The sequence below is a fragment of the Pagrus pagrus genome (genome assembly GCF_965226575.1).
Source record: "Pagrus pagrus genome assembly, chromosome: 15".
Classification (NCBI taxonomy): domain Eukaryota; kingdom Metazoa; phylum Chordata; class Actinopteri; order Spariformes; family Sparidae; genus Pagrus; species Pagrus pagrus.
Window position 1 is genome coordinate 8,716,640 of NC_140199.1, and position 230,533 is coordinate 8,947,172.

The following is a 230,533-nucleotide window of genomic DNA, read 5'->3' on the forward strand; positions in this document are numbered from 1 at the left end:
TAAGTGAGCTGTTACATGACCGCGAAGTCATGTAAATCAACAGTGTTCGCCTGAAGTGAACCTGACTTTCATAACAGGAGCTTCAGTAGATTTTCTTTACAGCAACCGTTGGCTGCTCATCAATCATAACAGAGCAGTGCAGACTGATCGCAAATGCACTTGCTTCTTGTCAAAGCCCTCCAGCTGTATATAACATTTCAGTGATCTGTGGCTGTTCTGAGGTAATCCTGACCCTGAGTGCAAGTTTCGTCAGGTTTCATCGTCTGAAGCTGAAATAAAAGGAATTTTGTTCACGTCAAAGCCAAAAATAAGAAAGTTTCTTTACACTGATTCTGGCAGATTCTTCATGACTTTTATTCAGACACCTGTGATCACATTGCAAAGTCAAAACAGCACTCTCTCCATTTTAATTTAAAGGCACTAAACCTCACCTGCTTACACTTTCTGTTTAATATGGGTTTCTTTGTTGTGTGTCATCATCCCCGTACTGTTATTACCTTGCTTTGGGAGCTGTAACTTTATAATGAAAGTAGTTATTTCATGAAATAAGAGTAATTAGACAGGATCGTTTCTGGTGCACCTTCATCACTGAGGAAGTGTGCTGTTTGCCTGTTCTTGTACCTTAAGTAACTCCCTTCCTCTGCTTCCCCGCTGGCAGCTCCAGCACAGCGAGACTGGATTGACTGGAGAGATCAGGCAGCCTCTGGACATTGCAGTGTCAGCAACAGCAAGGCAAGTGCAAGACTCTTCAGCACATCTGCCATTTACGCTGTGCTCACTAGATGCAGGCCAATAGTGAGACGAATCACACACATCGCCCTCTCAAAGCGCCTCTTCAACCAACACACACACAGATGAATACTGATACTTGCAGGTGAATATACTGTACATGTATGCAGAGACATGTGAAAGCGCCTGATCATAAAACTGCAAGACGCCTGAAGAGGAAAATCAGAATGCAAAAATCAATAGTCGGCTCTTTGTCATGTTTGCATTGCATGCTGCATTAATTTTCACAATATGCAGCCACTTTTGATGGGAGTGCATGGCACCAGGAGCAATACAATGAATAATACAATGCAAAAGTATTGATCTTCAAGAACACGGCACGCTGAATGTGCTTCTCGCAATTAAAGTATGTCGTGTTTATTTGGTCTAAGAAGATGTTTGTAGAGGCTTTACAATGTTTGCAGAGTGGATTAAGTGTCTGTGAGGAAGTGAGTCAGTGTGATACAGTTCCACAGATGGGGAATCTAGCAAAGAGGAATTTGCGAAGGGAAAAACATTTTTAGACTGAAGAGGTGGATATGAGAAACAGAGATGTGTTTTCCTGCATTTCGTCGTGCGTCTGCACATTTGATTTTGTGACTCCGCCGAAGAAGAAGAGTGAAATCCTCACCAAACAACACTTTGTTGCAACAGCCATAGCAATTATGATTCTCTTGTTTTCTTTTTATTATATTATATGTCACTTTTTTAAAATCAAAACACACACACGGACAAAGAGAGACAAACAGTAAAGCACTCAAAAAAAATAACCGCCACTCAACAACCATAAATTAAAAAATAGGCAAAGTAGGAGACTGAGAAATTGTGATAACTGTTGGAGGACATTGGATGACGTTGTTAGAGAGGTCTGAAGGATGAAATCAACAAAATGTGCTACTTTTACACCAATGCTTGTTTCCTTTTCTCAACCGACAGTCAAAGTCGACCTCAAGGCAAGTCATTTGTAGTTATATAGCCCAAAATCACATCGCCTGAGTGGGCTTTACAGTCTGTACAGTGAACGACATCCTCTGTCCTCCTGCTTTGAGTAAGGAAAACCTCCCCAGGAAAAAAGAAAATACCTTGGAAGAAACCTCAGGGAGAGCCTCAGAGGAGGGATCAGCAAAAAGCAGACAACAAAGACTACAGTGACAAAATATCTGATACAATTAGATTATATAAAATATTTGTCAAGAATGTGGATCCAGGAGGACGACTGAGCTGAGTGTCCCCAGGTTGTATCCGAGCCACTCGACCTCCTCTTCACCTTCACCTCATGATGATTGTCGTACCAGTGTCCTCTAACCTTTATTGGTTTTTGTGCCTAAACCTCCCCAAAACCTGACCATAATTTTGTCTGAACGTAAAAAAAGGATTCATTTTAACAGGGATTTTTCACATTTTTTTGGAAGGTGATGTCGTCCTGTTTGTGGTGGCTTCGGATCAGAAAACGCTGACGTGTGTCTTTCTGAAGGGCGTGAACAAAGGATGGGTTTAGTTTGGAGTTTTTTCAGCGCGTGGATTCAAACGGGAATATTTCAACAGATTATGTAAGATTACTGTACGGCATCAATAATGTTATAATTCCTAATATTTGTACAAGCTTTGCCAATATAAACTGGACTGTAAGCTTTTGCTTTCTGGTCTGCTTGATTATATAATGTCCTTGAAAAGAAAAACAATAAGAAGGACAATAAGGAATCAACTCTCCTCTCCTCTCCTCTCCTCTCCTCTCCTCTCCCAAATCTGAATAAATCCTAATAGATCAAAGCTTAATAACAGAGTTAACGTTTCCCCGCTGAAGGGATTCAGGTTGCTTGCTCTGCTCATTTGTTTGCTAATGCTGGTTCGTAATACAAACGACTCCCCGAACGTCAGAATAAAATTGTCAGTAAAAAAGCGGCCCTCCATCCTCACAGCTCTTTATCAGTCAGGGAGCACCTGTCCGGACTTGACCTGATTACCCAGAAAAGTAGGTCTGAATTCAGCCCTCATTGTTGTCACACTACCTGAAAGCACACGGCTGAAAACGAGCCCGTCACTCTTCTCTGTACAGGCTGAGTACAGTCTAAAAGGGATTGTGGGCATGTGTTTATGTGCGGTCCTGTATTTCGGCGTGTGGACAGTTTTACGAATTCAAGAGGCCATTTTGATCATTCTCTTCTTTTCAAGGCCATTTATTTAAGCTTAGGACTTGGCTGGCTTTAGGGTAGGGCCCTTTTAAGGATAGACGTACAAGATGTGCATGCATGTGGATGTTTGTCTGTCTAAGCCTTTCCTGAGCTCTCTAGTCGATCTTTGTCGAATCATCTATCCATCCGTGCTTCATTATGTGTCAGCTGAGTTTTCATGTTTTGCCGTGACGCACCGTCCTAAATCTTAATGTCTTAAATCTTAACGAGTTTACTGCTGCCAATACCAGAATTAGTTCACGTAATCACATAACAACGGCGTAGATTCAGTGAAATTGTGTGTGCAATTTAATGCAGCAATTATTTTTCCTTTCCAATTTTTTAAGATTGGTCTGTATTACGTTTTTGGGGTGGTGCTCCATTTTTACCTTTCATCCATCCTGGCCTAGAGGCTTAGTTCTTACCAAACATATTCGTTTTTAATGGAAAATGTTTAAAAAATTTGCTTGGTAAAACATTTTCATGGTGTGCTGTTTGACTTCACTGCAGTAAAAACAAGAGCTGCTGCCATGGGCAACCTGATTGGGGTAATAACATTTATTGACGACAGATAAACACACCAGTCGATTTTAAAATGTGAGTCGACACGAGATAGAAGTCGCATCCGCTGTTATTTCGTGCACTAAGGCTGTCATTGAATTGACGCCTAGCTTGCTATGACTCATTGGTGGGTTGTTTTCATGGAGGGAGCGGCATTCATTTTAAGGGATGATTGATTTTTAGTGAAGGGGGCGCTTGATTTGTATGGCGCCCCTCCCATCGTGAGCCAGGGATGGGAACCCCCTGTAGAGCTGTCTGTCAGGCCCTATCTGCCCTCTGCATACAGCACATTGATCAGAGACTTTCGATCGCAAGCATGATGGATGTGAGAAGACACTTCACTGCGGAGGCTTATCGGGTGGCTTTAGTGGCAGCCTGGGTAGTTGACATGTCTGCCTTACAGTTGTGGCAGAGATTTCCTCCCAGATTTACATGTACATTAGCAAAGCCAAAGCCATTTCAGAGGAGGCTTTCTGTTGCTGTTGCTTTTTTGGATTAATGTAGACGAGTTCAATCGGTACTGAATTTCTGAAAGGACACATGTAATCTGCACAATCAATGTACCTTTCAGTATTTTTAGCCAAGCTCTTTGCATGCTAATGTCAGTCAGTCCAGCTACTTGATCCAGATTTAAGTACATAACTATTGATTGATTGTTTAGACATTCATGGCACCCAGAAGATGGGATGTATCTTACTGTAGGCCCCTTTTACACAGTCTGTTTCAGGTGGGAATATTGCACCTCACCCTTCTGTATAACAGATATGAAGACAGAATTGGCGGGTCAACAATCCTCTCTCATTTCTTATGTGTGCAACCCTCAACCGGGGGATTTAAAAAGCCGCTAGCAGAAGTTAGCGGCTAATGCAAAAAAGAAAAGCAGGAAATGTCTGAAAATTGGGGAAACAATGAGGTCCAGGAGCTCCTTTCCCTCTGAGCAAAGGGCGAAATCAACCGTCATATGACAGGGACAGTAAATGATTGTTGCCATGTTTGCCATAAGCATTGCCGGCCTCAGCTGCAGTTTATGTTTAGCATCGAGATTAAGATGGTGAACATAGTAAACATATCTGCATCAGCAAGTCAGCATTGACATTGTGAGTACGTTAGCTTACATTTAGCACCGCTGTGCCTACAGACTGTCACAGAGCTGCTACATGTAGCTTGGCTAAAGACTCTTCATCTTGTTTTATTTTGCTTCATTCACTATTTTTCTTCAACAACATATTTTCATAGAGGTCATAAAAGGAAGCCACATTTATGCTTAGGTCCGAATGAAAAGTCCCAAAGATCAGATTAAGACATTAACCTCTGTACGGCCACAGGGTTTTATTTTTTCCTCTCATCTCTTTTCATTGCCTTAAAACAGTGAATAATCTCAACTCTGTGCCGACTACTTCCAGCTCTGCTTTTGGAGGTCTGAGAGCAATGTGAGCAAAATTAGATTTCTGTGCATCCCTTCATGTGTCTGACCGTGCTCGGACGATCAAAGTCATACTAATGACAAATGTAACTGCAGCCAAAAGATCACAGTCTGATCCCATGACATTGTCTGGTCCTTTCCACAAGGACAAGACTCATTAAGATAAATCTGGAGACTGCATGGTTACTTCATGTCTGCCTCTGCCAGTTCATCAGCAAATATTGTTCCAACCGTAGTCATTAAATCCCCACACATATGAACATCTTACAATTTATGAACAAACATCCTACCCAGGAAAATTATTGCCCTATTATCATTCTTTTTACATTCAAATCGATATTATCCTTTGCATTCTGTATATTCCTCACTATCCTAAACAATACCTGTATAATCAGTTCTATCTGTACTTTTATCACAATATTCATGCGAGTGTAATAACAAGCAGTTCATTAGAGCTTTGCCACGTAATTAAAAATGACAGGGTAACTGTAAACCATTTAATATGGATTGGTAATCATGGATCACCACGGTGACTGATGGCCTTACAGATAACCTACTGTACAAGAGTGTCTCCTTACAGTGATAATCTACCCCCACCGCCCCGTCACACACACCCCAGACAGCAGTTAAAAGTACACACAGTACACATCGAGCCGCTGAGTGTCTGAATGTGATGTGCAAATGCAACATCAGTGTGGGCTGAATATGGAAAAATGGTTCAGATGAGTGTTCAGTGATTACCTAAACAAGAGTAGAAGGGAAAAGATGGCACCACGTTTGACTGTATCTTCGTCTTACCTCTCCTCCCTCGCCCTAAATTATTGGGGACATAACGGCTGGCTTGGAGACGCTACGCCTGCCTCTTCAGCGGATTACTGCGAGGAGAGAAATACCCCTTTTGATATGGAAATCCAACATCCCCACCAAATATAACTCCCCCTCTAAACAGTACAGCAGGAATAGTGTGTGCACATGTTTATAAGTTAGGTCAGCAGCTAGAGCCACCAAATAAGCCAAACCAAGTGCGTCTAAAGATAAATACAGCTGAAAGTACAGTAGCAGCACTATTTAATGGGAAATGCGGCATGCAAACTCTTAGGAATGGACAACACAGTTATGTAATGATGGAAATTTGGAAATTTGCAAAAAATAGAGCAGTGGGTTGAATAAGCAAGAAAAGTTTTATTGGGGCGCCTGGGTAGCTCAGTTGGCGAAGTGTGCGTCCCACGTACAGAGGCCTCGTCCTCGCTGCAGTTCGAGTCTGACCTGTGGCCCTTTGCTGCATGTCCCCCCCCCCCCCCATCCTGTTTCCTGTCATCTCTCTAAGCTGTCCTATCAAATAAACCATGAAAAAGCCGACGTTTTTCATTATAGTACGATCAGTCAGTGCGTTGTAATAACGATTCATCTTAACATTATCGTAATTATCTTGAAAGTAAATCTTATCAAGAGAAACTGAGCACATTTCTGTCATGGTGGCAGTGATATGTTGACACAAAAAGAGATAAACGGATGTGATTTAAATTCTGCATGACTTTGTAGCGTTTCCAAGTGTGAGGTGTGAGGTTTATAAAGCCTAATCAGCGGCTCGCTGATGGAGCTTCCTCCTGGCACAATCAATAATAACTGCTGCTGGCACTGAGTCAGAGGAACCACACCCTGAAACGCACACATACACATACACACATACACACACACACACACACACACACACACACACAGTGCACATCAACTGTAAGCACCCACAAAATCAAACACGTGCACACATCCCCATCAGCTCTACTGTACAAACACACTTACTGTCACAAAACGTGAGTGACGAGAACATTTCCAGCTGCAGATTAACGTGTGAAGCCGTGTTGTAATCCTTCTCTCCTCGCACTCTGAGGACTTGGTGGTGAAGATGGGGGGAAGGAAGGTGGAAGTGAGGAGAAGATGACAGAGAGGAGGATGATGGTCCTGACTGGAGGACGGCATATGTCACCACCAGTGCTTAAGCTAGTAATCTGTCCTGAGCTTTCACTTGGGTAGAGCACATGATTAGGGTTAGGAAACCTTTACTGAAGGTAAATCAAGTAGATTGATAGCTTTGACAACTTTGGCACAGTATTATGATTTCACTTGTGCACATGTAGAACTTGAAGTAATTTGTGAATCACCCTAAACTTGATCCTTTGGTATGGTGACTTTTAATTAAGTGCAATTACATGCGCTCTAATAATTTCGATCATAAACAAACTTAGGCATCACCTCTGTGTGGTAAGTGCCATGTAAAATCTGTTTGTCCTAACCACATTCACTTGTTATGATCACAAACAAAACCCCATATAAAGCTAGTTTGATTTATTTATTATGTAATCGTTCTGTCTGGTTTCATTCAGTGGTTTGAAATGGAGCATGTGCCAGAAAGACTGCCGAGTAACGGAAGCAGAGCAGTGTCTCTGTACACAAACAGCAGCAAAGCCAGTGGTGATGGGGAAAGTAAACTAAACTGAGGCACATTCATCAGACTCCCTCCATTGGCCTTCTCTAACGAGATGTTTCCTGTTTGCTACCAGGCAAAATTTCAAACATTTACCCAGTTATCACGTGGAAATCAGTTGGCCAGCGTTTCCTCGAAAAAGAAATGAATATCTCAGTCGTCTTGCCTATTTAAGCGGAAGACAGAGTCATGAATATTTCAGCATGTAAATCGTCCTTCAGTGGCATTACAAAGGGGGTGTGGTGACATACTGTACTCTTTATTTGAGCTCGTCTCTTCCAGGAAAACTAGACTCACTCGGATTGATATGACTAAGATTTCTGGTTGATTTCCTTTTGAAAACACTTTAATTATGAAACATATCTGCTCAATTTGCACTTCAAAGCACCTGAGATCAGCTGTTTTTAGCTTTTATAGCGCGACTGATAAACAAATCTATAGGCCATCATATATAGGCCTTTATTTTGGTAAGAATCCATTAGATTTTATTATAAAAGGGACATTTTACACTTGAAAAATGTGTCACAATGTCAGTTTTTCCAATATCGTGCTAATCTCCCTAATCTCAAAATGTCCCTGGCATTCTGTGTTGATATATTTCCTGCTATTTATCAGATGATGTATATGCTGATAATGACATCTGCAACAAGATAATATTGGCCGATATACTGTATCAGCAAAAGCAAATATGAATCCAGGAGGATGTTGTGCAGCTTCGGGTGACATCAGGTAGTACTGGCCATAACTGATCGGGTCAAAAAAAGCCATGGTTTGGTCTCAGGAGGCCACAAGCCACAGTCTGGAAATCACTTTCTCAGGAATTTGACTGCTAGTCTTGAAAATGGAGCAAATTGTTGTCAAGTTTTATTTGTCCTAGCCTGCGGATGAACGTGATGCGGAGGCTTGCTCTAGCTAGCAAAGGGTGGGTGTAGGGTGTGTGATTTTTCTAGAAATGTCTGGAGATGCTGGTCTTAATCTCTCTGTTGGGAAGCCAGGGCCTTATTGACATCACACAGCATGGTGGTGATGGAGGGAGGGAGAAATGGTTAACAGCAATATACCCCCCAGAATAAAGAACCTGTTGTTTGGAGGGCGATCGCAACAAACCCTTCCTCTCTGTGCCTCTGCCTGCTCCTCATTTGTTTTTTCATTTGTTCTTTCATCCTCTCCATGCCTCCTCGGTTTGTCTGTTCCACTGATATCACATTGTTTTTCCACCCTCCCCATCTCCCACTGTCATTTTCTCTCTCCTGTCTGTCTCTCACCCCACCCCTCCTTCTGATCTCTCCCTCTGTGTCACCCAGGGCTTTTTGTTCCCATTTTTCTCCCCCCACCGTCTCTCCCCGATTCACTTGCTCCCCTCCTGCCCCATTAGCTAGATGTTTCATTGGTGGAGAGCTGTGGCTTGTTGGAGCTGTGAAGGCGTGGCTCTTCAAAGTCTCTGTCACACAGGCATTGTAATGATTATTGGTTGGATATTACCAAACCTTCCTCCTCTTCCTACACCTGTCTGTCTCTATTTCACACACACACCTCAACGAATGAACCCTGTCAGTCAGTCAGTCAGTCAGTCGGTGGCGGGTGCAGTTCAGTTCTGTTCCAGTTTCCAGTAAGCTGATCCTGCTGGCAGAGGCTAGTGGGGAGACTTCCTTTTCTGGAAGGACCTGATGCATCGTGTTAATGATCCTCCCTCTCTCTCTCTGTGTCTCTCTACTGGCCTGTCAGAGGAGTGAAGAGTCTCATTTCATATCACAACGTCTGTGCAGGGAGCAACAGCAGAAAGCACCCAGCCGGCAGAGTGAAGACACCGTGTGGATCACGCCCCCTTCTCCTGCTTCAGCCTTTGCGCTCTTTCTCTCTTCTACCAGTAACACCATTTCACACTCTTTTCTCTCATCCTCTCTCTGTCTCACCAACCAGCCTTTTCTCACTCTCTTTCTGCTTCTCTTGCTCTTCCTCTCTTCCATTTTTTTTGGTGTTCGTCTTTGCCTCTTTCTCTCTGAGAGTCTCCAGCCTCAGGTAGGCAGCACCACATCCAGCCAGGAATACACTTCTTTTTTTTTTTTCTTCCTTCCCTTCATCTTCCACATCCTCCTCCTCTTCATCTTCCTCCTCCTCTATCTCCCTACTCTCCTCCTGCCTCCACGCCCTGCCTCTGAGTGCGCCGGAGAGAGTCGCCAATTGCGCACGGCAAAGGCAGCAAGTGGGAGTGGACCTTCGGCGAGCGTGTGTGTGTGTGTTTGTGCGAGTGTGTGTTTGTGAACGTGGAGAGGAAGAGGAGTGGAAGAGGAGGTGGAGGAGGAGGAGGAGGGAGAGAGAGCATCAGCACAGTCCTCCCAGTCTCTCCTCTCTTCACGCGCACTCCCACTCTGCATGGAACAATCCTTCCTTCACTGCTTCCAAATGGACATTTCTGTGGCAACGTTTCGCCAGTGAAGACAGCAGCTGCTGCCGCTCCACTCCACAAGCTCCTACATGCTGGATTAAAACAAAAAAAAAGTGAGGAGAGGAGTGGAACAGGGGGAGATCTCTGAACATGAGTGAGGAGGCTAAGGAGAAAGCTGGCGGCGGGAAAGCAGCCCATCGCAAGAAGAAAGGCAAAAAGGTATGTGAGAGGAAGAGCTTTCTTTGTCTTGGATTGTCTCCCTGTGCTCAGTTGTTGCTTGAGGTGTGCGTACGGGGAAGTGAGAGGTTCTCGGATGAGCTGTGATTAATGGGTGAGGTTGATGAACCCGTTGGAAAGTGACTGAAGGTGTGTTTGATCATGTTTTAATTGCTTTCTAATGAATCTCTTTTGGTCGATCATTTGTTCTGATCAAATTCCGGATCCACGAGCACATTTCAGAGAGTGGGTTTGCATTATATAAGAGCGAGTTCATCGAAAGTGCAGGCTGTTCACCTGGTTTGTTTTTCTGTCAAGTGTTTTCACATTTTTTCCGTCTTCCACGAGCTCGCATGTGGCTCTGACGAGAGGGAGAAATATTTGTACAGCCTCACCTGAAATGCTGCCGAAGCCCATTGAAATGCCGCCTGTCACTCACCAGTTGTTATAATCCCCACGCAGCGACTGGTCGGTCTGGTTGTTTTGCTCTGGGTGATTGGTTGGGCGAGCGGTGGTATGTAAAGTGGAGAGAGAGAGAGAGAGAGAGAGAGAGAGAGAGAGAGAGAGAGAGAGACAGTGTGTATAATGGGAGGCATGGGGATGTCCTCAGGGGTTGGGGTGGGTGGGGGCAGCAGAAAGCACGCACCGCACAGGCATCTGTTGTACTGTCAAACTCCTCCACAGCTGTGTGTGTGTGTGTGTGTGTGTGTGTGTGTGTGTGTGTGTGTGTGTGTGTGAGACACATGCACCCTATGTAACGTATAGTTGTCCTGTTGTTTTCCCCATAATGGCGTTTAATTAAAGGTGTTTCTGTGGAGCCACAGGAACATGTTTTGACTTATGAAGAGGAATGTAGGTTTTGCGTGTGTGTGTGATTTTAAGGTTGTGGTCCACAGTTAAACACCTCCAGCATTTTCTGTTTGTGGCACAGGCACTATTAAAGCGCCTCTCCTGTGCCTCCCATGCTGTTGTGTCAGCCTATGATAAATGTGTTTTGGTGCTCAAAGCCACTGATCGTGCACAAACAGTGTCACAAAATACACACGGTCACACACATGCACACAAAGAGTATTTTCCAGATCATTCGGGGCTCGCATGGGGCTGAATCTACATCAGAGGTGTCCCTGGAGATCAGGGAGCTGTAGGACAGGGGGAAGACCAAAACAAAGCAAAACCACACAGTTACAGCAGCCACTATAAATTTTACAAGGCTGAGTGGATCTGTTATTGAGGAAAGGAAATTTATTCTTTAAATTATTTATAGCTATGTTGACGCGCCACCCTCAGTGGTAAAGCTGTCAGTCTGGAGACAAGATGTTCAAACTACCGACTACAGTAATGAAATGTTGACGCAAAGAGAAGTCGTTTAGTGGTGTGGGGGCCGTTGAAAACTAATAAATGTGAGCAAACCTTGTTTACCTCAAGAACAAACTGGATATATTTCGTAATGGCGACGTCTTTGAACTGACAGAACCAAATAGTTATTCAGGTTTGAATACTGTTGGAAACATTTGGGAGAATGTCAGTACACAACTCAACAAAATATCTAACAAAGGTCTTACTTATTACATCTTTAATGATGTGCACGCAACACGAACAGCTGATTTATTAGATCTCTAATGTTGCTAAGAATTTTTATTTCTGCGGCTCACGCACAATAAGAGTCAACATAGAAATATGTTAAATCCACTACAGGAGAGACTTGATGTTCTCAGAAATCAGGTGGACAGAATCTGAGCGTGCATTAGTATCTGCAGTGGCAATCGGCCAAAATGAGTTGGAAAATATCAGCATAGCGGATATTGGCAAAATCCAATATCTTACCACCATGACAAATTTGCAAGGCCGACATTATCAGCAATTTTAACACATCTTACGAGTTTTAATATATATAATATTGGCTAACATAACGTCATCAGATTGTAAACACTTACTGCAAGTATTGAGATCAGTATCAGCCTCAGGAACCCTGCATTTGTCAGACTCTTCTTCGTTACACCGAGACAATGAAGTTTAAATAATGTATTGAAGCAGAACGTTTAATATCAGAGGAGTCGGTTCTTCTTCTCCACATCGACTCCATTTCCCCACGGATTAAGATTGAGGAGGGTTGGGCAAAATTCACCAATAGGATTATCACTGAGGCCCAAAGTTCTCCGACGATGCGTTTCCCCTCGACAAGCCTCGGCCTGTTATCTCTCCCGCACCAGCTCCAGACCGCAGCCGTGAAACTGGAACCAGGGCGGCAAAATGATGCATATTAATGCTTTTTACATATGTATGTTGTTTGTTTGTTTGTTTGTCGTGTGTGTGCACGCGCAAATGTGTGTGTCCGTGTGTGCTTTACCCCGTGCGCATGTGCGCGCCAGATGACTATGCCAGATGTGTTAATGATTGTAGCCATGGCAACCGGTTTCTGTTCTGAGCGAAAGATGTCGAGGGGTGAGAGCAGGCAGGGGCGAGAGAGAGAGAGAGAGAGAGAGAGAGTGAAGAGGGGGTGGACTGGTGAACTTGGTGGCCAGAACAGAAATATATTTTTCATGAGGCAGCTGGTATGACAGTGTGTGTGTGTGTGTGTGTGTGTGTGTGTGTGTAGGTGGGGGGGGCTCAAGGATACAATCAAACATCTTTTGACTCAAGGTCCCAGACTTCTCCCGATTAAGACGAGGGTCGTAAATCAACACCAAACACAATATTGTGTTTCCCTTTTTGTGTACGTCGCTTATCAGTGTGTGACTGTGTGTGTGTGTGTGTGTGTGTGTGCAGTCGTGAGTGTTCGAGTTTGTGTAGCACTTTGATGTTTTGCCAAATGCTCTATGATCCCGCAGCGGCTTAATGATAAGAATTTGATGTAGTGATAGAGATAATGAGGTTTACATAACACGCAGACACACAAACACACGCGCTCGCTGTTTTTACAGGAATTCAGCTGCATTCGGTGCGAGCGCACAGAAGCTACGGTTGGGTCAAGCGTGCGTGTCCGTGTGTGCGTGCGAGTACATCCTCGTCACTGGACGTCTGGTTTCACTGTGCTCTTGACGCCGACGGGTGTTGGTGTGGTTAGTTTAGCTGCTTAAAAAGGACATAGAACAGTCTTCTTGCACAAAAGGAGACAGCAATAAGGGAGAAAATGTGCCTGCAAGATAAAAAGACCACAGGGGACTTGCATGGACGTATCGCACTTCCAGACTCCTAATAACTAAAACTAAGCTCAACAAAATTCAGCTGTGTGACTAACGGAAGAAAGGAAGTGTTTATATTATCAGGACAGCGAAGATACATTTTATTTACCCAGATCTAGAGACTTACGTAACTGTCATGTACAGTTATGTAAACTGTATCATATGTTTATATACAATAGCCTATACCCAACGAGGAGTAGAGGATTAATAGGGGATCTGTGCGCTTCTGATTTCAATTAATGGCAACGCTGACTTGGATGGCGGTCAAAAAGTTTTGTTTTTTTTCCCCAAATAAATATCCTCAGCAAACCAAACATATTGTTATATAAGAGGTGCTTACATAGCTTGAGAAACACCATCGTTTTAGCAGGTTTATATCCTCCCAAAATAAACCTACCCTTAACTTCAAGACGTGCTGTATGTTTACACTTCCAAAGGTTGTGTAAGGATTGTGTGAGGGACGGTGGTGTTTTCTGTCAGAAAAAACCTAAGCAGAGCTGTTATTGTCACACACGCTGATGGATGGGGACAGTTGAGAATAGTGGATTCACTGAAACACCTAAATTCTGCCACAAACAAGATCATATTTCTCCAGAGTGGGTGTATCCCGCTGCCACTCGTCGCAGTATATCTCACGGTCATAAAACCACTAAAGCAGCACAAGATTTCATTTACTTGTTGCTGTAGTTTTGCTTTCAGAGATAGAAAATGAACAAATAAAAAAATAAAAGGGATGGATGACTTTGGATCATTTTCCCCATGCTTCCACTTTTCACTGGACTGTGTACATCTCTCTTTTGTGTTGCCTCTGTTGTCTTGTTCCTAATGAGACAGCCAGGCAGCGAGGCTCCGGCAGCTCTGTTCTTTGTCTTGCTTGGAAAAACCCTGCCAGAGACAGAGAGCCCCGCGTCTGGAGGACTGGCGAAATAAGCCGTTCTGTGACAGTGCTTTCAAAGAGAAATGGCACATTACATCCCCAAGATAACAGCAGGGCACTGGTGAATGTGCTGATGGAAGATGTGAAGTGTGTGTGCGCATGGTTGTGTGAGGAGAGACTGCGAGAGAGAGAGAGAGAGAGAGAGAGAGAGAGAGAGAGAGAGAGAGCAAACGAAGTGCTGCTTTTGTTTTTCAGATTAGGCTAATGGACCTGGCACGGATCAAGTCCTCAAGAGGGGTAGGTTATGCTTTAAGGGCTGTTTGGGGAGACAGTATGTGGAGAAATGTGTGTGCTAATACAGGAAATACAGCATACTGCTGCAATTAATTGATTAGCTGAACCACAAAAAGTAATCACCAGCTTTTTGATAGTTGATTTATCATGTAAGTCAACATCAACGCCGAAGATTCCCTCGTTCCAGCATCATCAATGCCATTTTGTCCTGTTATGCCTCATTGTAAACCGAATATCAAAACCAGACCCTAGACCCCAGAGCTTGCGTTATTTCATAAATGATAAGTTGATGAATCAAGAATGTATTCTGCAGATTGATCAATAATTAAAATGCTCATTAGTTGTAGCACTACTGCTACATGAAGAACTAAATGTGTGCCACTATTCTTTTCAAACGTGTGTTGTGATTTTGCTTAAATGAAACATGATTAAACGTCAAAATGACACATTAAAAAAAAACTTTTCAAATGCCAAACCTGGTTAGTATTGAATGCAGAATTATATTTAACTCTACAGAACTTGTTCTCGGTGGATGCCAAGTTTTGTCTGCAAACTTTTGCAGCAGCACACACACATAAAACGGCAGAAAAATCCACCGAACCTCAGTATTGATATTGGTATCAGGCCAGAAAATCCTCTAACCTGTGATTCCCCGACACCTGACATTCCTTGTTTCTGCCGCACATCCTGGGTGCAGCACAGAAATGTGATGACTTATATAAAGCCGTACACGCACACATGCACATGTGCTGTATCAGAGTGTGGAGGTGTAAGTAAGTGCACATGTGTGCTCCCTCGGTAGCTCTATAAATGTATGCATGCATGTGTGTAGGTGGGTGCATTCCTGCCAGTTTCTGTGTGGATGTGTGTTTGGGGAGGTAGGCGTCGCAGAGCCAGGGCACAGCTGCACGCCCTGGGGAGAGGGCAGAGGGGTCAGCCTGTCAGAGCTCCATCACTCCCAGATTAACTATCCATGTTCTTCTCTCTCCACTGAGGGATGGAGGGAGAGAGGGACGAGGTGAAGAAGGAGACAGAGAGCCAGGGGAGAGAGGGATGCGGACGGGAGGAGAAGGAGGTGAAATAGAGAGGGGTGAAGAAGTAGTGAGGTGTGATTTGGGGAGTGACAGAGGAGTACATGGAAGGGAAGGGAAGGAGAAGGTGTGAAGGAGGAGTGTTTCTTTCTCTGTCACTCAGTAGCTCTGCCTTGATCTCTGAATTGCTGCAGGGGAGATTTAAGGGGCCAGGAGCTTCAGAAACCCCCTCCTAGCACACATTTCTGGTGTCGCAATTTCTTTAATCTTCGATCTGAAGTTCACGCCCACCACCAGGTGTGTGGATGTGAGAAAGTAAGCAGGGCCTGAACTTCTCCCTCTCACTTTCCTTTTCATTGTTTACACAATAATTGCGATCCCTTCAGGCATTTACGAACAAAGCACAGAAACAACAATTACAGTTTTTACATCCAAATTAGCATGCATATACAGGTTTTTTAAATACAGGTATATCTGCTAAAATAGATAATCCCCTTGTCTTCCAGTGTTTTTTCATCATCACAAATCAGTACCAGTATCACAAAACAGTAAACAGTATAAAGCAGCCGATCGTAAACTTCATCAGTCTACATCTAGAAGGCATTAAAGCTTCCTTTATAAAAGTCTTAATTAATAAAAGTCTGAATTAGACACACCATTTTTTCAAAAGCTGATGATGGAAGTAGCGAAGGGACTTCTCACTTCTTTCTCATCTCCGTTGTGAGTTGCACATGGGCAGTACCAAACAGGCGTTTGTGTACTGACATGGAAGCTACGGACAAGCGCTGCTTGAACAGAGGCAGATGTAAAAGTATTTCCACACCAGCATCACACCTTTTAAAGGGGTGAAAATTAACATGTCCATTTCTGGGTGTTGTGTTTCCGTCACAGCCGATCAGCGCTAGAGCCGATAAACAGCTGATTGTATCCATTAGCGTAAAACACAAAACCCAGATGTTAGTGGGTGTTTTCAGGCTTTTTGTCCATTGTGAAAGGGGTATATGAATTTATCGTTGTGCTGCCCCGCTCTCTGACAGTCAGCTTTGCACGACACCCTCTAGTGTGGCCTTTTGTAACAGCTATAATTATTTTTATACAAACTTTTCAAGCCCTTATGAGCCTTGCAGGACTGTTAGCTCACTGCCTGACTGGTTCCCTTGCTGACTGACCAGTTATTTGACTGATTTGCTGATGGCTCGCTGGTTTAATCACAAGCCAGCTTTCTGGATGCAAACCTGAGGCAGCTGTTACTGTCAGACTACGATGTGAATTTATACGCTCGAGGAGGCTTTAGTATGAATACACATACAGTACTCTCAAACAGAAGCACGCAATCACACAGAGACCAGAGATTGAAATAGAGCGGCCTCGGCTAACTAACAAGGCTGTTGAACCAGACCTAATCAACAAAGAAGGCCTAACAAGTGCTTGTCGCTCTTCACTCTATCCGTCCATGCCTCCTCCTTCATCAACAAAAGCAAGCAATTTGAAGAAATGCCTCGGTGAGTTTTTTTATGTTCTGTCGGCGAGAATGAATCGATAGCGGTGAGAGCTCAGCGCAATTTAAAATGAGTTTCTCTCCCTGTAAGAAACAGCTAGAGCCGGTGTTGGACTCTTATCAGGAGGCGGGTGTCTAATAAACACATGTGAAACCCCGTATGTAATTAAAAAAGAGGCCAGTCTGAAAATTAAACTTCAGGAGTGCAGAATAATATTCCGTGCATGGGCTTTTTTAATCAATATACAGCGGGTTCATGTGAATGAAATTGCTGAATCACGACCAAATTTGAATGCGAAAAAGGCCAAACATTTTCAACCTGTGCTGCTTGGTGGCCCAGACTGTTGCTTTGAGACGTCTACAATGTAATAATGCGTGCCTTCATATCCACTCGACTGGTATTTTCTCTGCTGGCAGTCGCTGCTGCCTGATTCCCGCAGCCTCTTCCGTTTCCCACAGCTCCGTCCGGAAGGCTCTTTACATCTCGCTCCGTTGTGCTCTTTCCATTCCCCTTCTCCTCTTTTCCTCTTGTCTTCAAAAGGACTCCACAGTGCGAGTCAGTAATGGAAGAAAAGGGAGGGAGTCAAATAGAGAGTTCCACTGTCAGATTTAGAAACCCCGTTTTTTTTTCTTTATCGAGTTCGGGATCCTCCTTAAGCCTCTCCTGGTTCGGCGTCGCCATGGCAACTGTTAAATGCAACAGAGCTCGGGATGACAAAAGCTTTTGTTCTGTACAGAAAGCAATAACAGTGGTTTATGCTCACTGTGTTGTCTGCCGACCTTGTTGTGACCGCAGCGTTGTCTCACCTTGTTTCTCGATTGTTTAACATCAGTGCTTTTACTACGGCTCGTGCGCATGTATGAAAGCGGCCAAAATCAACACAAAGCAGAAGGCTTAAAAATCGCCGGTTTATTTATAGCGCTTACTTTAATGAACTGAGTCACAGATGCTCCGGCTGTTAATTGTTCTTCACGAAAAATTAGCACCACAGATGCAGGGAACATAACATCCACGTGTAAGAGCTGACAAAAGATCACACTATTCCCACACTTAGTCCCACGTGAAAGACGTCTCCTCACGTGATGCAAATTCCTCTTCATCATGTTTGATGTGCAGGCTGATTGTATTTATTCACAATAAAATGCACACAGCAAATGGTGGTGGGTGGAAACAGTCTAGATGTCAGTCTCAGATTTCAGAGCAGTGGCCCCACGAGGACCTGAATGGTCCAATGTTTGAAGAAAACCCAATGTTTTCCTTGAATTAAAAGAACTTAATACAACAAAATGAAATAAGGAAAATGGTTCTTCTTCCCTCATTGTCCCCTTTGGTTCACAGGTGTTGTTTATTTGAGTCGGATGATGTATTGTGAGATCAGGAATTCATCCACAGTGGAGCCAAGCCAGATGGCTCACCCCTGCTTCCTCCACGGGATAAAGAGTTGAAGCTTGTTAGTGAAGAAAAAAAGGTAAATGAAATGAAAGATGAACTGTGTAATCCCCGGCAGAGGAGATAGGTGCAGTCTCTCTTAAAAAAAGGTCACATGTTAAGACCCCTCTGCTGGCTCCCAGCTTGAAGACGCACTTAACAGCAGGATCTGGCTTCCTCTGAAACCCAGATTGTCTGGAGATTGCTGCCGACTGAGGCAATGTTTTGAAATGTAGAGTAAGTTGCCAGTTAAGCACTATTCATGCCAAACTGTTACCGGAAAACCAGGTGAGGGGGACATCCTGGAGACATGCTCTGCCAAGCAGTATTTTTTTGAGTGCAATTCCTTAATGCTTTTCATGACCATAGTTAGTTTTCAGACCAATGCAGGCTCCTAGAAATTACCTTTACTTTGTACAAATGCTTGCTTATTGATGGACATGTATTTGCTGCCTAGATTATGTTCGTTGGGAACATTTTACCATGGAGTAAAGTGCTTTGTCTTTGTGCTGCATGGGCAGCTCTCTAGATGCAAGATCCGACATGCAGGGTTTGGTTAGGTTTCGGCAACAAATGCATTTGGATTAATACTAAGAAAACATCAGTCACTTGTCACCCTTACTTTCACCAAGAGCTGCAAGTTGAACTAGACCATCTTGTGAAGGAATCGCACCAGCTGTATGTTGACGTTCCAACCCATGAGTATTCATTACTACTTGAAACATGATATCAACTACAAGCCGGTAAAGTTTCATGACTGCATCAAAATAAATGAGGTGTACAGTGGGGCACCAGTGGCCCCTCTCATACTTCCTACCCCCTATTTCCAACAGTGTTGTTTGGACCCTATACCCATCTTTAAATTCACCCTGTGGCTCTTTCACCTCGACAAGATTGGTCTAACCCTACTCACCTTGACATAATGCATTCCCGAGCCCCTTACCCTAACTTCAACCATCACAACTAAATGCCTAACCTGATTTCTTACCCTAAGTCTAACCTAAACCTAATTCTAACCATCACTGTCTTAACCCTAAGACGGCCCTTTATACAAGTGAGGACCAGGTGTTGTACTGAAAGAGCGTAAATTTTAGGAAATCTTGTTGATCATCTGACTGATCCAGTCAGTATCAAAATTCCCGCGCTGTTCGCCTCACTTGCAATCAGGGATATATTTTTTAAAAAGACCTTACAAAGATGAAGGTACAAAGACCCTCGTCGGGTTATTTCATTGTGTTGTTTAAAAAACATAAAACTTTCCATGAATAGTGGGCTGTCCATCAGCCCTCAGCTTCAGGTGTTCCACAATGTTACACTTCCCTTATTCATGGGTTTATGGCTTTTCCCAGACTCTCTGGTGGCTTTCCACAGGGGCAACCCTGCCAGTGGGGCTCTTGAAACAGCACCACGAAGAAGTGCGGGGGTGGAGGGAAGTAGGCCACCTGGGAGGACCAAGTTAAATGCTCCCCTTTTTAGATTTCAGTTCAGGGATGACGGCGCTGTAATGTGAGCCCTAAGGCAACATCACCTGGGCCAGATGGTTGAGTAGCATCGGAGAAGACGAGGATTGGAAGTATTGAGTAGGTAAGTAGGAGGCAAGGCAGAGGATGATGATGATGGATGAGAGACAGGGGAAGACTGGGAGAATCATGTCTTTAAAAGAGAGCGAAGCGTAGAGGCTCACGACAGGTGAAACCACAGGGGATTGCGAGATGTTAAGCACAGAAAGAGAGTGGGAGGAGAGCAGTTGTAGGAGAAGTGGATGAGTATAAGAATGTATGCAGGTGAATGCTCACATGTACACCCTTAGATAAACCCCCGCAGGCATGCAGGAGATCCACATTTCCAGGAGCTTCAGTGAGAGCGATGGGACCAGTACAGCGTTCTCTCAGTGCAACGCAACTCTGGAAATCATCTCAGTGCCGCTGTAGTCAAACTGTGACATTTGTCAGGTTTCGGTGGAAGAACAAAAATGTTCACCTCGTCGCTTCCTCTCGCCTTTACTCTCGCAGCCACAGAGTGGCGGAGCCAGACGGATGGGATTAGCTTGATATTGATATCGATAACTCAATTTCTGTTTCAGACAGACCGATGTGGGTTTTTATACGATGATATTCCTTTCTCCTTGGGGATGGAGCAAAAGTTGCCTGTCTGCTTGCTGTTTCTCTTGTCCTCCATTTGCCCTGCGACATTTTGAACTCGTTCTAAGACGGTTTCTTTGTCTAATGCTGCTATAAGCAAACTTGAATTATTCATGATCGGACAATCTAAGTCTTTATTACCATGTTGAAAAAACCTCACCGCACCTCTCACCACATCCTCTCGTCTCTCTACCATCCGTTCCCCACATCATTGACTTTAATGAGTAGCCGGCAGTGGCTGTATGCGTCATCTTCCAAAACACCTGCTTCACTCAACAACACACATCCCGATATGTTGCTTCTCCATTTATGATCTCCGCCGTACAAACAGCAGTGATGTAATGGCCCATTAAATGAAAAAGCTCTTGGAACAGCTTTCACCGTCCTGTTTCAGATTCCTGATGATATGCAACTATCTCTTCCCCAAGCCATCGGCATTATTTTGTGTCTCCATTAGGCTGAACACAGAAAAAAAAAGTGTTGTCGCTGGCATGTTTTTGTTGTGTTTGTCAGACAACAGCATGAGCGTCAGATAGTGATTTGATTGAAGGCGATAAAAGCTTCCTGCTAACCGGCAAACAGTAATTCCCGAGCAGCTGCGATGAAAACCTTGACAGAAAGTTGGCTTCAAATCGCGGCTACTGCTACGTGGGAGTGCTCAACAATGTCTGCGAAGGTTGACAATCATATCAAGATTTTTGAAAAGCTCTGTTTTCTCTGTCGACACTGCGTGACACGGGCATTTTCTTTTGTTACGCTGAAGAATGATTTGTATAAGCTCCATTTTCTGACTTTGAAAAGCTCAAGGTTGGACGCTTGATGAAAAAAGGAGTGGAAATTGTAAAGGTGATCATTGATCACGGTCCCAGTGTCGAGTGCCTTCTAGCCAGATTTACCTTCACTGTTCTTGAACTGTGTTTACTGCGCTTGCAATAAGCTGAAGCGTGAAAGTAGCATTGCCTGAGGCTTGTATGAGGCATGTGGGAGTTGTTCAGGGATTTTTTTTTTTTTTACAATATTTATGTTATTTGTTTCCATTTGGTTTTGCCTGTATGTTGTGTGTGCATGTGTGTGTATAGTGTGGAATGCCCCAGTGATTTTGCAGAAGGCTGGTGTGTGTGTGTGTGTGTGTGTGTGTTTGTGGGTTGGTCACAGGGTTTTTCCTGCCCTGTGGTCAGTGACAGTACACACATAATGTGACAACCTCCAGCTGTGAGGGTGTGAGTCCGCTAATGAGATACCCTCTGGACCTTTGTGTGTGTGTGTGTGTGTGTGTGTGTGTGTGTTTGTTAATGGAACAACCTGGACAACTTTCAAGAGGTGATACAGAGATCTGTCATCAGCTGCAGATACATACTGAGCGACTAGTTTCATTAAAATGGGCTTTGCTTGTTTTTTCAATGGAGTAACATTAAGCAAAGTGGTGATTAAAGCTAAAGGGCAAACTCAGTGTTTATTGCATGTTGCACTTAGGGCTCAACTTTGATACTTTTATGGCACTGACTGTAGTATCAAAATTCAGTGAAATTGAGTTTATCTCATCAGTGTCAGAGAGCCAATAAGCATGCAGCATGCTTGTTGTGCCAAGATCTAATAGTGCTGGTGATTGGCTGTCTCGAGGCATGCAAGAAAGACACTAGGTTGGGCCCAGGTAAGCAAACATATCCAGTATGATAACCAGCAATAGTCATAGGATGATATACTGTACCGCTGCAACGCTAAATGCACGTAAGGTGAGGAAATAGTTTTAACACATCAGAAAGTATGCTCATTTATTTTCTTGCCAAGAATTAAATGACAAGATTGATTCCACTCTCATGTCTGTCTGTCTAAATATGAAGCTAACGCCAGCTGCTAGTTAGCTTAGGTTAGCACAAAGATTGGAGACGGGGGAAACAGCCGGCCTGGCTCTGTCCAAAGGCAAGAAAATATGCCTTTCAGCGGCAGAGAATCCAGGAAGTTATTGGTCCCAGTCAAGAAATCTTTCACTACATAATCTGTCCACTGAATATTTTTATTTTTCCTGTTTCTATGCAGCTTTCTATCGCTGTTTGGTTAGGTTTAGGAAAACATGGTTTGGCTTCAAATAGACCATTTCACAACGTTAAACAGGTGATTGAAAGGATAACTTCTCCCACGACCGGTCTTCTTCCCTGAGTCTATGAGTTTATAAGCTATGACATTACAAAGTTGTGATTGGCCAGTTTCAATGAGGGTCCTGGGGCAACATTCATTATGATGTTCCAGATATGATGTTTCCCACTGTTTCCATGCTTTATGATAAGCTAAGTTAGCCATCTGCTGGTGGTAGCTTCATTACCTGTTTTTTCTTTTTTAAATCCAACACTCTTATGTTATCACGCAGTTAAAATAATCTCTACACATCCAGTCTATGCAGGGGGAGTGAGAATGAATTGCTCCTGGCTCTGGGTGATTTGATGTGATTAATATGAGTAGGTAGAAAATGAAGGGAGGGAGGGGGCATGTGGGCAGTGTGGTGGTAGGATACAGCGGAGAGGATGTGAGGATGATGTGATGTTGTCTAGGAGGCAGCTGGGGAAAGAGGGCGCAGAGGGAGGAGAGAGGAAGCATGAGTCTTCACCCACTTGTGTCATGAATAAATCACCGATGAGAATTCCTTGCTGTCTAGCCCAGCACGGACCAGTATTGCTTTCATAGTTATAGCTCATCCCAGATGGCCTAGTTTACCCACAGAGAATAAGCCAAGCCATAATTTACCAGCTGGGAACTCTTTATGATTGCTTCATCCATCATCAATTACCCGGCACAAGTGAAGGCAAACATTTAAGGTGTACAGGGGAGACTCAACAATGTGGACGTCCCCGGTATTAAATAGTCCGTGCTGTAACAAAAGGAAAACAATGTCAGAAGTACGATAGATGAATCTGAACAATATAGAGGGACGAATTACGGTACGTGTACCTGAATCCTCCAACACTGAACTAAAATCCTGTCTAAAAATCACTGCCCTCTTAAATACAGTCGCAGAGGAGAGTGTTACATAAAAGCGAGTGGGAAGACAAGATCAGCGCCAAAAAAATAAATAAAAAAATGGAGTCAAAAATTACTAAATGATGTGGTCTTGTCAGCTCTGTACGGTACCGCACACCCATGTAGACAGTAATGGAGTTGTAGGGGAACAAAGAGAAACCCATTTCCTCCCTCAGTGTGCCATTAAACAATGGAGACATCCTCTTCGCTGGCCAGGACAGAGAGGGATTGAGGGGTTCTGGAAAGACCTATGTTTCACTATGGCTGTGATTGATAATGTTATTCGTCATGGCCGCTTGTGTGTGTCTGTGTGTGTGTGCGCTTGTGTGTTTCCTTATTACAGAGGCATGTAATTGACACAGAAACAAAGACAGAGACAGGACAGACAATAGCACAATTGAGAGCTAAAGATAAAATATCGTTTTATTGGGTTTTTTTTGCAGAACAAAACATCCGTCACTAGTAATTATCACCATACAGGACTTTAGCCTCAAACCCCTCGAGTCCTCTGGAACATATGATTGTGTATTGATCAGTGACCACAGTTCAACAAGCACCAGGAGATTTATTCGTCTTTCTGCTGTAAAGGTAACATGAGTAGAGTTTTATTTCTTCTGTTGTAGTGGACAAAAACCATCTTTTTTTCAAACATGCTTCTTAAAGAGATTCTGATTTGCACATAATTTGCTAAAATATTTACAGTCAGTGACATTAAGCAAGACTTCTGTTACCTTCAAAGATATTATAGAAATAAACATTTTATTCCATATCCATGAAAATAAATGCAATTTCATTGTAATTCAGTGTTGCAACACTTTACTCAGAAGGAGGACGTGGACGAAGTGTTTTGTGATTTTTGTTTGTAATTGCAAATTGTTGTTTGCAGACAGTGTTGAATGTCCTAATTCTTCAGTATAAATTACCGAATGTGTTATTTAGGCTGATAAATACCGGCCTAATTTGGTGGGATTTCCTGTTGTGTTGTCAGCCAGATAGCAGGCTTGTGCGTGGGCTCTTGGATTTGGAGGAAGATCACCTTTTGTCTGCAAGTAAAGCAACATTAGCGCTGACTCTGAAATAAAAAGAAGATTTAGAGATTTTGAGCTATCACAGACAAAAGTTGAGTATTGCAGAGGAACACAATCTTTAGCCATCAGTAGAGGTGTACAGTGTTAAGCAGCATCTTAAATGATGGTCAGCTTAACGATGAATATTGATTAAATATTTGTAATATGTGAGATATGTTTTAGAAAAGTGTTTGAACCACTGACTTGATCTATGTTCGATGCAGAATCAGAGTAGGCCACATTAGGAGTTCTTTCTCGGATGGATTTATGTTTCACTTTACATTGTAGTCCAAACGTCTACAAGCCGTCAATCGTACCATTTGACCTTCCTCAAAGTTGATATCGTACAGCGTGACACTGATTGCAACCGACCCATCTCACTGAGTGTGGCACGCAATGATCTTATAACACCTATTGTCCGTCGGTGCCTTTACTCGTCAGCGCTCCGTCACCAACTTGACATGAAGTTTAAGGCAACCTCCTGAGCGTCTGACTACTGAGGCGTCTCCAGGGTTTCCCTTATGCCCTACTTCAGTCGTCCAGATGGCAAAAAATGTTTAAAAATGTATTACTTACCCAAAGAAGCATGTCCAGAAAGACATTTCAAGCTGCATATTTTAATTATCCACATATCATCTATCCTGTGATCGCAGAGAAGTGCCGCCCTCCACATTACTATCTGCCACAGGGCTGCTCTGCTGGAATTTTAACTTAATCAGGTATTTCGTTCTCAATCTGGTTTTAAATTCAATCACATCAACACAGAGGTAGTTTTCTGATTATCATCATTGTAATGACGGCCCTGCACCCAGGCCTCTGTGTGCCCTAAATATTCCAATATGTTTCCGAGAAAATTATTTCCGAGCTGAAACTGGCAGCTAATGTCTGCGCTGCCAGCATAGTCACAGTTTGAATCGGATAAAGACAGCATTAGTATTGACCCTACATGGGCCCGTGACTGGGTAATGTGCTGAGAGCTGAAGAGATGTGGCTGACAGTGTGGTAGAAGGAGGCAAATTAAGTTAACGTGACTCCTGCCCTGCTTTTGAAATCAGCGCCTGACTTGGTTTATAATGTTTAACTGTTTGGGTCTGATAAATCACGGCAAAAAAACAAGAAAAAGTGCCAGAGGCCTCCGAGGCCAGGACCAAGAGTTACCCTTTTTGGTGGCTCGTCTCCGAACTTTGTAGTTAGATTAGCCTACCGCGGAGTGTTTCATATGAAAATCTGAGGGGATTTTCTCCAGTGTCACCGGGGATGAGATTGGAAAGGAGGACTGATCTACGCTCTACAGCGAGGCTTTACCTTATTATTCCATCTATAATACCAGCTAATTGGAGCTGTCAGGCTGCTGATAATCTGTGTTAGAGTGCGCCATTCAAAAAGGCACCGCACAACCTCAACATTTCTAAGAGAAGATGATTAGAGAGCGAGTGTGTGCGAGTGCCAGAGGCAGAAAGAATAAAAATGCAGCTAGTGAGCGAGAAAAGGCCAAACCCAACAGCGGTTTGTCTGACAGAAAATGTAATGAAATAGATTGGTAATTCGAGAAGTCTTTGAACACTTCTGAAGGCTTCGATTTTTCTGCAGGAAGGAAAAAAAACAAGCGTTGTGATGACAGCACGAGGCTCCGAGGCCCAGACAGTAGCGTATTCTTGTGATGTTGTTGATGTCTTCGAGTAGAAAACATTGTTTGAACAACAAAAGTCCCACGTGATGAGTAACTTTGTGACACCGTACCAACTTCCTGCTGTCAATTTACCCGTCCGTCCATCTTCATCTGCCCCTCAAACAAAACCTTCCACCTCCAGGCGTTCACACTCTCCAGCTCAGTGCAATAAAACCTTATCCACTATGTGACCTCCTTTTCTCCTCACACTCGCCGCCTCCCACCGCACCGCTCTCTTTCTCTCTCACTGTCTTCGTCTTTCTTTTTTCCTCCTTCCTCGGCTTCCTCCCTCACTGTCAGCCTGCTCGTTTTTCTCGCAGCTGCCTCAGAGTGACGGCGAGGAACTGTGAAAACCTGAAGGAGGGTAGAATCTTTGACTAAGAAGCCCAGTAACACGCACGCACTCGCTCGCACAGACACACACTGTCTCGACATCAAAGCTCCCGTCATTCTCTGCCTACTGACAAGCCAGATCACTGGGCAGCTATGATGGAGAGAGGGTGGTAGAAGACGAGGTGAGGGAGAAAGAGGTCGGAGACTGAATGTAAAACAGACAAATCGCTGTTGTTGTCGAAATGCTCTTATCTTTGTGCGTCTGGGCACCGCTACGTGTGTATGTGCCTGCCTCTGCTTCACAAAGCTGTACTGGAAATTCGTGTTATACGGAGTTCGATGTCTATTTCCTGTCTTGGCACAGCCAGCAGCCACTCAGACCAGCATGTGGCATCTGGAACCTGCCTGCAAGCACTCTCTAACAAGGCCCCCAGGGTGTGTGTGATTGAGTTCGTACGTGTGCGTTACTGTAGGTATATGACGGAGAAAATGTCCGTCTATTGTGCATTTTGACTCTTTGGTTCTGAAGTCACAGCGTTGGATACAGGTCAGATGAAGAGGATGGTGTTTCCTGCAGTTGGCGAGGAAAGACCTCTCTCCTTTATCCCTCTCTCTTGCTCGCTCTCTCTCTCTCCGTCTGTGCCCCTGTCTCAGTGGCTCACCTCGTCTGTCTGGGTCAGCCAGTGATACTTTATCATCTCTTGCCAAAATGTCTGTCAGGGTCTGCAACAGCAACAGCGTGAAACAAAGATTAAAGACGAACAAATCAACTGTACGTAGGCCAATAATCTTTTTAAGACAATTTTATATCATTTATATAATGATGATATACTGTAATAGCTTAATAATACAATAATAATACTTCCCCGTCGCTCTCGGTTGCCTTTAAGCTTGCGGACTGTTTGTTTAAGTCGTTTAATGCTGCTGGACTGTGGATTTCTTTGCGAAGGTCTCGGGTCAGATTCTCTGCTACCGTCCAAAGGATGTGACTTTATAAACGTTCTCAAGTGCCTCGTCTCAGTGCCTCTCTCCGCTCCGCTGACGGAGAGCAGCAGTAGCTAACGTTAGTTTAGAAATGGAGTCCGCTAACATAAACCAACAACCGGCGTCCGGCACAACACAGAAGCTCAGACACTGGATTTGGAATGTTAAAAAATGTTAAAATAATTAATGTAAATCAAATAAAACCACACAACCAAAACAATAAATAATATGTGAGCAAACGCTAAGGTGCTACACCCTTTAATAGCTAATTATTCTGGCATCATGTAAGCTAAAATGTTGTCGTCATCCTTATGTAAACAAACATGCATGTTAACACAAAAGGTCAGAAAAAATGATAAAGGTCATATACTGTACACACATTGCTCAAATAAATTAAGTGCGACTGTCCCAGCTGTCTGCTTTACGTCAAGATTTAATATAGACACATCCGATCAGTATGGCCAGCTGTTTGCTAAAAATAGATTTAAACCTGCACATTTTTAATCTAATGCGTTGTCATTTCAGCCAGGGTCAGTGTCGGTTGTTGCAGAGCAGCCACTGTTTGCATGTGCTTGACAGCGAAAGCCATTTCCCACTTTTGTGACTGCAAAGTTTAACAAACACTGTCTTAGTGTGTTTATAACAGTTTACAGATGCTCTTCGTGGAAGCATAACAGTTTCTTTATGGGAACTACAACAGTTATAATAAGCACACAGTCATCACCAGACTGTGTCTGCATCCTTGTTTTGGAACTGAAGGAAAATTAAAAATGAAAAAAATCACATTTATTTTCTCAGCCGAGGCCAAAATGTGCTTAAACAGACAATAATATGAACCATCCTTTTAAGGGGAATCTGTGTAGGCTTAAAATGGATTAAAAATGACTGGCAGCACAGCCCTAAAGTAGTTAAATATGCCAGACGCAGTTGTGTCTGACATATTTTTTATCCGGCTGTAGGCTTGTTGGAAAGACAGCAGGCATCAGGTGTGCACTGAGAACGGCGTATCCTGAATTTGTGGCATCCAAACAACACTCTGATTCCAGGGGGTTTGAAAACATCTGGACTGGAGTCTGTGATATGCCAGTAGCAGGACGCATGTTTTTCTCTCCTCCTCTTGTAATGGTCTATTCGCGGCTCTTGTGAGCCTGAACGTTCCTGTCCTTGTTTCCATGGAGACCAAAAGAGGTGTGGAGAATCGTGAAGCCCTTCTGTGGTCACCGGCTTTGTCATGCGTGCTGCCAGCCAGCCGCCACTTACCTTGAATAGCCCTTCACAGCCGGACGCTTTGCAAAGGCGCAATTTCTTGACATTGCTAATTAGAAAGAACAGGTGATTGTACTAATTCTCAACCACATCCAGTGCTTATGCTTTAACTCATGCAAATGAACGCTGTCACAATTTGTCACTTTTGAAACAACTTCAGATGTGTCGCTTTGAGACGTGAAGTCAGCTCAATAATTAGTGCAATACAAACGATTCCAGTAGAAATTCCCACCAGCAGGCGCAGCTTAACGCTCCTGCTGTACACTCAACCCTCATTTTGATCTGAAATATGACAGTAATTCTCCCTTTCCATCCCTCCTGTTGTTCTCTTACACAATGGCACTGACCCAGTCTATTGTCTGTGGGGTTGTGTCCTCCTTTTCAGCACTGAGAGGCTCATTTGTTGATCTCCTAACTAGATTATGGCTTGTCTGATTAACTGCCTGTAACCCCTGCTGCCACTTGTAGCTGACCTGGGTGGGGCAGAGCTTAATGCACGCTCTCACTGTCCCGTCTGCAGTCGGTTCATGGCCTGCGATTCACTTTCCCTTTTTCGCACCTGGCGCACTTGTGGACAATGCCAGAGACGGTCAGGATTAACTGAAGATGCGAAGAGTTAAAGGGGTGAGTTTTAAAGCGCAGTCACGTGAATGTTATATTACATGGCAGTGATTTTCTACATGAAGACCTGTTCACGGTACAACTTCCCACAGAGCTGCTAACACCAGGCTAACAGGGCAGAGGCTGTGCTAATTAAAACACACTGGCAACCTATTTATCTGGTGGTTGGATAAGTCAGCGTGGGAAGTAGAGGTGAGGTCAAGTTAGGCAGGAGACGAGATCTGGGTCGTCACCTTGATAATTAGTGAGGTGGAACACTATTGCAATGCCTGATCTAGTGTATTTTTGAAAGATAGCTTATAATTAATAAAAGTGCATCATCGAAGTCAGTATTGGAATTTACTCAAGTACTGTACAGTATTTCCATGTTTTGCTACCGTATACTTCCAATCTACTACATTTATTTCATACATTTAGTTACTAGTTATAATCGGAAAAATGATTAATATCGGCCCGATAATCGTCCAGGGCCGATAATCAGTTTACCCCTAATCTTAATCAAGGGTGTAGATTTTGTTTTTGTGAGGCACATATACAAAAGGGGTCCTTCCAGAGTGAAAGACACTTAATTTCCTGCAATTTTCCAGTTAATTTTTTTATATCTTATCTTTTATCCATCTTTATTTATGCAAATGAAAACCAAAAAATTCGGGCATCAGGCTGGAATTCAAAATAAAAGTCTACATTCATGTTTTTAATTGGGGAGACAAATGCGCATGTTGTAAGTATTTAGGGAGACCAGTCCCCTCCACCCCCCAAAATCTACACCTGTCATCCAAACAACCTGGCTTTACAGAAAGCAGTGTCCGTCTGTTGGTTTATCAGTCTGTCCACTACTTTGGTTCAGACTGAACTATCTGATGCATTATTATTAGGAAAATATCAATATTCATTATCATTTTTGATACCAGACTAAAAATTGACAACATTGAGGACGTAAAATTTCAGATTTTGTATTTAAAGATAAGTAACAAGCCTTGTGCACTGTGTGTTAAGCACAATGGCATCTAAGTCAATCTACTGACTATATTCAAAGTCTTTTCCTCTCAACTGAAACTCTTCAGGCCTGGTAGCTCTGAGGGGGATTAGCTTAGCTTTGAGAATTACACATGTTTGTTGGGCCAACAACAGGACAACACACTTATCAACAACAGTTCACTGAGCCATCTTAATTAATACTTCAGTGATGATGAAATGGGAGCTGTTACCGACCTCTCAGAATTCCTCACAGAGGTTGGTGTGGCTTTCCCCCAGGTGCTTTGCTAAATGTGTTGTCTTAGCATGGGTCTTTAGCATCGCTTGCACATGGGAAGGCTTGTATCCTCCTGCTGTTTGCATTGTCAACGAAAAACCGGTCATTGAGGCTCTGCACTTACCATCTTTTAGCACCATCAGCTTGTGCTAATCGTCAAATATTAGCATTATAACATGCTGAAGTTTAACAGTGAACATGGCAAACATTCAAAGCACACAGAGCTACTAGCTTGAGGACTCACCATTCTTCCTAGTGAGCATTTATAAGCGGTTAGTCTGATTGAATTCCAATTTTTGAAGCCAATTTCCCAATATTACATTACCTTAACCTTTAAGCTGTAGACTTATAGAGGATCATGGCCCGAGGGACTTCCTGTGTCCCCTCTGACCCATCACCTTTTCATTCTGGCCCCTGGCTAAGTCGCCATGACAGGCTGAACTCTAAGTACGAGAAGGTGAGGACATTTTATGAAGGGGTTGAGGGAGTCGAGCCACAGTGGGCTTTTTGAGACAGAAAGATACACGCATGGCCAGACAAATTTTGCCTCCATGTGCCGGAGTTGGGGTGACAGCCATCGTGTGGGGACTACGAACAATGGGCTGAGGGAGAATTGTGTGTATGTCTGTGTATGTCGGCCTTTGCAGCGACATTCCCCACGCCATCCAATCACTCAGGCCGTCTACTGGAGTGACATTTCAGGAAATTTCCACTGATGTGGGACTGGGGCCCCAGCTGTCAAGCCAGAGCAGCAGGGAGGGGTTGGGTGGGGTGAAATGAGTAGCAGAGAGAGAAAGAGAGAGGAGCGTTGGATGTTGCTTATCACACTTGGCAAGATCTCGCAGCTTTATGGCTTATGGGGGAGAACATTGATAAGTTCTCTCTCGTCCTTTCTTTCTCCGTCTCTGGGCCTTATTGCTTTCAGTGATAGAGTGAATGATAGCCTCTCTGTGATGTTGGCAGCGTGAGACTTATCTCGCAGAATGACATTGGTTTTGTTTTCTGAGCTACCTAAGACGAGATAAATGGCGTTTTCAGCTCCACATTCATGAAACCACATCAGTGCATTGAATATAGATGGGTTTCTGGTCGGGAGAGTGTGTTTGTGTTCGAGCGGTTGGACCAGCATTTCAATATATTTTGTTCACGGTTAACTAATGCTTTTATAAGTGTGTCACTGATGAAAAGGTTTTCATCAAATGCATGATACACTTTAAGTATAAACACTAGGGCTGTGAGTAACGATTATTTTCATCATCGATTAATCTGCAGGTTATTTGCACGATTCGGCTTTATGTCTATAAGAAAATGTCAAAAAATGGTGAAAAACGCTCACTGCAATTTCCGTGAGCGCATAGTGACGTCTTCACATCGCTTCTTTTGTCGAACCAACAGTACAAAACCCAAAGACTCTTCATTTACTGTTATAAATGACAAAGAAAAACAGCAAATCCATATATTTAGGAAGCTCTCACCAGCAAATGTTCAACATTTCTGCTTGTGAATCTTTAAGAATTGAGTAAAGACTAAAGAGTGACCGCTAACTGCTGCCAACTGTAGCTCTCATTAGGTAGTTGGCTCAGTTAGCCAGGCAGCTAGCAGGCTGGACTTGGGGCTCGGAGCAGCAGGGGAGTGTTGGTAGGAGCTTTGGGCTATGATGGGCTGGGGCTAGCTGGTAAGCATGCTAACTTCAGTAGATATCTCTGCAACAATGCATAGACGGCATAACACGAAACAGTTATTTCTTCACATTCTGTTGATAATTTTTGTATTGTTTTTATTGTTGACAGCTAAAATTCTACATATTGCACCTTTAATCATCAAAAATCTCTCTTTTTTACGTGAGTGGTAGAAGGCATGGCATGGAAATGTTGGGGAACAGTCTTCAATCTTGAAGTGTGGTTTGTGAGAAGACTTGACATTTACATCACCTCTATCTTGCCCCCCACTGCGCCCAGTATCCAAACGATCCAGTGAGCGTTTGTGTGTGTGCGTGTGTGTGTGTGTGTGTGTGTGTTTACAGGGCGATCATTGCTAAGATGTGAGAAAGATGAGGTTATTGGCAGCGTGTGACCCAGACTGTACAGTATGTATGCTTGCATGTGTAATTTGCCAGAGTTTGCTGCTCAGCACTCGCTGTGCAAACACGATTAGCTGATTTACATCCAATTAAAACTTCAATAAAGTCTATCTGTAACCTTTCCATGCTCTCTCATATCCAGATACCATATCAGACAGCATTTTGACCTTTTGGCAACACTAATATGAGAAATGGAATGAGCTAAGCGTAGTAGTGCTACATTTCCATTACCAGGAGTCGGTCACACACACCGGCTGTCTGGATGGCTAGCACCTCTGGCCAACACTCGGCCCTTTCTTTCCAGTGATTGAAAAATGAAGCCTGCATGTGATCAAACGTCCGAGCTGTTACTGTTACTAGGCCAGGGGTGACGACTGGAAAATTCAGGCTCGGTTCCAGTTTGTTCTCCTCCACTCTGTACCCTTCATGTGTATATTTTGATAGGAAACGAGTCGGTCGATGGTCACAAAGAGCAGAGTGAATGGAAATGTTTGGAAATTACAATTACAATGAATTACTACATTCAACTTGGAGGCAGACTTGTTGAGAAACCTTTTCACTTAATTATTCTGTCTGTTGGACAACCCCCAAGGTGTAAATTCCACCTGTTTGGCATGATTAACAGAGCGATGTAATTGATAGCATTGAGAAACTGATAGGAGTGTGTATTTATATGTCACCTTGCTTTGAGGATACTGCTAAAAATAGATTGGAAAAAAGTTGCATTGATCCAACAGTTGGTTATTTGGCTTTATTTTATTGAATATTGCTTTAACTTGCATGTATGTCATGAGGAAACTCGAAATTCAATGCGACTTAAAGGTGACCTATTAGGATGACCTATTTCATAGATGTTCTTGAGCTTGTAAAAGATCTTGAAAGTTTAAAAGGTCAACAGAAGCTCCTCTCTCCCACAGAAAACACCGTCCCTGCATAATTTATGAAGAATTAATTTAGCACAGTCGCTTTGTTTTTGTTAGCCGTGCTGGTTCAGGCGTGTGTGGGCTGATCAATCAGAGCAGGCTGAGTATTCGGACGGGGGGCCTTAAAGCGACAGGAGCTAAAACAGAGCATTTCACACAGACAGTATGAGAAAACAGATTTTTTTGAACACTTAAGCAACCGATTCTAGCAGTAGCCCGAAATAAAATTATGAACCTGAACATGAGCGTAATATGTCTCCTTTAATGATGGACTTGTATCTTAGGCGGTCAGGTGTATTGGCACAACATTTAGGGGCATCGATACACCTGCATCTATTCTCAAATACTTTTGAGTGATAGTGGTGTATAAAATTATTATACTCACTGTGATAGAGTAAGGTTAATATGTAAATACAGACTGAAAAAGCTCAGGTGGTAGTTGACCTTTCATCTGTAAAGAAACAGACAGTGTGTAAGTGTGCGTAAATGTATTTGTCTCTTTGTGCCTCAAAGACTTTAGGGTTCTCTGTGTCCAGCTGTACTTTTCAGGTAGTTGCTTTGTGTGTTTGTGCGTGTGTGTGTGTGTGTGTGTGTGATGATACTTTGATATGGGGCTGGCGTACTGTGTGAGAGTGAGTGAGGCTCCCTAGGCGGAGTGCTTCTTGGCACAGCTCTATGATCCCATCATGACGGGGAAACTCGACACTGGGGAGGATATTCCACTGCCCAGCAGCTAAGGGAGAGTAACAAGGCTGCACAAACACACCGCTCCTGCAGTTTCCAGTAACGGGGTCTGCTGAGGTTATGTGTGAACAAACACACAGGGCTTCACGCGCTTCTGCACTTTGTCTCAAACTCATGCACAGTCCAGATTCCTTTACTCTCATGCACCTAAACACACTCCTAATAGATATATATATAACATACCCCCACCTCAGGACTGCACTAATGAACACTCGATTGCTGAGCGGACAGTGAGATGATTGGCACGGAGAAAGCATTACACCAGCACATTCAGGCATATGGCATGTGGACCCACTGATGGGCACACACATATGGTGCTGGTGGCTTCTGCTGCTTCGCATGGGAGGAAGGCACTGTGCTCGCCTTTGATCAGACTCCAAATCACAGAGCACAGCACACAGAGTACAGCCTAAAAATCTCTAACTGTTTGGGTTGCATCATTTTGTCTCATTATTTCAAAAAAAAAAAATTCAAATGCAGCACCTCTTGCATGAAGCTCCCTTCAGATGTTGTCCACCTGCAATCACAGGATTTATTTAAAAAAACATGAACAAAACACAGCAAATTAAATAGACAGTTAAACAGTGGAAATAAATGTACAACAACACACCAGCGATTTGTCTTAAAATCTGAAATCTAAAATCTGATTTAATTGTCAGGAGAAAAGGTTATTTTAGGGACCCTAATTACACGTGTTCATCAGTTTTTTAACATTATTTCTTCATTTAAAGAATGAATAAAAGTAACATCAAATAAAAAGAGAAAGTCTTATATGCTGTATTCCACTATTAATAATATCATCTGAAATCCATAGTCGCAGTTAGAGCCCAATCAATATAATGTTCAGCCGATATTGGCCTATAACATAGATCAGTATCAGCGTATATAATGTCTGACATGTGCTGTAATGAAAATTGTTTTTTTAAAGAACGCAATGCAGAAAACGATTACTGACATAATTTATTTTTAGGTTCTCAGTCTCCTTGTGCGAAATTGTAAAATAGCATCTAATAACCACATTTGAGGGATCGTTGTAAATAATGTGTGTTTACGAGTATAGTCTGTGTATATAAGAATAACAGCCAATATATCAATATCAGAATTTTGTTTTACTTCCTCAGTCGGGCTCTACCTACTGCGAGACTCAACAATATTAACAACAAACACTGAGACGAAATGACCTATCTAGTACAAATCATAGCTCACCTTGCCAATTATTAAACATATTTTAATGAATCGTCTCCAACGTGAAGTGTTGCTACATTCATAGAGAAAGCTGTTGCAGTTCTCAGTCTTTTGACAACCTCCTAATTCCCACGTTGGCAAATTCAGCCTCCAGTAACCATGGCAACTTTTGTTTTCCTGTCTGTCAAGTTCCCGGAATATCCCACCAACTCGCCTCCGAGACATCCAGAGGACTTTTTCTATAACCGTTAGGGGACTGTAATGTATAAAGGGGGGAGGTTTATATGCAGGATCTGGTGTCCGGTGAGGCTTCATTCATACAAGTCCACATTCAGCCATCAACAGGTTGCTAAACCACCGTTCTCTCTTCCTCGTCATTGTTTCTCACCATCAGTTGACGGCAATTAAGTCAATGAACCACACCTCTGTATTTCTTGTTTTGATTCATTTCCCTCACTCCTCCATTGCCTCCCATTAGATTCAGGGTATCACAGTAAACGCGCAGATTTTTCCGAATGTTTTCAATTAAAAACCACTCAGGCCGACTCGTAATGGTTCCCATCAGGAAATTGTGTTTTATTAATGCCCAAATTGAAGATTCTCCGCTGCCACAAATATAATCGTACTTTCCATTTCCTGGACAACTTAATGTAATCGTACCCACTGTATCAACAACACTGTGCTTTGAATTAAGACACACAGTTAATAGAGAGGTGCACCCCAGCTGAACCACAGAACATTTTCTGTAAGCAATATAATGGAAACTTTGCATTACTTTTAAATTATTGCCCTGCAGAGTTTAGATGACCAATTCTGCCTCTCGCTCTTTTATACAGCACATCGGCTCCTCTTTAAATCTGCATGACTGTATTGTGCCTCGGTGAAATGACTTATTGCCGGATGCTATGCTGATATAAAGCAGCCTGTGAATGGGAAGAAACTGTGTGTGATTGTGCGCGGTCGTGTATTACTGTTCCCAACAGACCGTGAAATTGTTTATTCTTCTGCTGCCATTTTTGTGTAAAACAGAAAAGGGATCACTTCCCCCCACTGCACAGTCAGAGCGCCACTTGTTTCAGCCAAGAAATTAACCCCCCATTGATTACCGGAAATTCTTAATCAACAGGCAACTGTGTTTGTTCGTGTCGTTATTTGGATATCCCACTCAAGCCGCTGCAATAGCCTGGAGATATTGTCGGGGAAAAAGGCTTCCACCTATTGAAATCATTGATTTTGTATTTTCTCGCTTCTTCTCATGGACTCACAGACTTTTCCACAACACGGTGAAATGGCAGCACCCTTTTGTGGGTAGTTCAAAAGGAAATGTGTCGCAGTTTTTGCTTTCTGGCTTTTGAATACGACCTGAAATGCTTGAAAATGTGGCTAATGCGTGACCGTTGTGGCTCTGCAGTGTCATATTAAACCTGCAGACCTCGCTCATGGGCTTCGACTGCACACCACTTGTATCCATGAATTAATTCACTTTTTGTTTCATGTGTTAATCCCACTTTCCCCCAGTGGTCTATCCCGGGCTAACCTGTATGGTATAACAGTGGACTTCCTGCTCCGCTGTTAACACTGCATGAATCATAATTTTTTAAAAGCTTGCTTTGATGTTTGGTTGATAGTAATTCTAGCTGGTTTGAACTATAAAGGCTTGTTTTTAATCTTACTGACGATCTTAAGCTCTGTGATCTTCCCCCTTTGCATTGTAACCACAGTTTCAGCGACAGAGCGTCTTTTTATGTTTAATTAATTTAGCGGCTTCGATATGACCCACATAATCCATATTTGTGAGTGTAAAGAGTGTGCCACTGGCTGCTATCTTTCTGTCTCTGTGCCTGTCACGACACATGAAAAAAACAGAAGAAGAAGATACCTCCCTCTACAGTCAATCAACCGTTTAAGACCCCACCTCAAAGTCTGTGCCTCTCCCCTCCACTGTGAATGTCTGTCTGCCCCTCAGTGGGGAAACCGTGGAAGGACATTTTGGTCTGGTTTGAAGGGGACCGCTTGGTCGTGACACACATTTAGGTAGGTTATGGGTGGCTAAGTGGGTTAAAGCGCACGTCTCATGGTAGGTTTTGCATACCCGGAGGGGAGGCATTAGAGTCATTTAGATGTTGGGGAAGCAGAACGAGGGGGGGAGAGAAAAACAGAAGGTGTGGGATCGTGAAGATTGTGTAAGTGTGTGTGTGAGTGGGACCCAGTTTGTGTGGACATTTAAATGATGGAGAGAGCAAAAACAAAGAGCTGCCTTCAGCTGTTGGCCGTAATGTCCAGGCTGCAAGCATCCTTCACACACTGTCTGATTCTGCGAGGCGGGCAGAGCTACAGTGGAGCTGAATATAAATTGGTGCTTGATGATTCATTTGTTTTGATCCGTGTCTGATTTTTAATTGTTCTTCACATTCAACTCTCATATTTTCGCCTCTCCTTTCCTGTAGGCAATCACTCCATCCACATTTCTCTCCTCTATTTGTATACTGTGGTTTTATGTGAGATCAAACTCGATTCCTCATGTCCGACCTCCACCTCCTCCTCCTCTCACCACATCCCCTCATGCTGCTGCATTAGCCCTGAGGGCCAAGCAAAGGTGGCGCAGAGGGTTTCTCTGTGTGGGTGGATTTCCTGCCAATCAAAACCATTTGCCATTTGACCTTGCACCTTTCATAGTCTTCGTCTTCCTCTGCTGTCTTTTTCTTCTTCCCGGAGGCGTTTCCAGTCCAGTCGGAGCAGACAAAGATTTCTCCACACTTGGGGATCAGCAGAGAGAGAGACAGGAGGAGATTTAGACACAGAGATCACAGACAGGTCTCCCCTGGTGGAGCTCATTGTACTTTCATTCAGCAGCTGCATGAGCAGCACTTTGTTTTTCTGTTAAATGGAGGTGACTCTCTGTAGAGATCCAGAATTAAATCCTTGAGTAGAGAGGAACAATACAAAATATTCACTCTTGCAAATACGGATCCTTTTATTTTACATACTTAAAATCTTTGGTTATGTTGCCGTCAGTTCAGTTTACATTGACGAATAGGTGATGCTTAAATTATTTTTCTAACCAGGGCTTCAAATAACAATTATTTTCAGGATAAATCAATTACTCGTTTAATCTATTAAGTGTTTAAATTGTGAAAAAAGCTCATTTTCCCAGAGCCCAAAGGGAAGTCTTCAAATTGCATCTTCCATCCAGCCAACAGTCCATATCCCCAAGACTTTTCACTTAATATTATAAATGACAAAGACGAGCAGCAGATCCTTACATTTAAGAAGCTGGACCCTGCAAGTGTTTGTGTTTTGGTTGAAAAATGACTGAAACAATTAATTGACTATCAAAAAAGTGGACAATTAATATATAACTGACTAATCGATTAATTGACTAATTGTCGCAGCTTTGTTTCCAACATGACCAACACAGCTTTCTGTTTTTAGATGCAATAAATAAGGACAACTGTGCACATTTTTGGACTGTTGATGCTGTTGAGCACTAGAGGGCAGCAGAGTACAGAGAATGAATGCAGTCCAGCTGGACGACAGAGGACACACTGCTTATTATTTTACCTTATTTAAAACCTCAAAACAGATATTATACATGTCATTACAGGCATAGGTTTTAACTCGATCCATTCACAAACTGTTAACTCTGCAGCATGATGACTGTGTTCATGCGTGTTAATGAATAATGTATGTGGCAGTGAAATGACCACAGGAAGAGTTAAGAGTTAAGACTTTAGCACAGTTTTATTTAAATAGCCTCCACTTATTTCCGAAGTTATCTCAGGGCGCTTTTAATATAGAGAAGGTCTAAAATGTACCCAACAATTCCAACCACTGTGGCACCGAAATACTCCATTTAGTCGAAGGTATCAATTTAATTACGTAAGTGTTGATTATTCTGTAACCTCACAGTGACCTGTCCAGCTCCAGCCCTCCAGATGCCGTCTTCGCTTTGCCTGTTTTTGTGAGTGTATGGGGACACACCGTTGTGGCTGCAGAGGTCAAAAGGGCCAATGAGATTGAAACTGTGATTGGTCATGTTGCACCCGTGGGAGTTGCAGCCAGTGAATATCCACGGACGCACAAGATAAGGCGAGTCACTACAGATAAAGGACTGACCATAACAAAATGGTCTCAGGGGCATCTGAAGACATAACTGATAATAATTGTCAGATTTATCATCTAACAATTGTTTTGTCATTAATTAATCGGCGGATAATATTCTCTATTAATTGTTTGGTCGATAAAATGTCAGAAAATAGTGAAAAATCTCACAGTTTCCAAATTTACCAAGTTGACCTAGTTTTTGAATGTCTCGTTTTCTCTTACCAGCAGTCCAATACCCCAGTTTATTCAGTTTATTATCATAGTCAACCAAACAATCTAGCAAGTATTCACATATTTTGATTGTAAAACAGTGTTTTTACATTTAAAATGATTATATTTGATTTATTAATCGTATGAGCGTTACAGCTCTACCACCCTAATCATGCACTGATTTAACATGAGTATATCTGTGACGCACACAGAACTATTTCAAGCGACATATTCTTCATTTTGCGTGTGATTTATCTTTGTAGTAGCGGTTGTATTATTCCTGCTGTGTGTGTATGGCATTGTGCCTGGAAAACGGTGGAAATCTTCCAATAATCAGCCACTTCTAGAGTTCACCGGCCACTAGCCAACTCTGCTCTATTGTAGTAGTCGCGATTTTTCTTTGCCTGCAAATTGCTGGTGTTTGAAATATAGGACACCTTGGCAGTGGCTTTTACTACGAGTGTGGTTACGGGGCTCTTCTTTTTGGCAATCAGACTGTGAATGGAGTTTTTATCAATGGATGAATTTTTGAAAAGGTAGAGTAAGAGGCAGCTGCGAAATGCTTGTTTTTGCACAACGATGCAGGGTTTTGTACGGCTTCTTCACAAGATTTCTGTCTCTCTATTCATGGATTGTAATTTCCTGTTCATTCATCATCATTCTTTTTATCGACTCCGACAAAGGTTTTTTTCTCTCTCTCTCCAGAATAGCTGTTTGTTTATCATGTGCACACATGTCCTGTCTGCCCCGTGCATCTACATACATGCCGCACATGTACCCACCCCCTGCTCCCTGCCTCCCCAATCCCTCTTCTTACCTCTCCACGCTCCTTATCCATCCATCCTGTTCTCCCTGAAGCCGCCCCATTGGCCCTCGCCTAGCAACCGCATGATAATTTGGCATAATGTGACACCCCCTGATGCATGATGGGGGCTGTAAGTCAGCTTCATCCCCCCGCGTGCCGGTGGCTGGTGTTTGGGGTTGAAGAGAAAGAAAAACGGAGAGGGGAGGATGAATATATTTGAGGAGGAGAAAAGGGAATTTCACGCTCGTATCGTTACATGACTGGTGTCCACCAGCTAAACCTGTCATCTGTCCCTCGAGGGTTGTTCCCCTTTTCTCTGAAGCAGCAGTGACCGATCATCTCCTCTCATTCGCAGCTTTTCCCCATATGGTTCCCCCTGAAGTCCATATGCGCAGTTAGAGCCATGAACAGATACAGTAGATTTTGTGGGAAGCAGACAGGCATGTGATGAGGCAGCCTCTCGGTATCAACAGGACCCCGACAGGCTCATAGGTGCCTCTGACACAGATGCAGGGAAAGAAACAAAAAGATGGCCGCTGCGTGCTCCGTCTGTCTCCACGCTGCCATGTCTGACGTGAACACGGCTGATGGGAAGGACATCCTGAATGAGACGTGTTTTTTTTTCTTGGCTCCCCTCCTCAGTCAGAGAAAATCAAACAGGAGCTTGTGTTGTCTCTGCCTCTCTCTGTGTGGATCTTCTCTCCTCTTGTCTCGCCCTCCTCCCCCTCGTTCTCCTCCTCCTCCTCCTCTGTCCCTCTGTTTTCAACAAAGACCCGAGTGATTTGGTGAAACAAAAGCTCCCCTGGTCCTGTTTGACCTCTCCATCACGATGTCAATGAACCCAGATGGTGGGATGACCACACTGAGGTTAGAGAAGCACAGGACTGAGAACGCTGAAATCAGGGGAAGAGGCATCGATGTCTTCGATTTTTGTTCGTTCATTTGTCACCTGATGGGCACATTCACCTGATAGGTTTTCAGTTTGTCTTTCCATTTTATTGAGTTATTGATTCATTCCTTCTCAGGTATAAAGATAGGAATACATCAAGCGCAATGTCAGTTCAGGGGAGGGTTAGGCTGGGACGGGAGAGAGAGGGTGAGAGGGAGGATAGGCATCAGTCGGCACCCCAGTCACGCTACAGCCGGGGTGCTGGGAGCCAAACCCGACTATCGCCGTCTGAGGTACGAAGTGAAATTACGCGACAGGACATGCAAGTGCTAGCTGGTTAGCGTGCTAACTTCAGTAGGTATCCCTGCAACACAATCAATAACGTTTTTAACATAAAAAACGGAGATAACTGGTGCACAGCACTGAAACTACGTGTTTCGCATGTAGCTTCATCAGATTCTGATCTTCTGTCTTTGACATAATGTCAGAACCGTTTTTTCTTCACAGTATATTGATAATTTTAGGTTTGAGGTCTCTGTGGAACGTCTGGGAGCCGGTCATTAGTTTCTGTTCACTGACTCCATTTTGGAAACTAACGTTAGCTACTCACATCCTTTGGACTGCCGTGGACGATCGGAGAAATCCACAGTCCAGCAGCATTGAACAACCTAAATAAGTCGTCCACAGGCTGGTATAGACAACCGAGAGAGACGGGGAGGGTCTCATTTTCAACATCAGGCTACAATCCACTAACATATGGCAAATTCAAAAAAATGATTAACGTATTTAAATTGTTTCAAATTGTTACATGGAGGCTCCTCATTTTTGAATGTTTTAAACTAAAATTCTTACATGTTGCTCCTTTAAGGTTAGGCTTCGGTTAAAGGCAAGTGGGTGTGTGTGTGTGTTTGTGTGAGTGTGTGTGTGTGTGATATTTGTGCACCGCTACCATCAGGATCACCCAGTCTCTCCTCCCCCCTCTTTGCCTTCACCCTTGTCCTTTACATGTTCTCCCCATCCCCAGCCCCGTTAGTCCAGCTGGTTATGTGTGTCCATGTGTGTATGCATGTGTGTGTTATCAGATAGGTGGGGGGGGTATACAAACACACACACGCACACACACACACACACACTCACTGCCACCATTTCCTTTCCTTTCCTAGCCGGTTCTTCATTCATGCACTCACACAACGTGGTTGGAGCACCGGGCAAGGTACGGCAGCAGGGACCAGAGCAGAGAGAGAGAGAGAGAAACATTTAAGAGGACGGACTGAAACAGAGCGTGGTTGCCGTAGTAACCATTACCCTCACACCCTCCCTCCCTCGCTCACTTACTCCACCTCCATTCTCTCTCTCTCTCTCTCTCTCTCTCCTCCCTCCACCTCTGTGCTGGTGATGCTCGTGTCTTCTTTTCTTTCCATCCGGTTTGTCCTCACCTCTCCTGGACGCGCTCCTCTCACACTGCCAGCGGATGACACACGAGGAGGAGGAGGAGGAAGAGGAGACGAGGAGAAGCTGCTGTCTCTTCTCTCCCGTCTTTCCATCACTTTAAAAAAAAAAAAAAAAAGACAGAGAGAGAGAGAGAGAGCAGACCAGAGCAACAACCAAAAGAAAGGACACACAGGATATACATATATCACATTCATAAAAGATACCCTACTCTTCTCCATTCTCCTTTTCAAGGAGGGCATTTTTCTTCCCTTTCCCCCCCTTTCCTTTTCTACCCCGATTTTTTCCTCTGAGATCCCGGTTTTGTCACTATACAGCCCTTGAACTTCTCTGGGATTTCAGGTGAGGCACGCGTGTGTAGTGTGTGGTGCTTCAGCCTTTTTTCTATTACCTATCATGGCTCACGCGGCCTCCCAATTGAAGAAGAATCGGGGGGAAGTGGATGTGAATGCATTAGAGGACGAGAAGGAGAAGCGGAGGAAGAGCAGGAGAGCAGCGTCCCGGGAACAAAAGAGAAAGGTAACAGACGAGAGGCTGGCTGGCTGGCTGGCTGGTGGCTTCATCTGCCCCGCTCCGCTAGCATCATTGGAGCGTGACTCTGTGTGTGTGTGTGTGTGTGTGTGTGTATCTCTACATCTCCCTCAGCTTGACTACCTTGATCAACTCAGCTTGGAGGTTGCCTCATCACACGTGCACAGATTAATGTTGGTGTTTATGTCCGTGCGTAAATCAAGACACATGTGGAGTCTGAAGAGCATCTTTGACCTTGTGAGCAGAACGTGCGTGCTTCTCTTTCTTCACGAGGGCGTCTCTATGTGTATCGTCGGCATGCATGCAAAGTGTTTGTTTGTGCGCGTGTGTTTTTTGTGCACGTGATAGCTCAAAGTCGAGAAATAATTTCACCTGTTTCTGCGTGACGATCTCAGCTGTCCGTCTCCAGATGAGCCGTACGGACACATGGAGCGTTTTGACTCTTATATTGTGCGTCTTTCACTAAAAATACGTCACGAGGGGCTCCCTGACATGTTTGGTCATCCTTTCTTGTCCCAATGGGGAAATGAGGTGGTCAGTTGTTGTCTTCATCCTGTGAAGAATGTGATTTGCGGGCGTAATTCAACCTCATTGTGTTCTTCATACCAAATTAAAAAATGGAGGGAGCTGCAGAGAGTGTGAGGTCATGTTAACACATGATAGAGCACATGTTAGGAAACGGGGACAAACAGGCCAAAAGGCAAGAAACTCCTCTTACACTCCCTTCACAGTTTTGGAAATATGTGAGTGCTTCAGTGGGTTGTTTTTGTGTGTTCCTGGCTCGTGTATGTGTGTGTCCGTGTGTCTGCGCGTGTGCTTGGATGCACAGACAGCCATGTATAATGCATATACGACTGATTTATTGATGACAAAGCTTTTCATATGATGGAGGGGGAACTGAAATGCACGTGGGTCGCCCTCCTCTTCCTCCTCCTCTGGCATGTCAGCTCTTTAGTTTGGACAGAACTCCTGCAACATAAGGAGGCATTTAATAAAAGTAAACACAAAACAAAAGTTCACTTTCGAATCCACAGTTAGGTTTTCATAATAAAGTCCTCTCTGCCTGCACTAGTTCTAGTGTTGCACTCTGTGTATTGAATGTGGGGAGATTTGACCGTGAAAGATCTGTTCAATAACGGTGACATTTAGTGCACTTTGCGCCCATGGGTGCCTGGTTTTGAATTATGCTGCCCGCACCGTTATTTGACCTCAGCATAGACGAGAGGCGAGCTATCACGGGCCTAATCTTTTCTCAACCAAAACAGAGAAACCAAAATAGATTCATAAGGTCAAGCCAATTCATGTATCAACTTCTCCGTACAGCTAAGTATGTTTTTGGATCCGTACGCGAGCCCAGAAGTGCGCCTCACTTTGTCATCTCCTCTGTAGTTTGTGTGCATGCGTGTGTGGGAATTATGTGTCTGAGATGCTGATCTGTATGGGAGGGTTTATAGTCCTTATGAAGGGTCATGTTTCATAGAAGAGAACAGGAGACAGAGATGATGAGGAGAGGAGAGAGGAGAGGGTTGTATTGATTGGATTGTGCACAGCACCATCCATGAGGATAATAAACTTTCTCCTCTCACCTCGGCCTGCCCCGCGTCCTTCCCTCTGTCCTCACACTCTCTGTCTTTCTGTCTCTTTTTTGTCCCTTTTGTTTGTCTGTGTCTCTTTTGTCTCCTCACTTTTTGGCTTCGGTTCTCTCCGTTCGCTCACGTATCTCCCTCTTTGACTTTTTTGTATTATTTATTAGCGCCGTTGTTTGGCTCGCGCTGCTCCCGCTGAATAATACACCGCACCAAAACAAAAGTCAAACACTGAAGTTAATTTGTTCGTCATTGTTTACTTGAGAGATGTGAACTTTAGGTCATGGCTGTCGGTCACTCTCTGCCCTCCCCCTCACACGCACACACACATACTGATACACAGCAGTTGTATTGCTCGCACACCTCCTTTGCTGTGGTTTTATTCATTGGCTGCCCTTGCTCGTGCATTGTTTACCCCCGTTGGTTGCCTTCCAGCTCGCACAATACATGGTGTCAGTGTCATAGAGACACATGATATAAGAGTGGCACATGAAAGACCGTTAAGAGATGAGAGGACATTAAAGTCACAGGCAACAACAAATTAATGACCGAAAAGGCTTCATCGCGCGGCTTCAAACCCTTTATTTCTGTCTCGCCGCTAAACTCCTATGGTTTCCTTGGTGCGAATTGTGCAACAAACCGCTTTGACTCACAGCTTTCACGGCTCTACAAAGGCTATATTTAGATGGTAGAGCAGGTAAGGACTGTTTATAGAGAGCACTTGTAAATGCAGAGTGGTACGTCTTCCCATTTGCATTAGTCACCCAGCAGCTGCGTAACTGTATGTGTCAGGAACTGCTGCAAAATATTCTGATATAATACAAGCCTGATTCCCCACTGTTGTCAAACAATATTTCATCAGAAAACAGTAATAATTAACCTAATTACTTTGGAGTGTTGCGTAGCGTCAGTTCATTTATTAAATGATCTGCCAGTCAGTCAGCTTGGCAGTGATAGCAGATCCCAGTCCTGCGTTTTGAGCACGAGTGGAGCGGAGACTTTGTTTCCATTTGCGTAACAGATTGTAGCTATAAGGTTACCGGAAAATATTGTTTATATTGCAGTTTAGCACCTTGTTTACATTAAAATCAGAATATAACATAACATGCAGTGTATTGATACGTTGGCTGTTTCACTCCCTTGTTCATTCATTCACTTCTCTCTCTGAGCAGTGAATTGAGATTTTGCACTCTTATTGATCAGGGATAGACTCATAATTTGAAAGGCTGTTTATAAAATCCCATATTCAGGTGTTTTTTCTATTGGAATCAGTGTTTTTCCTTTTCTTTCATGGCTTTATTTGACAGGTCGGCTTTAAGAGAGAGGGAGGAGGACATGCAGCTACCAGGGCACCCCAGGAATGAGTGTTTTTCTTGTCAGATTGCCAATAATTTAAATTAATTTAAACATGTGCTACTTTGGCACTGATGCCAAATAGTAATTAAGCATTAATCATCTGAATATACAAAGTAACGAGTGGCTGAAGTATTCATTATGAATGTAGTGGAGTAAAAAGTACTTTGTGTACCCAAAAAATGTAGTGGACTGGAAGCACAAAGTAGCGGAAAATGGATCCACTGAAGTACAAATACCTCAAAATTGTACTTAAGTATACAGTTGTACATCTGTAGTTATTCTGCAGTTTGACATTAAGATTTTCCTTTATAATGTGACACATTGCACTGTGGGATTGTAAACCGAAAGTAAAGTACAAGCTGCTGACGTCACTTTTGTTTGTTCCATCTTGAAAATCTTTGAAGCCACTATGAGTAAATATGTGACACTCAGAGGGTTGTATAGTAAATAGGGAGTGATTTTTGGGTGCAGATGTCATAACTGAGTATCAAAAAGACATCGACAACGTACATGTGACGGAGATGAGGAGTAGTTCATCGTGAGGCCTTTTATCTGACAGTCACGGGGGTGTCTGGGGAGGGAACCCTGCCACAGACGCCTAACAACTTTGTGTGGTGTGTGTGTGCATGTTTTCTGATGTGTATCGTCAGGAAAGCAGCACAGAGGGAGATACGGGCTCTTACCATCAGCAGCATGGGAATAGTGGGATGTTAACTGGAGAGAGACAAGGGAAAAGAGAAGAGAGCACACCTGAGAGAAAGTCAGCGAAAACTCAGTCGCCGCAGTGGTCAGACGAGCGGGAAACCCCCGTTACACTGTTACATAAATTCTCCAAGCTGCTTTACTTCTAATGACATTATCTAGAGCCAGGAGCCCCCAATGGATTCCCTGAGAGAGAGAGCGAGCTAAGCAAAGCACAGGTTTCCTGCTGCCGAGTCCCAGTTTTACACATCGTCCTGTGCGTTGCTACAGTACCTATTGTTTCTCTCAGAGATTATATGGGCCATGTGCTAGCTTTCTTTTTTTTTCTCAGTCTAATGTGATGGTGTTTTAAATCTTCCAAGGAAATTCTGCACCCGTTTCCCAGCTCTGTGCACCTGCGTCTTGACTGTGTTGAAGGCCCGAAAGCAAAACTTACAACGGGGGAAAGCGAAATTTGAGCCACTTCATTAAAAATTCCAAAGATCACTGGCACGTCCTGCTCGTCTGTGGCGAATGTCATCATCATTTATCTCCATCATCGCCGTTCATTAGAGGTTAGAATCCGGATCGCAGTAGTGAATCTAAAGCAAGACTTTGAAATGACTGCTGGAAGGCGAATGGCAGTGTTGAAATTGGATTTCAGCCCTGCGCTGCCTTCAGAACAAGCCCATGGCAACAGAGTCTGCCCGGCCCTAAGAGGGAAAGCAAACCGTCGGGAGAAGAGTCATCAGGCTGCAGGCAGGCAGGGAGGGAGAAGCCATAATATCAGTGCATATTTTAATAGATTTCTCTCCTGTTTTTCTGTCTCTCTTCTCCCTCCATTTTCATTTCTCTCCATTCACTTTCTGGTTTGGCTGAAACAAAGCCGGCACGCGTGTTGCTTCCCTCCTCCTTCCACCCACCTACTCCTTCACCGCCTCCCCCTCCCCGCCAGCCCATAAAAGATGGAGGTTAATGAATTCGGCGCTCATGCATGCCTCAGCTAATTGCATTGGCATTGGGAACTCCTCCCAGTGTTACAAAATGTTTTCACCATCAAGATGGCCACCGGCTGGACGGCCGGTAAGCGTGACTTTGAGGAGGCTGCCAAGCTTCTGTGAGACGAAATAATGACAATTGATGTAGCGTTTATCGCAGTTTTATTTACTCAGTGTGAATGGGATGTACGTGATTTAGTCAAATAAGGTTAATCAACCAAGAAGCTGTTGACCAGTTTGTAGTAACACTTGTGTGTGCATGAATCTGAGAGGGGGAGTAGTCGTCAGTCAGAAAAGCTTCAGTGGTTAACATCCACTCATCACAGTGGAGTGAACGTCAGACTGTGAACAGTTTGAACTCAACTCAACTCAACACGCACTCATTCACTAAAGGGACATCGGAAGAGAGATTTGTACCACGATCCTGTCCTTTGAGACTTTCACTGAAGGCCTTGTTAGTGAATAATGTATTTTATATTCCTCCACAGTAGAGAATGACCGTACTCTAATATCTCTACTGTCTGGAATTTAAAAAGAATTAAGGCTTGAATACAAGCCAAGCTCAGACTGCAAGGAGACTGATTTATCCCTGATTCAATCGAAGGAGAAATCTGGTGTGGGACCTTGGTCGGTGCTGACGTTCAGCCAACAATATTTGGTAATGTGACAGGTTTACAGATCCAGTGTTACACATCCTGAACTGCTTGCAGAGTCAGCCAACACCCGATAATTTCAAACACGTTTGATATTCAGAGGCTAAAGGCTGGATGATTATGTGAGTACTTTTTCATGCGGGACCACAACAGCCATTAGCCATTAGGAGAGACAGCTGACAGTGGTGCCAAGCAATGGTAAACCCTCTAGCCCTTGAGGCTAACGATAGCTAGCATGCTATCGTTGACAGAGCTTTCGAGGGGAACAGCCTGTGTTGACTGCGTCTCCCCAATCATCCAGACTTATTTAACCTTCTGCTTTTGTTTATCCTCACTGCAAAGCTTTACTACAGCAAGTTGCTGCACCGCACCAGTCTCTGTTTTGTTTACATCTGCTTCCCCATGAGATCTCGTAAGATGGTGCATCGCTCCCTTTGGCACGATAAATAATAATATCCTGAAGCGTGTGACGCGCCATTATTTTCCACTCCTCTTGTGTGTGCACGTTTGAGAGTAGAGAGAAGAACAAGTTTATCTAGAGCGACAATAAAATGATAATTCAGCAGTCCGACTTTATCCAATCAAGTTTAAATTTCGAAGATATCCACTTGATTTGACTAACTCAGACTCAAATCAGCTTCAGACAAGCTTGCAAATACATTTTCGCATAAAACCTGTATGAAGAGGAGGAATGGCTGCAGTGAGCGAAGCCTGGTTCAATGTTCATATGGTCACCTGACAAAATCACAACTTTTTTGGACTAACAAGGCCTCCAGTTAAGTCTGAGTAGCGAGGATTGATGCATTTAAATGTCTCATTGTCTCAAAGTGAATGAGGATTATAACTTTAAGGCTACAAACAACCCATAATGCAACACTATGTTGTTCTCAACCCCCTCTTTCTCAAATGTAATCCTTAGAAAAAAAACAATCTTGTGATTTATACTCAAGCCCAAAATGTCAGCAGCACCACTTTGGTCCACTGAACTAACTCGTGATCCTTTCTGACACACTGATCAAACCTACAGACCTTCAGACCCAGAAATAACACCTCATAAATCCTGACAGTGTTATGTTGTATCTTATGATCCAATCGCAAACACATTACGACAGAGGTAAATCAGTCTATTTCCCTGCTCACTCTCGTATTAAACCTGAAGCCCTGAAACATGCCGGATCCTCCAATGGGCGACGCAGCGTCCTCACTCTACTGTATGCCGCTGCTGCTATTGTTCTACATTAGCTCCAGTCTCTAAGGGGAAATGAGAGCGTGTAATAAGGATTGTTCTAATTATTGATCCACCACTTCAAGGGTCCTCACTGAGCGCTACAGCTGGGGGATGGTGTGTGTGTGTGTAGTGAGTGTGGTGATGGGATTTCTTTAGGGAGCTTTCGTAACTGGAAACCTGTGTATGTGGGGATTTGTTTGTCCTACTGGGAAAAAAAAAAATCCATGTTGTCTAGTTGCGGTTGGTGGTCTGGTACATCTTTTTTCCTTTTTTTGCGCATCAGGTGATTTAAATTGCATCCCACGCTACAGTTTAACATCCTTTTTACAGTCACATGGTCGCTGGCTAATGCGTGTGAGTGTGCACTGAAGAGTCAGATGGAGAAAAGCGTTGGGATGGAGAGATTGAGGTAGAATGAGAAAGGGAGAGATAAGGGCTAATAGATGGAGAGGGAGTGTGAAGGGAAGGAGAGAGTGAGCGATAAGAGGAAATGTAGAGAATTAGAGAGGCAGGAAGAGAGAGAGAGGAGAGAGAGCATGATCGTAAGCCTAAAGGTCATTTGAAGGTGAGTGGCGTCTTTCTTGCCGCTCTTCAAATCCACGTGCGCCCTCCCTCCTCTTCATCCATCTCGCTCCCTCTGATCTGGTGGCACTACTGGATTGGATTTCCTGTAATAACATGTACAAATTCACATTTCATGTATTTCCAGTGCTAATCCTGGCATTTAAACAAGAGAACGCCATACATGGAAGGATTTCACTGCCTTACGTCTACAAGAACGAAAGAGAGGAGAGGAGAGTTTAATCCTTTCTCTTATCTAAAGATGTCAAAATTAGGGGATGCGTGATTTACACTGGACAGGAACGACTATGAAACTAATTTTATATGATATTTCACATCTTTTTATATGTGATGTCTGTCATTTTGCATGAGGAATTATCTGGAAAATAGATGTCCGTACAATGGCATTTCGCACATGAAATGGCGTGTTCTACATGTGATAAGTTCTCGTGTGTTATTTATGTGTAATTGGCATGTGCTATACATAATAATTTGTGGATTAGTGGATCATCAGAAAAGCTGCAACTAATTTGAGAATCAATTAATATATAAATACATTTTCTTATAAAAATATAAAACTTATAAAACTCTCAGTTGTGAGGATTTGCATCTTTTCTTTGTCTCATGTGATACTTAACTGAAGATGTTTTAGGTTTTTGAAAAACAAGCAATATGGTGGCATCAGTCATCAGCAACCATTAATTGAGGAAATAATCGGCAGATTAGAGCTACATGATGTTGGGAAAAAATGGCATTGAGATATTTTGGTTTGCACATGAAAAAAATACAGGAATTCTCCCTGAATTTTGGAAATAATTAATAATTCTTGGTGATTTTGTAGAGAGTGCATTTTATCAGAAAACCCAAGTAGGCCCTGCTTTGTTTGATAAAATACCAAAAATAATTGTGGGTCGCTGTGCATGGAGAGCCTGAATCCCACTCACAATCAACAACTCCTTGAACCCTTAAATCAGACTTAAAAAATGTAATATTAGACAGACATGTCTTGTAGACTGGTCAGGGAACCCTGCAAATTTTGCTTTAATATCAAGCAGCAAAAAAGCTGTGGTGAGACGTGTTGCCTCACTTAACATCACACACATGTGATGCTGAAAAAATATATTGTTCAGCCCCATGGCAGATTAATCCATAATAAAAATAATTGTTAGAGTAAAGCAGAAACAATATGCTGTAGCTTGCGGCTATAAGAACAGAGAACATAACATGCATGTAAATACATAAACCAGTGCTTGTTGTGTAATTGTGCTGCTATACAAATTAGCTGTGTGTTCATGCAACACAATTCATTAATTTTGTTTGCATCAGGGACACGATTGTTGAATCCTGCGTAGTAACAGAGGCTGAAAAGTCCTCTCAGCAGCATATGGGAGTGCATTCTTGTAGATTTCCTCACTGGAAATGCAAACTGTACGATCAGATGTCCTCGGAGGCTGCAGGATTATAGTTCAGGTTTCTAGCAGCCAAATGAGAGCAGATGTTGGAGAGAAGCATCTCCGACGCTGCTGCATCGCAAACTGTCAGACGTGGGACTCACCTCCATCACCCATCTCATTTAAACAGGACCGACTCACCTCTCAAGGGTGAGACGGAGAGGAGTTAGTGCAGTTCACCGTGAGATTATTCACACATAGTTACAGATACAGTAATGCTGCTTAATGATGTGATTATAGAGCTGAATGGTATGTAAGGGGGGGAGGAGGGGGAGACTAAAGACAGAGGAGAAAGAAAGAGGAGGAGATAAGCGAGCGGAGACCTGATGAGGCGAGGACTGAGGGAGAGAAAAGAGAGGCCATGGGGGAGGAGCAGGTGTGGAGGAGATGCAGAAAGGAAGAGAGGGGAAAAGGTGACATTCTGAAAAACAAGGAATAAAAGAGAAAAGAGACGAGAATAGAAAACTGGACCACAGCTGATGCTGGTGGTTGGTGTTTGAGAGGCAGCAGAGGAAGACGTCCGAGGAGCAGCTCTCCCTCTCTTTCACCTACTTTTACAATAATGCTTCTTTTCTTTCTTCTGCACAAGTCACAACTCACTGTTCACTGAAGCAGCAGAGTGTGTGTGTGTGTGTGTGTGTGATTGTGAGAGAGAGAGAGTGAGACAACGCCTACACTCGTGCTACATCACACTCATTAATCCCCTACTGTGCATCCACGCCAGACCTCTTCCATCAGGCTCTTAAACGCGCCAAATGGTGTGTCACGGACATGTGTGCATGTGTGCGTGTGTGTGTGTACATTTATGCATATATGGCAGGTGCTCCTCATACACTCACAGATAAAGCTTATCCAATTGCAATGGTGCTGTCTTGCTCTCTCACGCACACACACACACACACACAAACCACTCCGCTGACCCTTGGGACTCACGCCTGTACGGCTTGATAATTACTTTCTTTCGCTCGCCCCCACCTCCACGTCCACCACCACAATGCCGTTTCCCTGTCCTCCACTTAACCACCTGCCACTCCACCAATGCATGCAGCGATAACTGGAATCACGCAGTCATCAGTTTTGGTGTCTGGCTGGTTTGACAACGATAAAAAGCACCCAGATTTGTTTAATTAAGAAGATATTTGTGTAGAAAAATCTCTGATTTTCTACCACCTCCGTCAGCAGCTCTGGATCACGTTTTCTCCCCCAGAAAAAGGCCTCTGTCCCCGGGCAAGGGCAGTGAGCGTGTGGTCCTGGCCTTGTGGAGCTCAGAGGCTCTGGAGCTGAGGAAATGGGCTGTGTTAGGACAGATCGATGGTAATCACACCTCCCCACAGTTGGCTCTCTCTCTCGCTCGCTCTCTCTCGCATGGGGGGAGGGAGAGGGAAGGACGGAGAGAGGGAGGTTGCAGCAGGGGGTTTGGGGGGGTTGCATACAGGGCTCCCTGGGGAACAGAAAAACGCCCAGATTCATGATTAGAGAAGATATATTCACCCCACCCCCGCCCACATCTACCAACTCCCAAACATGGATGCACCCCTCTGTCTGAACATGGTCCAATCTGATTGTGCAGACTTTATACCTCCATCCCTTCTGCTCTTGTTTCTCTGTTATGTTTATGGTCAGTACATTTCTTCTTCTCTGAAAAATGTATTATTACCCTCTGAAGCACAATAAACCTCCCGCGATGTCCAGCTAATAGACTCAGCTACAATACCAGCTCTTAATGCCACTTTGTCACAACATATAGACTCTTTCTTTTGCTTTTGGCCCCCGAGGGAAAGACTCCATTGCACCTTAAAGGAGGTAATTTAGTGTGAAAAGGTTGCGGTCTTTATTGCGGTGTAATCTTTGCATGGAAATCCTGTGCGCGGTGAGTGTGTGTGGCCCTGGGTGTGCTGTGCAGTATAGTAGGAGGTAAAACAAGCGGTGAAATGATCGCTTTTGTCATCTGCTGGCTAGCAGTGTGCGTCTTTAAAGCGAGCCTTTGCAGAACGCAGTAATCCAGTAAAATGCCGGCTGGTGGGGAAAGGTTGGTTGTAGCTCCGAGGTTGCATTGGTATTCTTTTACTCAGCCTGTTATGTGTCAGATCACTGGAAAAATAGACCTTTAGACGGTAGAACATGATACACAGACACACACACACACACACACCAGAGAAGTACAGTATTTGGCTGCATTTCTAGTGTTTTTATTAACAGTTGTGTGCACGGCCAGAATAGAAGCGAAGCATTCTGTCTGCTTCACGTTTGATACTGAATTATTCACTGGCAGCTTTGCCAAACATGTTTGGACTGTGTTATATCAGTGAACACTCACAGCATATTGAGGGAGGGAAGTGTATTTTATCATCCCCACGAAGAACTGTCCTTACTGAAAGATGGCTGAAGCAGAATGACACAACCTGGTTCACTGTGGACTTACTGTACGGTGGATTGAGAGAGGTCAGAGAGGATTCCTGCTCTGGTTTGACAGAATCACAGTGTCAAATTGTACTATTCAAGGATGAGGCTGCTGGGGAAAGAGCAAAGTGGTGATTTATATCATGCCTATATATTTTAAAACCTACAGTCTCCCCAAGAGTTTCTTTTTTTTTTTTTTCAGATTTCTTTTTTACTGTTTTTCGTTTTTTGTTATATTTTCCCATCCTTGCCCTCTTCCTGGTTCATCCTCAGGGATGCACAAAGTGGATTTTTTTCAGCCGATACCAATAACCTATAACCTATAAGGACCTGCCTCTCAAGGCCGCTACTAGTAAAATAGTCAATCATTTCACATTTTTCACAGCTTAGCTGCATAGCAGCTCATAGCTGTAAATATGAGATATGCCACATTAAGAAAAAATGTCAACCTTGGACGCATCTGTGGATTACAAGAAGCGCTAACATTATATTCTGGGGCCTGGGCTGACTTGCAGGTGCAGCCATTTGATGTCGTAAGCGAGACAACAGCGTGCAGCACTTCTTCTTCTTCTTCTTCTTCTTCTGTGTTTATTAACAAAATACAAACCAACTTACGAGGAGCATGCTGCCACCCACTGTGTCTAAGTGTGTAAATGCTGCTTGTTAATCAATGAAAGATATTTGGCTTCAGATTATCAGCTATAATTTCACTGATACCAGTATATAACCAATAATATACATATCCTCAGCATTGGGCTGATATATGTCATACATCCCTATTTGTCCCAACAGTAACCAGAAGGGAAAAATCAATGACTGCCCTCTGATCCAAACCATAATATTATTAGTGTATTATTGGTATTAAAGTACAGTGAAACGTGGTTTTCTTTTTTTAATTTCTTATTAAAGGTGTTTTTTTGTTCTTTTTCAGTCAAACACAGGACTTATGTTTGATCCCAGTCGGTTGACGTATACTATAATTAGTGAAGCCTGCGGCTTTAATAATCCCTACGTTGTGATAAAGTACAACAGATGTTGGTGTTAAGGGCACTAATCAGTGTGGGTTAACATCAGAATTATTACAGACTATTACTGGCTTATTTTCATCTGTGGGGGGTAATTTTCTTTTTCAAAGGCCCTTTGATACTTTTTTATGTATGCAGTCCTAAAAAACATTATTTTACAGTAAAGGATTGGTGCCAAGAGGGGTATTGTCTGTACATGTTGTGATATGAGGTTACCCTCAGGGTAGAACAGGTATTCAGGATTGATGCTGTGCTCTGGCTCTATGTGCCCTCCGAGCCCACTGCTCCTGCCAGAAATCCATCACTAATACAGTAAAGCAAGGGCAAAAACACAGGAGTCAAAAACACAGGAGGAGAGGAGAGGAGAGGAGAGGAGAGGAGAGGAGAGGAGAGGAGAGGAGAGGCAACAAACCAGTCAAAGTAAAAGTTGAAAAGCTCCATTCAAGATGTGGCAGGAAAAAGAAAGCTACACTATAATAAGGGAAATAGAGCTGAAACAATTAGTTGATGAACAAATTTGTTGATCGGCAGAACAAATTTGCAGCAACTATTTTAGTTATTGATGAGTTTAAGTAATTATTTCAGTCAAAAATGCCAACAATATCCCAGTTTCAGCTCCTCAACCGCGAGGATTTGCGGCCTAATATCATTTTAAACTGAACATCTTTGGATTTTGGACAGAACAAAAAACATTTGAAGATGTCACATTTGGCTTTATAGGTGATTGTGGCTGACTGGGATGTGGTTTTAGCTAGTAAAAATTCCTAAAGATTCACTGCTTCTAGCCTCAAAAGTATTTGCTAAATAACTGATTCCTACATGATAGTCAATTGAAATGGTCGCTTTGGACTACGGTTCAGACAAAACAATCCATCTAAATGAGTCATCTTGGGCTTTGGGAAATTGTGACGGACAATCTTCAATATTTTCTGACATTTAATACACCAAACAAGGGATATATCGGCTGATTAATCAAGAAAATAATCCGTAAACTCATCAGCAATGAAAATAATTTTGCAGAAACAAGTCTTGCATTTCATGTTCCTGGAATAAAGAGGGATGTGTCACCACTGAAGCGCTGCTAATGTTAAACGTAAAGCAGCGATGATGACTGTTATCGCACTGATGATGGAGGTGAAACTTAATCTTTGCTCTCTCAGCTTTCACCTCACACACTCATTTCATTACCAGCACACACTCAGACATAACTGAGTCACGGCAATTTCTCTCATTTCCCATGTGGTTATTAATTTTTCTACATCACCACTGGATGGATAGCCGGCGTATTATATTCAGTATCGTTTCCTTCTTCTTCTGGTGGTTCTTCTGTTTGCTTCATGCACCCATCTCGTTGAAAATAGAAAAGCCCTACAGCAGCTTCTAGTGCGCTCCCTTGATGATGTGTATCGCCATGTTTACAATCTCAAACTGGATATTTTGGGTTTTTCTCTCTGGTCTGTCTCATCTTTGTTTCACCATAAATCTATAGTAGTAGAGTAATCCCACGCTTCCTACCTGAGGGGAAGTGAGTAATCACACAGAGAGCTGCAACGCTGCTGATAGTGTCTTTGTTGTCACGTTGTCACTGTTTTAGATTTAAGATCCATGCTTTTGAATCCTTGTAGGTTTGAGGTTAAACCCAACTTTATTGGCATATGTTGTATAGTCAATGAGTTCAATAAGATCAATTTTATCTTATAAAGGGAAAAATTCAAACATTGGACGTTTCCAGCTTCTCAAATGTGACGATTTGCTGCTTTTCTTTAGGTTTTTTGCGCTTAGTTGTAGCTATGCACCCCAATACTGATCCTCTAGGCAGAGATCAAGTATTGGCCAGATATAGGGCTGCAACTAACGATTTCTTCCCAAAGTGATGTCTTCAAATGGCTCCTTTTGTCAAACCAACAGTCCAGAACTCAAAGACTCTTCATTCACTGTCATAAAAGACAAAGTAAAGCAGCTAATCCACACTTTTAATAAGTTGAAACCAGCAAATATTTGACAGTTTTGCTTGGAAATTGACTGAATCATTTCAGATCGATTATCAAAATAGTTCACAATTAATTTTCTTTGCTATACTGAATAATATTGTGTATCTAAATAAGTTCAGCAGAGTGAGATAGCTGTTTCACAAACAAATAAAAATGAAGAAAAGAGTACGTGCAGGTTCCCTGACTTCAGGTATCAGATTCGGAGGGAAGAAGTCTTAGCGCTGCATCCTGTCTTGGTTTGACAAAGCAAGGAGTCTGACGACGTCTCCTTGTGTTCTGGGGAAAAGTGACGAGCATTTCACTTTCTTTTCACAGATTAATCAATAATGAAAGTCATCGCTCGTTTCAGTGTTGTACTGTAGGATTTAATCCCACAGGTTACTGTGAGAAATGATGTCCCGCAGTGTTAAAAGTAGACACTTCATTGTCCTCTCTGTCCATATGAAGTTCTGTCTAATCGCACACTTTGCTATCTGTCAGCATCAAGGCTTGATCTGATGCGCCGAGACGCAGCAATATGAGTCAGGTTGTTGTTAGTGTTGCTGCTGACTAGGTTGCTGTCACCCTGTGTGTGTGTGTGTGTGTGTGTGTGTGTGTGTGTGTGTGTGTGTGTGTGTGTGTGTGTGTGTGTGTGCTGACTGGTATGTTGTCAGCTGTGTGTCAGCCATCTTGACACCCACAGCGTACTTTTAACTTTTCTGGGACCATCCCTTCTGACAGCCAAATGGCCACTCCAGCCGTAGGAGAAAACATGGACACACACACACACACACACACACACACACGAAGTTGCTGAAGTGACCAATTAGAAGAAGTGTTGGAACTAAGCAGAAATGACACAGAGTCGACAACAACAGAAAAAGTTGTGCTTGTTCTTCCTCCCACGGGGTCATCATGACTTTTGCACCATTTAAGTCTTAACCTTTATAAATCATTAATATTTATGATTAACTATTGGTTTAGATTGGGCTTAAAGGTCTTGAATAGTCGCTCATGTCACATTCTGATGCGTTGGCACAATTGAGATCCGGCTGTTTTAATTCAATGTCACCATGATGCCGATAATGTCATGAGTCGTGCACCAGCTATTCTACATCATGTGTAGTGAGGCACTGTGGTGCAAATGGCTGATTGAATGGGCGGCGTGTAGAGATGTGTGTATATCCTTTGTCTAAATGTGTGTTTTCCGCATGTTGTGTCTTTGTGCTACAGCTGCACCTTTCTGGTTACGTGTGTGTGTGTGTGTGTGTGCAGATTACATACATGTTAATGTTACACGCAGGAGACACTTCAAGGTGAGCTGAGTGCGGGGGCGGAGACTATACGGACGTGACTTGATCATTTGAGTTGTTGTTGACGCATCACGGCTTCAAAGCTTCCTTATAGGACACATAGCGGCCTTTATGTTGTGATGCTGACCTCAGTTTATCTGCATGTCTCTCCTTCCTGTACTGAGGGAACGTACATGCAAATTCACCACAAATTAACCAGCAATGTAAGAAATGTGTCATAAACATGTCAACTGCTGAAATCATTTCAATAACTTAGATAAACAGAAAATCGTTTGCTGAAAATCTCTGCTGGCAAGAGTTGAGAGCAAAAACACAGAACAGAAAAACAGGAACACTCAGTACGAAAAGAGAGATAAGATAAGACTGCTGAAAAAAAGGAGGTAAAATTAAGAAAAGCAGAGTCCACCTCAGTAAAGAGAGCAGATACAGAACAATGATGCTGAGCTGCAAAGAGCACTGTACTCTGTGTGTGTCTGTTTATGTGTGTGTGTGGGAGAGAGTGAGAGACTGTGTGTGTGTGCTGCTCTTTTGGCTGCTATAGCCAAGCTAACTGACTGTACCCATCAGTCAAGGTTGTGTCTTATTATAGGTCATTAGTCTCTCTGCTCAGCTGCGACCTTGACGCTACCTGCCGGAGCATATATGTACCACAGTAGGCAAAACGAGTGTGTGTGTATTGCACCGCACAAAATATGTGTTCAGGACTGCTTACTGTGTGTATACGTGTTGTTTTTAAGTGTGTGTGCGTGTGAGCACACGTGGCTGCAGCCTTGATGAGCAGTCAGCTCCGGCTGTGTGTGATGGATGGACGGACACGGGGGGTCAGAGAGGGTCAGCCAACACACCCTCCTACAGAGGGGGGCGGGGAAGGCACACAAGGATGTCAGTCACAGGTTTTAGTGCTACAGGACTCACGCTGGCCTGAAGTAAAAGTGCTGCCACCCACGATAAAAAATTGTCTGCCGTGCAGGACAATAGTCCCGACTGCCAGCAGTCGTTTACTGGTTGTTGCCTTTTACCAACTCTGACAGATACACAGTGATGTGCAAACACAGTGTATCATCAAGTTCTCACCCAGATATTTGACTTATCGTGTATGTAATGCATTAAAAGGGGTTCGATACTGAGTGTGCCCAGCCAAGAAACAGTCTGGCACATTACCCAGAGTAAGTGTCAGTTCAGTTTTTGTACAGAGTAAACAACCAAGGTATAAAACGTTTATCAGTGACTTTTAGAAATGCTGGTTGGCAGCTGCTGCCTTCAGACTTGAGCTGGGAAGAAAGAATGGAAAGATAATTGTTGGCCGTCATTCAAGCTAAAACGTCAAATATTTGCTATTTCCAGCTTCTTAAATGTAAGGCTGTGCTGCTTGTCTTTGTCATTTATGATGATTTATGTAAATGAAGAGTCTCTGGGTTTTGAGCTGTCGGTTGGACAGAAGAAGGAATTTCGAAAACGTCCCTTATTGCTCTGAACAATTGAGATTCACAATTTCTTTTGACATTTTATAGAATGTAAACGATGTATTGTGTGATTGTGAAAATAATCGGCTGATTAATCTATAATGAAAATAATCAGTAGTTGCAGCCTTACATTTGACAAAGCCCAGTTATTTGTTTCTTACAGTCTTTTTGCTAAGCTAAGCTAACCCTCTGCTGATGGCAGTGTCATATTTACATACATGAGTGTGGAATCAATCTACTTATGAAACACTCAGCAAGGAAACAAGAAAGTATATTTGCCTGGTCTGAATTACAGTCTTCAAACATGTATTAGTGCACTGAGAGAAACCACAATTAGACGTGTGTAGTAGTTTGTCATTGTAGTGGTTTTTGTGGATAATGTGCAGCTTGTATAATGGTTTTCAGTCTGGTATAATGATTTGAGCTGGTGTGCATGATAATGCTAAAGATACAGTGCGGCTTCAGTGGAGAGTTTTTCTCCTTTCTTTTCCTGCCATTTCATTGAGTTGAGCATGGTATTATGAAGGAAATAGCACCTCCATTAACGTAATTATTGCATTGTGCTTTGTGAGCTGGACAGCATCAGACTGAATAACAACTGATGGAAAGCTTGCACAGTCGCACTAACCATCCGCTGAACCTTTAGCCAGTTGACAGCTTGTATCCGCTAAATAAACCGCTGTATTTACACCTACGAGTCTGTGCAGTGTAACAGCTGGGAACTGCCAAACGTTCACTTGCACGATGGTCAAGCTGTTCTCCAAAATACTCATCCTTGTGTTGTGTGAGCTACGTGAACCGGAGTGCATCCTGAGCCCTGAGTTGGTGTAAAGCGACGTCTGTGTTACTGTACTACTGTATTTCAGTGGATCAGATTCATGTTGCTATAACCCAAAAAAGGAGAAGAGGGAGGGAGACATTCTGGATCATCCTGTACCCCCTCCCTTCATCGATTTCTGTGTCCCGTGTCCCATGTCCCACGCTAAACACAGCACAGCTGGTAGAGAGACTCTGCTCATAAGCATAGCCTGCATCAGAGTAAGAGAGAGGCAGCAGCAGAGAAAGCTTTTTTTATTTTCCTGCTTTCCTTTTTTTTTTTTCTCCAAGGTAGTCACATGATCTGACTTTCAGGGCCATTCCTCCTCATGTGTAGGGACTCGGATTGTTGCACTGACATCTGCTGGTGTTATTAATCTAAATGAGTTGCTCCAAGCAGACAGACTGAATGGCCATTCCCCTGCTCTGTCCCCCTTAAATATATTGAAGTCCTTCTCCAGGCCACGCTTGACCCGGTTGACCCTTTGAACCCTCGTAACTCTCAGGGATTGATGTTGTCGTTTGGTCATGGGATCATTATTGCAATAAGGAGCCTTGTATGGATGAGCTTTTGCTCCTTTCCGAAATTGAATTTCAGATTTAAAAATCTGATTTAAAAATGGCGTTTTGCCACTGAAGAAGTCCTGCAGGTGTTCTGGGTTTTCTTCGGGGGAAATTGACCATTTCGTCGCAGCAAATCGCAGGTGAATTTCTTCACTCTACACACCCACAGTGCCTGTCTTGTCGCCACGTTTGGGGAGTGCTGCTATTATGGATTTAGGCCTCCCCTTTCAACAGCCTATTACTTTGTGTTGCCGGAGGGGCAGCTGGCTGTTTCAGCATCTAATAGCCGTCTGTTTGCCAAGCAGAAACGCAAGCAGGATCTGAAAGACCATTACTCCAGTATAGTAGGCCATAACGTGTAATAACCTCTGTATTTGTGGAGGAGGGTTACACGGGTTTTAGAAGTGTAAATGAAAGATCAGCGGTTGTGTTGGTGAGCGTGTTGGACATCGGATAAATGGAAATCCCCTTTCACTCCCATTCTTCCACTTCTTCCTCCTCTCTCAGACATCCTCCATGTCTGGGTGGAGCATTTGGTCCGCTTGGCCCGGAGTCAGGGGGTGATCACGGAGGATTAGAGTATTGTCCCCTAATTTTAACATGTTTACTGAGCCATCCGTGTGCATGTGTATGTTTAGTTTAGAGCCTTGTGTGCAAGTTTGCGTCTGCCTGCGTGTGTGTGTGTGTGTATGCGTGCGTGCTGTGTGCAGACCGAGGGGGGTTCAGGGGGGACAGATGGCTCGTGGTCTGCTCTCGTCTGGTGCTCTCCGGCTGCCAAAGATCAGGCGAAAACAGTTACAGCGCTCTGCACTTCATTCAGCCCCGCACGACACGCCAAAATAACAGACCTTTCTGTGTTTTATGGATAGCTTTATGAGCTATGAGTTTAAAGTGGTATGGTGGAAGCAACAGAAATGACATTTACAGCAGGTTTTGTTTTGCTTTGCTGACAGATTATATTTGACAACGAATGTCTTGTTTTATTCTTTGGCTCTTTGCTTTGGGAAATCTTGAGTCGGAAGATTACAACATAGTTTACGACTGGCACAGAGCTGCCTGTGTGTTTATGTGCCGTCTTTCAAACTGTATGTCTCTACTTTAATAATTTATCAGGGGGATGCCTGCAACTGCTTTTTCCCCGTTCTCTCAGTTTAAAGGTATCTTGAGCAAGTGTGACACTATTAAACACTATCCCATTGATTTTGAATCACTGATTGTGTTTTTGACAGCTAAAGAAGTTGAATGTACGGCTGCAGGATATATTTAAAAAATGATTGTTTTGACGGATATTACAATTTTGATATCTTTCTGATGGCTGATACTAATAAAATAACCGATAAATGCACATTTTTGTATTTTAAAAAGAAGTTTCTAAACTGTAGTTTATGCACACATCCTTCTTCTTCTTCTTCTTCTTCTTCTTCTTCTTCATTTTCTTCTTCTTCTTCTTCTACTGTGTTCATTTGCGGGTCTCGAAGCAACTTTCAAGTTGCTAACAGCCACCTATTGTATTGGACTTTGGTTTGTTTAGTCAATGAAAGTAGTTTGGCTTTATATTATCAGCTCTATTTATCGACATTTCACCGTTACAGATAAATAGCAGATAATATAGATTTCCCAATATCTGGCCTATAATTTATCAATCTGATATATATCATGCATCCCTAATTAGTGGTAATGATTATTTTCGCATTATATTTTTCATTTCCAGTGAAAAAAGCTATTAAAATCATGATAATATGACATTTGTTCATCAATCAAACATGTTTTCTTACATCTGGAGGATAAGATTTGTAGGCCAGGACATCTCTGCAGCACTATGGTACTTCCTCATAATGCTGTTGTGTCAAACCTTTACCATTCTGTGGATATTGCACTGATATTGCGATTTCAATAATATTTCGGTTACTTGTGAAGCCAAAGTTGAATCTTGTCAATGAAGGCAGTCAAAGTTCTGCAAGTCTTCCATACAAATGAATGCACGGTCACACCCTAGACACAGGAGGTGATTTGCTGGATGTAAGAGCTCTGAGCTAAATGTGTTTCCCGGCCATAGCGGTTTCGTGCAAAGTGATAATGTGGACAAGAAGCTTTTAGACGAGGCTTTTTCCTCTCCATAATGTCTGGAGGACAGCCTCTCTGTCTGCTGTAGGAGTCTCAGCAGAGAGATAATTATCAGCACACACACAAATACTGTACCCAGTCGCAAACACTCAATACTACTGTAGATACAGTGCTGTGTATCTGTGGTAGATCCATACACACACAAATGTATTTTGCTGACTTAAATGACTGGTACACAGACACAGACACTAAGGTAGTGTGTTGACATAAATTGCCAACAAATAGGACACTGGAAAGGTAAAAGGACAGAAAGACTGGCAAAACATCATTGGAGGCACCTTCAAGCTCAATTATACAACTCTGAAAGTCATCTAGACTCCAATTTAACCATGCCCTGTTGAATTTAGGAGGCAGATGGACATCTAGTCTCTCACTTACTGTAGCCCAGCTGTGGTGCTAATCCAGTGGAACAGACAGGGACATGTAGAAGGCCAGAATAAGCTACGTGTGTTGCTTGCACGGATACTAAGGTGTCATCAGGTAGTTTAGACGTGTACACAGCATAACACAGTCTGTAAACCGACTGTGACGTCTCCCACTGGTTTGTGGATTACTGGTTTGAAGCCTCTAGTTTGGCGTTCGTTTACGGCCGTCGCCATCTTGATTTTTTGGACGAGAAGTGATGATATTTGGACGAGATGGAGGAGCTGGGGATGATATCCTGGTGAGATCTGACTGAGAACACAAGGAAACACAATGGTAGCGACTAGTCAATCACGAGGAAGCATTCCCTGCCTTAACATCTATTTTAATAAAATTGGGACCATAATTTACTAAATGAACATCATGTTGTATTGGACTTTAAACAGATCATAGAGACCATAAACTTGTTGGGAAAATGTTAACAGAGGGTCATTTTCTGATAAGCTTACATACAATCTGACTTATTTTTGAAACCAGTGAAGTCTCCCCCTGCTGGCTATTAGAAATAATGCAGATTTAAAGCGCTTCAACTTCACTTCTCAGACCTGGAAGCTCTGTACATATTTTACACAGTCAATACCTGTGTCTGTAACACACATGCAGACCAACACAGAGACCTTGATGGGGGAACGCACCAGATTTAGACATATTGAATGATGATGGTGGTATATGGCAAAGACAAAGGGATGAAAACAGAAAGAAATACATAAAGTATAGATGGATAGAGACAGTGGAAAGAAGGATGAGAGGGAGAAGAGACGGAGATATTGGTAAGGAATTGTTAGCAAGAGAGGTGGAGGAAGATGATGGAGAGAAAAGGAAAGGGTATTCTCAAAGCTTTTTTACATCTGCCCCTCCGTTGCAGCCATTTCTTTTCCACCAGAAATTAATTTGAACAAGTTGAGGGGAGGAATGGAGTCATGATCATCAGTAGTGGACGTCAGCAGTTGATGGAGTGGTTTAATCATGCACCTCTGCATACTGTTTTGAAAGAGACTTCAAGAGCCATTTTTCTTGTCTGCTGCAATACTAACAGCACAGTCGTGAGGAGGTAGCGGAGGAAACAAATGACTTCCTCGGCGCGAGCTGGATCTCCTTCCTTCATTGGATCAGTGGTAACAGATACTCTGAAACTTAAACTGGCATACTCAATCCCGTGATTAGATTAATTATGTCGTAATCAGTTCAGGCTGCTCGAGTTTATTCGACACCCTGAGAAACAGAAGAGATACGAAATTGACAACAAAAGAATTGATTGATGCTCTCGCGCATGTATCTGTGTGTAAAGTGAGTTAATGTGTCCGTAGCCGTCGTTTGCGATCGTGTCTACATTACAGAATCAATCCGTGTGTGCCGTGCAACAAGAGGAGCACGTGGCTGTAATCGTCCTACACAATCTTCTTCTATGATGTCACATTAAAAGCTAACTTGATTTGAGTTTTTGTCAGGGGCGAGAAGGAAGTAGGGGACCGAAGTGATACCAGCTTTTTGTTCTGTAAGCTTTTGCCTTATTCCTGACCTGACTTTCGTTGACACATTTTTCCCACACGCTCATTGAAATTCATAAATATATGTGTCACATGATGTACCTCGCTCTCTCCTCCGTACAGCCGCACACACACACACACACACTCACGGCAAAAAAACTCATCTCAATTTCAGCTCCCACAGCTCTCATGTGCTACCTGCTGTTCACACAAGATTGACTCTTATTATTGGGAATAGTCATTTCAGTCCATCTACTGGTTAGTCATTTGCATTTTTATGTCCCATTACTGTATCACAAAGAGTGGGAACTCACTCATAAGAAAAGCGAACTGGCTTTTTGACACAAAAGGTGTTTTAAGATGGTTTATGGACTGCTCGTTAGTCATTGCATTGAGATGGATTCACTTCTCAGCCATGAGAATTCATATTGATCACTGAAGTGATACAAAGGCTAATTGTACCTTGGAGGTCTATTTGGTAAAAACTAGCTCCTAGACTTTGTGATTAGGAACGAATCTGTGTCTTCTACTGATTTCATCGCTGCAACAAGGGCAGAAATTCACACATTCGTTCATTAAGATATTAACTGAAATCAATATTGTTATGGTTCAAATGACTATATGTAATGTGCAAGAGGTCGCTTGTAGTGTTGAACCCAGTGTTTTATCTACCCAACTCTCCATTTCTCCTTAGCTCTCATGAGCACTTTAGCGTCTTTCAGCTTATTGTTTTGGTTTTCCTGCCCACAGCACAACTGTTTTTTTAAAATGCATTCATTTGTATCACTTTTAAAGCTTCATTTTCTTCAAATGTTAAGACTGGCGAAGAATTAAGGTGATACAAATTTGCAGTCGATTCAATCTGATTGGAGAACAAACATTTAAAAGCCTTTCAACAAGCTCCGTTTTGAATTTGTTATCCTACAAGTGCTTTATGAATATAAACAACCAAGTGCAGGTCTCGACTGATGAACAGAGACTGTTGACACAGTGATGAGTCCTAAGGCCATCACCTGATATGAATCTCAAAGCGCCACGACACAAAAAACACCTCTCTGTGACACTTAGGTTATGTTTTGCATAGTTGTCATGCAGGAGAGTGTCCACCAGAGTCCAGTGTTTGACTGCTGAGCAGAGTGTGCTGCAGGTCACACTGAGGCTGGAGGAGGAAGAGCAGAGGGGAGAGGAGGAGGAGGAGGAGTTTGATGTCTCTGACTTTGTGCCAGATTTAGCTAAACTCTGTTATGTTGTTTGGTTTCCTTTGGTCTCTTGTCACTGTCCTGCCCTTCTTTTTTTCTAGCTCAGTCTGTCCCTCTGTTACATCTATATGTCCTCTCCTTGTCTCTCATACTTATAACCTTCCCGTTGTTATACTCTCACTATTTTCTGCCACCCACCTTCCGTTTTCTCCTCTGAGCGCTACCACCCCCCTCCACTTTCCTTTTACTTCTCCTCCTCCTCCTCCTCGTCTCACCTTTGCTCTCCTGGAGCCTGTCTTAGGGTGACTTTTTGGCGGGACAGCTATTGATCCGGAACGGAGCACTAGTGTGTAGATTTCACCTTTACAGCTGACGAGTCAGTTGGATGAAATCCAATGCGACATTTGGGTTCTCCACACGTCAGTGTCAGCCTTATTGCCACTGGTCCTCCACAGTAGAGAGACAGGAGACCTCATGTGTGCAGTAGAGCTGCAACTATTATCGATGAAAATTAATCACCAAATATAATGAGATTTTAATAATAGTGTCATTTTTCAAGCAAAAATGTCCAATATTTGCTTGTTCCAGCATCTTAAATGTAAGGGTTTGCTGCATTTCTTTGTCATTTATGAAGGTAAATGACAAATCTTTGGATTTTAGACTGTTGGTTGGACAAAGGAAGACATTTCAAGATGTCGGTTTGGGCTCTGGGAAATTATGATGAACACTTTTTTAACATTTCTTTCACATTTTATAGACTAAAAAAATCAATCGATTAATCGTGAAGATGATTGGCAGATTAATTGATGATGAAATGGTTGTTAGTTGTAGCCCTAGTGTGCATCAGTTGTAGATTAAATATGGCAATAAGGTTGTAATTTTGTTTTGCATGAACATATACATTACCTTTCTAATAAAGTAATAATATTGATTCTGACAAATACAGGTCAGCCAAACTGGTGGTGCATGATGATGCCTGAGGTTTACTCATTCATTCGCAGCTACAGTTCAGTGGTTCACCTATTTTCTTCTTCAGGTTCCCTCCCTCCTCTCCTCCTCGCCTCCTCTTTTCTACCCTTCCTCCCTCGCCTACTTCCTCTCCCCCACCTCCTCCCTGGCGGTTTCATGTCCCAGGTGACAAAGGGGAGCTGTGCCCTTGAGCGTGCTCCGTGCAGCAGGAGCAGTAAATATCCGTCTGCTGGTTACGTGCTGTATGTTCTCCACAAATATTGAGGAGACTCCCCTGAACGGGGCTGCTGGGATATTTTACAGCTCCTCTGAGATGGTTGAGCTCGCCTCGTATAGTCTGCGAAACCAGGAAAGAAAAGCCAGCAGGGACACAAATGGATTAGCCCAGAGCCATTTTTATTCCCTTTGAATATGTCAGCATATCTGTTTTGTTAGGGTTGGATGTCACAAGATTTATACAAGCCTGGAGCAAAGAAGGGCTTCTAAGAAATATTAGTGTGTTTATGATTAGTATTCTGTGGTATCACACAGTGCACATTGATCAAAGAAGCTCTTGTTGGGCAGTAAATCAATATACTCTAATCCTATGGTCTTAAATTTAGTAATTGTAATATCAAGAATGATCTTAAATGTTGCTTATTTGCAGTAATGTGATTTTCCAGGCTTATTCGAGTGCTGCAGCCCAAAAATATCAACCATTAATTGTTGTCTTTCCCGTTTTCATATCGCAAATTATATTGAAAGTGCCTCCTAAAGCACTTATCATAATGACTGTCGACAATGAGTATTGCATTTCTATTTGGAAATTTTATCTGTTTCTCAGTTGAATTTCCATTAAGTGTCCTACATCATCAGAATGTACGGTGTCATGTTTTCTCTCCAACTCAATTTAATGAGTTTGTCCGGTTTCAGATCAGATTTTAGTGTGAAACAGTAAAAAAAAAACATAAAAGCGAGAGGAAAAGGATAGATGTACAGGCGCATGGCAAATACAGATACTGCTGCATGTTTATAGACAAATACGATAAAAGATTTCCTCAATATCAACCTCTCTGTCTTATTGTGATTACCTGTCGCTAGTAATTTGACTTCAGTGCTCAAATACTGTTGTGCAAATATAAAAACACATAAATACAATGTAAAATATCTCACAAATGCCACCGCAAGAAAGATATTCGATCAGCATCTCTCTGAAATGTTATTCTCTAGGCTAGTTAATGCATCTCGCCGTAATGTGTGTTATGAGGAACGACTGAGTTGCTGCATGTGTGTGTAACTGTGTCAGAAGAGATAATTCTCCTGAAGTAGGCTCGACTCCGCTCCTCCTTTGTTGTAACCTCTCCCAGTAACCATGGTAACTGTTAGCTCTGGTAAGTGTTATCGTGAAGGGGCCTGTGCTCCACCAATCACATGTTCAACTCGCCTCTTCTGGTCCAGAGCATCTGTCACTCCCTCTGTCAGCTCTCACGTACACCACACTCAGTTTCTCTGACTCTCGCTCTCTACCTCGCTGTGTCTCCCGTCCGAAAGTTGATAGCGCTGGAAAGTACCCATAATGCTGCGGTGCCATTCCTCTGTAATGGTGACAGAATGCGAATGCAGTGTCCGATGGATGGATGTCCGTGTGAATGTGTATGTCTGTATGTATGATCCTACAGGCAGCGCTATAAATAACACTTCCTGCTGTGATACTGATAAACTGAACCATCGTTCATTATTAAAATACCACAGGCAGAAGGAAAAAGTGATCATACATTGTCCTGTCCCTGGGATTTTCCATATCCTGGAGGTTAATGACCACAGTGTTTGTGTACACAACACAACTGTTGAGAGCAGCTTTTCCACTGATAACAAAAGTGTTTATTTGGCATCCCTAGGAATTATGCTTTTATCGAACAGTTTTGTACAGCAGTAAGTGTGCAGAGGTCACGGTGGTGGACTGTTCTTGAGAATATCCTCCCTAGTTTCACTCTCTTGTCCTAATAGGGTCACTTCTTGCTCCAAAAAGACGAGATCGCAGCCATTACGCAAACTCGTTTCTTCAGAGAGGAGTCCACAAACGAATGGGTGACGCCAGGGTGGCTCCGCCAAATATTTATCATGCAGTCTCGAGATAGAGGTAGATCTATTATGGAAAAATAAAAGGGTTTACGAACGGTAGGCAGTTGTTGGTGGTCTTCAAGATAAGATTATCAGATCGCTTCCCACCCACAGGTATAATAACCCAAGATCAGACGTATAGCATGGATACGGTAGTTGTGCCGCATGTTAACCTCAACTGGTTTTTCCCTTGTGCTCACACAGATAGTGATCAGATCCAGGCATTTTCCAGGAGAGCAGCGAGTATACTTGGCCGGGGCTCAGCTATGAGCAGGATTTTGTGAGTAGAAATCAGTGGGGGTGAGCTTCTCATCCCCGGCTCCCCCTCAGCTGACTGCAAACGGGGCGTGTCTGCTGTGGGGTGAGAGGTAGGAGGACAGAGGGTGTCCCTAATACCAAAGGAAAAGCCCCTAATCCTCTGTTAAAGTGTCCCCATTGACTGTTGGGGGGGCCCCCACTTGTCCCCTTGCCCCAAAATAGCGTCTGGTGTTATTGTTATCTCTCTCTGCTCTCATTGGACTCGTAAAAACTCCCCCATTTCAGTAGACAAACATAGATTTACTACTGCGTGCTTCCCTGTGGGTGATTTCATACAACCAGGTAGAGCAAGCCCAGCCGAGACACTCATAACACACACACACACCCACGCTGGTTTTTGTTAGGGGGGAAAAAAAGGCTGATAAGCAGGATGACAATAAAGAGCAGCGTGCTGGCAGAGACTGAGGGAGGCAGGGAGAGTGATCCAGAGAGAATGAGTGGGAGGGAAAGAGGGAGAGTGGGTGGGATAACAAGAGAGAAGGGGAGGAGGGGGTTGACATATCCCAGTCGGGTCATTTTAGCTAAAGTATTTGTTTCAGCTGCTATTTTCAGTTTGGCCCCTCTTCCTGCTTGCCTCCCCAACCTTGGATATCAAGATCACATTGTCACCCCCCCACCACCACCACCACCACCACCACCTCCGACACACCCCCCTCAGAGTAAATGAAGGTGAGGAAGAAAAAGAAGGAGGCAGAGAGGGGAGAGGGAGAAGCCTCAGCTATTATGGTAAGTCAGGGGTGCTCTTCCTGCACCCTCCCCGATCGAAGGTGCTTTCTGGGGCAGGGGCCAGCTTCTGCGAGCCGGCAGGGATTTACCCTCGTTGACACATTTAAAAAAAAATACAGAGATCGAGAGGGGACAGGGAGGGCGCGAGGCAGCAGAGGGGATTTATTATGTGTCCTTTCTGCAGCGTGAAAGACTGTGGAGATGCTCAGCGCTTTGTTTACACATCACTGGAGAGTCAGATAGACCTCCTCTATTCGTCTTTCCCCCCTTACTCTCTTCTTACCTCCCACCATCCCTCCATCTGATGTGCAGGGCATCGACCAGACAGCGGAAGGAACTGCTGTATCCGCTACCTCCAGTGCTTGGATTAGTTGGTGTGCTTTGATTTTTTTTCTTTTCTCTGTTACCTGAGCCGATGGCACCTTGCTCTTTCCTCTGAGTGGGATGGATGCTTGTGAGGTTAAGATAAGGACAGAGCTAACTGACTGACTGAGTGAGTAGAGGACTGGTTGGCTGTTTTGGCTCGCTGGCCACCCTGAGCTCAGGTTTCACTCCTCTTCACTCAGAGGAGAGAAAGAAAGAGGGGAAGTAAGTGAACATGGCTGTGGAAGAGGGAGCTGTCTTCCTCACACGAGTGAGTAGTGCTAACATTTGGATTTATCCACTCCTTCTTATTCGTATTTTTTTATTTTATTTTGAAACGGAGAGTGGTTGTGATTTGATATTTCCTTGGAAATAACGTCAGAGAGGTTATTGAATGGCTGAGAGATTGATGTTGTGAATCCGGTGGTGCACCAGACCACCATAACAACCTGTCACTGCATGGAAAGCTGACCTGCTGCCATCAGATGTTGATGTGTGTGTTTGTGCAGTTTTCCATCACACATCAGGGAGTTCGGTATATAGAAAGTTAAATGCACCTGCATGTCCATGTTGTCTATATACAGTAGAAGTATGTGTAAATTATTCAGCAATTTGGATGCTTTTAAAGGAATATTTTGGGAAGTTTATGTAACAAGAAGGTCATAGTGTAACATGTTAACTAACTTTTAGGACAGAGGCAGGCTTTCCCCTGTTTTCAGTCTTTATGCAAAGCTAAGCTCACCATCTCCTGGTCCAGCTTCTTATTTAGCATCCAACATGCTAGTGGTATCAGTCAAGATAGTAAATAGCTGTAGCTCCCAAAATGTTGAAGTATTCCTTAAGACGGAAGAAAAGCATGTAGTGTTTGTAGTGTTTTAAGGAATTGTTGAAGCACACTGATGATAATAATGAAACCTTTAGCGGCTGAAGAGTCAAATATGTTCTGAGTCTGTAGAGACAAGAAAGGAGAGTGAATATTGGAATTACATTAATACAGAAACATGATACCAAATTAATTATAGTGTTGCTCCGTGCTGGATGAGTAAATAAGCAACTGTTTGCTAATAGGTTTGCCATATTAACTTAAAAAAATAGTGTTTACAGCTCGTTCCTACTGCCCCCAAGTGGTCAACAAGAAAAAGCGACAGAAAAAATTCAACTTAAGCACTTTTGAAACAATCGTAGTTGAATTTAAGTAGATTCTTTTGAGTATTTAATGGAAAATGCTGTGAGAAACATGTATTTCTTTGATTAATTCCAGTGATAAAACACTCAATTAATAATTCATTCATGTTTTCACACATGTCCATTTGTTTGTTTTTTTGGTTGGTTGGTTTGTCAGCAGGGTTACACAAAAACCACTGAACACTTTTCCATGAAACTCGGATGGAGGATGGGTCTTGGCCCAGAATAGACCCTCAAAGGTTTTGGTGTGGATCCGGATAAAGATGCATATTTGTTTCACTTCCTTTAACATTGTGACACAGGGTGTTTTCAACTTGATTTCTCAGGCGTATTTAGGTGGCTGGTACCTTGGAGTTAGTAAAATTCGATGCTGGTCTTAGATCTGGTGAGATTAAATTGTGGTTTGGTTTTTATTTTTATGGATGGTTTAAAATTTAGACTGATACAGTACTACATGGTTTGATATTGGATTAGGCTTGACTGAATCAAAGGGGGGCCTTTAGTGCTGCATTAGTGCATTGATTCATTCATTTACTCATTCATTCTGCTTCTCAAAATCACTTCTCCAAGTGGCCATTAGGAGGCATGAGACATTGAACCACTCGTCTCTTCTCTGCAGAGCTCTCTCTTGAAATATGTGGTGCTTTCCCTCAGCAGCACTTCCACAATAGAGGGATATTTCAGAGTGACGTTGATGCTTATGATTGAAGTATACGATATTTACAGTCATGAGAGCTGTGAAGCTGATGTTGCTGCACTACGTACAGAACATCTTGTACAATCTTGATCTGAGGAGGCTCTGAAATGTGCAGCCTCCTGTCATAGATTACCATTCATGTGTTGCCAATATCATGACGAGCATACGTACCTTTTAAAGCCTTATTAATGATTTTCTGGTGTGTTGACATTGAAATAGGGGCATTGATTTACTATATTTAGGCCCCAGAGAAAGACAGAAATTGGACTGGACTAAGCAGGAAGGGGGTTTGGGGACGTTTGAGAGAAATGTGGTGGTTGGTGGGGTGAGGTTCTTTGGCACTTGTGGGTGTTGTGGCAGCCACTGGATGCCCCTGGCTTTGTGCTGGTGAAACTCTGTGTGTTTTGTGCTGTCAGGAGGGAAGGGGATAAAGTAAAACAATACAGACACTGCCGGCCTGGCTCTCCTCTTCTAAGCTCACTCGGTTCACCCAGAGCCGGGAGCTATGACATCAACATGTGTGTCTACGTTACATATTTTTTTCTGCAGGCATGTTTTTGCCTGCATGTACTTTAAGAGTAGCGTGCAGACATTTGTGTATTCATACACCCCTTCTTATACATGGAGGCAGTGCATAATGCTGCACGAGCGTCTGTTTGGTTACACACTCGGTGCAGTGTGCCAAACTGACATCATCGCAGTCTGGCTGCCCCGGGGATATCAGTCTTTATACATCTAAATATCCTCTATCCATCTAGACTATCGCAGTGTTGATGTCATGAAGAGAAGACGTGCCAAGTACAGATTCAGCAGAAATGAAAACAAATGATCTGGAGCTCCAAAACCTCATGAATCTCCACTCAGACTGCCCAGCCTCTGTTTGAGATTGTGACAGATACGGCGTCCCAATTTCACACTGCGAGCTGTTTGTATATGCTGTGTGTTATATTGTATTATGCAGGAAATCAGTATACTTTTTCAATTTATCCTAAGAGGATACATTTGGGGTCTGGCACTGTGATTTATTCTAATGTTTTGCAGCTGCGAGTAGTTGCTCCATTTCCTTCGTTCAATTCATTGTGGAAGTGTAGGGTTCATTAACGGCACACTCAAAAATCAAGTTGTTTTTTATGTCTTTCTATAGCACACTATAGGGTTGCAGCGGTATACCTGTTTACTGTGGTATGTAAATGTATCTTATCATACCTTGTAGATAGGGTATTGAATTCTATTGTCTTATATGTATAAATATATATAATATATATATATGTATTTCAAGTTTATATCAAGTTTCATGTCTTTCAGGACATTATATTTTGAAGCGGTTGATACTTTCTGAGGCGGTTATCCTGCTATACAAATCTCAGTCTGTTCCAGCCCTACTGTTTATTCAAAATATGCTTAAAATAAGCATGTAGTTTGGAAAAGTGACACATCTTTCCCCAAGCCCAGAAACAAAATACCAGAAATTCCTTATTAATGGTTCTCATGGCCTCTCCTGCCCACATCCAGGCACCGTCTCACTCCCTTTTCATCTCCTCCCTCCGCCCACCATTGCAAAACAAAATTAGAGGAAACACTTCACTCTTACACAGGTGGAACAGGCACCTCTACCAATGAGCTCACGTAAGGGCTGGATCTTCAAGGCCCGCGTACAGGTGGACCGGGCACTGTAGCATTTTTGATGCCAGAAACTTAATCAATAGCCCGATTCAAAATAAAGAGGACTTTTCTTTTCACAGTTTCTCTTGTTTGTGTGCGAGTAACGTAAGAGCAGTCGATGAAAATGTTTAGTTGGGCGCATGTCCAACCAAAATAGTCGCAAGCCTGGCACCCTGGGATACTTTAAATTTGCAAATATTGATGTTGTTAGCAATAATGGGGAGAGTGAGCTTTAATGGGTTGTTGATTTGCAAAGAGTTTCATTGAAAGTCAGGCTCTTAACAATTGAGAAACAGAGGTGTATTAATCCAATCAAACCAACATTTAAGGCCTTTCAACTGTATTTATTCTCAGCCTGCACTGTTGTGTAGTACTTCAGTTTTTCCTCTCCCTCATAAAGACCATCTATGACCAGGGGACATTTTTAATTAGAACTGAGATGGTTAATTGTCGTTTTTATAGCGACTTACCCGGAAATTAGCTGCACTTTTTAACTCTGTGAGACTGTAATTGGGAATGAAGTAATTCTCAGCTTTTCCGGTTATCACTCGTGTGTCAGATTTCTCTTTCTCTGTCTGCCTCTCTCTCTCTCTCTCTCTCTCTCCTCTCTTCTCCCTTCAATCTAACATTAGATTAATGCTTTCCTTCAGGCTTAACCTAGTCTTAATGGCCCCATTTTCTTTGAACCTCTGATCTGCGGAGGCTTAATGATATTTCTCTTACTAATCTCTCGCCCCGTCCTGTGTAATGCTTCATTCACAAAGACTTCAAGATCCCTCATGCTGGCCATGGATGGGATGTGGATGGGAAGGTTGGACATGTTGGTCACTGGTTTTCACTGCAGGCATTAAGGGATAAACTGACGAGAGCGATGAATAGTGACTTACGGATGAAGACTACTTAATCTGTTGGCACTTAAGCTCGGGCAGATGCGGAAGGAGACGCAGCGAGCGCTGCATGATATCTAAAAGATTACTGCAAAATTATTTTGAATAAACATGCAAACTATTGAAAAATGCTCTCAGACTTTCATGCTTTTAGAGATGTACTGTATCTATTTCTAGAGGGAGAGCATGCATGAGTGTAAGTGTGTAAAATTTCACTGTTGTTTTATGCACTGCCACATCTGCCTGTACAAACCAACCAGTGTTCTTCTGCTAAATATCTGTATTTGGTCATTAAAAGAAGAAGACTACAGTATTACACGTCATATAATATTTGATGGTTGTAAAGCACTTTAGACTTTTAGATCAGTCAAGCATTTGGTGAAACTCAACAAAGCCTGAGAGTCGCGGCTCACACAGCATGGCACACACAAAGAACACATGTCTGTTATGTAAGAAACAACTGTTGACATGTGTACCAGCAGGCAGACGTGCACACAAACGCACACACACTCATGCCGAACAGACGTTATGTGGAGAGACTTTGACTTGAATCATTGATGATGAAGGATGCACTGATGGCGATATTATGAGTTAATTATTGAGATCCAGCCTCGAGGTTGAAGTTGAAGTATTGCACAAAGTTTTATTTTATTTAATCTGGAGCGTATCTATGTTCTCAGGGCCCCACGTTCTCCAGTTCAATATTCTGTTCATACTGGTGTTGTACACAGCCTTGGAAAATTGACACTGAAACATTGAGTGCATGACATTTTAGGTTTTTATGGAAAGATAAACATAACAAGGCTTTACCAGGAAAGTGAGATTTTCTTGGCTCGTAGCAGAGTACAAAAGAGTGAGTGCAGTCAAATATAAACATCCTCCTTTTTGAATTATTCATTTTTATCTCTTGAGATTAGGCATTTCAAAATAATGTGAGTGTGTCAACTCGCTGGCAGAGAGAAAGGGAGAAAGTGATACTGGAGCATCGATACTACAGACAATGAGTACTGACACCATTTCAAATCTTCAGTATCTATATTTTTGTAACACTAGCTAACACACATTGACTTCTATTGTGTTTTTGTAAAAACCCTAAACAGAGGTTAAGATTACAATAATACTGAAGAACTGAATGAACATTTGCATTAGTAGGTAAATATGAAAATATAAAATGCACATAAACAAGAAAGAAATCCCGCATCTCTGTTAGAGTTCTGTTGAGTACATTGAAAATCCACATGACAGGAAAAATAACATCACATGACTGGACTTGTTTAAGTACATCTTTATTTTAAGAAAAAGTTTAAAAAAAAAAATAGAAACAGGAACAGAAAGAGGGTATTTTAAAACATTTTGCAACTATCCTGGCAAACTGTATTAGTAAAACACCAGGGGAAGAAGATGGAGAGGAATGGCAAGACAGAGAAGAAGAAAAAGTAAAAGGGGTGTAAAAGTTTCTTTCGGTTTCTCATCACAAAGACACTGTTTTCATTCCAGCTGTAAACAAAAGTCACTGTAAATCATGCTAGTGCCATACGACTCGTAGCCATAAAGAAGAAGTATTATAGCAGAAGTGCAGGGAGCTGACTTCAGTGTCAGAGTTGAGGTGTGACTCTGTGATGACAGAGAGCTGCTGGCTGGGTTTACTCTGGACAGGAGCCAAAGTGTCTCTAACAGGTCGTCGTGAAGGACACGGAGTCCTGGTGTCCATGACGAGCGAGTAGAAGACCTCAGTGTGGTGTAGTTGCCGATGTTCGTTATATCAGCTATTGTGATTTACTCGTGTGTTTGTATATCGTGACTGCTTTTGGTTAGTGTTGTCAGTTTGCTGTTTATCGCTGCGGAAATGAAAAACGTTGGTCTTTTCTTCTGGTTGACATCCTATTAAAATTTAGCACACAAGCACAGATGTTCTGATACTGAGAAGGTTTATAAGGCTGCCCAGTCCTAATGAATAATCTTTAGCTTTTTTTGATGCCTCTTTAAACTTTCCACACTTTTATAATGTCACTTCTGCATGTGCATCTCTTCATGTTCATGGTTGTCTATTTGTTGTAATTGCTCTTGACCCACTGCTGGTTCAGGCTCTGTGCCAGTGACCCAGTCTGTTGTATCCTGACTTTTCTCAAGGCCACAAGAACAGAAATATCATTAGTGGTTCAGTGCTATCAGGCAGTTCTCAGGGGGCTCTCCGGGGTTATGGAAAAAAGGAAGATGTTTCTAGATGTTGTCTGATTGGTTACAGAGAGCTGTGAGCTTGTAATCAGGAAATGACTCGGTTTCCAGTCAACACTTCTTCATCTGCCATTATTTTGTTTGTGTACACACGAGCGCACACGGACACAAATATTTTCCTCTCACAGTTTTGTATCAGTGGAACAATCTGATGCTGTATGCCTTGTTCGCACACATTTTGGCTTTGGGTCACATCCCTCCGTGTTCGTCAGAGTTATTTCTGGAAACTCGCAACGGAGGGGGGAGGTGGAGAGTACAATGTTGGATAACCGCTCGTACCGTTTGGCCCCGCTGAGTTTATCCTAAGTGTCTCTGGACGCGGGGCTAAATTTAGCAGGTCTGGGGCTTTTGATAATTCAGGGGAATTTGGTTTTTGAGCCTCTATTACGAGGCAGCATATCACAGCTCCTCTCTCGCTCCGGCTCTCAGCGGCTCCACTGCTGAGTTTTACAAAATGCTCTTTGCGAGGCTGCTGCGAAGAAAGGGGACGCAAAATGTGCAGAGTTTGCTGTGTGTCATTTTATGTCAAACCAGATGTCCCGGGAGCTAACATGAACACAGAGAAGAAACACAACCTCCCTCTCCTCCGTCTCCTGCTCTTTTTCTTTGTCCACTCTCATCCTTCTTTCGATCTCTCCCCCCTCCCTCCCTCCATCCATCCCTCCCTTCCCCCCTTTCTCTTCCTCTCACCCACACACGCACACACACATGCACATCACATTTGTTATAGGGGCAAAAACATGCTTGCCTCATCATTTTATTTTGGTGTGCAAAGCCCTATTTCTGTAGTGAAATAAAGGACAGCCAGGCAGAATCGAGAATGCTCTGCTCCTTGTAGCAGCGACATATAGACTCACAAGTGCTTTTTCTGCTGGATTCAGAGGAGATCTGTATGGAGAGGAGGAGGTCTCTCTCTGTGGCAGCTTTAAGGACCACCCGGTCATTGAACTTCCTACCTTTGGGAATCACAGACATTTGGATTTAGCAAAGCTGGAATAACAGTCCAGCGGGATCTGATGGATGACGGAGGATGACGATGATTGTCGGGATGTTATTCTGTGGCTCTGCTGGCTTTCTCATGGATTTACTTTTGGAGATCTTTGCATTTTAGTGTTGTCTTGTTTTGGACTTTACTAGAACATGGACCTACTGTGTGTGCGGATGTTGGCTTTGTTTTTTCCCCTGTTAAGATGTTTCTTGTCTGAGAAACTATGACAGAGTTCTACCTGGTATAGTAACATTTTGTGTTGTATGTGCTTTTGTTCTCCTGTATTAGTAGATGCAGGTAAACATGTGTCTGGCTCGACATAAATCCTCACCTCCTCTCTCTTTCTCTCTCTCTCTCTCTCTCTCTCCAGTCTGACAGTAATGCCAGTTACCTGCGAGCCGCCCGGGCAGGGAACCTTGAAAAGGTTCTTGACTACCTCAAGTCTGGGGTTGAGATCAACATCTGCAATCAGGTACGTTTTCTGAGATGTTTTTCTCTGCGTCTGTCCTCGAGGGTTAAAGTAAAGTATCAAGTTGTTTTTATTCTACACACATAAACATGCTTACACCACACTGCTGCCTCAGCTGAACTTCAAATTGAGGGCTCAAGGGCTCATGTCTGCCTCAACAAGCTGGATCATCCTCCAGATGGAGTGTTTTCATGATCTCAACACATCCATTAAGCAGAATTAAACATTTATCTCATTGCATATCCTTGAGCATGATGTACACCAACCCCACTAAATATGTGTCTTTCTCAGAATGGTCTGAACGCTCTCCATCTAGCCTCCAAGGAGGGGCACGTAGAGGTTGTTGCTGAGCTGCTGAAGCTCGAAGCTGCTGTGGATGCAGCCACAAAGGTAAGGCCCACCCCATCACCTGCCGCTCAGCTGATGTTATGGTGGACTATATTTGGATCCGGCACAAAGCATGGCTGACAATGTGCGATAGGAAAAGCATGCAAGTACAGTCTGACTACTGTAAGCGTGCGGCCTTCATTAGGGTTTAATATTCAATCAATATTTAATGATCCCTGTGGGGGTTGCTGCTGGTTAAAAGTTAGAGAATTAAGCAAGACAAAATGAAATAATGAGGCAGAAGGAGTTCGGTTTAATAACAGTGGAATGAATGAATTGGGAAAATGTGTAATTAAGAATGAGGTAGGTTTTATTTTATGTACTGTACTGTGATATTATACAGTATGAGACATCAGGGGGAGGATCTCCTCCTTTGAAGAGTCTTCACTCTGATGCTAACAGGAGTTGAGAGCCGTTGAAAACATTATCCAGATTTGAGCCCAGAAGGCTTTCACTCCCATTTAGTCGTCTCGTTCAGCCTCTCTGCCACAGGCCACACGCCTGGTGCTGACATAAACACAGGACACAATGAAATATTCAAGATCAAGGAGAAAAACTCCCCAATTAAAGCCTCTCTCTATTGTGACCCCGAGGATGCTGGGGGATTAGTTTGAGACCTTGGGAATCCACTGCCTGCGCCCCTAATGCCTATGAATCTTTATTTTATGCAGCCAATGGAGACAATCAGGGAGGCAGTGCAATCGAATATACTTAGATTGAGTAACAACAGTGTTTCATTTCGACTGTGTGGGTGTTTAATGCTGAAGTTAATTGTGTATCCGCCCCTAATGTTGTGCTGCTCTTGTTGCGGGAGCATTAAATAAGAGGCCTTGTCCTCGGTTCATTAGGCCCTTAGCAGGTCTGTGACAAATACACCCCTTGTGAAGCTTACAATGTTGAGACCGTGAGAGAGATGTTGATTTAACTTTGTTGTCATTTCTTGCGCTGTAGCTACTGGTTACTGGTTTTTAGGCTGTAGGGATGTTTAGGCAACCCTATCAGTTGAAAATAACATTTAATTAACTAATGATTTGTCTTGACAAAGACATCTGAGGGGAATGTAATTGCTGATTTTGTTCAGTGGCAATGTTTTTCCCTGTTTCCTGTGGATGTGTATCATATGCAAGTTGTGTCGGGGTTTTAAGGGTTGGTCTGTGGGCGTACTAAGTGTCCGGTTGTGTTATGTCTCGTGCTTCAAGTCACCTTCCACTTTTTCAGTATTTGACCAATACCTCCATCTTTGCCTTCCCTTAAAGGGGAACTCCACCGGTTTAACACATCAAAGTCTGTTTACAGTGGTTGGGGAGCACTACTGCATGTGTGACAGAAAAAGTTGTGGCTGCAGAGGGAGGTGCACGAAATCTGATGAATTGCATCGATGTTGTCACTTGAGGGAGACTGCAAGTCTGAAAATGACAATCTGTTGGAGAGCAGTTGGAAAGAAGTGAGTCCACCAGACATCTCGCTCCTCATCTCTGTTTGAAACTAGCGTCTTGAGGCTACATGAGCTGCTTAACCAGTGTTAAAACATGAATCTCTGACAGAACTGTGGCTGGTCGAGTTGCATTGTGTTTTATCACCTTTTGCCAATGAGGTTATGTTTGGTTATTTGGTTGGTTTGTCAGCAAGATTACACAAAAGCTACTGAACAGATTTCCCCAAAACTTGGATGGAGGATGGGTCTCCGCCCAGAATAGACCCCATTAACTCTCAGTGTGGATCCGGATAAAGGGACGGATTTGACTTTTTCAACATTTGCTTTAATTTCGCAGGGTAAAATGCAGGGATCTTTATCCTGTCTAGCGACTTTCTCATGTTTTATCTGATATTGGACTAGGGTTGATTGAATCAAAGGGGACTGTTGAGCCTTGGTGAAGGTCTGAGTGCCATTCTGGTTTAGAAATGTAATGTCAGTTAAGTCAGTGAGCACTTACAAATAAAGATTAAAAAAATAGATAAAAATCAATGTCCTGTCATGGTGGGTGTTCACGAGTCTAGTGGTGCAAAAGACTGCTTCTTTTTTGATATTCTCTCCCTTATTTTGTTCGAAAATGACATTAAAGTCACTCTCAACAAAAGCTCAACCATGTAAGCTTCAGCACATTAGTACTCTGTGTATTGCACAGCTTTATTACATTTACATTTCTATGAATATATTTGCAATAAAAGGCTCTGAAAAGTACCATTTACCAAAGAAAATACAGTAAAGTTTCTATGTGAACAGGTTTGTCTGCAAAGTAGGCCATAAGTTCATCCTATGATTCAGATTATAAACTGATAGTAGAGTAACCTTTAGGCTCAGTAAATCACACATGCGCACGTCTCCAGCTGCATTATATACCAAACACTCTCCTTATGAATCTGCCTCGTGGCTCAGCAGGCATGCCTATCTGATTTCCGTGCTACAGTTTACTGTACATGTGACAGATGATCACTATTGTGCAACAGCGCTGGTAGCAAATAACAGAGCCCAGTATCACGAGGCCAGCAGACAGGCTCGGGGTCGACTCTGCCTTCACAAGGACCCGTACGGCCTCATGAAAAGCCTCCTGTAGTTTTATTTATGGCCGAGGCTCAGCAGGAGATCACTTGTGTGTGGGACGTGCGGCATCGGAAGTGACACATTGTTGGCAGAGCAGGCAGGGGGATGCCAGAGCTGGAACACCAGCGGTACAAAGGGTGATACGCGTGAGGGGGGGTTCATGGATATTGACATGGATATATACAGACTGTAGTGACAAACACACAAGCAATACGGTGGGACAGGTGCGACAGAGCTTAACACACATTCCTGTGGTTGTTCCATGTAATCTAGAAAGGAAACACTGCTCTGCACATAGCCTCACTGGCTGGCCAAACGGAAGTCGTCAAAGAGCTGGTCAATAATGGAGCCAATGTCAACGCACAATCTCAGGTGGGATATACTCAACACACACACACACACATACACACATGGACATATGCACAATGTCGGAACAACAACGAGGTCCTGCTGGTCCTACAGCTAATTGAGGAAATTACACTGCTGTGATGCACACATTTGTTTGAATGGCTCGGTATCATGGAGTCACTGACATTGAGGGAATCACTCAGTGGAAAGATCCTCGCTGACAGGATCAGGCATCGTGCCAACTAGGCCTCCGCCTCTCAGGGATACTGCTGTCCTTGCACTTTACAGTTAACTCTGTCTGATCAAGGTGAGAGGGAAGATTTCTTTCTCTCTGGTCTCATCAAACCCTCAAACTGCCAATAGAGACGTAACGAATACTCAAAGGTCTGAAAGACTTTACCTGAACGTTTTGTTTCGTCAGTGAGATCTTTTTGTCTGAGTATTGATCACACTCAAGATTATCATTTACACTCATATCATTTGATGATTAAAGTGGCTTCATTTAAGCAGTGGTGGAAAGTAACTAAGTGTATTTACTCAGGTTCTGTACTTAGGTACAATTTTGCTTTACTTATTTACATTTTTGCTACTATATACTTCCATTCCACAGTATTTCAGTATTGAGTATTGTAATACTCATGAATGCACATGTCCTGTTACTGAACACTGGTAAATTAATTGTCTTGATGTAGTTTGCTGATTGTTTTAAGTCAATCGCTTGTTTCTTTTATGTGAAACTGTGTATGTTGTTTGTTTTAAGTTATTTGTTCCTTTATGTGTCTTTACCTTTGTTAAAAAGATTCTGAATCTCAATGGAAGTTGTCCTGGTAAAAGATGACCATGGTGAAACAAAGAAAGCTTTGTTTTAGTGCCGTAACACCAGGCGACAGAGCAGCTTCTCTCCTCAGGCTGTGAGACCCCTCAATTCATCAAGAGCACGCCACTAAGAAAAAGTTTTAATTTTATGCCTTATCCCACCCGGATAAGTCGCAACCTGGCAACAGGCATTAAGAATAACTATAAAAATTGTATAAGAATAGCAAATCTTCCCGCTGGAGGTCTCGTCTTTCTTATGTAGGTCATATAGAGGCATCAGTATTAATTTGAGACTGTTTTGACATGTCTGTAATTGTGTGTTTGTTGTGTGCAGAATGGCTTCACTCCTCTGTACATGGCTGCCCAGGAGAACCACCTCGAGGTGGTACGGTTCCTTCTGGAGAACAGCGCCAGTCAGAGTATGGCCACTGAGGTACTGTACATATCTCTGTGTTTGTATTATCTCATGTATGTGTGCCAGTCCTGTGTCCACCCCTCATACCTTTACAGTATGTCTCCATGTTATCACATCTGTTGTACTAACCACCTTCATCTCCTCTCCTCCTCTGCCTCCTTCCTCCTTTTATCATCCCGACTCCACTCACTCTGCATCCCCGTCTGTTTCTCCATCTCTCTGTCTTTTCTGTCTCACATTCTCCCTTCGCCTGCCCCTCTCGTCTCTCCACCCTCCTCCTCCTCTGCCTGCCCCCTTTCTCCTCGTCCCCCTCCTCCCTCACGGTCCCCGTCTCTTCATGAGGGACTAGGCAGAGCTTCATTGATTGGTAGTGTATGGTGGCGGGGGGCAGAGTGACCTTGAGTGGGTCACAGATGAGGTCCGCTCTGCTCGCTGCCTCTCCTCCACGGCTGCTGCCTCTGTTACTGCCCTGATTTACGTTGCTCAGCCTGTGGATCCCATATACACACATACTTACCAGTCGCCACACGTATAGAGACACATCAGCACGTGCACATACGGAGATAAATAGCTGATGGGGCTAATGGAGTACCCCAGCGGTTGTACAGTCCGCTGGTCTACATTTATGGGCAGGACATGCATACACATGGAATATTTTGGCACGTATGCACATGCGCGAAACAGATCCCTTACTTGTGTGAACATGATACACGAATGCACGTGCACACATTCAAACTTACAGTATGCAGAGAAGCACGGATGTGGCAGGGAGCTTTCAGCTAAATTATGCATCACAAGGGCGATGTGTGTAGGAGAGAGATTAGACGTGAGCCTTTTCCAACCCATCCTCTCATTATGTAACTTACATTAGTGTCCTATATGGTGAAGAGGCTTGGAAACGTACAGTAACCTCGACAGCTGTTTGACACACGGGCTATTAGTTTATGATTTACTCTGCTAAATGCTCAAAGCGGGTCAGACTGTCTAAAGGTTAAACTCCAAAGTTTTCTATTTCAAGTGTCCGTGATGATTTTTTGGTGACATTTTCTTGACATTTATGCATAATCAAACAGAGTTTTATCTATTTCTCAGACTTAAGTACCGCTGGTGCGCTATAAGGAGGATTTGTCTTTTAAACCAAAAGGGAAAGCCTGAACTCAGCGTCTCAGTGGATCATTAATAACACTTGAATTATACTTCTGTAGGACTCAAAGGTCTTGTATGTCTTCCACAATTCCTGCAGCAAAATAATAATTCAGCAAAATGTTACACATGAGCACCATCTCTCCATAACCTGCTCATATTCACACCCTCCTTCCCATGCCATCACCAGTAATGCATCACAGCCCCACGCAGCCTCACTGACCTCTCTCCCCCTTCGTTTGCAGGACGGCTTCACCCCTTTGGCGGTGGCCCTCCAGCAGGGCCATGACCAGGTGGTCTCCCTGCTGCTGGAGAACGATACAAAGGGCAAGGTGCGACTGCCTGCCCTGCACATCGCTGCCCGCAAGGACGACACCAAGGCCGCGGCCCTGCTCCTGCAAAACGACCACAACGCGGACGTTGAGTCCAAGGTGAGCGACGGCGCCGATGCAGCTGGTTTCTGGTGTCGGATCTTCAGTTGGTTGCTTTGCTTTGTATTTTTCACCTCTTTAATTCTTTGATTGTTCAATTGTTTCTTTGATTATTGATGCCTTTTAATTTTCCTTGTCAGTCTTTGTTTCTCGCTGGCTTTTTTCTCTCCTTCTCTCTTGGTTGAATTTACTTTAGATGCTCTTTTTGGCAGAAAGGGGAAAGGAGTAGAAGTACATTATTTATGTTTGTGCACGCTTCTATGTAGTACCTCTATCTAAAAGTCTTAGATAACACCGCTGACTTTATTATGTTGTACTGAGCTCCTTTCCCCCTCTCTCTGCTCCTCCACTTCATGTCAGTGGAGGCTTTTTTCTGTTTTTTGCTCACTAACTGCCCATTCTCTCCTCTCTTGGCTGACTCTGTAGATGATGGTGAATAGAACAACAGAGGTACACCTCTACTCTGTACATTACGTAGTCTCTCCATCGCAGCCCATAAAAACTCAGAAAAAAAAACAAAACACAACAACAAACACTTCAGTGCCCCTGACTTGATGCAGTAGTGTTTCTGCAGCCCTTTGTAACTTCCCTTTCCCCATTTTAACTCAATCTCATCTTCCTCTCCATCGCTTCATTCATGTAGTGGATATCTCTAGTCATAGAGAAAGTCAGAGTTATAGCGCATGTTTCACTAATACTGATTTAGTGAAATCCTGAGGCTTGTAGGCTCGGGTATCAAGGTTTTCCTTGATTCTAATGGTTTCATGGTGTTCAAAGCTCATAATTATTATTTTTTGATGGCAAATTCTTTATGATAGCTGACAAAATGTTGTCCCACTGTTGTCCTGACACAGTCCTTCCATGAAACTGATTAACATGATAACCTGTGTTAGCATGAAAGTGGTTATCGTTCATCAAAACGGTTTGTCCATAACCTGCATGGCAACCAAATCCCCATCGAGCTGTAAAGGCCTCCAGCCGTAATTCATTTAGTTAAGTTAATTAATGGTTTCAATACATCTGATCCTCAACCCCTGCACCTAAAGCATTCTGCATGGGACCAAAGCAACAAACTACCTCAACACTGCTTCTATGGTAACAACAAAGGCCCCTCCGTCACACCAAAGCCAGGCGGCCACCTTCTGCGTGTGCCTGTGTCAGTTGGCCTCGTCTCTGGCTTTGGCAGGCTGACCAGTTATCTGCTGTGATTCATCCAAAAATGGCTTTGTTGACCTGATGCTGCAATCCATTGCAACTGTCGGAAGTCGACGGTTCTGACTTGATGTTGCCGACTTCCAATCTAGGTGCATCTGCTCAGGAAAACACGGACGCTCGCAGCAAACTGATGTTTGTATGGCGAGTCTCTGAACTTCACAAGCTTCAGGGACTAATATCAAACACTACAGCAGCTGATTTGACAGATTAGCACAATTCAACAGGCTGAGCACATATCCTGTGTAAGCGGCGTGACAGAACGTCTCATAAAAATTGATGAAAAGTTAATTCTGCTTGTCCGCTGTGTGCGCCGCCATAATGCTGTTGCATCAGGTGTGTTTATGTTGGCAAACTCAGGCTAGATGGATCTGGGCTGAGTCTTAGACCTGGAATCCCGACTTTCATTGCACTTTTCTTTGTCGGAGGTCATTTTCCGCGCTCCGAGTACAATGGATTGCAGCATTAGGCTCCTGCATCGTGGGAAATAAATGTGCACGGTACTCTAAAGGAAGATGGAGGAAAAATATTGCAGATCTTATAAACAGCACATGAGATACACCTACTGTATGTCCACAGATTCACCATAAAAATACAGATTTTTAGATTTTTGGTTACTTTTCTAACATGATTTCAAGTGTAAAAACACAAGTGTACTGTTTTTTGGTTGGGATTTTGGGCTGCATCCAAATGTCCCGACTCCCTCGCTCCTACAGACTCACGGACTTTGCGTGCGCTCACAGGAAGTCTGCAAACCCACAATGTAGTGGACACAATCCAGTTCAAATGGGCCCTGATGTGAACTTTCTGCAGACTTCCAGAGTGAGTCCGCTTGAGACTTCACCGATTGAATTCACATGACTCTGTAGACCTTGTTTTGAACGTGTAAAACAATTACTTTATTAAACATTACTTGAATCCCGTTGGCCAGAAATAACTTTCAGCCACATCCCGACACAGAAATATGTAGAAGTATAGGCTGCATGTTTTTATTGTAGTCTTTATCAGCGGCTTTGCAGTCTCACGCCCTCGCAGACTTGACACGATGACAGTGAACACATCCCAGTCCGTAAGTCCAGAGGGGTGGACATTTGGATTCAGCCTTTAAGACACCAGATATCAGCAGAGTGGATACACATGTCTGGGACACCTGCTCTCCTCTGTGTTATTAGTTATTTGAAATTGGGATTCAGACGATTAGATTAGCTTAACGTGAGATTCATCCACTTATTGGACAAATTGTTTCCAGGGTCCCTCTGTTGCTTTGACAGCTGTTGCTCAGTAAGCCAGGGGTTTTGCCAGGAAATTACTTTCACTCAAGATGTTAACAAATGGACATTAAGCTCATTTGCCGGACAATTTCTGCACTCTCAAAGAGTCCGCGTGTTGTAAATGAAGTTATACAGATTATAAGTAATCATCTCTACTTATGAGTTCTATATTAACACTTGTGCCTAAGTAGTTAGCATTTAATTTGCCCTGTGTGATAGTGTACTGAAAGCACATAGAAGCCTTTATGGTATACTGAATCTAAACCCTTTAGTTGTCAGCATACCGTTGGCCCCATGTTTGATGCTTCGATAAAAGGACTTTCTTCGCCCCTGTGAGGAAAGTCAGGTGTTAGTGTAACAGTGTCTGGTAGAGTTTGTTCCTGTCTGATGGACTGTGACTGTTCGTTGACTGTAGCCCCCTCCCCTGTGTAGACTGATGGAAAGCTCAATGTCTGCTCTGAATTGTACATGTGGCTCATTTCACAGTTTGTAACGTGTGTGCTTGTCTGTTTCATGTGTGTGTTGTACGGCTTTCTCCGACCCTCAGAGTGGTTTCACCCCCCTACACATCGCGGCTCACTATGGCAACATTAACGTGGCCACGCTCCTGCTGAACAGAGGAGCTGCTGTCGACTTCATGGCTCGGGTGAGTTTATTCTGCCCTCTGCTGGTTGGGAGGGGTATTACCAACAATCAAGAGAGAGAAGGTTTAAATAGTGTATTGTTATACTGTTTATGTTGGAGCAATGATACTACACAGCTGTGAAGCAGCAGGGTTAGTTTAGCTTTCGTGAATTATTGACCAATCCCCAGAGGCCATTTTCCCAAAAGATATTTAACCAGCATTATTTTTGATTTTCCTACTTTGACATTCAGTGAAAAAAGGCCTGTCGTATTCATTGTACTTCATTAGTGGCTCATTGCAAACAAAAACATCTATGAATGTTAACCTATTATACAGTGTGGATATATTATAAGCCCCTCAGGGTAAGAGCATTGACTGAGGCACAAATATAAAACGTGGGATGCGTGCAAGACAATCATTATTAGTAGACTCGGCCAGGTGAAGGCACATACTGCTGCTGCTACAAGAGACAAAAGCAAATCAGAAACACCCACAAACCACTCTGCTCCAGTTCCCCATTCGCTATAAAAGTGAGTATTCAGTTGCAGTGTTTAGACATAAACAATCGAGCCTCTTTCCTTTAAATGTTTTTACAGCACATTGATGAAAAAGTTTCCTAAATTAAGCTGGGTGTATTTAATAGCTGTGTCACATGTTTTAGCCTCACTCGTATTGATTTGCATCGCGCTGTGTGTTCATTCTCCATGTTACAGACTGAAAACAACGAGCAAGTGGCATCATTATCATGTATTTTAAGCAGGCCTTTGGAAACAAATTCCCTACAGTCCTTTAAATTAAGTATACAGCAGTAGAAGTGCTACATTAGCTGATATGCATCTCAGTGTTCCTAATAGATGCATCACTTTACAAGGCTTTGATATAATAAGCAGAGTAGGATTACTATTTATTTACTGTGACATAATAGACATTAGGCCAGAGTCAGTAATGGCCTGTTATTATATCTTCAGTGTGTGTTTGTGCTGCTTTTTGACACTAATTGCAGGTTATATCCAAAGATTCATGCTAAACACTGGAGCTATTTTGCAACTGTTTGGTTGATAATGAAAGACCCTCAATAAGGAGAGTGAACTGTTTATGTTAGTGCTGGCCAACTAGGAAAAAAAGCATTAAAATCCATCTAACTAACATGTTTTATATATAATTAATGAAATCCATGTTGATGTTAATAATAAACCATTACATCCGATGTGACAGCTGAATCTTAACACCAGTTTTTCCTTCTTTTTTCTGTTTAGAATGACATCACGCCACTTCATGTGGCATCGAAAAGGGGCAACAGCAACATGGTCAAGTTGTTGCTGGACAGAGGGTCCAAAATTGATGCAAAGACCAAGGTGAGATACAACATGAAGACATTCAGAAATAAAGCACATGAGGATGAATAATGTGGTCTTTTTGGAGGCAGATAGGTCTAATTTTTCACTCTGCTTGCACTGGATTTTGTAAAAATTAAATGATTAGCTGAAGTTTATCAAGCTGTCTTTTCTGTTTTCCACAAACCTGTGAAAATGGTGCCTTTTCCCCGGGATGCAGAGGTGTCCTGATCAGTAAAATGTAAAGTTTATGGTGGGAAAAACTCCATAAAAGTCCTTAAGTCTGTTATTTTTGCTGCTGCCTCATCTGGATTTAACTATTTTCATGCAGTGTGAAGTTTATTTGTCATTGTCTCAGTTTTGTTGGAGCCGAAATCGTTTTTCTTGCTCATTCGGTCATTTACTAATCGTGGGACCAAACTCTTATTCATCAATAAAAATGGAATCTACAATCCTCACTCATTTTGCTTGAAGAAGACACCATTTCCATACATTTGCCTTAAACCAGGAGGTTTTGTGCAGTTTTGTTTTTTTTTATTTACACGTTTGCTGTTTGTCTGTGTTTTTCCAGGATGGGCTGACACCTCTTCACTGTGGGGCGAGGAGCGGGCACGAGCAGGTGGTAGAAATACTACTAGACCGAGGAGCTCCTTTCCTGTCCAAGACCAAGGTAGCTACTGGGCCGATCAATTCAGGAGACGCTGCTTAGCTCAGAATAGGAAAGATCACAAACACCTGGCACATGATGTTTTTTTTCCCACTGGCTGTTTTAAAATAAATTAGAATAGATCACATTTCACTTGAAACAGGGCACATAATGCTAACAGCATTGTAATATGTATTTACAAACTAGCTTTCCTAACCACACAGACCCATTTAAATCAGATAGCAGGCCTGTTGTTGTTGCTGTAGTGTTGTCGCATTGTCTCCATAACGTGTGTGCGACCTCTCCAGAACAGCCTGTCTCCGCTGCGTAGCCCTACAGTTTGACCGCGCAGGACGACCAGTGTAACAAAATAGACATTGTTGTAATGACCTCGTTATAACAATGCTTCTGTAACCTTCTCAGCAACTTCCTTCACAGTCTTTCTGTGCAGCGCATCGGCCACGCCCTAACTTCCTATATCTGTCTGTCCATCTGTCTACGTGTCCGTCTGCGTGTGTGTTTGTCTCTCTCTCTTTGTCTCGCCTCTCTTTCTCTCTCTCCCCCTCTCTCTGTCTCTCTTTCTGTCCCTCACTGCCCCCACCCCCAACTATAGAACGGTCTGTCGCCGCTGCACATGGCCACTCAGGGGGACCACCTGAACTGTGTCCAGCTCCTGCTCCAGCACGACGTGCCGGTGGACGACGTCACCAACGACTACCTGACGGCGCTGCACGTCGCCGCCCACTGTGGTCACTACAAGGTGGCCAAGCTCATCGTGGACAAGAAGGCCAACCCGAACGCCAAGGCTCTGGTAGGGATGAAGGGGTGGAGTCATGGTCATACTGTAAACTTGCAATGTTACAGAAAGTGAAAATAAAAGTCCGTCCCTTTTTCCTGATCCCCACCAAAAGTTAATCGTGTCTATTCTAGGCTGAGACCCATCCTCCATCTAAGTTTCATGGAAATCCATCCTGCAATTTTTGTGTAATCCAACCAACAAACACACGGACACAAACTCTTTAACTGCAGTGTCCTGGCTAATATAGCAGCAGCTCATTGAACACAAAACAGGGGTTACAGAAATGACCATAATAAACCATAAGTTGATATTAAAATAGATTGATTATAAAAAATACTCATCAAGTTTCAAACAGATCAAACAGAATCAAAAACCTGAATCGTTGAGAACCGGTTCCATAATGTCTAATCCATCTAAATCAAACACCTCTGAGCTGAACTATTTCTTGCATCCATGCCCGCAAGTTTTTCTGACTCTGACAAGGACGTCAAACTGGGTGTACACTGCTGAAAGCTCCAACAAGAAGAAATCATGGTGGAGAGGAGGAAACCATCCAAAGCCTCGCTTCAACCACAAGCAAAATGCTGACACGTCTTTCTGCACAGCATGGACTTAACATCCATTAACGCAGTGTGTCTGAAACTCTGCCCCGCATCCAAGCAGAGCATCCGTTTCCAAGGCAATACTGTATGTTATCATAATATTAGTGCCACACATTTCATCCATTTTAGATGACGACAGACAGACTGTTGCTACAGCCAGCTCGACAAAAATGGATCAGGACTCAATAAGGGCTTTCAATACAGAATCTGACCGATAAGCAGAATCAGTAATTGCATTGATATAAATAAAATCCTATCAGTTTCTATCCCTCAAATCCACGTCCAGTGTCCTCCTACAAAATGTTGACAAAAGAAGTGTCTCTTCATGAAGAAAAATTAAATAATGGACTCAATTAATAGAGAAAATGTGCAGAGAAAATACTAACTTACCATTGCAGTGTGTGGCTTTTGGTTATGTACAGTAGGAGCTTGCTTCATATATCAGTGGTAACAAAATGCGTCATCCGATAAGATGTTGGTTGGTTTGAAAGAGATGGAGGTGGCAGAAGCGAAGAAAAAACAGAGATCTGGAGAGAAATGAGAGAAGAGGTGGAACAAATGTTGAATTCTGCCGTGTAGATCTAAAACTGACATATAGGGCGAAAAATGCACTTTCCAAGAATCAGGATTCGAGAAGGAGAATTGAAAGATAAAAACATCTTTCTTTGTCACCCTTGTGGTTTGCAGCTGACAGTTTTCTGCACCACCCATTCATTTCCTGGCAGATCATTTGCTTCCCCTTATCATCCTAATAAAAGCGGCTACACAGTCGCAGATGTTTTGTGACTGTGGAGGGTTACTCGGGTACAGACTTCGCACCGACAGATTTCTTTCCTTTCTTTCTGTGTGCAGAATGGTTTCACTCCGCTTCACATCGCCTGCAAGAAGAACAGAGTGAAAGTGATGGAGCTGCTGCTTAAACATGGAGCGTCTATCCAGGCTGTCACTGAGGTACCGCACCAGACTCATTTACTCTTTTCTGCTTGGTTCCACCTTGTAGCACCAGAAGTGGTTTCTTTAGACTGAACTGACTTTTAACTGCCCTGAGCTTTTCCATTTTAAACACTGTGACTCGCCTTTGGACTTAATTTCACCTGCTGACAGCTTTTCTTAGGTTTGATATTTACTGTAGTGTTTAATGGTATTGATAAGGGATGCACAATGTTGCAACAAATTTTTGGCTGATTGTCGATGCCAATACCGATGTATGTTCATATATCTTTCCTCTTAATTGCAGATACAGTCTAGTCTCTGTATTGTGGACGCGTAATTAAAGCATCATCTTATCGGCCTATCAGCAGAAATATCAACTACCGACCGATGCCGCTGTATCATTTCAAAGCCTTTATCTGCCGATACCAATGACGTGCCAATATTGTTGTTCATCTCTCATAATGATCATATTTGTTTCTCTACAGTCTGGCCTGACGCCCATCCATGTGGCAGCCTTCATGGGCCATGAGAACATTGTCCACGCACTCACACACCACGGCGCATCGCCCAACACGACCAACGTAGTGAGTGGATCATTTCTGTTCAAAGTAGCTTTTCTTTTGCTTTATAAAAAAGAGGTCTGTGAGTTGGGTTTTAGGAGGCAGAGCGGGTCGTCTATTGATCAGAGCGTTGGCAGTTCAATCCCTGCCTCCTCCTGTCGACACATTGAAGGCAAGACACAGAACTAGAACTCAACGACTTAGGTCCTGACTTGTTTGATAAATTGATCACTCACTAGAAACCTTAAATCGGACTAAATGATCTAATATCACACGCACGTCTCTTGCAGATTGGTCGTGGTAAAATGAGAGCCGTGAGAGTTTTGCCTTTTATCAAACAGGAAACAGTCGTAGCAAGTGAAGTTAATTTGCCTACAGCCCTTGCACAACCTGCAATGTGACTATTGCGCATGCGCACATTGTGATGTCAGTGTTAAAAAATATTGTGCAGTCCTACGCTGAACCCCGAGTTTCTCCCTAGCCACAACAGATGCACAAGCCAGTACAATCCTAATTGCCAGTCCCAAGCCTGGATAAATGGGGAGGATTGCGTCAGTAGGCGCAAGTGAAGCTTATGCTAAATCAAATATGTGGATCATAGAAATCAGATTTCCGTGCTGGGCAGGGTGGGGCACAGTTTTCCAGTGAGATGGAAAAACAGATAATCCACTCTGGCGACCCCTGAGGGGGAGCAGCCGAATGAAAATAATTAGACTTTCTATGAGTTCAAATCCCACATCACTGCATATGAAAAGCTCCCACTGATGACTTTTTCTGTGTCTTTCAGAGAGGCGAGACAGCTCTCCACATGGCAGCCAGGGCAGGCCAGGCAGACGTAGTCCGATACCTGCTCAAGAACGGAGCCAAGGTGGAGACCAAGTCCAAGGTGAGAACACCGAGGCCCATTATCAATCACTGAGCCGGGGACAAAAAACAAACAATGAGCCAAAAAGTGACTTCCTCCTCCTTCCTTCTCTGCAGGATGACCAGACAGCGTTACACATCTCCAGTCGGCTGGGGAAAGTCGACATAGTCCAGCAGCTGCTGCAGTGCGGCGCCTCTGCCAATGCTGCCACCACCTCAGGCTACACCCCCCTTCACCTGGCTGCCCGCGAAGGACACCAGGATGTTGCTGCCATGCTGCTGGAGAACGGAGCCTCACTGTCCTCCTCGACTAAGGTGGGTCAGGTGGAGCAACTTATTACATGCATGAAGAGCTGGACGTTTGTTTTCCTTTCACTCTAGCACAGAAACACACATCTGAAGAATGTAGCATCACAGAGCAGAACATCTTCATTATTACAGTGCCATGTGTCGCCACTAGTGGGCACCAGTCTCTGTTGTCAACAGCCTCCATGGTGCTTGTCTTACCATGTTTGTTGCTTTCATTCATATAAAAACCTATAAACTGTTCTGTCACATAGTGGTTACAGTGTTCACCTTCAGGTCAGTGGTAGTAATCATGTTGGCCCAGTAATTTAAGACACTTATTTTCAACTCAGGAGGGTTTTTTTTCATCCGTGCAGTCGACCATGAAGAGATAATGTGAATGTTTTAGCGGTGGTGGCTTCACATGTGACTAATTGTACAGATCAAGGTCAAAAAGAGACGTGGCATCGCTTTTATGGAATTACTTTGTGCATGTGTGTGATAATGTTGCTGGGGGGGGGGGGCGACTGTGAAGGTGACCTCTGTCAGTAGAACAGATTAATGAAGGGTAAACCCCATGGTGCCAGTGCTCTCTCTCTCTCTCACACACTCTCACTCACATGCAGCATCTTTTGGGACGTCGCCTGAGTCAGCTGTTCAAGGAAATGATGTCACACCAATCTGGGAACACTTTCATTGACCCAATTATAATGTTTATGAAACAAATGTATCATTAAAGTGCTTAAATTTTTTTAAAACAAGCATTTAAAACTATTGTCTCTCTGAACTATCTTCTTTAAAGTGACCCTTTATAAACTGTACTGACTGTAATCAATCACACAAATGAGGTCGTGTGTTTCAGAGCGTGGAACGGGAATCTGCGGGAGTCCCACATTCCTCCGGAAAATATGACCTAATGTCTTTAAATATCTTCACATACACACAGAAAGGAAGCCGAGATTAACGTGATCAGCCATTTCTAGATCTGGAATACATGAGGAAATAAGGGCCTTTGGATTAGTCTCTCAGGGTATCACATACTTTTAAACAATCTTAAGTTCAAAGGTTATTGTAACTAATTTAGCACATGCACAAAATGTTCATTTATATCCTCATACGTTTTCATTTGGTTGATTATCTGTTAATTAAGTAATTTTGTAGTTTTTAAATATACACTTTAATGTAATTCAAAAACTTTCTCTACAACATATATTTGAGTTTGATAGTGCTTTCGAATCTGTAAATGTTATCCCACAAAAGTAAAGACGCTGTCGCTAACGGATATTTTCATTTGGGCCTGAAACAGTTTGAATGAACTGAACTTGCTTTGAATGGGCTGATCAGTGAACATCTTCGTCACAGTGGGTTCATGCTTCAGTTGTGCTGCTACTGGCACAATATCTGTACAAATCCTTTATTTTGTAGGTTTTAATTCATAATGGATACTGTGTCTTTGCACAAACGTAGCCATTCAGATGATTTATTTTTTATGTGAGAAACTGTGCTGTTATGAAGAGGAGCTCGACCCCAGGCCAGAAAGGGCTGACCTGAAACAGTGCAAATATTTACTTCCTGTTTGAATGCTCGTCTCTACTGTTCCTTTCTACATCAGGCCTATTCAGCTTCTTTTTCAGAGGGGCCAGATTTAAAACCTGACCTGTAGAGCTATTAATTTTAATGTGTTTAAACAAAACACCTTCGTTTTTCAAGGATAAAAAGTAATGCACCTTTTAAATCTTATAAGTTGGACCGGATTGAGGTTGTCACACTGGCCGCCAGTTGAATAGGTCTGCTCTACATCCTCTCCATCTTCCAACTGTCTTTCATTTTGATCATGTGTCTTATTTTGTGTTCAACAGAAAGGGTTCAGTCCCCTTCATGTGGCAGCAAAGTACGGCAAGATGGAGGTGGCCAGTCTCCTCCTGCAGAAGAGAGCTGCGCCGGATGCTGCTGGGAAGGTGAGATGTCTTTAAAAACCGAGGAGACGCCTGGTGCACGACACACTTTAGGGAGTCATTCTTTATCTCGAACATTTAAAGGTATTTTCAGATGCTGCTGGAAAACATGAGCTGTCTGAGGAAGGAGGGCTTTGGCACAGATAGGACTCTACATATTAGGCAGGAGATGACACTCCTACACAGAGCAGAGGAAAACGAAGGCAGGAGTTTTTACATCATCATTAAAAGCAACCAAGAATGAGGCGTTTGAGTTTTAAAATAATCCTTAGAGATTCTTGTGAATAGCTGATGGGATTATTAGCATCTGTGTGTAGAAGATAACGTTATACGACAAAGTAAGAAGAGATTAAACATATGCAGCTGTTGAGTTGTCCTGAAGTTTGTTAATCCTGAATTTTCTGGAGAGATCAAGTCAAGAAATGGCCAAAATCAGGAAGTCATCCAGATACTGCGACCATTAATCATTCTGCAAGTCTTTCTGTCGCCTGCCCTTATCCAGCCTGTCTCCGAGAGAGTTAACAGAGCCTTTTTGGAGTTGCATTTTTGCGAGCTGCACGTGAGGGGGTGGTGGTTGTGTGGAGGAGTGGCAGGTTCAGAAGTGATCCCGGTACAGCACAGCCAACAGATGCTTGTCCTGTTGCTAAAAAACCTTCTGGGCACATTTGCTTTTATTCCCCTGATGACATGCACTCATTCCACCTCCACATGCGCCCTCGTGCAAACGCATTTGTATACGCATGCACACACATATTGACACACTTACTGACTTAGCACAGACCTACTGGCACTGATTATGGTGTGTGTGTGTGTGTGTGCGCGCGTGTGTATGTGTGCCACATCTGAGAGCGTTTAACATAATGGCAGTCAGGTATGATAATGAAGCTTCCACACAGCTTGGTGGTGTCGCGTTAAAATCAGTCCCATTGTAGCACTGAGTCTGAGCACAAAGCAAAATCAGGCGCTTTATTGCTGTTTAATTATGCAGATTTTCTTTATAGACGAGAAGAAAGACAGTGGAGTAGTTGATTTCATCACATTTTGTCCAGGACAGTTGTAACAACACATCGCAGCAGCCCACGGGAGTATCAGGACGGACTCCGCACACTTTTCCTGAGTAAACTCAAGGTTTTGTTAAAATACGAGGGACATTCCTGTGACTCAGTGAGCATCCTAGTGACTCAGGCCTGCAGCCTGCTGAGTCAGGAGGGGAGTTTTAATCCAAGACAACAACAACAACATGCTGCCACTGCTGCTGCTAACACTCTGCTGCTACTGCTAAACAAAACACTAACTCACAACATTGCCGTCCAATGAAAACCCTCCATCGACAACTCTTGTGTCTGCAGTTGTATGGACTGATTATTTCTGAAACTGTGCTGGTTGAGGCGGAGATACTTTCTTTAAACCCTGTTTCCAAAAACACCTGTGTACGTGTGGACTAGGCCTGAATCCCAGACCAAACTGTCTGTGGGTGCGTTGCATTGTGGGTAATGTAGGTGCAAAATTTTGAGTTACAAAGATGATATTTCTGGTTCTGCTGCAGTGATTCGCTCTTTCTTTGTCCACTGTGAGTCCGACAATTGACGATGCTAGCAGAATGCTTAATTAAAGTGTTAATTAACCATTTAAAAAACAATCGGAGCAAAGTTGTCATTTTGAAAAACACATTTCACAGGCCAGCGAAGACATAATCATCCGTGTCTTTCGATGACATCATCCTAACTTCTTCTCGATTACAGCATGACGTTGCTGCTCTAACTGTCTCCTGTACTGTCCATCTGTCTATCCATCTCGCTTTTCACGTCTTTGTATTCTGTTGGTGTGGTTCTTTCATTTTACTTATCGGTGTGAGTGCCAGCGATCTTCTAACCTGGTGTTCTGCTGCATGCTTGTGTGTGTGTGTGTGTGGGTGTGGGTGTTTTAGAGCGGGCTAACTCCACTGCATGTAGCTGCTCACTACGATAATCAGAGAGTGGCACTGCTGCTGCTGGATCAGGGAGCTTCCCCACATGCTGCCGCCAAGGTATCCACACAAACTCACATTAACACTCATACTACAATAAATCCACCTGGCTTACGCCTCCAGTGCCATCTCAGACCATTAACAATGTATGTCATGTCTGTATGTGCTGTGTGTACGAGGATCTAATGCTCCCGTCCCATCTGGTGTAGTCTTTGACATTGTGCGGCTGTGAAGTCACTCAACCAGCCAGAAACTTGGCGGTTTACTGGATGCTGTATTTTCATATTTCTCATAAAATAAAAACTGGAGAGCACATGTGACCGGACTGCTTATGCGTTATACATCTTATAAATTACTCCACAGCCAGTCACTACTTCAAAACCACCCACTTGTGTGAAGTCTGTTCCAGGGCTGTAAATTTTGTGTGTTTTCCAATAAAACGCCCCCCAAAAGAAGCACTTTAGTTACTGTGCTTTAGTTACACACATGGTCAGTGACATACGGTCAAGTTGTGGTTCGTCTCCTGCTAGGCTTTGGTAGTCTGTCAAAACCACAGAAGAAGTATGAGCAGAAGGGCAGAACAAACCAAAATATGGCAGCAAATGTTTTTGGCTGGACAGACATCCTGCGAGGGGAGACCGAAGCTTGTACAGCTCATTTATCCTTGCTTGCTGTCTTCCCTGCGAGCTCCCTCTCCGTTAATCTGTATCAGTCTCTATTTATTCCTCTACTTCTACTGCCTCCCTCCCACACTCTTAGTCATTCCTCCCTGCCTCCCTTTCTCTCAGTTTCTCCCACTATAAATTGTTTTTCATTTGGCTGGCTACTAAAGTCGGAGTGCTTGGTCTAATTTAAGTGCTTTTTGGAAAGGGATGAGTCTTTGTGTACTAGAGGAGTTGCCTGGAAGTGTTTGCACACTCAAATGCGAGCATCGATGATCACAGAGCGGTGGAGTAGAAGTATTGCGTCATATCGATTGAAATTGTGATTTTCACTTTGCGAAGTGAACAATCAGAGAGATGAAATTTGATTCAGAGGAGGAGAGCAGTTTGGAAATAATGTGTGACGTCGATATAGTTTTGAGTTTCAGAGCTCTGTTTAACCAAATAGACAACAGAGACATATATGTGACTCTTTTCCAAACTCCTTTTACAACCTCGCTTTCCAAAAAAGTTTGGACACTTGGTAAAACAACGAAAAATTTGAAAATCTGTAGATTTTGACCTTTACGCAATTGAAAATAGTTTTCAAACGAGTTGGGACAGGAGCAACAAAAGACTGGGAAAGCTGTGAAATGCTTCAAAAAACCTGTTTAGAAAATTCCACATTTTACAGTTTAACTGTTAACAGGTGACAGTATTGTGATTCAGTATGAGAGGAGCATCCTCGCAAGACTCAGTTGGTCACAAGCGAGGAAATATGAAACCGTTGTCCATAAACATAGTCTGTTTGGGAATGATTGCACCCTGTTTTTATTAAGTTTTGCGCAGCGTCCCAGCTTTCTTTGGATTTGGGATTGTAGATTAACTCAGCCCGCCTCCTCTGTGGAGCTCAGGGAGTTGAATAAGGCCCACCTACAGCTTACATTACCACCAGTGGGATCCAACAGGGAAATGTATTTAAAGGCTGTCTTTAGTTTAATGCCTTTTCACAGATCCTCTCCATGGTGATCAACATGAGGACTGTCAGAATGGTCACAGCTGCTCCTCTGTCTGTTCGCTCTGTATCAGTGTTGTTTATGTGTTCAACCGGCTGAGGGAAAACTTCAGTCTGTGATCTCAGATGTTCATTCGGAATAAAAACACATAATAAAGTGAAGATACCAAATAAAAATGCAAAAGCATAACTAGGCAGTTCTTGTAGGATGAAATAGATAACACGTTAGACCAACAGTAAAAATCCAGGAGAGCTGGAGGAAGAAGAAGAGCTCACCCCCGCCTCCTGACCCCTACATCTCTTTGGCTTGCTTCAGAATGGCTACACGCCGCTCCACATCGCTGCCAAAAAGAACCAAATGGACATTGGGACCACACTTCTGGAGTACGGCGCCGACACCAACGCGGTGACGCGGCAAGGCATCAGCCCCATTCACCTGGCAGCGCAGGAAGGCAGCGTGGACCTGGTGTCACTGCTGCTGACCAAGAACGCCAACGTCAACGTGTGCAATAAGGTGAGGAAGCAAAACAAATGAGTCTTTGAAGCTTTTCAAACTGATGTCCAGCGTCCTGTTTGCTGAGGCTTGTTCCGGTCTCCCTCCACAACAAATGTATTTGTGTGTTGACGCGTGTTTGTGTGTGTCCTTTCCGTATATACAGAGCGGACTTACACCACTCCACCTAGCAGCTCAGGAAGACAAGGTCAATGTTGCAGAAGTCCTTCTCAACCACGGGGCTGATGTCAACCCACAAACAAAGGTAAAGCCATCTCAGACATATACACACACGCACGCTGTAAATACACACACAGATAAAGGTCTTTAAATCTCTTTTAGTGGGTCTGATGCATAATCTTTTATTCACATGCATCATTTGACTTTACCGCACATGATTGCATTTCTGATTTTCTCCATTTAAACTGGATTTTCCTGAATAGTTTCAGCGCACCAATGGCATCGGAAAATACTCACACACACACGCACACTTGTGGGCACACACATTCGTCCAGGATCATCTCAGGTGCTACATGAATAAAGGATTGATACCTGAGTGGAAGGTGTTCATGTCTTTGTCGATGCGCCACACACTGCCGCAAACGCGCACGCGTTCATGAGCACGTACAATGCTCTAATATTCGGTCACACTCTGTCAATTACATCCAGGTACGCACATACGGGCCTCGTTACAGGCTGCTCACGTAGCTGAAGGTTGGACTAACACAAGGTTATCGTGTGTGTGTGTGTTTGTGTATTTGTGCTGACAGGACAGTTGTTTACAGTGAATAGGTTATTCACTCACTGATCTCCCCCGTTGCCACTGTGCACTGTGCTCATAATTCATGGCCGTGAAATATGAAGCTGTTTTGAAGTTGTATTTAGTTTATTTAGAAGCAGAGGCAAATTATTTTTTGTTTCACAATCATTCCTAAATTCTCAGAGACCGTGATGTAACGAGATGAGGCCTCCAGTCGGTGTACATGACTGTGTTTGCCTCCTCTTTTCATCTCCTCACCCCTTCTTGTCTGTGTCTCCTCCTCCTCTGCTCTCCTTCATGCAGATGGGTTACACGCCGCTGCACGTGGCCTGCCACTATGGCAACGCAAAGATGGCAAACTTCCTGCTGCAGAACCACGCCAGGGTCAATGGCAAAACCAAGGTAGAAAAACACAAGCTCACCCACCTACGTACACTCACATTCACAGTCTTGTGCGGCTGTTTTTGAGCCCTTTTTCCACTTTACTCATAACAATACATTGTTGTATTTCCTGACTCTTTGTGTGTCTCGCTCTAGAACGGGTACACTCCTCTACACCAGGCAGCTCAGCAGGGCCACACCCACATCATCAACCTGCTGCTTCAGCACGGGGCCTCGGCCAACGAGCTCACCGTGGTCAGTGCACAAACACACTGGCGCGCGCACACACACACACAAACAGAGATGAAGCTCAGTTAATTAAACTGAATGCTCTTTGTGTTTTCTGTGAATAACTTCCTGCTGGTCTGTCACTGTTCAGAATGGAAACACTGCCCTATCCATCGCCTGTCGCCTTGGGTACATCTCTGTGGTGGACACTCTGAGGCCCATGACGGATGAAAACCTCACCACCATGGTGAGACACTTTTGAACGCACACAATCTCTGTCACATTACCAATAAGTTCCAGACTAATTCAAAGGGGCTCTGTGGAACGTCTGTGTTGTGCTGGAAGTCGGTCGTTAGTTTATGTTAGCGGACTGCATTTCTAAACTAACGTTAGCTGTCGCTCTCTGTTAGCAGAGCAGAGAGAGGCCCTTAGACGAGGCACTCGAGACGTGCATTAAATCTCATCCTTTGGACTGTCACTGTCCGATCAGAGTCCTCCACAAAGAAATCAGTCCAGCAGCATTTAACAATTTAAACAAATCATCCACATGCTTGTGTAGGCAACAGAGAGAGACGGGGAAGGTCTAATTTTTCATGTCACGTTACATATGACCAATAAAAAAGTGATTAATACATTACTATTGTTACATTGAGCCCCTCTAAGTCTCATGAATATTTTCTCTAACTTGGAAATAGGTTGAATACGAGAGCAGGGGCAGTATTATAAATGTACCTGAAAACGAGGAAATTATCATGCTTCATGCTGCATTACTGAAAAGCTGTTAATCATCTTTTTTTTTACCAAGAGAAATTAAAACATTTTAAAAGTGAAAATTTAGTATTTTCAGTTTAAATAATTACACTAATAGTTCTGCATGCTTCAGGACATAAACAAATCTCATATACGTTGTATTATGTACTAAAGCAGTTAAATTAATTTCCTACTTTCCAGGCAGCCATTGCTATTTATGTATTTTTTTTAATTTGTTTTGTCACAATTGCAAGCACAGTTTATGATTCTGCAAGTTGAAACTCCTAGTGGTGCTTTCAAGGACTCGCTGACATATAAGATTCAAGAGTTGCCTTCCAAAAAGCATTGAAATCAGGAGCTGCAAGCCCAGTAATGACTGTAGATGTGGACAATGTGAGATGAATAGTATAATTGGCACAAAGAGTGTTGCCGTTCACTAAAAACCTGGGATATGCATGTAAAATGATTGAGCGGGTGTGTTGAACTGTGTGGAGTGACCTACCCAATCTGAAACTTGGCCAATCACCAGCACCGTACTGTGAGTGGAGTCAGTGTGTGAATCCTGCAAATCAGCCAGCGAGTAAGTCAGCGAGTCCCGCTGTGTCACATGTGTGAAGTTATCCTGATTAAGAGACAGAGAAAGGGCTTAGATGGGAGCTTAAGGTTTCTCCTCAAATAGCCCAGGTCACTAACAGCGATCCCATACATGCACGTGTCCGGGAGGAAAAAAGGGGGGAGGAGAAGGGGAAATACATAGAGGCAGTGGGATGATGAAGCGATGAGGGGGACAGAGAGTGAAGAGACGGACAGAGAGGACACTGAGGATCCTGCACAATCAGCAGCAAAGTGTTTTAGTCGTGAATGAAATAACTTAAAGATCAAGGTCATCCCTCTCTCAACACCTTTGTGTGACTGATCTATTATTCACTGTGCAGAGGCCTCTGCTGTTGTTTTACGTGTCTGTTGAAGCTACATCTGCAGGCTGGTCAGTTACGTGGGGTAAAATGGCCTTCAAACATACAGTATCATTACTTCTTACACTGACAGAGGCCACGGCTAAGAATCAGGTTAATGTCCCTGTCAGGAAATATATGTGAAGGTCACACTTGAGTTTTCATTAATTCACTACAGTTGTCTCAATATTTACTGATTTTCAGATGATTTAACAATTTCAAAATGGTCAATCTTCAAGATAAACTCCCTGATTTTCTTATGGCTTTAAGATAGCACACTTAAATATCAAGGGATAATTTTAAGGTTTAGGATGTCAGTAGTATACTTTTAAAGCCCTCCTCATATTTTTCATTTTTTACTTCTTTAAAGTCCGAATTTTACCGGCTTCTGTATCATGAAATGTTTTAGAGTGAAACAGGGAAGACAGGTGGACCATAACATGTGAGGTGGCAACACCAGTGACACAAGGACATACCGTGCTGTCGCTTGCTAGCTAAGTAACAAATCGTAGCTCTCTGCCTAATAAAAACTGAAGATTGATTGATGGTTGGATGCTGATGTGATTTGGAAGGGTTAAAAAAGCTCTTTTCATTTCATCTCAACATTGAAATTTATTGAATTTGCCCAGAGCACAAACATGTCATCATAATGTTGGTTGGCAAAACTGGCTTGTTCAGCTGTCTGTCGTCTTCTCACATTTGCAGAGTGCATCAGAAAAACACAAAATCAACGTCCCGGAGACCATGAACGAGTACCTCGACATGTCGGACGATGAAGGTACGTGAAGAACGATCACATTTTCTCTTCATTCACATTATTTTTAGACACTGAGCACTAAAATGAATATAATTCATGGTTAAACCTGTTGTTGTGACGTGATTTTAATACGATGAAAGTAATATAAATACACTGCATGATTTCCATACACTTGTGACTTTGTGCTGTGTGATGTCATTTTCATTAACATGTGCATGTTTCACTGTGTGTGTGTCCAAATCACACAGTCCGGGCCAATGTGCCAGAGATTCTAGATGAGGAGTCTTTTTCAGATGGTGATGAAGGTATTTGTCACCTGTTTGCTTCCACCGCTCTGCTGTTTGTTTGTTTGTTTGTTTGTTTGTTTTCCTTTAACATGACGCAGCAGAACTCACCTGCTTTGTTGGACAGCTAACCGTTAAGGCTTTGCTATACTACTACTTGTGCTTTGCTGCTGATCAACAGCCAGAACACACACACACACACACACACACACACACACACACACTTTCCACTTATATTGGCACCACGGACAGGTTTAAAGGCTCTGACATACCACACTGCCAAAAAGAAATTGTTTTATCGCTCAGCGCTTTTTAACACCACGTTGACAGCTGTTTCCAGCATTTGAGTGACGAGGAAGAGCAAAGGAAACGATAAGGCTTCAGTAAAACTGTCTTACCATCAACCCGATTGTTTACTTTCATCCACCATGTTTCAGCATCATATGACGTCAGCTCTTGTGTAGCAAAATGTCCTCTGATTTTCCAAGTTGTTCTGACTTGAGAGGGCATTCGCGTGAACTTTCCCAGTCAGAAAGACGTATTACCAATCATTTCGACATCACCTGAACGCATTTATTCTCATCCCAAGAGCCAATAATAGGGTCAGACGGAGAAGATATTCTATTTCTGTGAGGTTTTTTGTTTTATTTACTGTAATTATTTGCCCGCTGTCATCAGACAAAGAATAAAGTCTCGGCTTTCCATCAGCGATCATTAAATTATTGAACTGTTTTAGCCTTGAAACAGGTCTGAGTGTCCTGTTTCTGTTCACAAACTGACACTGCTGATGCTATTTTCACTTCGACTTGAAAACACATTGGTTATTTTTAACCGCTCACACATTGTAAGTCTCGTACTGCGTGATAATCCTCATCTTGTGATGTGTCATCTTAACGTCAACGCTGTGAGCACATGAAAACAAGGCCAGCGTGACTCACTGGGAAGAGACCTGCGCACATTCAATGAAATCATCTTGTTTGACTGTATGTAAACCTCGGTAAATTACAGTAATGATAGTTAGCAGCAGAATGGCTGCTGTAGCTCTGCAGAGCCAAACAGCTCTGCCAAGTTTATGGTACAAGTCACATTGTTTCAGGCTGCCCACTTCAGCCTGCTGTCCTTTTGTTTTGGAGCCACAGAGCCAACAGGCCTGCAAAATTGATGAGCTTGTTCACGGCTTGTTGCTTAGGGGACAGTCAGGGGAGGAGTTTGTGTGTCAGGTGATACAGCCAGACTCAACAAGTTACATACACACACACATCAGGTGATTATGGGTGAGTTTAAACCGAAGATCCTCCTCATATCTATGATCCAGTGTGTTATCACTACCAAAGCGGAGTATCCATGGCCTTGTATACTCCACGTAAACTGTTTATACTGTGTGCATAATTCATCGGCATTGTAGTCGAGCAGCGCGGCCTTGACGTTCACCCACCAGCCCGGCTTCAGTTAGGTGTTAGTGTGTGTGAGTGTGAAAAGAAGGAAGTGAAGAGTTTTCACGTCGCTCTTTAATCCTATATGAGGGGAAGCCAATCCTATTAAGCTGTAGGTTGGAGTTAGTGTGACAGGTCACTCGTGGTGTCCCGCTGTTGTGTGTGTACGGGTGTGTGTGTGTGAGTGTGTGGCCTGCTTGTGCTATTTCGGCTCTCTACGGACTACTATAGCCACTAATTGCTCCATCTTTAGGGAACGACTTAATCCTTGTTATGCCCTGTTTTCAGAGTAGCTCCATAATCCCAGTGATGGAATGATGTACTTAAATATTGTACTTAAGTAGAATTTTGAGGTACTTGTACTTTATTTGATTATTTACATTTCCCGCTACTGTCCACTTCCACTTCAGTCAAAAATTGTACTTTTACACCGCTACATTTCTTTGGAAACTTAATGGTTACTCATCGTCAGAGCCGAGGTACATCAAATACATTTTACTGATGTGGCTGAAATCACAGATGCAGATGTAAAAATGCTTTAAAGTACAACGAAAACTCATGTTAGCTTTAACTGCTATCGAGAGCAGAGGCCACGCCCCTTTCTGGTGGACCTCCTGGGACCTCATTTCAAAAAAGCTCTGTATGGTAGTTATTGGAGGGAGACAAATATTTTTTTTGTGCCGTGAGCTACACATGTGATGTTTGTCCATTTAAAAGGTCATTTTCCAAGTCAAGAAAGTCCCAGTTGGTGGTAAATAAAGTAAAATATCATCTAGTTTTGTGTGAAACCGCTCAGTGAACGACAATTCTCGTTCAACGCTCGTCACCAACAACAACATGGCCAAGTCATGTGAAAATCAAAGTACAGTAGTTTGTTAATATACAGGAGCAGCTGTACAACTTTTAAGTTACAGGTTTAGGTGAGCGTTCGACTAGATGACATCACTAGCGCTGCTGTTGGCTGTGTGGTCTTTATTTCACAGACTTTTACGACAAACTGAGACTTTCTGAAGATTAAAAATTATCTTTAAAATCCACAAACATCATATGTGTGATTCATGGCACAACTCAAGCAGGATAGAAAAAAATGAAGCATCCCTCTACGTTCACTATCGTACAAAGTTTTTCTGAAGTAGCGTCCCATGAGGGAAACCGGATGAGGCGTGACTTCAGCTCTCTGTCTCTGTTTATAGGCAAGTAAAAAAGTTGCATAATGCACCTTTAAGACTTTCACTAAAGTAACATTTTAACGCAATATCTTCACATTTACAACACTTTTAACATCACTGCACAATCCCCGTAGCAGAGGAGGACTGAGGGTCTCAACACTTCTTGCATAATTGTTCTAAATTCACTGATTCTTGTGCAAGTTTGACTCATTGCGTGCAACATGTAGGCAGAAGGTTGCTCAAGATTTTTCTTTCTTTCTTTCTTTCTTTTTTTTGAATGGCAAAGTGAAGAGCGGTTATTTCATCATGATCGTAGCCCCCACTCCCAGTTTGACATGCAGCCAGACTCCCTCGGTGACTTCCACCACCGAGGAAGAAACAGGCAGGAGGAGCGTTCAGTCCAGTCCAGTGAGGCTTTTCTTCTGCACTCCGTCACTGTCTCCTCTCCTCGCCTCTCCTCGCTCAGACGGCCTGTCAGCTGACTGTGCCCTCTCCACGGAGCGGTAAACACTTCCAGCGCGGCCCCTGTTGACTCTGCCGTTGGATGCTGTTGATCCAGGGACGCACCGAGGCTTTCTCTCTCTAAATCCAATGAGATGAGCCGTTTTGAGCCGCTTGCGGGAGAATTAACCCCCGGCTTCGACTTGTAGTGCTCTTTCTGCCGTTTTGCAGCAACGAGACGCAAAAGTTTGAGCGTGAGTTTTTTTATTTTTTTTTTTATGGAGATGTGCGCACCAGCTGGAAAAAACGCGCAAGTTTGAGTGGAGTAGAGTGCGCGGGGGTGAGGAGAGGGCAGCGTTTTCCATCAGCACCAGAAGCTCTGAATGGACCACTTGATAGTCTTCACCTCGCATCGGATTTACTTTTCAGCCTGGGAAGGTTTTTGTGGAGCTTTAGAGAAATAAACTCAGGGAATAAAAACACGAGTTGTGATCAATATGGCTGCGGCGGAAAAAGGTAAGTCGTGAGGGCACCGGAGAGGGTTTCTGTGGTCGGTGTGTGGAGGTTAGGAGGCTGTTGTGTAAAAAGAGAAGTGGTGTCATGGTTTATCTTTTATATTGTTTTTAGTTTTCCATCTGTGGATGGAAGAGATGGAGGGGAGCCCAGCTAGAGTTTTGGTTTCTGTGGACTTTTATTTTATTTTATTTTATTTTATTTTAAGGTAGAGAGTGTTTAATGTTGTAATTTTGCAACCCAATAGATGTTTCAGGCTTTAAACATGCATTAGGAGGACGTGCGTGTGTGTGTGTGTGTGTGTGTGCGTGTGTGTGTGTGTGTGTGTGCGTGTGTGTGTGCGTGCGTGCGTGCGTGTGTGTGTGCGTGTGTGTGTGTGTGTGTGTGTGTCATCTGAGCTTGAATGGGACGGTGATGGTTACATTATCACAGCAGTGGGGAGCCGATTGTTTTCCAGTTTTGTCAAGTCAGACAGACACAGCTAGAAAAACACAGGAAGTGAGGTGATCAGCTTTCCCATCAGAATAAAAGCATTATAAATGCCCCAGGAAATATATATATATATATATATATATATATATATATATATATATATATATATATATATAAACAAACAGCTATGCAGTCTGCCTTTAATCCTACATCTGTAATGTTATGTGTCTGCTGCTTGCCTGGATAACTAATGTTTTGGAAATTGTTGGCAAAAGTGGTAACACATTGTGTCGTTCTGTGTCATTGTTTTAGAACAAAGCATGGAAAGCTCCAGACTCGACACTCTGCTGTGACATCCACCACTGTTACTGGGAAATAACACACTATATGTGCAGTTGTGCGGTTGTTTAATTAATGCCACAATATTTACTCAAAGTAGAAATGTACTGCATTTATCGTCGCTCTCTTAACTTGTCCTGATAAATATGAAATGTCCACAGCATTCCCTTCAGATGAGGGGGATTTTGGGATGAATATATTGATCATTAAAATAACATTTCAAGCCTGGATTAATGTTGGAGTATTACTAAAGCATATTACTCTCTGTAGGCCTACATTACTGCTGCCACACAAGTCGGTCAGTTATGCAGTAAGACTGCACAATGTAAATCATAGTAAGGATATACAGGAAAAACCCAATGGACGACGTTTAAAGTTTAAAGGTGCACTATGTAGTTTTGGGGGATACGTATTAATCAGAAGAGAAGGCTGCCTAAACAAACTAAACTCCTGTTTTTAGGACTGAATAAACAAACTGACCTTAAAGGACGGCACAATCACGGCTTTCTAGCTTCAAACAGTGTTCTGGGGACCTTATTTTGAAATAGAAAAGATAAAGATAAAAAAGATAAATATTTCTGAGTTTGTATTATTACCTCATAACATTTATAGCTCACAATCTGGGCGCGAACTGTGCAGAGACATACAGTATGAGGCACAGCTGTTTACATGAAAACATGCTTCAGGGATTTCATTTTATTTTTGTAGCACAAAAGGAAAGGAAACAAGTCCCTATGAAGAGCGCCAAGCTTCAAAGCCAGTTATTGTAGTGGCCAAACCGTGTAATTACATCGACATGTGACACACTGCGGCCCAAAAAGACTTTTTCCCATAAGCTTACATTGTGAAAGCAGCGTCTGTAAAACGGTAGATACAATTTTTTTGAGCGTCACGACCCCACAACATGGAAGATCCGGGTGTTTTCATAGCCGGGAAGTCGAGCCACTTTGACCTCAGCAACAGCAACAGGAAGAGTAGTATTATTACGGGTTGACCGATCTGGTTTTCTCAGGGTTGATACCGGTTATTAGTAAACAAGGAGACCGCTGAGCAGCTTTCATGGGAATAAGCAGAGGTCCGTCTTCATGGCTGTGTCCAGATCTTAATGTAACGTCCTTGAAAGGAAAAGACAGCAATTTATTCCAGTAACTGATTACTTTTATGAAAAACTAAATAACATTACTTTGTAACAAGTTACCCCCAACACTGCTCGTTGGATAATATTGTAGATAGTAAAATTCTCAGTTTGAATCATAGTGCTCCTTTAAAGTGAATATTTTTGTTTTCTTGCTCGCGTGATTTAATGAATGTTGAATAGTACAATCAAGTTTGTTGCCTGTTTTCATTTCATAACTTAAAACCCCTTGTCGCCGGTTGGGTTTTATTTTGAAATCTGACACCGGAAACGCCCCCCCTTTAATGCCGTCCGACTTGACACTTGGTGCTGGTGTGTGATCGGAGTGCGGCAGTATTGAAGGTAGGGGGAGGGGCTGCGGTGAAGGAGCAGAGTGTTGCAGGCAGGACAGAGCCCGGACATGAGGGAGAAGGGGAAACACGGTAGCCGCTCCGCCGGCTTCGTTGACCGGCGTGTCATCGTCCACCGGTCCGCCGATCGAGGTGCGGTGCGGTTCTCCACTTTTTCTTTGCTCATTCTCTGCTTACTGAGGCTTTTGGTGGCTGCTAAACACCTCCGCTGCGCTCCGTCTCTGAGTGTTGTGAAAGGAAGCTGCGTTTGGTTTTACAGGAGAGCTCCAGATATACCGCAAAGTGGCTTCTGCTGCTGCCTCTGATGGCATCTCCCTCTGCCTCTTCAGATGATCACTGTCCTGTAACCTCTAAGACAGCCATCGGTGCTGCAGCTTCATGTTGTTGTTGTTGTTGTTGTTGATGATGATGTGCCACAGTCAGATGAATAGACAAAAAGAAACAAAGTTGCAGGGGGGCTATGCAGCTGCGGTGAGGTATGTTGGGTTTGATAGACGCTCCGAGGCCTCCTTTAAGTGGCATGATCAAATAAGTGAGACTGATGTCAGCAGTGAGGGCTTGATTTTCCTCCTGTGGTGTCGCATCGCATCTCTCTTTCTTTTTCTTTCTTAATCCGGGAAGTTAACATGAGGATTTTATGATTTCACCCCCCCTCCTCCCTCCACCAGGTGAGGATGCAATGACCGGGGACACGGACAAATACCTGCGGCCTCAGGACCTCAAGGAGCTGGGGGACGACTCTCTCCCTCAGGAGGGGTACATGGGCTTCAGCATAGGAGCCCGCTCAGCCAGGTAAGCACCTGTCATCTTTTTTTTTAATCATGATGACCACTGATGGCCTGTGGTGCAGTGCTGTCAGCTGTTTGCTTGTGTTTTTTAGCACACTGTGGGCCAGGTTATGTTGTTATCTTGCTGTTGATGCCGTTTTTCACCCCATGCACACAGATCTGACATGAAACGCAGCCTTTTTCTAGACTGTAAATCAGATTATCTCCGACACACACACACACACACAAACAGAAAAATGGAAATCACCAGAGAAAGCAGCTGGAAAGTTGCCATCCAATGATTCAACCTGACATAATGATTCAGCGTTTTGCGTGGCCTCATTCAAACCTGGGCAAAGATTACAGATGGCCCCTGTAGAGTGACGCCAGCGTTAGAGGCTGCATCTTTGAACTTTGGTGTCTTCTTCAGTGAGCAGCTGCACATCAAAGGCCTGAGCCCAGTCCCCATATAGTGGACAACAAAAAAAATGAAGTGTGTAGTGGAAAACTGGCAGGCTCCAGTGAAAACACACCAGTGCCGTGCAGCTCTGGAGTGTATTGTAGCCACGCTAACAGATGGCAGTGATGGTTGGATTGATAAACACAACGACACTAGCTGTGACAGGAAGCTGCTTACATCAGCGGGCCACGGCAAACACGGGAAACAGCGAATTAAATGGAGAGGTTCCATGTCAACAAGTTTGTTTGACGAGCCTTATGGGCTGATGCTGGAAAGAGTTTGACAGGTGGGATTATGGGAATTGTTGTTGAGCAGTTTAAAATATTGGTTGGTGACCACGTTTCAGCTATTCGCTCATTTACTGCGGTTTATTTGTATGCCCAGACCAAAACGAGCACTACGGATACAGTTGTCATCACTGTTACTTACAAAGTAGGGATGGGACGAGGACAAATTTGGTGGATTGCGATGGAAAACAGTCTCAATAAGTGGATCGTGGTGGATTTACATCGTTGGGATAGTTGTATAAGGAGATAATCGTGAATATCCTCACAAGAAGGACTTGAAAAAGCTGTCTAGCTCGCTGACGTACGGTCCTACATTGGTTTCCTGATTTATTTTGAGTTGTCACAGCCTGTCACCGTGGCTGAAGGCTCGGCTTGCACATTGCATCCCACAAAAACAAGTTAAATCTGATGTGTGTAAATGCTACGGATAAAAGGATACCACCATTTATTTATCTTGATTTGTGCAGGAGGACCTTAAGATTTATGATTATTGAAGATTCTTGTTTTGTCTGAAGATTTGTTTCTTAACAAAATGTAGGTCAAAGTGATTCCAGTATGTTTAATGCGATCCAAGTTGTTATTTTAAAGTTTTCAGAATATTCTGGTGATTATCGGGATCATTTTGTGAATCGCGAATATGTTGGACAAGATAAACGTGACGTTACATTTTCATATCGTCCCGTGCCGAGTGAGCAGTTTGAAATATTAAAATGATATGAAAATGTAAGAGTTTGGTGACCACATTTGAGGGTTTGAATGTTCAGATATTTCCTTGTTTATTGCTGTTAACTGTTAAATAGTCTGCCAAGAACAAGGAGAGTGCTACAGTTGTTTTTGCAGAGATTATTAATATAATCATCTGCTTGAAAATAGAGTCACAAATACTGCTGCATTTCTGTTCTTGCATATAAACGAACGGTCTTGAGAAGCCTCTTTGCAGAAATGTGAACGTTATGCTCTGTTTTATTGATCAATGATTGTATGATGCTGAGCAAGTTCTTTCCTTTTCCTTACCTTTCTGTTTATGACATCGACATTGCATGGTTTGCTTTTTGACCGGGCTGCACACACACACTTGCAAATAACAAAAAAAACAACCTAGAAACACTTGCGCCTAGTCGTCGCAGGCAGCGTACAACCATGCAAAAGCACAGCATCAATGTCATATAACGGGGAGGGAAAAAAAGAAAGCCACATCATGCTTGAATGTCTTCAAAATGCTTCGCTTTTCACTTCTTCTATTTTGTTCTTTTCCTTGTTTTCCTGCACCCTGTCCCTCATTCTAGCCCTAGAATCAGGTAAGAAAAGAGTAGTAGTTGTAGTAGTGGTAGTAGACAACATTAGCTGTGAATGCCGTCCCTCCCTTGTGTCCCCCTTGAACTGCTGTTTAACCCCTACACCCATAAAACCGCTAATCCAAACCATGAGTCATCCGTCGTACGTTGGTGTCATCCAGTGTTGCTGTTACTCTATTTGTGCTCGCTTTGTTGCTGTTGTGGTCTGAGATCCATTTTTAGCTGATCACCATTCACTTATTTTCTCACCCTTCTAAGAAAATCATCTGCAAAATGAAAATGTATTCTTATTTTTGACGTAAGTGTGGGAAAAGAGGCGGTCTCGCTGGAAATGAGAAAATCAAAGCCACACCTGTGTTTTATTTGCAGATCTTTCTTCAGTTTGAGTCGTGTGGACTAATCCCCTTAACTTTTTGATGTGGCTTTTTATGAAACAGCACTTTTTTTTAATCTATTTTATTTTTTTAAGTGCCACTGAGTGTAACTTCCAGGGATCAAACGCATCAGTTTACTCGTGATCCATCCCTTTCATCCCCCCTATTTAGATGTTATTAATTGGATATATCCCGGCATTAATCTGGATGGTTCTGGATGTTGAATCATGGTTTGCAGAGATGGAAACTTAACTCTGGAATTTAGAAATCCCCCCACATACATCAAGGACACTCTGCCGCACATACACAGCGCTCACATGGACGCACAATGACTCAAACAACTGTCTGCTTGAGTCCACACAGATGCCTCCTTAAAAACACAGGACCGTTGTGTACATGAGGATGCGTGACAGAAAAGAACAAGTCGCTTGGACAATGCAGGGTTCTGCAGGTCCCTAAAAGATCTTAAAGGAGACATATTACACTCATTTTCAGGTTCATTATTTTAACTTTGGGTTACAACTAGAATGGATTTACATTCTTTAATGCTCAAAAAACACATCAGTTTTCTTGTACAGTCTAATCTATTGTCATACCTCCGTCTGAAACGCTCTGTTTTAGCTCCTGTCTTTTTAAGGCCCCCTCTACTAAATACCCAGTCTCTTCTGATTGGTCAGCTCAAACATGCCTGAGCCAGCACCGCTAACAACAACAGAGCAGCTGTGCTAAATCAAATCGTACCTGCCGAACTAGCCATTAGGCATAAATAATGCAAATGTGTGACGTAGTGTGAACAAAAAAGTTACTGAATCAAAGGCGGGACTACTGACGAGGCGTTTCCGGAGCGGTGCTCTCTGTGGGAGAGAAGAGCTTCTGTCGGTCCTGACTTTGACCTTTTTAACTTTCAAGACCTTTTACGTCAACAAGAACCGATATAACACACTGAAGGAAGGGAAAAAAATGAAAAAGCATAATAGGTCTCCTTTAAAATATCTTAAATTCCGTTTAAGAATTATTAAGCCTTAAAAGTTATTAAATAGTCTTAATTGTTGTAGATTACTATCCACTCAAATAGCGATTTTCCCTGCTATGCTAGGATTAGAAAGAGATGGTTTGTCCAAAAGTCAGTCCTACATTTTCTGGCTGTTTGATACGTGTAGACACCCTGTAGCGGGAAGTCTAGTTCACAGCAAGGCAGACTTGATTGATCAACAATACAATGAATGGAGTCGTGTGGAAAGAGGAAGGAAAGCGACAGAGAAGGACAGGGGTCGGAGGAAAGCAGTAAGGTAGAGAAAAAGTGAGAAAATGACTCCGACTGAGTGAATTACAGGGTGGCACAGTAGAGTCGCAGCAGCATGACTCTGAAATGGAGATAGTGGAGACGGGCATTATGGAGAAGGCTGCTGGTGAGTGCCATGACACGCAGAAATACATAAAGGAAATGGAGCAAAGATGTTCAGGGCGGAGAGGAGGACGGACAGAATGAGAAAGAGGAGGAAGCTGTGAAGAACAAACAGAGTCCGGCTGAGAGCAGAGGGGGGGGATGGAGGGTGAGGTGGAGGGAGGTCGTAGCGCGGCGCTGCCATGCCAGCGAGTCCATTCAGGCCGCTCAGAGTTGCTTGGTAACTTCGATGGTGTGGTAGGCAGGCTGTGCTGAATAAAGGGCTTCTCTCTGTGCTGAATAGTGTGCCCACTCAAACACGCTGAGCTCTGCATTTTCTCCCCCTCTCGCTCTCACCCGTTCTCTCCCCCCCCCCCCCGTCCCTCTCTGCACTCACACACAGGACTCACATACAGTAAAACACTCGGGACAAAACGAGGCACAGAGTTGTCTGCTTTGTCGCCGGGACTGTATATTTTCTGCGAGCCCCTCACGGTGCACGAACTCATCATAGACATTTATTTTAAGCACAAGAGCATTCTGGCTCTTCTCCGCTGATCACGTCGCCGTAGCAATAACAGCACGAGAGAAAAAAACAAAAAAAACGCTGAAAGGAATCTACAGCGCTGCATCGAGTCTGAGTGGCTGCAAAAATAGGCACACGTCACAGCCATAAAGCAGACTGCAGCAAGACAGATAGAGAAGACCAGCGTCCCTTTTGTATTTCGCTGCTCCGAAACAGGTCTGGGTCAGCTGCTAATCTTAGAATAAAGCGATGTCGGTCTTTGAGCTCGAGTCGGATTTAACAGCTTGGAACACTTTTGAGTTTAATCTTATTTCTGTTACTGTCGAAAAAAAGATCTGCACAGAGACTTCTGCCTGCCAGGTGCAAATACTCACAGTCCACTAATCTGTCACATTTCATCATGTAGACACACGTAGTCACATCCGTGATGCACACCAACCACACCTTCATGTAGAAGTAGTCTGTCAGTCTCGTCCTCTTCGCCTCTATCTCTCAATGCAAACAAACTGACCTCACTCTCATTTCCATCTCTGAATAACTTCCTGCAGTATCTGATCCCTGTTCAACTGCAGGCTCTTCCGCTTCTCTCTATTTTTCCACTTTTGGACTCTCTCTGTCCAGTAAAAACTTGGTTCCCTGGAGGTTGCATGTAGTAATGGATTCCTTGCTTTTTGTTTTATGTCGTGTGCCCCTGCCCGTCACTTGTTGTTGCCCGCGGCGCTGGGTTGCGTGGTAACATGTAGCCTCCGCTCCTTCAGTTCGGATAGGTCCAACACGCTCAACCGGAGCTCCTTCGCACGAGACAGTATGATGATTGAGGAGATTCTGGCACCCACGAAGGACACGGTAAGACCTTGTTTCATTTCTTTGTTTTCTACTCCTTGACCTTTTTCTCTTTCTCTCAGACTCTGATCACCTTCTCCTTCCCTGGTATATTTAGCCGTCTTTCTGTCAATGGCCTGCTGAAAACACAGGCTGGGTTGAAGCAAACTAGGGAACAAGGTAGCTTTACTTGTCTTGCACAAAGGTCATAACAGAAGCAGTGCTGATGCCGTGTTTGCTTTTGCCAAAGTGCTGAGGGTGAGTGTATGGCACCTTGACATAGAGTTTATTCAAACTTAAGGGCTTTGAGAGGCCTCCCTTCTGCTTCCTCATGGAATAAAAGCTCTGCAGAGCTTCTCTCGTGCCTTGTTTTAGTCGTCAGAAACAAAAAACAGAACCGCAACCTCTTACAATATAAACAGTGTTTGTGATATAACCTACAAGTTCGGTGACAACATCGGCTTAAATCTAAAATTTAGTCTAAAAAATGTCACTGTAAAGGCTCAGCTACACTGAGTTTTTCTGTTCCCACCCTCAAAAAAGGGGATGTTATGGTAGATTATATTATCGAAGCAGCAGCGAGTTAAGAGTTGGGCTTTTAGTGAAATGTAAATCAACGGCAACAAAGCAGTAAAAGGAGCATTGCACCAAAACAGTCTAATCCCTTTAAGGGCATAAAACCTGCACAAGAGATGCTCTCAATTTATTTCAGCTAAACTTACTTCTGTTTCTATAGACAGTAATTGTTTTTTAAAAAAAGTCAACAATGAAATGTTTTGAGGACAAAATATATTAAAACCTCTTAATAAAAATGATCATGTGATTTTTTTATTAATCCGTAGTGTTATGTTGCCCTCTTGGATGCTGTTATGGTAGATAAAACCAGAAAAAGTGCCCTTCCAGTTCAGCTGGTGCCCTTTTTAAATTTTTGCCCCTGCCCCTCAAACATCCTGAGTCCGCCACTGATCATAAATTTCAAACTGGGGTTTTTCCTCGGACACTAATCCTCCCATCAAAAGCTATAATCGTTATCGTACTATAATTGTAACATATGATATGTGAAGTTTCAGTTACATCTGCTACATTCTATAGTGGGATTGTATGAATTTAGATGCCTTAGACTGGCTCCAGATCATGTTTTCTTTGGTGGAAATTGAATCATTAGTGAAACAAAGCACCATAATGTCCCGTGTCTGGACCACACAGTGCCCTCGGTGTGACTTCTGAACTGTCTCTTTTCTCCCCTATAAGCTTCAGAGTGTCTGTAAAGACATTTCCTACTTGGTTGACCCCCTCAATAAGGTATAAAGTGTTCGTGGATGTCCGACTCATTCGTCAGTTTTGTTATTTTTCAGTCACAGCGGTTCAGCTCCCATTTCTCTTGAGTTTTTGGTCGTTGTGTATTTGTTTGTTTTGGGTCCGTGCCATTCTCATCTCATTCATTACTGCTGTGTTTAGTGAATGGGTCGTTCCCATGCTACTTTATGTCATTTCCAGTTTTTTCATCGTTGCACATTTCAGTGTACTGCAACCGGCAAGTTTTAGTAGCACATTTATGGAGCTATTCGTTGTGTCTTCTCGTCCCGATTGTGGCAAAGCTGCAGATAATGGTGACAAATTTAGCTGAATAATGAGTCAAGAAGCTTTAAATGTTATCAGCTCATTGCTCCATACCGTGCATGACTGAAGGGTTAAAAAATAGACGTGTGTCACTGTCTGTGAAATGATTAATGATTAGCTCAGTCTTTCCTTGCATTCACTATTTTTCTGGTTTCTTTCCTCTAATACGTTCATTTATCTGCTGTCGATCTTTCTCATCTCCTCCATCTTCATCCTCTCTTGTTCTTCTCATCCCTCCTTCATCTTCATCAATCTTCCACTTAAATCTCCTTTTCCTCTCTAAATCATCTTTTCACTTCCTCTTCCTCCAGCACCTGGCTGTGACCAGAGACTACAGCTCGGAGTGTATGCGGCGCTACAGCTGGACTCCGGACACCATGGACCACAGCCACAACACTGTGTCCAGCCCCATTCACTCTGGGTAAGAGCAGCTGCACTGTCTCCTCTGATCTATGTCCTACGGAAACAGACACCACATAGACTAGCTCAGTGCGTGCATACAGACACACAAACTGCTCACACATTCAGATAACTACTGCAGGAATCACACATTTTAAATGCTTACTGCACACAACTGTTGTATTGTCCTTTTGTTCTCCCCCCTAAGAGTCAATATTCAGCAAACCCTGCGGCACTGATGCAGACGAGGTGCAGGGCTGTGGGATTTCTGCAGTGCTGCTGCTGTACACACGACATTACAGCGACAAAACACCACCCGCTAAAGCTCTCATGTCATACCATAAGTCTAGAGACACGGTCCCAAAAGTCTCACCCCCCCATGTTCACTGACATCCTCATGGAAACAAAGTACCGACTCATGACTCGTGTTTCATTTGGCTAAACTGATAAGATTCTGCCCTCATGTCATTCACATAATTTGAATATATGACGTGATGAAATAATAACAGTGCCGTCTCCGCACAGAAGTTAATGGATTCCTTTCTTTGGTGTGCTGCTCAGAAATGAAATACAGGGATCTGTCATGTGCAGTTATGGTTCCTTTTTCCTATTTTTGACTCATTTTTAAGCCTTTGTGTGTCTATTTTTATATTTTGTTTGTTGTCATTTTGTCCTCAGTGTCTTGTGTTCTCTCTTTCCCTTGATTTTCTGCCCCTGTTAGTTTTGAATCTTTCATCTCAGTAGTTATTGCAGATCCCAACAGTGTTTCTGAAAACTGTGATACTAAAACTAGGTTCTGGGGGTTTGCCTCCTGCATTGCCTCCATGTGTTTATTTTGCAGCTTGTCCTCCCCGCTCCCTCAGTATGACTCCAGGTGATGACTGAGTTCGCTGCCTTCACCCATGATGCCGCAGTGATGTCACTCACTCCTCCATCTCTTAGTCTCCCCCACTCTCATTTCACCACTCTTCTTCTTCTTCTTCTTCTTCTTCTTAGCCTTCCTCTCCTCCTCATCTCACCCGTGTGGTCTGGTGTTTCATTTGCACTGCCTAGATATTAGAAGTGTGTGTAGTCAACGTGTTTGGAAGTCTTTCATTGACGTGCCATCTCCCCCCCACCTCTCTCTCTCCCTTTCTCACAGTGCACATAAAACCTTCCTCACAACCTTACAGGCATTCTGCTATTTGCAACACACAGTACAGAAAAAGAAACTCAGTGAAAAAAGAGCCTCATTTGGCTTTAGGCATAAGGGCTGCTCATAAAAAGTGCATAAACAGAGTTTGTCTGTGCCTACACCCTCCTCCATCCTCACTCTTTCCTTGTGTCAATAATTATATTAATGGGAGATGCCACAATGTGCTCATAATTTGAAGAATGGGACACATCACATATAATTCACATTAACCCTATCTTGGAGAAACATCTGCGCAGGTGTTTAATATTTGATCACTGAATGCTGCTTTAGAGGAACTGAAACCATGGCAACGGTCTCACCTTCAGCCTCATGATTGGAAACTAAACTTTCTGCAGCATCATTAGCACCCTGTTTAGTTTCAGACAGTGTTTAATGTTATAAATCGAGGCAGAGGAAGGTGAGAAGTGCCTGCTTTCAGAACTCTGAGCATCTTTTTTTTCTTCTTTCGATCGTTCTCTCTCCTGTTCTCTCTCTATTTTTGTTATTTTCTCTCCTTTCCTTACTTTGTTTGGGTGTACGGTGATCACAGCATGGGAATCGTCCTCCTCACGTGTGTCCGTCGTATGGCTTCTGTCCATCTTTCTCTCTCTTTATGTTGCGTTTCCTCCGCTGACATTGCTCTTGTTCGTCTCGCAGGTTCTTGGTGAGCTTCATGGTGGATGCCCGCGGTGGTTCCATGAGAGGCAGCCGCCACAATGGCATGCGCATCATCATCCCTCCCAGGAAGTGCACGGCGCCCACACGCATCACCTGCCGTCTGGCCAAAAGGCACAAGCTGGCCTACCCCCCACCCATGGTGGAGGGAGAGGGGCTAGTCAGCCGGCTGGTGGAGGTCGGACCGGCTGGGGCTCAGTTCCTCGGGTAGGGCGCTTGCGACTTTCCTGTGTTGATGATTTTCAGTTTTCAGCATCAGGGAACAAATCAAATTAGATATTTGCTGAAAATATCATGACTCAGATAATCGTTAATTGCAGCTTATTAACCAGAAATTATCATTAAACCAAAGAGAGCTTCTCAGCTGCTCTGATGTTTTATGGTTTACATTTCCTCAGGCTGTATTTTCTCTTTCAGTCCTGTCATTGTGGAGATTCCTCATTTCGGCTCCATGCGGGGGAAAGAAAGGGAGCTGATTGTGTTGAGGAGTGACAACGGTGACACGTGGAAGGAGCATCAGGCTGACGCCAGACCAGAAGACCTCACTGATCTGCTGACTGGAATGGACGAAGGTAAAGAAAAGGTCACTCAGGGAGGTCCAACAATGATAGCTTTGTTGTCCGCAATGCAAGAGAATGATGGCTGAAGGTGAATCACATCGTAAAACCTGCACTACATAACCCAGGGCTATATGTCAGATGGTGACCTAGAAAATCAACTCCAGAAGGATGTTTTTCAGTTTAATTCAATCTGTTTAGCCTATTTATTGTCCCCTTTTTTCCTCTTTGACCAACATGTCACACCTCAATATCACCTAACATTTAAGTGCTTATATAAAGTCAGAATTTGTTTTTAGAGACAACAACCACTGATTGTTGCTTGAACTACAAGAACAGGTGAAAACGCCATTTTCCATGCACTGGTCAGTTTTGAGATTTTGGGGTCTATTTAGCTTACATGACATGTTTTGTTTCAGACTTGTGAAAAATGTGTCCAAAATTACCATTTAGGTTTTTGTTTTAGTTCAGATTTATGTTGTAGACCCTCATGCAAAGGAGTGCATATTTAATTGCATATTTAAAGCATCGGAAAATAAATATCAAATAAAATATCAGACAACTGGTAACTGGTGGTTTCAGGGTGATACTGTTAGTTAAAGCTTTTGCCCTATTAACCCTTTTTGTCGAAAAATATATAAAGCATAGTCGCACTAACATACATCAAACTTTCTGGTTTTGTTCTATTTTATATTCTGAAGGTTTTTACAGAGGGGTTTGTTCATACAGCCTGTTTTATGTAACATTTTATCCCAAAAAACATGGCAAAAATTTATGATTTTTCCAGATATCCCAAATTCGTTTGCAACTTGCTTCATCCAATGTTGGGATTTCTGTTCTGGAAGTGTGGACAATGTCTAATATGCATATTTAATCATTACAATTTAAAAAACGATCCCTAAGATCCTTATTTACTGTTGCATCTCCCTGTAAAGCAACATTAGGTCGAAATTCACATGAAGTAATCGTATATGTAACGCTGTGATCCTACCCGCTCACTGAAATTACATAGTGCAGAAACAAGTGACAGGGGGGCGGAGTGGCTGAGACAGAGACACCATTCACCCTATTACAAGACACTGTACCATCAGCATGATTTGAAGCTGTTATTTTAAGGTGAAAAAAAAGTTACATAATGTTGCTTTAAATCATGTTTACAAGAGAAATATCTTCTGTCACAGAGCTGGACAGTCCTGCCGAGTTGGAGAAGAAGCGAATTTGCCGCATCGTCACCAGAGATTTCCCGCAGTACTTTGCTGTGGTGTCACGGATCAAGCAGGAGTCTAACCACATGGGTCCCGACGGAGGCATGCTGTCCAGCAGCACTGTGCCCATGGTCCAGGCCTCGTTCCCACAGGGGGCGCTCACCAAGAGGATCCGTGTTGGCCTGCAGGTACAGCAGGACTCCTTGGATCAGCTGAATCTCTTTCATGACTGGGCTCTTTTTCTTGAAAAACCTGTTCACTGACTTATTATTTATTTATACCTGACCTATTTTTAGTTGAATATTAGATTCCGCCTCACATGCCTGGACCCTTTTAATCTCATAAAAAAGTTCAGGGAAAGTTTGACTAGACATTTCTCAAAATGTAATCAACAAACAAACATTGAGTCTCTTTCTCTGTATCCTGTGTTTGTGTTTAGGCCCAGCCTGTGCCAGATGACATGGTGAGAGCGGTCCTTGGGAACAGAGCCACCTTCAGCCCCATCGTCACTGTGGAGCCCAGGAGGAGGAAGTTTCACAAGCCGATCACCATGACGATCCCTGTTCCACCGAGATCGGCAGAAGGCCATCCCAGCGGCCACCGGGGCGACTCTGCACCCTGCCTGCGTCTGCTCTGCAGCATCACAGGCGAGTAAACTGCAGATAACTAGAGCATGGTAACGCTGTTGCAATACCTCTGTCTGTAGGACTGGCTTTGAGTTTCAAGTTATTTTATCCTTAGATGCTAGTAAATGTTATTTGTGACCTCACACATATTTCTTCCTCCATGTATTAGACATGAAACAGAGTTAATAACTCAGAGACACCATTAATTAGATAGCCATGGGCACGTCAGGCCAGCTTTGATGTCGAAAGCTACAGGTCGATAGAGAGAAGATGAAGAACTGAGAAGATAAAAGGACGAGGATTATGAGGGCTAGAACAAAGCTTGGCTGGAAAGGCAGTGAGCTCATCTTGTTTTTTTTACAGGAGGGACGTCTCCTGCCCAGTGGGAGGACATCACCGGGACCACACCGCTGTCCTTTGTAACTGATTGTGTCTCCTTCACCACAAATGTGTCGGCCAGGTGAGACACACAAACACGCACTGTACACACACGCGCGCTATACACACAACAGAGAAGTTGACGATGAAAAACACAAAGAAAAGAAGAATATTTTGATTGTGATCAACAGAATATGAATCTTCTACTGTTTTAATAATGAATAATGTCAATTTTCAAGCAAAAACTCCAAACGTTTAATGATTCCAGGTCTTAATTGTTGCTGCTGTCTGACATTTTTATGGACCAGTGATTAAACAAAAAATAGATGACAGATTAATCAATAATGACAACAGGGTGGAAGATACAACAAACAAATCCAAGAAATTTTAATCTCTGCCAGCAGGTGTCAAAATGGTGACAATGCAGAACCATGAGTCAATTAATAGTCAGCAGTGAATCGTAAAATCAATCACAAGAGAAAAACTCAAATTACTCTCAGTTGGCACTCGAAACAACTTCTACATGACTTCTACACTGAACTGCGTTTGTTTTTCTTACCTCAACATCCCCTTTTTATCGCAGTCACACATCAGGGGAGTTCCCCTCTTGTCTGGCTTTGCAGGTCATTGGCTGATTTTAAACTGTTTATTCAATTAATTAAATGACTTGAAAGTAGTTTTTCCTCCGCCTAACTTTCTCTAATTAAACAGACATTTTTCTCCGCGGCTCTGAATGTAATACCTTATTCAAAACACGTTTACCCAAGTGGAGCAAAGTGACATCAGCCATACATTGTTAAGACCTGCCTCCTATGGTGACCTGAGCAAGTGAACTTCTCGGTTACAGTACGCAAAGTCATGAATTCTCCTTTTAACACAGGATTGGAATCATGTGGCGAGTGTGCAGCCTGACATTAACTGAGCACCCTTTGCTGCTCTGTAATTAGATTACTACACCGCTGTCATGTGTTCACCCACAGAGAAACAACCCAGAATGTTTGATTTTACTAGGTTTCACTTGTACTATGAAATGTGCGATACAAACACAGCTCAAATGTGCAGTGCAGATTTAAGCTGTTGTTAAGGCAATTGTTAAGTTGGCTGACCCTGACCCTTCCCCTCTTTTCTCTGATTTCTCCTCCACAGGTTCTGGCTCGCAGACTGTCACCAGATTCCTGAGACGGTGAGTCTAGCGTCTCAGTTATACCGGGAGCTGATCTGCGTGCCGTACCTGGCCAAGTTTGTGGTGTTCGCCAAGAGTAACGACGCCGTCGAGGCTCGGCTGCGCTGCTTCTGCATGACAGACGACAAGGTGGACAAGACCCTCGAGCAGCAGGAGAACTTTGAGGAAGTGGCCCGGAGCAAAGACATCGAGGTGGGGCTGTGTGTCTATGTGGACTTACTGCTAGACTGCAGTAAGAGTGTCGAATGAAGAAGAAAATGACAAACAAATAAATCCCTTATGTTTTATTTGGACTTCTGCAGGTTCTCGAAGGCAAGCCTATCCATGTGGACTGCTACGGCAACCTGTCCCCTCTCACCAAAAGTGGGCAGCAGTTGGTTTTTAACTTCTACTCCTTCAAGGAAAACAGACTTCCTTTCAACGTGAAGGTATGAAACGGGTTTCTCATATCGCTCTCCTCTCTCTGCTAGGATTCGCTGTCTGTCTTCATCACTCTAGTCTCTTTTGTAAATGCGCCCTGCTGATGAAAACTCAGATATGATCATCTTCGTGTAATTAGCTGACATTCATAGCAATAACAATATACTTTTGTCCGTAGCCAAGGAAAATGAAAATGTCATTGTCCTTCTGTAGAATCAACTGAATGTTATGAGTCTCACGGGTCAGAGCTTCACACTGTAACTCAATTTAGTCTTTTGAAATTTGAAATGAAATACATTCATACATCTACATTCAGCTCAATTCAATTCAAAGGGGCTTTATTGACATCTTCTGTCAAAGAATAGAAATGTATGTATATACAGGTAAAAAATAACGAGAAGCTTTTACTTAACTTTGCAGGCTTGTTCTTGAAGTGCTTTGTTACGATCACCTCGTGACGCAGTGTTTTTGCTGTCTTTTGCAGATCAGAGATATGGGCCAAGAGCCATGTGGCCGCCTCTCCTTCCTGAGAGAGCCTAAAACCACGAAAGGCCTTCCACAGACTGCCATATGCAATTTGAATATCACACTGCCAACCCACAAGAAGGTAGGATCACCATGTTTGAACAGTTCATCCTGTGTAGGCCACGTCATATCATCTACATGTAAATGAAACTGAAACACAGAAAAGTGTCCTGACATCGAGAGCAGCCATTGAGGTTCATTTGGTCCAGAAAACGACTGCCTGCTGCTTGTGTCTTTTATTAGTGTTAAAGCCTGTGCCAGTCGTAAGACCCCACAACGTACACATGCAGCCACACATGCACACCGTGCTTTGTTCTATTGCCTGGCTCACTGTGGGAACATACATCATATGCAAGGAAAAAAAAAAAAGAAATCGACACATCTCATTTGTTTGTTGTGGTGTTGATTGATCACAAGAAACTGAAATTATTTTGCTTTTGCTTTTGTTGTTTTGCTGATTATTTCTTTTAATTAATCCCGAAGATCTTTTCTGATGCCTTTTGTTGTTTTTGCTGCTCCATTTTCATCCCCTGAATTTTGTTTCCACATCCCCGCTCACTATAACGCCCCTGCTCTCCATTGTGTCATCTCTCTCCTCTCCTGCAATGCATCTTGGAATACCACAGGATATGGAGTCTGATCCTGATGATGAGGTAAAACAGATTCTTCATCATCACATGGAACTGCTTCTTCTTTGTCGTCCTTTCTGTTGGCTTTACTGCAGATGCTGTAGTAAATATTTTGTCTCTGTACGGTACCTTGGTGTGACGGATGCTGCACGTTTTTTCTTTTACACAGCTCTGACCCCTTGTAGTGCATGAGTGGAAGTTGCAGCTGTTTTAATCAGCAAGGATTTATTTATTGTTGTCATCATCCCAAGTCCAGTGGAGCCAGTTGCTGTGCCACGCCTCAGCTTGTTTTTCATCTCTATCTTCCTTTCCATACATGTTCAACAGGATGTCACCATGTCTCCATCCTTACTATTAACTCATAGGAAGTCTCACACAGGATTACGGTATCTTTTTGTCAGCTGAAGACGAAACCCTAACTCTTATCATTTGTCTACTTAGTCATTGTTTTGTTGTATTTGGGGTTCCCCTTCTTCACCCTTGTCCTTGGCTTGTGTTTAACAGAAGAATACTAACTCTCTCAGCTGCATGCCACAACAAAGTTTAATCAAAGGGAGATAAGGCTGTTTTTATGTTTGTGTATTTACATTATACCTAGTGACCATGTATGTTATGTTTCTTCTTCGTTAATATATCAACCCACTCGCCAGACTGAATGTTGATATTGGACAATTCAGGAGCTAGATTTTTGTACCCAAAAGTGCCGCCCATGCGTCAGTTTTTATGATAATTTGTTACTTGCGCAAATTCTACCGAGCACCGGAAGTATAACCGTTGTAATGTTTTACAAACGGTTTAACCTGAGCCTGGCCATCTGTCTTTTTTTTTTTTTTTTTAAGTTTACCATCAGATCATTACTCTGTATCAGCAGATATGCAAGTTCAGGTATCGGTATCGGAGAAGGAAACATCCCTAACTGGCACGAAAGATAGACCAACATTCATCACTGCGACCTCCAATCCTTTTCTTTTCACTTTGTTACATAAAGGGCACACTGTTAACTGCATTGGCACTGACTGATGGCATACACTGTAAATTTTGTAATGCAGAGTTGTCCAATATGAATTTAATTCCTCTAGACTGGGCTCAATATGAACGGTCCTATTATTAAAATTGACACAGTTACTTCTATTTAAAAAGGTGTCATGTCACCACATTTGATGATGATCTGAGGGAGTCATCTTCATGATAAAAGGACATTCGTTAAACATACCGTACCTATCTGGAACTTGGATTTCGTCCATGCTTGTCCACTTAATGGATTAGGCGAGAGAGTCAAATCACTTTCTGTAGTGATTTCAATCCAGAGACATTGAGAACAGCAGTGAGTGAAGAGATGCAGGAAAACAGTCCATTACTCCCCAGAGTAGACACTACAGTGCACCTGCAGTGCCTCCTTGTACCAGTACTAACAGCATGTACTGATTCACTAAAAACAGGGCTGTATTCATGCACTGCAGTATCAAAGTTAACAAGTTAACCTTATTATTCAGACCTAATTCTGATAGAATAGAATAGAATTTTATCATATTTTTATGTTAAAGCGTCTTTTGTTCTTTTTTGTTTGTTTCAGACTGAAAAGCCAGAGCGACGTCATACCTTTGCCTCCTTAGCTTTGCGTAAGCGCTACAGCTATTTGACCGACCCAGCAGCGAGTGAGTTTGACATTTTTACTTACATGAATTTTTTTACTGATTTCAAATATTTATGTGATTTTAATCAGTTTCAAAGGTCCCTTTATAAAGTGTACATTTTTTTCATATACCTTTAGCATAGAAAGAGATCTACCAGACAAAACATGTTCATCACTCATTTATTCTATTCACACATACTCTTTGATCACCTGTCACTCATCAAACATTTGCATGGTTTACTGTGTGTTACGCTTTGCTTACCCACCCCATGTCGACAAATAGTCTCCCTGTTTCACCTGTTATGTTATTTTACATTTGTGGAAACACTGGGAATCAATGTCTGTCTGTTCATTTATCATTTGAACAAAAAATGTTTTAATTCATGTTGAATAAAATATTCTTTTGAATTGTTCTCATTCTTATAGTGGCCATTTCACTCTTATTGGCTTTATGATTGTGTGCGGCTGTGTATATTAATGTGGTTACAGGTTGCACTTTACATTAACTTGATTTCCGTACACTGAGATTATGTTAGAGAAAGCATTTTAACACAATATAACATTTTTGCCGTTTTCAAAGGGTTGGCTATCATTTCCAGGCATCCATTTGGGTGCTGTTGGATGTTATGTTTTAATATCCCTGCCTAGTCCAGTCCTTTGTGAAAAAATATGTTAACACTGATCTGATAAGAATATATTCATACATAGGGGTTGAAATGTTAATTAAACTGAAAACAGTGACCATCCAAATATGACAGGCCTAAATGTCTGATTTACCTCTACTTTTTTGTAAAGTGCAACCTCATATTTTATTTTAAGTCATGACCAAACAAGTACAGTGACATTACTAATGATTTACACTTGTGGGGTCGTCTCTGGCATTGGAAATGAACCAAATGAATGGATAAAGACATGTCAATCAAACATGTACAGTAAAAGGCACTGTTGCAAGGAGGCATATAGATTAAGCACATCGAAAGTCAATGAAATTGTATTATTTTGGTTATCATGTCATTTTCTGTCAACTCTACCATGTCAAGCATCTTTGTTCCTATACATGCACTATTCTTTATTTGGTGTATTTTGTCATTAGTCACTGATTTCGGACCATCATTTGTCATACCATCCCGGTTATTTAAATAAGGGCCTTTATCAAATTTCATGTGTAAAATTTTATCTTGCTGCTGTTAATGATCCTGTTTCTGACTGACTCAAATTTCTCTTTCTGGTTTTTATGTTTTATTTCAAATTATTTTACGTTCTATTTTACGTTCACTTCTTTATTGCTTTTGGTTTAAATTATTGATGAAGAAACAACTGATCGAAGCTCGCCGAGAACACAGCCTACTAGCTACCCTCACAAACCTGTCTTTTCAACGAAGTCTTATCAGGCGTGGTCGCCTGTTCCTGTCGCCATCCCTGGCCAAGCCAAGTCTGGGTTTGGCTCCCTCTCCAGTTCATCATCCAACACGCCCTCTGCCTCTCCATTAAAGTCTGTTTGGTCCATCAACTCTGCCTCCCCCATCAAGACCAACATCCCTGGATCACCTGCCTCCTCTGTTAAGTCAGTTAGTGACATGGCCTCTCCCATCCGATCATACAGAACCATCTCCTCTCCTATAAAAACTGTAGTCCAGCAATCCCCATACCAAGCCCAGGTCACCCCCAGTCCCCTGGCGTCACCATGTAAAAATGCCCCAGATCCTATGTCAATGAAAGGACTGGCAGCATTGTCTGCTAGGACCTCCCCTATCACTGTGTCTGGAGGAGGAAGCCCTCTTCTTGAGAGAGCATCCATAGGCATGACACCACCAACTTCTCCAAAATCGTCTCTGAGCATGTTCAGTTCACCTCTGCCATACAAGACTGTAATGGCAGGCTCTGGTGGCACAGCATCTTCCTCCTCGCCTATAAAAACAGTCCCTGGTCTTTCCTCTGTGCGTTCCTTTGCCTCAGATGCCATTGGCCCCGCAAGGAACCTGTTCTCCTCTCTTTCTTCACCACATAAATCCAACAACCCCCCAAGTGCTGCAGCTCTGATCAATGGAACTGTGTCGCCTACACAGTACCGCTCTTCATCCCCCACATCTCTTCTCGCAAGCAGTCTGCAAGAGAGGATACAAGCAACCACCAATGCTGCGACTACAAGTGTCAATGCAGCCTTTGATGAGGTTGAAAAAACATTCAATTCTTGTTCTGCAGGCTATGGCACCTTGAAGTCCATGTCCTCTTCTGCATCCTCCTCATATCAGTCCATTAGATCTTCAGCTTCCAATTCCATTTACGCCTCTCTAAGATCTCCTCCTAATGCCACCACTGCTGTAACATCCAGCACAATGACTGTTCCAGTCTACTCTGTCATTAATGTGCTGCCAGAGCCCCAGTTCAAAAAGTTACCTGAAGTGTCCAAGTCAGCTGCTGCGCTTTTGTCCCCGCGGAAGACTGTGCCTCCTGAGGTGAATGCTCAGTTGCAGTCTTCCTTTGCCAGAACTCTTTCCCCTATCAAAGCCCCTCTTTTTTCTGCTGGCCTGAAATCAAACACCACATCACCAATGTCATCCAGTCAAGAGATTCTGAAGGATGTAGCCGAAATGAAAGAGGACTTGATACGAATGTCAGCCATTCTGCAGACAGACCCAAATTCAACAGCCAACAAAGGATTTCAGTCTGATTCTCCCAAAGAGGCTCGGATAGAGGACGAGGAGCCATATAGGATTGTGGAGAAAGTAAAACAAGATTTGGTGAAAGTTAGTGAAATCCTTACTAAGGATTCTGTGAAGGATGGAAGGGTTTCCCTGGCAAGGGGTTCTTTGGATGACATACACTTCTCAAAAGTACAAGTTGAACAACCACCAAGCAATTGGAGCTATCCGCCAAGATATGAGACTGTGGTTCCTCAAGCCAAATCAAAAACAATACCAGATAGAGATTTCAATCTCTCCAAAGTGGTTGACTACCTCGTCAATGACGTTGGTAGCAGCTCTTTCTCAAAAATGCATGAAACAAGGCATAAAGCAGACGAGGGCAAGAGAGAAGGAGAGGTCAAGGAGAAGCAGAAACGTGTCCTAAAACCCACCATAGCAGTTCAGGAGCATAAGCTTAAAATGCCTCCAACAAGCATGCGCTCATCAGCTTCAGACAAAGAGATCAGTAAAGTAGCAGATGCACTTTTTGGAGCAGACACTGTGCTAGAATCTCCTGATGATATCTCACATGAACAGGATAAAAGCCCCCTCTCAGACAGCGGCTTTGAGACCAGGAGTGAAAGGACACCCTCTGCCCCTCAGAGTGCAGAAGGCATGGGCCCCAAGGCCCTTTTTCAGGATATCCCAGTGCCCCCAGTGATCACTGAAACTAGGACTGAGGTTGTCCATGTCATCAGGAGCTATGAGCCCCCAGAGGACAGCAAACAACCTGCAATGGAGGATGCACATGCTGTCAGATATATTGATTCAGATTCTAAAGGGCACCTGAATCAAGCTTCATCAACGCCAGAACAGAATAAATGCTATTCAATAAAAGTCAGCCCTGACGAGGATCCAATGGGAAAAGGGATGAGGGTAAAGGAGGAGACTCACATCACTACCACCACCAGGATGGTTTACCACAAACCAACTGGCAAAGAAGCAGCATCAGAGAGGTGTGAGGAAACTATGTCTGTGCATGACATAATGAAGGCTTTTCAGTCAGGGAAGGACCCTTCAAGAGAGCTGGTTGGACTGTTCGAACACAAGTCTGGCAATGAGGAAACGTCACAAAGAGTCCTCGAGGACATTAACTCCAAACCTAAGGTTGAAAGAATAATTGAGGTTCACATTGAAAAAGGCAGTAAAGCAGAACCAACAGAGGTGATCATCAGAGAGACAAAAAACCATGCAGAGAAGGAAATGTATTACTACCCAGGGAATAGACTGGAAGAGGAGGAGCCTGAGGAATCGCTTCCAGTGTACCTTGACTCCCCCAGAGTGAACACACCAATGTCACAAGAGGAAGACAGTCGCCCTAGTTCAGCCCAGCTCATGGCAGATGACTCTTACAAAACACTAAAGCTACTTAGTCAGCAATCGGTAGAATACAATGAGGATGAATCATCAGAACTTAGGGGTGAATCTTACAATTTTGCAGAGAAAATGCTACTCTCTGAGAAATTTGACCAGTCTCATTCTGACACAGAGGAATATCTGAGAGATAGGTCTCGATTCCACTCACCAGACAGAAGCAGTCACAGTGAGGGTAGATCAGTCGGGCCAAGGACAGAGTATGTCTTCAGGTCATCGAGAAATGTGTTTGACAAGTCTGGAAGAATGGCTAATGTTGATGATAGCTTTGACAAACTGACACTTTTGCAGTATTCTTCCGAGCCTGGTAGCCCAAAGCAGTCTGTTTGGATGCGTGTGCCGGATGACTCCCAGAGTAAGGAAAGAGAGCAGCTTATGTATGAGGACAGAGTTGACAGGACTGTTAAGGAGGCAGAGGAAAAACTAAGTGAGGTATCTCAATTCTTTCGTGACAAAACAGAACAGCTCAATGATGAACTCTCATCTCCAGAAAAGAAATCACGCAGACCAGACTTTAGAGAATCACGATCAGGGCCTAGCTCTACACACAGCAGTCCGGAGAGGTCACCCTATAGGAATGGGGGTAGTGGGGAAGAGTGGAGCAGAGAAAGGCTTAGAGACAGGTTCAGCTCCAGTGACAGGAAATGTGCTAGTTTACCCAGCAGTCCAGAAAGGAGAGTATTGCTGCAGTACAGTGATTCAGACCCAAGGAGACAAGGAGATGGTAAATCACAGGGAAGCACAGGTGAAAGCCCTAAACCTTTTCAAATGTCCTCTTCCAAAGTCAGTGCGGTCAGGCTAAAGTTTGAGCAAGAGGCTCAAAGGCAAGATAGGAGTTCTCAGGGTAGCCAGAATTCAAATCCTCCAATTAGGAAACTCCAGGAAAGTAAGCTACCTGTGTACCAGGTGTTTGCTGGTTCAGACATTCCAAAAACACCTGGTAGTCCGGGAAACCAGAGGAGATGTTCAGATAACGAATCAAATAAGTTCTCACCCAAGCATGAGAGCAGTGGAAAAGATCAGGAAGAGAAAAAGTTCTTCAAAACTTGGGAGAACCAAGAGTATGGGACCTATAAGCCCCAATCTCCCAAACCAGCTCGTTCTTCAATCCAAGATTCTATGAAAGATGGCAATAATAGTGATTCCCAAAGACAAGAAACCACCAAGAAAATAATCTACACAGAATTCGTTGTACGAGAAAGTCCAAATAGTAATGATAGTCTAAAAAAAAACTCGGAATCGCAAATTCCTGTAAGAAAGCCTTCTAATTTCCCAGAAAATCACAAATCCACCACTTTAAAATTAGATGCCTCTGTTGATGAGAGGGGAGGGTCTCATATACCTACATTAGCTAGAAATCGGTTACACAGTAGCTCTGACTCCAACAAGTCTACTCGTGGATCATCAGTAGGAAAATCCACGGACTCATCAGACAGTAGCCAATCAAATGTAGTGTGTAACGGTGTTGATAGTGACCAAGTAGAGTATTTGGATCAAGTAACTCCTGTAGTTGTCACAGAAGGTTTCAAAGATATTAAACCCTTACCTGTGTACGTTAGTATCCAAGTAGGAAAGCAATATGAGAAAGAAACAGCCTCAGGACAGTTGGGAACATACAAAAAGATAGTAAGCCATGAGAGTAGGACAGTGCATGAGACTAGGGGTGCATTTTACACTGTAAAGCAAAAGCAGTCTCCATCTCCTCAAGGAAGTCCAGAAGATGACACTCTTGAACAAGTGACATTCATGGACAGCTCTGGGAAAAGTCCTGTTACCCCTGAGACCCCCAGCTCAGAGGAAGTGAGTCTGGCCTCAAGAACACCAGACTCTGTGATAGGCTTCATGCCTGGCATGCCAAGCCCAATCCCTGAGGAGTCTGAGGAGGAAGAAGGGAAGACGTTCATCTACAAGGAGCCTTCAAAGGAAAAACCTAAGCCAGCTTCCTCAGAGAGTCACAGTAAAAAACAGGATGCAGAGAGACAGAAGTCAAAGGAGAAAAGAGTGGCTTATATAGAGTTTCCACCTCCTCCACCTTTAGAAGCAGAGCAGTCGGACCCTGAGAAAAGGGGGTCGTGTGCTTCTTCTGAGGCAGAAACGGAGATGATAGAGGTGAACCTCCAAGAGGAGCATGATAGGCACCTCTTAGCCGAGCCAATCATCAGGGTCCAGCCACCATCCCCTATTCCCCCTGGAGCTGATAACAGTGACTCTAGTGATGATGAGTCTGTCTTCCATCCCATCCCTATCAAAAAGTACACATTCAAAATGAAAGAGGAGGGAGAGAAACGTCCAAAACCAAAAAAAACAGAGAAAAATGGAAACAAAGACTCTGGGCTCAATGGTGTCTTAAAGGCTGAGGATGATGACTTTGAACAAAATGGCAATGACCAGTCAATCACGGACTGCTCCATAGCAACCACTGCTGAGTTCTCCCATGACACAGATGCAACTGAAGTAGACTCTTTAGATGGGTATGATCTTCAGGATGAGGATGACGGACTGAGCGAGGACCCCAAAACATCTAGTCTGTCCAATGATGGAAAAACAACCGATCGCTCATTTAGTCAGTCGAAGCTGGAAGTGATAGAGGAAGAAAAATGTGAGGAAGGGGGGGATAATGGAAAGACTAAAACCAGCACAAGCAGTGGAGATGAAAAAGATTATACCCTCGAAGGAAGGCATCCAGATAGGCAGACCTTTGCTGAAAACTACTTTGGTTACCAACTTGAGGAGGAGCTGAATTCAACTTTTAAAACTGTTGCCACCAAGGGCCTGGACTTTGACCCCTGGTCCACCAAAGGGGGCGATAATGATGTTTTTGAGTCCAAAACAAAAGACGAGGACCCCAAGCCCTTTGGTTTATCGGTGGAGGACAAGTCACAGGCTACAACACCTGACACAACCCCCGCTCGAACACCGACTGACGAGAGCACACCGACTAGTGAGCCTAATCCCTTCCCTTTCCATGAAGGGAAGATGTTTGAGATGACCCGCAGTGGTGCTATTGACATGAGCAAGCGGGACTTTGTTGAAGAGAGGCTTCAGTTTTTCCAGATTGGTGAGCATTCCTCTGACCCTAAAACAGGGGAAAAGGGGAGAGGGGGCAAGATCCTGGGGGTAATTACCTCTCAGTCAAAAACAGGGGAGAGGGCCACAGTAGATGGGATGGTGAAAGTTATAGATACTACCACAGACAGCAGCACTACACCAACAACACCAGCAGCAACAACAACAAAATGCAGCCCTGCACAGCCTGGCGGTGACACTGGCTATACCGGTACTGATGCCCCCACCTGTGAAGCCATAGCTGAGACCGCCTCCTCATGCACAATCACAGCCTCTAAGGTTGATCCCAAATTACGCACTCCTATTAAGATGGGCATAGCTGCCTCTATTACTGTGAAAAAAGACTCAGGGGATCTCACCGATTGTAAAGCTGAGATGTCAGAGGGTCAGATGGTGCCAGAATACATCAGTATAGAGGGTCAGTGTACAGAGAGCCAGTCTAGTAGACACGCCGAACCCAAGTTAGAGCGAAGAGATTACCCTTCTGAAAACTGCAACAACAACAATAACCTCGAGTCCTCCAGTGTTCAGGCAAACTACATTCAATGTGGTAGTGTGGTGTTTAATTTGCAGTCCTCCTCTGAGCCCACTCTTCAGAAAGCTAGCAGGATAGAAACACTGTGCTGTAGGGAAATAGAGGAGAGGGTGGAAGTACACAGCAGCAATCAAGTGCAAGAGCAGAAAAGTGAAACAGTTAAGGAAAGTGAAGTGAAGCAGCCCAAGTCGAGGCTTCCAGTTAAAGCATCAGGGTGGTCATTTCACACGCAGGGAACAGCCACAGGCAAACAGAAGCCCAAGCAGGTGGTGACCGTTGAGGTCAGGAAAAGAGGAGAGCCAGCCATAGCCAAAGTAGAGCCCAGGTCTAGAATACCAATCAAGGATGTTAAAAAGAGTAGCCCTGCTGCAGCAGCTAGCTCACTTGTTTCAGTTCGGGTTACCTCACAGCCAACAAGAGCATTGGACACAGACAGAGCAGCCATACAGTTGCCCTCGAGGCTACCACTGAAGGACAGGCATCAGGTCAGCAATGTCACAACAGAGGGAGCATGTAGACAGGGCAGAAAGGAAAACCCTAGTGAGGTTTGTAAGCGCACCATCGAATACTTTAAAGGCATTAGCGGGGAGACGCTAAAGTTGGTGGACCGACTGTCAGACGAGGAGAAAAAGACGCAGACAGAGCAGTCGGAGGAAGACAGCACCTCCCGGAGCACCTCTCTGTCGGACGCCTCCCAGCCTTCCCAGCCCTCCCAGCCCTCCCGCTCATCCAGGTCTGGTAGAGGTTCGAGGGCTGAGGCCGGGGCCGCGTCCGTAAGGGCAAAGGTGGCGACGACGGACAGGGCCTCCGGCAGTGAGAGAAGCAGGAGGAGTAGGCGGACTGGTGGGAAGGAGGGCAGTCAGGGACTCACAGGGTCTCGAACGCCTCCCATCGCGGAGATCAAGCCTAGTTTGTAAAACTTTCACACTATGTTTAAAATACATCTATATATTTATATACTTCACTTTTAGTTGCATGACATCGTTGTGATCGTTTAATGGATTGACTGGAATGCCTGTGGCGTGTTTACATATTCTCTTCAGAACAGTAGCTGTCATTTAAATTTCTTTTTTGTCATTGATGTACTGTGTACTGTATTGTCCTTGTTGCAAGATTCTCTTTCCTCTGTTCCCCTCTTTCAACCCTTTTTAACCTCCGTATAGTAGACTGAGCATGCCAGTAGTAGTGACTGGTCCACTGGCACAACCAGTCCCTTTTTTGACAACTCCCTGGTCTGTCTGTCTGTCTGTCTGTCTGTGCAGGGTGGCTACCAAGTTGTAGTTTGTTCTTACAGAATTTTTCATGCTATCAGTTGTCTTTTAAACTAACTAGTGTTGGCAAAGAACACACAAAAGCGTCTTTGCATGTTGACATTTTAGATTCTAACATAGATCTTTCCACCCTAGATTTGTAGAACGATGAGTCTGTTGTTGGGAGTCATGTTATGCTTTGTTTTGTGTGGTTCTCATGACAGTTACTGCCTGCCTAGAGGATACATACCACAAACAGTCACAGAGCACCACTTACTCTATGAACCTATTTAAGTTGCCCATAATGTCTCTAATGTGAAATATCCTTTTCTGGCCATCCTGGGGAAATAATTAAACTTATATTACAGCTATATTACACTAACACGCTAACTGTAATGCTAATATTTTTAACGCTACCTTAATTAATTTCATTAAGCCTGACGAATGAGTGGCCAGAAAAGGAAAATTATGTACATGTTCATTTTTCTCTTACTATTGGTGTATGGGGGAGAAGAGTGTGAATTTTATTGATGAGTTATTGTCTTCTTTGTTGCCAGGTCCCCAAAGTCCCTGTGAGCGAACTGATCTGCGCATGGCCATCGTCGCAGATCACCTGGGACTCAGTTGGACAGGTCAGATACATTCTCTATATACCTGTCTGCCAAACCCTCTCTCTCAGTCTTAAACTCTGTCATTTACTGCCACCTTCAGGTTAACATGATAACCTACAAGGAATCTGTGCTGGGATGAAATAAAATAAAACAACAGAAAAACACTGCGAGTTAAATGTAATGAAGAGAAAACAGAAAAAAGTTATAAGCTGTTTTATCATTTACAGAAATTGAATCATGTTGAAATAGAAATATATGTATTGTATATAACCCTCTGCAGTCTGTGTGTTTGCACTGGCAATAAAGAAAGACTCTACATTAAAGTTTAAATATTTTTGTCTGACTTGCTGTCTGTATCCCGTGACAGAGTTGGCTCGGGAGATGAACTTCACAGTGGATGAGATCAACCACATCAGACTAGAGAACCCCAACTCTCTGACAGCACAGAGCTTCATGCTACTTAAGAAATGGGTCAGTCGGGAAGGGAAAAACGCCACAAGTAAGACTATTTTTATATCTGAAAATCTACTTTACAGCCTCTGTTTCTTCTCCCTTTGTGTGTCTTTTTTTTCCTATTCTCACTCTTTTTAGTGTTTTTGCTCTTGTTGTAAGACTTAATAGTTCATCACCCCAAGAAAGATGAACTTCTGATGCTAGCTTACTAAAATTAGGGTCTTTTTCTGTATGTCTTCCTGTCCTCTCTACCTCACTGTCTGTCTCTTCATCAATCTCATTTGTTTGGAAATCTTTGAGCACCAAGATGGAATCTGGGAGATGTTTAAATTTGAGGGTAGCTTTATTGTGTTTATAACAACTTTAAGGAACAAAAGGAACAATATTGCTTTAAAAATCCTCATACACGTTCTTCTCTCTGGTATAACATTGGAATAAGCAGTTTTTGAATCATGGGATAAAATATTTATTTGTCTTTTTTTTCTCCCCCACAGCGGATGCCTTAACTGCAGTGCTGACCAAAGTCAATCGGATGGATATTGTGACTTTGCTGGAGGGCCCAATATTTGACTATGGTAACATTTCAGGCACGAGATGTTTTGCCGATGATAACGCTGTTTTCCGGGATCAGGCTGATGGTAAAGTTTAGCTCTGTCTAGCTGACCTCTTACCTCTCCCTGCTACCTCTTGTTGTGCCAATGCATGGATCACATACGTTAAGTCCTAATGCAAATCTCTAGAGGAGTTATTAATTAGTCAGATTTGGATTTTGTTTGGACAACTGGCTCCTGCTGTTTTTCAAATGGATTTCCATTCTTTACAGTTTATGTGCCAATGAAATAATGATGTTTCTTTACTTTAGACTTCAATCTTTTTACACTTGCTCTGATTTGAATTGGCTTCTGTTGAATTAATCACCCTTTGTATTCAAGTAAGGTGTTGCTCACCAAATCACAATAGTGTATCCAGTTGTCACAAATAAGCAATATCCACTGTTAATATCCCATTCTTAGTGCATGCTGCATACTACAAACTGCTTTAATGTGTTTTCAATTATGTCTGTAGAAATGATTTAACCCTGTAGAGTCTGCTTTACCTCTTGATTTAGTTTAGTTCTCCTAGTTCTCCTCCAGTTCCTCTGAGCCTTCCTTGGATAGATGAGAGAATTTCTTCCTCTGTGAAACCAGACTGCCTCCTCTTCCTCCTCCTCCTGTTCCCCCTGCCTCCCATCACCTCCCCACAGCAGGACCCACTGCTGATAACAGCACATAGCAGCTCTTAACAACTTAAGAGTCATGTGTTGCCCTCATCCATTCCTCACGTGCCTCCTCCTCCACACATCCCTCAGTCGTGTTATTCATTCATTCATTGTCTTTTTGTCCAAGCATGTTTCACATAAAACATTTTGTTTTTTGTCTCTTTTTGTTTCTTTGTGTCTCTCCTGCATATATCTTGCCTCATCCCTTTCCCGTAGTTTGCATAATTATCCCTCTAACTCCCAGAAGTGCTGAAGGTGCCTTCATCGTGCAGACACCCAGCCCCTTCTATCCACCGCTGTCCCCAACGCCCCCGCCCACTCCCCTCACGACCACTGCTGCACGTCGCTGCCGTCCGCTTTCCTTCCGCCGCTCTTCAAGTTATGAGTCCTCCATTTCGCTCAAAGACTTGGCACCTCCCGCGGCGTTTGAACAGTCACAGTTCAACTTCCTTGCTCCTCCTTCCCCATGCGTCATCCATCAGTGCCCTACTGCTGACCCTCGTCTGTCCCCCACCTTCCCATTCTCGCCCCACCCATCCTCCCCGATCCCCCTCATCACCTCGCCTTTACCTTCCTCCCCGCCACCCTTTCCTTCTTCACCCACCTCTGCCCCAACCTCCCCCACCCCCACCACGCCAACTCCAAACCCTGCACAAGCAGAACCAAACACCTCCTCTCTCACATCATCCGGTTATACCTCTGACTTGTCTTGTGATACTTCCGCACCCTCCGAAACCGCAACCAGACCCACCAACCTCACCTTTGCACCCTCCTCTGTTAGCCCTAACCAATCTGAATCCATCGCCATACCTTCTTCGTCCATCCCCTCCTCACCCTCAGGCAGAGCCTCGCCTTCTGTCACCGCCTCTCAAAGCAAAGAGTCTGCAGTGACCCGGCTAGCCTCCCGTTCCCGCCCTGTCTCCCCTCTCTCCATGTCTACTCTCCCTCCAGTCTCTCCCTCCGGGTCCCGTTGTCCCAGCCCCACTCCTTCCTCCCCTCCTCTCCGCTCCCTGTCTCCCTGTCCTGCTTGCCAGTGTACGTTTGCGCCCGACATCCCTCCATCTCCCAATAAAGCCCGCATTGATCCTTCAACAATGGAAATATTAATATAGTGTGCTCTGTCCTTTATCCTGTCCCTTCTCCTCCCCTGTTCCTTCTCACATCTCTCATCTGTCAACTGTCTCATGTGAGCATGTAACAGACCACCCAGGCAAACATTAATATCTCAATAACTCATCACATCACACGCTATATGATCAATATGGCCTTGTGTCACTAATGTGTCCCACTTTCAATCTCTTTCGTCACAACTTTTGAATTAACACTCACTGAAAAAACAAACAACTATTGACAATTTGAATGTCCATCTTTATATATCCTAAAATTTTTTTATTTTTTTATTTACATTGAATATGGTATTGTCAAACATATACAGTACAACGGATTGTATGTATTTATGACATTTTACTGCATAGGGCTGCAAAAATCATAATCACAAAATTTTAAAGCTGCTACAAGGAGACGTTAGCCAGTTAGAAATAAACAGTGTCCACATTACAATATCAACAAATTATCAAAGTTACCTGTAATAGCTTTACCGCCATTACATCACACATTTACTCACTGACTTTGGAAACATCACACATTTATTTAACTTTAAAAATAACTTGTAACTGATTTCCTTGAACCTTAAATTTAATTCAAGTGAAAGACAAATGTTAAAAAACAATAATAATAAGAATATATAGTAAGTAATAGTAATAGTTGTATTTTGGATATAAAATGTGAGAAAGGATTGCTGAATTGTGACTCTCTCATCCTTTTTGGCTGCTCCAAGCACCGGTATCATAATGACACTAATGGATGTGCATAAAAATTAAATGTGTTCAATCCTCCAGTCCCTTTTATTGCATATGTTTGACACTGGCTTGTCATTCTGCCAGTTATAGCTGACCTTTGCACCATCTCAGCTGCTGGTTGTCCGGCTACATGCTTTACACTTCAGCCTCTGTGACATCGTCCACGTCATATGGTGTATTTTTCAGGGTGTGTGTTTGTGTGTTTGTGGTGCGTTATATTCTTTTGTGGCATGCTTCGGTGCGTGTATGTCTCTACATTTGTCATCCTGTCACCTACAGATTATCAGAGCATTCTAGCGGAGCTGCAGTCCCCCGCCGCACTGCACTCTGACCCCCACTTCCTGGAGCCCGAACTCCCCGTCACCCCCAACCCTTCCCTTGCCACCCACCAACACCACCATTACCCAGAACCAGACACCCCTTTGCTGGCCGACTCCCAGCCTCAGCCCCTGCCCTGGAGCCCGGAGATAGAGCCCGGTAGCGGAGAGCCAGACAGCCCCCCTAGGAGCCCCCCCAGACCCTGTGAGCTCGCCCTGTCCGTTCCAGTCTTTGAACTCCCCGATCCTGTTCCCCCCAAGGTCACAAAGCCCCACATCGCTCTGAACGACGAGTTGCTTCTGAGCGAGGAGGAGGACAGGCCTTTTCAAGAAATGGAGCTGAGCCACAGGCACAAGTCTCACTCCGTCCCCGCCGCGATGTGCGAGTTAGACATTGACATGGCTTACTCCACATCTTCCCCTACACTCTCATCAGTATCATCCATAACCCCTTCATCGCCTGACAGAGCACACATGGGAGATGGAGGATCGCAGATGATAGCCCCCAATGGGGTACAGGAGGATGTGGGCTTGAAAGGAAGTGAAAGGGAAGTGACAGAAGAAATACAGAAGGTTGTTGAGATGGTTGCAGCAGAGTTAGCAGAGGGAAACGGATTAGTGGAGAAGTGGGTAGAGCAGGACTTGATTAGAAATGTGGAAAGAAAATGTGAGATGATAATAAAAGATAGATCCGAGTTGGCAGAGGAAAATAGCATTGTGTTGGAACAGAAGGAGGGATCTGCAGAGGAAGAGAGAGATGGGACAATTGAGCAGCTTGTCCTTATTGAAGATGGGAATGAGGGGGCAGTGTGTGAGGTGGAGGAGGTAAAAGAGGTGCAGAATCTGACAGAAGAACAGCATAATCTGATTGAAATTGGTGATGAAGTGGAAAAAGATGATAGAATAGAAGCAGAAGCGGTCAGAGAGTGTATTCATGAAACACCTGAGGCTCAAAAAGTCGATGAGAAGAGCGAGAAAAGGGTCGAGGAGGGTGACAGAATGGATGACACAGACGGAGAACTGCAGTATAAGGATGAAAAAGAAGACATTTGCAGGACATCAGAATTGGACGAGGAGGCAGAGGAGGATCAGCCTGTAGTTCGGCTCTCCCCTCAGGCCTGGGTTGAGGCACTTGAGGAACGTCAGCCCAGCGATTCTTGGTCCAACGAGGAAGAGGAGGAGGGAGATGGAGATGGAGACAAAGAAGAGGCTTTAGGGTCTCTGTTGGAAGACGCGAAGACAGAAGAAGGCTCAGAGGAGAAGGAGGAGGACGAAGAGATTCCCCAGGCCAGAGATGAGGAGATTCTTGATCAGGTTGAACAGGCAGAAAAAGACGTGTGTTCACTTTCAGGTTGGCACAGTGATTCCTCCAGCGTCAATGTGGAACCACCGACGCCAGGCCGCAGTGTCAGCTCGGACCTGCTCGACAGGCGGGAAAGGTAAAAGTATTATACAACTAAAAAACGTCTCCCAGAACTTGTGCATCTGTTTTTCAGCTCCTAACGTCATCCGACAACCTAAGTCCTAACTCTGTGTCTCTAACCCAACAGCCAAGAGAACTCTAGTGACTCCATCACTTCCTCGTCTCGGGGAGAATCAGGGAGGTCCCGACAGAACGGCGACAACTCAAAGCACTCACCTCAGGACGCCTCATCGGAATCATCGAACGGCAGAAAGGAAGAGGGAGCCCTGGTGTCGGAGAAAAAAGTCCAGGTGATCAAAAGACGATTTTTTACTACAAAAAGTACTATATTGAATCGAACACCCCTAAAACTAAAAACCTACGAAATAATTTGTGTTAAAGAAACATAAACTACAGTCTTTTATTCCAGGTTTGTCTTTTCTGATACAGCCAACCGTGGAGCTGAAGTACATTAAAGCCATCAACGAAATGTCTCAATTAACCAATGTTTTTCTCGCTCTGACTCCCCCCTTGTGTTTGTGTAATGGCTTTATGATACCCTCCTCAGCAGCGGGTTAGTGTAGACTCTGGTTCAGAGGAAGAGCAGACCGTTACCACCAGAATCTTCAGACGCCGTCTCATTTTAAAGGTACCCCGAAAGCTTGGAGCAGAAGCTGGGCAGAGGCTTGGTCTGGTCTGGTCTGGTTTGGTTTGGTTTGGTTTAGTTTAGTCCGGTGTGCATTGTAGTGGCATTGCTTGGTGAACTGATAGCTCTACTCTCTTTGTGTGTTCGTAGATATGTTTGTAGTTCATGGTAGCTCATACCATGGTGTTTGTTGAAGACTAACCTTATTTAGCGCTCTTTCTGACATGGAGATTCTCTCTTGGGGTGTTGTTTCCGTGTGGTGATGGTTTCAACATGTTTGAAACAGCCATTTCTGAGCGATTATTGATGTGCTAACCGCAACCACTTGCAGGGCGAACAAGCAAAGAATATCCCCGGTGAGACGATGACAGAGGAACACTACATGGACCACGATGGTAACCTCATCAGTAGAAAAGTAACGTATAACTTCATGTCCCTTTTCAGCTGTGAAATAAAAACCCATCACACGGAGAGTAGCTTAATGTTTTTAAAAAAACAAAAAAGATCTTTTCCTCCTCTGTCGTCATCCTTCTGCCTCGAGCAGGTGATCAGGAAGGTAATTCGACGGGTGTCTACTCCCACGCCAGACAACCAAAGAGGTGACAGGTGGCACCGAGACCTTCAGCAGAGTCCCATTCTGCAGGAAGACTGGTCAGAGGTTGGCATGAAGATTCCCGTTAACTGTGCTCTAGGAGGACATCGGTGGGATATTAACAGCTAATGCAGGATGTAGGCTTAAAGCTGCACTGGGCAAGACTTAATATTAAAAAACACCTATTTTACTGGACTAAATCACAAACTGGGACTATAACAAAAAAGAGCTAAAGATCGGAAATATTTCATGATTTATGAATCTACAGAATATTTCCATTTATGTTGAGGTGTAGCCATAAGAACTACATGTATATGCCATCGTTATGCATGTGAATACAATTATTTCTCCAACTCTAAAGCCTCTTCTTTGTTGAAAAGCACCTGCCTCAGAAGCCTTGTATCCTGTAATACAGCTCCCAGTCAATGTGTATAATTTTTCAGTGCTTGCATAGCCTGACGGCGGCGATGTCATGAGCCAGCAGCTCATGAATGTGCCAGCACAAAACTGATGTGACACACCAGATAAACATCGGCCACTGCCAACGGTGAATGTCATCCTATTTGCAGTCAGCGAGGCGAATATTGGCTGATATTTATGTTCAGCCAATATATCGGTGCATATTTCCAGGTATTAGAGTTACATCTTTCTGGTGTTTCAGTGCAGCTTTAAGTCAAAAAGTGGACCAGTTAGATTTGGTCATGTGTTCCTCCTGCGGTGAAGGTGAACCTTTGATTAACTCTGGATTAACTGTTTTGGGATAGCTGCCCTCATTGTCTCTCTTCTGGACAGAAATACAAAAAAAAAACATAATGCAGCCATTTGAGGCGCTTGTGCTTGTGTTTTGACTTTGTGTGGTGTCTATTGTGTTTGCATAACAAAGGTGATGCTGACGATGCTCCTGACGGTGTGGTTTTAATGGTCTTTTAAAGTGTTAAGGGATTAGTGAACAGTATGACTAATGAGTGCTGTGAGTCTGCTGTGAAAATGCAATCTTTTGTTTCTAACCCTTTCCAGAAAAAAAACATTTTTTCCTTCTTCCAGGTGCCTGGTTGGTGTGTGGTTTGGGTCCTAACAATTAAGCTACTACTAACAATTGCTAGTTTCAGACTTTACTTCCTCCAGTGTGTGGACTTCTGCTTTATCTTTTGTCTCAGCTTGCTTTTAAGTTAAGAATACACACCTCTCACCTGTATTTCTGTGTGTGTTTGTGTTTTTCAGCAAGGAGAAGGTTCAAGAAATAGCAGGCGAAAGGACGACAGACGGTCAGGGGATAAAAAGCTCCACTCATAGGGATGGTTGTGCTCCACCAGGTACAGTAGCTTGCTGTCCTTGTCTTCGTTGTGCTCAGCTCCACTTTCTAATGCGCTGCACAGCTGCACTGCAATCTCTTATGAACTGTTCTCATCTACTTTGATTTAGTTGTACTTTATGTTTATACTCAGCACACTTAAACTGCACTCACTGACTCTGTGCTCCCTCCTTAAGAGGGAGTAATTCAACATTTTGGCAAATAAGTTCATTTGCTTTCTTGAATCTCTCCAAAGTTCAAAAACACGCCTACCAGCACTACCAGTTAACTCCTGACACCAGGCAACCAGCAGGCGTGCTGCATAGAAGTGCTGGGCAGCAGGATAAACTGTTCTTTGGCAAGAAAATGATAGAGCACACAACGCCGCCAAAAACTACACAAAGTAATTTATTCATGTGTGTTTTGGTTATTAACCAAACAAGATTTAATGTGTCCATTGGTGAGTGGAAAGTCTTATTCGCACAGGACTAGTGTAACCTGTCCACATCTAGTCATTTGAAATAATTGTGGAGGTAGTTTTTGATCTTGAATCGTCTTTGAATCGTCACATTGGGGTTTCTGGGTTGTACTTCATTCTAAATTGCTGTTTTCTGTTATCAGAGAACTAAACAAGATCCGCTACATTAAAATGTAAAGACAAGATGACCGACAAGTTAGGAGCAATAGAAGGCTGTCACATTCAAGTACAGTCACAAAGCATCCGCTGCAAATGTGTATTTATGCTCAAAACACATGCAGAAAGTGAGCAAATCGACTCTAAACTATATAAATAATGTGGCTGTTAAAGAACAGAAGCTCGACATCATGTCCGGGAGTTCATGTCAGTAAATAAGAGTAAAACACAGACTTCACTTACCCCATGCCAGTGTGCCACACGGGTGCTGGTAGTTGTATTTTTTTTAACTCTGCACAGAGCCAAGCTTGCTGCCCCCCAGTGCTGCCAGTCTTTATGTTAAGCTAATGGCCTCCTGGCTCCAGATCTGTACTTAAGGTGCACCGTAAAAGTGGTATCGATCTTCTTGTCTGGCTCTCAGCAAGAAAGCAAGCAAAGGTTTTATTAGGATGCCTTCGATTATCCATCTCCAGATAGCTGCTCTGTCACACTGACTATGTTTACATGCGCACACTAATATTCAAGTATTATTCTCAGTACGTGTGAGAATATTCCAGATTTGATACAGGTCACGAAAACAGAGTAGAGGTTGTGTTTATTAATCTGAGTAAGGGAATAGTAGTGTAATATCCTTTTTTATTAGCCATGTAAACAGCTTTAGCAGGAGTATTTTGTGCATGTAAACGTTGTTACTGACTCAAAAGTGCAAAAGGCTGACTGATGTCTGAGCCTGGTTATCCTCTGGCAACATTTCTGCCCCGAGTGTGTGTGTGTGTGTGTGTGTGTGTGTGTGTGTGTGTGTGTGTGTGTGTGTGTGTGTGTGTGTGTGTGTGTGTGTGTGTGTGTGTGTGTGTGTGGGGCACAGGGCTTGATGGACGGTACACACCTCAGCATTATAATACCCCGCTGATACCCTCCATTGCCTGTTTTTGTCCATTTAATCCCCAACTCACAATAGCATTGTAGCATCCAGAGAGAGTTCGTTATCCCACCGGCCAGACTGTTAATCCCTGCTGCTGTTCACCCCGATATTGTGTTTGCAGTGAATCATTTTTACGTTGTAGAAAAATAGTCTTTTTTGAGAGAAAGGTTCCAAATTTTAAATTTAATTTAATATGGAAAGTTGTAATATTCCCTTTAAACGATAATGTGCTTTTGTAGATGTTCAGAATAAAGTGATATTCAGCATTTATCCAGGCAAATGTAGTCTATAACAGTGGTACAGAGATCAACAGGGGGCCTTGAGTGGGTTTGAGGGGGTCCTCAGCAAACAGAAGAATAGAAATAAGGAAATAAATAGGGTTGGCCGATTTGATTGATTGTAATTAATAATGATGCTAGTTTGCATTGATTGACTATGAAGACTTTTTTATCTTTAACCCAGAAATAACTTTTCATTCCTCCACCAAGGCCCAAACGCTCCCCTTTAACTCAGTCAAGCCTGATCCAATATCAAACTTGATAGTCTTGTATCGCTCTAAAATTTAAACCACCCAGATTTAAGACTTTTGTAACATGTTCAGCTGCTGAGCGAAGTTTAGTTGACTCGCCCTACAGATCTGCATCCGCACCAAAATCTCTCATATCCATTGGATATACTTAACAGGAGAAAAAGATACGTAAAAACTATTGATACTCTTCCGGATCCCCATTATCTAGGCTGCACATTGGTGTTAGTTGCAAGCTTCTATCCCAATATGTTACCATATAGCGGCTGAGAAGAGGCTACCCTCTATGAAAACATATTTAAATCCACTAGGTCTGGATTTTTATTATGATCTGCATCAAATTGTACTCGCTCATAGATACCAGCCACCTAAAAACACCTGATTTTTTTCATCAAGAGCTGAGAAATTAATGAAAATGTCATGAAAAAGTTTGGGCGTTACATTAAAACGACATGTGATGTACTATTTTGTGTCTTACAGAAACAAGCTAGATGTTTCCTGGGAATAAGTGTTCAGAGGGCTGCAGAGTTCCTGTGTGAGGACTTCAGGCAAAGGGGTCCAGTCTGCAACTATCCGCTTCAAACAAACGGTTTTTCACGCGACAGGAGTCGACCCTTCTGACTTACGCATGAGCATGAAAAACTCACCTGTCGATCAAAAGGGCCCGGAGGGTTTCTCACTTTCTGACTGCGGTGGACCCGTGGACAATGATTCTGCTTCCTGTTTTGTGTGAAACAATACGTGCCATCGGTCCACTGGTGTGTTTGTGAGAGCTTGTTTTTTTTGAGGAGCGTCGTTTGTTGCGAAAAACGAAGAAAAAGACTCCCTTAACTGGCAACCACACAGGTGCAAACTGTGACCAAAGATGGCACAAAGAGCTCAAATCCACACGTTGGGTGGAAAGAATGAAGTAGACACAATAACACAAAAAGAAATCTAATGGGACACTTCTGATCCAACTTCAACACTCGCCTTATAGTTTTTTCTTGAACCCATTGTTGTCAGGATGTAAATTGTTTTGGGATTTTTTTCTTCCTTTTTAAAAACTTCAACTAACACAAAAGCTTTTTTCTGTATATAAAAATTACAACGTGTAAAAATCTTAAAAAGGGGGGTGCGTTACTGGTCGAGAGCGCGCCGAGGAGAGGTGATCTTTTCAAGTGCTTTCAAAAATTTATCGAGGCGGTTCCACTTTTAAAGATTTGAGTGTAACTTCACAGGTTCTTGTATAATTAATTATTAGAGCAGGTATAATGTTTGTATATGAATAAAAAAAAAGGAGAGCTGGTTTGATTTTAACAGAGGAAAAATTTCCAAGAAAAATCAAATTTCAGTAAATTCCCAAAGTGGGGAAAACGGATCTAATCCTACAAAAAGCAGCCTTTCAGAGTTCTCATATTTTCATGCATGCTGTTCACATTATTTTAAGTACGATTTTTACAAGTTTGCAAACACTGTATTCAAATGACAAATAAAAAACCCTTTATCTGTGTACACATATAGCCCTAACATTCGTCACCGATTTTATATTTTGAATCGAAAAAGGATTACCGTGGAAACATTTATCACGTCGGGGGTGGGGAGGGGGAGGGATGAGGATGAGGATGAGGATGAGGATGGAGAAAAAAAAGTATAGCTTCTCGAAAAGGGTGTGATGTCTCGTCTGTGTGTGTGAAACCGGAGAGGGCAGCTTCTGCTACGAGAACGAAATAATCTGAATGTAAATGCTAGTAGGCTGGCTCGCTGTAAAATTATAACTGTATTGTGCGTATTGGCTATAAGGTGTAGGAGTCTCTGTACACTGTTAGACTGTTTGTAATCATTTTAGCAGTGTGTCAATTTGGTTTTTTTCTAACGGCTGCTGTGGTATTTAAGGAAAAACTTGGGGGCATTTCACTTTGGATTTTTTTTTTTTTCTTTCTTTCTTTTTTGGTGACGTACTTCCTTAATTTAAAAGAAGAAGAAAAAACCTACTCACATTAAGGACACATAAAGACATTATTTGATTGTAGCTCTAAATAGCATATTGTATGACAAAAACACTGGATGGTTCAAAAACAATTATTTAAGCATCGAATAAATTGTGTTTAACTCTGAAAACCGTGTGATCTTTTTAGGCTTGAGAGTCTGTATATGCAGTGTCGAATAGAGTTGTTTTCACTAGCTCACTGGCAGCAACGACTTTTACTTTACATTACATTAGGACATTTATCTTTGTATTGGTTTTTCATTAGATGCCCATGTAGTTCAAGTGTGGTGTTCTACTGGTGCGATGGCTCAGTATGCTGATGTCTATGCTGTGGACATGAAAACTATGTAACTTTTTCGGGCGGGGTTTGGGTGGGACAGGGGTTAAAGGAAGCCAGGTTTAGGGTGCTTGTACCACATCCCCTTATACTACTATGTCAATCAGGGGGTAGAGGATCCTTTGATATGGTTGAACTATCAATTTTGTCAATTTTGTTTGATATGTGTTTTCACCTGAGCAGATTTTTTGATGTACAATTCTTACTAACAGAGTGAAGCCATTGAAATGTAACTATTCTAGCACTTTGGTTATTTCGAGGTCTTTTAGAGGCCATAGCAGCAAACGATGCCACCACAAATGTTTCAGACGTCTTTAAAAAAAAAAACTACCTAAAAATTAAAAAAAAAATAAAAATGCATTGATTTCGCAATATACTCGTGTCTGTTCTCGTCTTTGTGTCCTTGGATCAAATGATTTAATTATTGTTGTTATGTAAGCATGGTTATATCATGAGAGACGGTGTCCTTCAACCAGGAGTTATGTTCGTCTTCCTCACCAGAGTGTCCTTGAGCAAAAAACTCTCCAGGGGTTGCTTGTTAGCTTTGACTGCCGGGCGGGCAACAGGAGTTTCCCGTGTGGATTTTGCTGATTTCTGCTGAATATGTAATCAAGGGACCGCATTTATATAGCACTATTATCCAAAGCACTCTCATTCACACACCAGCTCAAAAAAAAGTCGGGGCTCGATGTTTTTGCTCAAGGACGCTTCGACATCTGGACAGGAGGAGCTGGGGATTTAACCACCAACCCCCCGACACACTCTACCTCCTGGGCCACACTGATAAACAAAAATGGAAAAATGATTTGAAAGCAGTCCCACTTAGTCTTTCCTCTCATATGTACGATTTATTTACATTACATGACCTGATTAAAGTGGATGTTTAATGCAGATGATGATGAGACGTACGTGTAGTTACTGTGGTACTAATCAAATATTAATATTAGTACTACTGTCTGATTGATTGCGGCAGGTTTTTTTCTTCCTAGAGGTGGAAAACAACAGATCAATATCTGCCTCTTAGCAAATCTTCCCACATCATCCTCATATGGCCGTGAAGTCAAAGCGTTAAAGGTGCCATAAGTCATTTTAGATTCAAACCTTCAGAAATAAATTAAAATTATAGACCGAATATGAAGAAATAACTATTTTGACGTTATGTTCGAGCACCTTTCACTATCAGCATGTCCTCCTGGGTCAACCCGTCCCTGGACTGAAAACATCCTCCTCCTCCCTGTGATCCAGAGCTGCTGTGCTAGTGGTGGAAACAACACCAAGACTGTGATGCCAGATCTCACAAGAGAAACAAGCAACCAAGTCCATGGAAACCAGCCCAAAAGGAGGAACATGGCTGTAAAAGAAAAACAGGCCAAACTTGACGACTTTACCTAAATATTGTGTATATAATTATAGTACAAATACTCAATACCCCAAAAAATATAGGAATTAATAAATGAATCAGTGCAAATAAAAGTTAGTTGCATTTAATGAACTGACCTCTGAAGTATATCAGACGATGAGTGAGTCCGTCAATACAGCCTCTCTCTCCCACTCTGTTTTATATATATTAATAATATAAAACTTTACATGGGACTGAACGGAGGAATATTTCTTGATTATAGTCAAGAAATTCACAGTTTGTCTTTGTCTCAAAGTAAAACATCATGTAGTTTTGTCTCAAACCGCTCAGTGAACTACATCGTCTCGCACAGCACACGACACCAACACCAACATGGCCACAGAAAAGGTATGTTTTGTTTGATTATTCTAGATGTTTGCTTAATTTTGATTAGAAGTTGATAGCATTTATTGGTTTAGTCTAATTATTTCCTCCTTGAGCGTGTTCAGTTTCGTCTAGTTAGTGTTTTGTTTCGTTTTTGGTTCATTTAGGAATTTGACACTGTGGGCACCCGAGGTTATACAGTCAGAGGGACAGGTGTAGGACCATGATGCACCTGGGTGGGCCTATGGTATTTTGGCTCTCTACATGCACGGCTAACTGAGCTAACGGCTACTACAATGAGCAGCAGTTAGCGGTCACTCTGGTGATCTGCGGCCCCCACAACTTCCATCTTTTTGATTTGATATTTGTTTGGAGTACCTGTTCTTACACCTTTAAGATCATCATCATCATCATCATCATCATCAGACCATCATGCAGATTTTAACTTAATCTTTTTGCAGAGAAGACAGATGATCCACACAATATCCAGCTGAAGATGTGCTTTCAGGTCTGGGATGGAGCTGATGAAGATGCCTCAGAGGCTCCAGCTTGAGTTAGAGGCTGCATCGTGCAGTACTGGAGACATCCTGCTGGCGGTGCTGTGCCGACGAGCGTGAGCAAGGTCACACGGTGTACCATTCTGCTGCCTGCGCTCCTCAAACGCTGCAGCTGCCGTCGTCTTCCCTACCCCACACTGTCGCACAGCCATGGCGGACAGCGCAAGCGAGAGCGACACCGACGGAGCGGGGAGCAGCTCGGCCACCCCGATGTCGTCCTCCGCCTCAAATTCGGGCAAACCGAGCATAGTCATTTCACAGTTTCGCTTGGAGGAGCTGACGAACCGCCTGGCCTCGCTACAGCAAGAGAATAAAGTTCTTAAAATTGAGCTGGAGACGTTCAAACTCAAGTGCAAAGCCCTGCAGGAGGAGAATCGGGACCTCCGCAAAGCTAGCGTCACCATTGTGAGTAACGTTAGCTAGCTAACTACCTAGCTAGATGCTATACCCACGCCACTTATTACACTGGGTTTGTCAGTTAGTTAGCTATGTCTAGTGTTGTCTGTTTAGTGCTAAACAGTCGAGGTTAGCACATTTAATGTGTTTCATGTGAATGTTATGTTTCTTTGAACACACCACTCTGGTGTTTTGCTAGCTCTACTAACATTAGCTAGCTAGTTGGGGATGTTGCTCATTTAGCCAGCGGGCTAACGTATGCTAGCTAGGTGGCTGGGCAGTGATAGCCTGCTAGTTCGCTTTGTTTTGCTTTGCCTTGCTAATCTTGGCTAACGTTAGCTAGCTCGGATGCTAACGTCAAGTGGAAAGGGCGTTAAAATGAGGTGGGCACCTCACGATGCAAGTAACCGGACTGCTGTTAGCTTTTTGACCAGCTGGTTACTCCCTGCTAGACATTGTCACCACGTTATGTCCAACGAGGATACGGTAACTGAGAAGATATATAGCCCAGCAGCAGCGTTGGCATGGACCGATGCGTCATATGTCTCCATGCTCGGTTAATGAGCCTTAGCTTCATAAAATGTGTAACCGATCTGTTGGTTAGATAGGAAGTATGTAGGCCAAACTTAGCGAGCTAGCTAAACGCCAGGCTCAGATGTTGGCAAGTCAGCCACAATACAGCCTCTCTCCTCTGTAAATGTGTGAGGCTTTACTAGCTGTTTGCTTTCTATTGTCCCTCTCATTGTTCTTGAACAACTGATAAATTCCCCCAGCTTGCAAAACAGAGTTTAGCTTTGAGGTCAGTGAAGAATGAGGATGGAGAATTTGAGACTGGTGCCAACAAGGACAGACGTATCATCACACTGTAATGCTAGCTGCTGTAGCTGCACAGACACATTTCCTCAGTTGCCCCCCCATGTTTCACTCTTCCCCTCAACCATAAGTCACCCATTACTGCAACATCTCTTGAGTCATAAGGGGAGAAGTCTGCTTCCTCTTTGGCTGGCAGACTTCACTGCAGCAGATTTTTTGGTTGACACGTGCGCCTATATGCACCGTTTGTACAGTTTAATTAGGATGAATGTGTACATCCCACAGTTTTGGTGAGACTAAAGACGCTGATGTCTCCCTCTGCTACTGTCTTGTATTTTTTATTTTTTTTGTCCTGCAGCAAGCAAGAGCAGAGCAGGAGGAAGAATTTATCAGCAACACCCTTTTCAAGAAGATCCAGGCCCTGCAGAAGGAGAAGGAGACCTTGGCGGTCAACTATGAGAAGGAGGAGGAATTTCTCACCAATGAACTGTCAAGGAAACTCATGCAAGTGAGTGTTGGGAAGAAGATTGGGGGGGAAAGCTCAGTTTTTGACTCACTGGTTGGACTTGTTTTCACCGAGCACAATGGAGAATAACATCGGTTTGAACTTGTACCCTTTTTGATGAGTTATTTAATATGACTGTGGCGCAGAGATGTTTTTCTTAATGCTTAATTATCCAAAAGTTTTTGGCTGCAGTATTGTCAAGCGTGTTCAGCTCGAGCTTGCTGCTTTGTGTGTGTGTGTGTGTGTGTGTGTGTGTGTATCGGCACACACAACCCGTGTATGAGTGTGCAGCCGTTAGTACATCATCATCAACTGTATTGGTACTTGCCCGAAGCCGGGAACGGCTCAAGATGACTTCACTGCGGCTGCTAGCTACTCTAAATGACTCTCAAATTACTCTCCTCCCGTCTGTCGGTTATTTGGTTCAGTCTGTTTTCCAAATCTTATTTTCCCAACTGCACACACGCTGTCACACTTTCAATGGCTAGCTGTAGGCTGACTAATGGTTTGTTGATGTGTAAAGAAGTGGGGAAACTGGAAGGGGACCCCATGCAAATGCCTCAACAGACCCAGCTTAAGGTCATACAGATGGACTTGTTTGGGTGTACCTTATCTCGCCTTCTCAGTTAACATGAAACAGACCTGCGTCTGCCTCCGCCCGTTGACTTGGTGCTGACAAATGGCTCGTAGTGTGTGTGTGTGTGTATGCATGTCGACATGGGCGTGTGTTATACGCCTGCGATGATAGTGGGAGAATTGAGCGAATGTGGTCATTTATTTAACTGGATGTGTGAGTGCTCCTGTGCAGAGGCACTTTTGTAAACAATTTTGTCTGACTTGCGTTTTTTTCCCACCATTACTGTTGATGGACTTTGCGTTTAAGTTGTCTAAGCTCGAGTAGATGAATGATTCAGGCGCCTCAGAGGGTAAATTAATCAATGCCACTCCTTTCGGCACACACTGACACTGACCTATGCACTGTCAGTGTAACGTCCGTCCCCTTTCTGATATCTTCTAATGTGCCGATATACGTTTTCTGTCTAGAGATGAAGCTGATAAAACTGTTATTATTAATGCATGAAATATTGTAGGGAATAACTTTCAGAGAGTTACCTTTATGCACAATATCTGCAAGCTTAAGCACATTGCTTACAGCCAGCCTCCGCCTGAAGGACATGTGGAATAAACTATCTCTGCAGTTTATCCAGAAGCTTAAGATGAGCAGATATATTTTCACACAGACTCAGGCAAAGTTGCTTCTCACCACACACAGCACAGCGGGGTGGAGGCCTTTTACACAGTGGTCGGTAATTGTATTGGCGAAAGCAAGACGCATTATCAAAACAATTCCTAAAATTGTTAGTGTGATAATTAGAAGAAAAAATGCTGCACTGGGTGTGGCAAAACCTGGCGGTCTTTTATTTCAGCCAGGATACCACAGAGCACTCCACTCTGGATGAATGCAGTCATTGTAAGCTAAGTTTTGAGGTGTTTCTGTTAGTAGCATAATGGAAATGGTTATTTTTCCCTCTCAAGTATTTTCCTATGAATGAATTTGCATCCCTTTCCCCATAATGAGTAACCACTTATATAATTCATCACACAACTGTCCCATTTTGAATCAGTGCTGAGCCGCACCCTTTCTTTGGATTGGTGAGCTGCCAAAGGTGGTTTCTTTGGTTGCCAAATCATTATTTTACACTGTTTATTCTTCTGGGAAATTCATCCACTGATCCGGTTGAATTGTGACATAGACTTCCTGTTTTGCTATACTGTCAATGCGTAAGCTGAACGATCTGACACCAGTGTGTTTGTTCACTGTGGTCATGAAATAGTTTATACGTGAGTCACTGTGAGTTACTTCTTGTGTTCGTGCTCCCTTTTTATTTCTCATCGCTCTCGTTCTCATCCACCTCCTCTTCTTCTTTTTCCTCTGTCCGTCCACTACCCTCCCCCCCTTTGTCCAAACCAGCTCCAGCATGAGAAGGCAGAGTTGGAGCAGCACTTGGAGCAGGAGCAGGAGTTCCAGGTTAACAAGCTGATGAAAAAGATCAAGAAGATGGAGAATGAAACCATCTCAAAGCAGCTAACCCTGGAACAGGTACGCTTATTGTAGTAGAGCAAGAAGACCTCAGCATCCAGTGTGGGACAACATATCCCTTAACTTCTGTGTTCAGTTATGGTAAAAGTATAAGATGCCAAAACTTCCCCATCCTTAATTCTTCCCATTGGATGTTAGCTGGAAAGAACATTTTGGTCTGCGGATGGATCAAACCTGTGTGTTTCGAACCACTGCATATTTTTTCCATGCTTTAATGGAGGGTTGTTCTGTGGATGTGCATGAATACATTTGTTGTTGCTGCTCACACACAAATATATATATGTTAGAGTGATGCTTGTATAATGCCACTGCCACAGAACCGCCGCCCCGCAATGCATTTTTCTATCACTGTGGCTCACTCACAGGGGACTTTAGAGACTGTAGCTCTGTGAAAGAAAAGCATACGCGGCCCGAGAATCTCGGCTTTGCTTTTGGTGCATTTGTGTGCTGTGAGTGCTTTTCGACGCCAAGGTTTTTGTGTCTCTGAATGTCGCTCTCCGCTCTTCTTTTATTCTCTAGTTGAGGCGGGAGAAGATAGACCTTGAGAACACATTAGAGCAGGAACAAGAAGCCCTGGTCAACAGACTGTGGAAACGGATGGACAAACTGGAGGCTGAGAAAAGGTGTGGAGTCATCACGTCATGTGTGAATCATTGAACACGTTGAACATTTCAAACTCTCTTCAGTCGTATTATCAAAAGGGACAAAGGCTTCTACTGAGTGTAGCTGTTGAAGTTGTGTTATTAAATAACGATCGCTGCAACTGAATTTTCATTACTTGGTTAATAAGTGAGAAAGTAAGGACAAGTTGGATACAGTTGCTTTTTTCTTGGCCCAGAGTTTAAAAAAAAACGGTTAGATTTTCCAGAGCGTTCAGCCTCCTCTTTTGGCTTTCATCAGTGGATCATTTGTTGATTGACTAATCTATACATTCAGTCATCCAGGTCATGGTAAATCTAGGTGCTCTATCGTAGGCAACTGGACGAAACAAGTCCAGTTTCCTACGATTACAGCACCTAAAATATGTAAGTGTACCCCGTAGCTCTGCCCCCTTTTTGTGTCTCTGACAGATCACAATCACACGCACATAAAATGCCTGACTGTCACAAAAAAACAAGTGACTCAGCCTCACTTATGATGCGGAGTAAAAATTACCAATGATCGACTAGCAGAAGGGTAATGTTTTGAGAAGATTAAATTACAGTAAGGTGAATAATTACCTCCCGAAGGGCCTGATCGTATATTTAATTTGCTCATTTTAAATCAGAGCCTTGTTCAATCTTCTAGTGCAGAAAACCTGAGAAGGTTGAAAAGGTTTTTCATTTTTGAGCGGTGCCTTTCATTTCACTTTTGTCTAAAATCTCAAATGAATATCATTTTGAAAAGCTTGTCATCATGCCCATTATTTCTGTCAATGAATTCCCATAACAATGTGTGTTGTTTGCTTTCCTCACCAGAATCCTTCAGGAGAAGTTGGACCAGCCTGTATCGGCTCCTCCCTCCCCAAGAGACGTTTCCATGGAGATAGACTCACCAGAGAACATGATGCGGCATATCCGCTTCCTAAAGAACGAGGTGGAGAGGCTTAAGAAGAGCCTGCGCACCACTGAGCTGCAGCGTAAGTGGCCTCTCGACTTGTCACAGGATCCAAGGGGAGTGTGGGCTCTGGAGGGGCAGATGCCCTCAAGTGTTGATTAAGGATGTGATTGGTAAAGCTGATCCTCTTGATGCGCTGCGAGGGGCAAATTCACCCTACACCCCGGCATCGGTTGTTTTTCCACAGACCAGAAAGAACAGGATACTTTCTGGCCTTGTCTGACACAGTTTACATCGTCATTACCTCTCAGTGGTCACATTACAGCGCGACACCCGAAGATCCTTTAGGATCTTTGAAGAAGTGGAATTGCACAGTTGTCGACAGCAAGTCTCAAAGAAAGTCAGTGTCAGTGTCATTCCTTCCAGTTTCTTCCTCTTGAATGGGGGTACCCATGGCACTTGAGCATCTCATCTTGTCAAGAGCTCATCTATTTAGTATGCAGCATTAGAGATGGACTGTTACATCCACAGCGAGCTGGACCTCCAGTGCTTCCGTAGAAAGCTGCGAGCTAGAAATCAGGAACACAATTAATGTGTGTTACTGTGGCACCAATAACATGTTTAACCCTAAAATATTCTGGGACATCTCTGCTATTTTTTAAAACCAGCCCTGTTTTGTACTTTACATTACTTACATTAATACTGCATGGAAATGCAATTGCAAGCCTGTACCATTTTAGAAGTGTCCTTGGTGCATTCAAGGACGCTTTTGAGGACTGTTGTGTAATGTTATCGTGTTGGTGCATTCAAGAGCGCTCTTGCATTGTAGACTTTAAGAGCTTCCTTGTGAATGCTTAAGACAACAGTATTAATACCTGCTTCATGACATCTGTATGTGCAGATGTGTGCCAGATGTTAAAATATTATTTGAGAAGAGACTCCACGATTGTAAACAGTCGGGACTGTGCTTTAATCTTACCTCATGATTCTTGGGCCATAAAGACGACCAAATGTTGTAAAAGTTTCAGGACACATAAATAGATTTTCACACCTTTTTAAAATCTGCCAGAAATCTAAAAAACACAGATGCTGTTCAGCATCGAGCTGTGTTCAGTGAGGCCATACACTGCCTGCTTTGTGTTGACATTATTGCTTGGTTTATTATTACAGGGAGCATCAGTGAAATTGACCGGTTAGACTCATAAACCGGCAAGCATGTTTTGTAAAATGAAACCAGACTCTTGATCTTGCATCTAAAAATTGATCCAGTGATTTAAGTAACAAAGAATCAGCTGCTTTCTGTTTGCTTTTTTATATTGTTGCTTGTGACATTGCAATGAAATGATATCACAAGCAGCTTTGGCCAGATTTACAGAGAATTATGCGTTCGGCTTGTCTTTTAGATGAGCTCTTGTTTTTGCAACTTCATAAAAGAGTAGGGCAGGATAATGTTAAATCTGGTCCCTGAAAGTCTGTAACAAGATGTACTTGTACACACGCAATAACGCCAAATCTTCCCCTTTGAGCATCCCTCTCATGAACATGTCACTGATCAGTCCCACCTGCTTTAATAAACTCCCACCGTAACTTTGATTTAGTTTGTCTCCCCAAATCAGTGACGCATAGAGACAGAGTGTGGGCTGGGAAGGCATGTGGCACTAGAAGTTGAAATCCATATTAGGCCAAATTATCCACTGTGTTTGTGCACTCATTGAAAACAGCTTTCCGTGTTTTATGGGTTCTGCTAAATCACATTGGGTGTGGACAAAATAACAAAGGCAGTTCGCAGCTGTAAACACCCTTTGGTTGAAGTTAAGAACACTTGTTTGTTGTTGAGACAACCATAAGTGTTGACCTGTCGCAGAGAAATGAATGTAGATAAATCTAAACACATGCCTGGGAGTGTCACTCAACTTTTACTTGCTTTGTTTTTGCCACTAGAGGGAGCTGTCAGTCCAGCTTTAAGTCAAGTAGAAAGACATTAGTGCTGATGCTGCTTGCCTTGTTACCCAGTGTGTTTTCAGAGATCAGCATTGGCTCACTTTCTATTCGGTGTTTGAAAGTTATTATAAGAAAATAAATCATTGTATCGCACAAACATACTCTGTTGCAACAATTTTGACATGTGACACATTACTGAATTTGTTGGTCATGTGGATATACAGTGGCCAGGATGTGAGCTTGACAATATTTCAGCTGATGTCATCTGTTCTGTGTGTGTCCCTTCCCAGACACAGAGAAGCGTGCCCAGTACATAGAGGAGGAGCGACACATGAGGGAGGAGAACATCCGGCTGCAGAGAAAGCTTCAGAGAGAAATGGAGCGCAGGGAGGCCCTGTGCAGACAACTGTCAGAGAGCGAATCCAGTCTGGAGATGGACGATGAGAGGTACATGATGAGACGCACAAAAGCACAGATTATCAAAAAAGTTCACAATAACTCTTTAACAGTGGTGCAACGTCACATGTGTCAGCAAATCGAGTTAGGTGGATGAAGGAGACATCGTCCTAGTAAAGGGTGCGGCTTGTGTGCTGGAGTTTGATGTTGCAGAGAGGCTCAAGAGGCATTTGACTCAAGAGAGCGAGAGATGCAAAACACAGCAGAAATGCATGCCACCTCAGCACACAGCCGTTGCTCTTCCGATAGCCTTTGTATAGACTTTTTTGTCTTTGCATAGAACAACTCACAGTGTTTGTTTACAATAACTTCCAGATAGAAAACCCCTGCAGCACGTACTAGCTTACATATAATTTGATTTTCTTCTTTCATGATGCTATTTCCAAGCGTACACCTCATTCTTTTACAAGCATGATTGATGCTTTAATATCTCATTAATAACAACACTTAACACTAGGTTTGAGACCTGATATCTACAGAAAGAAGAAGGAAATGACAGCCTGAGTTTACCCTAAATTAGCTGTAGTCCGACTGGTGGTGATGTATTGAAGATGCTTGCAAAGTAACGGAATAAGCAAAGCAGGAAAGTCAGATAGGTTGGGCCACCGTGTTTAACTATACATTTTTAAATGTGACAGTAACGGCTGGAAATGACAACAGAAATAGACAAGTTTGTGGATTTCACATCTCCACAATGCAAACAACTCCCAGTCTGTATGCTTTTTTTGTGATTAGCAAGGTAACAACATGGTGTCCATTTAGCCTAAATCATCAAATAAATGTTTTGAATGATAAGTGCTGCTGGACAGTTTTGATTTAGGCCTTAACTGCAAAGATTTCTTCACAGTCCTTTCTGAAATCAAGACAGGAATATGAGTTTGGTGTGATGGCTCCAAGGTTTGACATAAAGCCACAAAAAACACTCAAAATCAAAATCCAATCTCTCAGTTTAGTTGGATAGCATTTATCAAAACCAGCGTTACAAAGTGCTTTACAAAAAACACAAAACATAACAATAAAATACACGGTAATGTATGAATAAACAGGTCAACATGACAAATAAAAGAAAAATAAAATGTATAAGAGCTGTTCATGTTGCGTCTTAGGGGCTTATCACTCACTATCTTCACTGATGTTGCACAAAATTGTCTTTTGTCATAAATCCTTGAATGTCTGAATTGTTTGCTTTTCTTTTACACTAGAAATTTACTGACTTTTCATAAACAGTTCATCTCATCCTCTCAGGTACTTCAATGAGATGTCTGCGCAGGGCTTGCGAGCAAGGACCGTGTCCAGCCCGATCCCCTACACCCCCTCCCCGAGCTCCAGCCGACCCATATCACCTGGTAAGTACATTTAAGATGGCTGCTGTACAGACAATACAGCACTTAGCCAGATATGCTACGTCAGAGAGAATGGCTAACATGGCCATAAAAAGTACCTTTGATATCAATTTATAAGCTTTGTTCCTACAAAACAATCTTTATCTTTGTCACAAAGCTTACCATTAATATCCATTATATCTCGTGTCGAATCTAGAACAAACATTTTGACATTCAAGTCTCTTAAAGGTCAGTGGAACCATAAACAAATCCACAGTGTCAATGGCAGTGAAATAAAAAGTGTTTGCTCTAACTCTTTGTCCAATAGACTCCACTTCTTGATCTCTTCTGCCATAAACCTTATAGCTTCCGCAGTGCTTGTTTTTGTTCAGGAGGACCATAAAAATCTATATGCTTACATAACAAATGGTTACCTAACATTAATTTGTCCGACTAGCATGTAGGACAGTGATTGTGCAAACCTGGGAAAGTCGTAACTATCAATGCCACAGTGCCACAGTTATTCATACTTGATTTTTAAGAGTTTATTACATAACAGAAGCTTTTTGCACAGCATGCATACCACAACAAAAGCTTACATTTGCTTATCTTTTTACAGCGTGCCATAATTCATAAAGACTCGCATATCACAGTGGGTAGCCAGGTGGTAGGCGATGTGTTTGTTACTCCTGAGTCACACCAAGGGTCACCTTATCTCTACCTCCAGGCACCCAGAGTCTGTTCACATAAATTTAGCAAGCGTAAAGGACAGTGAGGTTGTCTTGGGCGGGGAACCACGTCAACACATCTCCCACAACAATTCAGTATTTCACTGGAGCCAGCTGCTGCAATATTGAAACCAAAACAACAAAAACATTAAAACATTTGTTTTACGTTAAGCTTTCTTTTTTTCTGTTTATTGGAATTCAAGAAACTCCTTAAACAGATTAACAAGGAACAGGTTTTCTCCTGGTGTTTATGCAAATAAACCATGTCATTGTGTATCCTGTGAAATTCGAGGAGCAGCGTTTCGGCTGGTAACCTTTTCTAGTGGCTGCCACAGCAATAAAAAGAATAGAAAATAATCCAAAATCAATCATCTGATCCACTTCCTCAATACATGCAGTTAAGGTCACATTTGTTAGTCTACCCACAAGACCTGATCTCTCCCCAAAGGAGAGGAAGAGGAAGTTTCTGGATGCAGTCGAGCGGAGACATATAACCAGACAAAGCGGTTTGTTTTTTTCAATGCAGTGTAGTGAGGATTCAGCCATTTCATGCACAAAAAGCGGACCTGCTTATGCGCATTCATATGAGTCAGCTGTCACTCAGTCTTTGTTTACACAAGTATCTGTACTTCTACTTGCATAAAGAATGTATGTACTTTTGCCACCTCTGCGTGTTAGTGACTGTTTGCTCAATCATGTTTGATGCCAAGAGTTCAACCCTGATTTCAAAAAAGTTGGAACGCTGTATAAAACATGAATAAAACAGGATGTGATCATTTACTAACCCCTTTTTCACATATACTCGGTTGAAAACAGTACAAGGAAAAAATAATGTTTTTTTCTTACTTTGAGGCAGAATTGAATTTACGGTTGAAGATGATGACTTGGAACAAAAGCACAGATAGTATGTGAACTTCCTCTCCATGACTGTCTTTCCTGTCTGTGTCACAGGTCTCTCATATGGCAGCCACACAGTTGGCTTCACCCCTCCAGCAACACTGTCCAGAGCTGCCATTTCCCACTACAACACCCCTGCCCTGCACGTCCATGGAAGCTCCTCTCACGCCGTAGCGGTAAGTAACATCCAGCTGCACCTCCATAACCAGACATTAAGCAAATTGTGAGTGTTTTAAGGGTCTCACAAGTGTTTATTTTTATTTGTTTCTTAGATTTGTGTTAGCTGTTTGGAGTTCAGAGCCCAACTATTATGATCAGATAGTTAGGAGATGCAATTAAAATTTGAATAGCTTCAACAAGAATCTTTTTCTCCCTTTTTTTTTATGTTAAAAGTGCTTGCAAAGTTTCTCCTGTGGTTCCCAAGGGATGTAAACCAAAATGCTTTTCAAGTAAATATAAATTATGAATAAACTGAAAGATAAAGAGTTTGATTTTAATTATGACCTCAGGCATATAAACAGGGATCCAATGCAGTATGGGAAAGCTATCACAAAGTCTATCTTTGCTTTTTATTTTCATTGTCATTTCCATCAGCACAATGAATAAACAAGGCTGCTCAGACCCTGAAAATTTAATTATTAAACTATTTTCAACTCATTATCGGTTTTAATTAATAAAAGAGACTAATAAACATGGGGGAACAATGTTAGTACTCGTTCAAATTAGACTGAACGGCCACAACAGGTAAATGCTAGTTTTCCAAGGCTGGCTTGAAACTCTCTCAAAAAAGTCTGGATGCAACTTTTGTGTAAAATTGTTGACATCTCCAACATGTGAGAGGGTGAAGGGTACCCATCAGTACATGGCTTCAATCTTCTAGCAGCTTAATAGCACACACAGTCAGAGTGTGACATACATAACAGGTAGATTTCAAAACCAGTTATTTACATAATGACCACTAAATTGTTTGTACTCAACACGGTCTGAAAAATCTATTGGTCTGGAAATTAGAGTCTGGAAAAGTGTCGAATTTTGAAATGGAAAATGAACAGGAACAGTGTGTAAGAAGGGTTCGTTCAGGGTCTTTGGATATGCCATAATGAAATTGGAAGTAAATGTAGCTAGATGTCCCACTTCTGGGTACAGTGTGTTTTTATTACTTTATAACAGAATGTCCTCAGACTCGGCAAACAGTTTAAATGATTAACAATGAAGAGCACATTCATTTACTTATTTTATTGAATGTGGAGCCCCATCAAAAACTTTAAATGTCAAGACCATTTTTTTGCTCATACTCTGCAGTCTGTCACCGCTGGGGCTGTTTTATTTCTGTACTCCAGCATATTAGGTTTAAAATGAAGCAATGACTGAGGTCAACTGCTGTCTTTCAGCTGTGTTTTTGTAGCCCCTGTAGATATCGTAATCTTTAGCTTCATGTATATAACAATGGTAAATAGGCCACGAGTCTTTTAATGTTCACCCAATATGGGTGTGTACATTTACAAACCTGAAATCTGAAAGAACACTGGCTTAATCTTAACACATATTGTTGTTACATCACACATAATAACCCACTCCGACATTGGAGGAGAATGTACAATAACTCCATAAATGTCCGAAGGTCCATTCAGGTGTTCATTTATCTCTTCAATAACAGTGATAACTCAGTCTTAACACACCTTATATGCGTCACTTTTATTTCTTTATTAATTTTTATTCATGTTTTATACCAGTCATGGTTCATTTAAGTCTGTCTCCAGCCAATTTATGTTTAATAATGTTGTTTTTAGTTTCACTTATGACATTAACAGTGTGTCAAATAAGGACAAATCAGTCCACAGGTGTTAAAATGTGGTTGTGTTTATGATCACTTTCATGTTTTGCCTCGTCTTCCAAGTAATATTTCTTATATAAATGAATGTCCGTGTAATTGGTTTTAAGGAAGAACCAGATACATTTTTATTTCAGTTAGTTTCTAAACTAATGAGCCTGAATGCACCGGCAGTATGATTCAAGGCAGAAGTGCTGCCAAAATGATAAGTTCAGTATCGGGAGTGGAAAAGACTTAGATCAAAGATCAAAGTAGATGAGATTGTAGGTTTGTTTTCTCCATAGTGTTTGTGACTTTGTACTCAAATCTTGGACCTAATGAGGTGTTGATATCCCATCATCACCAACCTACCATTTACCATCATCTACCAGCCACTGATAACATGTTCAACTTCACCAGCAACTCCAGAGTTGATCATTATTTTGTTTAAAATCTACCAGCTACCTTCATATTTTACCTGCACTTAGCTGATGTTATTTTCCAACTGTGTACACAACATTTCTCCAATGTGCAACTACATGAAAAGCTGAGCTTGCACGCTATGTTTACATGGATAACATGTAATATGTAGTTCCTCTTCCTCGAATGAACAACGTGGATATTTGATCTCTTTCAGTGTGTGTTTGATCAGTTCCCTGTCCTGCAGCTAGACATCTATCATCTGTCATCACCTATATTAAGTTCTCTAAGAGTTCCTATTTAAAACAAACTCTTTGCAGTAGACCAGTTCACCTTCGAAGCCTCCCTCTTTGGTAAACCAATTATAATTGGAATATTAGGCTCAATGTAAACAAAGCTACTGTCTGCAAAATACAGTTAGTTTCACTGGATAGTCCCTACTTGTTTTCAATGACCTTATTTTCTTTAGCTTTTGTTTGTGAAACACTGGTCAACTTGTGTTTTTTTAAATGTGCTTTAGACATAAATTGACCACTGTAAACTTGACCATGTGTTTAGAAAAAATAACACTTCAGGGAACAGACCGTAGAGCTGTTATTCAAAGGTCTGTCTGTTGGTTTTAAGCCAGTTTGATAAATCAATAAAACGTGGTGCATGTCGAAGATGCGTGCTCAGCAGGTGTGGTGCTATCCAGGTCACAGTGACCTGAGTTTGGACTGAAACTGAGTCACCTCTCATGAATTTCTAAACGCTGCGAAGATGTTTTTTTCTGTTTCAGACAGACACTGTGGCGTTCTTTGTTACTTTTTTTTTTGTTGTTTATGAGTTGTTCATCCGCCCGTCTGTCCCATTCTCATGAACATGATATCTCTAAACTCCTTGAGGGAATTTTTCAAATGTTGCAAAACTGTTCACTTTGACTCAATGAGCTGATTAAATTTGGCGGTCAATGGTCATTGTGACTTCCCAAAACAAGTTTTTGGTTACAACTGTCGCGTCACTGTGACATCATTATGATCTGCAAAAATGCTTTTCTGGCTGTTAATCAACGCCACAACCAGAAACGGAACGGAAGTGCAGACATGACCTTATTTCACTTTTGGTAGGATACTGATTGACATCATTAATCTTACCTTCCGCCTTGAAACAGTGGTGACTGTAAAGATCTTCAGTGCTGCAGGGTGAAGTGTCCATGTTTTAGAGTTTAAAGCTTCTTTGCAGCAACATCCATATGTGAAGTATGGCAGTCTGGCACAAGCTCATTGGTTTTGCTGAGATTGAGCTTCAGATGATTGTCGTTGCCTCATGTGATGAAGCTCTCTATTGGTCCTCGGTACTCCTTTTGTAAAAAAAAAAAAAAAAAAGTCTTTCAGTGAAAACAGCATGTTTCTCACGAGAATCACATGTCAATACAGTGATAACTTACATTTTGCAACAAAACACTTAATCCTTTCATGAAATTCCTTCAAAGTCTTCACTGCATTTATGAACTTGGACAGACACGGATGTAAGTTGCAACTTGACTGGTGGTCGGAGGCATTTAACCACAAGTCAGCAATTCTTGTTAATTATAATGACGTACAGACCACATCTCTCCCATCAGCACTCAGCCCACCCGGCAGTTAAAACTGGGAAATAACGTCTGGGAGAGCAGAACCTCAGACAGATTAAATTTACTCTAAAACCCCTTTTTCCTTTCTTTTTCCATTCCACTGACTGGAAGTAGACTTGTCAGGTCAGTCCAGGATACGTCAATGACACAAGTTACATCGTCACTCAATTTCATTATCCATCAGTGGAAAGAAACAAACGATGATTGCACAGTTATTGAGATAAACCTTCTATCTGTGTCTGCCTAAAACTCATTAAAGAACTTGAAAAGGAAAAATGACCACATGAGAATGTTGGTGGACTGATTTTCTCTAAACATCTTCAGTTTGCCACAAACTGCAGTTTAGTTTCCTGCCATCCAGTTGCATTAAACAAGACGAGGGATATTTATTCATTTATTTTCTCTCTTTCTCTCAACAGAGGCCCTCCCCAAGAAGAAGCGCCAGCCCCGACAAATTCAAACGTCCAACGCCTCCTCCCTCCCCCAACACGCACTCAGGGGCCCAGCAGGCTCAGCCTCCGCTCCCCCCACCAGCTCAGCCCATGGTCCAGTCCATGTCCTCCCCGGCAGCTATGTCGCAGCACGCAGCAGCACAGCAGCCTCCCTCCCAGCCTTAACGCAACACACAGTCTCTGTCTTTGCGCGTGAGCGCGCCCACTGAATGCCACGACGCTACCGCAACAGCAGCTTCCATCATTACCAGCTCTGGAAGTCAAGTTTCTTACTCTTTACCAACTCCACAAAAGAAGCAGCTTCACAAGTTTTAGAGGGGAAAGAAACAAGACAGCGGCTCACCCTCGATGAAGCTCGCCGCCTGCCAAATCCACACGTGGCGTTACTTAACTACTCTTAAAAGGAATGGATGGACTGAAAAATAAATCGCTTCTGGGATTTGTAGGCCAATTATCTGTTCCACTTTCTGTCTTGTACATGTTATGTTTTTTTTTCTTTGCTTGGGACTTTAGCTGGTTGGAATTGTTGTTGTGGCGCTTCTAAGATAGCACAAACAGCACATACAGTATGTTTCATGGTGGTGTTTTCTGATAGGTTGGATGTTTGAATCAATGGATGGATGTATGGCTAGAGAAATGGATGACTCGATAGATGGATGTGGTCGATTCTTTTCATGCCTATGATATGACACTCGATTGCAGTAATGTCCTCCACTCCTGCTCACCCCACCCCCTCCGTCTCCGATGCAGTGTCAACAGCTCACTCCTGACCCACAGCTCAACACGGCTCCGATTAGTTCAACAGGAGGTGTCATAGAAAACTGCGAGGAGTTTCTCCATTATGGGGCATTGATCAAACAGAGCTAGCGCCACAGATATTTTAGTTTCTGAAAGCATTCAAGGCTCTGCTGCTCTTCAGTTAAAATGAAAAGGAAAAAAAAAAGCATCAAGGAGGATGGACACTGGTACATAAACCACAGATAAATGTCGCCTTTTGAGGTGTTTAAAAATGTAGTCTGAGGTGTTACAACTTAGTCATGTACTCAGTCTCTTCTCTGCTCTTCTCTCTCTCTCTCTCTGGTGTATTTCTGAAAGCTTCTATCATCCTTGTGGATATTCCTCATCAGAAAAAGGAAAAAAAAACATAATGCTCTTTACACTAAATATACATACTGCTAAAACATTCTAAATGAATGGTACTGTTGAACTAAATTTCTATGTATGATTAAAGCTCTTGAGATGACAACTTCCATTTGTAATTGTCAGTTTTATGGAAGGCTTATGCTTTGTAGACTTCAGCAAATAACAATCAGTCTGTGATACATTTTTTTCCCTGACAGGGGGCTGCGATATGATGCACATGCTGAATTTGACAGGTCCTAACAGGTGCACGGTTGAGAATTGAACTGATCTTGTTGTGTATTTAGCTTCACTGCAATGTCTCCTTGTGGAAATCATGAAGCTCCCACCAAACCCCTGCAGTAGTTGATTAAAATGTTTGTGCCTTGAATAAACACCCACCATCATTGCTCACACGTATCTGGGAAGGCAAAAATGTTAATGTGTTGTAAAGGAGTCATCCCTGTTCATTTATTTGTGTTGCACGAGAGCAGATGCAACTGAAGACATTGACTTTCAGCATAATGGGAAACTTAGCATTTATCATATTAAACAGATGTCTTGAGCTTCTCTACATACCGATGAGATGTAATGTTTTATTGATGTCTTACTGCTGTGGTTTTATGGCTTTGTGATGTCTGATTTTCACAGTCCCATGAGGACACATTTTAATTGGATAAATTCTAAGCTGGGGATTCCCTGACTATTGTTTGAGAGCCACGCGCAGGTAAAGGTTTGCACTTGTTCACTGAAAAAATCACTTGTCTTTGTTGACTAAAGTGTGACCAACTTGCAAAGGGATCACACCAGCCGTGTCATTTGTTCTGAACCAAAGTTGTTCTTGTCATCTCCAGAGTTCACTCACTTTGAGCTCAATTAAACACCTGTTAAGTTTCGTGACTGCATCTTGCATGCTTGTGATGGTTTTACATCGACAAAATCTGTCCACAGACGAGGTCAAAACAATAACAGCGTTGCTTGAGTGGACCGGAATGATTGCTACTGGGATATAGTGACCCACAACTTTAAATCTTATGCAAGCCAGGGACCCCTTTGCTACTTGCTACCGCTCTAGTTCCAGCCCCCTTTGCTCGGACCACACTTGTTTTTGAACCTGCAAAGTTTCGTGACTACATGTTGCACAGTTGAGATCCTATCACGCTGAAAACATCTGCCAATAGACAGACATTTGATAACACAATGATGACACACACACACACACACACTCACAAGGGGAAAAACATTGTCCGTTGATATTAAAGGAAAACAACTCCATGCTTAGTGCAATAGTTTCAAAAGAACTGGACTTTACTGTTTGGAATAAAAGTAGAAAACCATAAAAAATAAAGGAAGAAGCATTTCAGTTTCTGCTTCTTGCTGTATGTTATTATAATTATTTCAGCTTGGATCAAAGTGGTGGAACGGGACAATCCACAGACAGACGTACCTAGAGGTAAATACTGAAATAAAGGATCAGTTATATTCGGATGTAATGTATTATAAAAGTGCATTCATGTGATAAGCCTCTTAGACACAGCAGCTCCATTGACTCTTGATTCTGTGCCAGGTTCTAATTTTCATTTCCTCATCTACATCAGTTCTAACTGGTTCTAGCTGGCTGCAGAGCGGAGGAGTGTTTTCCATAAATCAATCATTCCAGGATCATTTAACATTGTAAACGATTGTAAAGTGGGTGCAATAACCTGCGGTGGGAGGAAAACAGGGCAGTGATGACAAGCTATGCAACACATTAGACTTCCTTGACGTCTCTAGTGGTAACTGTAGCTCATTCGCACATACGGCCGGTTCAAACTGACCAGAATCAAAACATTCACTCCATCATAAGAGACAAGAGGATATCTTTGTCCAAAGACTTGCTGAGCTCTCATACAATCAAAGTGTATCGTGTGTTTTTCCACCATGTTGCAGCGTTCCCTCTTGCTGCTGAAGCCAGCAACCTGAACTAATCCAAGCAGGAATCTGGACTGGAGGCTCAGGGTGGGCACGCCGGGTGCTAAAGTGGCCTTTCACCTCTGCAGCTTTATGGATCTGAACGGCTGAACCAAGAGACATTCATCCAGACTGCAGGGTGGCTCTGTGTGTTTACACCTGCAAAGACTCTTACGGAAAAGAACAGCATGTTGCTGCTTCTCGGGTGTCACAGGAGTGCAAAACGAAAAGAAAAGATACTTAAAAATATCAGAATACCAGATCAGCTGACGTAAAACTGCTGGGAAAAAAAGCTAGGGCAGGAGCAAGCGATAGTCCTACGGGACTGTTCATAATAAAGATGATTTTTTTTTTTGCACATTGAATTCTCATTCACAATTATTTATACATAATACATAACACATAAAGAAAGACCAAACCCTGATCACCAACATAAAAAAGCTGATAGCTGCAAAAAGGCTAATAATTAAACGTCTGAACTGCTTACAAGACTACATTCATATGTTGCTCAACCATGATCATCATCTTTAAACATGAGACCTTAATGGTCACAGTTTTTATTCCACTCATTACAATTTAGGGAGAATTGTTACAAAAAATTACTGCAGGTCCACGAAAACAGGATATTAGGATAATATTTACCTTTTTTACAAGGGTGAGGATTTGATTATAAGGAACCTTACTATCATTGCAGTGTATAAGTTATTTCATGTGGTATACATGTTGGTATACATGTTGTTGATTTGTGGTAGAGCCAATAAAAGATAGTATAATCTACACAAAATTTGAGAACACAATGTTGACTTGGTGAAAAAATATTTCATATTATTATGTAGAGTAAAATTGGGGTCCCAAAAATGGACCCTTGTGGGACACCATCAACATTTCAGGGGCTTGATACCAAAACATCCGCAAGAACAGTTCGTCCTCAGTTTGACCTCCAGGAGAATTTACCACTAAGTCAGGGATTTGAAACAGCTTTGAGATAGGTCACTAATTATTCAGGTCAGCAGTGTGTCCGGCTCTATGCAGTGGAACCACCTGATGTTGTAATATCAGGATCACCAAGATGAAGAGAGCGCAGATCAACATTGATTCCTCCTGTTCAGACTTGCCCTCAGGTGCTCTGTGTCATCTCAGAGGTGTTGAATTGTCAGCGTTGATATTGTTCATGGATATGGTATCAAACAGATCACATGTTGAAATGAAACAATGAGAATATGCACAACTTCAACCAGATAATTTTTTATTAAAGGAACATTCTTCTTTTGTTGTAAAAAGGTGCGAGCACCACCGCCTCCTGTAATAACGATCTTGATCTGGCCAACGTGCATTTGTTTTGAAAGCGAGTGAAGATGCAATGTATTTCTAAGACTGTTTTTCTGTTTTTAAAGGAGCAATATGTAAGAGTTAACCAAAACAAATGGTGGGGTGGGCAGCATGTGGCTAACTGCTAACTGCTGCAAACTGTAGCTGCTATTAGCGAGTTCGCTCAGTTAGCAGTCCGGACTGGAAGTTTGGAGAACCAGGGGAGTGTTGGTGTTTACACTGCCAGCACAGGAGATTTAAACATGGACGGGTTGGGGCGATGCTTACGGCAGCTTTTAAAATAAATACAAATCGCCAATCTTCTCGGTTATGGTCTAGTTTGCTAATGTATGGCATCAGCGTTACATTGAGACTGTTTAAAAAACAGTTAAAAACTACTTGTAGTATGTTTAATAATAGTGTGGCAGCAGGATGGAGATTTTAGTAGATTACAGACTCAGACTCCATCGGCACCGGGCCCGTCTCTCTCTTCTCAGAGCTTCCGATGTTCAGCAGCCGTCTGTCAATGAGCAGCGACTCCGTCACTCAGTCTCTTAATTGTGAGTCCAGGGTCACAGGGAGGGACAACAAACATGCAGTCAGACCGGCTACCAAAACAAAGGACCCAGAAGATCAGTTTACGTTTGTCAGTTCATTCTCCCCTCAGGACACCATTACTCCACTATAAGTTTAAATAGCAAAAAGGTGTTTAGTGCGATAGCATTGTTCCAAATTTCACATACTGAACCTTTAACTTTTCTGTATCATGATCACAAGGTTTTACTACTCTCTACTCACTCTGCTACTAGGATTAGTGGCCCAAATGCTAAAACTGGACATGTGTCGATAAATGTATTGAATAACTTATGCAAGCAAGTGAAATTCAGCACCCGAAACAATTCAAGGATCAATCGATAGTTAACTCTGTAAGCAGTGTATCATAACCGGCTCTGTAATCGCTCCACATCGTCCTTCAAATTCCTTCAGACTGTCCCCAACGTGCACTAAATCTGGTTTGAACTGGTCTGGAGCAACATGTCACTATAATGCCAGTGTAGAGTAGCCGACAATTAACTGTGCCTCCCTTGTTCTTTTCTTCACTTAATTTGTCCGGCAGAAAGGGATTATTGAGACTAAATCTGTTCTGTAAGACCCTTCCTGGCAGCAGATCTCAGCTATGGGAAAAAAGTATAAAAGATCCTGAAGAATTTTGGGTGCATTCAGTGTGAAAACTAGTTTGACCTCTTGTCTGCACTCTCCTCCTCCGGGGCCTTTCATCTTCCCTCTTTCATGCCCACTTTTCTTTGAGTTCTTCACACTCTCTCCTCTCATCGGCTTTTTTTCCCCACTGACTTTGTTCCACAGTGTTGCTGACCTGAGGTTATGCGAATGGGTGCGATCACATGGCGACACAGTTTTATGATGCCGCTGCTGTGTGACTAAAAGGGCAACTCTTCTCTCTGTTCTCACATCACAGAGGTGCCAGTTCACTTCCTGTTCAGGCCTGAGGTGCCCTTAAGCAAGGTGCTGAACCCCTAGCTGCTCGGGGCGCCTCAATACAGGCTTGTGGTGTAATGGGATTATGTATTCCCATTTTCTGGGGCGTCACACTTCCACTCCACTACATTTTGGAGACAAATATTGTACTTTTTATCCACCTCCTCAATGTCCTTCAAAGATGGCTTATGGTTTAATCCTCAAACATCATTTTCTAGTGAGGGGAATGCTGTTTAAAGATTTTATTCAAGAGTTTTTTTTGTGTGTACATGTGTTGCTTTAATCAGTGCTCACCAGGGAGAGGACTCCACGCAGTGCACCCTGCTGGTGCAGCGAGGACTTGTTATTGCCATCCATCAACCGGTTCAGACTGGACTGATGGTAATACTAACAAGGTTCCTGGAGAGAAGTAGCCATAAACCCAACCCCCATCGTTAGAGCACGAGCCCCTAACTTTAAGCCCGAGCAGACAGAAGTTTATTTTAAATGCATGTCTTATTTTTTCAACTTTTTCAATTGAGCTGCTTTTAATTATTTATTTATTATTTTTGAAAGAGTGATTTGGGTTGCACATCCGGAAACCTCTCAGGTAAACACATTTGTGTTTGTGCATGTGTGTGTGTGTGTGTGTGTGTGTGTGCACGTTTTACAAACATTTCAGACACATCCTAGAGGAAACAAGAAGTCTACAGTATGACCCATAAATAACACCAAAGCCGCCACATCTCTGGGCGGAGAGACTGTGCGCCTCTCTGTGTGCTGTGCGCTCCAGGCGCGCAAGAGGAAGCCGCGCTCTTCCTCCAGTCTCTGCGTTCAAGCTGCTGCTGGACCAGCAAGAACAGCTTTGAACCGGTTTTGTCGCTCGCTACAAAGCGGTACGAAACGGATGCTCAGTGCGCATTGTTGATGCAGGCTGCTCTCCCAAACACAAGGACGTCCCTCGATCGCAGCTCAGACAGTCGAGGCTCTTCTTGTTTATGTCGCTTAAGACGAGATTTTAACGGGGAAGCCGTCCTACATGGAAAGTCCCCGCAGAACGCGCAGCTCTGCGGGTTCCTGCTGCTGTTTTTGTAGATGCTGAGGTGAGTGAGTGCCGCATCTGTGTTTTTGTTTTTTTTCTTCTTTTCAACAAAATAACAAGCGCTGTCTGCCTGCCCGTGTCTGTGTGTGGCGACAAGGTTTGAAGGGGCATTAAGATTACTGACGCTTGCGGATGCAGTGAGCAGAAGATGCGGTTAAAATCAGTCACCAGGCCAGATAGTGATTTTCTTCAGGATGTTATTGTCTGAGATTTCAGTGGAAAAAAAGTGACCTGTTTCCTGTTATCATGTTGTCATCTTGCTTCACAAGCAGGATGAGCTTTGCCACAACTTTTCCTCCACAGAAATATGGCTCAGCGATGTATAAAGTTGCTCTGGCCTACAAATAATTAATAAGAGAGGTCTGAAAAACTGAGGTCAGCGTCAGGATAGGAGCCTCTCACGGCTGTCTAATAAGGAGCTGAATCATGGAAGAGGCAGGTTAAAGGTGCAGGAGGAGGAGGAGGTGGAGGGGGAGGAGGGGGATGGATAAAGAAAACTGCCAAGTAGTGCAGTTTCCCTTACTTTCTCCTCCTCCAAGGTGTGGTTCCACAGACAAAAGGAGCTGTTGCCTTTGGGTAAGTTGCAGTTAGTCAGTGTTCAGGACCTCACACAGGTGACCTGCCTGTTTGCCAGGCTCAGTGCTGCAGCAGCCATCACTACATCAGGGTTTTGCGTAAGTGTGTGAGAATGTGCTCCACTCGGCCGCCTCATTAATTATTTTGCAGCCAAACCACAACTGTGATGTTTGTTGTTGTTGTCTTCCCCCCAGGAACCCCTCCTCTGTCAACGCTGTAGCAGATCCCAGAGGGCAGCAGTAACTTCAGCACCATGTCTCAGTCTACCGCTAAAGTGCAGGACGGAGGCTGGGGATGGGCGATTGTGGTGGCCTCCTTCATGGCCCAGCTCCTGGCCTACGGATCGCCCCAGTCGGTGGGCGTCCTGTACCCTGAGTGGCTGCACGCCTTCCAGGAGGGCAAGGGCATGACGGCCTGGGTGGGCTCCCTTGTGGCCGGAGTGGGACTAATAGCCAGTGAGTAGCACACAGTGTAATAATGTTATAATCCTCCACACTGGGATTAAACAGCCAATTTAAATGCCTGATGAATTAGATCAGCCAGATGGAACAGGGAGGGTCCTGTCATGTTAGAGTGACTTTTTCAGCATTTTCCCTCCAGATTATTGTTTTTAGCATCTGATAAGTCTGTGCTGAGCAGAAAATTGATGTTTTGGCACTGCGTGTAATTATGGGCGAGGTATCTGCTGATCTGTGCGATCGAGGGAGAGATAACATATCGGCTCTGTGCTCAAAGTAGAGCACTAGACACTCACCTTTACACCTATCTCCCGACCTTTTCCTTCTCAATTATCATGCCACATAATACCACTGATAACAGAAAGCAGACACAATACACGTTCAAAGTCTGACCAATGGCTTCAATGTAAAGGGGCAATACAAAATGATGCTGGGCAGTATGCCGATATTATATGATTATCGTGATATGAGACTATTATCTTTCTATTATCTTTTGGACGTGATATGGCGTACGTGTGGTTTTAAGGGTGGCATTAGAGTAAAGGGATGTGATTTTCTGAACTTATCAGACTGTTCTGCTTGTTTAATGCTTGCCTTTACCCACTTTACCCACATGCTATGGAGGACTGACTGCGCCAAAATCAGGAATAAATAATTTAAATAAATACATTCACCCAATTCATTTAATTTGACATAAATTGAATTACCTGCTTTAATTTGTCTCTGTATTTATTTACTTTTCCATTACAGTTTTGAATTCATTCTTTTTAAAATATATTTATTTATTTACATATTGATTTCACACTTGTTTACTTCTGTATTTTTCCTGTTTTGCTGTCAATCAGATCAACTTTTCACCTGTTGGATGATCGACATCAGACTTCATAGATTGACTACACATGCCTCATAAAATGTTATTATATTGATTAATAAGTGCCTACATTTATTTATAATTAATTCATATTTATTATCGTGTCATTTAATGGCACGTTATTTATTCATTTCAGATTTTGGCAGTTTCAGTCCTCCATATATACCCACATTATTAAATATCCATGTGTTTACATTTTGTGAAAACACCAGTAGTCATCCCTACAATATACAATATCCTAGCAATTTCAATATCGAGGTATTCGGTAGAATTATCCTGTTATTTGATTTTGTCATCCAGTCCTTGCATTTATGCAGTGCTTTCGCAGAGAGTTCAAATTACCGAGATCTATATTGTGTTTTGCGAGGCAGCCTAAAAATAGCACAATATTTTCACCGAGGCACATGTTAACCATAGCCACAGGTGTTAATGGTTTCTCCTTACTGTAATGTTATACCAGGGTGGGGAGAATTGACAATGCTGTGACAAATATGAGCACTTTGTGGCTCCCTGAGCACAGTCGCTCCCTGTGGTGGAGATAGCACGGATAGTGCAAGCTATAGTGCCTGTAATCTAACCACAGAGGGAGGAACAGAAAGACAGTTGGAGAGACCGACAGGGAGAGAAACACAGAGACTTAACAAATATTGCCTTTGCTGAGCTGCATAAACTTACTTGATCCCGAGTAGAAACAATAATTAAAAAAGAGAAAAGTCTGACACCATGGTAAACAAAGAGGAACTCACACACACACAAACCATTGAGCCTCAGTAACCTCTCAATTATGAAGGTATGCTCCCATGACTGTGATGAGAAAACAGGATCAGTGACAGATAGCGGTCTTGGTTGACATTTCCGTCTAAGGCATACTCTGGCTCACCCCCCGGTCTGGCTTCTTGCTGTCGTCTCTCTCAAAGGGGCGAGGTGAAAAATCATGACTGGACAGATCTAGCCTCGGGCCTGGCCAAGTCTCGGACACGTGTCCCAGCTGTAAGACAGCTGCAGCACTGCGGTTCTTGCTGCACAACAGCACAGTCTTCCCCCTGCTTGGAGGGCAAGGAAACAGTAAATGTCGCATGATGAATGAGGCAAGCTACCTCCGGTTATGAGAGTATTCAGCAAGCAGTAAAAGATACACGCTTGGGTTTAAAATGCTCGCAGTGTCTTTAAAGCATGTAGCTCTGGTGAATAGGTGGGAAAAGCTGATAAATATATATGTGATACAGTCAGACAGCGTGGAATAAGTTGATTTATCCACATTTAAAGCTGATTAAAGTGGAAATTAAAGGATGTTGAGGAGTTAACCTCATTGGTTTCAGTAAAAAGTGGAACTGGATCTCTAAAGATTTTCTCGAGTGATGTGACAACACCTCTGACAGGTTGCCAGTTTGAACCTAATATGATGTGGCGGTGATGTCGTCAGACACAGCAGTGCCTCGTGAGATAGGGTGTGAATTTCCCTGAAACCCTGTTTGTTGTCAAGAATACAACAAATTAAGCACCATAAGATTATCTCTATCCTTTGTTCCCTGAATACTTTCGTTCCTCCGTCACTCATTTTTTTCCCTCTTTGCATCTTCTCTCTCTCTCTCTTCTCCCCTGTTCGTCTTTCTACCTCTTTCCCTGCAGGTCCTGTGTGCAGTGCCTGTGTGGACAACTTCGGGGCACGTCCCGTGACCATCTTCAGTGGCGTAATGGTGGCGGGCGGCCTGATGCTCAGTGCCTTCGCTCCGAATGTCCAGTTCCTCATCTTTTCCTATGGGATCGTGGTTGGTAAGTAAACTCGATGATTTTCTGGCCCCTTTGCCTTTATTTCATAGTGCAGGGAAGGTTGATAGGCCCTTATAAGTCTTTATAAGATGTTTATTAACATTAATAAGACTATTCAAGTGTAAATAATGGCATGAAAACACAATTTATTGTTAGATTATAAGACATTTTTAAGTACATGGGGCGCACACTGTAGTAAGTGTGCTACCGGAGCACCCTGACAAGCCGGAGAGTTAACTCAGTCAGGTAGAGTCTTGGGTCAGTGTCAGGTGAAACAATGTGTTTGATGTTACTGTGGTCATGTGAGTTCACTAAGCTTCTTATCCGTCTAACAAGAGACTCTCGTAACACACTGTACAATCATTTTGAAGAAGCGGGGCCACATGTGAAGTCCAGCTATTATGCAACACCAGAGAGTGACTATATCTTATATTGCCAGTTAATGAATACCACACCGAGACACTACATTCAGTTTGAGCATTGCCGTTTGTATTTATTGGGGATGTATACAGAAAAATAAGAGCCCATGGGCGTCTGCATGGGCCAAGCACCACCTGTTATCACGCTCTAAGTGGCAGCCCGGCCGTTCTTCATCCTGGTAAGCCCCTCACACTCTCAGCACTGCCTGCACATGAGGCAGTGCTGACGAGTGGAGCGGGTATGCCATGCATATTTGAAGACAGTCATTTATTTTTAGAGATGCCCTGAGATGATGGCCGTGGCTGTCCAAGCACGTGCAGCTTGTTTACTCCTCATCATATGTTTTGCTACTTGTATTACCCTCTGAACTTTTTTAAGCACACTGTAAATATGTTTTTTTGTTAATGATTTGCTGAGTTCATCTCAGCACAATGTTGTTTTGTGGTATTGTATGACCAAGAAGAATATATCATATGTTCTATGAAACTCGTTTATTTTTAGAAGTGCAAAGCCTCTGCCACTTTCACCTGACTAATCCCTCTTCCGATCGTCCTTGTCCTCTCTCCTCCTACAGGCCTGGGTTGTGGTCTGGTCTACGCAGCCACGCTGACAATCACCTGTCAATATTTTGACAAGAGACGTGGCCTTGCCCTCGGCCTTGTCACCACAGGTACTGCCGCCCACCCTCTGAGCTAACTGGGATTCACACCAGTTCTCCATGCTCACTTCTTTCATGTATGAGCTGCTGGGAGCCTTGGGATGCTGAGGTAAACATCTGTAGTGTAGCAGAGGCAGAGTAGTCTCTTAGGCAGGGACGTGGGCTGGGACTAGATCAGGTTTGGATGAGAATCAAAACTTCGGTGGTACTGGTTTGAAGGTAGACGGGTGCATCAGAAGTTTATCTTTAAGGTTAAAGTCAGTCGTCTGATTATGAAAGAGTAATGAAAGCATTCTGCTGACTTTCAATTGCTTAATTGGGCCGCACTGATATAGGGTTGCGCTCCAGGGTGTGTCAGTATACTGTGACATCACTTTGGGTGTGGTTACAGGTGCAACAGGTGCCCACTTCTGAGCAAACCCACCAGTAATCTAGCATTACTAGTGGGTTTGGCCAGAAGTGGGCATTAGATAGAGGAGAAATAATCTTGACGCTTTCAACTTTCAATGGGCCGTAAAATGGTGATTTTCATCCTTTTTTTAACCTACTCTCTACAAGTTATTAAAGCCAATGTGTAGGAATAGTACATCTTTTTTGGTGCCCCCCAGTGGCAGTATGAAAAAGGACAAATACAACCTGGGAACACAAAGATGAATGAGCAAATTGATCACATAGATTGTTTTCATCAAGATCTCATTTTCTATAAAAACACATTTGAACGGTGCTATTTTCTATTCTACTTGATATCGATTCATTTGTCACTTTCTCCCGCAATCACTAAATTTCTGTCTTCCTCTGCTCACCCAGGCACAAGCGTTGGAGCCTTCATCTATGCCACCGCTCAGAACGAGCTGATCGTGATGTACGGTCTGGATGGCTGCCTGCTCATCATCGGTGCTGTAGCACTTAACCTCATGGCCTGCGCCGGCTTCATGAGGCCCCTCAACATGCCAGGGTACTACCTCAAACAGAAACAGAAGGCCGCTCTTGAACGCAACGCAGAGGAGCAGCTTTTTGAGAAGCCTCCATTGGACGACCTGAAGATCACAGCAGGGTCCAATGCAACCACTCCTGAGAAAACTCTAATGGTGAAGGAGCTGCTCATCACGATGGACGCCAAGGACTTGGCCATACAGACGGAGAAGAAGAAAGGCAGCTTTCTGTCTGGGTTGGCAATCATGAAAGTCATCAAGAAGAAGCAGCAGGCATACTCAAAGTACGTGAACTCCATGTATGAGATCCTGCAGGACCAAGCCATGGTGGCCTTCTGTATCGGTGTCTTCCTGTTCAGCCTGGGGGCGTTCCCTCCTGTGCTCCTTATAGAGGATGTGGCGCAAAGTCAAGGACTCATTGAAGAAGTTAGTGTCATTCCTCTGGTATCAATAGGGGCCATCGCCACCTGCGTGGGTAAACTAGTGCTGGGTATGCTGGTGGACATCAGGTGGATCAATGGCATCTATCTGTACGCCTTCACCATGTTTGCAGGAGGTGTGTCACTGCTTCTCATCCCTCTCACTAAGACTTATATGGGGCTGCAGATCCTGTCTGCCGTGTTGGGTTTCTTCTCTGGAAACTGGTCTCTCACCTCCTACATTACCACTAAGATCGTTGGCTTGGACAGATTGACACAAGCCCACGGCATCCTCATGTTCTTCGGAGGGCTTGGGATCATGCTTGGACCCCCTGTTGTAGGTAAGAGGGCTTTTTCTTTATGAAAATTTGGAAGCAGCAGAGCGAGGCAAGGCGAGGGGCATGTGGACTTGAGTGAGAAGACAGCTTGTCATTATTTAGCTGACTGCTGTATCTGTCAGGAATCCCTGCTGACTGTGCTCACAAGGTCTGTTTTTCTCATCACTTTGCAGGGTGGTTCTTCGACTGGACGCAGTCATACGACCTGGCGTTCTACTTGAGTGGGAGCTGTGTGGTGGTGGGATCACTCATCCTCTTCGTGCTCACCCTTCCCTGCTGGAACAGGAAGCGCTTGGAGAACGACAGACCAGACGTCCATTACACCAGCAACTGTGACAAAGTTGCCTCTGTAGCCTGAATATGAGCACCTTTCATAAGGACTCTAATCTCACCCCTACTGCCCAGCAACTGTCCGCTGACAAACTATACCTGAACCACCTCGAGGAGGAATTTTCTTTCTTTGACCTTACAGGGGTTTCCCCCCCCTTATTTCTGCTGCCAGGTTCTAATATACCAAAATACACGCCAGAGGTTTTGAAATACAGGCCTTTCCTCTGTAACTCGCCTGCGTTTCTCAGGTTCAAACATACTGCAGATCTTTTTAAAGGTTTGACTCCAATACCTGTGTTGATTTTTTTTTATTATTATTGCCTCATTATACGAGGTCAACTGAACAATATGGTTTAGCCCCCCGATTCCATATTGTGTCTACGTTAACGCTGGTATTCGCTTCACTGTAGCTCTGAAAGAAGACAAAGAAGACATGGTGGCGACGTCTGTAAAATTCTTGGGTGTTAATTCAACACAATCAACAACTCTACAAATGCACAAAAAAATCTCCCAAGAATCTTACTAGAACAGAGAATACAGGGATTGAAATGAAGGAGGGAGATGCTTTTTGATAATCGTAACTTTAGCAACACATTTTTTATTTTGTATTTACTTTTTGATATGTATCTTATTTACACCGCTATGTATCTTACCAAAGCATCAATGATAGACAATGCCTGTCAACACACAATGCCTGTTGGAACAATACAATCGCCTTGCTTTAATAGATAATGTTTGTTTTCAAGTGCATTGACTGAATTTATACTTTTTAAAAAAAATGGTTGAGTTTCACATACCTCCTGTTTCTTGATCACACAGAGACTTGAATAAGTTATGCTGATTCAAAAACATGTAAAAAAAAAAAACACTCAAGAGATCCTACTGTAATTCAAACCCTCGCAGCATGTTGATTCTCTTTGTGGCATGATTTTCATGAACTCTGATGGCATTCATTTTGACCAGGCTGGTCCTTTTCCATCATGTTGTGTTTGTATGTGTATTTGTTGTTGTGTGTGTGTGTGTGTGTGTGGGTGTGTGTACATGTCTGCACACGCATGTTTGCATACGTGCACAGGTTTGTGTATGCGCATTCATTGTTTGATAAACTTTTGTATTAGCACTAGTTTGTAAAGTCCTATGTGCTAGTGACTTTTATATGCACAAACTGGCCACAGAGCAGTAAAAAAATGTTTTTGTTTCAGTTTGAAGTTGATTATTGTGATCATAATTGTAATGAATTTATTGCAATAGGCTTTTAGAACCACTTGAATGTTGTTAAATATACCACTACAAACGTATTTTTTGATAGTTCCAGTTTTAGGGTAAATCTGGGACATTAGTGTTTGCGTTTTGTGTTTGTAGAGGGTATTTACAACGTGCAGATGAGGTACAATTTGTACCGACCTAGAAGAGACAGTATGTTTGACTGTCACGTTTTAGCCACTCTTATTTTTTTTTTATGCCAGTATTATATTATTTGTCTATATTTCTGTTCTTTTGTTTTTATTTAAGAAGTGCCAATAAAAGATATTGATATAATTATAGTGAGTGTGTATTTATTATGGAGCTTGAACCACAATTTGAATCCAAAGTAAAAGGTAAATATATCCCTGACTACTGACTATTTGTTTATACTCCCCGCCAGGTTGGCGAGTCACAATGTTCATCCAATTAGCGTTCTTTACGTCATGCCCTTGAACGCCCCCCGAAGAACGTTTGCTGGCTGTGATTGGCTGAACAACGTTTCCCACTTATTAACTATTCATAACTAGACTTCTCCTTCCTAGGAAAACAAACTGCCACTGTTGGCAAAGCCTCCCCCCCAAAAAAACCCGTGAAACATCTCCACCTGACGATATTTCCCCTACTAAAGCCATTTTAAACGGCGAAATTAAACTACTTCCGGTTAGCAATAGCCTCCCGAGCCAGCCTGCTTCTCCTTCTCCTGGCAACCCTACCACAGGTCACCATGGTTACACATGGGTCACGTGACTAGCAACATAAACAGTTTTCAAGCGAGCTAACGTTGGAAGTAAGCTAACCGTGCTCCATTGCAACAACAGTGTTTTTCACTTGTTGTAAGCTAAACGCTGAGATGTGAAGGCAATGGCAGTATTTACTCCTCGTGTGTCGGACTTTACGATAGTTTCTGAGAGTGGAGCATCATGTCGAGGAGGGAAAAAGAAGGTTGAGAAATGGAGAGCTGTCCCGGTCCGCTGAGCTGAAAAATGGGAGCAAGCGCTTCACTGTCGCTCTGTGTAAGTTAAGATGTGGAGGCTGCTATCTTCTTCTATTCTTCGATATTTTTGAGCATATTAATCGATGTACACATTCTGTAGGGTAGTCTTGCCTGCTAATATTAGCTATTTGCTTTTACAGTTTCTTTTAATCAAGCAACTTCGCACAAAAAAAGACAGCTAACTGTTGTTATAACATTGAGTTTGGGGGGATATAACTTCCTTAACGTGAGACACATTTTGTTGGCTTTACTTTTTAACTGCACATTCATTCTTGGACGTGTCTTTTTCTCGAGGAAATATGCCATTGTGTCTTGGCTGAGTGTATAATCGTATTGCTAAGCAGCTAACGTTGTCTTGTCACATCATTAAATGGATCAAGGATCCACAATTAAAGGTGCACTTTGTCATTTTGGTTGAAGAAATAGAAAGATTTTCATTGAATTATTTTTCATACTTTTTTACTTTGTTTATATTTGGCGGACCCTGCCACCGTTCTAGCTCCAAACAGTGTTCAGGGGACCTTATTTTCCAGTTCCAAACTACCCAGTGCCCCTTTAATGTAATGAAGTATAACATAAGGGTTCAAGATCATCACTAACTACTTTTCTACCTCTGGTCATCCTGGAAAGTGATTATAATAAATTGACAATGGAGCGGTTTGATTTCTGTATTTGAGCCTGCTGCTGCATGTCATCTTTACATGCAGAATGACGCATCTTCAGTGAGAATCCTGAGGCCAAGTGCTAAGGTCAGCCCAGAGCCCATTGTTCCCATCCTGGATTCAGAGCCTGAACTGGCCACCAGGTGTGTGTTTGGTGTTGCCTTGGAAAAGCTGAGAGAGGATGGGCAGATGGTCTGTGGCATACCCCTTGTGCTAAGAGACATGGTGGAGTTCCTGGATAAGAATGGTAATTCAGCTACATCCTTGAGACAACTCCTCTGCTTTCCATTCATTAATTTTTATCCCATTGATTCCTCCTACCTTCTTTCTTACTCCTCTCTCTTTTTTTCGACCATCACCATTTAGAAATACTTTGAAATTAAATTCCCAAATTCATTCATATAATACTGGACTGTGAATGCAGTACTTCCTCAGATATTGTGGTGTACTGATATGGAAAGCTAAAGGAATATGAATATGAAGTGAATATGTGTACTGACTGTATCTGCTTGTTTCCTTATTGCAGGAATGCAGTACAGAGGTCTGTTCCGGCTTTGCGGCTCAGTGGTTCGGACCAGGCAGCTGAGGCAGCGGTGGGACAGTGGAGAGAGAGTGGACATGGAGCGAGATGAGCAAGACGTCCCCACTGTGGCCTCGCTTCTCAAACTCTTCCTTCGGGAGCTGCCCACCCCCGTAGTTCCTGAACTCCAGCGTAAACAGCTGGTTCTAAGCCTCACAGGTACTAAGAAATCATGAATTATGGCATTGTAGGGTCAAATTTCACTAACTTTTTCTTAGAATTAGAATAATTGTAGACATAATTACATTAATTCTGTTATTGGTGTTCCTTAGATTTGAGCAGATCTGCCGTTAATGTGTACCTTTGAACCCCATTTAAGAGCTACAGTAGGGAACCTGTCAGTCTAGAGCTGTTGTTGACAAGCAGCTGCCTGACTGAAGTGTCCTTTAGCAGAAGATTAAATCTCTCACGCATCTATGTAGCCAGTCCTGCATCCCAATCTTTGTCTAAAGAAAGATAAGGAAAGTGAGCAAGTCCTAAAGAATGATATATTTGTGAGGTTAAGGTAATATAGACCGTGTAAGCTAAGGTAATTCAGACAACAAAATTAACAAAACAGTCAGTCATAATTGCTATACAGTCAGTTAAATAAATTAATATTGATCAAAGGTTAACACTGAATTTTATTGAGAGAGACAATATAAATTTATGTCTCGCAGCTGTGGATTAAAGGTGAAATGACTGTAGCCAGTATGAGAACTTGTGGGATGGTTAACATTCTTAAAACAGTTTTTATAAGCAGTGCCAGTATGTCTTGGTATGTTTTAAGGCTGCATAATTAAATGAAATATTATCAAAATCCCAATAATGGCCAAGTGCAATATCCAAATTGCAAGAAGCTGCAATTAATTGATAAATGCAACATGTGCGTTAAAACAGCATTTAATAAAGTAGTGTAGTGCAGAGATGCCCTGGCCTGGGAACGACTCTTTGTGTAGACATCAACAGTAGACACAGCTGGAGCTTCAAGTATTATTTAATGTTGATTGTTCTTTGAGTAACCAATTAATTATTTACTCAACAGAATGCAACAATGACTGACAAATGCCCATCCAAAGCGAGGTCTTTATATTAATTATTTAGTGTGAAATTTTATACTGTGTGTTATTATGTGTGTGGTTATTCATACTGGGGTTTGGTACTCTTGTATTAGGCTGTTTATATTCTTAAATTTCATGCTTTCTTTAAAACAAAAAAGTGACTGATTTTTTTTCACTTATTTTTAGGATATGCAGATGAAGCAGAGATGAACCAGTCTCTGAGAGAAAACCTTTGCCACCTCCCTGATGACAACCTTGTTATTTTGTCTTACCTCATCCACTTCCTGTCCAGAGTGGCGGCTCATAGCCAATCAAATCACATGCCTGAGGAAAATCTGGCAACCATCTTTGGGCCTTGTATATTCCAGTAAGTTGCTGTTGTTAATGCCACATTTAAATCCTCTCCAGACATGTCCTCCTGAGCAGAAAGTTTTATGACTTGTTACTGTATAACTTTAAGAAAGATGTCTCTGCTGTACATGCATTTTGAAATGTTGGTTTTCATACTTAGTTTTGAAGAGAGACACATCTGGAGAGTTTTCTCTAAAAGTATGATCAAGATACTAGAGACTACAATCTAGAGTTCAACAAATGAGAGCACAAATGTTTTGTCTCTCTTCGAGCTCGTCTTTGTCAGACCCAGATGTAAAAAATACAACACTATGTCTGTTTGTCACGAGAGCAACCGCCTAAGTGTCTGGCCCAATCCACCAGCCTAAGCAGCTGTGTGTCTGCTCCATTTTTCCACAGCTGCACCACTACTTTGAGGGTGGAGTCGGGTTTGTCACCAAGGAAATGGGTGTGGATTGTGGTTGATAACGTAGAGCATGGCACGCAAAAAGACAGACAGATATAGCAGATGTCATCAGGATCTCTCCCGTCCTGTTTACGTTACTCAGACGTCACCGTAAACAAACACAAACTCCAGGGAGACACTTACAGCTAGACTTGTGTTCAGCGTCTGCCACACTGGAAACTTGATGATATTCAGTCAACAACACCCTTTCAACTTTTCATCCATCACACGATCCCTCAGTCTCATCTTTAGAGACACGTCAGTGGAATGTGGAGTCAGTTACACCCTAAAGTTCAGCATATGACGGGAAATGTCAGATGATAATAGCTAGGGGAAGAAGAGTCGGTTGGGGGGCGTGGAGTTGGCGGCAGAGGCTTGGAAAAGTTGGGTGTGGGTTTGGGTTGTGGTAGCTGCAGAGAGTTGGAGAATGTCCTGTGCTTTTTTGGCCTCAGAACAATAGAGAGAGAGAGGAATGGTATAATGGTTTTAAGTAAAAATGAAAGAGAATGAATGAGATATAAATGCTGAACAAAGCAACTGTTCAGCCTAAAATAGTGTTTTTTACATATATACTTTTTTTGTCTGTTGCAAGATTTTAAAACATTGCTATGACAGTGTTGCACATGTTCACGCCATGCTGCATGCGTGACAGCATCTTTGGCAACCCCCTCCTATAACTCATGCATATTTGTCGTCCAAACGTCTCTCTAGACAGCTTGTTGCCCTCTTATGTGTCTGTTATGTAATCCATGTGGCTGGCTACTTCTGTCCTGTCATTCCAAACTGACCTTCATCCCATGTAAACACACATCTATTAATACTCACATTTTTCACATTCTCTTCCCTGGATAGATGCTATGTTAACCTTTACCTAACGTGTATACATCCGATAAGACCTAAACAAAATACCGCACAGAATGGATGGTGTCAACAACAACACTTGCATAACAGAAACAAATAGCTGCTTCCAGGTAAACGTGAGATCTTTCCGGTCAGAGGTGTTGCTCTGTATTGTGAGTGTTAGGACCAGACACTGATCATTTCTCTGATGTTTAGAAGATGCCATTAAGCTTTTTTTGCTTTTTTTAAAAAAAAAAAGTATTTTCCTGAGGTTATGAATCACCTTTTGGATTCTGACCGGTTCGTTTCCGTTGTATGTCCCTCCACTAGATGGCACACTGTTCCCTTCTGTTTGTTACAACACTGAACAGAGGACAATTCTGAATAAATAGCCTGTAGTGCATGTGACATTGTGTTGTTGTTTCCTCTCTCCTCACTATGCAGTGTTCCAGTGGGACCCAGGATGCTGGAGGAGCAGAGTGTGTGTAACGCCCTGTTGCTCCATCTTATCAGACATTCTCAGGTCCTCTTTCCAATGCCAGCCAAGGACACAGTGGCCTCCTCGATCGCCTCCTCCTCACCCCCTCCTCCGACTCTTTCTGCGCTCTCACACTTTGAGGTGAACCATGTTTGTTTTATTCTCGTGCTGCAACTAAAAATTATTTTCATTGTTGATTAATCTGTCGAATATTTATTAAATTGATAAGTTGTTTGGTCTATAAAATGTAAGAAAATGTCCCAAGATAACGTACTCAAATGTCTGGTTTTCGCCACAACTGACAGATATTTAGTTTACGGTCATAGAGAAGTAAAGAAACCAGAAGATATTCACATTTTGACGCGTCTTTCTCACAATTACCAGATTTTTTACAAACCAAAGAAGTAATAGATTAATGGAATACATAATGACTTTAACTTGTAGTGGAGTATTTTTACAGCGTGGTATATGTTCTTTTATAATTTTCATCTCTTAATTCACATTGGTTTGTTTTTCTCATTTCCGTACAAGACAAATAATACACATTGCATTAACAAAATCATATAAAGATTCAGCATTACATAGATACAGTCAATGACAGTTATCTTAACATAAAGGTTACTTGATAAGTTCATAATGGCCCATTATTTTTTTGTTGTTATTTCTCTATAGTGGCGTGTGTTTATTAAGTCTTGTTGCCGTTGGTAGGTCCGACCCAGTAGTTGTCACTCAGAGCGGAGCCATGTGGATGAGAGGCTGGGCGGAGAGACCAAGTCAATCTCAGTGAGGAGTGCGTTGATTAAAACTCAACTCAACAGGTACTGTCATCACCTTTGCAACAGTAATTTTGTAACCGCACTAGATAGATACAATAACATTATTTGCTTTTGTTCATGCAGCTGTTTCAAAACTGTTGTAAAATGTACACAAGCGTCTTCCTTTATATATCCTGTCCTGTTGGAATAATTAGGACCTGACCTTTTTTCCCTGTAGTATTTCACTCTGTGTTCAGCATCGTTTAGTCAGTTGTCAGGTTGATGGTCGTATCATTGGTGATAAGCCTGAGACATCAGTCACAGGGAATTAAGGCCAACCTCTGGAGGTCTTCTGCACTCTGTTCATGAAAGTCCCAATTATGTCAAACTGTGTTGTTTATTGTTAGACAAGGTTTAAACGGGCTTAATTGGATGTTACAAAAAGAAGAAGTAGAGCAACTTTATGATAAAGATGTTAAAGACTATTAGACTACAGGTCAGTTATTCCTTTAATAGCCTAAGGATGTTGGATCTCCATTCACCAGCGATCGCATCGGGCAGGTGGCAGCACACTGTTGGCTACAAAGCAACAACTACTAACAGAAACCGTGAAAACCAGTGCCGGTAGTCAACAGGAAACAAGTGCTGTTGCCTGTGCAGATGAGTGGCCTCTCAAACTTTTTCCACTCGCAACTTGGAGGCCACCGAGCTACTTTCTATTTTTAAATCGTAAATATCAATATCAATATCAGGTTGCAGTGCAGACACTTAATTACGTTTCATATATTTTCTATTTTCGTCCGCCTCCAGTCAGCATGCGACACAGCATTCACGTGCACTCACTGATTAGGTTTGTAGCTGTCACCCATGTGTATGAGTATAGTGGTGTGTCTGGTGTCTTAATTAGTGTTTGTGTGTGGATGGGAGTTCTGCTTGAAGCCAATAGACCAAAAAAGCACTTTGCTGTTGTTATTTTTAAGAAGGCATGCATTCTGGTTCTGTATACTTTGTGATGAAAAAGATCTGTCCTCAGGGGAATTCATATACGTGCTACAAGGAGTTTTTACTTTGTTATGAAACATTTTCAATTTAGTACTAATGTCTCTATATGACCTCCATAAAAAACAAGACTATCAGTGAGAAGATTGGCTATTTTTACAGTTATTCTTAATGCCTTATTAAATAAGACATAACATGTAAATGTTGATAACTTTAGCTTCAGCTCAACAAAATTACTATGTCTGAATCACCAAATCTGTTAGCTGTAGGATTACATTTAACCTAGGCGTATGAACGGTACTAAACTTTACAGTCATTACAATACAGGTTTTACTCTTACATAGCTACAAATAGATACATTACCTTATCGCTATGCGTCCTGCAATCAGCTGTGTTTAAAAAATAATAATATTATTAAAAATATGTTGAATGTTTCTCTTACTTGTTCCAAAACAAATGCGCGTGCCGGTCTGACAAAAAATGAAAAGTTGCTGCTTTATTGAAGATGTTACTTGAAAACTAGTCTGAATTACGGGATGTAGACTGCCGGTATAAATGATGTCACTGGGCACCTATTTTGCAGGCGCACCATTGCTGCATCCTGTGTTAAACCCTGTCCAAGAAGACTGTGATTGTGAGTTTAGAGCATTTCTTTGTCACTATACCAGAATTAGAATTAGTGCAGCCAGACCTTTTTCCAGTACTGACACAGTTTCACTGTTGTGGTCTGGCTATGGGAGACTACTTCAAAACAAGCATGAGGTATTACTAATAAATATCCTTGTGGACTGAAGGCCAGATTACATTTAAAGGTCACTTAGATATTCATGGGCAGCAACATTGTAGCCAGATGTCAGACTGGCAAGACTGTAATCAAACTACCCTCACGTGTGTTGCAATTGTGCATGTCCAACAGGTGGCATGAAATGTGCAGAGCGAGTCTTTCCAAGCTGACATGGAGAAGGATCAGTGGCCATCCACGTCATTGCATTCCAGCCAACACAACCCTCTATTTATTTCCACAGCTCAAGCTGATACACACTCAATCCAGCTGCCCACCTGCCAAATGAGGTTTATCCCTCATCCTCTTTAATGAAATAGACGCTGAGGCGATATCTCCATGTAGAGCAGAGCACGAAGAGACTCATCTGTATAGAATGTGGAGTTCGGCTCCCTCTGTGGGTGGAGACACTCCTACACACACAGCTACAGATATAATAGTCGATGTGAAGATGTAAAATCTGTCACACCTGCTGAGGATGAGTGCCAGGTATCTCACTGCCTCTAAGTGTTTATTCGCACTCATAGGGAAAAACAAATATCAATCATTTTTCATCTGACAGCCCTCTCAGCCTCATCGTTTTAGCACAGATAAGATTCTGCGTTATTCCAACTGTCTTTTCCTCTAGATCTAATATACAGTATTATCTGTAATCTAAGGCACACAGGTTTTCCTCTTCCTTTATGAGTCCAAACCCTGTTTCCTCAACTAAATGAGGGTGTGTAATGGTTCTTGTATTTATTTAGTACCCTCACAATGAAAGCAGCGACACAGTAACCACATTTCTCACGGTTCCTTTGTTAAAAATGTTTGACTTTATTTGACATGTAAACATATAAGAATCGGCCAATTGCTTCCGTACGTCAGACTGGGATTTGTTATTGGGATGTTGTGTTTTCTCCAAACATGTCTGACATTTGCATGCTGTCCGTCTAGCCGTGTCTGGACGTCACAGTCCATATTGATTCTCGTCTAATTATACCTACAGAGGGTTTGATTTCAGACCCTTCAGTCTGATTTCTGTCTCACACCAGCTACACAAGATAATATTTCAAAAGCAGTTTTGATTCTAAGAAAAGGGAAAGAGAGATTTCAGTCAGGTGTTTACTTCAATAATATTTTATGTCCCCTTCATGTCAGTCACGTTATGTAATCCCCCTGAAAATGATCATTTTTCAGGTCAAGTCTTGAAATGTAGGTCAACCAGTATAATCAAAGGTCCCTGTTCTGCTGATTTTCAAGTTCATATTTTTACTTTGGGTGTCAACTGGAAAATGTTTACACGCTTTAATATAAAAATAAAGACTTTTTTTTTTTCTTTTTTTTACTGTTTTATGTCAATTGCTGCAGCACCTCTATTCACCCTCTGTCTGAATGCTCCGTTTTAGTGCCTGTCTCTTTAACGCCCCCCCCCCTCCAGAAAAGCTCTGCTCTGATTGGTCAGCTTTCACAGGCCTGAGCAGGTGCTGCCCACTGTATTTCTGCATCAGCTCCGCTGGTGTTTTTGCAAAGATGGTGCTGCTGGGGACATTGCTGAGGCGATGACTGTATAGTTGTGACATCACAACCTTATGGAGGTCCTGACAGCTCGTTTAAGGGCATAGTTTCTGAATACAGGCTGTGTGCATTTCTCTGTGGACTGAGCATTTTGGTACTTTCACACTGTTTAAATAGCACCTAGACCTGCTTTATAATCAAAAAAGACATGGGAATGTCACTTTCTACATTATCTGATCATTAATATAATAGTAATAGTATGTATAATATATGATATTAATTCTGATTGTGCCTGTCAGCCTTTAAACTGATATGTTTGAGTGTGAATGTATGCAGCTGTGTGCAGTTTATGTGGCCTTTGTTGTCTCGGCCTTTCTGGCCTACTTCAACCTATATTGCAGTGCTAGAACTGGCATTCTTGACCTCAACTATGACTAAGTGCTGCTGTATCTGTGTCTGCGTATGTTTGAGCTTATACGTAAGAGAGAGAGAGCGTGTGCGTGTGTGTGTGTGTGAACACGGGTAATTGAAGGGGGTTGGGTCAGCTCTCTGCCTCCGGGTGTCACTCGTGTTGTTGACCATCAAGTACTCAGCATCTGTGCTCCCTTTTTCTTTATGTATTTGGCTTCCTTCGTCCCTCCGAAGCAGCAAGCTGTTCACTGTCACATGAAATGCCAGACTGCTGTGAGATTAGACGTTTTGGCTAAGGATGTTTTCCTGTCTGATCTGCTTCAGCATCACTGACAACAGCCATGGGTCTACAGTCCTCCACAAGTGAGTGAGATAATGTGAAGCAGTCTTAGATTGAAGACAGAAATGTAGTTGATTTAGAGCAGGTATAGATAACATGCTGTCTACCAACAAAGAAATCTGTGGTTTGAGAAGAAAGGGCTAACTTTTGCATCTTGCTTATGAACTTTACAGTGTCTTCATAACACTTACAGTTGTCTACGCCTGAGCAAGCTCTGTTAATATGAAGATGTTTTAGGAAGGCGGACTTGAAGCAGGGAAGTAATTCATGTCCTGGCACTGGCTGCTGTCTGCTTGGCTTATTCTCTGACCACTAGCCTAAGCAGCTATCATTAGTTTCTCACTGCTGCTGCACTGACCCATCTGCTGTAGGTTACGGCTCCAGCGTCACACACCGCTTCAAGCAAGTACGTGACCGATGGGATGTTTTTGGTTCACGTCGCTGCAAATCAGTTGTGCTTGTTTCTGCTGGGAGCAGCTCATTAGAGCTTCATGAGACGTGTCATAGTCTAGCATTAGATTAAAGACCGCTGATTCATGAACCGCTGGATGTTTGTTTTCTAAAGTGCCTTGTGCGATGACAGCGTTTTCTCAGGGATTCATGTTTGGACATTCCAGATTTAAGTCATGTTGACACAGGCAGATTGGTGCTCTTAAAATCTGTTGTTTGTAGATTTTACATGTACCGTATGCCTGTTACCATAACATGGGTGAATATAAGTTTCATTTTTGTGCTACTCTCAAAATATTGGTTCAAGATTCTACTGATTTGGTTGGAATTTTTATTCTTTATCTGTCAGTATCTTTGTCTTGTCAGCCTAGATGTACTCTCTTCCTCTTCTGATTATTTTCCTTTTCATTGCTCTTGACCTTTTCTCTCTCTCTCTTTCTTTAATGTTGTTGTTTATTCCCCCTTTTGTGCCAGGGAAACAAAGACATCGTCATTACAAAAAATGAACTGTTTGAATTAATTTAAGCTTTTTGAAAGAGCACAGATTCAATCTGACAAATTTATGCTTCAACCTGTAATAAAATTCTTCACACTTTTTTCAGCTAATAGCTGCTTCAAACAGGTTCTACAATTATTTATTCAATTATAAGTATTTTTCTGTGCTTGCATAACCTTACAAACTGATAGCTGGGATGTCACGAGCCAGTACCTCATGAATATGCCAGTGCAACATTTATTTGACACAACAGATAAACATTGGTCACTGCCATCTGTGAATTTCATCATCATGATTGCTGACAGGCCAAAAACGGTAAACAAGGCGAATTACATTTGCTTTGAAACACTGGACTGTCTTTTTAGCTTGCCCCTTTGTTCTCCATGAAAACCTATAAAATGGACTGTTCAGCCACTTTCCTTCTGGATAAATGGGCTACAGAGCACCTTGACCCAAAATCAATTTATCAGGAATTCTTTCAACTTATTTAAAAATGTGATGAATTCTTACAAGAACCTGATAAAGGACAAAGTCTCCTCCTGCGTGTGCACCCTGTCCATCTCAATCTCTCTCTCTCTCTGTATCTCTGCAGTCCTGACACACTGGTGCAGGGTTGTGAAACCAGCTCTGACGTCAGCACTGACATTCAGAAGCTCATTCCAGACCAGGAAACTCTGGAGGAGAGCAGTGACAGTACAGAGGCCACTGACTCAGGGTCAGAGCACCACCTGCACCAGAGCCAACCACCCCAAAGCGACCAGGGAGAGCCACTTGAGTTGGAGCTTACCCTAAAAGGGTGAGGGATGCTTCGGTTTGCTTTTTTACACGCACAGATGACGTTTACCGCATTAAACGATTTGACAGCTTGACAGCAGTGTCGTATCTGTTCACATCATTTGGGGAAGATCGGAAACATTTGCCCCCTCACTTCCCCCTCTTGGCCTTCTCAAAACTCAATTGTGCACACAGCAAATATTCAGTAAATCTGAACTCATTAATGAGTTTCGTCTTCATCAACAGGATTTTTTCACAACACAAGATGCCACCATTCACCTCCATGTCAAAGGAAAAAGAGGAGGAAGAAGAAGACGAGGTGGAAAGTAGAGCGACTCCTTCGTCATCCATCGTAGAGGACTGTTCAACGGTGCGCTTTGTTGATTTTCTTTTAGATTTTCTTTTAGCTTTTCTTTGTTTTGTGTCTACTTTCACATTTGTCTTTCTCTCCCTTTCCTTAAGCCCATTATATGTCTCCATCTGTTAGAACTGCTATCATCCAGTGACAACTGTTTCTGTGATCTTTGGATTTTTTTCTAGATGTGAAAAAAATGTGCTACATCTAAAAAAAGGAGCAGTCAGCTGCTGCCTCCTGCGTGTGCTGCAAAATACCTTTCGTGGTTTGTGTAGTGTAAAAATGAAGTAGCACAATTATGCTGTTGGTGTTTAAAGTGGAAAAACTCCTTTAGTTCATTGTTGGACCGAAATTGTTTTTCAGGCTTCCACAGAAGCAGGCACGACATCGTCTATTTCAGACTGCTGCGTAGTGAAAACACAGACTCAGCACACAGAGAGGTGAGAGGAAGATTTCAGCATGAGGACAACACAAGATGACATTTTGTGTTTTGCTCCTTTGTTTCTGCTTTGCTTTGTTTTCACAGTACCAAATTTGGTTCACTGGTCTCGAAGAATAACTCACAAAAATACCCGCACTTTCTTGAGTCAGCTTTTTGAAATTTAACTGAGATTCAAATGCAAGCCAAAGAGAGGAGCCATTATCCGTTTGTAATTTTGGAGCAGTTCAGATTTAATTTTATCTGATTCCTTCTGCTACAGTTGTTTTTGTCCCCTCGCTCCCTCTCAGCTCAGCTCATCTTTCAGCCCTGCAGTCAGTTGAGAAGTAGGTTATCAGAGCAACACGCTGCTCACAGTCATGGTTCTGATATGATTCCAGTCCAAATAACACTAACTTGCCACAGGGGCACACTAGCTAGATTAGGCCGACCGAGAGTGGTGGCAGGCTGACTTTTGTGTTAGCGCTGGCTGCACTGAGCGACAGGACAGGTCATTTCAGTTATGCCTAGTTAGTGTCCGACATAAATAAGCCATTACCTTAATGACAGGGCCAGATGACCGCCTGGCCTCAAAACTACCCACAGTGCTGGGCATTCCAGCCTGTGAGGAGATTTAATACAGTATTGATTATGAATACAGACAGAGCATGTGAATCAAAGTCACATGGACTGTGAACCAGATATAATGAAGTTGTTGTGTTTTTTTAATAGGTAGCATCATTTTATTATATTTGTCTGGTGTTGACAGAGTGTTGTTTTTCAGCATGCAGTGCGACATGGAGGCAGAAGGCCGAACCAAAGTGTCTGAGCTGAAGGTAAATACACCTTTTGTTAAGTATATGACTGCCATCTCCAAATTATATCCACAGGCTCCCATTTAAATTCAAGCCAGTCTGTGATAGCCAGGACTGAGAGTTGTAGCCTCAGGCTCACAAGCTAGCAAATGCTATGCACTGATGCACATTATAAAGAAAGCCAACTACTGACGGAGCCTTTAAGTCAGTTCAACTAAAAAGTTTATAAGTGACATAGATTCCCTGCACAAAGTTAAAAATATCTCACTTGATATAAGACTGACACAATCACCTAGAAAGTAGAGATGGGATTCACAGAGTTACTCACAATACATGTCACGATACGTGCACACCAGGTTACCAAATTAAAAGAAGATTTTGTTAAGCAGCAACAAAACAAAATACACTCAGGGTGCTTTAATTAGCTTTGAGGGTTACACGGCTGGATAATGATAATGAGTGCAATTGTTATCCTGGGACAGTGTTTAAAAATCTATTAAGATGAATTATATCTTGGTCTTTACTTGGTCTTTTTTTAGCTTTACCTGAAAAACTAACTGTGTCATTGCAACTTGCATGAACATGAGTATGTGTGCATGTGTGGCCGCGCTGGTGCGTATCAGTAAATGGGCTCGGGGAATGAGTCTTCATCAGTGCGTATGCTGTCTGTGTCTTCAGGGCAGAGGAGGAGGAGGGTGTAGCGGTTCTCCTGACAGACACAATGATTGCAGAGGCAGGAACAACAGCCATGACGTAAGTTCTCCTTCCCTGCAGCCGTTTTAGATACACAAATTAACACTTTCTTTAGGATGAGGGTATCTATGACAACAGGATTTCTGATACCTCCAGTGATTGTGTGCCTGTGCGTGCCTGTGTGTTTAAGAGCACACCTGTGTGTGTATTGCTAGGTGTGAGCTTGTTTGCCTGTGGGTGTTTGCTTCATTAATGACAGCCTCGCTCTGTCCCTCCACCTCCTCTGTGTGACGCACAAAGCTGTTTTTTTTATTTATTTTTTTTATGAATGAACCGAGGAGGGTGAGACAGGCGAAACCAAGCCCCTATCGGCTGCTTCTGCTGCTGCTGTTGCTGATGATGCTGCGAATGATGTCAGAGCATGCAAAGGAAAAAATGCTCTGAACCCAAATGTTTTCGGTGCAGCTTGTTTTTTGGCACCATCAGAATTCGATGCATATACGCCTCCACACACTCACTCATACAGAGGCAAACAGTTTCGTGACTCCCCGCAGCTCCATCAAATAGACTCCTTCGCTCGGTCTGACAACGTTGCCGTGGAAACGCTTCGTCATATACCTTCTCTCCTCCCTTGCACACACACACACACCCACACCACACGTACCGTCAGGAGCGGCATTCCCGCCGCCCCCTTCTTCCGAGCATGATGAATAATCCATGTGGAGGCAGTTCAGCAGCAGAGGTGCCGGGAATGCCAGTCAGAGGGAAAACCATGTGGATTTAGCACCCCACAAACCGTGGATCAGGTGATGTGGGGATCACAGCGATATCGCTAATGGGATTACTGTGTGTTGCTCATCAGGGATCCTACGCTGGATGCTGATGCATGTTAGGAATCTGACTCACTGACTGACTAAAGTCAGCAGGATCCTGGTCTAGCAGATTGAATCCCTTCCTTGCTGAGTGGTTTCCAGTCGCACAGAGACCAGAGAAGAGCTACAGCGAAGTCTGTTTTTGCATGCCTGGAGATGCGTACCACCTCACATGTGATGCTGAACAATGCTTTTGTAACTGACTGGAAATCTGAAGAAAGACTTGCTGTTTTTTTTTAGAAGTTTCCATGTACATCAGCCACCCCCGAAAGAGCTGTAGTCTACCTTTTGACTCATTCCTTTCTCAGGAGCACGAGGCAACCACTCATCTCACCTCATCCTACAACTCTCTGCCCAACCACGCTTCAGTGCTAGAATATTTCTTTTTATAGGAGATACTGAAATGGTTTTAAAGGATTTCCCGTGCAGCTGAAGACTCCACGCGAACACCAACACATCATTGGAGACACTGCTCCTGTCCCTGCACGTTTGCATCCCTGAAGCCATGTTCTGCTTCTGTTTCCAGAGCCCTTCCCTCAAGCTACAAGCCCTGGAGGCTGACTTGGGACCTCTGCCTTCACCAGGAGACCCCCAATCTCAGGAGAACCTACCTGCCCAGCAACAGCCTCTTTCTGCTGAAAAGCAGAGCCTGTATTTGACCCACAGGCTGCCTCTCCACTTGCCACTGTCACCACCAGCTCAGGAGCAGCAGACGGTGGACTCATCACAGCCGGGTAAGAGAACGGCAATGAATTTCTGATACGCTGAAATGATAATATTTGAGTTTCTGAGCTTCTAGTGTTAAATATTTATTTGGAGCAAAGAGGAAAATGATGTAGAAGTTGTAAAAGCACACTGCCAATGACTTCTTTTGAATATTTAGGGAATTATGTTATCTAAAGCACCTCACAGTCATCCAGCATGGGGGGTCACTTTGAGAATCAAATCCATAACCCTGTCAGCGCAAGAGCCATACTTCATGTGTACAGCGTTAGTGCCTTTTTATTTATAGTATCTACTGTAATTCATCATCTGTTTTGATTCAGAGCCTCCTTCTAGCTGCTGTAATTCCTCTGATGCTAGTTTAATAACAGTCAATAAATCTTGACAGCCAGCTATGTGCTCCATCATCTCCCAGAGCTGGGTGTGTCTTTTCTAGATAAGGTACGATGCTGTTACTGTTGCATCCTTGCACAACCGCCTGTGATGTGATGAACTGGTTCATATATTCAATAATATGTAGTATTTTTCATATCTACAAACTAATGTAGATTTTATACATGTTTTTCTTGCTGTCCTCCTTTGTTTCCATGTCTTGTTCTGGCTAAACCTGACAAGAAACCATTGTTTTTTTAACCACAGAGATTGTATCTGCTAAAAATGAAAACCAATCAGATGTCTTGTTTACTGTATTAGTCACAGACGGACCAAATTATTTTTTTTTCTCTGGGAAGATGTTAAATTTGAGTATCTTGAAAAGGAAAGAGCTTTTTCCTTACTCCTTATTTCTTGTTCCCTCTTTCTCCCTTGCTCACACTCTCATTTTGTTGCATCTAACCTCCTTTATTAAGTCAAATAAAAATGACTTCACAATATAAAAATTATTAAATTAATTTTGTCCTCCCTCTCTCTTCCAGCACACACGCCCTCCCCACTTTCTTCCAAGTCCAGTCCTGTTTTCTCCACTGCCGTTCTTTCCGAGGGGATTTCAGGAAACGACACTCTGCCGAGCCCACCGGGCCCTCACACCAGCCCACTCCTCTCCCATTTGATGACGACGGACTGCCCGGTTCCCTCACCGCGCTGCCCCAACCTCAGTCATAGCCTGCGCTACAACCTTGACCCTGATGCAGCGCCTTCTCCACCGTGCTCACAGCACATACGCATGTAAGATGACTGTTTCCTCACCAACATTATGCAGGATTAGTGACACGCGGATGTCTCAGATTTGATTTTCTGGCTGTCAAATATCACAGAGCTATTAATGTACGGGTGCAGAGTGGAGTGTTTCTACCATGTTAAGCAATTATTAAAATATTTATTTCTGTTTTCAGGGCTCGCAGCAGCGTCCATACGGAGCCAGACGAGGGCTCTGTGTCCATCTCCATGCTCAACAGACACATTCACTCCCTGAGGAAGAGGATCAGGCGCTTTGAGGAGCGGTTTGAGCAGGAGAAGCACTACAAGGTGAGGGAGGAAATCTTGGCTGCTCGGTCAGCTGGATTCTCTAGACTCATGATTGGATTGGAAGTAACCAGCTCAGAGTGTGAAGCTCAGTTTTGTCTTTCTCCAAAGCTGATAACCAGCTCACAGAGCCATGAGAGGGCATGCCTGGCTGTGTGTGACTGAGTTATGTTTATGTTCCATAATGATGCTGTGGATGCTAACCTTGAACATCATGCTAGAGTGAATTACTCCCTCTGCTGGTGCATTGGAAAAATGACATTTGTTACACAATTGATCTTTGGTCAGGTGGTTAACGGACAGAAAAAAATAATATTGGTAAAATTAGAACCCACCCAGGCCTAGAATGAGAAACAACGTTCCAGGTAATTACAAATCCTGGCCTCTGTTCAGTCAGTGATATGAGTTTGTTGCTTTCAGCCGGCCCACAACGACAAGACAGCACATCCAGAAATGGCCAGACTGATGAAGGAGCTCATCAAGAGTCGCAAGCAGCTCAGAGGTGAGTTACAGAACCATAAACACACACACATAAACACAACAACTACTGATTGCAGTGGTGGAGGAAGTAGCCTGCCCTAAATGTATTTAAAGCATCAAAAGTATAGTACGACCTCTGATGTATAACATTATAAGGTGGTTAATAGTGATCAATCGATGTAAAAGTTCCATTTAAATGTGTATATATATATATATATATATATATATAACATTTATTTATTTATTTATTTATTTTTCTGATTGAGGCGGAGCTAATTTTATCTGTATTCATATTTTTGGAATATTCTCTCATCTTTGTTTTTTGTGAAAAATTAGAGACTTTGGGCCTCAAATAATTATTCAAATGAAAACATCAGAGGTTCAGAGGGAAGAATCAATCTTTGGTGGAACTGCTCAGACATCTGATGTATGGCAAGGGCCAAACAACATGCTGGTTTTGTCCCTGCAATGGGAACCAGTGGTTTAATTTCTGACGTGTTTGTGTTTGATTTTACTGAAAATTACTACAGCTGTTAAATAATTATGGTTGAGTAGAAGTATAAAGTAGCATAAACTGAAAATACTCAAGTACAAGTCATTGAAATATGTACTTACTTATTTTCCAACACTGAATTTCAATTACAAAATGTTTACTAGAGAACAAGAGCTTAGATTTTAGATTCACATTGCCACCATGTATCTTGCTTGTGCCCAGGACAAGATAACCTCACCCCCCTTCCTCCTCCATTTGTTCACGGTTTAATCCAAATATAGGCTTACAGGAAGGTAGGCTGCAGGCCCGGTCTCTCCTCCTCTCTGTGACTCCTCTCCGGTGCAGCTACTTCCATCTCCAGACTCAGCTTTTTCTGTCAGAGGACACATTTTGTTAGGCTTTTATACAAGCCATTAACAAATTTGTATTTATTTTAATTTAAAAAATAAATATTTTTCTGATCCTCTGTCCTCTCTTAGAGCTGAAGCTGAGACAATCAGAAGAAGGGGGGCTGAGAGGGCAGGGAGGCACCAACATAGACCAGAAGGAGGCAGCACTAACAGGGATGGAGCTGCAACAGCTCAACAACAACAGCAACACCAAACCAAATGTGGAGGAAACGGTCAACACAATAACAAACCGACTGAAGGAAAGACGACGAGAGCTGGGCCTGCCTGACAGCATTAAGGTCAGTGCTGCAAAATTGCTTACAAATATTCAAATGTGGGTTTTGTAGTCTCATTCCCTGAGAGGGAGAATATCTGTTAACAGTTTTCATTGTGCCTGTACGTGCAGGAGATGTCCCATTTCCAGATGACCATGGAGAAAACCAGCCTGCAGAAGTGTTTGCTCTACTATGAGAATCTGCATGGACGACCAGTAAGACCAGTCTGGATGTGTTTATCTCTTGTTGTTTTGTTTGGTTACTACTTTCGTCCAACACTACTCCAAAACCCAAAGACTCTTCATTTACAAGCATTTTGACAGAGAAAAGGTACAAATTCTGTAGCTGGAAGGCAAATGTTTGACATTTTTGCTTGACAAATGACCGAAATGATTAATTGATTGCCAAAATAGTTGGCGATTAGTTTTCTTTTGATCGACTAATCATTGCAGCTACCACCAATAACAAATTTGCCTCTGTATGTTTCTTTCTCTCCGTGTGTCTTCAGAGTACCAGGCAGGAGCGGACTCTGATGAAACCTTTCTACGATCGCTACCGCCTCCTCAAGCAGCTGCTGCATTCCTCTGCTGCCTCAACAGTCATCACGACCATAGTGAGTAAACATCTGATGCTGAGTACTGAATTTTAAATGAGAGGTGGTTGTCTTGTAGAGAGAGATGGGATCTCTAGATTTATACAAACCCACTGTATTTCTGTCATGTGGGTAAAAATAACCTTGGCCAATACAAGAATGTCATTCTACTGCCCTCTAGTGGTCAGATGTAAGAGTTACACCAAATTATTGTGAAACATTTCATTTGATTCACGCAAAATAAATATCCGGGCAGATAATGATGACACGTTTAACTAATATTCAAGGCGAGTTGGTATGGTCAAATGTTTACAATGACAGATGTCTGTGTGTGTATACACGTACACAGGAGGAAGAGGAGGGCTCTGATGAAGAGCGTCCCAAACAGCGAAGCCCCGGGCAGCAGCCACTCTGGCTTACTTCCCCCAGATGTCTGTCTTCAGACATGTCGCTGCACCTGCCCTCGCTAGAAATGTCTGAAACACCTCTGGTGTCCCCGCTGGAGGAGGTGAAGGGTCTTCAGCCACAGATCGTCACCATGGCAACACTACATGAAGCTTCCAGGTACAGCTTGTGTGCTGCTGCATGTGTGTGGACTCATTTTTGCTTTAAACCACAGCTGTGAGGACATTTCTGTTATGTGAGGACGTTTCGTCTACGATGGCATTTCCAATATATTTAACACTTGAGAGGAATTTCAGGAAAATCATTTTTTTCTCATTTCCTTTTGTTCAATTCTTTCATCAGACAAGAATTACTAGACCACTTCAGGACGGCACGATCAGAGAAGCGCCGGCTCCACCAAGCACTCCGAGAGTTCGAGGAGCACTTCTACAGGCAGACTGGCAGGTAAAGGACGCACACCGCACAACCAAACTACTTGGCTTTTGAGTTTTATTTTGTCTTTTAATAAACTTGGAACATTTGGTTTTCAACAATGCCTCGTGAAAAACAAAGAAAAAAACATCCACAAAAGAAATCCCATCGTAGTGGTACGACAGTGTAATGCACACTCACTTAACGTTAATACAGCACAGAGAGCTCAGGAAAGAGACGAAGAGATAGACGTTTTTTTTGCTCTGAACTGTACACATCCTTTCTACTGTACATGTTAGTCCTCCAAAGTAAATACAGTAAGTTTCTGATTACAATACACACTGTACAAAGCTATCTGAGTAAGGCAACATAGGGACTATCAACCAGTTATGGAAGCTGCTGCAGGTTGTTTGTAACTACTAAAGTTTTGCCTTTTGTTTGCATCTTTTTTTCATGTGTTGTTAACAGGGCTTGTCAGAAGGAGGACCGTGGGCCGATGGCGGAGGAGTACTGCCAGTACAAGAACCTCAAAGCGAAGCTCCGTCTACTGGAGGCCCTGCTCAGTAAACAACAGGACTCAACCAAGAGCAGTTGAGTGAACTCACAGTGGGACCAAACTTAACAGGAGTCGATCGTTTCTGAAAAAATCAGGTTGTGAAGCCGGTGGTCTTGTTTCATGCCATGCTCATTATGTCGATGCACTTTACGTGAAGAAAACTGATGGAAATTAGTGACAGTCTGAATTAAATGCTGGGCAACTGCAGAGTCCTCTTAGTCCCAAAAACACATCCCTTGTCGTCCATGACGCATCTTATTACAAACCCGATGTAGCAAGTGTATTTAATGTATCACTAATTTATGTCAAGGATGAAGCGCTGTAACAACTTGATGTTAGTTACATATTAGTCTTTTTTGAGATTACTGTACGTATATTATGGCACCTTTGTTACTTGCTTTTTTTTTCGGTGCCAAAATACTATTTTTGGACAGCTTGGTCCATGGTTAATGTGGAAACTGCATTTTTTTTTTTTTTTTTTTCTTTTTCAAAAAGTGCTATCTTGACAAAAAAAGGTGTAAGCTTAAATGCAATCAATGAGACAATCATGTTGTGTTTGTGCATGTCAGTTTTAAGTCCTACATTGTGCTATGATATGCATTAAGAATTTCATAGTTGATCTGAATCGTTCAATTTACATCTTCACCTTGAAATAATGTGAACGTTGGTGAACGTTGACATTGTAGTGCAAGTTGTATCTGCTGCCCAATTTGTGTTTACCCCCCCCCATTTTGCCTGTATGAAGTTAATGCCTCCTAAATGCATTTGTTGACAATGATCAGAGCTTGTGACCTTGTGCACTTCTGGTTTATATAGTTTTCTATATATATATAGATATATATATATGAATGTATCAATAAAAATAAATATTTTTTCACATTTATTCTGCTAAACACAGTTTATGGTTCTACTTTCTTTCTTTCCACTGACTACAACAAAAGAAGAGCGACTGTTGCAGAGAAGGTTGCTATGGTAGAGGTACCGACAGCTGTCAGACTCATGCTGCACAGAACTGCATCATGCTTTTTTTTAAAGGTTAACAAGTTAACAAGTAGTTCACACTTGGTCATTAAAAGACTCAGTGAATACACATTTCAGAGGCTGTTGCATTAGTATTGTTAAGATTCCACAGCGGTTTCATGTCTGTTTTTTTTTTTGAATACCTTTGGTATAAAGAAAGATGACTCTTGATGCTGCAGCCCTAGAAAAATTGTAGTACCAGTCTGTGCCACTAGTCGAAGGTAAAAAGAAGTCGAACTTGTCTACCGTGGAATGAGAAGAAAACATTTCTAAAACGTCAAACAGTCAAAGTAACTGGAAACAACAGAATGCTTGTCCACTCAGACAGTGGACGCTTCATTAACAGCATATCAATAATAACAAGGCAAAGGTCATTAACAAAATATGGGACAACTTATTAAAATAAACACCAGGATATTGGATAGAAGCAGCCCATGTTAGTACAGTTAAAGGGTTCGGTCAGTATGCCAGTGTTCGCTTGCAAGGTGGATGGATGGATGGCGTGATGTTGGTGTCCCAGGATTCGATTGCTCAGTTTCATGTATGTTTTCAACAACCCTGTTCGGATGAGGAGACAGCGGTGCAGGTGTTAGAGTGTCCTCTTTTTTTTCTCCACTCTTCTTTGGGAATGATGGTCTCTTGAGAGTACAGAACGGTGTCAGAGATATGTTGGTGTGCATGTCTGGGAGCCTACTAAATCTGCTGCTTCATGCATGTGTTGGTCTGCTTCATCAGTACGTGTGTACTTCCTGTGTGTGCGTAGAGGTCAGTCACCTCTAGTCCTTCCCTCCCTCTCCTACATTCGGCCTTTTCTTAGCGTCCCACACTGATGTTGCAGGTCTTGCAGCTGGGGTCCTTCTTGGCGTTTACCGTCGACAGACTCATCAGCTGGTGCCCGCTGATCTCGGCCACAGTGCCCACCGCCAGGTCTAAAGGCTCCGTGTAGATCACCTCCAGGATGACGTCCTGGGCGTGGTGGAACACCAGACTGCCGGCAGCATCTTCATCCTTCTTGCAAGTGAGGAATCGGTTGTTGGTGATGTCGAGCGCAGGGAGCCTCTGCTTGCAGAAGTCGTCACCTCTGGAGCCCTTTGGCGCCAGGACCAGGATGACGTAGTGGTAGGCTGTATACATGCAGTAGAAGTCTCCAAAGTACAGGTTGGTTTCTGGGTTGAAGAGCACGTCAGCCCGAACCTCAAAGCGTTGGCGGCCGTAAGGGGAGTCCTGCGGAGGCTTGCCCGTGTTGAACTCTGTGTTGCAGCTGAAGAAGATGCCCTCCAGCTTGCCACTGATGGGTGAGCCGTGGCTGCCGCTGTTGTCTTTCACTGACGGCAGCATCCGGTTCTCCTGCGCATCCCTGCAGTTTGGAAAAGAGAGAAGAAAGTTGTCTGTGAACAAACAGCAAACATAAAAACAGGACATTAAAACAGTCATATCATGACAATGGCAATATTCTGACTTGGTGAAGTAATGAAGCCGTAGCAACAACAAGCATGGCTGAAAATTGAAAGGCCCAATCCCAAAGTCTCCCCAAAGGCCTTAGACTTAGTTGACGTCACCTGGTAAGTGCTTGAGTGCGAGAGGCTGCACTCAACCTCCATTTATACCAAATGGTTTAAATGGGAATGGCAAAGCACTTTGCTACACATCACTCTACCTTGTGGGTTTTGAACTTTTTACCTTACCTTTTAAGATATAAAAAGTAACATCAAAGTAAAAGTAGACATATACACAAACAAAAATAAGTTCAGTCACAAGTTTCATGGAAAATAGTTGTTTCAGAAGTTTCTTACTTAGGGACAGCCCTAAGCCCTTATACACTTAAGGGGAACATGCCTCAAAGTCTGTGAGTCCATAAGTTTGGACTCTTAGGTTGGGCCTAACATTGCCGCTGGAGACTTAGTTCCAACAAGGGCAGTCACTTCAAATGGTTTGGCTACAAAGATCAGATGTGCAACAAACCACAGTTGTATATAAGAAGTGCAGGAACACTATAACAACAAAACGAAGGGAATCAACAAACGAATTTCCCTGCTTCGAGCAGCAGCACTGGAGGGGAGCCAAAAATCCCGCGAGGAGAGCTCAATAGCTATTGTGAGCTCTAAACTGAAAATATTTCTAATTATTTTGTCACATCGTGAAGAATATCATTATCGAACAAACAGTTTTTGATTTTGATTTGGGAAATGCCTGAAAGCAGTGGCGTCGCTTTATCGAGTTTCATTAAAATATCATCAGCTGTGTTTGAGACACATGGGAGAAAGCTGATTAAATGAGAGAATGAATACATATCTAATTTCTGTAATGCCATTAGACTCATCCAGTGTCTCTCACACAAACCCAGTAAGACAAAAACAAAAATATTTATCATTGCGGAAACAAAAGCAGCTTTCAGAAAGATAATTAACAGATGAACATTCAAAGCGATGGATGCTTCTATGACAGCTGAATATCTTCCCCACAGAGTAAATCTGAGCTCCCGAGCTCCAGTTATGAGTTGTAATTACACTGCTTTCACTTCAGAGGTTGTCATTATAACCGCAATTGATGCTTTGTTTTGGCATTATGGAATTACTCGCCACACCCCAGGTCACGGGAGCAGAGGCCTCATCAAGTGCTAATGTCAGTACTGTTCCTCCCCACATGATGGTGCAGTTTAACAGAAGCACTTTCAGTCCACTGGAGCAGATGCAACTCAGCAAAAGGGAGAAGTCTATCTGGGTGACGTCATGCTGCACAGCTCCAACAAAAGCTGTGGCTTTAATACAGAAACTGCGTGCTTTGTTAGGCGTGCAGCGCTTCCTCCGAGGGAGAGGAGATGTGAGGAGAAAGGACGACAGCGTCACGTGAGGAGGACGAGACAGGAAGCCGGAGAAAAAAAAGCACCCACATCAAACCGGAGAAAATCCAGCGTACACAGCAACTGCACAATGCTTCAGTAAACATCTAAAACAAGCTACTCCAGAGATATTCCTTCTCTCCCCTGCCTGTCACACTCTCCTCTGACTTCAAAATCCCCCACATCCCCCAGCAACTGTCGGCTGCTGGCGCTGGTCCTTTGCATATAAAAATCACAAGGAAGAAGAAGAAATGGCTGTATTTTTTTTCTTTTTGTTGCAATCAGATGTGCAGAAAGTGTTACTGCAACAGCCAACCTATGATTCTGGTCTCGTGTACTGGATTTATGGCAGTAATCAACATGCTTTGTGCAGCTGCACCCTTCAAGCCGAATCTCCATTTTTGCCAGGCAGGTTTCTTTAGAGGGGAATACATTAGCCCAACATTAGGTGGTTCATCATCCTGAGTGCAGACGGAAAAGGTGCTGCAGTGTTACACAGAAATGTAGCGCTGAGTCCGAGGCGAGATGCATTTATTACAATCTCATGATCAATAATATATTATCAGCATCGCGGCATTGTTATCACAGAGTGTCCCTTAGCTTAAAGGTCATTTTTGCATCAGTAACGTTACAAGGCTTTAGAGGTCAGAAAGGGCATCGGATGCTGAAGGTGATTTGATTTTAATGTGACAGAGGTTCAAGAAAAATATCTATTGGTAAGATATAAAAATAGATTAAAGGTGTAATCTGTAGAATTTGGTAAAAATCTGAAGGTAGCTCCAGGGACATAGGGGGCAGCATATCACCAGAGTAGGCTAATCGGCAACGGCTGCTGCTCTTTGCTAGCTAAGGCTAGTCAATACTGTTGTGATAACGTTAGTTAATTTTTTGAATGTTTTAAACTACATTTTAGTTAATTAGCTTAATTTGTAATGAGAAAAAAAACAGAATCCCACAATCAGAAAATGTTGAATATCGGCTCTGATAATCGTCTGTAATTGGTCGATTCCTGCTATATACAGTATTTTATTGTATTTTAAAATAACGATGGTAATAGCATGCACAATAATGTCTAAATGCTAAGCTTTGTATAAAGACTATATTACCTGTAGTGCAACAGGTCAGAAAAAGAGGTCACAGTGAGTTTGCTGTTGCTGGAAATGTGTATTTTGGCAGGTGAGCCACCGTGGCAGACGTGTTTAATCAGCTCAATTATTCCAGAAAAGGCTCAGACATTAAATAGTCCAGACTCTCACTTCATCAAGCATTTTTGAACCACAGATGTTGAAAGAACAGCCACAGCCAACGACAAAAAGCTAAGCCGTTAACCACAAAATAAGGCTTGGGTCTATTTTTTTAAGTGACAAATTGAAGACAAAGTTAACCTCAGAAACTAAAAAGTCAGTGATATTTTATCGGCTCCAGTTATTTCACCGCAAATGCAATATTATTCCTGTCATACCATGAATAGAAAATTACAGTTCTGAAAACACGGAGTTAGAATTAGATTAGATTAATAACAGATCCTCAAAACTGGATGAAAAATACTGCGGCGAAAGTGATGAAGCTTCCAGTGTGATCAGAATAATACATGAGCAAAACAAAGTGCGCCCAGAAACAATTTACAAAGCAGAGAAATTGGACAGAAACACTGAAATAAAGCAACACAGACAGAAAAATAGATGAATACACAGAGGAGCAATTTCTGGACTGTGATGATATAAAAGTGGCCACGATAAATCATAAATCCAAGAATAAGATGAAAATGAAACTGACACTATAAACAATATCTCAGTAATAATAACGAGGGCGGGCAGGCGGGCGGGCGGGCAGGCGGGCAGGCGGGCGGGCTGCCTACCTGGCGTGGTCGAAGTACTCTTTATTCTGGTTCCTGTAGAAGACAGAGAAACGCAGCATGCGGCCAGCGATGACCTCCGCCTTTTCCAGCAGCTGGTTTAGATGCACTGTGGAATAATCTGGGAAACAGACACCACACATCAATGAAGTTAATGGACAAATTTCATTAGCTAAAATTCAATTATTTGATTATAAAGAACAGGAGCGACTGCGTGCTCTGGCTGGGCTGGAATAGAAACTGCTCGTGTGTGCTCATCTTCATATTCATAGCCTGCAGTGACTCAGGATTTAGACCAAAGTCATTTTCTGCTCTTTTATGCAAAGATAAAGTACCTTGAACCAAAATAGAAAGAGGGCGAGGTGAGGTGTGTTTTGACAGGTTGTTAGAGTCAAGAAAATTGAAAGCAAAGGTGAGAAAAATGCATTCAGCGAGCAGCTGTCAAAACAATATGGTCTGTTTTGGTTTTAAGGCAGTGTTGGTCCTGGTGGCAGCGAGACATAATGGATTAAATGGCAGGTAAACAATTCATCTGAGAGACGGAGAGCTTTTACAGGAGTGGAAGGTCTTAGCAAATGCATCTTTTGCTCGCTCGGGATGCGAAGGATCAATGATATCATTAGTCCTTCACCCATTTCTCTTGCCACACCTCCATCACACACACACACACACACACACACACACACACACACACACACACTCTGCCTGCTTTCCTTCCTCCCATCTCAACTGCTTCTCTTAATCCATTTCACAACTGTCCCACCCGTCTGATGAACTGATGAGGATGGCAGGAAACCATGAGGTTGGCATGGCGATAGACGAGGATTTTAAAAGGAACAATTCACGTTGAGTTTTTCGGATACATTTTTTGGGCGTTTTGAGCACCACAAGCTGAGTGCCATCTTGTTCCATTATGTTGAGAAAAGACAGACGTCTCTACGGTCGATATCTACAGAAGCCCCGAGGGGCAAGGGAGACATTTTTTGTCTGGTGCTCCTTTTTCTAAGTTCTAAAATATTTTTCATGTGTGAAACAGAGTGAAAACATGTTTTTTCCATGTGTAGAGAGGAGTTAAAAAAAAATTTCACTTGTGAGTTGTTTTTTTTTAACTCCTCTCTACACTAAAATTTTCATGTGTCGAGCCGAGTGAATTTTTTTCCATGTGTTTTACTCCTCTCAACACATGAAAAAACCTTTTTTTTTAATGTTCACCTATCAAATTTTCAAACAATATCCCAGGCTGAGGGATACCACTGATTGTCGTGCATAATTTGGGCACGTGAAGCAGTCAGTCTGATCAATGTAAACTCGTTTTCTGACATTTCTTGCCAGAAATATGCACTTTCTCATCTTCCTCTCGGCTGTGGCTGTGATTCACTATCCACTGTAGACACCCATTGATGAGAAGAGCTGATAATACCCAGAATTCCACCCGTGACACTAAGGGCAGCTTAGCGCCATGTTTGACATGTTCCTCGCCAAAAGAAACATGACAGTCATGTTACATAACTTGTTAACATGTAATAGATGCATGTTGTGTTTGGAGTGCAGAGAGAAATGAAAACTCTCCTGAATGGACATGGATGCTTTTCATCTACACTACACTCCTGCCTCTTGTGGTCAAAATGAGTATTACAGAACACTTACACACTTGAGCCTTACTTCCTCTGGAAAAAAATGTTTTCGCTGGGTTTCACACACATGAAAAAATAATATTCACCCGTGGAAAAAACATTGATTTTTTTTTTCAAGTGAAACATTTTTTTTTCAAGTGAAATTTTTCAAGTGAAAAATTTTAATGAATTTTTTTTAATGAATTTTTTTTTCAAATTAATTCTTTTTCAAATTAAATTTTTTTTTTCAAAGTGAAATTTTTTGTTTTTTAAAGTGAATTTTTTCACTCGGCTCAACACATGACAAAAAAAAAAATTCACCCGTGGAAAAAACATTTTTTCACTTGGCTCGACACATGAAATAAACTTTTTCAAAATGTTTTTCAAGTGAAAAAGTTTTTTTTCAAATGAAATTTTTTTTTCAAATGAAATTTTTTTTCAAATGAAATTTTTTTTTCAAATGAAATTTTTTTTTTCAAATGAAAATTTTTTTTCAAGTGAAATTTTTGACTCGGCTTGACACATGAAGCAAAAAAAAGCAACTTGTGAAAAAAAACATGTTTTCACTTGGCTCAACACATGAAAAAGAAATCACCTTTGAAAAAAAACATTTTCACTCAGCTCGACAGATGAAAAAAACATTTTAGAACGTAGAAAAAGGAGCACCAGATATCCGTAGATATCTCCAAAACTCACACCAAAACAAAATCTAGACTGATGGATAGCACTACAGGAGAGAAAAAATATGTATTTTTGAATCTGGGGTTAAATAACCTCACCAATTTCTCTCACTACGCCTTCTTAACTGCATCCCTCTCACAACTACCTACCCTCCAGTCTCCATGCCATCATCTCCTCCTCCTTGCCCCTCCCCCACTCTAAGCCTCTAGCCAGCAATGTTGAACCCGTTGACCTCTGCATCAGAAGATATACAGCACAGCTCCCCTCCTTCCTTTAATCCCTCTTTTTCCCCGGCACCCCCTCCTCCATCGCTCCATCCATCTTTCCCTCCACTCAGTATAAATTAGTCTGCCTTTAATATTCTCCCTCACACTGCTCCATCCTTCACTTCATTGTATTCCTCTCTCTTAACGCCCTTAACGCCGTTGTCCAGTAGTTCAGCTGGTCAAGTGCAGGCGAAGTTCAAAGGCGGCACTGATGTCACATCCTGTAAATGTATGTAGTCATCATGGCACTGTAAGCTGCACATTACTCACCGGCGGTGCAGAACTCGATGATCTCGCTCCACTCGGAGATGGCGTAGTCCCCGTCCGTCTGTTTTGATGCGGTCTGGACGGCGACAGTGTACTCTGTGCGTGGGCTCAGGAACCAGTGGCCCCGAACCGTCATGGGCAGGGGCACTGCTTTGGCCACCAGCTTGGTAGGAACATCCTGGACGGAGGGATGGAAAAAAGGAGGTGAATGATGACAGGAAGGAATGAGTCACATCCAGTACAGGGATTTACAAACACACGCTTGTATCCTCGCTCGTTTCATATAAGTTGTGGACCTCAGTTTAAACCTGTCGCTGGCCTTTTGTGTATGCATGTACAGTACAATATTATCCACCCTCAAGCCTCGGTGGGCCCGAGCAGCTCATTGATTGGACCAGGAGCCCCTGCCTAGCAACAGTCAGCCCATTAATCCACCAACACTGTAGCTGCACACCAAAATCAAAATACCGGCGTGAGGTCGCCCGTTATGACAGAGTCAAAAGAGGAGAAACACTCAGCTGCAGATCGCCCAGGAAGTGAGCGCAGGAGGAGAGGAAGGAGGCTGATGAAACAAGTCTGTAAGATCACCAAACCAGATCACTGACTACCCACTGAAGGAGCCGAAACCCTCCTGTTGCTGCTGCTGCTGGTGCAATTACTCCCAGGCAGAGAGGAAACCACTCTGAAGTTAGAGTTTTTTTCGCCTGCAGGCACTAAAAAGAAAGGTTATCTTGAGGTAAAACATTGTGTTTCATCGTTTTAGCTTTCAAACATCAAGGATCATCACACCTCCAGATGTTAACTGCGTCACAGTAACTATCTTTATCATTAATGTGATATTGGAGAATGGTTACAGCCATGAAATGATGAGTTTGTGCTTTTGTCTGTGTTCAGACATCATGTGTTTTAATATGCTGATGTGCTACGTGGTCAATTGTATGTGTTATGTTTTCATATGCAATCAACCTGCCAGGGACAGGTGTGATTATGTTATTTGACTGGTTTGTGCCTATGTGTCCTGTTTTTTGGTTGTTAATGTCATCAACCTGCTAGTTAAAAATTAGCCTGTATGGCTAAATCTGGTACATTTACATGATAGACTGGTGCTCACGTTAATTAATGCGCACTGTCCCATGTTTTAAAACAAAATAAACAAATTATAAGTTAATAAAATAAACATGCAATTCTAATTCTAATATATAAACTAAAGGCTAAAAAAAGCACGTATCACAGACTAGTATTTCTGGTGGCGACTTAATCGACAAGTCGACTAATCACACACTTCCTTACTTGGAACAACGTGGGCAGTAATGGCCTAAAGGTTGGAGAAACAAGCTTGTAACCTGAAGTTACAAGTGAACGGCTCCAGCTCCTTCCTCATTAGTCGGCCTTGATCAAGGCCCTTAACCCGGGCTGCTCCAGTGGAGCTGCTCGGTGGCCGACAGACCAGACTGTGGTGGTACTGAGCAGCTTCTAGATGTGACTGTGTAGCTGTGTGAAAATTATAAGGGGTGAAAAAGAAAAGCATTGCTCCCACTGAACCCTGCTTGAATAAATAAAGGTTAGAAAAAAATGAACAGGCTTGAAAATTGTCACCAGATCACATCAGTTTTTGTGTTTGGTTGTTTTTGTAAGAACATTAAGAGTGAAAGCTGGATTATGCTGTTTGTATTTATTGTTGTAACATGTTTGGTTGCAGAAAAAAGAGATTTTAATCTCAAGGAGACTTTAAAATGGTCGAACAAAGGAATGAATGAATTTATCTTTGTGTGCACTGGCACAGCGCCTCGTTGGTGTTATCAAGGCTCATTCCGAATTTTTCATTTTCTCACACAATGAATCACATAAACACAAAACCTCTTATTCCTGACACATTCCTTCCTTATTCATGAAACAAAGCAAATCCTGTCGAGTGAGAGCAAAACCAGAGACCTCTCGGTGACTCATCTCTCCGTAGTGTTCCCTTTCAGCGCGCTTATCCGCGCCGATTCGAGCCTCTTACCTTGTGTTTGAACTTGTTTGAGTTTTTGTTCTCCTTCTTGTTCAGGTCAATGAAGTAGTGCGTGATGCGCTCCTTGCTGCGCGGCTCCATGTCCCAGCAGATCTTGAAGGAGTCGCAGGTGATGTTGCTGATCTTGATGTTCTGAGGAACGGGGAGCTCCTCCATCTCGGAGATGCTGCCGTCCTGGGATTTACTTCCTGTGTAGTTGAGGAACAAAATATCGAATCAATGTCAAACAGAACGACAAAACAAAATGATATGGTTCTTATTCGCTGTGGGAATCCTTTGGGATCACACATCATGCTCTGCGCTGTAAAGCTTGTTTTTAAATGTGACACAGCATCAGTTTAAAATCTTTGCTCTTTTATTATCTGAAAAATATAAGACCATATCAAGTTAATGTATTAGTACGCCATTAAATCCTGTATCTATACCCAGCTTTTATTCATATATCTCCTTTTTTCTAATCATTTCTTTCTCACCGACTATAAAGCCTCCACAATACTGCAGTTTTTCTGTAATTACTCCACTGACAGCAGCCTGAGCAGCAGTATACACCCCATATCGCACACACATACACACACAAAGCACTGCCTGTGTCGCCGGCTACCATATATGTTGCCATGGAAACACATCAGCCCCTCAATACACACACACACCTATCTGCTTTCCAGAACATACGGGCCGTTAAATATTTCAAACGCTGCTGATTGAATCTCCGCTATTCCCGGCAGAGATGGATCCATTTATGATCAGCAGAGAGGGAAAAAGAAACACTCAGCTACCACACTGCAGGAAGTACACACGGTCCTGCAAGAGTAACACTCAAAAATGCACCAGTTTGAGTTGGCTCAACTTGGATTATTTCATTCCAAGCATATTTAGATTAAACAAATACGGCATTGCAACATTTTCCATCAAATAAGCTGATAAATCCAACATTTCCCTGACTGCATCAGTCAGCTCCCTGCGACACAACATGTAGTAGAAGGCGTTGCGACCCGAAGTGCACGCCGAGGCCAGTGCAAAATGTCAAAACATGCTTGAATGAGACCTTTGTAGAATAAGGATGAATATAGACTTCGCGTCACACGCGGGTAGACGCCCACTTGGCGTGGCAACAATGAGTTTTCTGTGCACGCTCTGGCGCTCCAAACACGAGAGTGAGTAAAATGCAAGAATGCCGAATTTGGGAGTAACGCACACAACACGACTGGACTCTATAGAGAGGAAACAATGGCGGGAGCAGCGGAGCATGGAACAAGCATCTCCGCTCATCAGCTGAGAGAGGGCGACATAAAAGAGCAATCCCATAATTGGGCTGTGTGCTCTCTCCTGTCTCGCCTCCACACAGCTCTCCAACAGTGGAGTGTTTGTAGATCGAATCGTTTTAGGAAGCAGATGATAATTGCTACATCCACTGTTTATCTTGCCCTTGAGAGATGAAAACACCTGGAAGCAGGCTTGCAGCCGTGCCTCTTTATTCCAATCTCGACTCATCATCCTGAAAGAGACAAATGTTCATTCTTTAACCCACCAGATTGGACCAGACCTGACCGGACCCCCCACTTACTTCTGTCCTAATCACTACTTCCTAATCACAACCAGCTGATTACCACAACTAATCATCTTTAACCTAAACACAAAGACCCCCTGTTGTTACATGCTTGGACCACGCTGCTGCTCATGAATGAAACTGGGGCTGCAACTCACAATTAGTTGTTTGGTCTATAAAATGTCAGAAAATGTTGATAGTGTTTCAGGAAGCCCAACATGATGTCCTCAGATGACTTGTTTTGTTCGTAACCCCAAGATATTCAGTTTGCTGTCACAGACGAGTACAGAAACCAGAACACATTCACACTGAAGAAGCTTGAATCAAGGAATTTTAGCTTTTATTTTCTTAAACAAATACTCAAATCTAATAATCAGTTAGCAAAATAGTTGATGATTAACTTAGTAGTTGTAAATGAAACTAAATCTACCTCATGCACTTGTGAATAGAGTGTGGAAAGATGACTTTCCAGTGATGAGCAGACAGATCTTTGGAAATGTCTTTTATAAATCATCACACTGAGGTTACGACCTCACCCGCCTGTTTGTTTCCTGGTTGGTTTGTTTGCAGGATTACACAGAAATTACTCAAACGGATTTCCACGAAACAGAATTAACCACAATTGATCCAAATTAAAGAGAATTATCCACAACTTGCTGGCTCTAAAAATGGATCCATGATACTTGGACGGAGGACGGTTCCCTGCCCAGAATAGATCGCATTAACTTTTTATTGTGGATCAGGGTGACGGGATTGATCCAGGATTTTTTTTTCTCACTTTCTTTAACATTGCATACGTATATGTAAACATATGTAATCAGGCATATTTAGGTGGCTGTTGGCATCTATGAATAAGTGGACTGCTGAGCCTTGGCGGAGGTATGCACTCTACTGATTTTAATTCTAGTTTGAACATAGGATTAATCTTGACTTCCTGTTTATAGCTTAAACTAGATTTTAGAGGCACTGGGGGTAGATTCAACAGGCCGGCCGTTACATCCGCAGCCTGACGGCACAATACTCATCCTGGTCCACATTTAGAGCCCATCTCATTATACTTAAACCCCCCTGAGCTGATAAGTTTGGCTCAGACTGAGAGGGTCAACACTGGACATGACGGAGCAGACCCCTGTCAGAACACGCTCCCTCAGGTCGGCGCGGACCAGACAGTGATGTCAGCACTGTAACGATCCACCTGAGACTTTTCGCTGCTGACCTTTACCAACAGCAAGACAAAGACAAGGCCTTTTGTCTTTCCCTGACATCTGCGTCAGGGAAAAGATTAAATAAACCCAAAACAAGTGAAGTATTGCCAAGTAGTTCCTTTCCAAGTTTCCGAAATGCCTGAGTAAAACTTTCATATAAAAAACTCTGAGTGATCCGGACATTGTTTTATAGTTTATAGGAACTATTACCACTACTAGGTGTCTTGTGAATCTTTTCATGATTTGTGTATGTCATACACTACATACCATACTGACATTTCAACAATGTCCATCCTATCACATTCACATTACATGTTTATGACCTGAGGCAGAAAGCAGGATGTCACGCACGAGAGGGTTGTCAAGCTGTGTCTCCAAATTTGTAAGTTGGAAATCACCGGATATTTTGAAGGGGACCCGGGACAACAAAAACATATTTTTTTGAAGAGAGGTTGGGATATATCCAGCAGTGTGTTTGTCGACAAAATCCTGTTCTTTTTAATGATAATTCAGGTTATCTCCAACCAGGTTTGTGGAGACAAAAACAGATACAAAACATAATCTTTTCCAGAGACGTCTTGCCAACATGTATTCCTCCGATTGTGTTGGGAACCAGGCGGCTATTTTGTGTTGATTCAAGATCTTAAGCTTTCAGGTTGGTCATTCTCCGGCAGATTCTCACTACCTCAGGTTACCATCAGAGTATGACTGTAAACATTGACTGAAACCAAACACAGAAGATGAAAAACCTGCTATCTCAGTTGCCGTTTGGTGCCTGAAGCAGAGCAAGTTCCTTGTTCTCGGCTCTATAAATATTAATGTCAACACTGATGTTTTGCTAAAAACTCCAGGAGCAGACCCCGTGCAGGGCTTTGCCCTCCCAGCTCCTTGTGACTCCACAATGCTGATTTAGCTCCTGTTTACTCTCCTAATTAACCTGCAAATGGAGGCATTACACAGACAAAGTGACTCTCTTCAAATGAAGTCAGATATCGCCTACACAGTTAAACTCTGGAGACCATGCAGTCGAACCAAAAGAGATGTTATCAGGGAAGAGAAGCACTGAAGGCTGCTGCAGTTGACTGGGCAGAAATCAAAGGAAATGCTCGTGAGACGGACAGAAACGTACAGAACAGTCGTTAAACTTCAAAGAATTAAAACAGCGCTGTGGAGGCTGTCATCCAAATGAAACAGAATTTACCACAACACGCTGGCTTTAAACATGAACCTGAATACACTGTGGATATAACGTGTAGCAGGGAGCTCTGCCTGCAGGTAAATACTCCTGTTTTGTGCGAGCCAGTCTTAAGCTGTGCTCTGAATCCTCAGGGACTCTGAGAGCACAGGATGAAAGATGGAAGAGCCGGAGCCAAGCAGGATGAAGGTCAGGCGGTAAGGGAGAGACTAAAACACTCCTGCAATCTCACACGGGAGGCCCAAACCCTCAGTTCTGACTTAAATTTATGCTACGACCGTACCTTGGCTCTCTCTCTCTCTCGCTTCGATGTACTCGCACAGAGGTTGCTGCTGTAGCTAATATTAATTTTGTCGAGTCATAATTTCTCGTCTTACTATTTATTGCACTGTGCGTGCTTTGCAGGAGGCGGAGGGTGGAGGATTTCTGCCTCATCATTCCATAATTCATCTGTAACTATATTTTATCTGTGTAACACAACGGTAATCTAACTGTGCAATACTTCATAACGTTATCATCTCCGTGCAATATTTCAGCTCACCTATTCACTTCACGATATTACAATCGGCCATTTTTTTCCCCATTTGTTTGTGTAATATCAAACCTAGGAATGAGACCGAGGCGACCGGAGACCAGACGGAGTAAACTAACTGACTGGCTCTTATGGTTACCACGGTGTAGAAAACTCACAGCTTCAGTTCAGTACAGTTTATACGCCTTACATCAGAGTTTACAAAAGTCAAAATATAAGCACACATAATCATATTAAGCATGAAGTTGTAATTATCTTCTTGTAATCTCTCTAGAGTTTGATGTTTCTGTTCTAAAAGGAGCAGCTGTAATGTACCTAACATCCCCCTCAGGGATCATTAAAGTCTTTCTGATTCTGATTCTGATCAGGATCAGTCAAAACCAGTCGTTTTTTTGAGCTCTTGCTTGGAGCAAAGATTTCTCATGCTCATGCACAGGGGCTTCAAAATGACACAGGAGCGTTTACAGTTATGTTTCAACAAAGCACCAAAACACTGGACAGAACAGAAACATCTGCATTATAGCAAAGGATGGAAAGCTGATCTACTAAACCCTATTAAATGGACCTTATTGGGTATTGCCCTTTTACTCAGCATGCAGTCAAATGCCACAGAGTGGAATAGCGATAGATGCAGAAGGATCAATAGAAATCTTGTTAACATGCATACGTAGGGCCAGCCTAATGGCTCTCTGTGGTAGGATTTGTTCCAGTCACACCTGGCTTGATACTGGGAATTACCTGTTAGCACGCTTTACCATTGAGAGGAAAGTTATTTGATTTCAATTCAGGCCATCTACATAATGCTCACGCACTCCTTCAGTGGTGGTTGGTGATAAATGTGTCTCCGTCTGAAGGTCCACGCTTCTCGGCAACTTTCAGTCAAGGTTGCTGTCTAAAAATCAATTTTTCCAAGTGCTGTTGGCAGGTGTGCTACAGTAGGAAGAGAGATTTGGCAGATGATAGTAGCAGCGATTGTCTGTGACTGCACAAGTGGGCACTCGGTTCAGACAGACGAGCCTCCTACTGTTTAAGTTGCAGCGTTCGGTCTAAAATTGAACCGCAGACGTGAGCTGTGCAGCAGACGCTCGCTAGGCATCGATGTTTGCAGGCCTTTGAAAATCACGCCTTTGGTTCCCCTCAATGCACAGGCTAGACTGAGATGAAAAGCATAAACAATGCCCCCGTTCATCGGTCAGTGTCCCACCTTTTGCTCATCAATACTCCCCGGAGCAGCAAACAAAGACCCGGTAGAGGCATTTTAATAACACGAGCTTCAGCGGTGCAGAGGACTCTCCAGGGTTCAGAATCGACCCGTCCCTATTCTTACAAATTAATTAAATGCAGGAAACCTTTAGGGAGGGCACAGCTGTTTTTCTTAACTTGTCCAAAACCAGAATGAGTCATCAGTTCTCATTTGCATTGCATTTGAATTCCCAAACAACACGCTGCTGTGAACTCCTTCAACTTTGTTTTCTTAGCAACTCTTACATTTCTGCATAAAAGGGTTGCTGAAAAGCACACACCGGGGAAATTAGCATGAGTCGGACTTTCAGGGGTCAGACTGGGCTGCAATCACTTTCAAAGAAAATGTTCTCGACTCCATGTAACAACAGCGAAGTCGATTGCATGTGAATATTTTATGCAGCTGATAAGTGGCTGCATAACATTGTGTACCTGAAACTCTTGCCAGCACAGTCATGGCACACAACTGCTCACGCTGAACATTGGCCAAACTAAAATGCCATCTTAGTCAGACGATGCTGTACGCCATAAGGCCGGCTCACTAATGCACCATGTTGGAACATATTGGATGAGCTCTTTATTCGTTGTCCACCTGTTATCAATACCTTTCTATACAAGACTAGAGCCTACAGACGCGATCACAGATTGGTGACTGTACTTCGCCCATTGTTCTGATGGCCCATTAGTCTGTAGGCCCAATACTCTGAAAAATAGACCTGCACAGTGTCTGTCTGATTAACTAGTGTTTGTGCCTGGTTAGGGTAAAGGTTAGGTGGTTGGTTCGCTAACCGAGATGGGTCAGGGTTAGAAGGAAATGTCAGTGTCTGAGCCAATCAGGGACAGAGTAGGGACGGGTCTTTGCAGAATATGGGTGGGAAAAGAGTAATGCAGGGAATCAGAATAATAGGCCATTGAAACAACACAATGGCACTGACGACACTGCGGTACTTGAGCATGCCAACATGCTCACAATCTCAATTTTTTGCTGCTGTTTAGTAGGTAGTGATTACCATGTTCATCGTCTATCTTTAGCATTTTAGCATACTACCATTCGCTCAAAAGACAGCCAACGCTGATGGTAATGACGAAAACCAAAGAGTTGCAAAATGCCTGATGATAGACCTAGATTAAAAGTGAATGCATCTCCAGTGATGTTACAATTCATCCTCAGGGGAACATGGATGTACCAAATTCAATTCAATTGTAGTGTGGACATTTCACAAAACCTCCACAAATGTCAACCAGATGGTTGTGAAAGTCAGGTCATCATCAAAATCAGTAGACTTTATCCTCTTGGGGCCATCAATATCTATAACAACGTTCATGGAAATCCATCCAACCTGCTAATGAAGCCACTTCTAATTGAGATTATGTCTGATAAAACGCTGCAAATGGCTGGTGAAGAGGCCGAGGCGAAAAAATGAGGAGAAACTTCACTAAACAGGTGAATTCCTGGGCACCACAGTGACTCAGGGGGCTTTCCCTTTTTATTTTCTGTTTCTCTTCTCATGCACTGATTGGCTTAGCAGCAAAGCCAATCGGTGCGATTCCTTCCTCACATTCAACATACTCAACTGACCGAAAAGCCCCCCGACATGGGCTGACTGGTGCCAGCAGTGCGAGCCACACCCTAAAAACTACAACATAGAGCAACAATGCTGGCGAGGACGTGCAGAACATTTGTGACAGCCGGATCAAAAAACAAAACAAAACAGCCCCTGCACAATCGTTTCTCCCACGACTTATTTCAACATGCAAAACTTCTTCTCGTGGTGTTTCTCCGGCTCCACTGTGGTTCTGAAGGGATTGAGAACTAAGCCTTTTGTTCGAGTGCTGCATTTGCAATTGAGGAAACAATGCCATTGTAGACTGGTAATTGGCAGGCACGACACTGAGGGAGCTTTTCTTCAAGTTGACACAGTTGCTGGTGACATTACAGTTGACTTCTTCCCCATCGACCTGTCTGTCTTTCTGTCCGTCCACCGTGGACACGCACACGTACACGGGCTGCCAGACTGAGTGTGTCACAGCTCGAGCCGCAGTATTTCAGGCCAGGAGGTTTCAGACAGTGCATGCACGGCACTCAGTTGCATAAATGGCAGCCATCCATCATGTCAACTTAATTATGTCAGCGGCCACGGCACAAAGGCCTCGCAGGACATGAAGTGTGTATTTCATTACCCCCCATAAATACGCATTTACGCTGGATATAAAATCAAAATGGTGGTTCGAGTCAGCCCTGCAGAGGTTATCCGTGTCCACAGGCGACAGAGACGTCTTATTCACATGAGCCAGTGAACTCGTCGCTCTTAGCATGTCTTCAACCATGTTACAACCCCGTCACTAAACTGAACCGTTAAGGCTGTAACCCCCCACTCTAACACAGAAACAACTTGTATCCCACTCTTCTCTTTGTGCATTGAGATGCTCAAACAGTCCTCAGTGTGTGTGTGTGTGAGGGAGTGGGAGCGCTTTCCCACAGACAGAAGGCCTACTGAGGCCGCATGCATTCCCATTTGCTGGGTCAGCAGAGGCACATAAGCCTCTCATGCTGGCAATTAAATATTAATGGACTTGGGAGATAAATTTAGAAAGCTACGTGGTAGAGAAATGAATACGGTACGCGGAAAAACTTGCGTATTGACCAGATAATGAAACAGCTAATTTCCAAGATAAGCTACGCAGCCTTGTGCACGGGGTGTGGCAGAGAGAGTGTTAACTAGATGATATTTCTGGAGGTGCTATAACAAAAGTTAAAGCAGTCACCGTGCGGGGATGACACTTAAAGTTGTGTTTCAAGTAAACCACCCAAATTATCTAAACCAACAATTCGCCAAACCACTCCGCTGTTTGACAACCACCAATTTTTCTGCCCCACGCTCCACAGAAGGAGACATTTCTGAGGGTATTGCTCCATAAACACAGAGTATGTGGGTGTCTCAAGGACACAGAGACACTATTTACGCTGGGTAATCTTCTTGTTAAATAGGGAAGTAGCTCTCGTGCTGCAAAAACCAGGCTTATCAAATAAATAAATTTAAAAAAGAGAGAAGCTCTCCAGTAAACCTGCAGCACAGGAGGCTGGCACAGGATCCATTAGAGACGTTCCAGGCCAAGCATATATACCATTATTAAAATTACAGCTTCAGAATCAGGCCAGCAAAGCACTAAGAGGATATAAACTGTGTCCTGCTGTATTACATTATGAGGAGGAGTTCTGGCTGGCAGAGGAGAAAATGAGGCGGTGTGGCACAATGACTGCACTGTGATCAGATGCAGGAGGCTGGATAAGACACACCATTGACCTCGGGAGGGCTCTGAAAACAGGCCAATCCAAACACAGAACAAGAAAATCTGCCGTAGTAGAGGAGGAAAATGAATTGAGGTGAGCTCCCATTTCATTTCCACGGCTGCAAATTAAGCTGCAGTCTTGATTAAAACGAGATCTGGCCTCAGATGTGGAATCAATTTGGTGTAATTGCACTGATGGGTGTGCGGGGCTGCGCCGCCTGTGTGCACACACGTGGGTGCAGCCATGTTTGAGCCTCTCAGTCTCTCCTGATGATGACTTGCTTTTTCCCCCCCCCCTCTCCCCACCATTAAATTCGCATCAGAGTGAAGCCTGGAAAAAAAAAAACCTGCTTATCCATTTGAATATTATAAAACAAGCATCTAATCTGTGATTGAATGTGTAAGAACTCTTTGTTTGATGAAAAAAATAGGCAGGAAACTTTTTTTCCAAGCTGGATGACTTGATGAATTAAAAATTAAAACGCACGGGGAGAGTTTTGCACGAGTTGAGGAGGGGATATAAGATTAAAAACTGAGTCATTTACAGTATTAAAAATATATAGGATGTCATGCAACGTGCACAAATACATTGATTGAGGCGGCTCCACACAGAATGAGACAAGAGGCAGCGGTTGTAGGTGGGGTGGCTGCCGGTCTCTGTCCACGTCTGTGGTGCTGAAATAAAGCATCACTTCACATCATTTCCTCTCATGTGCACGATCACCGTGCATGAATATACATTGATGTAAAGCAGAGAGCCCTCTCTTATGAATGGACAAAACCTCGGGACGCTCAGCTATTCCACACACGCACAAGCGCACCATCCATCCATCCATCCCTGCATCCATCCAAGCAGGGAACCGGCAGAGCGACCGGCCCCTACACTCCCTTCAAACGCACAATAAGGGTTCAGCAGCATGCAGCTCAAACCAAAGACAAAACAGAGTGTTTGGCGCGGCGTTGCAGCGGCCCGATGCACCGACATTTTTGCGCAAACGTGCCAGTGGAAAAATCTCTCCTTACCATCTCGTTCGCATAACTGTATGGCGTCCAAGCTCAGGTCCTTGATCATCCCCTCGCAGGGACTTAATGGGCTGGTGATGTTGTGCGCCAAACCTGGTACCTCCATCTCTGCAGAGTGGATCTGGATGATGCGTCTTGTGGGTGAATCGCTCGTTGAACAGATCTCGTCCACGGGGCTGGCGCGACAGCTAGGCTTTCCTTTCACGGTCGGGAAAAGAAAGAGAAAGAGAAGGACCGGTTTCCAGTCAGTCAGTCTGTCAGTCCCCTGCTCAGCTCTCCTCTCCTCTGTCTCCTCTCCTGGGTGGTGCGGCTAGTGGCGCGTCAGCGGAATCGTCACAAGCCGCCAGTTGGGGTTTTTGCAACGCGAGGCATAGCAGCTTCTGCTGGAGATGCGTTCAAATGCAACAACCTCAGAAGATATCTAATGTGCGCGCTTATCTTATTCCAACCTGCTCCCTCCAGAGCCACAAGTGTGTGTGCGTACGCGCGTCTCTCTCTCTCTGTGTTATTGTGTGTGTGTGCCCTGTAGGTTACTCCGCCGCGGGACAGATGAGCATGAATACTTCAGAGGATTAATGCAGAGAAAATTCAATGCGCTCTTATGCAACCAGATTAGCTCGGTAGTCTTCCCCCCTCCTCCGGTTCAGGTCTCAATCCAAACCGTCCACACACTGCCGGTTTTCTGCGCTATTTCACGGTCAACGTCATCCAACCGAGGGTCTCTCACATGTCCTTATTTGGCGAGGTGTAGCCCTCTCTGGCAGGAGCGCAGGTGCAAGTGGGCCACACAGTAATGAGCTGGGGAGGACGACTCTGACATAATGAATGAAAAACATCTGCTGTTCCATCTTCTGGGCGATCCGTCATGCATTGTAATGAAATGGGTGCCAGAGAGCCACCATACTTCATGCTGGGCTGCTGGGTGTGCGTTTTCTAATTATCTCCCCCGGACTACACCCTCTTTATCAGTGGCTCCCAGGGGCAGGAGTGCCAAGGCATGAAAGGTCAAGTGCACGGGTAAATTGTGACTTAGCACACACACACACAAACACACACACACACACACACACACACACACTGAAAGACGCCTCTTATAACACCATCATGCAGTCACTTTCATTCTTATATTTCCCAAAGCAGTGCTGTCTCCTCTTCACCCTCCATAAGGGATCATCAGAGTGAAGCCATGTCACTTTGTATTTGTTTTGGTCCCTCTCAGTGTTATGCAAGGCACCCTGAGGAGAACAGACAGACAGTTCATATATCTATTCAGCAGGCAATGAATTCTGCATCTGGGCCTATGGGACCCCTGAGTCATGCAGGCAGAGGGAGGGGGGGGGGGATCTGCACTGTTAAATCAGAGGAGGGGAAACCACCCTAACTCATCTCTGAGTGAGGCATCACCATCCCCTCTGAAGTCAGAACAGAGAGGAGTTTTTCTTCTTTACTTTTCTCAGTCAGCTGTAGTAGCTGGTGAGGCATTTCCATGCACATTTGAGGATTAGAAAATTGGGTTATGGCGGGCAGGCGAATTAAAATCGCGGTAAGCTGATAATCACGGTGGCATTCAGATTCAGTGGGAAACATATTAGGGGCGACGCTGAAGGCCTGAATTTATTCCACAGTTCAGATTTCACAAGGGTATCCGTCTGCATCAGATTCATGCCCGGAAAATACAACTCATTAAAGGGGAAATCTAAATCCGGTCATTACCCACTCGCCCTCATGCCGATGGAAAGCTGGCAAGTTTTGTCGTCCACAAAATACTTCAGCCTCGTAGTAAACCTGGGATACTACTAGAAAAGGTTTACATGCTTTAGTGCTCAGAGAAACAACAGTTTTCTCTGCAGCACTGTATTCACCCTCTGTTTTAGCTTCTTGTCTCTCTAAGGCCCCGCCCTCCTGAATGCTTAGTTTCCTCTGATTGGTCAGCTCACACACGCCTGAGCCAGCACCGCTAACGACAACAGAGCAGCTTCTTTATTCTCGTCAAGCATTTTTCTTCACTTGGCCCGAAAATCACGCTTACAGCAGCTTTAACATTGTCGAACAAGTCCCCATCTACTTCAGTTGCGCAGCACACTGCTGCAATGCTGAAGCTCCAGAAATATTTTGTGGACTGAGAAACTTCACCTGACTTTCTATCAGCATTAGGTTGAGTAGATAAAGAATTAATTTCTTGGGTAAACTTCTCTTTGAATGAGTCGTATTTCCCAAGCAGGAGATCTGGGCCAGGTGCAGCGTTGCCCTTTTGAAATCTGCGCTGTGGAATAAATTCAAGCCTTTTAATTTGTTTCCAACTCAACTCTGAATGCCACCGTGATTATGAGTTTAAAAAAAGGATTTTAATTAACATTTTGGGGTGAACTTCTCCTTTAAAAGTGAAGGTCACTCCCTGCAAGCTAAATGAACAGGAGCCGTCCGTGTCTGAGGAGAAGCAGCTGAAGGATTCGATATGAAAAGATCTACAATTTGTTGTTTGTGTAGGAAAGTTATACTCAGAATAATGCATTTATATGTTTAGCATGCGAGAATGACTTAGTAACTGCCCCCCGGCTGTCTGAGATGGCTTGATTACTGAAGAGCTTTGCACTGATATCCACAGATTAACACGGCATCTGTTTAAATCACTCTGTTTCCACTATAAGTCTATAAACCAGTGTGAGCTCATCAAAAATCTACATGGCAGCGATCACAAACATAAACAACTTTGGTACACGCCAACAAAAACATCTCATTGTTATGTATGCCATCATGTATTTCCCGCCTTGCCCCCCTCCCCCTTCCAATTTCCCCGCTCCGCCTGCTGCGCTTATCTGGTATATGGGAGAGGAGGAAGGAGGAGGAGGAGGTGGAGGACGAGGCTGACCGATTCTGGAGGGTTCCTTCTCTTCCTACCTCCATCCCCGTCCTCCTCTCCACCCACCCGTGTCCCCTCCAGCGAGAGTCATCATGTGTTAGCGTCAGTGTTTCCGGTAGAGCTGCAGGAGGACGAGGGGAGAGCGACACTGCATCCCATGTAACACACACCCAGCCAAGTTCATCCCCTCCCCCCCTTCTCCTCCTCCTCCTCCTCCTCCTCCAGCATCCTTCCTCTTCCCCCTCTCCGTATTCCTCTCTGCTGCCTTGTCTCCTATTCTTTCCTTCTTTTCCCACCTTCTCTCCGCTGTTTACCCCCATAAAGTGCATTTTACTTGGCAGTGTGTGACAGTGTGCCCTGTAGAGGCAGTCCACTCTGATTTGCTCACTCTGCTGCGCTCAGAGGCCAAGTGAGCACACAGTGACAGATGGAGGAATAGCAGGCGGAGAGGTGGAGTAAGAGTCGGAGAAAACAGGCCAAATAGGTTAGGTGATCCAAAACCCAAAATCTCTCTTATTGTATTTGCTCCTGCCGTCTTCTGGGACTCGCACACCCTCACGCACACTCTCAAACACCCCGCGGTCACTGCACATCACTTCTCATCCGAGAGGTCAGTTATGAGCCAGTCTATGGAGCCACAACATTGCGCATTAGCAGGAAACAATACCAAGTCTCCAGGGTGTGTGTGACTGCGTACCACGAGCCCCATTTGTCTGAGGGAAGCCAATGAAGCGTGTCATTGATCTGCAGTGAGTGCTGCGGCCTTAGCTTTGCTGCAGTGTGATTGATAAAGGCCGTGTGTGTGTGTGTGTGTGTGTGTGTCTCCGGCTCTCCAGACGAAATCCTGAGATTTTCAAGAACGAAACGCCCTCAGTGTCCATCCTGTAGTTACAATGAATAATTAAAAATGGACTGTCAGCCAACGTGCAACAACAAACCTGCACGCTTTCATCTTAAGATGCTAATTAAAATCAGGGCTGAGAGAGGGCTTATTAATGAAATGTATTTAATTAACAGAGGGTGCGAATGTAGAAAAAAAAAGCTTAAAGGCACGGTTTGACATTGTGGGAAATATGCTTCTTGGCTTTGTTTTCTCAGAGAGTTAAACGAGGGGATCCATATTGCTCTCTCATAAATATGTAGCTGAAACTTGTCGTTTTCTACAATGGGTGATGTGCTGGGCTATTTGCTGAGAAGAATAACATCCTGGAGTGTCTGCTGGTTTCCCTGGCCAAGAAATAATGGAGGCATAACATCCCATAAAAACCACAATTGGTCGTCTCCACACTTTGGTTATAGCATAGATTAAACATCAAGCTATAAAGTGTTACTTAGTGAAGCTTATAGCTGCTTGTTCGGTGGGTTTTGTTACCTTTGGACGGAGCAAGTCTAGCTGTGTCCCTCTGTTTTCAGGCTTCATGCTAAGCTAAGCTAACTGGCTTCTAGCTTCATATTTGGTATACAAACATGAGAGGGGGTGGAGGTATGTTCTCATCCATCTCTTTGCAACAGAGTGAATAAGTGTATTTAATATACTGTCAAACTTTTCCTTTAGCAAGACGGGAAATGTATTAGGATTTCACCCAGATGTGGATGGATAAGAAGGGAATACCAGGAGATTTCATGGGTGGACGGGCGTGATGCTCACTAGGTCTGGCTTGAAGTGAAATGACAGCTGATAGTCGCCCTGAAATAACACGCTTTTACTTTTATCTATAGCGTGTCCATCGATCTTTTAACTGTCAATCCTGGATGAGCAACTGAGCGTCATTCACTCCTCTAATCAGCACAGGACAGCAGTGGTTTCTTAGGTGTTATTATCACCTTTTGATTGTGTGTGTGTGTGTTATAATGGCAAAATATGTTCCTGGGGGCAACTATTGTTGCTAGAAGCAATTTTGAGTACTATTTTCAATCTTCACAGTTGAGATCAATTGTCGTCAGGACACTTTACAAGTGTGTAGTTGAGATAAAATTGAATGCCAAGTTCGAAGATGGGTCTGGTCCAACCCACGATTATTGACTACTCAGTCAATAATGTAGTAATGACTACCTAATAATCATGCATCGGAGCGTGAACATGTTACCCAGCTGGTGTGATCCTATTGTAAGATGATCTCTAGCTCAGCTTGTGTTGTATATTTCAAGTTTAGGGAAAACACACCTGCTCGAGGTTAGCTGATAACGTTGGCTTTAAAAAAAGTAACATTTTATGTGTGCTTAACTTGAACTTACATGCATAAATTTTGGGATGACTCGTCTTCACATGTGGCTTCAAGTCTGTTGTGATTATCATACAACACAGTCGAAAGTCAAACTTTCTTTTTCGGTCTAGATGCTCTTCGATATGCGCCAATCTGATTTTTTTAAAGAACATAATGCAGAAAATGATGCTTGGGCTAATTTATAATCATTTCACTCCTACTGAAGTTTACTGTTTCAGTGCACTGATGTTATTTCAGACAGTTAAAGTTTATAGCCCTCCTCCATTATTTGTTTTGTAATCACATTTTTGTTATCACTACAAACAACGTGGGTATGTCGGTTGATGACTTGCTATTGGGGAGTTTTTACCCCCTAATATTGGCATCGGCACAAAATATCAAGAATCTGCATCTGTAATTTCAGCAAGTACATGCTAGTTGACTTTCTGGGTGGATCAGTGCTATAAGATGGTGTGCATCTCACCTCCCAACCACACAAAGAGATCAGTTCTGATCGGATCTCTTCCCTCCCTAACATTTCTGCCTCATTTCTATTCTTTGACGAAAGATGTCGATTGATTTTGCCATCCATAACTAGTTTAAATTTACTTATTGTATCTTTTGTCAGTAAATGAAAAAATGTTAGTGATGAAAATTAATGCTACTGAATGAGGATCGTGTCATTTCATCATTTCCATCACAAGGGAGGGAGAAAGCCAGACACAATGAGCCGGACTCAACAGACACCGTGAACATATTGTCCGCTGGATACCAGCCAGGTATTTTGAGGTAGCAACCAAGTCACAGCTTCTCTCGTTTACACCTTTCCCGCAGAGGCAAGCTGCCCATGAGAACAATATGTGATGCTGGTCTTCAAGTGGGGAAGCCGCCAGGATGCAGAATAAATGCATGGTCGGTTGGAGATAAAAAGGCCAGTGCTCCTTCACTCTGCAATTTAGCTGTCTTTCGCTCTCCGTCTCTCACAATAGAACATGAAATTGAAATTAGTCACGCTGGGCACTGAGAATGATTGCCAGCTGTGCCGCACATGTAACTGCCCTGCAGACGAAGACAGACTTTGTGGTTTTAAAAGCTTTTCTCTTGAACAATGTGACGCACGTGGGACTGTTTCACGAGGTAACATCTGAGGAAGATAAAACCATCTTCAGAGTGGAGTAAAAACTGAGATTTTTACTGATTTATTTATCATGCGAGGGACTGCCAGCAGACACCGTAATGAGATGTGTTTGCTAACATCCTTCCTACACATTAACCCTCCGAGCTCCTCCGGATAACACACACACCAGTATTTACGTCCCCGTTCAGTGTTGTGGCATTAACACGAAGGCGTTCTGTGATCTTTACGTCGCAAAGCTCCCGTGGAAGATAATAACAGAGGAGGAGAAAGTGAATGAGTCACAGGCTGCTCAGTGGCACCACCTGCTTCTGTTAAGGGCTCATTTGAGTTGGATGAGAGGCGCACGCCGTCTCTCTCTCCGTCTCTCCGTCTGCCATCTGAACATTAATTTGCCGCCATAAACGGAGAGGCCCGCGGATGAGGGATGGAGCAGTTAAATATGATTGTGAATGAAATGGAAAATTGAATCATGCGGTTTACCTCGAGGGAGTTTGAAAAAAAGGGTTTGTTTTGTGATTTGGGAACATGCACGCAGACACTAATAACTCTCAAGTCTGTGCTTTTTAAAAACTAACTTCTGATATTAAAAGCTACAAGGTAAAGCAGTGATTCATCTACTTCAACTAATGTATGTACAAAAATAGTCATATCTCTTGTCTGAAAGGTGCATTTTCTTTTTGAAGTGTGTCTGTTCAATCCCACAAGTTATTTTTCTGATGTTACTTAATACTTTCTATGCATGAAATAATCTGTTGCTGAGTAACCATTGTCCATGTTTCACAAGAGAAGAGAGCAATTTTAAGTGGCAACACTGCCCCCTTGAGGTCTTCTTTGAGGCCTGTGTGTCTGTCACAATGCACAGTGCAGAATAAAGCAGGGAAACGATGCATTAAACAAAGTGGTTTATGTGTTTATGTTTTTTTTTTTTAGTCAGTGGTCTCATTTTCTAATTTCGCTGAGCTGCTCATATTAAATAAAATATATCATCATGGCTTAATGTAAGGCGACGCAGTGCTGAGTTTGTGACCGTGACCTCACTCTAACAGATGATTTCCACATCTAAACTCTTCACCCCACAATTAATCACAGAGGAACTGGATTGTATGACCTGGATAATGCCTGGAAAGCAACAAAGAAACAAAATGAGAGAGGAAAAAGGGAAGAAACCAAATACATAAAATTGTGCAAAGTCATCTCCACTTCTTCGACGGTCCAGGAGCCATTAAGACAGGACAGATGGGCCGTTATTTAAGAGCTCCAGACTTGAGACTGAGCTTAAATTGGTTCTCATTACAGTATATATTGTGTCTGCCAGAGCCT

The 230,533-nt window shown here is 42.9% G+C and overlaps 5 protein-coding genes across 51 annotated transcripts; 4 read left to right on the top strand and 1 right to left on the bottom strand.

The window, feature by feature from the left end:
• Positions 1-9,182: 9,182 nt before the first annotated feature.
• Positions 9,183-149,727, top strand: LOC311270112 (ankyrin-3-like; the record flags this gene model as incomplete). 42 transcript variants are annotated; one of them, XM_084374764.1, is made up of 48 exons in its annotated part: positions 43,434-43,571; positions 79,382-79,483; positions 79,772-79,870; positions 82,683-82,781; positions 83,908-84,006; positions 85,377-85,562; positions 85,989-86,012; positions 88,593-88,691; positions 89,927-90,025; positions 90,576-90,674; positions 91,264-91,461; positions 92,904-93,002; positions 93,470-93,568; positions 94,332-94,430; positions 94,526-94,723; positions 96,553-96,651; positions 98,576-98,674; positions 100,587-100,784; positions 100,930-101,028; positions 101,827-101,925; positions 102,061-102,159; positions 102,284-102,379; positions 104,541-104,613; positions 104,841-104,897; positions 111,357-111,480; positions 113,489-113,500; positions 116,525-116,627; positions 117,855-117,905; positions 118,535-118,644; positions 119,464-119,496; positions 120,454-120,678; positions 120,889-121,043; positions 122,210-122,421; positions 122,673-122,880; positions 123,223-123,319; positions 124,384-124,612; positions 124,723-124,848; positions 125,325-125,447; positions 125,992-126,018; positions 127,568-127,649; positions 128,939-136,195; positions 137,094-137,168; positions 137,515-137,646; positions 138,095-138,238; positions 140,997-142,473; positions 142,585-142,747; positions 144,896-144,987; positions 147,528-149,727. In XM_084374764.1, the coding sequence occupies exons 1-47, from the start codon at positions 43,449-43,451 to the stop codon at positions 144,965-144,967; spliced, it is 13,878 nt and encodes a 4,625-aa protein (XP_084230890.1). In that variant the 5' UTR covers positions 43,434-43,448. The 42 variants fall into 42 exon arrangements, with proteins under 42 accessions (XP_084230928.1, XP_084230929.1, XP_084230921.1 ...); XM_084374767.1 differs by having other exon boundaries at positions 128,939-134,743; XM_084374780.1 differs by having other exon boundaries at positions 128,939-134,743; positions 142,386-142,473.
• Positions 149,728-151,605: 1,878 nt separating this feature from the next.
• Positions 151,606-168,317, top strand: LOC311270587 (coiled-coil domain-containing protein 6-like). Of its 2 annotated transcripts, none has more exons than XM_084375545.1 (9): positions 151,606-152,038; positions 153,201-153,350; positions 155,320-155,448; positions 155,968-156,071; positions 156,906-157,066; positions 159,216-159,372; positions 160,609-160,727; positions 162,383-162,504; positions 166,590-168,317. In XM_084375545.1, exons 1-9 carry the CDS (start codon positions 151,784-151,786, stop codon positions 166,785-166,787), a joined length of 1,395 nt encoding a protein of 464 aa, XP_084231671.1. In that variant the 5' UTR covers positions 151,606-151,783; the 3' UTR covers positions 166,788-168,317. The 2 variants fall into 2 exon arrangements, with proteins under 2 accessions (XP_084231671.1, XP_084231672.1); XM_084375546.1 differs by having other exon boundaries at positions 151,609-152,038; positions 160,627-160,727.
• Positions 168,318-173,004: 4,687 nt separating this feature from the next.
• LOC311270976 (monocarboxylate transporter 9-like) lies at positions 173,005-181,888 on the top strand. Of its 3 annotated transcripts, none has more exons than XM_084376272.1 (6): positions 173,005-173,085; positions 174,348-174,608; positions 177,112-177,255; positions 178,247-178,342; positions 179,138-180,022; positions 180,193-181,888. In XM_084376272.1, exons 2-6 carry the CDS (start codon positions 174,407-174,409, stop codon positions 180,375-180,377), a joined length of 1,512 nt encoding a protein of 503 aa, XP_084232398.1. In that variant the 5' UTR covers positions 173,005-173,085; positions 174,348-174,406; the 3' UTR covers positions 180,378-181,888. The 3 variants fall into 3 exon arrangements, with proteins under 3 accessions (XP_084232398.1, XP_084232396.1, XP_084232397.1); XM_084376270.1 differs by lacking the exon at positions 173,005-173,085 and adding an exon at positions 173,284-173,578; XM_084376271.1 differs by lacking the exon at positions 173,005-173,085 and adding an exon at positions 174,162-174,251.
• A 334-nt stretch (positions 181,889-182,222) lies between these two features.
• Positions 182,223-202,574, top strand: LOC311271105 (protein FAM13A-like). Of its 3 annotated transcripts, XM_084376576.1 has the most exons (21): positions 182,233-182,607; positions 183,296-183,497; positions 183,777-183,989; positions 185,057-185,237; positions 186,951-187,125; positions 187,693-187,802; positions 193,306-193,509; positions 193,734-193,857; positions 194,206-194,282; positions 195,045-195,096; positions 195,754-195,828; positions 197,167-197,374; positions 198,278-198,527; positions 198,695-198,827; positions 199,245-199,326; positions 200,277-200,485; positions 200,593-200,676; positions 200,970-201,074; positions 201,403-201,617; positions 201,801-201,902; positions 202,338-202,574. In XM_084376576.1, exons 1-21 carry the CDS (start codon positions 182,578-182,580, stop codon positions 202,462-202,464), a joined length of 2,958 nt encoding a protein of 985 aa, XP_084232702.1. In that variant the 5' UTR covers positions 182,233-182,577; the 3' UTR covers positions 202,465-202,574. The 3 variants fall into 3 exon arrangements, 2 of the variants coding, with proteins under 2 accessions (XP_084232702.1, XP_084232703.1); XR_014624354.1 differs by lacking the exons at positions 201,403-201,617; positions 201,801-201,902; positions 202,338-202,574 and adding an exon at positions 200,079-200,172 and having other exon boundaries at positions 182,223-182,607; positions 200,970-200,988; XM_084376577.1 differs by lacking the exons at positions 182,233-182,607; positions 183,296-183,497; positions 183,777-183,989 and adding an exon at positions 184,174-184,295.
• An 887-nt stretch (positions 202,575-203,461) lies between these two features.
• phyhiplb (phytanoyl-CoA 2-hydroxylase interacting protein-like b) lies at positions 203,462-223,869 on the bottom strand. The gene is made up of 5 exons (XM_084376578.1): positions 223,012-223,869; positions 212,969-213,165; positions 210,970-211,144; positions 208,143-208,260; positions 203,462-204,802 (listed from the first exon to the last, which is right to left on the bottom strand). The coding sequence occupies exons 1-5, from the start codon at positions 223,115-223,117 to the stop codon at positions 204,259-204,261; spliced, it is 1,140 nt and encodes a 379-aa protein (XP_084232704.1). The 5' UTR covers positions 223,118-223,869; the 3' UTR covers positions 203,462-204,258.
• Between the last annotated feature and the right edge of the window lie 6,664 nt (positions 223,870-230,533).

Excerpts from the sequence above, each read along its gene's own strand:
- LOC311270587 (XM_084375545.1), top strand. The coding sequence starts at position 151,784 with ATGGCGGACAGCGCAAGCGAGAGCGACACCGACGGAGCGGGGAGCAGC. Across the intron at positions 156,072-156,905 it reads AAACTGGAGGCTGAGAAAAG|AATCCTTCAGGAGAAGTTGG; the intron begins GTGTGGAGTCAT and ends TTTCCTCACCAG. Across the intron at positions 157,067-159,215 it reads GCGCACCACTGAGCTGCAGC|ACACAGAGAAGCGTGCCCAG; the intron begins GTAAGTGGCCTC and ends GTCCCTTCCCAG.
- LOC311270976 (XM_084376272.1), top strand. The coding sequence starts at position 174,407 with ATGTCTCAGTCTACCGCTAAAGTGCAGGACGGAGGCTGGGGATGGGCG. Across the intron at positions 177,256-178,246 it reads TTCCTATGGGATCGTGGTTG|GCCTGGGTTGTGGTCTGGTC; the intron begins GTAAGTAAACTC and ends CTCCTCCTACAG. Across the intron at positions 178,343-179,137 it reads CCTCGGCCTTGTCACCACAG|GCACAAGCGTTGGAGCCTTC; the intron begins GTACTGCCGCCC and ends CTGCTCACCCAG.
- LOC311271105 (XM_084376576.1), top strand. The coding sequence starts at position 182,578 with ATGGGAGCAAGCGCTTCACTGTCGCTCTGT. Across the intron at positions 193,510-193,733 it reads TTGGAGCTTACCCTAAAAGG|GATTTTTTCACAACACAAGA; the intron begins GTGAGGGATGCT and ends CTTCATCAACAG. Across the intron at positions 197,375-198,277 it reads GGTGGACTCATCACAGCCGG|CACACACGCCCTCCCCACTT; the intron begins GTAAGAGAACGG and ends TCTCTCTTCCAG.
- phyhiplb (XM_084376578.1), bottom strand. The coding sequence starts at position 223,117 with ATGGAGGTACCAGGTTTGGCGCACAACATCACCAGCCCATTAAGTCCC. Across the intron at positions 208,261-210,969 it reads CATCGAGTTCTGCACCGCCG|ATTATTCCACAGTGCATCTA; the intron begins GTGAGTAATGTG and ends TCTGTTTCCCAG. Across the intron at positions 204,803-208,142 it reads GAGTACTTCGACCACGCCAG|GGATGCGCAGGAGAACCGGA; the intron begins GTAGGCAGCCCG and ends TCCAAACTGCAG.